The 288,358-nt window shown below is 41.1% G+C and overlaps 7 protein-coding genes across 17 annotated transcripts; 4 read left to right on the top strand and 3 right to left on the bottom strand.

The window, feature by feature from the left end:
• Nucleotides 1-21,320: 21,320 nt before the first annotated feature.
• On the top strand, nucleotides 21,321-24,990 carry NFKBIA (NFKB inhibitor alpha). Its single transcript, XM_066188434.1, has 6 exons — nucleotides 21,321-21,679; nucleotides 22,002-22,110; nucleotides 22,618-22,828; nucleotides 23,309-23,397; nucleotides 23,516-23,776; nucleotides 24,255-24,990. Exons 1-6 carry the CDS (start codon nucleotides 21,456-21,458, stop codon nucleotides 24,300-24,302), a joined length of 942 nt encoding a protein of 313 aa, XP_066044531.1. The 5' UTR covers nucleotides 21,321-21,455; the 3' UTR covers nucleotides 24,303-24,990.
• Nucleotides 24,991-55,163: 30,173 nt separating this feature from the next.
• PSMA6 (proteasome 20S subunit alpha 6) lies at nucleotides 55,164-65,995 on the bottom strand. Its single transcript, XM_066188433.1, has 7 exons — nucleotides 65,885-65,995; nucleotides 61,857-61,951; nucleotides 61,010-61,091; nucleotides 60,696-60,851; nucleotides 57,665-57,843; nucleotides 56,935-57,029; nucleotides 55,164-55,370 (listed from the first exon to the last, which is right to left on the bottom strand). Exons 1-7 carry the CDS (start codon nucleotides 65,958-65,960, stop codon nucleotides 55,313-55,315), a joined length of 741 nt encoding a protein of 246 aa, XP_066044530.1. The 5' UTR covers nucleotides 65,961-65,995; the 3' UTR covers nucleotides 55,164-55,312.
• Nucleotides 65,996-68,084: 2,089 nt separating this feature from the next.
• On the bottom strand, nucleotides 68,085-114,501 carry PRORP (protein only RNase P catalytic subunit). 2 transcript variants are annotated; one of them, XM_066188423.1, is made up of 8 exons: nucleotides 114,422-114,501; nucleotides 112,493-113,900; nucleotides 111,364-111,411; nucleotides 110,465-110,597; nucleotides 100,334-100,441; nucleotides 73,204-73,352; nucleotides 72,386-72,581; nucleotides 68,085-70,698 (listed from the first exon to the last, which is right to left on the bottom strand). In XM_066188423.1, exons 2-8 carry the CDS (start codon nucleotides 113,491-113,493, stop codon nucleotides 70,570-70,572), a joined length of 1,764 nt encoding a protein of 587 aa, XP_066044520.1. In that variant the 5' UTR covers nucleotides 113,494-113,900; nucleotides 114,422-114,501; the 3' UTR covers nucleotides 68,085-70,569. The 2 variants fall into 2 exon arrangements, with proteins under 2 accessions (XP_066044520.1, XP_066044521.1); XM_066188424.1 differs by lacking the exon at nucleotides 114,422-114,501 and adding an exon at nucleotides 114,222-114,285.
• Nucleotides 114,502-114,583: 82 nt separating this feature from the next.
• Nucleotides 114,584-128,153, top strand: PPP2R3C (protein phosphatase 2 regulatory subunit B''gamma). 3 transcript variants are annotated; one of them, XM_066188431.1, is made up of 13 exons: nucleotides 114,584-114,615; nucleotides 115,342-115,469; nucleotides 116,578-116,682; nucleotides 117,269-117,381; nucleotides 118,179-118,276; nucleotides 120,701-120,771; nucleotides 121,514-121,646; nucleotides 122,729-122,784; nucleotides 122,860-122,935; nucleotides 123,531-123,667; nucleotides 125,213-125,350; nucleotides 126,954-127,013; nucleotides 127,716-128,153. In XM_066188431.1, the coding sequence occupies exons 1-13, from the start codon at nucleotides 114,603-114,605 to the stop codon at nucleotides 127,902-127,904; spliced, it is 1,317 nt and encodes a 438-aa protein (XP_066044528.1). In that variant the 5' UTR covers nucleotides 114,584-114,602; the 3' UTR covers nucleotides 127,905-128,153. The 3 variants fall into 3 exon arrangements, with proteins under 3 accessions (XP_066044528.1, XP_066044527.1, XP_066044529.1); XM_066188430.1 differs by lacking the exon at nucleotides 114,584-114,615 and adding an exon at nucleotides 114,626-114,722; XM_066188432.1 differs by lacking the exon at nucleotides 114,584-114,615 and adding an exon at nucleotides 114,824-115,142.
• A 771-nt stretch (nucleotides 128,154-128,924) lies between these two features.
• On the bottom strand, nucleotides 128,925-164,300 carry LOC136292553 (signal recognition particle subunit SRP54). 4 transcript variants are annotated; one of them, XM_066188429.1, is made up of 17 exons: nucleotides 164,077-164,300; nucleotides 160,540-160,648; nucleotides 159,087-159,178; nucleotides 158,417-158,501; nucleotides 157,417-157,521; nucleotides 155,721-155,787; nucleotides 155,577-155,634; nucleotides 154,741-154,891; nucleotides 153,713-153,861; nucleotides 152,268-152,368; nucleotides 152,075-152,161; nucleotides 151,585-151,658; nucleotides 151,227-151,335; nucleotides 150,279-150,449; nucleotides 149,702-149,797; nucleotides 131,978-132,075; nucleotides 128,925-131,152 (listed from the first exon to the last, which is right to left on the bottom strand). In XM_066188429.1, exons 2-17 carry the CDS (start codon nucleotides 160,615-160,617, stop codon nucleotides 130,940-130,942), a joined length of 1,734 nt encoding a protein of 577 aa, XP_066044526.1. In that variant the 5' UTR covers nucleotides 160,618-160,648; nucleotides 164,077-164,300; the 3' UTR covers nucleotides 128,925-130,939. The 4 variants fall into 4 exon arrangements, with proteins under 4 accessions (XP_066044526.1, XP_066044524.1, XP_066044522.1 ...); XM_066188425.1 differs by lacking the exons at nucleotides 128,925-131,152; nucleotides 131,978-132,075 and adding an exon at nucleotides 148,601-149,064; XM_066188426.1 differs by lacking the exons at nucleotides 128,925-131,152; nucleotides 131,978-132,075; nucleotides 164,077-164,300 and adding exons at nucleotides 148,601-149,064; nucleotides 160,906-161,004.
• Nucleotides 164,301-164,616: 316 nt separating this feature from the next.
• On the top strand, nucleotides 164,617-188,257 carry LOC136292550 (uncharacterized). Of its 4 annotated transcripts, none has more exons than XM_066188419.1 (8): nucleotides 164,617-164,746; nucleotides 175,345-175,466; nucleotides 176,549-176,687; nucleotides 177,532-177,653; nucleotides 179,372-179,482; nucleotides 182,754-182,860; nucleotides 184,232-184,322; nucleotides 185,456-188,257. In XM_066188419.1, exons 1-8 carry the CDS (start codon nucleotides 164,650-164,652, stop codon nucleotides 185,570-185,572), a joined length of 906 nt encoding a protein of 301 aa, XP_066044516.1. In that variant the 5' UTR covers nucleotides 164,617-164,649; the 3' UTR covers nucleotides 185,573-188,257. The 4 variants fall into 4 exon arrangements, with proteins under 4 accessions (XP_066044516.1, XP_066044517.1, XP_066044519.1 ...); XM_066188420.1 differs by lacking the exon at nucleotides 164,617-164,746 and adding an exon at nucleotides 165,349-165,478; XM_066188422.1 differs by lacking the exon at nucleotides 164,617-164,746 and adding an exon at nucleotides 165,666-165,735.
• A 29,845-nt stretch (nucleotides 188,258-218,102) lies between these two features.
• Nucleotides 218,103-283,610, top strand: BAZ1A (bromodomain adjacent to zinc finger domain 1A). Of its 2 annotated transcripts, XM_066188417.1 has the most exons (27): nucleotides 218,103-218,210; nucleotides 218,935-219,084; nucleotides 226,044-226,322; nucleotides 239,158-239,301; nucleotides 245,799-245,900; nucleotides 247,805-247,892; nucleotides 249,637-249,771; nucleotides 250,305-250,407; nucleotides 252,389-252,555; nucleotides 253,340-253,435; nucleotides 255,732-255,870; nucleotides 256,315-256,461; nucleotides 258,824-258,919; nucleotides 259,048-259,272; nucleotides 259,935-260,100; nucleotides 260,355-260,468; nucleotides 261,104-261,228; nucleotides 262,813-263,421; nucleotides 266,002-266,165; nucleotides 266,348-266,502; nucleotides 268,989-269,137; nucleotides 276,407-276,654; nucleotides 276,764-276,987; nucleotides 278,267-278,736; nucleotides 279,784-279,926; nucleotides 281,984-282,071; nucleotides 282,605-283,610. In XM_066188417.1, the coding sequence occupies exons 2-27, from the start codon at nucleotides 218,972-218,974 to the stop codon at nucleotides 282,793-282,795; spliced, it is 4,680 nt and encodes a 1,559-aa protein (XP_066044514.1). In that variant the 5' UTR covers nucleotides 218,103-218,210; nucleotides 218,935-218,971; the 3' UTR covers nucleotides 282,796-283,610. The 2 variants fall into 2 exon arrangements, with proteins under 2 accessions (XP_066044514.1, XP_066044515.1); XM_066188418.1 differs by lacking the exon at nucleotides 258,824-258,919.
• Nucleotides 283,611-288,358: the final 4,748 nt, after the last annotated feature.

Here is a 288,358-nt window from a genome sequence, read left to right as displayed (position 1 = left end):
AAGTACTCCCTTGACATGACAGGATGCACCATAACAGACTCGGAAGAGTCAGCAATTGCACCTTGTTGTGCAGTGCACCTTGCTCTCCAGTGTCCCTTTGGCCAGCGGCTCATTGTGTGACAGGAACACACTGTTCCTTTTCCATGGGTACCCGGTCTGGTGTCTGTCTGCCTCAGCCTTGCAGCCATAGGAATTGCACACAAGCGTTTTCCAGGCAGGCAGTCTTCTTAGACCTTTCTCTATAGATGCCAATTAGAAGATTAGCGTCTTTTCTCTCCCCCTCTTTGCTATTAAATAGTCACACAAAAGCTGAGCTGACAAATTGCTCTCTCTATGGTGTGGGACAAAGACAGACAATAGATCAACATCATCTACTATACTCAAATCCTATTAATCACAGATTAATGAGAACATGTCTGGGGGGGAGAAATTACCAGAATGCGGGCATATTGTCTTGTTACTCATGTAACATCTGCTGTGGCTTTACCTTTAGTGTCATGTCATCCTTTATCACATTGAAATAATGTTTGTTCCAGAAACATAATTATGATAATGGGTCCTTCCTTTAACAATTACTGAGGTACAGTAAGATTATATTTCTTAGCCACTTGGTTTTAAAAAAAATATATCACTTAACTACTTTCTGAATGCTTTTATTAGCCATTATCTGATTAAGGGAGATATGCTTATAGACATTAATAGAAACTTGTTATTCTCTTTATTATTAATAATTATAATTTTATTCATTACTTCTCTGAAAAATCACATGTACAGAAGTAAAGCTAGAGGTTAGCTTTTAGTTTTTACACTTAGAGAATTATTTCTCTTTCAGCTTTCTCTTAAACTACTGCTAGTTTTTCATTAATTCACATTACAACAGTATTGGACCATGATGTTTGTTTCGAAAAATGTGCACTTGTCTAGGTATTTTCTTAAAATTATTCTATGGGTGAGTTGCTTATCAATTTTTTCCCATATTTTCTCTTCTACTGTGGCCATTGATAAGGAATACTGCTCAGGGCAGCAGCCTAGCATGTGTAATTGTCTCAGAGCATTTCACTGCTCAGTCTGGATGTAAATTCAAAGTTTAGGGTTTAACTAATTAGAATTCTTCACAACGATTCCTAATGTTATCCTCAATATGGAACAGGATGCTTCACAGATAAATAGCACAGCAATTACAGCAATAATCAGCCGGGAAATAAAGAGGAACTGCATTCTACACGTGCGACCGTGTATTTCAAAAAAATTTTTGGCCCTTGTTCATCACGTTCCGAGTACTCGCGGGTGCCCGCTGGGCAGCCGTGCTGAGCAGGCACTGCGGTGCTTGCGGAGTTTCAGCACCGCGGGCCGGGACAGCTCCGCAGTACTCGCAGGGCAGCCGCGGGCTGCGCCGCCGCCGCGCCCCGGACACGGGCCCGATCCTGGCGTGGGCGCGGGCATGGGCATCGGCCCCGATCCTGGCGTGGGCACGGACATCGGCCCTGATCCTGGCATGGGCACGGGCATGGGCATCGGCCCCAATTCCGGCATGGGCATGGGCCCCGATCCCGGCATGGGCGTGGGCCCCACCGCCCCTGTCCCACCCCGCCGTGTCCCGCCTCCCTTCCCCGAGTTCCTCTCGCCTCTCTGTCACAGCCAGCAGCGCAGGTTCCAGCGCCCTGGGTATTTCCCCTCCAGAGGTGAGGAGTTGACCAGAACGCTGGAGACCGCAGCAGAGCCGGTGGGTGGGCCTGCCATCCTGGCTAGATATACACGATCTATGTCTTGCAGTGCTGAAACGCCTTTTGAATATGCTTCTTAATTAATCCCGTCTCACCCGGGAGCTGCTGCTGCCAGTACTGTGCTGGCTGCTCGCTGCAGCACCCAAATCACAGGCACCAGGTTCCCCTGGCAGGTGCCAAAGCCGCTACCTGAGCACCCATCATCACCTGCAGAGCCGAGAACCATTCGCTCAGGGCTCACAGCTGCTGTGACAGGGAGCAGGGAAACACCTCAGGGAGCCAATGAAGGTTGTTACGGCTGCTGCATGGTAACCTGCAATCTTCCTCAGGACCTGGGCATTCTGGTGCAGTGTTGCACATAAGTGCCATTGCTCAATTGTGACTGAAAGACCTACACCCTCTTCCTAAGGTAGCCTTGTTAGCCATGTGTTTGGAAAAACAAAAAAGGGATTATGAACTTCTGTAATGCATTATACCATATTTTACACCCTCATACAACAGTTTATCCCATGCACCCAAGACACAGAAAAACAGACCAAATACTTTTATTTGTCCAAGGATCATCCCCTTTCTGAGTGTCCCTCACCATCTGATGAGAGTTAGTTTTATTGCAGCACTCTCCAATCCTTCTCTAGGGATGAGGTCACTGTTCTTGAATTACTAAAATACTCAGAGAGAAGGGGGAAGAGAGTGATTAACTTTGTTGCCTGATGTCTAAGACAACCAGAGGAAAATCTAACCACCTGTTCCAGTCCCTGCTCCAAACTGGCTCGTATGACTTCATTCAACAGTTGTTCCGTACTCCATTCTACAGTACCCTATAGCTTGGCTGCCTGCAGGAATATTTTACCCAGACTACAAGGAATCTAGCATGAAGCCCCATAATTCTTACCCATCTTTGGGGAAACAAGCTCAGCGGAGTGGCCTGGTTCCACAAAAGTGGATGGCATGTGGAAACAGAGGTGATACACTGCATCTTCACTGGGCCTCAATGAAATTAGGGGATCTTAGTTAATTGTAAAGTCCTACTTTTTAGCGCTTGGCATGGGCAGTTAACTGAAAGCATGCACAGACAGATGTGAATCCTCCCAAGTCCTCCTCTCTCACCTCCATCCTGCGTGACTGATCTACTAATTCAATTTCCAAATATTAGACCAGTGTTAAGGCCGCCAGAGCTTTCTGTATCTGGCTAAAGAGAAAGGGAAAAAAAGTTACTCCAGTGGTGTTAGGTGTGAAATGTGTCCTGAGGATTTCAGCAGACTCTAAGTACATGGTGGTAGATTCACCATCCTGTGGAGAGAGTCCTGCTGAGGCCATCTTTCTGACAGAGCAAAGCTTAGAACAGGTAGATGCTGTGACCTGACAGGATCAGGGTCCTTCAAGGTATGGTCAAAAAAAATCTTCAGGTATGTGAGATCCCAAACAGAGCCACCTTCAAAGTAGGGAGACTGGGTAGCAGCTGCTCAAAATGGTCTTAAGGGTTACATTGGGATTTAGGCACCTTATTTCTGTCCAAATTCTGCTTCCTTTTGTAGCTGCGGTCTGTAAAATGTGGATATATAGCCTTTCCAAGTGACTGTGAGGATAAAAGTATTCATGGTTTTGAGGTAATGGTGCTAAAATTCTGGTAATGGGGATCCAAAGATAGCTGAGGGCTGCTTACTCACACTGTGCTTCCTTTCTCAATAACTAATAGCATGTCTAGGCTTTGATGTTGATGGGTAGGCAGAAGAGTGGTCTTGATTAAAAGCATTAATTTACCTCTCGCAGATAACATTCATATACACAGGTCTAAATCAGGAGTAACTGCATCAAAATAAACAGCCCTTGTGTGAAACAGGTGTAAAAGAGAAGAGAACCAGACCCTACATCTAGCAGATATATGACAAGGTAAATGGGCAAACACAAGAAAAGTGAATTATTGTTATTATATGTGCACATTACATTCAGTACCATTAAAATCTAATGCTACAAAGAAAATACTTTTCAAGCCTGCAAAGTATATGCAATAGGGGCTGTCAAGAACTCATCAGAACCTGTGAATGTTTCCTTTGTATATGTTGCTTTCATTGCAGCATTGATATAAATCAGGAGTAGCTTCAATCGCTGAAAACTGGCAGGATAAAAAATAATCAGGTACTTTAGCTTTAAAGAAATTAACTGAGATCCATTGACTCAAGAAAACCTTTAAAATTTTTGAATTACATCTTAAATGAACATTTAATTTTATAATTTGTCAACTTAGATAATAATATTAAGAGATCTATGCTGATACAAACAATTGTGTTAATTACAGTAAAAGCCATTGAATTAAATTCAGTTCCTGGAATCAATAGCATTTCTTCAAGTACCATTTCTAATTATGGTCATACCTTCCATTTGGACTTTTATTAATGCATATGTTATATCTGTCACCTTCTTCAGTTGTGAGCAAACTCACCATATGTTAATTCACACCTGATAACAATCGTTTTTCTGGTACTTACCTTCTAAACCTGATGATAGAATGTGTCAACACCTATAGGATTTTTTGGTTTTTCTGAGGACTTTGTGAAAGTTACATTCTTTTTTATTTTAAATTTGCTGTTAAATGACAGTTTCCAATTCTAATTATAAAAATGGACAAAGAAATGAAGAGTAAAAGACTTTACTCTCTTTGATGCCATCTCTACTCTAATCTCTAGACATGATGGGAAGTAACAAAATCTGAGCAGATTATACTTTAGAAGCTGTTATTTTAGAAATTTCTCTTCTCACTTCAAGGAGAAGTTCTCTCATGCTTCCACACAGATAAAGGATGCCAAGAGTTATTTAGTCACACTTCCCCCTGCCCCAAATAATCTGTTTATATTAAGTTTAGACCAAATACTCTAGAAAATTCTCCATCGCATCTGCGTTCCTGTTCACCACACATTCTCACATTGTGTATCACAACGTGATACAAAAACATCAAAGTCAAAAGCATCACCTCATTCAAGAGACTCTCTCATGAAAAACTGCCAGGACACACTAAAGATTGATGTGAGTACATAATACCTCATGCTAACTTCCAGAACATTTCATCTCCACAGCCTTACCTCCCTTTACCCACCATGTTACCAGTGAACTCCTCCAAAGTGACATAACCTTAATTACATTTTAACTTGATCCCAGAGGAAAGTGATATCTTCATTAACTGTTGGGAGGCAATCTTCAGGCTGAGTTGAAGGTGTATTTTTTTCACAGACTGGTGTTCTCAGGCAAGCCACAACCACAACAAAATGTTAGAAAAATACAGTCTTTTCTTTAGCTCTCAATCATCCTTTAATAGATTATGAAAACAATGAGGTTTTTGTTGTTTGGAGTTTTTTTTGGGGGGGAAAAGCACCTTTCATGTGACAATAACTTTCAGGGGCAACTCACCATAGCCTAAGTGAGACATTTTGGACAGCTTTTTTTGGTCTCTCTGTGGCCCTTGAAAGACGAAGCCCAAGCATGACAAACCCACCCTCAATCTCCATGCTTTCTTCCACATCATCAGTGTCCCTAGGGAAACTCTTCGTTTTACTGCAGGCCAAGAATTCTCTACAGATATAGTGACATTTGGCATTCCTAACACGGCCCTAAGACCTAACGTCGCCCCAAAGAACAACAGTGCCACCAGTGAGGAAATAACTACCCAAGCAGAAGAGACAGAGAAGGGAAATGCTGACAAATGTGACCAATTTTTTTAAAAAAGTTACATTTGAGGCTGAAAGGTAACTACTAAGGTAAGTGCAAGTGTTACCAGAGTCATAAAAGAACTGAAAAAATTATGAGAGATAACAGGAAGAAAAAAACATTGTGGCTCATAAAAATTTTGGGGTTAAGGAAGAGCAGATTCCACTTTCAAGTGCCAAAACCTGCCAGAACATCTGCCCAGCAGACTGGGGAGGTCACGGGCAGAGGGATTACACATCACTGCTCATCACTGCAGTATACACACCCACAAATAGTGCTCATTTGTTAGAGGACAGACCATCTTTGTATCAGTTGCTGTCTGCTCATGTTTATCAGGTTGCCAGCATGCAAGCTATCTTTATATGCATATCTGATCACAGTAGAAAAATTATTATACCAAAACATCCAATTTTCACCCTTTACATGTACTTGCACGTAAAGCATTAGATAACTTTCTAGTTATCAGTGCTCTTGTCATCAAAACACTTGCTCTCGTGTTATTTTTACAGTAAAGTACCTAACTATAAATGCCTGCATGGACACTGCCTTAAGCAGAAAGACACATTCTGCAAAGTATGTACCTATATATACTGTGAGCTAATCCTGCTTCCAGTGAAAAAGAAATTTAGAACTAGGCCCTGACATAGAAATTTCACTAGTAATAAGTGGAGCTGTCAGAAATGCGTAACTTGGGCTGACTGTAGGTGAGGTAGTACAAACACTTCTACAACGAAGCACCAGGTGACCTCAGTCAGCATCCAGAATGAGCAGCCATCTAAACCCTCTGTTGAAAAATGTGATTTCACTGGAGACATCCAACATCGCACTGGCACACTCTCAGGGACACCGGGTGATCATCTCATTGCACTTCATGATGATCATCAGCGTTCACCAGCAGCTCTTCTCTCTGCCCATGAGCTTCTGCAGGTGGAAGATGTAGGTAGGACTCTGCAGGCTGCTCTCTCCTTCCCTCTGTACTCTTATCCAACGCTAGTCACTCGCCACACTGTGATATAAACCAGGGAGGGAGCCTATGTAAGAAACATTACATAGGCAAGAGCATTACAGTGCAAAGCAAGTCTATCTCCAAGTACACACAGCAGGACATCAGATGGGGAATTTTCAAAAAATTACAATCCTAAGATTACAAGTCCCTTTATTTTGGCATGTTCTTCCTTCTAAGTGCTTTACTTTGCAACCTTAATGTTGTTCTCGTTATCATTACTTTAGTAGTGGTTAATTTTAAACTTTCACATACAGCCAGAATCACCACGCAAGATTCATTCACAAAAACACTTTGGATTTTGTAAAATGCTACCAAGAAGACAGTACAGAAAGGCCTGCATAGCTTTGTAAATATGCATGCATCTTATACTTTGTATTTTATATTCCATGTTTCTTATTTTATAGATACATTTTTATTAAAATATCCTGCTTACTTGCTGAAAGTCAATCTAATCTTGTATTTTGTCTCCTAGAATATCCAAAAGCAGATACTTGGAGAAAAATGTAAGAGCAGGAAAGCATAAAGTGGCACTGTCTCTAAATATTCTCTCAACAGCCCTCTTTGGTTCAGGCAATTTCTGAGTGGTATCATTTTATTTAACAGATTTAATAGATTGGCCTCTCCATTCATTCACTTTTGAACTCTTGCAATCAGCATTTTCAGGAGATTGTGAAAGATGGTGAAGGAATGGGAGTGCTCATCTGTGGAGCAGAACCTCCAGGGCTTCAGGCCATGCTCCAATGAGAGCTTATCTTTCCCATGAAATATCCACTGAGTAGCTATGTCCAGGGGCTGAAGCTGAAACCACGTCTTCTGCAGAGATCTTTCCCCAGTTGCGCCTTTTTCTGCAACAAAAGAAATTCTGAAGAGTCTACATGAAGCAGCACCTTGCCAAAGGTGTGTGATGAGCAGCTCACTGGCCTAGGTGCTTCCAAGACACATTGCGAGGAAGGGATGCAACCCAAGTCCTCAGTGCAATAATCACCAACCTGCTGAAGAAATGAGCAGAGGTTGTTTCCAAGGAAAGCACCAATATATCAAGCCCACTCCCTGCAGGACAATGGGCTGAGGATCCCCAGAACAGTGGGTCTGCATGGGGGCTGAAACACTGGACACTCAGCAGCTGAAGTCCTTCACCACACAGCAGTGTGGCATTCACAGACTTCAGGCCAGGGTCAGACAATCATTGAGGGGCACCTCGCACTGTCACAGCTTTGAAATGAGGCGTCTGAGTCCTGCCCAAGCCCCATAATGGCAGCCCAGCCAGAGCTGGATGTACACCCACAGTCATTGCTCTGCTGTTCCCAGTGCTGGTGCTTTGCCTTAACTAAAAGCCCATGAAGAACCTTTAAAGCTGTTCCGACAAGACAATATAATAAAAATAATAATTATATTATTTAAAAGATATAATATTATAACGCATGAATTAACTATTAACATTACTACTTCAACTCACTAATAACATTTTAAAGTACCCTTAATAGCTTATTCATTTTAAGGGCAATAATCAGAAGAATAACTTGCTTCCCCTACCAGATGTCAAGGAAGAAAACAATGTTTCCTTTTCTCATTACATGACCCACTTAGGATGAGAAGAAGGCAGCCCTGTAATGGCTTCTAGCAGCTGCTGCTGAAGGGACTGAGAAGGAGGAAGATACAGGTTAGCAGAAAAATACATGGAGGAAGCAAGGCCAATGGCAGTGCTGGAGAATCCAAGCGGTATTGACAGCATGCAGGTGCCAGGATGATCAAATGTGGGTCAACAACAGGTGGCATTGCCTCAACAGTCTTGCCTGTCTCAGAAGAGAATGAGCAAGGGGAGAGAGGTTTACTCTGAAACACGGTGATAGAAGGGCCCAAGGTAATGTTGCAATGCCGACAAGCCTGGAGGCTTGGGTCAGCAAGTCCTGCACCTCACTCCTCCTAAGCGTTTTGTTAATTGTGCACAGAACAGGTTAAAAATATCTGCATCAAACTTTCTGGCATTCAAAGTCAATAGGCAGTGAGGAGCAGGCATGATGTTTGCTCAGAGTAACTCCAAACTTCTCAGGAAGGTGGGCACAAGGTACCCCATCCTTGGGGGCAGGACATCCCTGCAGGCAGGACACTCCACCTTTGGGCTCAAGCCAGCATGCTCCATATTGCTCTGAGCTGTTGCCATTAGAGATCTCTACAATTCACCCACTGATGCCATTTATACTGGATCTAAGAGGAGCTGGAGGATTTAGCTACCCACTTGCAACTGCCTTGAGACATGGGATATTTTTCAAAGAATGTGAAAATCCCCTACCATGCCTAGGACATCTTGAGAAAACTTGAAAGCCTTGCAAGCAGCTGTGGAGAAGAAGATTACTACATGTTTATGCAGTGGCTAGAGATTAAGAGTTGGACTCAATTATCCTTGTGGGTCACTTCCAACTCAGAATATTCTGGGATAAACTATGAATATTTCTGGTCACTATTTGTGAAGAGCTTCTTATCCATACAAGGCTTTTTACTACAGTTCTCATATGTTTAATGCTTTGTTTTCTGAAGACCTATGGCTGTTTTCAACAATTCTACTGTTATTTTTACCAATTTCTGCTGATTTCTTGTAATACCAAATAGCAGCAATTCAGTGAGAGAGACACACCAGCCCGACATGGACTTCCCCAAAGAGGCATCAGGTGACTAGGAACAAGCTTGATGCTTCAGCATCCTAACTCATCCAGATACAGATCCCTGGAAACAGGTTTTTAACTGGGCCTTGAATGCTGTGCCAAACGCCACCAGACTTGGACTGCACCAAACAGTGCCATCATTGAACAAGAAGGCAACAAGAATGCTTGTTCTTGTTGGAGAGAAGAGTCTTCCATAAAAACATACCTTGGGAGCCCAACGGAGGAAACTCGGCAATACTGTTTTTGCTGTAAAACCAGAGCTGTTCGCCTAGAGACAAATCGCCGTCTCCATGGCCCGGGTACCTCTGGAAAGGTGAGCTTGGCGGGCTCCCAACACAGCCACTCCTGCCAAGCGGCGACGGCCTCTTGGAGGGGACATTGCATCCTTCTGCAGGGTTCAGGCACCGCTAGAGGGAAACCCAGCACCGTCCTCAGCCCTGCCCTGAGCTTCACAACGGAAGGGGCGAGCGGCGGGGACAGAGGCGGCGGGAGCAGCGCTGCTCAGGGCGGGCGAGCTCCTCCCGCCGGGCTGCGGCGGCGGGGCCGAGGCGCTTTTCCCTTCCCCTTCTCCTGCTCCTTTCCCCCTTCGCCTTCCTCTTTTCCCCTGCTCCACCACCGAGAAAGGAGCGGGACGGAGAGGGGGGTCGTACTAAAACCCTGGGGGGTGTAAGCAGGAAAGGACGAGGGGGAAGTCATCATAAATTAAATTAAACTAAACTAAAATTTGTTAATTGAAATTAAATACCGTCATAGTAAACTGAGTAGCGGCTTCTGGGAGGGATGGTAGAGTTTCTGAGGGTCCCTCATCTTTCTCAGACCAGTAGTCACAGCTCCCAATTTTAATTTTATCTTAGCCAAAAATTGCTTCCTCCTCATTGTCTTCATCTTACCAGTACAGAAATCTCTCCTGCTGGCAGAAACTCCTTGACCCATTTAGCTCCTAAGAAGACAGTACTGTTCCAAACAGCTACAAATTTGTTTGTTAGCAACAAGATAACTATCAAAAGACAGAGCAATGACAAAAATGGTTATGAGAATTATCATCACCATTATCATCACTGTAACATACTTCACTAGCTTGTGTAACAGGCATGTTTCCTCCCCCAGATCTTGTCTTAAAAGAAAATAATGCCAGGTCTTTTACCACATGATCTAAGTAAACAAAGTGAAGGGCAAAGTAGCAAAGCCTGCAGCTGATGAATTATTCAGAAAATATTAAACTATAGCTAAAAAGTACAGAAATATTTCATAATGCAATGTAGCACAGCGATAGGAAGTTAGATTTTGCATTAAATTCCAAATGCAAAAAAACAAATGCACTATACAGCACCTGAGTGGGAAAATCTGTATGTGCCACAGACTTTAAATGAACTGGTTTTACTAGGAAATGAATTTCAGAGCCATGATGGATACTTGAGATCAGGGCTCCATTTGGGCAAAACACCCACAGTTACCAGAATTACCAGAATTAATTGGACTAAACAGAGAAAAAAACAGAAAATACCACTTTCTCTTTCTATAAATCCTTCTTAACTACAGTTTGCACTCTGTATTAAAAAGATAGTCAGAAAAAATAGGGTTGTTTTTTAAAAAAGGTAACTAGGTCTGGATTTGTTCTCATTTGAGAAAAAAATAACTAGGATAGAAGCAGGACTAGCTGCAGCTTGGAGACAGCAGAGGGGGGTGAGAGCTCAGTCACATCACAGGTACCCTAAAAAGGTGAAGAACAAAATCTCATTCCCTGTTTCTCTGAACAGAAGGATTGATTTTTCTCAATTGAAATACCCCATAGTAGTTTTAAAACTAACACCAGGGATTTTTGGTGCAGTTTTCCATTCAGCATCATTGTCACAGGACGTCATGGAGATCAAAGGTGTGGCAAAGTCCAGCAAAGGATATGGGAAATTCACTGAAGGTTCTAAACAAAGGTGTATGGAAAGCTCCTAAAGCTCTGGAAGCTGGATGCACAGTCCAGGAGTGGGACCATTACATATTTGTCTGCTCATATTTTTCTTTTCTAAGTGTCTTCAGCGGGCCAGTGTCAGGGAGGGAGTGCTGGACTGCATGACCTAGCGTGGTGTAGACAAGTGGGAAAGCTGGATCGCAGCAAGGCTGTGATTTTCTGAAGTTCATTTGAAATTTAGGTTGGAGCTGGGAACAGACTTCACACCTGCAAACCGTCATATCAGGAATACAGCAATATATAACCACAGGGGCAGATTCCCTGCACAATTGTGTGCCAGAGTTTCACTTGCTGGTCTGGAAATGAACCAGGCAGTAAAAGCGATTAGCAGTGGAAAGACACTAGACAGCTATAATTATCTAAATGCCTTCCTATTAACCATGTGAGAAACTAAATCCTCACAATCACATTCATTAGTAAATGCTAAGGACAAACTAACTACATGAAGTTTCATTTGATTAGGCAGAAGAATTCTACTCCAATATGATTATGCTACACAGAATGACCTGAAAAAAAAAAACAACAAAGCAAGTCTGTTTCAGAGAGCAAATGAATGTTAATACTAGCAGACAAGAGAAGAAGCCTAGTCCTTGTGGCACAAGGGCTACTCCTACCAACAGCGTGGCCAGGGTCCCTCAGCTGATGGCAAAGGTCCCCAGCTCCCTGGCGTGGCTCTTGTTCCCTCTGCTAGACCTGTGGATGGTGAGTGCAAGCGGGACAGAGCCAGACCTGCTGCAGCACATTGTAGTGATTCACCTGCATGTTAGCCCCACTTAGAAAACCCTTCAATGCCATAGCAAGAACAGATGGCAGGCAGCAGGAGAAATTCACCTTGTTGATGCCTGCACTTTTTTCACCTGAGGCAAAAATGTAGTTCAGTGGACAGAGCATTACTGTGAGCAGCATGAGTGCAGCTGCTCACCTCTGAGGTGCTGGGTTTTAGCCACCCCTGGCACACCATGTTGCAAAAGTGTGTCACTGGTCCCTGTGCCAGACACATTCACTCCTTCCTGTGTTAGCAGAGCATGAGAGCTAAACAACAATTTCTAGAGACATGTGAAAACAGTACAGCAGGCATCAGTTTTTAGGGCAGGCTGCCTTCTTGGTATCTTTGCTGATTTCTTTCTCGAAATACTGATAAAGAACAAACTTTTCTTAAGAATTAACCTCTTCTAAGAACTTACAAGTATGAACTAAGAAGGGTTGGTGTGCTGGCAGTGGGGATGGAGGAGTTCACTGCACCTTTAAGGGAAGTGTGAGGGCAATTGCAGCACCAAACTGAATCCCACTGGACCTATAACATCCATAATTTCTAGATATTGAGGTGGCAAGCATCATACCAATGTCTAGACACAATAAAACAACATCTGTGCATAAAAAAAATGAGCGATGATCACAGGCCATCCAGAGCATGAAGCATTTCAGGGAAGACCTGCATCTCCAGAGGTAGCAGTGATGAGAACAGGAGGAGAGAGTAAAAACCTGAGCCAAAGGGTCAGTTTCCAACATGAATTACAAGTGTGGCTTGTCCTTGACTGAAACTGTAATTGTCAGTTTTAAGCACAATTTGCCTCCATACCCCTTTATTCCCAGGCAGATGACATGGATACCTGTTGTTCATGTGACTTTATCCAGTCATCCAGTTTAGGAGATTCAGATGCCTGTGAGACCCTTCAGGCAAGGAGGCAGAAAGGAGAATGTAGCCTCTCCTGAGAGGCTTCACCACATTTCTGTGTGGGCATAAGTCTCTCTGAAGTCCATGAAAGCTGCCTGCCCAGATGAAGGGTACCTAGACATCATGTAAGCACTCTTCTACTGCTCCACAGACTATATAGGGAACACTGCTTTGTGCTGTGTTGGCAGGTTGGGGATCACCCATTCACAGAGCCCACAGGACAGGCAGGTGACCAAGCATCTGGCTGGTCTGCCACCCCATCCTGTCCAAACACTGCAGGTGAATTCTTTATACGTAATCAAATAAACTAGAAAGTTATTAGATTTGAATTAGCATTCATTAACACAATTGATTGTGTTGATTTAGTCATCTAAATGGTCAATGCTAGGACATTTGGATAATTATTACTGTTTAGTGATATTTCCTCCGCTAATTGTTTTTATTGAATGACTCACTTTGATGATACAGCTGAAACTAATGTGCAGCTAGGCTCCCAAGAAGCAGGCTTTTATCTGCCCAATCCACCTCCCAGGGGCTCCATCCTTCCTGTAAGACAACGCATTTTGGTGCCTCTGGATGGTCCTTAGGGAAGAAATCATTTGGGAAATGTTCCTGCCATTGCATGCTTGATCATATGTGGTGTGATTTCTCATAGCAGTTCACCCTAACAGGATTTAAAAAACCTGAGCTAAACTAAGCTGAAATGGACTCTTTCCAAACTCTGCTTGAGTGCGTGCCACCTGTGAGGGCAGCAGTGCAACAGCCCAGTGAGCTGTTTCCTACTCCACCCTCTCAAGCACACCCCACCCTTGCCCCATGAGTTAAGACCCTGCTGATGCTGCCCTCCTGCACAGAGAGGCTCATCCCACTCCACCCAAAGCCAGGCTGAGCCCCTGCCCTGCAGCAGTGCCTGCCTGTATGGGAGGGCTCATGCAGAGGTGGAGCTCTGGGCTTAACTACAGGTGTCTTCCCACAGGTGTCCTTCACCACGTTCAGAAGGTCACAGTTAAGGTTCTGCCTGCCCAGCACCATGGCAACGTAGAGGGATCAGAGCCGATGTGACAGTTTTCCCACCTGGAGCTCTCTGGAGAAGTCCAAATGGGCAGACCACTGCTACAGCAGCTATAGTTCCTGTAGGTTTCTGGGACACAAGGATACTTTGATTGTGATGGCTTCTGTCTCCCAGGTCTGCAGAGCCAAAGAAGTGCCAGCTGGTGAGGATACAGGAGGTATCTGCAATGGCCATAGTGGGATGATGGGCTTTGGGAAGCAGAGGATGCAGCCAAGAAAACGATTTGTGTCTGTGAACGCAGGCAGAAGAATTAAATAGTGTGACGGTCAAACAGTGGTTTCAAAGAGGGGCTAATACAGGTTTTCTTTAATGTTCTGGGTAAAATCACTCCCACCTCACTTCCCTTCCTGGCTTTCCCACAAATGTGTTTCAGAGCCTCCACAAATTTCCTGACTTAAGCATAAAACCAAACCCGTGACCCCTAAGCCTGTTACCAGAGGTCAGTGTTTTCCCAAGCAAGTTATATTTTTGCCTGCTCAGAAATTTGGTCTGGGAAGAACTCAAGGACTAGTTTCCACCATTTGTACAGGATACCTGAACATCTAGGGATGGCCAGCAACACATGCCCTCAGGGCTATGCCATGGGCAGGCCCTCCAGACGTCACCACAGCATGTGCACAGGATGGGGAGCTCATAGAACAGAATTTACTATCCAAGAAAGGCAGGAGCTTATCCTGGAGAGATATTTCTGTTTGGGAACATAAGTTAGTGCAACCATAAGTTAGTACATAACTTCCACGAAATCTGAAGAAATCAAAGCCCTAAAAGGCATATGCTAAACAAAAAGTTACCCCAGGAATGGATATAGCCTTGGAGAGAGATAAATTTAAACTCCTTAGAGGCCAGAAAATCTCCATTTCCATCTCTGTCTGCTTCCTCTTCCTTCCCAGTACAGCTTCAATAATGATTCCAGCCCACTCTGTAAGACACAGCGTTATTTCCAGTTCCCATTTTCTACACACAGCTCGGGTACCTCAGGACCTGCAGGAGCAGCCACCTTCCGACCACCGGCTGGGCAGCAGAGCTGAAACCGCACCACAGGATGGCACTGCTCATTTCCGAGCTCCCACATGTGATGGTGGCCCCGAACTTACTGCCAGTCATCACCTGCCCTGGGAGAGGTCATGCTCAGAGTAAACAGCTGGCTGCATGAAAATAAGAGGGAACAAGAGCTGTGCGAGAAAATGAGGATTTTATTATAACCTGTGTCCTGGGACTGCAGGCAATACTCGGAGCATGCAGAATATTTAACCTTTCTCAGCCTGCCTTTAGCATCTCCGTGTGTAAATCAGAATTCACCTAACACTCCTCTAAATGCAGTCTAGCTCTTTGCTGTCCCTTGGAGATTTTCTCCCAGTTTACTCTCTTGCAAAGAATAACTGTGATACCCCAGGTACTGCAGCCCCACTTTCATCAACAGCCATTTGTTTACCTAGAAGAAGAATGGGCTGGAGCAGGACACGGCACCAGAAGCACATCCCTTGGAAAATGCTGCATGTTTCCTGCTGACATGGCCAATGATCCAGCTCTGAGCACAGCTCACAACTATGCCAAAAAACCTCTGGTTAAAACCGTGGGAACTTTCCAAGCAGAGCACCAGAAAACCCACATGGGTGTTTTGCACGGAGGTATCTAAAAGCCAAGCCCCTCTTAAAAGATCTATCTCAGCAGCAGCTGCTGCCGACAACCCTTGCCAGCCTCAGGCAAATTGTGGATGGCAGATGGGGGTTACCACACCCGGAGCCATGCAGTCTGCCAGGCTTTGTGACTCCAGAAGACTTTCACCAGAAGGAACAGAGAGCAAAGAGCCTGCCTTCCTCCGAAGGGGGTGTACACAGGCGGAGCTGACCTCGACAGTCCCTTGGCTGGCAGTCCCTGGACTTTTTCAGGAAGAACACAGCCCAAAGTTCATCTTCTGCTGCTGTGGGTTTTTCCTGTCAGGGCTATGCCGTTAGTATTGTCAAGTATTTCCTGCTTCCTCCCCTGGCAGCTCCTCAGCTAGCTGAGACACACAGCTACAGCACTCAGCTCATTAGCCCCTGTGTTTGCCACATCCGTCCCCAGGGAAATCCCTGGGCCCACATGCAGTTGAGCTTCTAATTGAGGTTTGCCGTGCACCTGTCTGCTGCACTGGGCTCCCACCGTGCACAGAGGAGCAGTGTGCTGGCTTTTTATGTTTATCCAGGATTATTTGCACCCACCAACTTTAGGCACAGAGGTTGCATAGGGGCATTAGAAGTTCAGAGCAAACTATGTGCTAAAACAGACATCTCTCACTGCCCACACATAGCCAGGCTCTGACAGTCACTGAGTAACTCAGTTAAGGTCCCTAGTTTGCTCAAAATACCATCTAGTACCACAGAGAAATTTATATCCAGATCCAGTTTTGACTTTCTCTGGAATCCAAACAGAAAGAAAAGTAGCTCCCTGCTCTGCACAGCCCTGTCCACTGTGCCAGGCTTAGCTATCTCTCCCAAATGCTCACCAGCTCAGTTTTCTGCATGGTCCCACTGTTCTGCCCTCTCCACCTTTGCAATATCCCTACTTGCTGGGAAAAACTAGAGAGTGTAACATTACCAAATGTCACAGCTGTCTGCAGGGGGAAAGTCCCTTTTTAATTATTAGCATGCTCCCAGTTCATATTTTCCCAATTAGGTGCTTCCACTCTGTCTGCAACCACACAGGGGGCTGTACGGATGGGGAACAACGTTATTGCTGGAGGGAAAGTAGTAAAACAAGCTCAAGAGACCTGCTTTCTCCTTCCCCAAGATTCTTTTCTCCTATATGAAACAAGTGTGGCAGCAAGCTTTGCTGCACCAGATAGTGAGCATCAGCTTAAAGCTTTTTGAGCAACATGCTTTAACAAAGCTTCCACATGAAAAATGGGAATGACACCAGAAAAAACTTGTCTTCCAAGTGCTAGCAAATTTCAAATTACTTGACTTATATTTACCCTTAAGGCATAACAATAAAAGCAGTTTAAATTGATATAGTACATCTCATCCCTAAGGATCCCCAGAAATGCAACCAATTGATAAACAGCCCACAGTTCATGCAGAGAAACACAGACCTTCCCAGGGATGCAATGCATCAGTTTAAGACATGCCAAAAATAAGCTGCAGTCAAAAAATAAAAACAGACTAGTGTAGCCAACCAGAACTCTAGATCCATTAGACTCTGGTCAGGACACTGCAGCTAACTCTATTTTTGTGTCTGTGGCACATGAGTAGGACTTTAAATGCCCTAATTTGGACCTTGGCTTTATGTGCCAAAAACTACCCTGCAGGCTATATCCTTGGATATTATACCAGCTTAAATAAGGTGCAGAAATGCTTCCTACTGCATCCACCATTCTGCTCTTTGGAGTTTATGACCATCCCAAAGTAACCTCTGATGAAAAGGTTTGAGGAGGTAGGGATACAGGTCACGTGGCACATGTGACTGCCTTTGGCCCTCACCCTGGCTGACAAAAATGGACTTTGCAGAACCTTCCTTTCTCTCATTTGGCTGTTTTTTAAAAAGCTTTCAAATTAGTTACTTATATTATTATTAGAAAGCAGGAGAGAAATATGTTTTCCTTGTTTACCACCAGACTAATTGTTTGGAGCTGCCTGGTTCTTATTTCTGTGACAGCTGTAAATGGGAAACTGAGACATGTGGATTTTAACTGCAAAATATTATCAAGATTACAATGTCAAGTGTCCCCTAACTTCCCCTCTACTAGCAAAGTCCACAGACTTTTGAAGCAACAATCCAGAGTCCTATTCCAAGGGGTATCTTCACGTGCACATACATGCACAGACAGCAGGTCTACTTCACTGATTTCCTTTGCTTTTAGCTTTAACATCCTGGGCAAGATCTTGCTGGATGTTGTTAACTACCTTTCCTGATACATTTACTGGGAGTCACATATGGTCTTTGTGATTAAATGCAAAGAAACAGTTAAAAGGTTTCTGCAGCAGCAATCACAAAAGGATGAAGTTGAGAGACCAACTCTGGTAAATCAACAGCACTAGACGGTTGTCATGATTAGTGTGGCAATCAGGAAATTACAATTTAATGTGTTTGCTGGAGGAAGCAGCACAAGAATTCTTCATGTACTTTTAAAACTGATTAAAACCCTACTGCCTCTTTTCAGTATTCAGACACTCGAGGCTGCTTCTCGGAGCCCTGCCAGTTGCTTTCTGCAAGGTAAGATAAAAACAAACATCACATCCCTGCAGCATCACAGCCTTGCCAACTGAGTGCTCAGGTCGCCTAATGTGGAGGAGGCTTTTGCAAAACCACCTCCCATGGTTACAGTTTTTGCATTATTAAAGGAACTTTTAGGTAGTCCTTTGGCCTTGAAGTGCCTGCTGGACCAGGCAGCAGAGACTGCTAACATAATCCCAAATTAAAAATGCAGAGAATGTTAATCTCCTCTCAAAATGACAAGCACAGAAAGCAATCCTGTGAAATTAATAGAGACGTAGCAGAGGTACTAAACCAGAATACACAAGCAGACAAATAAGGTTCAGGTTGGCACAGATGACCGCAGCATTCATGAAGTTTTGCTCCTGTTTCAGCAGGGCAAACTCCTGTCCCTGGATGGGTACAGCTGCTCCATCCCCTGGGGGCATGTCTGAGCTTCCCAGAACTACAACACTTGGGTGAGAGGCCACACAGGAAACTAGGGTTTTGATACGCTCCACCCTATATCCAAAAAGCTGACTTTGTTTATTTCTATTTTTTTTCCTCTTGTGGACCATACAGAAAACTGCATATAAAAACTGCTTAAATGGGATAATTAAAAAAAAAATGAAAGGATGGTACTTCAACAGCACAAAGCAGCACCAATGACCTTCACCACTCCAAAATCTTTGCTTTATACCATCTTCTATTATGTCATCCCTTCAGGCAAATATTGTACAACAACTGTGCTAACTACGAGGAGTTACAGCAAAGACAACAGCTTTATTTGGTTAATTGTTAATGAGGGTTCCACTTGCCTCTGCATCTGCAGCTAGCAGCTGCTTTACATATGGGTTTAAGGCTAAATCCCTTCTCGAGCCGTGCTTTCCCCTGCCTAATACCCAGGGCCCATGTGTGGGCCCCCCATGATGCCTAGGGCCAGGCTGCAGAGCAGCAGCATCTCCCTGGGGCAGGAAGTGGGCTGGCCTCAGCATGACTTTCCATCCAGAAAACATTTTCCATCACCTTTCCGCCACCTACAACTGGCTGCAGTACTGCCAAGTTAAAACACACACGAAATAAAAGCATCTCATGTGAAATGAAAAAAGGCTGCCTCTGAAAAGAGGCTGCTTGCAAATGCTTGCTAAAAATAATCCTCTGATGGCCTGTGAGGGCAGCTGGAGGTCACTTATAGAAGGAGGCAAATAATTCCCTCTGCTGAAGTCAGTTTTCAGCCAACACGGCTAGGACAGAAGTTTTCAAGTTTAATATCTCTGTGGTTCTACCAAAATCCCAACTGCAAAGAGCAAGGTCCTTGCTGGGCTCAATTCCCCTGCTAGTCAGAGCAGGAGCTTTCTTTTCAACTCCCATCTTCATTTTTTTGAAGAGATGCGGATAGGAGGAGATTCATTTGTTAATTAAATTTCCCCTGCTGATTTACATCAAAAAGGGGGAACTGTTTCAAAAAGCTCACGAAACTTTCATAACCTTTAACTTAAAAAAGAAGGAGTTTTATGGCTTTTTTCTAAACCTGCCCAAAAGTACCACCAGATAGTCCCAAGCCAAGTGATGAACACTGAAAAGGAGTTCTGGAATGGCACAGCTGGGCTGAAAATGAGAAACATCTGCTCACAGAAAGTCAGGCATTCTTCCTCTCCTCCGGGTCTTCCTTTTATCTTTGGATTTTCCCATAAGTTCTTGTTCAAAGGGATGCCATCCCATGGGAAAATTACAAAAGGGAAAAAAGCCCAGACGCTGTTACTCAGTGAGGCCAGCAATAGTTGCAAGAGAAGAAAAATTCTTTGTGGGAATCCCCTACATCTGAGAAGCAGAAGCAAAAATTCACAAGGAAAAAATTCAGTGCTGTCAGCCAGACAGACAACGCCTTTTATCCATGTGGGATGCTGCATTTATCCAGTTTTTATTACCCACAGATGGCACGACAGCAATAAAAAAAGAAAAAAAGAGCAGAGAAGAGTGGCCAGAGAAAGTAAGAATAATGGCTGAAGATGTAATTTCTTCTTCAAAAGGTTTGTTCTGTTACAGAGTGAAAACTTACACAGAAGAGGTGCAAAATCCTCTAAATGCTGAGGCAAAACCTGCACACTTGCAGGCATGGCAGCATAACATCCATCGTGGGCAATACTGTCTGAATGTCTCCAAGAAGTGACACTCTCTGCCAAGCAGGGCAGATGCAGTGTACTGATGCAGCAGCAGCCTCAGCATTGTTCCGGTGGTGTTTGATTCCCTGACATTTTAGTTTGATTCCCTGTCTTTGCTGTCCTGGGCTCGCTAAAAAGCTGGTTCCTAATCATTATATGAGTGCTGGTTAATGACTCCTAAGGTGGACCCTCTCATCAGACTTCAAAACAATCCTCAGAGGATCGGGGATCTGTCCTTGTGCAGACTGTGCAAGAACGAGGTGCCCTCCTCGTGGGTGATGGAGGCTCTAAGAGTGTTAAAAGTCTCCTTCTGGCAGGAGACTCCTGGGAGGGCCACACTGGCCTTGCAGTGCTTCAGGGCAGCCTATAGAAACAGATGGGGACAGCCTCTGCAGCCGGGCCTGTAGCCATGGGACAAAGGGTAAGGGTTTAAAACGGAAGGAAGGCAAATTTAGATTAGATATAAGGAGGAAGATTTTTTACAATGAGGGTGGTTAATGCTGTGGGCAACCTCTTACTGTTAGAGGTTGCCCAAGAAGGTGGTGGATGCCTAATCCCTGGAAAAATTCAACATCAGGTTGGATGGGGGTCTTACCCAGTTGAAGATGTTCCTGCTCTGGCAGGGCAGTTGATCTAGATGGGCCTTTATTTTCTCCTAAATTCTTGTTCCAAGGGATGCCATTGCACGGGAAAATGACAAAATGGGGAAAAAGCACAGACACTCAGTGAGGCCAGAAATACTTGCAAGACAGGATAAAAACCTTCTTTATAGAACCCTTCCAGACCAAATTATTCTGATTCTGTGATCCCGCAGCCCCTCTTAGGAAACTGACGGAATGTCAGGGGGGACGCAGGGTGCGATCAGGGCCAGCAGTGCCCGGCACCGAGGCGCTCCTCGGCCTTCAAGGGGCCCCGCAGCGCGCACGGACCCCGAGGTGCAGCGGGACCCCGCCGGGGAAAAGGTATCGGGAGCCCCGGGATCGGGCAGGACAGGGCAGGGCAGGGCAGGGAAATCCCCCCGAGGCGCGGCAGGGAAGTACCGACGGGGACGCCGGAGAGGCGAGTACTTCCCCCCTGGAAAAACGCCAAGTTCTCTCTCGGCCCGGCCTCTTCCCTCCCCTCTCGACGCCCCTTTCTGGGCGGCCCGAGCCGCTCCGCCCTCCCTGCCAGCGCCGGCGGCGCCAAGCAGGATCAGACCCGTCGGTCGGGCTTTGACTGGCTGGAAATTCCCGTCCTCTGCGGCTCCTCCCCCGCAGAAATCCCCCGGCCGCGCTGTATATGCGAGGCGCCGCCGCCGCCGCCGCTCACTCTCAGCCTCGCCGCCATGATCGCCGCTCACCGCGCCGCCGAGCCGCCCGCCATGGATGGCTACGAGCACCCCAAGAAGGAGCGTCAGGGCGCCTTCCCGCTCGACGACCGCCACGACAGTGGCCTGGACTCCATGAAGGAGGAGGAGTACCGGCAGCTGGTGAAGGAGCTGGAGGACATACGGCTGCAGCCCCGCGAGCCGCCCGCCTGGGCACAGCAGCTGACGGAAGACGGGGACACGTAAGTGGAGGTCGAGGACGGGGCAGGGGTGGCTCGGACGCAGTGGGGAACTCGGCACGACCGGTCCGGGACAGGATGTGCTTGGCGGCGGGGCGGCGCCGGGCTGGGCCGCGCCGGGAGGGAAGGGAGGGGGTGCGGAAAGTCCCTGGAGCGGCGCCAGGGAGAGGCGGCTCCCGCGGCCGCGGAAAGCCCCGGCCGCGCCGAAAGCCCCGGCTTGCGACACCCGCGCGTGACCCGGCCCGGCCCGCCGGGCGCGGGGCTGAGCGTGGCGTCGCGGGGGTTAACGCGTGTGGCTTAATTGTTCCTTTCTTCCCCCCTGCAGTTTTCTCCACTTGGCCATTATTCACGAGGAAAAAGCCCTGAGCCTGGAGGTGATCCAGCAGGCAGCCGGTGACCGGGCTTTCCTGAACTTCCAGAACAACCTCAGCCAGGTACTTTCACCTCGATAACCCCAAATCTGGATCAGCTCCTGCCACACCCACACACGCCCTCTGGGGAATTCCCCCAAAAAAGTCCCCTTTTTTTTTTTTTTTAATTGATGGAATCAATGGAATCAAAGCCTACGTTTAGGAAAGTCCCCAGCTGGCTCCAGCCAGTGTTGGTACAATGCTTCCTCTCCCCCGAGAGAGTGGCATTTAACGCCCACATATTTCAAATATGATGCCATGGGTTGCATCCCTCTTTATGGAGATGGCAATGATACTCTTCATACCAACTGGCTGTTGGTTTATCCAGAGAGCCCAAAGTTCATTGCTTCCAGATGAATGGGCAACTATACAACAACTTGGGAAGCATAAAGAGCTGAGTTTATGGGGCGTGCTTTCATGCTTTTTATTTGTTGGCACGAATCACGAAATGAACAAGAGGTCTGCTTGTCTAGATGTTGCTGCCAACTTCTCGGTGTAACTTACAGTCTGCTTTTTCCTTTATGCTTGCAGACTCCTCTTCACCTGGCAGTGATAACTGATCAGCCTGAAATTGCTGAGCATCTTCTGAAGGCCGGATGCGACCTGGAAATCAGGGACTTCCGAGGAAACACCCCCCTGCACATTGCGTGCCAGCAGGGCTCCCTCAGGAGCGTCAGCGTGCTCACACAGTACTGCCAGCCGCACCACCTCCTCAGTGTCCTGCAGGCAGCCAACTACAATGGTACGGGCACACTCCTGAACAGTTCATCTTGGTGTGCTGCACTGAGGGTAGGATCACTCTCCTGTGGGTCTCAAAAGATCTCTGGAGAGGTGGAGAAGGATTATTATGTCCCATTTGAGAGCTGAGGAGCCCAAAGCATACAGCAGTGTCTGACTTTTTTGAAATGCCACTGTCTCGTAGGCCTTCACACTGTTGTTATAGTCTCTCATGGCTTTGAACTTCGCATTTTTAGTGACTGCCTTTGCCCTGCTCCTCCTTTTTTTTGTTTGTAGTAAGTTGCACTCAAACACTGGAATAAAGCCTCCGAGAAACCTTTTCAAAAGATTTTATTCACGCTGGAAGGCTCTTCTGGAAAACACCCTTTTGCTGTGAATGAATTGCAAATTTAGATACCATCCTGGCCTGTCATCTTGACTCTTAAGTAATGATGAGGCATTGAGTTAGACTTACTCAAGTTTTCCCTTTGTTTGTGTCTTTCAGGGCATACATGTCTTCATTTAGCGTCTATTCAGGGGTACCTGGGTATTGTCGAGTATCTGCTGTCCTTGGGAGCAGATGTAAACGCACAGGTATGTTACACGTACCATGAATTTAACTGAGTGGGGCTCTGTAGTCTTTAAGAATCAACGGATCTGACAATGTCTCTGCCTCTCCTAACATGCCAAACCTTGTTCTGTGTTCACACAGGAGCCATGCAATGGCAGAACAGCACTACATTTGGCGGTCGATCTGCAGAATTCAGACTTGGTGTCACTTTTGGTGAAACACGGGGCAGATGTGAACAAAGTGACCTATCAGGGCCATTCCCCCTATCAACTCACCTGGGGAAGAGACAACTCCAGCATACAGGAACAGCTGAAGCAGCTGACCACAGCTGACTTACAGATGTTGCCAGAAAGTGAGGATGAAGAGAGCAGTGAATCGGAGCCTGAGTTCACGGAGGATGAAGTAAGTTGCTGTTTTCATTTTTACAAGAGAAAGGGAAAATCCTGTCCTGTGCAGGGTGTTTTTTGGTGTCACTCTGATAGCGTGCCCCAGTGACCTCTTGCTGTGTAACAGATAGCAAAGATTATGCTGTCAACAACCAGCAAAATGCCAGATGGGGTAAGCATGTAAACAGAGTAAGAATAAAATGTAAAAAATAGCATGAAGGAATGGAGGTTAACTTCATTTGGCATGGTTCTGTGGCTGACACATAACCTCATGAGAGAAAATTGATGTTAGTGGGTGGTTTTCTCCTCCTTAGGATTTGTTTTTCTAACATTCTGAGTGCTGCATTAAATGGCATATGTAACCATTTTGGTGTAGAAATTTTACACCCTGCTAAAGTCTGGGCATGTAGAATTTGGCTGTTATCCCAGAATGGATATGATACTTTAAGTAAGATTTTTGCATTAACAGCATTTTGGGGTTTTTTTTCTTGCAGCTTATATATGATGACTGCCTTATTGGAGGAAGACAGCTGACATTTTAAAGCCGTGAAAAGTGACTGTATACATATGTATAGAAAAAGGACTGACTTTCTTCATCTGAAAAGAAAGTCACAATGTGGAGAGAAAAAAGAGGAGTGAAATAGTATGCTGCCCAGCAAGGAGAAGGAGCACACAGTTGTAACAGGACAGTTCCAGGATCTCCCTTGTGTTTAAATGCAGGAGTGGGATGTGTAACATCAGTACAGATCTGTGATTATTCACACCACCTGATAAAGAGCCACATAGCCAATCTTCTCAGCCCTCTGAAGGTAACAGACTACACATCCAACCTGCTCGTTGCAGGAGCTTTCTTGTGGCATTGAGTACTACAGGGAACAAGTGTCCTTTCATGGCAAGGTGGAGTTATGCCAGCACCCCTTCTCAGAGACTCTGCATTCATTTGTGCTGGGCTGGTGGCAGTCCCTGTCCTTTCTGGCTGACCTCAGCTGCTCTCAGTGGGGCATCCCAGGTGGAGTCGTCAGACGGAGGGACTGATGACCTCTTGACTCTTAGGCAAAAGTAGCAATAATGTTAACTGTGGGCATTGGAAAAGTGTGTTTCACACTGTGTGTGTCATAATTGCTACACTTTTTAGCAACTGTATATTGTGTATATACTGTACATTTTTTGTTTATAATTATTTTGGTACATGTGAGATATGTATTTATTAAAAAAAGTCAGATTACTGTGCCTAGTCTGCGAAACCGTTCATTGCCCACCTCCCTGAGATCGTGGGGATTACCTGGTTTGCTTTTTAAGAAACGTTCAACACCTAGTAGCCCATTGGGGTCACATTCTCAGGGGTTTTAGGTTGTTCACCTCAGCAGTGTAAGACATCTAAGTGGCTTGCAACTCTCACCCCTCCTGCTGCAGCTAATTTTGGAAGCAGACGTAGGTGGTGTTTCCTGCATCCGCTGCAGCAGTCGGATTGTAGGGCTGGGATTCCCCCTCTCTTCTAGCACCAGGCTGCCCCCGCCCACTAGAGAGGGGGTTTTAGGCTAGTTTTGGCAGCACCCGCCCCCCTGCCCTCATGGCACCTTTTGTTCCAGCTCAAATGCTTCACTGCACCTCCTGCCAGGGCAGCCTGGAGATTTGCAACACAGCACTCTGTTCACCTCTTGTTTTATGGCCTGGTCCAGCTTCAGTTTGAGCTCTGATCTCTTTGGAATTTCCAAAGGGGATTTCCGTGGGAAGAGGGAACACGTCCTGGGAACGTGCTGCTGCCTCGCATCCCGGAAATTCAGGTGGGGCACCCCCACATCCCCACTGCAGGAGCTACAGCTCTTGCCCAGTTCATAGCAGTGAAGGCTGTGGCTTTAACTGCTTCAGTTACTCCTCAAGTTTCTTTTCAGCATTCAGGCAGACAAGCACTTCACCCAAATCCCCTGCTCCCCCTCATTATCTGCTGGCAGTGCGTTACAATACTGGACCACTTTCAGTGCCAGACTTTTTAGCTGGTTATGTGTCCTTGTAAAGGTTGGGTTGTGTAAAAGGTGACTGTGCCCTGTTTGTGCTGAACCCCTGGATGGAAACAGGGAGCAGCAAAGCTGCTGGTGCAGGATGATGGAGCCCTGCCAAGAGCTGGACAGGGGAATTCTGTGCTGCTGGCATCTGGCCCAGCTCAGACTGTTGGAGAATGCTGTGGCCCCAGGTTGTACAGGGACACCCATTCCTTTTTCTGTCCTGCTCTTCCCAAAGGGTTCCTGACACACAACTTGCTCTAAGGATGGTTGGCTGGTATGAGGAAGAACACCGCAGCTGTCTGTGTGCTTCCTAATTTGCATGGGAGCCAAAGGCCACTGTGGAAAGGATTGTATAAAATTGTCCTTTTTATTTCCCTTCCACTCTCATTGCATGAGCATAGCCCAGGTATATGCACTGAAACTTCCTTCTGGCAGATATGGCTACATCTGCATTGCAAACCTGCATTTTCCAGGTGTGGGGCTGGATAAGAATCTGCCAAAACTTTTTTCTTGTAGGGAACTCACCCTGTGCTCTGATCAACCATTAACTCTGAGCTGGCAGTATTGACTGCGGGAGTTTGCTAACTTGCTGCTACAGGTCTTTCACCAGCAAAGAATCCCAAGTGATTCCAGGGCTGGAAATAGAAATGGCGGTGTTACACTTCCTATATTTCAGTTTCCCCTCGCAAGACAGGAGTTGGAAATGCTGTCAAGGCTCTGCAGGGACATTCACCAGCTGTAGCTAACAGTGGTCTAAAAGTCCTTGGGTGCATAGCTGGACCAGGAATGCAGATATTTAAATAGATACCATCTGAAGGCAAATAATTCTCATTTGAAGGCCGGATGGATGGAGGAAAAATGCAGTTATCTGTAGCACCAGGCTGGCCAAGTAGTTTTGGAGGCAGTGGTACATTCTCTGCTGCTCATTGCAATATTTAGACAAAGAGTATCTGGAAAGGCATTGCTATAATCTTACAAGAATTCTGCAATGACTTCATAAATTAAGCAAATATTTTACTGTATGAGGAAGTTTTTCAGCTAAACAAATCATTGCCCGAGTGCCACATGCTGGTTTTGCTACTGTTTGCCTCCACCCCTCATGCAAAAGTAACCATGTAACGTGCGGAGGAACCATGGGTAAAGCAAGTAAGACAGAGATTCATGTGTGAATGTTTGTTAGCGAAATAGGTTGGGACATGTTGTGTATTTGTGCCTTGCTAATGCAGGATTACTCATTGGAGAGCTTGGCCTGTTCACTTGATACGGGAAAATTGTCCACTGTAGGACATCCCCCTGGCACCCCCAGTTTTGAATATGTGCCCTTTATCTGCTGCATGTCCACCCTGTCTCTGCCCTTTCCACACATATGCCTTTAGAAAGATCTTCTGAGAGTGGATTTGGTGATGAACTGCCTTCATGCTGTCTTCTTGGCTTTCTGGCAGATGTGTGGCATGGTCCCATTTGTAAGATATAGAGCAAGTCCTTATGTATTTATTCTTCCAGCATCTCTTTTTCCTTATTCAGACAACATGGCTGCTATTTGCAGAGCACACTAGCTTGTTCTTGCTTCTACTGCCAGTGCTTCCCCACACTGGTCCAGGGTTCAAAATTCTGTCCCAGCACCTTTTCCACACACCCTGTGTGGCTCTGCAAGCTTCGAGAGCATCCATGCCACTGCAGATCGAGATCCTGTGAAGTTCAGATTTAGTTTCCTAACTGGCCCTCTCTCCATTAGCCTTCTCATTTTCCTCAGCCCATGCCATGCCTGTGTCCTCTGCTTTTATTGCCTCTGGCACTCATATCGGCCTCTGCCTGTTCTTTTTTCCCTTCCTCCCTTTCCGTATACCCCCTCCCTTTTCACCTGCAGCACCAGCTCATTCACCCGTCATTACATTACACATCATGCAGTTACATTTTTGTTTCCAGCCTTTCCCTGCTGCCCATTCTTGTAAATCTCTTTGATAATCCCACAGGGGTATTCCAATACTTCCTTATATTTCACACAAAGAACAAAACTCCTCATTTCCTCCCACACCCTTCTCTTCCTCCTTGCATTCCTGCTCACTTAAGGCCTTTCTCACCCAAACCACCACCAAGATGCCTCCTTCAGTGCCTTTCAGCTTTCTCAGCATCAGCCCCGGACTTCTCAAGAACCTTACAGTGGTGATTGGATAAGATACAGGCTTCCAGGGTGGCGACATTGGACAGCAAAGCCCAAGACCTGTTTTTTCCCCCAGTAATTTAGAGCCCTTTTCTTCCATTCCCTGCAGCTTTGGAAAATGTAAAAAGCAAGGGTGAAAGGCAGCCTTGCACCTAGGGACATGCACAGGGAGGCTTTGTGCTCCCACTGGCTCCAGTGCCTGCCTTACATCTGCAGTCATGAGCAGACCCCTTTCACCATCTTCCCCACCTGCTTGTTCTCTCAGGTTAATGGTGAGGCATGCTCCTTGCACACAGCTTGGGCTGTGTGAGCTGGTTGACATGTAGATATGGCTGCCTCTGCTCCCCAAAGAGAGAGAGGTGTAACTTAGGGGTCTTAGCCTTACTGTCTTCTCCTCCTTCAGCCTTTTGACATTAGGAAGGGGTCCCTATTGACTGCTCAGCCTTTTACACACCGAGAACTCCAGATCAAAGCAGAGGCCACAGTGTTTACCAACCACGTGGCTGACACATCTACCTGCCGTCCTGGCAAGGACTTGGCACACCAGAAGGCAGTGAGGCCACCAGGACTCTTAACCTACCCCAAAAAGGGGCAGTCTCACTGCTACGGACCTTGCCCCACAGCTTCAGTTCAGATTTGGATGAGCAAGATGGTTGAGTGAGTAAAGGAAAAGGTGAAATCAGAAAAACAAAACAAAAAGCAAACAAAAACCAAAACAAAAACAAAACCAAAAAACCACAACAACAAAACAAAACAAAAAAAACACCAAGAAAGACACTGTGATCTCCGGGGGGAGGACAAGTATCATTTGTGATTTGTTTTAATGGGAAATCTTCAATGATGGTGGACTCTGGTCCAGGCACGTATCATTTTTCTGTGGAAGCTGAGCTGTGAAAATAATAAAGCATCTAGTTGTTCCTAGAAGTAAGAATTGCAAAAGAGAGTGCAGGGATGGCAGGGAAGAATGTCTCCCTGGACAAACAGCTACCCTCATTTCAGAGGGGTGGAGGAAGGGCTTTTCCCAGCATTGCTGTGCTCCCAGCACCAGCTCTTTGCTGAAGAGTGAGAACTGCACAGCATCCCGAGGGATGTGGGAACAGGAAAGTCCTGTCCCCTCGTGCCAGTCCGGACAGCACATGTGACCTGGGCAGCTGCTGCACAGCCTCTTCCCTTCTCCAGCAGCTGTCTGCCACAGCTCTGGCATCTCTCACCTCGTTGTCCCTCCTCTGAAGCATTAACAGGAACAAAAGGTTTTCTTTAAGTGTTGGCACATTTATCAGGTCACAATCCAAGAAGCTGAAGTCCAGAGAGATTGAAACAAAAACTCCCTCTGATACCCTGGAGGTTTGACTGCCTGCCCCTTGACACGATCCAGTGCTCAGATTTTCCCAGGACTGCCTCCTCATCCAATTTTCCAAACAGGACTTTCCAGTCCTGTCAGAAGAGAGCTGGGATTTTCCCCGCTCACTCCTTTCTGCAGTTTTACCCTGTTCCAGCAGCCATAAAACATGGCACCAGGCTCCATTTCTTCTCCAGCTGCAGGAGTGCAGCCTCTTACCGGTCCACCACCAGCCCCAGGGACTTCCTTGCTCTGAAGGAACAAGCCTACACCCTTTTAATTTAAATTCTTTTCCCATTCACAGTTTTAGCTGGCTCAGATTAATTTTCCTGTGCATCTTTCAAGGTAGGATTTTCATGTCCAGCTGAAAGCACAATGGAGCAAACGTATGGTTCAAGAAAGAGCCTTAAAACACAAATATTTTTAACATGCATGAACGCCTTGAAGGGCACACAGGTACAATTACAGCGCAACACTTAGTTTGGTTAATTATTATTCCTGGATTTCAGTAGCTTGAAGGAGAGGGAGTTTCCCAAGGCCTCACAGAGGACTCTCGAGTGCTGCTGCTCCGCTTCAAGAAACTCTTTGTTCTCACCGGGGGGTGCCCAGCGGTCAAGTGAGAGGCAGCCCCCCGAGGAGCACGGACCAGTGGGAAAAAAGCACCGGGCCGTGGTGTTTGTTCCTGCAGTGTGGGGGGACCCGTGGGGTGCTTTTCCTCTCTGCATCAGAAAAGGACACACCACGTCTCAAAGCTCGGCACGCATAATGAGCTGAGGAGGACTGAAAGTCAGTAAGGATGGCTGCCCCGCTTGTGAATGAAACCATCCTTTTCTTTCTATTTTTTCTAAGTGGATGGGTTTCCATTCCAGCGTGCGTCAAGGCTGATGTTCCTGGACTTCTTCCAAAAAGTTAGATCTGACCTCTGGCAGCACCTTCTCTGAGATGTTTTGCCCTAGCAAAAAAACAAACAAGCCCTCCCCCAAGCTGCATGGAGGCTCCTTACCTCAGGCTGTGCCAAGCCTAGCTTGGGGAAAACACTCCCAAGGCAGGGGATTCAAATCCCCCTCACCCTTGAGCGCACTTGATCTCCACCTCCTCTCTAACAGTCTATGAACTAGGCTGCCAAAGTAAAAAAAAAAAACAAACAAAACAAAACAACTACTAGAGCACCCAACATCTTCCATCTGTCCATCCACCCCAGACCTGTTAATGCTCCTGCCTGTGCAGCCTTGTCCCCTGGCAGTAGCAAGCTGAAACCCCTGGTGCTGGGCTGCTGGACTACCCCACTGAGGCAGGGGATAGCCCTCAAACTGCAGCGTTTCCTGCTTTGATAACCACTCTTGCAGGACAGCAGTCAAACCTATGGAAACTGAAATAATGAGGTGGAAAAGGGTTAGCCCTATAGCTGTGTGGGAGGCTGGCAGGGGTCAGCTGCAGTCAGCCAGGTTCAAACAGGTGATCAGAGCAAGGGCATGCACAGCAAGTGAAATGGCAAGAAGACAGCAGTGCCAGCAGGACAGAAAAGCTAGGTGGGACCCACCAACAACAGCAGATAGGGCCCACTGCTGAGGCAGTCTCATCCCCTTCACAGCCCAGCCCAGCTGTAGCAGTTTTCATGCAGAAATGCTAAAGTTTGCCCACAGCATCCTCTCCTCTGACTCTGGCCCAGAGGAAGGGAGGTGAGCAGGTCCAGGGAAGGCCAGGACTCCAGGATGTCTGCCTTCCTGCCCTGGGTTATGCAACAAAAAGACAGTTTCTCTTCTCCACACAGCTGGACAGCCGAGGTGATCACTTCCCTCCACAAGACACTCCTGTATCTGAGGGACTCGTGAAGTAAGGAACCGATAATTCTGTTTCCTTTTTCAGAGAAGTCCAAACAAAGCAGAAAAGGGAAACCATGGCACTTACTTGTCAGCTGGGTTCCTTCCATGAGCAGTTCCAGGCACACGGTGGCATGACCAAGCAAGCCCACCTCGGCATGGTGCCCTGCGAAGCCTCTCCCTAAAAACAGTTGTACTGAGGGGAAGAAGGCTGAGGACTGAACTGCATCCATGCACTGTACAAGATTAGAGCATCTCATTAGAGCACATGGCAGCTCCTTGCCACAAGTAGGACCACAGACATTTCTTCCAAAGACGGGTGTGTAGAAGATGTGAGCACAGCTGCACTGCAGCATCTTGTGTCAATATCTCCAGGTTTTCTGCTTCAAATTTAAGAACAAGTAGAATGATTCAAAACGGCCAGTTTCGTTTAGTTTTTTTTTCTGTTTTGCAAAGGAAATCACAGAATCACAGAATCACAGAATATGCTGATTTGGAAGTGTCCCACAAGGATTATTGAGTCCAACTCCTGGCCCTGCACAGGAACATCCCCAAGAGTCACACCCTGTGCCTGAGGGTGTTGTCCAAAATGTGTAACCACTTCCCTGGGGAGCATGTTCCAGTGCCCAGCCACTCTCTGGGTAAGGAACCTTTGTCTAACATCCAACCTAAACCTCCCCTAACACAACCTCAGCCATTCCCTTGTGTCCTGTTAGTGGTCACTACAGACAAGAGATCAGTGTCTTCCCCTCCTCTTCCCCTCATGAGGAAGTTGCAACTGCAATGAGGTCTCCCCTCAGTGTCTTTTTCTCCAGGCTGAAGAAACCAAGTGTCTTCAGTCACTCCTCATATGGCTATCCCTCAAGGCCCTTCACCATCTTCATTGCCCTCCTTTGGAAGCTCTCTAACAGCTTAATGTCTTTTTTTTATTGTGGCATCCAAAACTGCCCCTAGCACTCGAGGTGAGGCTGCTCCAGAGCAGAGCAGAGCAGGACAATCCCCTCCCTTGCCCAGCTGGCCATGCTGGGCCTGGTGCACCCCGGGACAGGGTTGGCCCTTCTGGCTGCCAGGACACTGCTGGCTCATAATGAACTGGCTATTGACCAGGACTCCCAGGTCCATTTCCACGGCACTGCTCTCCAGCATCTCATTCCCCAGTCTACATACACATCCAGGGTTGCCTCATCCTGGGTGCAGAATCTGACTTTTTCCCTTGTTAAACTCCATGTGGTTGGTGATTGCCCAGCCCGATCATTTGTCAAGGTCTCTCTGTAGGGCCTCCCTGCTTTCAAGGGAGTTCTACAGCCCCTCCCAGTTTTGTCATCAGCAAACTTGCTCTGTATCCCTTCCAGTCCTGCATCCAAGTCATTTATGAAGATATTGAGGAGCATAGGGCTGAGGATGGAGCCCTATGGAACCCCATTAGTGACAGGTCCCCAGTCTGGTGTTACCCCATCCACTGTCACCCTCTGTGCCTGACCCGTGAGCCAGTTGCTCACTCATCCCATGGTATGTTTACCCAGCTGTGAGCTGGACATTTTGTCCTGAAGAATCCTGTGAGAGGCAGAATCAAAAGATTTTTAATTTGAAATCCAAAAGAATTACATCAACTGGCTTCCTCTGATCAACTGAGTGGGTTACCTTGTCATAAAAGGAAATCAGGTTTGCTAAGCAGGGCTTTCCCTTCACAAAGCTGTGCTGGCTGTGACCAGCGACCACATTGTCTTTCAGGTGTTTTCCAGTGGTTCCCAGAATAATTTCCATAACTTTGCCAGGCACTGAAGTGAGACTGTCAGGCCTGTTTTTTACAGGGTCCTTCATCTTGCCCTCCAAAATCAGGACAACATTTGCCAGATTCCAGGCAGCTGGCACCTCTCCAGATTCCCAAGACTGCTCAAAAATCATTGAGAGAGGTTTTGTGATGACATCAGCCAGCTCTTTGAGGATTCTCAGATGAATCCCATCAGGCCCCATAGATTTTTAGGGATCCAGCTAGAGCAGCAGATCCAAACAATTTCGGTATCAACTGGGAGTCGCCATTCTCATAGCCATGGTCCCTCAGCTCAGGGCACTGAGATCCCTTTAGTCTGTCATCTGTTTTGAGGACAGAGGCAAAGAATGTGTTAAACACCTCTGCTGAGTCCATGTCCCTGTTTGTGAGGTGACCATCTTCATCCTGGAACAGGCGGATGTTATTTCTACACTGCCTTTTGCCATTAACATATTTGAAAAAACTCTTTTTATTGTTCCCCACAGTTCTGGCTTCAGCTCCAGCTGAGCTTTGTTGCATGAATTTTCTCCCTATGGTGGCAAGCAGTATCTCTATTCTTCCCATGTCACCTGACCTTGCTTCCACTGGGCATGCACCTTCCTTTTTTGCCTTATTTTCAAGGGAAGATTCCTGTTCAGCTAAGCTGGACTTCTGCCTTACCTCCTTAACTTCTGACATTGCCTGCTCCTGTGCCCTTAAGAGGCAACACTTAAAAAGTGACCAGCACTTATGGACCCCAGCACCTGCAAAAACATTTTCCCAGGTAACTTTGCTTGCTAATTCCCTGAGCAGCCTGAAGTCTGCTCTGCTTATGTTGAGATTTTGCTGGCACCTTCCCTTCTGTCAGATGTTTTTCTCTGCTTTGTTTCAGTTAGAAACAATGAATTTTTAAAAAAAAATATGTAAGACTGAAACCATATTGAGAACTTCCCACATGAAACAGATTACTTCTTTAGACTCAGAAAACAAGAATTTATCTCAATTTTTTTTCTTATTCATTGGAAACTTCAGATGTTTATTTTCTCACTCACCTGAAAAATGTTTTCTCCTAAGCTTTTGTGATTGCGACATAGTAGAATTTCCTTCCTCTCCCACTCTTTTACTGAGCCGTGTGAACTAGGCATACCTCCATCCTGGGGCTTAATGGGACATCTCTGAAAAGCCAGCCCTCAAATTTGCATCCAATTACCATCCATATAATAGCTGTTAAACTCATGCTTGCATAGGGGCAGATCTTCATTTAGCCTTAAAGCTAGGAGCCTTCCATCGGGTCTGCTTGGCTCTGCTTTCTCTCACCCTCACAGCATCCAGCCCCCTTCACACGCGTACATCCTATTCCCTCTAACCATTGACTCTATCTTTTGGCTGCTCTAAATGTACCAGGAAACAAACTCAGCTCATTGTAGGTGACATTTTCAAAATTGATCCTTTTATGCTGAAGGTTTTGAGGCTGCAAAGCAATCAGTGTCAAGTGTACAGCTTTTGGATAGTGAACTGCAGTGTCCTGCCACTGGATATTTTGCCCATGACTGAGACCATATCTGGAGACTGATTCAACCCACAGTGTGATGCCAATGTACATCACCGAGGGAGTGTTAGGGATTTCCCATGCAGATGCTTTCATTCAGCAACAAAGCTGAATCAGTGTGTCCTCTTCCTGTAGGCAGGTCCCTGGTGTTGTAAGAACATTCATTATGGAACACCACCACAGATGGCTTCTCAACATCATCATAAGAAAAATGTGATCTCTGTAGCTATTCTGCCCCACTGAATTTACAGCTGAGCCCTTGAATGCTGTCAATAGAAATTGCATGTTCCTTGTAAGCACAGGGTAAAGGCAGGTCTGTATACACTTATTAATAAATTTTCTAAATAGCACATGGAATATCATCTTCATCTCCAATCCCAGAGGTTCTGAGTCCTGTCTCTGCAGACACCAAGAAAACAACTAGGGAGCAAGTTAAATAATTAAGCATCTAGTTGTTCCTAGAAGTAAGAATTGCAAAAGAGAGTGCGGGGGTGGCAGGGAAGAATCTCTCCCTGGACAAATGGACAATTGGCTACCCTCATTTCAGGGGGGTGGAGGAGGGCCGCGGCTGGTCTTCCACCAGAGCTGAAGTGTGCAAGTGAATCAGTGAAGATGCTGCTGCTGGGCAGGGTGCTGGTAGTGGCACAAATGGTCCTGCTCCTCAGTGTCCCCTCCTTCCCACATGCCTGCCTGATGGTGCTGCAGGGAAATGGAGAGCTTTTAACCCAGGCTGAGTCTGACCCTGTCCCAGCCGGAGGTGAAGATGGATGCATGCTGCTGGGTGCCATTGCAAAGAGGTCTTCTCAGAGTGAACTGAAAAGCAAATATGCCCTAGTGACAGGACAGACTTTTTTATCACATTTCAATCACTGCTTAGCCCAAAGGGCAGGGCTGTGACACATGCTTCACTGAATTTACAGCTGGGCCCAGTTGCTCTTTGCTCCTGGTGGCAGCTGAGTCTTCATGTAGGACCAGCCATTGGATACAAGTGCTCCTGATATCAAAGCCTGTGGTCAAGGCATGATATGACCCCTCCAGTGCCTGGCATTCCAAGTCCTGTTCCATTAGCTGTAGAGGAGTAGCTTCAGTAAACCACAGTAGGAAGTCAAAGACAAGATGTGTAAGATCAGTGAAATGTGCAGAGCACGGTCCCACTAAACCTCATCAGTCTGTCACTGGAATGTGGAAATCCAGAATTCAGGGCATGATGCACCTATGGATGTAAACAGTCATGACATTCAGAAGCAAGTAAACTACAGAATGAGAGCCAGCCCTGCAAAGGTCTCCCTTTTAAGGGTTAAAACAGGAAGGCTCCTTGTTCTCTTAACCTCCTGTGAATGGAGTAGCTCACCTCCCCTGAACTGAGCCTCCAAGAGCTCTTCAGACAGGAAAGTGGAAGCCGGTGCAGCGAAGGAGTTGCTTTGCATGGAATTTCATTTGAACTCTGGTTTGATTTGTTGTTGTTGTTGTTGTTGTTTTGGGTTTTTTTGGCTGGTTTTTTTTTTGGGGGGGGGGTATTTTTGTAATGAGGTAGAAGTTAGAAAAAGAAGCAATGGTGATACATGCAAATATCTGCAAGGCATCAAAGCTTCAGCAGGGAACCTGCTTAGCTCTGTGGTCCCTGAAATGTATGGTTGTGACTTATGATTGACATAAATTCTGCTGCAGTGACCGACTGCTCTCCTGGATGCAAAGTTAAGTGCCTTTATCCCATCAACACCAGCTGGCATTTTTTTGACTCCTGCTCAGACAGGATCGAAATATGTTCTGAAGATCTGTCCTTGAAAGTGAGAGCTCGACACGCCTGGCTGCCTTACAAGAAGGAAGAGGAAATCGAACTGCATGTGTGTGGCATGACCTGCTTCAAGCTGCAGATAGGATGATTCTTCTCATGTGTGGTGCAGCAGCTACATCGGTGTCTCTGTCCCTCTTACAGCTGACAGCTAAATAATTTCTTGCAAAGCTGTAATCATATACCTAATGAGCTGGCTCCTGCATACACCCAGAGCATCTCCCTTTTTCTGACTAGCAACCTGCTGTGCCCTCTGTCTATACGCAGCACCTCACAGAACTCATGCACAATGCCAGACATGCTGCTGGCACAGTTTTGAGAGGCCCCAGAAGGGGCCTCTGCAAGAGCCGTGTGCTTCCAGCATCTGCCAACTGGGGCTGCAGATGTCTGGAGAGAAAACCTCCCTTTGAGAAGCCAGGGCAGAACAGGCTGATCAGTACCAAAGGACTGAGGGAAAGAAATGTTTTTGCCAGCAAACAGCCAGTAATTTAAATTAGGAATTGCAGTAACAGCAGTAAGTCTGACCGAATGTGGTATTAGCCACCTAAAATACTGACAGTACAAATGTTCTAAGCCCCCAATGGGAAAAATGAGGTACAGGTAGTCAGTGATTTATGCTGAAGCAAAGGAGGACTCAGTCTGCTCCTTAACACCACTGAGGACAACGAGAAAGTAAAACATAACCTGTCCTCCAAAGCACCTTCTAGTAACAAGTGGCACAGGCAGGCAAAGGCCAGGTCTGGCTCCATCTCTGCTGTTCATCATGTGTGTGACTGGGGCAAAGCCACTGCCACCCCATCCAGCTCTGCTGCTCCCCATCCAGGCAGGCTGTATGTGCATCTTAGGGCACCACAAACCAGCAGACACAAAATGTGGCTGTAGGACATGGAGTCACAGCCCACACAAGCTTCTGGCCTGCAGCCTCTCCGCCCCAGCTTTGGGCTGCAAACTCCCTAGGGCAGGGACTGCCTTTAAACAGGTGTTTGCAGGGAAGGTATTTCCTGGGGCAGGTGCTGCCTGGAGCATATGTGCTACCTGTCCTCCCCTCTGCAGAGCCATGAGGAACAAGAACTGGTAAAACCATCAGCTACAGTGTTCAAGCAGCTGCAACATACCTGCTTTGATTTCTACTGGGACTGACAAGATTTGGGCTGTTGTCTGTGCACTGGGCCTCCCTCGTGTGCTTTAGGCTCTACTACATTAGCAGACTTCCTCCAGTGCTGTGCAATAAGGTAAGGTGATAGGCTCTGAAGGCCAGTAACCAGGCCTGTGTGGAAATTCAGGAGGATTTCTTGCTGGCGGGGGCCTTGTGGTATGATGGGTTTCACCTTTGCTCAGCTTCGCTGGCAGAGGAACCCCATGCAAATGCTGTTCTCTAGGCTTTCACACACGGTACTTTCAAAGGGTTCGTGCTCTTAAGAAAAAAATGTATAGGATCAGATTTTCCTATGGCCCCCCAAGTAATTTTATTAATCACTGGGACGAATCTCAAATGTCTTTCAACATTGAGAAATTCCACTTAATCACAATCTGCCCTGCTACGACCTTCTCGGCATCAGATGGAGAAAGAAATGATGCAGCAAGGACCTTAGTCACACTAATGCTGCTTCAAGGCTGAGCTGGAGAATGGGACGTGAATCATCTTTGCCTTTTCTTTCTTTTAAGGGAAGTACAGAAGATGGCTGCTGCTCTCAGAGTAAAACACATAAAGCAGTGACAGGTCTTCCTGCTTCCTTTCCATCTCAGGTCCCTGCTGTGTTCTCCTTCCCTGCACTTAGCTGTATCTACTGAAAATGCCCATCTCTCTTTCAAGCTACTCCTTGGAGATTTGTTTACCACATCTTAACAAGTGCAGAGCCACACAGAGCAGTTGTCCAGAACCAGCTGGCAGAGGGAATTGGAGGATATTTTCCAGACAATCCAGTTCCTCCTTACAGACAACTTTTCTGTGTGTACATGGGCAAAAGGCCAGTGGGATGTGAAGCTGGGAGATAAAAGACAAGCTCCTTGGAAAGGTGTAATCATGGCAATGACAAGCATTGCATCACCTCCCTTTTGTGTTCCTGCTATCTTGTGGGAGTCCACTGGGCACATCTGCTGCCCAGGACATAGAGCAAGGGGCTGCCTACACAAGTAAAGGGGAATGTCAAGGCCAGAGGTGCACTCTCAGCCTCAGGCTGGGCAGCACAGCAGGGCAAAAAAGGTGAGGATCAGAGGTCATGACCTGTTCTGTGAAAAACGTTTTCTGTGGCCTCTGGTTTTGTCCCCTTGATCTGAGGCATGCAGAAAGAAGCACACCCTAGGACAGCAGACTGTCCCTTTCCAAAAACAGAAAAGCTGAGCAAGGCTTGCTCCAAGGTACAGTGATACAGGGAGTGGAAACCCATACTGCATATAAGAGCACAGAGCAGGGGGAAGCAGGTGGAATATTTTTTCCCTCTCTCATCCTCTGGAAAATGCATAACCACGATTCCCCATGGGTGCAGCCCCTTAGGAGAGGAATAGATATCTTGCTATAGGAATCCAGCATTTTAAATCTATATACACTTTGAGCAAGACTTAGGTGACACTCAGATGAAGAGCTGGAGCTGAACTCTACCCTAACACTCCCACCACCACTTCAGCCTGCTCCTGCCTGATGAAACATGAAGATCTTCCAGGGCAGGCTGCCCAGCACGTCAGCCATGGCTCCCTGCCAAAGCATCCGGGAGCTGCAGCCCTTGCCCCGCAGCTGGCAGCCAGGCACGCTGCTGGACCTGCCTCTGCAGGCTGCCTGAAGAGTTGGAGCCAATACAAGGCTTGGGCTCTGTGGCTAAGCAAAGCATGTGACTTGTTGCAAGCAAGCTGGGTCATGGTTTGCTGCAAAAAGCCCACAGTGCATTGCTGTGGAGAAATCCCAGCAAGCTGCTTGGGCTGGCAGGGGTTGCTCTATTTCTGTTTGGTGTTTCCTGGCCTGACATAAAGGTTCCTGCACTGAGAGGAGCTGCATGCATGAGGTAAGTTTGGCAGGTTATCCTCTTGGGATCTTGGCACATGAGGGGACAGCCTGCCCAGTACAGCCAGGGCACATCAGCTGCACTTTGTGCAATCGAGACTCCAGGATTTCCAAACACTCAAACAGGCAACTGGACACAGCTGCTGTTTTGCTGGGGTTGCTCAATATCAGCTCAGGGTTACTGGACTGTGCTCAGTGGATCTCATCCAGGGAAAAGGTCAGAGGAATCCTTCCCTGCAGATTGCCTGACAAGGACGGACTGAGCCCTGGTTTGGATAGAGACTTGCAAATAATTCAGCAGCATAGTTTGCATGTGGAATAGCTCATAATTAATTTTGGCAGTTTTCCTTGTTGTCAAAAATTTGCAGTCATCCAGACTCAGATGTCATGAAAAGCTGGGAATTCCCCTGCCCCCGAACCTTTCTATCACCAGAATAAAGCCACCTCCCTACACCATGGGCCACCAAGCTAGTTACAGCTCTTCGAAGGACATCTGTAGGGACACGCTCTGGCCACAGAGTAATGCCAGTGCTTGGATATAGGAATCCGTCCAGCCTGCTGAGTTACCTACAAGGAGACACAGCTTCCAGGATATGCTTTTGTTATTTCAATCCCAATGACTTCCCTCTTTCTCCCAGTCCACTACCACCCTGAAGCAGCCAGCCATGTCCAGTCCTGGCTTCTGACAGCTGGCACTCTGATCACACAAGTTCCTGTGCAAAGCAGGTTTCTCAGCTGACTGAACTCTTGTGTGTTGTTTGATTAGATTTAACAACTTGGAGCTGATAAACCGGTCTGTTCCTTGAAGCTTTGCCACAGAAGCTGGCAGCCTCTACTGGCCACCAGAGACTGCTCTGCAGGTTGCCAGAAGATACACGAGCAGGGAAGCCCCTGGCAGGAGATACTGCCACAACATCCTCAGCATCCAGGATGCGGTGACAGGTTCCAAGGTTGCTCACGTCTGTCAGCCCCAGCACGTTCACCTGTCAGGCACCGCAGCACCTGCACGTGTTCTCTGAGCACTTGCTCAATGTGAGAATCAAAGTTGTGCTTGGGGCCATCTGAGCTCATGTGATTATACTAAAAAACAGAGGCCTCATCCTCAGAGTTGAGCAAACCCATAATTAATGTCAAGGATGATCAACTTTGGGCACACATGGAGCCACTGAAAGTGCTGCTCACATTGCTCTCTGTGCTGCAATTGATTTTTCAGCCGGGCCATTGCAAGCTGTGTCAGGGTTACATGAAGAAAATGCTGGGTTACATAAAGAAAAGAGCTTGTTGAGCAACTCACTGAGTTTGACACTTAATAAGGCCACTGCAATCACCAGCCCAGAGGTCTTTCCAGTCTGGTGTGTTGTCTTCAGCCATGACCAATGACGAAAAGGCTGGGATGTAAATAACCTCACCGTCACTTGAGCTCTTACACAATTGGTAGTTCAGGCCTATACAGGGTGATGCTTCTGCCTGTGTTGGTGTCTAGCTTAACTACCCAACAGCAGGAGAACTAAGTGCAATATAATCCCAGTTGGGGCTTATGCTGCAGGGCCTACAGAAGGGCATTCTAAAGTGCCACAGGAATACAGCAACTATTTCATGCCAGCATCAGGAAAAAATACTTTCTGTCCTTTAGTGGAAATAGGCACTTGGGCATGGATCCCAAGAGAGATTTAAAACCCTAAATCAGGATGCTGATAGGCTGTGAAAGCCTGTATCCAAAGCCAGCACGTGGAAAGCCTGTGCTCAGCAGCTCCATACTTCCTGCAGTATGTACAACACACTAGTGGCTTCTCTGTTGGCTTGGAAGTGCCTGAACAGCCAGGGGTCTGCATGGGTGCATGCCTCACCCAAGGACAGGACCTTTCAATGGGCCCACTCAAGGACTGCTAGATCTTAACTCCCTCCTGTCCAAGCAACTTAATCCCGTACTCTTGCACTCTGTTCCTGATCCTCTGCCACTGTTCTGAATCTCTGGCAATAGGGAAGAAAAGGGGACAGCACGGCCCTCTCATCTCACTCTCTCTCCTGCATGGAGGTCAGGCCTCATTTCCACAGAGATGTGCCAGGCAGCCTTTGCACTGCAGGACAAGACACCTCTTTCTCATGTGGATTCCCTAGGTGGAAGTTTATTGTGTTCACCTGGAAGAGCGTTACCTTTGACATATTTCAGGATGAAAAGAGGAGGCTTTGTTAGCCAGTGCTGTTCACACCTGACCTGAGGGAACAGCCAGCACCAGCCGACTGAGGAGCCTGGATGTTAGGATAGGCAGATCTTCTAGCAGAACGTGGAACTAGTGCTTCCAGCTAACCTCCTTGGCTAACCAGCTAAGCACCTCTGCCTAGCACAGAGCTGGTTTGGTTTTAGCCCCTTGTGGAGAGGTGCAACACAGGATATGGCTTGCTGAGCCCCAGCTTTGCAGGTGGAAGAGCTGATGACCCTGGTCAGCCTGGCTGCCACAGCACTCATATCACAGCTGGCAGAGAGGATTGCATGAGTTTTCCCCTAGTTCAGTTCAGGCAGAACCAGCCAGGATGCCTTAATTTAAATTAACCTGTGTAATTTTGCCCAAAGCAAGCAGAGGGAACTGCACTCTAATTATTCCACCAGCCATCTGAGGGGAATCAACCTCCAGTGGAAGGGGTAAGTGAGAGAGGAAAACCTCTTCCAGAGCTGGTTCTGGAAGAATAGAAGTCTCTGTGGCCCAAACCATGCAGTAAAACCCTCCTAGAAATCCGCCAAATTGCCAAGACAGGAAGGAGTAGTAAGTCTTCCTAGCAGCAGGCAGAGGCTTTTGCTGAACCTAGAAGAAAGGAGAGGTGGAGTTTGTTCGTTTTCCATATAAAAAGACAGAGAGGGCCTTGAAGGCTTGTCATGGGAATGAGCAAGAGAAGTCAGTAGGAGAACTTATGAGGACAGAGCAGGTTGGAGGTAGGAGAGGGGCCCCCTCAGATGAGCGATTAAGGTCAGGAGGACACCAGGAAAATAGATGCTGGCCATGCTGGGAGACGGGGCTGTTATGAGGAACTGTCAGGGAAAATGGCAACTTGCACAACCAAGTGTATGCCCTATTGAAGTAGAGAAAATCTACTAGAAAAAATCTACTAGAGAAAATCTACAGACTCTTCTCATCTACAAAATGAGAAGAGTCTGCTGGCTCTCAGTGCTTTACCATGGCAAACAGAAGCATCAGTTTTCAGGCAGGCCCTGGGCCCACCCAGCATCAGGGGGGAGAGGAGAGCAAAGCTGTCCGAGTTCACAGGTGTTTCTTCTGCTCACTTACAAAGGCTCACCTTGCAAACAGGCTCCAGGTAGGCAGGCACTGAACTCCAGGGCTGGCCCTGAGCCAGAGGAGCCACAGCTGCCCTCAGCCTGCAAGGAAGCAAGGCTGGAGAGGAGGAGGTGGGGCCCTGGAAAGAATGCCAGGTGCTTGATGGAAATGCAATCACTTAAACCTGCTGTTCTGACCTTGGGAAATTCCATGTCCCTTCCACTAATGAAATGTTCCTTTTGCAAGCTTGTTTTGGTGGGGTTCCTGCCTCCACCCAGGCTGTATAAACAAAACCAGCACTGAAAGTAAAAGTACCTGTCCTGCAGTGTACGCAGGGCTCCCTTCACTTCTTGTGTTAACTACGGTGTGACAGCCACCCTCCATTTCCTCAGTAACATGCACAGCTAAATCTTTGCGATGTGAGCAGCACGTGCCATCCCACGTGGGTCCTCTGAGGGATGGCTGGCATGTCCCAAATCACCTCCTGACAGGTAGGTGTCTTGATGACTCAGCTCCCGTGACCTATTGCTGCTCATCAAGGAGAGCTTCACCACTTCCACTCTATCTAAGCCAGCAAGGCAAGTGTTTGAGCTGATCTTTCTCCTCTGCTTCATGGACGCTTTGTGTCATAACTGGGCTGCCAGTGCCCTTCTTTATTCCATTTCCTTTGAATGCAGAGAGCTGCAGGATGGATTTGCCATGAAGTCACTGTAAACATTAACATGTAGAACTGAACACAGGCACAGCAGAGGAGCTGTGAGGAGAAAGATCCAAATACTGAAATGGGAGAGGATCCCGCTGTGAAGGACCAAAATCAGATGACAGTGTGGAATTGCCATGGCATGAAAAGCTGGGAATTCCCCTGCCCCCAAACCTTTCTATCACCAGAACAAAGCCAGACAAAACTTGGTTTTGAATGTTGCTACATGACATTGCCCGCAACAGCTATGAGAACCCAGGAAAGCTTCCCAGTGAGGGCAGAAACACAGGAACTGGCAGAAACTGAGCGTGGGGAAAGGCAATTGTCAGGCAGCCAAAGCAGATCAGGTCAGAGAGGTACAGCTGAAGACTTTACCTGAAATGGCTATCATCACAGCAAAATTACACCTGGATCAAGCTGATGCAATTTCTAGCTGGATGTACTGTATTTCAGTGTAAATGGGTGTGCCACACAGATAATTTTTGTTTGTTTTGGGGGTTTTTTGGGGGTGTTTTGTTGTTGTTGTTTTTTGGGGGTTTTTTTTGTCTTTTTTTGGGGCGGTTTTCTGGGTTTTTTTAAAGTTTGTTTGTTTGTTTGCTTGCTTTTAGGTGTTTGGGGTTTTTTTTCTCAGAAAGTGGAGTGTTTCCTATGGTCACTTGCAACGAAAATCTCCTGTTCTTGGGTTTGGAAGGAAGAGATTCGGGAGAAGGCAGGACTTTCTCTTGGGCTTGGGAACAGCCAGAAGGATCATCTTTCTGTCCTCACTCTCTTTTTATTGCTTTGTGTGTGCCTGGCTGTTGCAGGAGCTGCTGTTGCACCTCCCATGGAACACGACAGCCATGGAGCTGTGCCTGAGCTGGCGCCAAGCCACTCGTTTGGCCTGGACTGTGGTTTGCTGGGGAATTACCCAGACCAAAGAAAACACAGTGCACCTGATGGCTCTTATTAAAGAGTTTCTCACTTCCCTAATGCAAGCAGTGTCCTCCACCGCTCTCAGTCCAATCTGGGATCAAACTGCCTGGCCAGGAGGAGGATACTCCCATGCCCACCACACTGAAGTGTCTCCAGGCAAGTGAGAGGAAAATCACTCACCTCTTAATAAGGCATGTAAGGTGCCTTATACCATTTTCTGCTTCACATGAACTTTCCTGTGACTACTCTCATCCACTTTCACAGTGAAATAAGTGGAAAACACTGTTGGGACCTGAGTTCCATGGAGTGTGGAGCCTCAGAGGGCCACATGCTGATAGGAAGATCAGTGACAATCAGCTGCGCTCCCCATCCTAGTCCCATTTAACACCCCTGTAGTACTCTGCTGCTCTGAAGCACTGCAGAAACAGAAGGTTTGGCCTATGAGCTGAGGTGAGACGTCTGCCCTTTGTCCAAGTATCAGCTGGGATCTCTCCTGCTTATTTGCCTGGAGGAGGAAACACTTGAAGACATTTCCAGCAAGCCTGCAGGACCTGGGTGGGAAACACACACATCTGTAAGTCAGATTGGTTATTTAGAAAAAAAGGATTAAAACCAATCCTATGGGAACTGCAGGACAGATGCTCTGCAGTCCTTATGTGAAAACAAGGCACATTCCTCCCATTTTTTTCAGCCAGCTTTGCCTTGCAGCTGAACACAGCAAGAAATCTTAACAACATAACTTTTCCCTGGGCACATTTCCCCTCCCTTCCTTTTTTTTAATTTTTGTTTTGTTTTTTTTTTTTGGTTGGTTGTTTGCCTTTTTTGTCCATTTTTTCCTCTGATTGGTCATATGTAGCAACAGCTGCTTTAGGAGGAAAGTATTGCCATGGTCTCAGCATCCACTGGTTCGGCTTACTCAGCTTCTCCTCAGGGGGGTTTCTAGAGGAAGGCAATCAGCACTGTGCCTAAAGCAGCTTCCCTTCAGCAGTAAACAAATAATCCCTGACCTCCAGAAGAGGGGCAAATGCACTTTGCTAAAATGAGCTATTTCATACAGTCCGTGGTAATGCCTGGTCCCTGTCCTGCTGGAAGCAGGGGGAGGAGAACCAAGGCTTCCAGTCCGTGTGTTCATAACCCCTAATTCCGCAGATCCCTTAGCTGACTAATCAGGCGTGAGGGGTTTTGTGGGATTTAAACGGATTTTCCTCTTTGTGAAAATTATATTTCTACTGAAGTTAAAAACGCTGTTAAGTGCTGGTTGTACAGAGCCTCTTCATTTACATGCTGACTTTGTTTTCCCTTACTCCTTATCTGCTTAAAATCAAGAATATTTTTGCCCAAGAATTTCCAATTTTGTGGCCCAGAGGCACTGTCTGTTGCCCTGACAGAATGGTGGAGGATAAAAGGAGGATTCCTCCCTCCTCCTCCTCATACCAGAAGGGTCTCCCGAGGAGGTGAGTCTGCAGACTCTGTCATGAATGGAGCCACACTGAGTGTCTCTCTTTTTGCTGCTCAGAGGACATCGTGTGGTTGTGAGATGACAGAGGCATTGCGTTTCAGGAAGAAGAAAAGCGGAAGGAAACTGTGCAAGACCGGGGGTTCCCAGCCTATGACACTGTCGTTAAACACGGCACTTTTGAATGGAGGAGAAGTCTGGGAGCAGGGAAACCAGGAGGGGGTTTTGGTACCTTTACTTCTGCTTGCTGAGCCAGTAGCTGAGATCCCAGCTGAGGATCTGGGCCATTTCCAATCTGTGGCCATTTCCCCACCGTGGGCAGCCCACGGCAATCACTGGCCAGGCCCTCGCAAGCCAGGCAGGGTCCTGTAACCTGTGGGAGGCACAAAAAGCACACAAAACCCATCTTCTGCCTCCTTTGCTCCTGGACCACTCATATCATCTGCAGGGAGTTTTGCCATTATCTGCACTGTAGTGTTTGAAACGCAGTTAGGTTTGAGCTACAGGTGGAAAGATGTCACTGCCCATCTGACCACAAGAGGTAAAGGCATAGACCAGACCAGTTCAGCCTTACCAGAGGAAACCCCATTATTCGGTGTTTGGCAGGGAAAGAAAAAAGGAAACCACACTGTCTCAGGCAACTGCTAATGCCCTGATAGCTCTCTGCATTGAGCAGACACAGCTCGGCTGGGCTGCAGGAAAGTCACAGGTACTAGCACAGAAAATCTTCTGCGGGGTAGGACTCCGAAAAGGCCGTGCACATTCGTGAAGATTCCCACTGTATTTACAGGATCCGGAATCAAGCTCGACCCGGAGCCTGTTGGACGTTTGCCGGCATTCTGCGCCGCGCAATTACCAACCGTGGGAATTCCCTCCAGGGTGGAGCCCGCTGCCATAGGTGTGGTACCAATAAAAACAAGCCCAGGTTTTCCCTGCTTCTTTCAGGGTGGACCTCAGAGCAGCTGCGGGTGGGGAAAATTACCTTAAAATGTTTCTCCCAGGTCGTAATTGACTGCTAAGTATATGGAAGTTGAACGGGACAGGATTAGGACTAGCAGTGATTTAACAAATCTCAAATCATCTTTATCCCGATATTTTATAACCTACTTCAAGTAGAAATTCTCATCATTTTTCTCCAAAAAAAGAGAACTGATACATTCTCTCAGATCCAGAAATATGCCTGTGACCTAGGCATGAAAATGTTTTTAATGACAACTGAAAATTGTTTATAGAAGTTGCTCAGTTTGCAGAGTTCACACCATAATCATGTTAAAATTGTTGAAATAATCATAATTTAAAATTAAGAAGAGGAAAGAAGGAAGGGTGGCAATATTTCTCATTGTTAACAGTGGCAGAAGGTCTTCAGAGACCAGCTGAGACGAGAGGCTGTAGCTGCAGGGGAGTTAAGAGACCGCCAAGGCCTCTGGACCCTCCTGCTGCAGGATGAGCACTCGGGGGCTGCTGGAGACATGTCCACTCTGCTGCTATCGCTACTGAGACTGCACCATGCAAGGACATTTTCAGTGAAAATTTCAAAGCACAGATCCAGGAGAAACTAGCGAGGCAGGTTCTGCTGCAGCTATATTTAATGCTGTTCTGAGTCCTCTCGCAGAGCCTGTGGCGGAAGGCTGATCAGAGCACAGAAATTCTTGGGTTGGCTTCCTTTTTAACTCAGCTATCCTCACATGACCCTGCTTACTGAGGACAATGCTGTTTTCTTTCCCAGCTCTAAAAATCAAGAGATGTGCAAAACTGACTGCCCAGGTTTTGATCACAGTTTCTGTAAATACTGGTTAGGTTAAATGCCTGTCTTTCAGCATTGATGTACTTTAAGAGTTTTGCTATACTTTATTTATTTATTTTCAACAGACCTGAAGGTAAATCCGAGTCAGAACATTATGGAAAAGCAGAAAACAGCACACTAGCCAGCACAACTAACCTGTCTCAGCAGCTCCACAGTATTTGTCGAGACCGGAGGGAGGGAGCTGGAGCATTTCACCAGCTGGAGCAATTCCAGGCAGCAACCACAGCTGTTGAATACAGCCCTTTCAAACACCCATTTTGCACAAACTGAACGAAGCAAGAGCATAAGGAGTTTCACGCTCTTTGTATGGCTGTGAATGGGGCGGCAGCTACAGAGCCGGCCAAAGGACCATCTGGAGGATTGCACTTTAGTGCTGGAGAGTGCCCTGAGCTAGCAGTGTGAGTGATGTTGGCAAAAAGCAATTGTTTATTCTCCTAGGAAACGATCCATCTGAAAATGTTTCAAATACCAACACAATGGAACCGTAGCAACCCACAGTATGTGGCACAACCAAACCGAGGGGTGTGCTTTTTTTGCACTCTGACATGATGATGAAGCAGCAGCCTGTGCTGACTGGGTCCTACCCCTCCCTGTTTCCTCAAGATCTTATCCCTCTCCGTTCTACAAGCACTGCAGCCCATGCAACTGTGTGATGAGCCAGTGAGCTAAGCCAGACAAAAGTTAATCCTGCAGCAAAAGGCTGAGCACCGGCCCAGACGGGCTCTCTGAACAGTGTCGGCCTGCAATCACAGGGCTGCTGGTGCTGCCCAGTGTGGGACCACGCAGCGACTGAAGGCAGCTGCTTCTGACTCTGTGGGCCTGTGCCCCTGCCTGTTCACACTAAGAGCTTCATGACATGCACCTGAGCCTATAAGGTCAAACAAGGCCCTTTGCCCACTCTGCACTTGCAGCACATCTTCGTCTCTGCCGTGCTTTTGAAAGCTCCATGTTCCCAGCAGAGCTGGATTACAGCATGTATCTATCCATGCATGTTGATTCTTGTTATAAAGCGCAAGTGCTCATGTGCTGTTACGCTTTGTGTTTTGATTTGCCACCAAGTGGGAAAGTATCACACACTTGTTATTATCTGCATTTGAAGACTGTAACATCCTTTTGCAAATATGCACTTCATCAACAGAAGCAGTTTCTCAATCATCCTGCTGAACTCATTGGACATGATTTTATTTATCAATATGTCCAGCATCAGTGAGCAGAAAAATCCAATCTATTCTCTTTTTCTCTATTAGTAACTAAATTCCCCTCTTGAAATCGACCTTTGTAACTTGTAATATAGACCACTTGTAATGCTACTTATCAACTTGTTTTGTTATCTTTTTTTCACAACCTTGTTCTCTTTTCCTTACCTGCATACCAGGACATTCATACCATCTGGGTCTGTTTTATTTCTTCCCCCTCCAGACTTATTTTGCAGCCCATCTCTGTAACTCCTGACTTTGAACCTATAGACCATTAATACACTTTATACAGGTGCACTTTGTCCCCTGATGAACTACCTACACAAGAGCCCATGCCTGTTTCCTGTGTTGGAGTGAGAAAGATGTAGGTGTCAGTGCAAAATGCTCAAAGTAGGAAAAAAAGATTAAAAAATTACTTCCTGGTAAGTACTCTCGTTACCCAAAGGATATAACTATTTTTGCACTTCCAAAGCCAATTCTACACTATTCTGTACTTTATTTACTTGCTTTGTTACTAGGTAAGAGAGGTTAGTAATGGAAACTTCTCCTGGAGATAGGAATGGGGAACATCACCACCTAATCTTCTAACAAGTATTCAACAAATATTTCATGTGTGCAGATACCCACTAGGTGAAGAAACTAGGAGCTACAGGCTGAGAAAATTCACCGGAGATCAATGTTTCGGGCAACTACCTTGTGACAAGTCAGGCAGTCTTCCTGGTCATCACTGAGAATCCTTCTCTCTCCCATCCTTTTGCTAACAGCTTTGACTCCAGCAATCCTCAGCCTTCTTCCTGTTACCTTCAGGGGCAGTGAGTAACTAAGCTAACCTGGCAGTCTATTTCCAAGGTTCACCACATCCTTAGATGAGAAACGTTTTTTGTTTTGTTTTGTTTTGTTTTTTTTCCTGTCAGCAGGCATTTCCAAATACTGTTAACTGAAACTAGGCTAACATTCAATGCAAATAGATTTCTTCACAACGCCCTAAAGGTATGCAAGGCTACAAGTGGTTTAAGAGAGACAGAAAAGAAGGAAAGGCTGCCCATCCCACTTGTGCTAAAACCCAATGCAAGGCAGCTGCTTTCCCTCTGGTAACCAACTTGCTGCAGGCTTTCTTGATACCTTGTTGAAAGTTCTGGCTTCTGAAATGACCTAACAGTGCACTGCCCAGAGAGACCCCCTGCCCAGCCAACCACGCCAGCCTGCAGTTTGATTCCATGAAGGAAGTTTCTACGGGTTGTGAGAACTAATATCCCATTTTTCCTTGAGGAAAAAATTTACTTACAAGGGAGAATTCTGATTGTCACTCCTACTAGGTGTGCCAGCAGTTTAATCAGCCCCTCCTTATGCATCCTGTGCTGCACTGCCCCCTGTGCTGGTACTATTATTGCAGGACCGGCATCAAGGTTAAACCAATGTTTACACTGAGCTATCGTTCTGGCTGGGTTTTGTTGTTCTGGTTTTTTTTAAACTTATGCTTGTTTCCATACGAGGTTCCCTGGGTAGTCCTGGAAATTCCTGGGATACACAGTGGTTACAGGAACAGAGGAACGGAGAAGGAGCTGCTGTAACAGCACTGTCCCCAAAGAAACTTCCTCAGAGGAGATGGGAGTAGCCTTGATGCTGCCCAAGCTAAGGCTGGAGGCACATGCAGACAAAGGGCAAACACAACTCTGATGAGCCACGTGTCATCATATAGGTTTAAGTCAAATGCTAGCCAAAGGGACAATGAGCTATGGAAACTCCTATTCCTTTGCTGGTGCAGGCTGTGGTTTCACAGTGGCTTAAAGCAGAGGTAGTGCAACCCTATTTCCCTCTTCCCTCTTTTACACCTGCACTACAGCAAATTTGATCCCAGAGTAAGACGACTTAGGTCAGTTATGCAACAGAGAACTACACCAAAAATCCCAATGTTTTCCATCAATTAGGTAAGGAGAAAGGCTCTTTACAAATGCAAATGAGCACCAGTGCTTGCTGAAGGAAGAGCCAGAAAAAAAAAAACCACAAACGCAGGGAGATTGAGCACACCTGCAAACATCACAGCAACATCAGATGACAATGAGTGGTATCCCTATTCCTGCTCACGCAATCTCAGTCCATGCACATTCATGCTATTTTTCTCCATCAACTAGTAAATTTGACTCTTGAACTTGAGAGAGGGTTGCATTCTACTCTAAGGAATCTCATAAAGGATTAAATTCCTTATGTTCATAACTCTTTATGCCACTGGGTGTCACAAGAGTCTGTTTTCTGGAAGAGGAAACAAAAACAATTTGCTGGCAAAAAAATTGAAATCTTGGCTTTTGTATGCTAATCTGCACTGCATACTATGCTCCTAGAGGCTCAGAGAGAAAACTTCATTCCAGAGGCTTGTGGTTCAATGAACTTATCAGCTAAGCCACAATGGCAGGTAGGAGAAGGCCATGAAGTGCATCTGCAGTGCCAGGAAGCTCAGCTACAGCTGGCAGTTTCTAAAAAGAACCAGGAGAAAAACACTATCCCCAAAAACTGGAAGCACACACTACAGAATTGATGACTCAATTCTGCCGAGAAGTTAGCTTGATGTTGACTTAGGGATATGCTGGCTCTATTTATTTATAATTTATAGTGAAGTACATTAGAGTTACTGTATTAAACATTGTAGCACAGACTTTTCATAGAAGATGGTGACATGGGTAAGACCATTACTACAGAAAAGATGAGTAAGCTAAGAAAATCTCAGTGAAGAGCAGCAAATACTCCGAATAACTGAGGGGTTTGTCAGTCACTGAAAAATGCAAGTTTATCTACACAGATTTACAACAGAGGATGGGTTAAAATGCTTCATGGGGTTTTCTAAAATATGAGAACCACAATAAACAAACACAGCCCAGACTATTTTAAACAGCTTTGCATAAGCGTGTGATGATCCTTGTTTTAGTCTGGGCATGAGAACTTCACTGTTCCAACACATCCTGAACTACAGGATGTCTTGCATTGTTTCCAAGTAGTTTGGGTTACAGCAAAACAACGGAACAGAACAAATTGTTACTAGCAAGAACTGGCTGGAACAAGCTGTAACAATTTTAAAATTTCCCATCTGAAAAAGCAAAACTTCACTGATTATAAAATGAAAAGCAATGCCCCTACTATTACTACCCTGGTAGTGTAGCTTTTTTCCCTAGAAGAAAATATGAATATTGCTATGGATATACTTCACAAAACTTGATCACATGACCCAGTAAGGCTGCTGTTTTACAGAACTCAAAATAGCAGGCTTTGCTTCTGTGCCAGGGAAAAAAAATGGGAAAGTTATGTACTTTTTTTTCTTCAGATGCTAGAAAATGACATAGTTCTTTCAGCTTAGTTCCAACAATGTGTGCTGAACCAAAATATTTCTCATTTGGTAAACCTGGACATTGATTTAATGCAAAACAGTACAGAGAAGGTAAAAAAGAATACTGCACATAATTCCATGTCATTAAAATTGTTGTGGTCTATTTATATGTACTCACCCCATCTGAACTCCCCATCTACCCATCCTTAGACTGTCATCAGCTTTACAGTGAAAAGATAGAGCCAAACAATGTACACAGTAGCACACATTGCTCTTAAGACGTACCTGAAATCCTACAGAAGTTCACTACTGCCTGCCTTAACAGGATTGTTGCATGTCAAGAGAGGGTCTCGTGAGTGGAGATTGGCCACAGTGACCACAAAGCGATCAAGACTAAAATCTGTGTTGACAGGAGGAAAAGCGCCAGAAAACTTCAACTTTAGACATGAGGAGAGCAGATTTCAGGCTGCTCAGGAAGCTAGTTAGTAAGGTCCCCTGGAAAATGCCTTTGAACAGTTAAAGGATGCGGTCATTGACCACAGGCAGCACGGCTTCATGAAGGGAAAAGTCCTCCTTAGCAAACCTGATTTTCTTTTATGCCAAGGTAGCCCACCCAGTTGATCAGGGGAAGCCAGTTGAAGTAATCCTTTTGGATTTCGGTCAAGCCTTCAATACCATCTCTCACAGGATCCTTCAGGACAAAATGTCCAGCACACAGCTGGATAAACACATCATGGGATGGGTGATGAGCAACTGGCTCCCCATTGAGCTACTTCTGTTTATACTATATACCATTACTGTCTTTGGGGCCTCATTTGCATGGAGGGAGGGAGGTTACTCATAAGAAATCCAGATGATTCTCAGAGTTCAAGAAATACTGAATACCTAAGCTAACTGCATGTACTTGGAATTTGCATTCTTACACTACAGCACAAAGAGCACTAGTAATGTAATGTGGACAGTTACAAGGCTGTGCAGAGCCAGTCCAAATTTAGTACAGGTAACACCGATGTGGGTCGGGTATGCAAGTAAAACTTGATCCTATACCTGTTTAACTACTTGTGCATTCACACTCTAACTGCATCTGCCAGTTTTCAGCACTGGCATAACAAACCACAAACACATGGAGCAATCCCCAGTCTGGTATCACTCTTCATAAGCTCTACGCAAACCAGAAGCACCAGGATCATAACAAACATACTCCACTCTCTTTTGAAGTGCCAGGTTTGATCAGCAGGTGATACCAGCTACAGCTCAGCAGCAGCCACAGCTGTACAGCTTGGTTACAGGTGATATCTGCTCCAGGGTGTGAAGAAGGTAATTATGTGTTATGTGTAATACAAGGGGGTTTCCCATTTGGTCAGGTATCCCCACCTGCACTGCTGCCTTATCTTCAGTAATAAAAAACTTTGACTAAGAAAATTCCCCATTATTAATATGAAAAGAGAAGCACGAAATTTCTCTACAGGGCAAAATACTAGCAAAAATGTCATTTCAATTGGTGTGATTTTAACTTTGCTTATTAAAAAAAGACAATGTTCACAGTAAATATATTGTAGACAGCTTATTTCATCATCTCTGAACACAAGACGAGATGTTCTGCATTGCAAAACAGGCAAGGTATGAACAAACACCCACTGCTCTCCGAACCACCACCTGAGTTATACAGTCCCAAACAAGCTCCAAAATTCAGAATTAAAGGACTTGCAGGGAATTTTGATACTGAATACTATGCAAATGTGCTCTAGTCATATGGATCCCCGATTGTCATCTTCCCTTTTTGTTCAAGAAGTCACTAGTGATGTTTTCCGTAAGTTATTAAAGCTGATCAAGAACAAACTATCAATGGATGATATTTTGTGGCAGATTAAATGATGACCTAAGCATACTCAAATTCCAGGTTGTTCAACTGGAGTATTAGGAAGAAAGGCCCTAGGGGTTTTCAGAAACTGAGCTATCACTGGCAGCAGAAATAACAGACCTAATAACAGACCAGAAATAACACAGACCTTTCTAAAAGTGCCATTAGCTGCACAAATGTGCTGATTGTTGTGCAAACCCACACAGAATTCTCAGTTAACCAGCCCAAAATCAGAAGCAGGGGTGCTTATCTTATCTACACTACACCATCTGACATGAGAGGCTGAAATTTGGTGGCACAAATAGAAATCCAAGAAGTCCACAATTCACTATACATCTGAATCTCCTCAACTCAGTTATCACATAGGGTTAGCATTATCATTTATTAAAGCCACCAAACACAGAATTGTAGCTTCTTTACTACAATGAACTTGAAAAATACATAGCTAAGAGGCTTTAACTGTAAAGCACAAAGAAAAAAATTAAACAATCTCAGTTTCTGACAACTTATGAGGCCTTTCCCAAATGCCTTGAAAAAATCAGAGAATTTTGGAATAATTAAAACCAATATGAGAAGAGCAAAGCAGAAAAATGAAGGTAAGGAGTTATGCTGCATTAACTTGGCACTCTTTAAAGGAGACTTGTGTGCAACAACTAAAACTGCCTGGTAATCTTCCCTTTCTCCTCAGTGCCTCCTCCCTCACAACCTCAACATCTCCCTATTTACTGCTGAGGCTGGAACCTCTTCAATTGAAGCAAAACAAAAAGGCTTTTTATTTTTTTTTTCACCTTCAAGTTTTTGCAGTCTCATCTTCAAACTCAAAACTTCTGAAGGAGCAAGAATTGCTTCCCAGAGACATTCCTGTTGATGGACATTGTGCTGCCTTGTCTAGCCCCAACATTGTTTCTGACACTGCCCAACACCTCAAAACCTGGCAGATAACCAAGCCAAAATCCCAAAGTACACTACATACAGAGTATTTTCCCTAAATAAATGTCAGCTTCAGAGCTGTTTAATTATAGAATACATGTCTTAAATACACTACATGCACCACAAATAAATCAGTTCAAAGGACTGGGCTCGGACTCACAGCTCAGGCTTTTTCCTTCTGCTTTTGCCCTATATCCTCATATAGACCTGAAAGATCTATAAGAGATCTATATGAGAGATCATAAGATCTTCCTAACTTCTCCACAATTAAACCAGTAATGTTGTAAGGCTTTCAACAACAGGCCACAAAGAGAATGAACATGAATGTAAGAATTATCTTAAGACAAACAACACCACAAAAACTGATATTAACTTTACACAGAGGCGAATCGCTCACATGAAAAATACAGCTCAGAGCACAAATTTTCTCTTAAAATACAATTAAAAGGCAAGCAATTACCACAGAAACACTAAAAGTCGCCAAGCATTTTGATGACAATTTCATAGAACTGGAAGTTTAAAAAATAACATTAAAAGGAGACACCAAGAATTTCAAAAACCTCTGTTTTATTTGTACAGAGTAAAATACATCATATAGCGAACACTGTTTTCCACCCATAATCTAAAACCATTATTAAGTGTTTTCTTTTCACCAAACATCCTAGCCAGAAGCACAGACAATGGAAACGGGAACGCTAATTAGTCTCTCTCTGCCAGAGCTACAAGGTGCACATCAATCTCTGCTTCTGTGAGGATCCTGAAAGCACAAAAAGAAATCTTAAATAGCTTAAATGATTCTTCCCCTTAAGCTCCAATATTACAACCTAATATCTATACAAATAAGTTCTACAGCAATGCATCTTTCTGCCCTTTGAAGCCCTGCTGCCAGTGCCACAGGGTGACATTCCAATTCTCTTGAAAAATAAAGGAAGGATCAAAGGCACTAGAGAGCAAGAAGGTAACAAATGATAGAAAAATAACAGGTAATTCCTCACGAGTAATGCATTTGCAAGTTGAGACCTAGTGAGAAGGTAGTTTGATCCCTTGAAGGGCAGTAGAAAAGTGGTCATGCAACTCCTGTGTGCGTTGCCACAAACACTGTGCTGTTCTTTTGCCCTCAACACATCCCACCAAATGCAAAACCACCCGTCATCACTGTGTCCACTTTAAAAACATTAGGAAGGAAGCACTTAAAAGACTGAACCTGTAGGACCCAAAGGTTTGAAGCCTCTCCAGTCCCCATTTACCAAGTAGTTAGACTAAAGTAGCAGCGGATTTTGTTCCCAACTTAACTGTTCCTCTTTTTTTCTTTTTAAATAAAAAAACCCAAAAAACCCCCAATGAAGGACTAAAGCAGAAATAACTGAATCCCTCTGCAGCAAGCCAGACTTACCTAAATTTTACGTAAGCGATACCTAGAGGGTCCTTCTGCTTTCTAAAAAAATCCCCAAAACTTTTTCTCCCACATTTCATGCATACTTCTGCAGCTATACACTGTGTTGTGAGAAGGCTGTCAAGTACACTGTATCCAATGGGAAGCTTTCCTGCCCTCAGCAGGAAGACTTCCAGGTGCTGTCCTGATACACTGCCCAAGTAATCTTGGTGCACACAGTGTGTTGCAGGCAATAATGGAGGAGGGAAGAAATAGCAGGTGCCTTGCTTTTATGCTAGATGGGAATGCAGAGTACTTGGAAAGTAGATAGTTCAGCCATTTCCAATTCACTAGTGATTTTTAAAATCCATGATCTTTTAATCATACCAAATTTAAATACAGTTTTTCAAACTGTACAGATCCATACTATATTAACTACATATTTTAAAGTTAAAAAACCCTATCAATTAAAAGATGAGCAAGAATAATTTAAAGATTTAATTTAGAAAAGGAATAAAGAATTTAAGGGACTTGTAAATACTCCAGAATATAAATCAGACTTTATTGCATTAGTTAGCATGACTATGATTTGGAAGTGGACTCCAGATACCACTACTATGAAAAGTTTTTATGCTTCTAAGCATGAAAACACTTCTAGACCAGATGTAAGTACATTTCAATCATCACAGACAGGAATACCCTTTTAAGACATGAAAGAGAATGTTTTTCTCTACTAAATTCCTTAACCATGTCACGGATTTTAAGACAGTGTTATTCTTTTTACACAGTGTTTTCTACCTCTATGTATTTTCAAGAGTTACAAGTAAACCCTTCGAAACTTCAATCTCTGAAATTTCTCTTCTTCTCAATTTACAATTACAAAAGAAGGTAAAACTAATTGCACATAATCAGAGAAACACACCAAGTTTTATCAACACTGATCACTTACCTGAACTTAGGATTTTCCACTGTGACTACCCCAACTTCTATTTCTGAAGGTTTGAAATCAATGGATAGTACAGTAGACAGGCATGTTATTGCTGTCTGAAAGATGACAAAACCCCCTATCATTAGAAAGAAAGCATTAAGGCTTTTTTTTTTTTTTTTTTTTTTTTTTCTGAACAGACATAGCATTAACAACTATCCTTCCTTCTGGTTTAAAGTTACTTCAAATTCTCATCTTAGATCATCTTGCCACAGAATACAGTCCCTCTCCAGTCCTCTCCCTTAAAAGCTCAATCTACAAAAAGCAAAGGGACATGTTTTCCTAGCAGAAAAAAACACAACAAAACCAAAAACTTTTATCATGCAAAGATACTGTTTGAAATGCCTTATAATATAAAGATTGTTTTAAATGTCACTAAAAGTTAAGTCATACTGGTATCCCCAAAATCAAGCCCTGTAGTAACCAAACACCAGCTACAGTGGGAGTGCTACAATTATAGAATCTGCTTCAGCTAACATAAAGCAAAAAAAGCAGATCAGATGACCATTCAAACACTTGAAGAATACCTTTCAAATGATTTTCTGGTTGGAATAGCTGTATTTGCTCTGGCAGCAATACAGAACTGTAGGGAAAGAGGAAATGCCTAACTGCACTTCTCTGCATTGCAAGCCTCTATGCAGCATATTCACTAAAAGGACTTTCAACAAATTTTCATTTCCTTCTGCTGGCCTACCTCTACTGTTTGTTCATATGTCCAGTCAAATTTCTTCTTTACTTTCTTTTCAAGAAAACTGGTTGACTCTGTCTGTTTAACTCCTGCAGCCGTGGCCTTGAATCCACAATAGTAACCTGCTGGATCACACTTGTATACCTGAGGGCCGTGCTCTTCATCAATACCAATCAAAATCATACCTTGAAGAGAAAATTTTAACATTTATTTATTTCCCCAATTTTAGCAATTTAATTCCACTGAAGAACAGAATAGATACTCCTCTCTGTGAAAAAACAGGCATGCACAGAAGTACATCTTTGAGAACGAGTCCCATAACCTGGCACTGTGATTTCCTTTTTATCTCTAATTTGCCATTTCTTACCAGCACCTCATTACAAGGTGTGCAACTCAGTTTAGTACAAACTATATTTCTGTCATTCCCAAAGAAGGCTACTCATTAAACATACAAACATTCTAACCATGTTCAGTGTGCAGAGAACCACAAACTCAGGAAACAGAAAAGTTTTATTCTGTTTACCCAGCCACAGCTCACATCCTGTGTTATATGACACAAAAGTGTGAACAATAGTTCTATTACCATGTGCCTTATACTCGAAAGCAACTTTACAAACATGCTGAAACTAATGGAAATATTAAAAGATCAGATTTAGATTTCTTGTTTGTAACCCTGAAAGACTGGATAACATACCTTTTCATCTTTAAAACTGACCACATCACTGAAATGCATGTGTTCACCCTCACTTGATTTAAAGTTGTATTGTCTCAATATACATATTAAAAAATAAGTCAAAAAGCAATACTTGCAATAAGAACCCAAAACAGAACAAGGTCATGGTTTTCAATTATTTTCAATTTACACTTATGTAACTTTTAACTAGTAGTTAGAGCTGATAAACTTCTGAGCAGCTATTACTATATTAGAAAAAAAAATCCCCTCCTATTTTCAAAAAGGCTAAGGGAAGTTAAGAAAAATACATTTTTTATTCATGTATTTTAAAAAAAGGAATTTCCAGTAGTATCAAGGCATGGGAATTGCCAAGGGAAGAAGGAAACAATCCTTCCTGAAAATTACAAGCACACAAGCATAGGAAAATTGCCCCATCATGGAAACTGTGGTGCAACTCTGAATGTCGCTTCTTTAGTGAGAAGTCCTAGTGCCTGCTATGATTACGAGAAGTGATTCATCAATTCTGAAACTATTCTCCTAAAAAAAATAACAAACCAAAACCCAACCAATCAAAAAGAAATTCAGACAGAATGTTTAATGAAAAAGTAATTGAGGAAACCTGTTAAGTGTTTTACCTCAGTTCCTGAACAGTCTAACAGTATGGTTGACATTTGCTTACAGCCAAACGCAAGAGAAAAACCAAGTCAGAACCAACCCCAGAAAACACAGATGACTAGAAACATCGACAAAAAATGACTCAACACACAACTTCTTTTTAAGCTGCATTTGCTGTTATAAAACAGGACACTTAGAAATATTTGCAAGGGAAATATTTTAGGCACTTTTCCCTCTACATTATATATCCAATAGCTAAGTTAGGAGCAAAAATTATGTAAATCTGTCCTGTACACACTACTTAGATAAAAAAGCCACAAAACCTGCACAAGGATAATTGCACTCTCCATCTCTCTCTTTTAACTGTGACATTTACCCAGACACAGTGTACTGGGCTTGCATGGCAAGGATTTGGTAGTAAGGGGCCTATAGGGCTGGCTTCTGTGAGAAGCTGCCAGAAGTTACCCCTATGTCCGAAGGAGCCAAAGCCAGCTGGCTCCAAGGCCAACCTGCTGCTGGCTGAGGCCAAGCCTATCCACAGTGGTGGTAGTGCCTCTGGGATAATGTAATTAAGAAAGGGAAAAAAAAAAAGGAAAAAAGAAAAGGGAAAAAAAGAAAAAAAAAAAAAAAAGATAAAAGAAAAAAAAAAAAAAAGGAAATTGCAGACAGAGAAGAGAGGAGTGGCAATATGCAAGAGGAACAGCTCTGCAGACACTGAGTCAAATCATGGAGGGAAGGAGTTGCCAGAGTCAAGATTCCCCTGCAGCCTGTGGTGAAGACCATAGTGAGGCAGCTGTGCCCCTGTAGCCCATAGATATCCATGGTGGAGAGACATCCACCTGAGGGAGCCCATGCTGGAGTATGTGGATGCCCGAAGGAGGCTGTGGCCCCATGTGAAGCCTGTGCTGGGGCAGGCTCCTGGCAGGACCAGTGGCACTGTGGAGAAAGGAGCCCGCACTGGAGCAGTCTGTTCCTGAAGGACTGCACCCCACATAAGGTGCTGGAGCAGTTTATGAAGAACTGCAGCCTGTGGGAAGGACTCACTTTGGAGAAGTTCCTGGAAGACTGTCTCCCATGGGAGACACATTGGAGCAGGGGAAGAATGTGAGGAAGAAGAAGCAATGTGCTATGAACTGACCACAGACCCCCTTCCCATATCCAAGTGCCACTGTGGGAGAGGTAGAGAACCAGGAATAAAGCAAAACCTGTGAAGGAGGGAGGGGGAAAGTGTTTTGAAGATTTGGTTTTACTACTCAGTATCCTGTTTTAATTTGCTTGTTAATAAATACAGTTAATTTCCCCAAGGTGAGTCTGTTTTGCCCATGGTCGTAATTGGTGAGTGATCCCTCCCTGCCCTTATCTTGACCCATAAGCCTTATTTTTTCTCTTCTACGAGTAGCTGAGGAAGGGAGTGATGGAGAGGCTTTGGAAGACACTTGGCATCCATCCAGGGCCAAACCACCACAAACAAACACGGTTATAAGGAGCATCTCCTGCTCACAGATATCACCACACAGGGCAAACAGACCAGGCCACAAAAACTAAGGTGAAATAGTATCAGAGAGGCTACATTATTGCAGCTGCTGAGTCAATGGTAAAATCATGGCTCCAGTTCAAGACCTACAACGCTGCTCTCTCAGTGTTCATCCCTTGTACTCCCCCAGATACCAATTTCGAAAATGGGTGAGAATTTCTTATATACGAATTTGACAAGAAATAGTAAAGATCATTTTCATACACTGTACTTACAGCAACCAAGGGGCCTCATTTCAGCATTCTGTGTATAGACCTGAGAAATATCTGCAATCCTTTTACACAGCATATCCACAGGGATGTCATATCCATACTTGTACTTCCAGTTAGCAGCCTCATAGCGGGCTCTCTGCACCTGGGATCTGCTGTCAGCTAGACAAGAGAACTAGTATTAATTCCACTGAACATGTACCATGTTTATTTCTAGCATTGCAAAGGAATATAAATTCCAGGTCCAACTTTACGTTGTCTTTAAATATACCCATTAGAACTAGGTAAGTTCTCCAAAACCAGAATGGTGAATTAAATACCTGTCATTCCTGTCATCACACAACCAATATTTTCAGTAATCTTGAATAAATGAGTCACTGTGTTGGAATCCAGTAACTTGTCCTAAATAGGAAACAGAAATAATAGCAAACACTGTCCTTGAAGTAAAAAGAAAACAAATTACAAACTCTGAATCCTCTGGTTTTTACAGAAGAGCCCAAAAGGACCCATAACAGCTAAAAATTGTCTTTCAGGCTTTCCAATTTTTACTGCTATAGGCATGCAAAGGAAGAAACTGGAGAATAGGGAAGATTAAAACTACAGATCTGGAGAAGGAGAACAAGAACATGATTAACATCACTTCTCCCACATCCTTCTCACTCTGAAGAAACTTTGAGAACCCACATACAAACGCCTGTTCTCTTACTGCATGTTGCCCTTCAAACATAAAAGAATACCCCCCCCCCCCCCCTTTTTCAACAGTACACCATCACTGAGCTGAAACACTCATGAAAACCTTTTCTACATGCTACAGGTATAACACTTTCTCAGCAGAATTTAAAGGAATCAGGGAACTGGTTATGGACAACTCAGCCCTTACCAGCCAGTGCAATGAACGCATGCTCAATACAGCAGGGTCAACTTATAATTTAGATTTATCCCTTCAACAACTACAAAGAAAACCAATATTGCAATATTTAGTAAGAAAATGCACATTTGAGCACTACATGGAGCTAGAACTTGGAATAAGCAGAATGATAATTAGATATTCAGTTCAAATAGCAATTTATGTCAGTGCTAGTAAGTATAATATCAGTATTGTTGAGTCTCACCCCATCTTTTTTTCTCTTCTCCTTCCAGACCTCCCCTCAAAACCAGGCTACTTACAGGTACTTTCTTCTGTGTTACAATTACAGCAGAATCTTTCCCACGAACAGCTACAGATGTAAGTCCACCTTGGTTTATGGCCTTAAATGCATATTCTAGAAAAATACACAAATGTTAATAAAAAACTTGTGCCAGAGACACTAGTACAATTAACTCTTGACACACCTTCCCCCAACACATGAATCTCATCAATTTATGGCCTTTTAATACTTTAATACTTGTGCAACACTTTGTGTCCTTAAGGTCTTTAGTACAACAAGCATTGACTCTCTTCATAAACCACTGTCACTGCCTCCTTCAAATATTTCTTCTAATTTGACTTTTTGTTCAGTTCAAGCTTAACAACAACAGAATAAGTTTTAGAAAAAAAAAGGCTGTTCTGAACTTGATCAGAATTGTCTAACCTTAATCTACAGTAACCATAAATTCTTACAGAAGAATTTTTGACATGAATTTTGGTATTTTAAAGGAGATAAGCTTATTTTCTAATTTTTTACTGATATAGATGAAAACTGATGACACAGGAGGAGACAGGTTTTAACATTACTATCATATTTTCTGACTTGGCATTCAAACACTGCAATGCTTTTCTTCACTTTTTGTAGTGAAAGCTACACAGATGCAAATTAAACAGTATTATTCATGTAAGTACAATGGATTAAGAAGACACTAAAGTAATGGTCATGAAATAATCCATGAAATAAATTTCTGCTGATTAATGGTTTCAAAAGCCTTAGGAACAACTTCAAAAACTGTTTATTTGATAGACATTCAGGAATTCCTAATATCTGGCTGAGTGGCAAGTTTCAGACAGCAGCTAAAGGTAGGTGAGTTTTTTTGCTAGCTATGCATGCAAACCCAAAATTTAGAACATGTCTACAAACAGCATAGTAAATTACTAAAACGATCTCAAAATAATGGGAGCAAGAAACTTGGCTATTTTAAAAGCTGCACTCAGCTCCACAAAAGAGATTGCACAACTTGTAATTAAAGAAGAGTAACAATCAGAAGATTAATAATCTGAAGATGAAAAAAAATCAAATCTTACATCTTAATATTCAATCTGCTGAGTCAGTGCTGAAGAAGGGCTCATTGTTATGTATTTATGGCACTGTATTTACTACTCTCAGACATCAGAGCATTTACTGGTCACCCTAATGCGCCATAAAAGATGTTACCCCTTTCCCTCTGTACAACTCTGCTCACCCCAGATGATCAGTGCAAGCCTGCAGCAGAGTACAAAACCCAGTAAGACATGAGCCAGCACTGCCTGCAAACTGGTCATGCCTGAACCTCCAAGCACAGGCTTTGCAACACTTGTCTATTTATCTGTACAACCACCTGAAAGGAGGATGTGAAGCAGATGGACAGAGCCAGCCCTTTTTCACTGATACCCAGTGACAGGAACAAACTGAAACAGGAGGATCCACCGAAACACCTGAAAACATGTTCTACTGTGATGGTGACTGAACACTGGAACAGGTTACCTGTACTACTCAAAACCCATCTGGAAACACTCCTGGGCATCCAGCTCTAGGTGGGCCTCCTTGAGAAGGGGCTTGAGGCCAGATAATCTCCAGAGGGCTCACCTAATCTCAGCCATTCTGTGGTTCTCTAACACTTAGGTGGCAGCAGGAACAGGTGAACAGTCGGTAGTTTTTGCTCACAACTACCAACAACCAGGCTTGCAACACTGCAGCCCCTTCTGGTGCTAATAACTACCTCCATTGCTCAGTTTTCAAGGAAAACGGCTAAAAGGTGAAGTGGTTCTTACAATGTAACAAATCCAAGTTGCTAGTGCTGTTTTAAGTCTGTTTACTGCTATATAAGTTATTTCAGCAGCACTGCAGATACTCTCTCTGAAAACAGCAGCCCTTTGCTGTTCCCTGAATACATCACAACAGCCAGAATTTTACTGTAGTAATTTTCTTCACCTCCCAAAATTCCACTTAGAAGAAATATCACCTTTGAAGATTGAAACTAATAGGCAGCAAGAGAACACTGATGCTCTGAGGGATTTTAACCATAGTAATGTGAAATAACTGTTAAGTTTTCTAATATGAGATCACTTCAAAGCCACATGTGTTTCCTGAGCTTTGGAAGCATAAGTCAGACCTAAGATGAAGTACAGGCATTTCAGACCAGTATCACTACGGTGGAAATCCCTTCCCCATAATGTCAAATTCCAGAAAAAACTCAACTTTTAAGGCAATCTTAAAGCAGCACATGTCCATGCTCATCCTTGACAGCCCCTAGCTAATTGTAATCCAGCAAAGAGACAAAGACAAACCAAAACCAACTAGATGTGGACATTTGACTGCAAGCAAACATGAGTTTCCTGCCCATGCTGTGGCTAGATGCTGGCAAACAGAGACACCCATGAGACACCATGACTGAGTTACCAGCCTGGCTGTAAGTAGAGTGAACTCATTCTTGCTCGAAGTTAACTCTGCACATCCACATATTTTCCTTCCTATAGCATACAGGTACTTAAAACAGCTTTAAGACAGCTTCAGGCTGTGTGCAGAAGCTCTCAAATACATATGCAGATACTTGTTTCTAAGACACTGTTAAAAGGTATGGAGGTACTACACATTTCTCATACATTAACTTAATGGCTAAACATATACCAGAGGAAGAAAACCAAGGCTCAGCTTTCTCTCTGCTACAGAATGCAGAAACCATTCCCAACAAATAGTACTGTGACAGAGACAATGAAAAGTGATGCAGACTAATCAGTCTGTTTTAATGGCAGTGGAAGGTCGGAGCCCAGGACTCCTCTGTCACAGAACCACTGAAACCCTGTGTGAGGATGCACTGTCCCTGTGTATAAGGGCTAATAAGCATTATACATGCTCCAGACACAAGACAGCACCCATACGTAGGTATCTAGCACAGGTAACTTTCTGTCTGAATACAGACACCTACACACAGGCACCTTCCTGATTCTTCCTTGCAGAAAGGACTGCTCAAGCCTGGGCCACCTGCCCACGAGGCCTAATCCATACAGGTTCCTCCTGAGAAAAACTCAAGGGCAGTCAAAAAAACTACATGGCTGCTGCAGGCAATTCATGCAATCTGACCCAAGCAAGCTCCTTTCCTGGAGAACAGATGGATTTATGGACAAAACATGCAGTTGATGTGCAGCGAAGCCACTGCGGCTGGGGAAGGCAGCATCAGGATGATGCTGCAAAACAGTTCATCTGCCCCTGCTGTGAGGATCCTCCAGGAGCACTCTCAATCTACTGTGCTACACAAGGGGTAGCAGAACGCACTTCTGTACAATCTGGTGCACTGCAAAAATAGGAATAACAGAATCAGTGGCCTACAGAAGAAGCTGAAGCTTGGCTTCAGATTGTTCCAAGAAACCTGAAAACAAAGGATGGTCGCTGCTATCTCACAGGCCACAATGCGCAGAACACACGGCATTCAGGTGTAACAAGAAAGCGCATGAATTACATCCAAGAACTGCCTTTGACACTCTGGCATGCAAGGTTTGAGGCAGTTCAAGTCCCATTTCAAACAGTTATCATAGTTCTCAGATCCCAAAACTCAGTGCTCCGAGACTTGGCAAGATTCACTCAGAGAAACACTTAAGGGAGACTAAACAGCCTCTGGAGAGCTGCAAGTTTGGTCTCCAAGCATCTGAAATGGAACACCGAGGACTCAGAGGAGAGGACCCTCCCGGTGGCAGGGAACACTCGAGAGAGCCCACCCTGGCTCTAAGTTTTCCTCATCTCACGCCAGGATCCCTTTCCCGGGTGCCCACGCCGGCACGATCGGGACCGCCGCTGCTCCACGCTCCCACCAGGCTTTCCCCCACACACGGCGGGACCAGGCCGGGTGGGAGCCGGGACTCCGGAGCCACGAGAGGCGCCGCGTCTCCCCGCCCCGCACAGGCTGCCGGGCTCGGCGGGGCTGTCGCGAACCGGCCGCAGCCCCGCTCGGCGGGGAGCGGCGGGGCCGCGGGCAGGCCGGGCCCGTGACGGGGCAATTGGGCGGCGGCCCCCGCGGGCCCGGACACGCACCGACTTGGTAGAGGCGGCCCTCGGGCGAGAAGATGGTGATGTGCCGGTCGAAGCCGGCGCTGGAGCCGCGGGACATGGTGGGAGCGGCGCGGGAGCGGCGCGCGGCCGGGGGGAGCTGTCCGCGTGCAGGGCCCCGCCGCAGCCGCAGGCACCGCCGGAGCGCTTCCGGGTCACGCGCCCACCCCGCGCAGGCGCGGAGGCGCGTGCAGCTCCCGCACCGTCACGGTCCGGCAGCGGCGCTGCGCATGCCCGAGCCCCGCCGTGTCGCGGCACGTGACGGACGTAGCGAGCGGCAGGCGGAGGGAGCTGTGTCACGCCGGCGGGGAGGCCCGGCGGGCGCCTCTGCCCACGGAAACCTGAACCCCGCCGAACGGGCCTGGGGGAACGCGCACGGAAACCGGATAAAAGTATCCTCGCGGCATCCATCAACACTGGATAAATGTATCACCAGCCAGCCGGGAAAACAAAACCCCTCCTAAAATTCCAGACTATTTCCACGTGCCCTCTTCAATGAGAATAATTTTAAAGCAAGTGCCTCAAAAAACATGTTTAAGGTATTCATAGGTAATTGTTGCCACAGCTGCGTTATAAAAAATGCGATGTTTAAAAGACTTTTTATCGGTGTCCAGTATAAAGGGAAATTCCCCAAATTTAAACTCGTGAATATATGTTCTTCTTGCCTTTCAACATCTTGGAATTCCCCTACTCTTAGCGGGAAAGCATTTTTTTAAAAGTTGGTCATTAAAAGAGTTGGAAAAGCTGTGTTCTGGTATCCACACCTCTATTTTAAAATTATTATTAGGCGAACTTATTTGTGTATGGCACACAATAAAAGTCTGCATTCCCAAATTTTTCAAAATATTTCTCCTTGCTTATTAATACTATGGGAGAATAATGTCCCACTCTGTATTACAAGACTCAGTTTGTCGCTTTCATAAGGGAAGGACTTTGTGGGCAGACATGAAATGTTTAAAGGGAACACAGAAGACATGAACATGTGTGACTGCATCTGCTGGGTCAGAACTGAGCCAGTCTTATCCAATGCTGTGTCTCCAAATGTGGCCAAAAGGGGAATTCCCAAAGAATTAAGACTAGAGCAGGCCTTTCATGATACACTCCCCGAATCCTCTCCCAGTCTCAGACCACCTGGAGGGACTTCCCAAGGCAGGGATAGTGTCTGGTTATTTAGTAACACTTGCTGGTTCCCTTTCACGAACTTGCTGGTCCCCCTTGAACCCACATGAACTTCTTGAATCCACAACACACCATGGTGAAGAGTTGGTCAGCATAACGACATGTGTGGTTTTGTCTGAACCTCACCTTTTATCTGAACCTTCTATCTGCCAGCACCATTTGATCCTTTTGTACTGACATAGCCAACAATGGATCCCTAGGCATTCCTTCCAGAACACTGATGGTTCTTATGACCTCTATGTCTCTTAAGACCAGTTTCTCCAAGACGATGATCCATACCTTTACAGTTCTTCCATCTACAAAGCTCTTTCATTCTCTAGAATGATTTTTTTTCCCCTGAGAAAAGGGGGATGAGAAAATCTAAGTAAATATCAAGTGTTCAGCCTGATTGCCAAATAGTAACCAAGAAAATCCTTAAGTCTGGAATCAAAGACTCAGTATTTGAATTAGATAAAGGAAAGAGGAATAGTTGCTCAATACCATGGACATGATGGAGTGGAAGTTATGCAATTTTCAGGATATAGCTTCCAGAGTACAGCTTTGTTGCAGGAAAGGAATCACACTTTTGGTTTAATGTTAAATCACTCCTGATGAGTATGGGTATGGAGTCAAATTCTGTGTTGCAGGATCCTGAGGAAAGCTGTTCTCACTGTCATCTTTTTAACATAGTAAGCAGTAAGTGGGAGATCTTGGAGGTGGTAATAGCTGGAGTGCAGGCTGAGCCAGTTCATCTTTCTCAACTTTATCTTGCCAGTGTGTCTCTGTCTCCGTGGCACACAGCAAGCTAAGCTAAGGGCACATTCCTTCTGATTCCCATTCTCCTCACTTAATGTAATACATACAAAACAAATGGTAGTCAGGGTCTCTTTGGGGGTACCAAGTGCTGTACTGTTTGGAAGACTTGCCTTTCTGGCATTCAGCATGAACCCATCTGTACAATAAATTACCTTGAATTTTTACTGTACCACTATATAAAGAGCAGTAGACATCAAATAGATCTGCTGTTATTAGCTTTGGTTTGGCTTTCACATTTGTTTTTATTGCCAGTGAAACCCTCAGAATTCCTTTTAGATACTTGGAAGCAAATCCTCATATTCATTGTTATCTTGAAAAGCCGTATTTCAGTAATCTGAAATTTGAAGACTAAGAACAACACAAAAGAAATGTTATTTTACAGATGTCTTAATTAAAATTCAAATAATTAACCTCAGAACTGAGCCTCTGGGTACCACGTCCATCTATGTAACAGGTAGTATGCACCTGAAAAAGTCTGTAAGTTCATTACTAACGTTTCCCCCTTTGCTTCCACAGAGGCCATTAATTCCCTGCAAGGATCTACAGAGAAGTGTATTAGCAGCAAACATAGAAAAAAGTCACAAATCTGACACCAATGTTTTAATACATTCCAATTGTAAATATTCTGTTATTCCACATTCTGTTCCATCATCCCCTAAATACACTAGTAATGTGTATTTAGGAAGTGTTGTTATTTAGAAGGCATTACAGTATCTCTCTAAGAACAGTTTGTGAGGTGAAACCCAAATGATTGCTTAGGGACATCTCCTGAGCAAAAAAAGGAAGTAGAGGATGCATTTTTTACAGTTATATGTGGACATTATGCAAGCTTGTTAATGACCAGGGGGAGGTAAAATACAAACCTCACCACATGAACGTGTCTGGCAATGAAATGGGTACCCTGAAGATGCAGTTTCTGCCCAGCTAGGGCTGATCTAAGGCAAAGCTGCTGCAGCGATCCACCTTCTGCAGCCTGACATTTGAACCCCACTCCCACACAGTACCAGTACTTGTGCAATAGTGCTAGTTGAATCATATTGACAGAATAAACCAAGTTTCAAGCCCCAGTTCTGCATTGCTTTGGGCTGATGACTCTCAGAGCTAGTACCAAAGGAGGACTGTAACAGCACTGATTCACAGCAGCTTATGCTGTGCAGAACTTCACACAGTTGCAGCAGCCTCATACAGAGTGGCAGCTGCTAACTAAGCAGTCCTGCACAGGAGCAGACACCTAATTTAAAAGCACTACTTCCACTTTCAGGGAGATGTGGCAGTTCTCTGACTTAAAGAATTATAAAAGCAATCTTCTGACAAATTAGAAGTATTGAGGAATGAGAGAAGTAGATCCAATCTCTCTGCTTTCTCTGCTGCCTCCACAGGAGCCATCATGTTCTGTCAGGAAAAGGGTTTGTGATGAACGCTACCAACAATATGGAGAATTTAAAGGCAAGGGTTTATGTTACCTTAAGAGGCACCCAGCTCCTCTACACTTTCTGTACAGTACCTGAAGGACATGACTGTATGCAAATCACACCTGCTTGTTTACAAACTCATACCAGAAGTAGAACAAGTGTCAGGACTGTCCTGGAAAAAAACGTATCAGGGAACATGCTTCAATGCTGAGTCCTGAGGGAGCTTGTCATGGGAGATTGTCTCCACTCAGAACTGCAAGTTCTATACAAAAAGATCTTCATGTTTCATCTCAGTTTCAAACAGGACTTTTGTATGAGACAAATGTGACAGGCCCAGGATATTTTACCTGAGATTTATGTGGAATTTCTATGTTATGGGGGGAGAAAGGTTTGCATTAAAGTTGTAAGTGCAACAAACAAACACATTTACCACACACAGACTTACAAATAACTTAAAACACTTTTCCTGTAATTTATACTATTTTTTTTGCTTTATAACTTTGGATAGATTTTATAGAAATGTTCAAGAATCAATTTTGTCCATTATTGTCTTTAAGAATTTCTAGCTATCCATTTTCATTTAAAAAATCCATGCATTTCCATCAGCAAACTATTGCAGTGATGGCAAATCCTGTCAGAAACAGCAAATTTAGGAGTGTGAAAGAGCCACAAAACATTCCACTGGTTGTTTCCTCATTCTTCCAAACAAATGATTGCTATATGTTCCTCTAACCAATCTCTTGCATTCTATGTGATCAAACAAATTCTAATTGGAGTGAAGAAGTCTTAGGTCTGTGTGTGTCTAGCGAATGGGAAATGCACCATTTGTCCCCCTCAGCTCCACTGAATAGAAGTAGACATTATGCAACACTTTTGCAAGGGCAGCACACAAACTCTGAAGGTACTTTGCAAGTCTTGCTTAATTTCTTCTCTCTGTGCAGTTTATACATTTCAGTGTAGATGAAAATCTTGAGAATAAATGAAAGATAAAAATGCCTAAACTGTACTTCCAATAGGAAAAATCAAGTTTTAATTCAAATCACAAAAATTGCCTGTAAACATGGAAATAATGGACCTAATTCACCCTCACTGGACCACCACTGATGTTAAGAGACATATGCAGGAATGATTTTGTCAAAAGCAGCCACCCAATTTTCTTTAGTTACACACCTCACACATTAATCCCATAGTTGTCCTGCTGAGTTCTCCTAGCCAGCAACAGTGACTAAAAAAAAAAAAAAGAAAAAAAAAAGGCAGCTTCAGCATGTCCAATTACATTCTTCATCATTTCCGTTGAATGCAGAGCCATTTTCTTGGTATTTGGTAAGAATATTTTTCCTCAAAAACATCTTTATAGGGAATATGCCAGGTATCACCTGTAGTCTGTACCACACAGTCATAACGGAAAGCAGGCTGTTGGGAAAAAACAGAGGAAAAGTTTTTTTTTAGACTTCATACAACATATTACTAAAATATCAATTACAGGTTATTCCAATGCTTACCTTAGAAGTCTCCACAGTTTTATCTCTTAAAACCTCTCATTTTATTGTCTTATACAAAACAAGTCCTAAATTTTAGTACTGGAAGAAAAACTAAACTATCTTTTAGTATTTTGTGGTCTAGGAGTCATTATAAATTCTGGCTTCAATCAGCAGCAGGTAATAATGATTTCAGCATAATGCACTCAATTACTAGAAATGGCAAAATGATTGTTGTTTTGTTCAGTTAAATGAAATCATATGGGAATTACTCAGGATGTGGAGTTTATAGGCTTGAACATAGGATTTAATGACACTAATGATGTCTGTCTCTTTACAGAGCTGACTTGCTCTGTCCCAAGGAGAAGTAAGAAAAGTAGATGTAAGGAAAGGGTTTATCACTAACACTTTCAGAAGCATCTGGTTGAACACATAGAATAAACAATTTTTCAGGTCTGTTCTGTTGCAGGTATACTAGCCCAACATATACAAGACAAATAGAAAAGAAACATTTCTGACTGGTAATTATGGTTCCCAGGACATACTATCACTCTATTTGTATAGTCTTGGAAGTCTACTTTCCTGTGGTAGCTTCCAGAATAACCTAGAAGACAGCTATGACTGGGAATATCAGTGAACCTAATTACTTGTATGGGACTTAAGATGTGAAAATTAGTAGTGTCTTTGTACAAAAGGAAGAATCAAGGTGTAGCTAAAGCTGTGTTACTCAGGTAACCCAGCATTCATTATTCGGCTCCATAAGAAGAAATGTATATATGGCAACAAAGAATGAAAAGCTGTCATTCTTACCAACTAGTATCCGTGTTTGTAATCATGAATGTTATTTTACAATTTTAACTGGAGAAGGAAGAAAATTAATCTGCATAGGTGCAGTATTGTTTTAAGCAAGCAATAACAATACAGACAGACCAGATAACAAAAAACCTGCATACAGAATGTCACGATTATTTTTTCCTTAAAAAAATCTTAAAACAGCTGCATTCCTACTAATGTACTGTTCACAAGGATACATATCTCCTAGGTAATAATAGTATTCTGCCATAACGTGACATTGCTGCAATTTCTGCAGCTGAATGAATACCCATTATAAACCTGACTGTTCCAGGCTTTCCCTCATGAAACTTTACACCTATGTTAGGTTACTATTACAGTGAATGCTGAAATACCTGTATTTTTCTGCTTCTTTAAAATAAAGATGAAAGAAATTATAATGTAAAATTAGAAGCATGATATTTTTTAATAGTGCTGCAGAGGAGAATAAGGGATTTCAAAGTTTAAAATAAATGAAAACATTGGCACTCAGGTTTTAGTGAGGCCAGTAATGGTTACAGAGTTTCCAGCTCTAGAAAGATTTGTATACATAAACTTTTATTTACATTTACATTTTAAACATTTAGGTAGCATTTCTTGGCTCTCTTACAGTTTTCTTGTTTGTGGCATGCTTTGTGAATCCAGTGAATTTTCAGTTAACGTGGGAGTTTTGAGCGCTTTGGTACAAATCCATTTCTTAGACTCCAACAAGATAGTTTAGTTTCCAGAGTTTGAAATAATCTTCAATGGATATGCTCTGTGTGTTTTCTGACTGCAGCAGGAAAACTTACCAAAAAATGTATACTCTTTCCTTCTGCAGAAGGGAAGAACACTATCTGGTGCCCACGCTGCCACTTACGGAACAGGTGACGTGTCACGCTGTCAGGGAGACAAGCCTTGTGATCCCGGAGGAAATCTCTAGTAACAAACCTGCAATGCTTGCCTGATCGGAGAGTGGCATATAACAAGAAGGCATCATCTTCAGAGCTTCACAAAACAAACGGAAAAGACAGACGTCATTCACAAGGCAGTAAGTAGTTGCAGGAAGTGATTCGAATGCTGATCAAGATTTATTCATCAGCAACACTAAAAATTCCCACCACTATTCTAGTTCCTCATAAAATAAAAAATTGTTTACCACTGGGCACCAAAAGGTAGAGTGCAATAAACATTAACTGTATGCTACTTAGAGCACTTTTTTCCTCCTATCACAATCTGATAATAGAATATAATCTCCTGGCACGAAGTTTAACAATACCGTGCTATGTGGAACAAAACTGCTAAAACTCAACAGTGTACCCCCACACAGCAGCAGATCACAATGCAGACTGATGCTACCAGAAATTCTGTATGATCGGGGCACTGTGCTCTTGGTAGTGGTTTTATCAGTCACACATCCTAATAAACCATACAGCTGTCAATATGATTCTAAGTGATGAAAGTCTTCATAATGCAACTTTTTATGTACTTTTGAAGCAAGTATAGCAAAAGATATGTTTCTTTCACACACACAGATAGGGATACTAGTAATGGTGCTAAAAACTAGAGAAAAAATGCACATAAATCAGGTGTTGGTCTCTATTACATTGAGCCGTTTTCTTCAACTTACATATTTTCAGCAAAGAAGAAGTCTGCCTTATTCTGCATCTCCTTCATAATTTCTCTTTTCCAATTTGAAGAGTTCATCAGCATATGTTTGCGCCCCAGCACAAGCAACCGAGCATTCTCTTTTGCCAGGCAGTTGACAGCATCAGACAGCTGCAGAAAACAGCAAACCCAAAGATTTTCTTAGCCGTAAAAGCAGAGTGACAGCGAATAAATACTTTCATGTGTGTCTCACCTAAAGGGACTTCTGGACTACTCTCGTTTCACACAGTTCTTAACTGCAATGTGAATTAAGCAGATAACTAATTTATTCCTTAATCACAAAGAAAAAAAGAAACAACAAACCAATTCATTGAAAGAAGCTGCTCTCAACTACACAGAAAATACAGTACTTTTATACTCCAGCTCCTGCAGTTCAAATGACATGAACGACCTCGGGCAGAGCTGTATGGAGATGTCAGAAGTTCCAAGTCAGCCGAGGGAAGTGAATCACGCTGGGATCTAAGTGATACCCACTTCCGGTCACGGAGCACCAGGAGCAGTGAGCACACCACCTCCCCAGCCCCACCTGCTGGACTTGGAGACATACACGGCCCGGGCTGCCTAGTGCGGAGCTGCAGGACATGGAAATCCGTGACCTGTGGATTAAGGCTTTATGGAAACCACATCCAGACTAGCCGACCACGAGTGAACCAACATACTGAGCTGGTAAACTCACTTCAGAGGGACTTTTCAGCAGCCTCTTAGGGCTGTGCCTGTTCTGCAACAAGTGTTTCTCAGGAACTTGTGCCTGGGACTTTGCCTCCCTGCTTCACCCAGACTGAGCTCAGAGAGGACAAAGGTTCTGGCTTTCAGCATCCATGTTATTACTGTGGACTTCTAACAAAACAATAGCATTTCAGTTCGACCCAGAAAGACAGAAGAATTGTTTCTTGAGATTGATGCATCTGTCATATTTGAAAGACAAGGACAGTATGCTCAACCACCAGGGAAAGGTATTACCTAATTTTTCACCTGCATTTGCTGCCACTATTTGCCAACATACAAGCTCCTGATTATTCTTTAATCCTTCCTGCTTTTCTAGCTACTTTCCTCTTCCTCGTTACTTTTTCTCCCTTTAATACATTCAATTGCCCTTCTCCTTCTCTTGCTCTTTTCCCTCCTTTCTTCCTATTTGTGATCCTTCTTGTTTTTTGGTATAATTTACTTCTGATTCAGGGGCTAGAAAGAATTGTTCATGTAACTCTTGTGTGCCATTTTACAACACATTTAGTTGCATCCACCTGCAAGTACCAGGAGAAAGGGGTGGCCCCATTCAGTATTCTCTCAAGCTGCACTATCTCACTACTTCTGTTATGTCAGATCTGTATCATAACTACACACAAGCTCACTGATCCAACAAAAGACTTTTCTGAAGGGTTGAGTTTGCAGCAAACCAACAGATAGACTTGAGTCACAGGTTCAGTGACTGATAGGAACACATCACTGGAGGTGCTGAGGACAGAAGTGTGGGACTGCTCTTCACTGGAAAAGATCTGCAGTTGGCTCAAATTAAGTATGCCATAAATCTGGATCTGAGAGAGGAAGCCAGAAGATTTTCTACATTAGTTTTAACTGTTGAGCTATAAATTGCTGTTGCCAGTATTGATTCTGGCTCTGTTTTCATACAGATATAGGAGCTTGGTGCTAATCAAAAGCACAAACACCCAACAGTACCTACTAGAACTGACTTCCTGCTTCCAGGAGATCACACTGGATATTGGCTACACATGCATACAGTCTACTTTTCCCTGGTTAAAACAAACAAAACACAGTGTGAGCAGGAAAAGGCCAAATGCAATAACTTCTCATGCACTGAACCAGTCCTGCAAATAGCTGGATTCAAATACCAAAGAAGAATCAAGTTGGTTAATCTGAGTTCATTAAACCTAATAAAAGTTAGGAATGTAGCTAATGCATTCACTGACATTTTCATGTACAGTAGTCAACAGTGAAGAAATAATAACCATGAGTAACTTTAGCAAATCCTTAAAAATTCCAAATGAAAATACTTTTTCTTTTAGCCTAATGTTTTGCTACATTAAGGGAAGGTTAGCAAAAAATCGTGTGAAAAAAAAGGAAGTTAAAAAACAGCAGTTCCAGATACAGATTGGTCAACAGTAGCTATTCCCAAGTTTATAAAAGACTTAAGTGTCTTGGATCCAGCTCCTGTAGGTGTTTCTTTCTGGAGGTTATAACTAGTGGCACTTTGTACCTGTTAGTCATGTGGACTTTCTTGTCCTACATATTATCAGCATCTAAGGTTTTCTAGTGTGAAGTGCTTCTGGGAGAAAATTGAGAGGTTGGTATAAATTATCTATGGCAATGGAAAAACTCAAACTAGGCTTAAAATGTAGTAAAATTAAAGGGAGTCAGCATTTTAAAATTTTTAAACTCCTGCTTAGATAACAACCCACTGTCCCTCCTCTACTTAACACAGAGATTAACCTTAGTTACACTACTAAAATACAGAAGATAGATTTTTTTTCATAAGATAAAAATAATTTTGTTCTGCACACCCCCCTTATCTGGCACAACTTTCCTAAAGAGCCTTTTCTTCCACTTTAGGCTTAGGCACTTAACGGGGGTGGTTTACAAGGAGACACAGAACTTACATGGTGGGTTTCCTAAGTGTGTCTACTCCCACGCCTGGCTGCTTCTCAAGAAAGGAAGATGTGAGACACACTAACACTTGTTTCAGTCACAGAGGAAACTAACTGAACACAATAGTGTTAATATAAAAACAGCAGGAGTGATCTTTCATTTTAAAAGTCAAGGGTATTTTATTCATCTAGTATTTTCAGAAGTTGCATGAGTGTGCAATGGAGCACAAGGAAGATAGATTAATTACTCTAACTCATACAAGGAACTATGAGCAGAGCAGGATACAGATTTCCTAAGACTTCCCTGCCAGTCCTTTTCTGATCACTAGATCACACTGTGCCACGTGTCCCCAGTTTCAAGGGTTAGCTTTAGGCAGGACAGCCTTTCTCATTAGGTGCTACTGGTAGATTCCCACTTGTGAAATGGGAAATTCCTACACACCACTGCTGAAGAGGCACACCACTCAGTGATTCAACAAAAGGTGACTCACCTATATACACATATAGCATGAAGAAGTAACCACCAAAAATATTTAAATCACATTTTTTATGAATAAATCATGTTTGACATTGCTCAAACATTTGGGTTCACTAACTACCATTTAAAAGCAAAACTCACCTACAGGTTATCTGCTAATAAGAGCAACAAACTCCTCTATTATTGCCATTTTCACCTGTTGCTAGTGCTGTCTCCCACCCAACCAAAGCTGTGAAACTGCAGAAGAAACCCTGACACAGACCACAGTTCAGAGCTGCCATTACTGTACTGTCAGGCAGGGCTGAGCATGATCATTGTCTCCAAAGTTTAGCCAGCAACTGGAGCCAGTCAAAAGATTGTCCCACTTCACTCTTCACTGGTGTGGCCTCACCTTGAGTCCTGGCTATAGTTTAGGGTGCCACAATATAGAAAAGACATTAAGCTATTAGAGAGCATCCAAAGGAGAGCAACAAAGATAGTGGAGGGGCTGGAGATCACCAAAGAGATCAGTGTCTGCCCCTCCACCTCCCCCCCCCACCAAAGAAGTTGTAACTGCAGTGAGGTCTCCCCTCAGTCTCCTCCAGGCTGAACAAACCAAGTGACCTCTGTGGTGACCGGTGACAGGACCCAAGGGAATGGCCTGAAACTGGGTAAGGGCAGGTTTAGATTGGACATTGGGAAAAGCTTCTCCACCCAGAGGGTGGTTGAGCACTGAAACAGGCTCCCCAGGGAAGTGGACATAGCACCAAGCCTGACAGAGTTCAACAAGCATTTGGGCAACACTGTCAGGAACATGGTGTGACTTTTGGGGTGTCCTGCACAGGGCCAGGAGTTGGGACTTCGATTATCCTCGTAGGTTCCTTCCAACTCAGGACATTCTATGATTCTATAAATGAATTCCTCTCATGACTACATTTATTTGACTTAAGAGTTTCACCATTTTTGGTTACCTTTTTCCATATTGTAGATCAAGAAAAAAAGCTCAAGAAAAAACCTATTCACTTCAGTCCCACACACAGGAGAGAGACACGAGGAGAAGCCCAAGATTTTTCCCACAGGACAGCCAGTTACTCAGGGAAGGCATATGTGCTGCTTGCAAGAAAGGCTGGACTTTCTCACTGAGCCTGGTAATTTCACCAAACCACATTCAAGTGATCATTACCACAGCACCAAATAAAAATGCTTCTTATATTCTCTACATTATTATTGATGACACAGTGTAAATTAGTCTCAAGTCCTCTTAACTCAAATACAGGGGCAGTATACACATTTCTTGATTTCTCTGGAGTTTATCTGTCCCTAACTAGCAAGGGAGTAGCTACTTCAAAGGGAAAGCAGTGACAGATGAATAAGTAACAGTCACTAAGATTAATCAGCCTGGTTTACTTTCTGCTCTTTAGACAGTCAGCAGCTAACTCTTGGGAATTATCCCTTACAACACCAGGAATCTCTGCCATACTGCACAAACAATATTGTTGGGAATATTTGTATCCTGTGTTACAGTAAGACTATTTAGATTGATGTAACACATCATCATGCAAAACTCTACCAGTGACAGCCCCTTCACACATCAGTGATGGCAATCACACAAAGTTGAACATGTTTTAACCTGTCTGCATTGACTCTGTGCCTGGAATTGACTTATCCTCTCTTGACACATTCACTAGAGATATGTCTTAACTCCCTATCACAATCCATTAAAATTTGCACATTTTTAGATGTTAGCTTTAACAGTCAACACTACTAATCAAAGGCAGATTATTGATCGAGCAGGAAAACTAAACCACAGAAGCAGATTCCCGAGTTGTTTTAATATAGATTGAGGATGGTACAGTGGCCTTGTTGTGCTCAGATGAGGTGATGCCTAAATACAGCTGTGCCACTTGCAGAGTAAGTCTGTCTTCAGAGACTGAAGATGCTTTTGCAGCATCCAGGTCCAAACTGACTGGTACCAAGTGTGTACCAAGACATCACGAGCTCCTGCCCAATCCAGTGTTCCCTTGGCCTGAAGGACTTGGCTCAATTGTAACACTGGATAAATGTAAACACATTACTTTCAGGTCCAAACTGACTACAGCAATAGTCCATGGACTGTGACCAAGCTAATGAACCATCTTGAATCCTGAGTAGTGGGGAGAATGAATCAGAATAACTGTAAATACATTCAGGTAAGACACAGAAGCAATAGCACAATTTATATTTTTCTGTATTCATGGTACCCTGGCTGTTATGCCGGTAATGGGGATATCTTTAATTACAACTCCATTTGATTTCAACTGAAGATGCAACCTGCTCAAGACAATCCCTGAAACAATTCTGAATGTAGAAGTAATACGTTTGTAAATAGTCTCTGACACTGCATTCTGCTATATTATATAAACTGTAGGTAAAGTTTCCAATTTCAAACCATCTTGAAGAGCCACACCTGTCTTTTATTCTAATGATGAGCTCAGAGAACAGCACAATACAAACCAAAACTGTGTAAATCAACCTCAGATTTGGTAAGACTATTACGAATTTCTCCTGTGTAGATAGGGAGGGATAGGTGCTGATCCTTCCCAGCAGAGAGCCACATAAGAAAAAAATGTTTTGAAATTGGTATTTTCTAATTAGTCATATCCTGCTCTGTCTTATTACCAAAAGGCACAAGAAGTAATCTGATGGACAGTGAAGCAGTATTTCCTACGAGAATTAACAGGATCACAGTGGGATGCATGCAGAGAGTGAAGAAACATATACTAAATTTAAACATGGAATTAAAGTGTGTGTATGACATGAGGGATGGGGAGGTGGGTGGGGGATTGTTGTATTGCACCCGGGCAGGGGATCATCAGGTGGAGGAGCCAGTAACTTTTTGGAATCTGGCTTTTTAGAATGGGCTGTCATCTTCAAAAGATCTCAGCCACTTTGTCAGACTTTACACCTGAGAAACCTTTTAGTGTGAACATTTTTGCTCACAGTTTTTGAATGTCTCTGCTTTTGAATGGTAATATTTTCATCATCATGATCTATAGATGAATGAAGTTAATCCACAAATAAAAGAAAGAAAAGTGGGTGGTGACAATAGTTAACAATAGCATGCTATTGAATGAACAATGCAAAGAACTCCAGAAATTATGACTAAAGAAGATATAGACATTGGAAGAAATCGCTGAATTTTATAGTACAAGTTGCAAAAGAGAAAACCAGGCAAATTTTTCCGACTCTTGCAATTCAAGAAATACACAGACAAACAAATATTCTTCAGCTGTCTAACTGCGTTTTTGGAAGTTGAACATTTTAAGTTACTTCAGTGCCAGTCAAGTTTCTAAATTCCAAAGTTTTGTTAAGCAGCTACAATTTAATTTTCTTTCCCAATCACTTACTAAAAATGTAATGTTGATTTAAATGTACAAGCAGACCCTTTGATGTTGTGTCAGCAATTATGAAGTAGGAACAAAGATGGAAGAGAAGGGGTCAACCTGAAATTCAAAGCAGCATTCTGCTGGGGTAACAAGTAGGAAATGTCCATTTCACCATTACCTATAGCCCAGTGCTAACAACTAAATTTTTATATTTTAATTAAAACTTAACATTTTCTATTTTAGTTGTGGACTGGCAGTAAACCATTTTTGTTCATTAATTTGAATTTTCTGAATGTCTTCCTTTGTAGTCATGTAGAAGGACAAAAGTATTTGTCCTTTTCTGATCCTCTCTGAGATATTTTTTCTCCATAGCTGATACCATTGTATACTTTTATCTCTTCTCTTACTCATCTTTTTTCTTCTGACAAAGAATAAATACCAAGATCTTGCCAATGCATAAGGGGCAGCTTATGTGGATTTGATTTTATCCAGACATCTCCTGAGAACCTACTATTTTGTACCAAAACCTGGAGATTTACCAAATATTAAAAAGTCTTAACCCTCCACACCAAGGAGAGGAGTTAGGTGATACTGTCTATCTGTGATTATACAAAAGTAGGAAAAGAAACATGTAAAACCTGAAAGTGTTCCCTTTGCATTTCCACATATCAATACTATTCTTTGTTCTCATCCTTGAATTCTTTTTGCTTGCACTGCTGTTTCATCAACAGTATTTTCTTACTGATCACTACACATTGCTTCATTGCACCAATATTACACCTACATCATCGTTACATTCTTGAGGAAGAATGTTAAATAAAAACGAAAAGGTATGAAGTTTTACTTGTTCTTGCATAAGCTTCAGATGTGAAACTTTACCTGTCAGAGCCACTAGCGGCAAATGGAACAATTTTCCCAACTGAAGTCACAGCTTCAGGGGTCCGCCTTCTTTCACTGCAAATCCAGTCTTTGCAATTACATTGATACTCTTGCTTTTCGACTATTACCAGAAGACTGTATGCAAAGACTTAAGGAAATAAGGCAGTTTCACTTACCACATTTCATTTTAGAAACAATGTAAAAATGTAGCCATCGAAAATGAACTAGAAACAATATAGCTACGGAAAAGGAACATTTGTGAGCCCCATGGAGCTGTGCCAGTCTTAAGATTTTCAGGGTGGGTCAGAAGCTGTATTTAAGTACTGAAAATGCAAAATGCGAGCAGGATCTCCAGGTGGTGGTGGCGGCAGTGGTAATGGGATGTTATGAAAATGAAAGCACAAGCTTGACTGATCCTTTCCATAGATAGGAAATAACTCGGTGCAGGACTGAAATTGGCTTTGTAAGACTGAAACTGACAGTTTAAAAGGTACTAACACTTCATCTCTCATCACTGTCCTATGCAGATGTCTGTACAATGTGACTGACCTAGGCTGATGTTAAGTGATTTCCCCATGTCCTATCTGTGGTTCAAAAAGTCCCAGGCAGTACTTTTGTCCTTTGAGGAAAGGTCCTGCAGCAGTTGGGGACATCATGGTTACAGCAGGCACAGGCATGATGATGTTATGGTGTATTAAACCTAGGCTTCTGCAGAGACGTCCCGCATTTTAATACACTTGACAGTTCCACAAAAACTTTAACATAAGGACTATTTGTAAGCTCAGAGGACAACAGACATCCAGGTAGAATGACATGATAACCAAGAAAACATCAGTAAACTGACAACTTGCAGTTGAAAAAAAGCATCAGAGTATAACATGCAGCAAATATTTATAATACAATTTCCACACTGCCTTTCTGCTGTTTCTCAGTAGTACTATTTTCCAGTTGCCTGCTACAGAGGTTACCTTTAAAACTTTTATACATCTTCAAAAATGATTGTTTCAATAAGAACCTTTGCAGCTATTAACACATAAATACATTAACAAACACTACTGAAATGAGTGGTGATTTCTCTGTGAAGGTCAGAAAGAGGAATATGTTGCTTAATATGAAAGAGAGCATATAAGTGTTCTTCAACAGTGTAAAAATCAGCAGAAGCAAACTAAAGCACAAAGGTCTGAGATGGAGGAGCAGCTGGGTGGTCAGAGTCAGACCCTATCTGTCCTGGGCCAACCATGCAACCACAGCTTTCAGCAAGGAGGAACCTAGGAGAGAATCCGTTCAATATTGCTAAGAGAATAACTGGTATTTACCAGATTGGAGAAAAACCCAGGGGACTTTCATATCCATCAGTACATCTTGCACTGCCAGTACCATGAGGCAGAGGTTCAACTCTCTCAGTTGGATCAAGGCTCACTCTGGCAAGAAACTCACCGTTCCTACAAAACCAACAAAAATCTGATGCAGTGTAGTGCAGCTGATGTAAAATGTGGATCAGCACTATTTATCTTACACAGTCATTAGTTTTGATTGTGCATCATTGCAGACTCATGCCATTTTACTACCAGTAACACTGCCAGCAGTGTCCATGCCTGGGGATCCTTGGCAGTGAAAGTCTGAAAGGCCACCATGACAGCTGAAGTCCACAAGACCTAATTTTTGTACTTTGATGCTTTTTATGTTAGTGTATTGGTAGCAGTCTGCAATACTCAATAGCTGGACACTGGGCAGACCACTGTTTATCTGAATTATTTTTCTTTACTTAAAAGATACAGCAATTTGACAAATAATACTGTCAGCTCCCACAAATTAATTAGAGATGATATTTGGCATTTGTCTAAAGGCTCAGCCTCCTGGGAACAACTGCTTATATGAAAAACTTAGTATACTTAGCCGTTTTTTCCCCTTGTCAAGAGAAACAAGCTTGAGAACATGAAAATATGACCACCAGAAAGGCTTGGGCAACAGAAGCTGAGTAAGAACCACTTCCAAGCCCCAGCCCTATTTCATAAAAGCATCAATTTTTAAAGCAACTTTTGGCTTGGTGTCTCAGCATTCCAGGTATCTATACAACTATATCAGCCAGCACTTTTGAGAAAATATGTTCCATCTTTCCCTCTTTTGTCCATTTCCATGAAAAGATGCAGATACCCAGCTAACAACTCTGGAGCATCCAGGACTGAACATTAGTCCTCAAGTTCAAGACAGAACTATAATTCGGAAGTGTTTTGTTTACCAAATTTATCAGACAGCAAATGGTTAAAACTGTGTTTTATTACTGGTTATGTTAACTAGGCTGGTGGACTAAATAGACTTGTGGAAATGAGAGTGGGTGGGATGACAAAAAAGAAATCCCTAACCTATAGCATTCAAATTTCTGAAAGCCCATTTGGGAATGCCCATTCAACGGAAAGTTAAGGGATTTCACTCTTTAAGGCACGATGTGCAGATACACACATATAAACTAGAAATGAAAATGTTAGAACCCTCCAATTCTTTAAGATACTTCCTCTCACTATTGAAACTTATGGCCATTCCACATAAACAGATTTAAACAGTGCAGTGTTTCATACGGACATCATGTACATGACTTCTGATGATGAAAGAGCAGAGTGACGTTACTGTTAGATGAGCCCAGGGTAACTACTCCTCATACAGAGCATGGTAAATCAACATCAAATCAACACCACTAAGACTGTCTGGTTTTGCTCTATGATTACTTGTGACCCTCCTACATCTACTTCATTTTATTTATTCAAATGTGTGGTAACTTAGGGTTGTGGTAGAAAAAAACTCCTATCTATCAATCAATCAATCTATCCATCAGTAGTATAGGTAGTATTCAAGAAACAGGTATTCCACTGTACTTAAGCTTGCACTGAATGTAGAAGCTTGAACTCCAGAGAACCTCAGCTCTAACAAACACTGCATCATACTTCTACTTTTGTTTGTTTGTTGCTTGTTTTTGTTTTAGTGTATAATGTAAGCACTACCTAGTTTACCAAAGTATCACACAATTAGGAAATAAACAAGGAGAAAAGGCATCAGCCAAGGCTGATCTTCCCACGCTGGTATACCACAGAAGTCGGGAAGAACTTCTGAATAACCACAACTTCAGAACCTGTGGAGCTTAACTGGCTTTTAGCTGCTGTTGGAGAGCTTATGGCACACACTGTACACAGCTCGCTCAGTCAGGTCAACTCAACTCCTTAAAAGCTCAAGACTCAAAAATTCAGAATATTAGAGACAGAAGAAATATTACTGCCAACTCACTGCTTCCTTTCTGTCACACGTAGAAGCAAGCAGGTAAATGGGTAAATGCTGGACAATAAGGACAGACATAAACATCACTAACACCTTCTGATCTATCTAAGAGGTAAATTGCTATCAACAATATGACAGAAGCACAAGTCCAGTTTTAACAGTCACTACAGGAAGCATTGTGCAAGGATAGGACAATACAGCAGCTGGAAATGGTATAAACTATTTGGGAAAAATTAGAAGAAGGAATTAATACTTCATTAAACTGGTTGGAAAATAGAGTATCTAGTGTTTACATAATTTTGACAACCTCTTTAGCTTCTGACTCACTATAATGCAATGCATATTTCCAGCGAGAACTGTAACTATTCAGATCAACAAAGAACTGACCAGTGAATAACAAATCAGGAAGAAACAGCATCACAAGCTATCATCTCTGAGTGGAAAGGAAAAATCAGTAGATGCATGTAAAGATTAGCAAGAAATATGTAAAATACTTGAAATACTTGAAATAGAATTTCTCATTAAGAAAAAGGATTCCTAACAATGATATGGGGCAAATAGTTACAATGCCAGAGGTAAAACATTCAAAGTGATTTTAAAAGGTAATTTTGGAGGATCATGTTTAGGAAATAATAACTACAGAGGAGAAAAATTGAATGCTTATTTTATGGAGATGTACAGAAAAATGAGAATACCAACACAAATGATGCCTTTGAAGGTCATTTCTTCATCTAATGGTTTGCAAGTACTAAATTTTAAGATCTTGAGTTAGGCATTTTTTTCTTGGAGAATGGGAGTGAAGATTTCTATTGTATAACAGTTGCTTTCCTGAAAACTTGAAGAACAGCAGCAGCATACGCAGCCATAGTTATCTTATTATGTCCTTGGTACTGGCGTTCTTGCTACATCACTCCTGTTCCTCACATGATACCAAGCAACAAAATTGTTTACAGGTCTCAGCATGTACAATACCAGCTTAATGGCACAGTTCTGGTAGCAGTCCTCAGAGAAGTGACAGATACCTGAATGAGATCTCCTCTTTATATTAAAACAAGTAAACATATTACTTTAATCTAATTTGATCTAATGTAGATTAACACCACAGATAAAAGCATAAGTCTGAATTAGCATGGGGACTATTTTATTTTGACTCTTGGGTTTTTTGCCTCGTCTCATTTTCCCTCCTTTATTAGGAAGAACTGCACAAATGTACCCTGAAACAAAATAAGTACAAAGTAGAATAGGGATAGCCTCTTCCCTTTCATATCTGCATCTGATGCACAAAATCAATACTGGCAAAAAGTGAGGTTTGCATTAAGAAGTGCCCAATACAGAATGTCACCTCTAATGGGGAACAGTATTTTGGGTAAGAAGAGTTCTTACCATTTTTCAGAGGTGCAGTTTGAAACAGGAATTCTTGTGGATTGGTTTCAAGCAAGAATACTGCCAGCATGATTGTCATCCCCAAAACGGAATTTTAATTCTGGCGAAATCAGCCTCCTAGATTCAAATAGGAGTTCCTATTTCCATGTTCCAGACAACACAAAACAATCAGTTTATGAAGAGATTTAGATTAAAAGCTGTGGACAATTGTACTTGATTTTCTATGAGTATAAATAAGAAAAAAATACTTTAACTTCAGTTTTAAACTTCACTGCAGGTTACAATAATTTAATTATCCCAGTTTAAATATATTTACTTATATATTAATGTCTTTTCCAATCCTGCTTTACAGATAGGATGCAACTAGAGAAAAATCAACAAATGCAGCTTAATGGATTGTTGGATTGTTAAACATCATGTCAATATGCAGAGATCCCTAGGAATAACATTTTGTTCAAAAAATCAGGCTTTCAGAGCATCATAAATAAATCCAAATGGACTTTAGGCTTTTGTTACGGTGCACCTTTTTGCCTTCAGATAACATAACTTCAAATAAGTTTTCTTTCCTACTTTTCCTAGAAAGAGCATATTGAATGTAAAAGCCAAGCATGAACCAAAATTGCTTTCCAAATATATAAACAAATCCAGGTGTACATGAATGAACACAATCACTCCTGAGGATTACCTAGGTGTAAGAGACGGTCCGAAGATCCCTCATCTGCCTCACGACCATCGTCAAGGACAGAGACTGAAACCCCTAAAAGGGACTTTAAAATCTCAGTACAGGAGTTCTGGCCTGGCTGAGGTGGGATGTTGGCCAAGTGCTGCCTGCAGGTGTGTTCGATGGAAAAACCCAGCACCCATATCGGAACATCAGAACCTGAGCAGAAACAATGGGCAAGTCACGGTGAAGTGACTGTGCCTGCTGACACTGTACTGGTTGACACTGTACCTGCTGACGACCGACTTGTTCTGGGTTCTCTAAATGAACACACTGCAATGATTTCCCCCACCTGTTTGGCCAACTGCCTGTCGCTTCGGAGAGGACTATAAAAACCCTGGAGACCCCCGCTCACTTTTGTGATCACCCCACTGGAGAAACTCGCGTCTATAGGCATCTTCAAAAGCCTCGAGGACTCGACCCTCCATGTTGGTAGCTATAATCCCCCTTCCCTCTTTTCTGTTTTTCTAACTATTCTCTTTTTCTCTCCCTACTATCGCATTTGTTGGCACTAAATAAAGGTGCATTTGTGATTGAGTAAACTGAGTTTGTCCCCCGCTGTGTCTTTTGCGCTCTGAGATCCCTAAAACGAACCATCACGAACCCCGCTTGTGTGAGCGGATCGTGACATTAAATTGGCGTCACGGACAGGATCTTGATGGACAGAGGGGTTGCGGGTTTTATATAGTTTGTAACAGGGGAAGGACCCTCGTCTCAGCCGCACCTAGCACGCCACTTCGGTGAGCGCTGTTAGAAAGCAAGGGGGGCGAGGGAAAATTCCCGCACACTGTATACACCCAGGCGTGTAGCACTCCCTGTCATCAGGATTTCACAAAAGGATCTCATTGTGCAAAAGATGGGACTGTAGTTAGGTTTTGGTTTTTTTTGTGTTTTGGGCTGCTTGGTGTAGTTGAGGAGACAACCATTTGTAACTAAGGTGAACCTCCCAGGCAGTTTTGGTCTCCTCGCCCATTCCAGGGAAGCGAAGGGAAACACAGTTTTAGCTGTGCCTTTGGTGTAACTTTAAGCGTACCTCCCTGAGAGTGGTTTTGGTCCCTTCACAAAATGAGTGAAAAACATAAGAATGCATTTTATGCTTTGTTAGCTAAACATAGTGCTAGACCTTCTCCAGACGGAGAAAGGTGGGCACAGAATAATTGGTTTAACTTTAAAAACATTGTAGATAGAATATATTCTTTGCAACATGATGCTAGATACAAACTGGGCAGAAATAAAACCATTCTTTGCTCAGTTTTGGGGGCCTGTCTTTCGGCAGCCATAGAGACCCGTTCTGAGCGGGTAAGTGAAGAAAAAGCAGTCATAGAATCCCTGCAAAATTTGGTAGAAGCTTTGCAAAAACAATTAGAACAGGAAAGAAATCAGAATTATTTGCTGCAAATTTCTCTTGCAGAAGAGCGAAGCAAAAACTTAAAATCTGTAGATTCACCCACAGAAATAGAAGGAAAGGAGACATACAACATTAAACAAATATACCCTCAGAAAGAATTAGTACACATGCAAAATTGTGGGGAACACTGTTGCTCCAACTTGAGACCTCTCATCAAAACAGAATATAATTATATAAATGAAGAAGATGGTGATCCCCACATAACCACCAAAGAAATACCATACACGGCCACTGAATTAGCTAAATTAAAGAAAGAATACTTCCGCCTCCCTAGTGAATCAGAGACGGAGTATGTTTTTAGAGTTTCCCTCACAGGGGGCGACCAAATTAAATTAAGTGAACAAGAAGCAAGTGGCTATTGGGGACATGGAGTTTTCTTAACAACAGGAAATATGCGTGCTCCATGGTCCCTGACACAGTGTGCAGCTCACTGGGCAGGGGGGTTAAACCCCCTAGAGACGGGCGACCCTCTGGCAATAGTCGGCACCTCAGACCAACTCCTAGAAAACATACACAAAGCTGCATGCTTGCAAATGATACATGAAAGAAAATTAATCTCTGGCTGTGTGTTGCCAATGCAACAGCCTGTCAAACCTGAGATTATGACCCCTTTAATTCGAGGTTTGCCAGAGTCTCTTAAACCAACAGCAATTCTTCAAAAAACAATAGCATCTATCTCTCCGGTAGATGGACTTGAAAGATTTCTTAGACATACAAGAGATCAAACTGGTTCCACTGACTCCACTGACTCCTCACCTTTTACAACTTCTAGCACACAATATAACAGCAGTCATAAACTTTGGACATGGAGTGAGGTAACAGAGGAGTTAATAAGTTACAGTAGAAAATATGGACCAGTGAAGTACTCAGAGGACAAACCAGAAAAACCCAGAGGAGTCAGGCACATTGCTTCTCCTAATGAAAAATCAGAAAAGGGAAAACAAATTTCCAACCGGCAGCAACTGTGGTCACTAGGACTGAAAAGGGGAGTGCCGCAAAAAATTATGGATAAATTGCTTTATGATAAATTGGCTAAAATAATTTCTAATTGGCCCTGTCCCAAACCCATTGTGTTGGAATCATCCAACCAACAACCCAGCGCACCTCCTCTTCCGCAAGCCTTGGGCAACAAGCCACAGCACTCCCTAGCACAAGTTTTAAACAATGGGACACAGCAAGTGGGGGGTGTTCAACAGAAAATAACTTCCCACTTAGAAAGCCTTAGTTTGCAAATCCCCTCAGAAAAAATACAAAAACCTTCTCAAGAAGTAAAATTTTTGGGTATCTGGTGGAAAGGAGGTATGACATGCATCCCACCTGACACCCTAACCTCCTTAGATCAAATTAAAGTGCCTGAGTCCAGGAAAGATCCACAGCATGCCTTGGGATTATTAGTGTTTTGGGGAAAACACATTGCAGATTTTTCAATTTTTGCCAAACCTCTTTATGATTTGTTGAGAAAGGGAGTAAAATGGGACTGGAGCCCTTCTCAGGAAGAAGCATTACAATTGTTAATTTTTGAAGCAACTGCTCATCAGGCCCTAGGCCCGATCCACCCAACAGATCCTTTTCAGGTAGAATGGGGGTTTGCTTCCTCACGGTTGTCAGTACACATATGGCAGTGGGGTCCTGAGGGTCCGACATGGCCTGTTGGTTTTTATTCCCGTGGTTTCAGAGATGCTGAAAAGAGGTATATTATCTGGGAAAAAGGCTTGTTTGTGGTTAGCCTAGCTCTCATAGAAGTAGAGAAGATTATACAACAACAACCAGTTGTTTGGAGAGGGCCTTTCCAAGTTTTTAAGTCAGTCACTACTGGGACTCCCCCATCTGACGGGGTGGCCCAAACAGCCTCAGTAAAAAAGTGGTATGCTCAGATTGAACATTATTGTAACATCTCAATAACCGAAGGAGCTGTGAAAAAACTGGCAGTACAAGAAGCAGAAAACTTGGATAGCATCCAAGACAAACCTGCCTCAGTCATTACCCCTCCCTTTTCCCCCGAACAGTCAGCAAGTCCTTGGTTTACTGATACTTTTCCTTTTAGCCCAACAGCTCCAAGCATATTCCCCTCACTACGGGGACCAAGTGATTCCAAGAATCCAGCACGTTACCCTGGACAACCTGTCTTGGTGGACCTCCCCACGGTGGGAGAGGTACCACAAGTGCTAAAACCCCCTCTGAATAAATACACATGGGTAACCTTTGATGCTCTAGGAAAAGAGTATCGAATAAATGCACACTGGAGAACTTCCATCATTCTAACTTTCTGCCTTTTGGTGGCAGATTCTGTTGTGCTTACTTTTTACAGGAGAACTCCGAGGGACATAAAGGCCATGTAAACCATGATAAATACTTTAAATTGGGAATTTTTAGAAGTATTAATGAAAAAATTGGCTGCCAAAACTAGGGATTTGACCAAATTACAATAACCATTGCAGTTATCCTTATTGGCTTTGGGGACACATCAGTGGTTGCTATCAAACATATTATCAAATTCAGAAAAAGTGAATGTGAATGATCACAAATTGATAATTGATACACTTGGTGCCACATAAAGCAATGTCTCTTTGGCTCTTAGCTGCATCCAGGCACAGCTGTGGATGCAGACAGTTGTTGCCTCAATCATAAGGGAAGGAGAAGAAGGCACTTTCCTACTGAAATTCAGAAAATAATTTAGGACAATGCAAATGATTTTGAAAAGGAATTCCAATCCTGGTGGAAATTAGTAAACTTAACCTACAACCCCAATACCAACACAGTTACAGCTTTTGTGTTAACCATATGTAATGCCTCTGTACACTCGATATTTCCTATCATTGCATTAGGACTGAATCATGATGGAGCTATTCTCTATGCTTTTGAGCACAGAGAATGGGCCCGTCAAAATGGCGAGAGATGGCAAACTGTCAATTTAGACTCATGTATTGTTCGGGAACAGTAAGGTTTCATCTGTGAGAGTAATGCAATCATAGCTCAAGACATTTGTCTGGACACTGAACAAAATATCTGCCACTTTAAAATTCACCCTAACCAGACTTCTGAAACAGTGCTAATATATATAGGCAATAGGTGTGCATGCTTTAAAACTGCTTGTGATGTAGTGTTTGTAGAAGAAATAGTAGTGAATCTTAAGAATCACTCAAATTTTTGTATTTGTAACTTTACCACAATTACAAGATGTGACTTTTCTTACTCAGCCCCAGTTACCTTTTATCACCTTTTACAATCTGATTATACAGTGATGCACAAATTATTGCCTCCCCCTATTGGGATGAATCTTATTTTGGTGAAGCAATTGTTGCTTCATCAGGATTTAATTGAGATTTTGGAAAAGATCAAGAAAAACAGACAGAAAACCCTGGCAACTATTCCTTACAAAGTGAGAAAAATACATCATGTCATGGAAAGGGTAAGAAAAGATGCTGAACACAGGTGGTGAGATACCCTTTTTGGGTGGTCACCTACGGCTACAGGTATCCTGAACAAAGTGTGTTATCCCATTGTTGTTTTTTTTTTATTTTGGTTTTGTTTAGTTTTGTCTTATCAGTCATTTTATACATCCTAAATTGGAAAATGATGAATTAATACCCCTTTTGCAAAAGACCCTCCCAAAGTTATTGACACGAGATGTACTACCCTAACAGTAAAAATTAGGCCTCCAACAGCAGATTAATTTGAGAATGTTAATTGCTTGTTTTGATTATTGTTATTTGTTTTAATTATGTTATATTGTAATCAAAATTAAGCTTTTGTTTGAAAATTGTTATAACTTTAAGGAATTTTATGATTTGTTCTAATTATTTTGATGAAATTGTTTTAATCAATATTGATTGATTTTGTTTTGTTTTTATTTCCTTTTCCTATTTCTCTCTCTCTCTCTCTCTCTCTCTCTCTCTCTCTCTCTCTCTTTCACACACACTCTCTACTGTCCCTGTTTTTTCCGGGATATGCTACTGACATGGACGAGTCCTGAAGACTTCGCAAAACTACGGAACCCTGCAGAAGGAGCTCTCTTGACGACAATCGTGAGTCACGGGGTGGTGTAAGAGACGGTCCGAAGATCCCTCATCTGCCTCACGACCATCGTCAAGGACAGAGACTGAAACCCCTAAAAGGGACTTTAAAATCTCAGTACAGGAGTTCTGGCCTGGCTGAGGTGGGATGTTGGCCAAGTGCTGCCTGCAGGTGTGTTCGATGGAAAAACCCAGCACCCATATCGGAACATCAGAACCTGAGCAGAAACAATGGGCAAGTCACGGTGAAGTGACTGTGCCTGCTGACACTGTACTGGTTGACACTGTACCTGCTGACGACCGACTTGTTCTGGGTTCTCTAAATGAACACACTGCAATGATTTCCCCCACCTGTTTGGCCAACTGCCTGTCGCTTCGGAGAGGACTATAAAAACCCTGGAGACCCCCGCTCACTTTTGTGATCACCCCACTGGAGAAACTCGCGTCTATAGGCATCTTCAAAAGCCTCGAGGACTCGACCCTCCATGTTGGTAGCTATAATCCCCCTTCCCTCTTTTCTGTTTTTCTAACTATTCTCTTTTTCTCTCCCTACTATCGCATTTGTTGGCACTAAATAAAGGTGCATTTGTGATTGAGTAAACTGAGTTTGTCCCCCGCTGTGTCTTTTGCGCTCTGAGATCCCTAAAACGAACCATCACGAACCCCGCTTGTGTGAGCGGATCGTGACACTAGGCTCCTTTTAAGATGACAGTTAAACCAGCACTTCCCACATTCAAATCAAATAATTTATTTTTACAGAGAACTGGCCTATAGAAACCCAATCTTCACATTTTCTGGCCTGCTTCCCATAGCCTCTCACTACTAAGACAATCACTTCTAAAGAAGCAGTTCAGTTCCCTAAAGATCAGGTTTCCAATTTGGAGGCCCAGCACACCTCTTACTGCCACACTGATAACAATTCCATGATTCTGTGAGGCAGCTGAGCTGCCCAAAGAAAACCCCCATCTTGTGGTTTCTAAGGGACAAGTGAAAACAGCAAGACAGAAACTCATCCAGTTCAGAAGACATGTTCACTTGACTTCAACACCTAGGTTTTAGCAGGACTCCTCTACAACATACAACAACCAACCTGTTTGCTACAGTTACCAAGTTCACTGGGACATGAATCATCAAGGCAGTTTCACTCTGCCCTGCTGAATTTCAAGCTTATATTCCTAGTGATTAGAAGAATCTTATTATGAAAGACATGATGAAAATTCACTCATAAAAAAAAAAAAAAAAAAAAAGGTTACTTGGTGCTTGGGTGCTCCTGTACCTATAATAACTTTTGATTTGCTATTACCACTAAATACAAAAATCATAAACATCAGATGGAAACCAATAGAGATAATTAATTTAACCATATCGATTTTATTAATTTTATAGCCAGAAACAAAGGTTGCAAATAGTAAGGGGAGGCAACACCAGGAAGAATCTGACCCTGAGAGAAAGTAACAGGCAGAACCTGTCAGATTACCTGATAGTAAGATTTCTTTAACTTGATCAATTTCTGCTGCTCTATTCTCACCAGGAAATGCAAAACTAGAGTGGAAACTTCTGCAAGGAAAAATATTGCTTACAGCCAACTGATGAGGCATTTACTCAGGAAATCCTGTCAGCTTCCCCTCTCCCATTTCACGATGTTGGGAATTTTAAAGTCTTAAGAAAGTTTCACCTGTATTCACAAGTAGCCAGCCTGACTTTGTGCTTCCCCTTTCAAGATGTCCCATCTACTCCTACTCTCCTGTCCCAGTGTTGCAGAAGCAGTGAGGGACATTGGAGCACACCGTTATGGGAAGAGCCAGACTTGCTGGCTCAAGATGTGTAGGCAACACAGGCGTTTCCTTGGAGGAAGCATCCATGCCAACCAGTTGCAGGAGTACTTCTAGAACCTCTGACACACTGATGTCCAACACATCTTCACTTACAGTGTATAGCTATACAAAGTTGAATATATTAAATGCCCTTTCATTTCTCTTTTAGCCACAATCAGGAACTGCCAGGTTTCAGAAGAGCTGCAGGGAGTGGGGAACTTGCAGGCCAGGCCTTCCCTCTAGCTTTCACTGGCAACTGAGTCTATCTCCTTCAGCTCTCCTGGGAAGTTCAACAGCCTTGTTCTTCTGCATCTGGTGACCAAAATTCTTGAGCTTGAGCTATGCTATTTTAGGATGGCCCCAACATGGAAGGAGAGGGGGAAGATTTCAGCAGATTGGTATTGATCTCTGAGATGTGTCTTCAGAGAAGAACTGAGTTCTGCTGGGATATCCAAGGAACACCCAGAAATTAACTGATGAGACACGGACACAATGCGGAATATTTCAGTCATGAATCTCTAATACTAAAAATAGGTGAAATTTCAAGAGTACCCCTCACTGCTTGAGCTTCTTTCTCTTCTAAGATCATGTTACACAGACAGTGAAGGTGATCTTCAATGAAAACACCAAAAATCTTCATCTTTACAGTCTGTGCAATATTTACAGGAAATGAAAGTACAGGTCTAAAGAATGAAACACATGTTGCAAAGATAAAAATTTCTCCAATCTTGAGCAACAGGCCAAATGTTTTTGTTATCACAGAAATGCAAACTTGAACCACCATTATAAGACAGGAAAAAAAAAAAAAAGAGATGGAAAAGGCTGAGAGCAAATGAACAAACACGTCTGACTGCTTTGTTGAGTGGTAAGACAAGAGGTGGTCGGAGGCAGAATTGATGAACTGTCACAGCATGACAAATAAGACCTCAGTTGGATGTATTGATTCCGAACAGAGAATGACTCATGGATCTACTTCATTCTTGCTTCATTTACAGACAGTAAAGTACTTGAACAAATCACAGACGCTGCCAAAGGAGTCAGAGAAGAAAAAAATTCTTTCCCATGGAAGAGTTTTTTGGGGTCAAATTTATTAATAACTGCTTGTTTTGTAGGACAGCTCATAGAGTAGCTAATGTTTTGTACAAAGTATCACTGTCTCAATAACCATACAGAGAATCTTTTATGCACGTTGCACGGTTAAGACTGACTTGACAACTCACTTGACAACTCGTAAAGATTACCACATGAAAACCTTAGCATTCTAGTATGTGTATTTGTCAACTACACATGTATGCACAGGAGCTAATTTTTTTGTGTGTTTCATGGCCTCAAAAATGGCTTAGTAACTGGAACTTAGGAGAGAAAGTTGCATTCACTGTTTTTCTCAAACACAACAAGCTCCAATACGTTTTCTGCTCTCCTTGTTTCATCACAGAGGATTTATAGGCATTAAGCAGATATTTCAAAGAAGCAAAATTATGTTTCAAAATTGATTTGGGTTATTAAGCCAAGAGAATTGTGGGTCAGAACTTTTTTTTTTTTTAATTTTGCCTTCATTTGAAGAGTTGTAGGTTTTTTTGTCTTGATAATTGTCTTTATATTTGGAAAATAAGCCTTGCAAACTGAGTAACAGACATACCAAAGCAGTAGTTCTGAGCTGAAGTCACAACATGTAATTCATCAAGGTTTTTTAATTCTGTGGCCAAAGCTAGGTTTTTTTCAAAAATTTAAAAGGACCATTCACCATTTTCCTGTAGACTACCATCCTATGTCCTATTTTTCTCCCTTATCTTGATGAAACTTTTTTTCACTATCAGCTTTCCTTTCAAGACTGCAATCTCTCTCTACCCATTCTTTTCTCTACTGCTAATGTAGCCAGGAGTCCAGGAATAACTACTACAGAAGCACTAGAATAGCTAAAATTATCATGTTAGTTTTAAATTGAATCCTCTTGTTAAATAGAATTTTAGATCTTTAACATACAGAAAAAGAAAATGCAATAATATGTGTACACACAACTATTATTACTGCAAAATTCACTTAATCCCTTCCCCAATTCAGAGAGCAGTCTCCACTCAACAAGCCTGCTGCTCTTTCCCTGGAAGAGACAAGAAACACACAAAACATGAGGTGACCCCTGCACCTGCCACAGAACACTCCCAATTACAGCAGGCACAGAGTGGCTTTCTGTGACAGCCTGTGAGAGGTGCAGGAGAACAGGTCTGCTGGCTTTCCTGACAGGAGGAGACTGCTGCTTCAGGCCAGAGATGTGGTATGCTGGCTGCTGCCAGCAGATTGGGATGGGAAGGGAGTGGGACAGCAAGGATCTGGCTTCCTCAGCTATTATACAGGCCTACTGCAATTTATACAGGAATAACACAAACGCATGTAGTCCATTTATAAAAGTGCTGATTAAGTTTAGGAGGAACCACTTTGAATTATCTGCCAAGAGCAAAAACTATTCCTTTGTGCATAGTCAGCCTTGAGCAACTCAATCTGGAACTATTCTACCAATTGTTCAGATGTCTGAGTTTAATATAGAGATTAGAGAGGGTAAAGTTAGGGCAGAGCTGACCCCAACTGCCAAACTCTTTGAAGAAGGGAATTGTGAGTTAGCTTTGATCCAACACACATTTGAAATATATGTTCAGTTACTTTTAACACCAGATGGGTACAGCTGAAAAAAAGGACGTGGCTGCATAGTTAATTTTCAACATACCAAACTCATTGAAAACTAAAAATAGCAAAATACTCTTCAAGATGTTCTTGCAGATCATGATCTCTTACCCCTCTCTCACCTCCCACCCTGGCCCTCCCACAGCTCAGGGGCAGCTGAAGCAGAGCAAAGTGCCTTCATTCCTCTTCCACAACCCAAGAGCGGTCTCTAGAGCCTAGATATCCTGCTTGCACTGGGATTCCGTCTCATTTCCGAGGAATACTTTTGCAGAAAATTGTCATAAACAGGAAAATATCCATTTAAGAACTATGTAACAGTTTGTTTAGTAGGAGAAATGGACAATTAGTGTGTGGAAATTCCCGCTCTTGACCTTTACAAGGTGAAAGGTGAGAGCACTACAGAGAGTACCAAATGTGATTGTGCTGGGTAAGGATTTATGTAATTAGATACATCTGGAGGAAAGGATTAACTACACAGAGTCATGACAGAGCCTGAATCAACTCTGCTTGGTTAAACTGCAAGGACATCTCTGTTTACAAACCACATGTTTGCAGCACAGTGACTGACTCATTCAGGCACAATGCATCAGGTACAGTCTTAAACAGCAGCAGATGACAAGGCTGAATGATTTTAGACTTTAGGGAGGTTTGGGATTTTTTCTATTTTCTGAACTATATAGCCAAATAATTTCTGTTCTTTAATATCTTTTAATAAAGAGTCAACTTTAAAGTCTAATTTAAAGTGCTACAGTAAGGAAGCAAAGGGTTGAAAGGAGGTGTTGTCTGGTGTTGCAGTTTTACAGTCACTATGTGCTCAGTGCCTTCAAATCAAATGCTCTCACCATTTCCTAGCCCTCAAAAAAATCTTTGTTCCCATCTTCATGCTGCCTCCTTTTTTTTAAAATTATTTTCAGGAATTGAGTAATTGATGCAGCTACATCATCATTTCTACCAGGAAACAGACCCAGAATAAAACCCACCTGGAAAAAAGGGTGATTGGGAATTATCTTTACAAACCAAGGGCGTCATAAACCAGAGAAACCGTCACATGATGTTCCAGTAAATCTGTCAAGTCAATAATATTCACAATGATTTGCTGAGTGCTGGTGGTGAGGACTGAAGTTGCCTGGTAAGTCGCACATCTAGCTTTCTAGAATGTCAGAACACTTTGGGAATTAAATGAATAAAAATTTCTCCTTCAACTTCCTCTTGTTTTCTGTCCCCACTCATCTCTCAAAGTACCTTTGCCTTGCCACACAATCCAGCCCCTCCCCAAGATGCCTAAGGCATGCTAAATGGAATTACAAATGTTAGGCTGTTTGAAACAGAGAGGAATATTTTATCTATGTTTTCTTATTTTAATCATATCACTAAGAGTTATCTGGAGTCTTGGTCTTCAGCAGAACAGCTGCAGTTCTGGAAGCTAAATCATGAAGTTAAACAGTACTTTTTGTTAAATTTAAATTAAGACCAGAACGCATTTAAATTACCATGATTTTGTCACATAAATCTTAGGCCTTCTCCTGTGTTTAACAACACCCTTTATTTTGCCATTCTCTCTAAATCACATAAGGGACAGCTTCCAAAGAAACTAATAATTTGCAAATAGTAACATTTAAGAGTGTGTTAGAAACACAGCAACAATCTAATTTTCTCTTTCAACCACACTGCATGCTAACTACATACTCTAACAGAGAAGTTTATAAAACAATATCCTGACTGGGTCTAACAGCTGCAGCAATGAACCCTTGAAAAGAACACAGACTGACCCATACCTGAAGACTCAAAAGAATTTAGTGTTTTGACAAGTAAAATAATTCAGCTTTTGACAGGCTGGACAGCTTTAACACAGGTCCTCCCTCAGAAACACTGCTCATTTACTACACCTCTAGTCAAGCAGAAGAAGTCACAGCATACCTTTCTTCTTCAAAATGGGACTGTCATGCTACCCTAGCCAGCCAGCTTGACCTCAGTAGCCTTCCCTCTTGGCTTTTTCCATCCTTTGTGCTCTGCCTCCCACTTCTCTCACACTGTTTCTCCTCTCCATCTTCCCAGCTGGGCACTGTGTTTCCCTATGTAGACTGAAGAACTTAATAAGGCAGGCTGTAAATGCCCCATACATGCCACTCCACATTTTCCATTTGGTTGTTTTGTGGTAGAGTCAGCCCTCAAAGGACACACTACAGCACCCAGGGAGGTCAGCACTGGGTCACACGTAGGGGACTACTTGGCAGCAACACCCATAACCCGAAAATCAACATATGAACAGACTACTGTGGCCTTCCCTTCCTTCAAACTGAAAAAAGTTTGGAAACAGAAAAAAGGATTGCTCTGCTTTGTGGGTTTCTTTCTGTTTTAAGCATTCTTGAAAAAAGTAGTCAGAAAACAAGAATACATGCTTCTTGTCAGAAGTATCCAAAATAAGAACAAAGACATAGTCCTTTCTTGACATGTTACAACACAGAAGTTCAGAGTCATGAAGAAATAAAACAGGATCTGTTAGCATGCAGCATGATCTTGCATTTAAACTCTGCTTCCATTTGGAAAAAACTACAAACTCAACAGTTAATGCTGTAATTGTGTATAATGACATCTAACATTAAAAAAAAAAATTAGAAGTATCTCAGTTAATTGAGAGGATCAGTGCAGGGAAAAGTCTTTAGTAGTCCATGTGTCAAGAAGATAATTTCTTTTGGGAAGTGAAGGAGCTATTTTGTTGTTTAGAGTGCAAATATATACACTTCCCATGCCAAAACAGGTACTATTCAGCCAGTGAGTATCTGCAGGTATCTACAGTAGAAATAATGGGCATCTCCAATCTATCATGTAATGACTCCATACTTCCAAAAACAGGATCCAGAAAACAGGAGCAGCAAAAGACTGGTTAGAAACCCCGATTACCGTTTTCTATGCATGACAAAATGTAATAATCATTCACAGCAACATAAGTCACAGGACAAGTAACTTTTAGCTAAGAGAACCATCTTCTGGAGATAAGCTGGTGTGAGCCCAAGTTACTGTTCTGTTGTGCAGGAAGGAAAGGCAGGTCTTCCCAAAACCCTCCTAATCAGTAAACGGCTGGGATTCAAGAGAAATTTGACCTGTACCTGTATGGAACAACCTAAATGAAAGTTGATGCCTCCACAGAGTCCTTCTGGAGCTCTTTGGTATCAGGACTTTGGATACCAAAGTCCTTCCATTACAGCCCAAGCTAAGGAGAAGCTCAAAGGCAATTTATGCTGTTCAGCATGCCAATACCTCCAAGTAAGATTTCTGACCAGAAATCAGGAGTAATTATGTGCCAAAACCAGGCTGGCTCTTTGCTCGATTTCCTCCAGTTTGTACAAATCATTCAGAATCTTGTTCAGAGTTCCCATGGTGGGAAAGGCATGCACTGAGGAAGGACACTTATTTCTCTCCTCATCTTTGGCAGCATAGACCTGTCTTTCCAGATGTTAAAACATTGTGCCACTATGTTCTGCCTGGAATTCTTCTCAGATAATTGAAACTCCCTCCCTGATCCCACCCGAACAACTTGTGAACTCTTTTTTCTATTTTTGTAGTAAGTACCTTCTTTGTGAGACAGTATCTCATGAAACTACACTGCTACTCTGAAACATCTTTCAGCAAGTTTATCCAACCTCCCTAGCTCACTTTTATATACATATATAAGAGTATACACTACTTCCTAATAATAGCTTTAAAGTAATTCTTAGAACAAAAATGTATTTCCTCTAATTACTAAAAGTGATTTTCTTCTTTTATTATTAAGCTCATTTATAAATTCATTTTGAGAATGTGAAAATTTAAATTCTGGCTTTGGAATATGCGTAAGCAACTACTTTACTATTCCTAATTTAAAGTAAATTTGATTGACAAAAATACTCAAATAACCTTAAGCCAATTCTTAGTGAAATGCTGCAAGTGAGTATCAAGAATTCTCAGACACAGGTATTGACAAAGGAGCAGGATTTTTCTTCTACAAATGAAGTGGAAAGAACTGAAGCCAGTTTGAGCTGCCCGTATCAAACAGGACTGAAGTCTTAAAGCAATAGGAAGTGAAATAATTTTTAAAATGTGTACAGGATGTGGTTTGAACTAAGTAAGGGGTTATTTTAAGGACAACTTCTACCAGCATAATTATATTAGACTAAATTTTCTACACAGCAGATTTACCCTCTTCCCTTACATCCCTATTAAAACTATGAAAACTTACACAACCACACAGTGTTTGTGTAATAATGTTATTATTGATACCTTATCTATAACTATAAACATTGAATACATAAGGAAACTTATGACATTTTTACAGCTAATACAGTCAAATATATAAGGACCATCTTCCAACTAATAATTTTTAATTTGTGAAACCTAGATAACTTTCAACTTCACTGTAATGTGCTACAAAGCATTTGCTCATTTTCTCTAGAGGATAACTAATAATGAGGCACTCACTGTTTTACAGTCAGTATACACAAAACACTTAATGAATATTTAACCAGCACTTACGTTTTCACACTGCATCTTTCTGGATTTTACGTGGGAAACATTGAGTCCATCAATAACAATATCAAACGGAAGTCGATTTTCCACAAAAGTTTGAAAGGCCTCAAATTCCTGAAATAAGTAAATAAGCAAACACAGGGGAATAATAAGTTTATTATTTATTTAAATTATTTATTTATTTTATTTAATTGTAATAATAATTTGAGTTTAATAGAAAGAAATTCCATTCAATTTTTATTAAAAAAAGAAAAAAAAGCCCAAATGTCTCACTTTTCCTTTGTTGGCTACACTTCACATCATTACTCGCTTATTTCCTAAAACAACCACACCAAAAAAAACCCAACCCCATCTTTTAAGCCATAATCTTACATTGGATACATCCAATAAAACCATTACAACCAAAAACTACATTACAACTGAAAACCAAAACTTTACAGTTATCCAGATTTTCAAAATTACGATCTGAACTGTACACTTCTATAAAGACACATGCTATAGTCATTGTCATACAGCAGCTGCTGAACAAAGCAAGTTTACAATCCAGTAGACAGTTTCATTACTACTAGCTCTTAACATACCCAAATGTAAACTAATGATCATACTTACGTTCTCTGGAAGAATTATGAAATCTCTGAATGCCAGTCAATATTTAAACAAACATCCATTTAGAAAGATGGCACTCCATTTGTGAGAAACACGTGGCTTTAAGGCTAAAACCATGAACTTTCTTACTAGGTCAGAAAAGTAATGCACCGATTGAGCAAAACATCCAGTTTTTCCCTCATAAGGAAACCTATGAGGTTTAGGTTTGAGAGTCCGTAAGAGAAGAACAGACTACAAGGGTATAATTAAATCTTCAGGAATTTCTACCTTGATTTTTGAGGAAAGATTTAGTAGGGTTTTTTGCAGACACTTGCATAAAATTTCTACTTTTTGCTTCTGTCTGTTTTTAATAAGAGCAAGAACTCTGCATTATCCTGATGGGCAGTGACCTAATTGCATAAATTACCTTTCTAGTAACAAGTAAGATTTATTTATCACTGACAGAGCTTTCACAGTCCAGGCTATAAATTAACTTTCAGAGGAACTCAAAACAATTAATATTTCATGCCTTCTGCAAAGGATTCAAGAAGTACTCTTCTAATCTTGCCTTCTTCCATGTAGCAATATGGTAACACATGTCTAAATGAAAACCACTGCCCCAGCACCCTAAAACATATACAGCACATATGATTCTTCCTTGGAGAAAGAAATGAAAGAAAGAATTAATTTTTCCAGAAAATACAACAGTGTCAGGAAGTAACAAATGATCACTTCAAATTTAGTCAGAATGCTTACGACAAATTACACAAGGAAAAGGGTTACTTGTACTAGAAGTACAAACCAAGCAAGACAAGATGGCTTACTCAGCTGTTAAAATTTCAGGAATAATTTCCAGGTGAACAAAGGTGTACCAGTCAAAAGCACAGTGGTAAGAATACAGACAACACAGGGCTCAGCCTAGCACCCTAGGAATCAATCACCTTTTATGTGATCTTTCCTTTCTCCATGGCTTAAATAAATGTTCCTATTGGGAAAGTATAAAAAGCTGGACAAGGAAATTATCATTTAAAACAAAAATAAATTGTTGGTACCTGTGAAGTATTTTCCCCACCTGCCTGCCCTAATATCAATGTATTTTCCACAGATAAATGAAAATTCTCTTTGCCATCTGACAGGGACACCAAGACAGAAGGAAGTCACTAGGAAAGGCAACAGCACGGATAGCAGGTAGAAACCTGATATAGATACAGAGTGCAAAACCAAACAACATGGATTCCTGACTTCTGGGCTTACACCATCCATGGATCTCCCCATGGTTCAAAATCTGGCAAGACATCAGTGCAATACTGCATGGCTGTCTGAAATGTGGGAGAGATGAAAAGAAGCAAAACACATGCAGCCCAGATTAAGGTAAGATAGAAAAGCTTTGAGCCAAATGCTAACAAATGGCAATATTATTTGAAGTAACATAGTTACAGTCAAGACATTTTTAAGAAGCAAACTGTACAAGTAATCTTGTCTTTATGGGTTCAGTTCAATACAAAACAAGCACTTTGCAGAGAATTTTTCAAGTGGTATTTTATTTCAAGTGACAATGGTTACAGAGCAGCTCCTGAAAAGGTGGTTTTCCCTGAAGGGCAGAGTAGACTGTTTTGTTCAGGGAATACTACAGCATGAGTTGGGGAAGCAGCAGAGGGGCTCAGTAGCTCTGCACTCTCCTCTGCCCACTCTTTGCTTGGATCCCTCTCCTCTCCCAGAAGGGCAGATGGTGCAGGGCTGCCAGAAGGGTCCTGCTGAGAGGAACCAGGATAGGCTCAGCACTCCTCAGAAAGCCACCTCATGGCTCTTGGATTTACTCCTGGAGCTGGGGAGATGCTGCAGCTTTTTCAGTGTCATTCCTTTGGCCACTGCACTTTTCTGCACCATCTCCTCCTGTCCATGTCTCCTAACATGCTCAAGAGATGCCTGACAAACAGCGTGCCCTGCCAGCCTCCCAGATCAGCTCAACTGGTTTCCATTTCTATGAGTAAACTGTGCAAAACAGGGAGAAAAAGTTTGCTGGTGGCAATGAGACTTATCCAGCCAGGGAAAAGAGGAGTTAATAGCAAAGTGCAGGAGACAAATGGCCAACTTTAATTCATGTCACCAAATACAGAAAACTCCAATAAAAAAGCCTCAGACAGACTAAAAATCCCAAGGGTCAGTTAATTTTCTCTTTACCACCCATATTTCCCCAGCAACACATGAGAGTGTGTTCCTTCCTTTTCCAGAAAAAAAAAACAACCAAAAAACCAAAAAACCATTAAGAACGACAGAGAAGGTCTCCTCCCCTGAGAGACAGTTTTTGAGCTGCCATATTTCTCATCCTCTCTGGACACCGGGAAGGAAAAGGGCAAAGCCTGGAAATAAGCAGCAGGCTACCTCATGCAGACACAACACAAACACCCAAAGACTTTCACTGTAGGAGTGTACTGGGTCTGGCTTAGCTGGAGTTAATGTTCCCCCCAGCAGCCTTCACAGTGCTGTGCTTTGCCAGCCACAAAGGTGTGAATAACACACCAGTGTTCTGGCTTCTGCTGAGCAGTGCTCCCACAGGCTGTATCTCCAACATTCCCCCCCATCAGTAGCCTGGTGGTGGGCAAAATCTTGGGAGGGGACATAACCAAGACAGCTGACTCAACCTGACCAAAGGGATATCCCATCCATATGACACCTCCTCAGAACAACATCCAAGAGAAAGAAGGGGGCGAGGGGAGGGAGTTTATTATTATGACCTTTGTTTTCTGGAGCAACTGCTATGCATACTGATGCTCCACTTCTCAGGGAGGGGCTGGACATCACCTGCCAATGGGAAGAAGAGAATATTTTATTTTTCTTCACTTCTGCATGCAGCCTTTGCTTTTGCTTTAAAAAACTCTCTCCATCCTGACGCACAAGTGTTTTTTCCATCTCATTTTATACCCCTACTGGCCTTGTCCTGTTGAGAGGAGTGATAGAACAGTTTGGTGGGCATCTGGTGCCCAACCAAGGCCAACCCACTACAAAGAGAGAAAGTAGACAATTCAAAGAATGCTGATCTTTTAAGGATTGGGATTTGTCTGGATTTTATGCAGATCTTACTTCAGCCACAGTAGTAAACAGATGATTCATCCACAGTTCCCTAAAGATATCTCCCCCATTAGCTAACTGCTAGAAGAAATTAAAGGCTTTCTTTCTAAGCAGTAAATGAAGTAGAGCACAGCTGCAGTTAGGGTACAACTAATCAAGAGAAACCAGGCACTATGGCCATCAGTGCAGTACAAGGATGACATGAAGATTACAGAACCATAGAATATGCTGAGCTGGAAGGGACCCACAAGGATCATTCAGTCCAACTCTTAGCCCTGCACTGGACCATCCGAAGAGTCAGGTTGGTTTAGGCAAAAAAAAAAAAAGCAAGCTATCCACAAAGGCTTACCCTTCCAAATGGAGACTGCAACATGTGATCTACATGCAGCCCAGCTGCATATGCCACAGGTGCATTTACATGGAAACATCCTGTTCAACAAGACAAGGGGCACTTCTGATGAATTCCTTCAATTAGCCAACAAGTACCAAAACACACCTCTCTCTCTCCAACCCCACCCTCCCCGCTTCAGGTAAAAGCACCAAAACAAACACAGCAAACTTTACACTGATTTCTAACTTATTCTGACTGGGTTTCATCTCACAAAGTTTTTATGGAAAAGTCCATTTTCCTTATGGACTCAAAAACATGGCTCAAACTGAAGAAACTAAACTAAAATCACATTTTGTGTTGCTTATTGACATGACCCTCCTTAAGGCTCAGGTTCTGCAGAGAAGTACTGCAATACAGCAGGGCTGTTACCTCATGCAGGACTTCCCCCACATGCACAGCACAGCACAGCACAGTGCTCTCAGGGTTTCCAGTGATATCCTGTTTCACGCCATGAACAAAAGAAAAGGGAATTTTAAAAAAACCCACCTGATTTCATTCATTACCTTACTGGGAAAGCAGGGGAATGCCAACAATGCAACCTTTAAAAATGATTTACTGCACCTTCTATTAAAAGATTTTTCTTCACAAATGGATACACACCGACTAAATCAATTGAAAGAAAAAGCCAGCTACAACTCAACCCATGATGGAATTTATATTGATGTAAAGAATTTAAGAGTTTCAAAATAATTTACTGTTTAATCTCTAGGGTGTGGATGGCTCAAGTCCATTCATATCTTGGCAAAAGCACAAAGAGTTGCATTCTTTTGTATTCCACACCAGCTGGATGGCTCATGCACTATTTCACCACCATCTTATACTGGTATGTACTGGTGCTGCCCCAGAAAGGGGTGTTTCCACCTTCTCCCTTTCCTCAGCCATTCATTCCTGGCTTTGTTCCCTCACCTACCCATGCAGACATACTGTTAGCACACGGAGAAAGACTCCAGTGGATGAACTCAGCCCATACAACAGCTCTTAGTCTGCACCAGTCCCCCTGCTGAGATTACAACACAGAGGACTGTCCTGGCATGAAAATGCAGCCAGGGAATGGAATGAGACTGGTAGCAGGTGAGACTACTGGGATCACCTTTTCCCACACTAAAACATATTCAAATCACTGCAGAAAAGGCTGTTTGTCACTTCCTCTAAACAACAAAGTTTTTGCTCACTTCAGGAATGGTGGAGAGACACTACTAAATTAAAAAATGCAGAACTACAATATTCAACATATATTTTTTTCCAGAAGAATACTTTCAGCTTTGTACAGCAGAAAAAGCAGTGCTTCTTCTCTTGTTAAATGACAATATCCTCAAGTGCAAGGAAAGAGCAAATTCTGATTAACAGAATATTATACTGCACTTAATTATAATGTAACTACCCCTATTTTCAAACAGGGTGTATTTTAGAGAAGTTAAAACATTCCATTTTTTAACAGTTTTATAAAATACAATGTTAAGGGAGTTGCTTTGTTTGCAGCAATGTTTCTTGGTATCAGAAGAAAAACCCAGGAATGAACATTAAGTGTGAGAAATAAAATTCAGCTGTCCAATTGAAATCCAGACAGTTCTTTTTTTTAAGCTGTCTTGGTGGAACACTCTTAAATCTGTTTGTTGCTATGCCTGAAGGGTTTGAATACTTCCCCTACAGTTTCAAAGCTTGGAAATCCCCTTCAAACCCTTCTAAAAAGGACAGCTTTTCTCAGTATTGGTACGGTATCTCCATGTACTCTGGATTGCACACAATTTGTTTGGCCTCTGTTACACGTGCCTCTTGTTTACAAATAATCCCTGAGTCAGGAGCTCCTGTAGCCACAGCCTTCAGAGGCACATCAGGAACAGGAAGGTGCCTGCAGGCACTCACTGCCATGAGCATGTGGGCAGTGCTGCCCATTCACAGCTCTGTCCACAGCAGGCACTGGCAGCACAGGACTCAGCTAACATCCATGGGAATAGAGGTAGAGGAGGTAAATGGAACTTATCCCGGGCTGTGGCACATACTGTGCCACTTTCAGACCAGGACTGACAGATACCCAAAGCCCCCTTTGGGTCACTTGGGCCTTTGGGCCAAATTATGGAGTTGGAAGGAGAACCAAAGTTTTACAGAAAAAAAAAAAAAATCAGTCTAAAAGGTAAGAGTTAGAACTTTATGTTCAAGGTTCCTTGGAAATAGCACTGCCTCATTCTCTTGCAAAAGAACACTGAGATGAATGGGCTACTTCCTCTTTGCCGTCGCCTTAATGTTCTAGAAGAATATGTAAAATCCCTGCTTAGCACAGATCTAGTGTGGGAATTCACATGACCACAAACCCCATCTCTTCCTGCCTTCTTGCCAGCACACACACTTCTCCCATGAGCTTCCTTCCCACTCCATAACAGCCTTTTCAGGCTTTTTAGAGGTATGTAGGAGCCACGAAGGGAATGAAATTACAGCATTTGCGTAAACACCCAGGAGCAGCTGCGACACGAAAGTCATCACAGCAAAAGTTGATTCTGCCTCTCAGCATACCAATTATATCCTCTCAGGCTCAATGGCATAGCTCCCAATTAAAAGCAGTCAGAGTAAACAAGCATCTGACAGAAAATATCACGCAGAAATTTGGTACAAGAGGTGACAGTCTTGTAACTGCTTCCTTTCTCTGGTAGCCTGCAAGGTCACGGTTCGCTGTATTAGATCATCATATGACATCCCAATAGATCTTCCAGAAGCTATGCATAAGGATCTGAATTGGCACCTATTTTTAATGTGTAACATTTCCTTATCACAGATAATCAGTTTTATAGTTCACGCAAGCCATCTTTTCAACGTATTTGTAAATAGTGTTCAGTATCACTCTGATGTACAAACCTATGTTGTTTGAGTTGTTTTCCTAAAACTAATTACAAAAAAGATTTCTTTTTTTTAATCACCGCACAACAAACTACTTTTGGGGGATCCTCAGCAAACCAAGTCTTTGCTCCTCATTTTCTACTCTGATCACATTTATTCTTAAGTGACAGAAATAAAATAAAGCAATGATGCTGTTGCAGAAGACAAAAGACTATTCCTCGGTAAAGAAAAAAAGAGATTCCAAGTGCATTTAGATATTCAATTTGAAACATTGTTGGAAAAAATATTCAGAGCTTGAAACAACTCAAACTATTTCCCTGATTAATCACTTCATTGCAGGAAATACAGATCCATTGAAGAAAACTAGTTAGGAGAAAAGGAATACAAAGCTCAAGTTTTCTATTTGAATTACAGCCACTACAAAAAAAGTGACTGACTGCAAAATGAAATCCCCCCCACCTTCTCAGACGTATTTGCTTACATCCTTATTTCAGCCTTGTCACCTAGTTCCCCTCTGGAAGCCCCTGGCTACAGAAGAGGTCACACAGTCTGACATACCTAAAATGGGCAGCGTATTTTCATCACCACACGTCTGCTTTCACAGCACAAAGGCAACTAAAAAGTCCCAAATTTATTTCTGGAAACAGCTGATAAATCATGACACTGTTTTGCCACTACCCCCACATCCATGCTCAAAATTCACTGAGGAAGCAGATTTGAAGCTGTACAAGCAACAGCAGACACACCAAGTTCACCTCCATTCAGGGACTGCCTGTTGATACAGAACTGGAATGAGATCAACTTGAAACTAACAAGCAGGTGGCCCTGGAGTGATAAATGATGGAATTTCAGCTATCATACAGACTAACAGAATCTACCAACATCAGAATTTAATATAGTGGATTAAGTCTTTGTTCCATTAGATTGTATTCATTTAATCAATCAGGCTCTCACACAGGGGGAACATCATTTCTACTGCTCTTCAGATTGTGTGTGAAGGTCCAGTTACCCAGAACTCCCTTCCTAAATCTCTCCACCTTCAACTGGTACTGCCAATCTAGCCCTGTCCACTTAACACATTTGAAATTTTCAAGCCATACAGCATTCAATAAAACACAGCCTTTTGTTTATAATATTACAGAACACCAGTACCTATTAAATACTTAAAATTACTGCTACATTATTAAGGAGAATTTTATTCTCCTATATAATTCACAGCTAGATCAGATCAAAAGTCCTGAACTGAAAATAAAATCTGTGTGGAAATTAGATGTCTGCACAATAGGCTGCATGTATTACAAACACCCCAAGACTGTTCCACGTTTCTGTAACTGATAAACATGTTTAATGTCTGTGCCTGCAAAAAGCCTGAAGAATAAACCTGGTGTCCTCTTCCAGATTTTCAAAGCTGGTGAAGAACTGAGGTGCCAGCTGCAGCAAACCCCCAGTCAATACTCAAAGAGAAAGCAAACCTGCCCCGAGATGTGGTGTGGGCTCCATCTAGTGGGCCTCAGCTTTGTTCAGTATCAGCTACCACCAAATCTGTTATCTCCACACAAAATGTGTCAGAAATAGAATCATATAATCATTAAGGTTGGAAAAAACCTCCAAAATCATTGAGTCCAAGCTGTGACTGATCATCACCTTGTCAACTAGGCCATAGCACTCAAGTGTCCCATCCAGCCATTTCTTTAACACCTCCAGGGACGGTGACTCTACCACCTCCCTGGGCAACCCATTACATGTTTTACCTCTCTTTCACTTAAGAAATTCTTCCTCATGTCCAACTTCAACGTCCGCTGGCACAGCTTGATGTTATGTCCTCTTGCTCCAAAGCCAGTTGTCTGGGAGAAGACACCAACCCCCACCTGGCTGCAGCCTCCTTTCCAGTACTTGTAGAGACCACTAAGGTCTCCCCTGAGTCTCCTTTTCTCCAGGCTGAACAACCCCAGCTCCCCCAGCTGCTCCTCGCATGACTTACTCTCCAGACCCCTGACCAGCTCCACTGTCCTTCTCTGGACATGCTCCAGCACCTCAATGTCCTTCTCATGGTGAGGGACCCAGAACTGGATGTAGAATTAGAGATGTGGCCTCACCAGTGTTGAGTAAAGAGGGATAATCACTGCCCTGGTCCTGCTGGCCACACTATGGCTGATGCAGGCCAGGATGCCATTTGCAATCTTGGGCACCTGGGTACACACTGGATCATGTCCTGCTGCTGTCAAGCATCACCGCCAGATCCTTTTCTTCTGGACAGTTTTCCAGCCACTCTGTCCCCAGCTTGTAGCACTGCCTGGAGTTATTGTGACGAAAGTCCAGGACCTGAAATTTTGCCTTGTTGAACCACATAGAGTTGGCCTTGACCCACTGATCCAGTCTATCCAGATCCATCTGCAGAGCCTTCCTGCCCTCCAGCCTGTTAACACTCCCACCCAACTTGGTGCTGCCCGTGACCTTGCTGCAGGTGCATTGGATGCCCTTCCCCCAGACCATCAGCCGAGGTATTAAACAGGACTGGCCCCAGCACTGAGCCCTGGGGAACCCACTGGCTGCCAGCTGGATGTAGCTCCTCCACCACCACTCCCTGGGCCCGGCCATCCAGGCAGATTTTCACCCAGGGGAGAGCACACCTGTCCAAGCCATGGGCTACCAGCTTCCCCAGGAGAATCCTGTGGAAGGCAGGGTCAAAAGCTTTACTGAAGCCATAGAACTGCAATATACTATAGTGCCTGAAATTCTGCCCTCTCATATGTTTACCATAACCTTTGAAAAACTTTATACTCCTAATGTATACTGCAACTATAAATATGAAAGTGTATCTTTAAGATTGAGGTGTAGTTGATAGGTTGGTGGGTTGTAAATGGTGACAGAACAAAACTATAACCAGTTCTTTTAATTTTTTTGCAAGTCCAAGATGTCTTATTTTGTTCTATTCACTGAGTTTTATTCCATATTTAAAATTTAGCTTTTGGAGGATTAAAAGATTTTAATTTTTTAATGTAAAAACCCCCTACATTTTTAATTATTTCAATATCATTAACAGCTGGCTGAAAATATACGAACAAATAAAACATGAAAGGTGTTGAGATTTAGATGCAAATTACAGACACAACTGAAAAAGACACACAGGATACTTCATGGCCTATCTAATGACCTACCAATGTTTAAAGCAAAGAAAAAAATTTCTGGTGTTCTGAAAGTGCCTGAACATTACTTGTATATTACCCTTCTAGCCAATGAACCTGACAGTGTAGGAGACCTACCTCTGGGCTTGTCTTTCTGAAAGTGTCAGTTCCATGTATCACGTCCCTGATTATTCTCTCGCTGAGATTACTGTACTCCTCTTCGGTGAGGCTACTGTCCTCCAGCTGATGCTTGCAAACTGGGCATTGGCCGCTGCAACAAAAGTGAAACAAGAAAATAAAAGGAAAAAGGGTTTTAAATAAGAAATCTTTTAAATATTACTAACTTATCAAGTGTCTGTATATGAGCACAATTCTTTAAAAGAACCCCAACACAGTACAATCATCAGAAAATCAGTTGTACTCTTTCTACAATGCTTCCAAAACCCACCAAAGTCACCAGCTCTTATACTCTTTTTATTTTCTTGGAACCATTTTAATTTTATTCAAATACTTATCCAAGTATTTTACCTCAAACTTGTTTAGTTCAAAATACAGTGTTCTTTCAGTTCTAACAAAATAACTACTATGGAACCACTTGTCACCATTTTGTTCCCAGATTCTTAATGCATGAGAAAATGTGAGGTGATCTAAGTTAGTTTAGCTCTCAAAGTCTTTATCTTTACAGACAGTAAGACAGAAAACAGAATTAGCTCTCAGTCAAGACAACTACCTTTAGAATTTTAAAACTCTTAAAGGCTGCAAAAGGTTGCCTAAAATATGATGAATTACTATAACAGATTACATTCTCTGCTAAGCATAACTCTTTTCCAAATGTACATGTCGGGTCTTGTTTAATGTACAAGAATGAGTTGGAAACTGGAGTTTGTGAAACCATGTCACAACAAAGGTTCATACTTTCAAGGACTGAAATACTTTCATATATAAGGAAAGCAATTTTTTTTTATATTTTTGAAGGAAGAGTTCAATATAGAGTAATCAAGACAACACCTCACTTATAAATAAAATGCTGCATTTACCTGCCTTTAATGTTGGTCAGGTTTCCTTTCCAGTTCTCTCCTGGTATACTAATATGTACAGAGGGAAAGATAAATAAAAACGTTAGGTTCTTATTTAACAATTATTGAATTATAGATCAGAATAATTATATTTTGCTCAATATTTAGAAATAAAAAACCAATCATTTACCCTGCAAAGCAATTATATAAGAAACACTTAGAAATATTATATAAAGAACCAGCATTTAACAACATGCAAAGAACTAACATCATCAATCTCAGCAGTTTATGCTGACACCAAATTTTAAGAACCATACAAACCATCAGTGTGCACTGACAACTTTTAAGTTACTGCCCTATATATTCATAAGCTATTCCAATAATGGTAGTGCATTCCCACTGCCACATTTTCCATCCAGGAAGACTAACTTGTAAAATGGCTCTGTAGCTCACATAAATCAAAGGCAACAGTTAAAAAATCACAGATGGAATCACAGCCAACCACATGACAAATATGGAATGGGCTCAGGTGAACCCCATTGTGCATGTGCACTGTAACTAGTTGTAATCTGCAGTCTGACAATCACTACTATGATGACAAACTGTGTGACCAACTAAATCCTGTGCTAAAACATAGAGCCTCCTATTAAGATTGTATAGAATGCCAGGAGATGAACAAAGTCAGTACATTTAATCTTCACTTTACCTAGTGGGATTTGCTGCCTCTTTCCTTTAACAAAAGAAACTATCTAACTTTCAACTAGCTTACTACTTCTACATTCCAATAAATTACAGGAAAAGCCCTCATACACCTGTCAACATTCCTTATCTAGCACCCCAAAAAGAGATGGAAGTCAGCTATTTTGAATTGCCATGACCCAACACAATTTCATAATTTTTGTACCAAGGAGTAATATTTAACAGGTAAAAGAAAAGGTGAAATCAGTAAAAATTTTAAACTTCCACAGTAATCTGTGAGGAAACAAAAAAAAAAAAAAAAAAAAAAGGCATGTTTTCATGAGACACAACATGTCTCCCGTGGAGAAGTAAAAATCAAAATGAGATGTTGAGGGGTCTCGGAGTTGATCTGTGTGATAATTTGAATCCCTCCTCCTCATGAACTGCATCTTGGTATTGAAACTTCATTTACCTTTCAAACCACAGCTTTATACTCCACATAAATGTTTTGTGAGGGTATATTTGGTTCTCTCTCAAATATAAGAGGATACCAAAGAGCTGTTTTTGTAACTCAGCACCTTTCATACCCCTGCTGAAGTTAAAAAATGACTGCAGGACATCCAAGGTTGGGACCACATCTTTAGCCAACATTTCATGGTACAGTTCAAAGGCGAGTTTCATCTCTTGGTGACGGCTGGCTGCTTTGATACAAGATTCATAGCACGTCCGTGAGGGAATCAGAATCTTTTTTGCTTCTTCCAAAAGAGTCAAGGCCATTCTCCACTGATCTGAATTACTCAAGCCCTTGATTAGAAGGGTGTAGGCCCCACTTTCTAAAATCTTAAACCTGGCTTTCATTATGTCATACACATCACAGATTTCTGAAACCTGTCCCTGCTGGACACATAGTGTCAGGTATTTGACCAGCACATTGTATGCAATGTCACCATTGCGCCTTGCCACGTGGGTCAGCAAGGACTTGGCCACATCAATGGGGCTCTGGCACCTGATCATACTGTTCAGCATCACTTCTTCAAATTTTTCAGGAAATTGGAACTCTTCCCTTAGTTTGTTCCATTCCTCGGCCTGCAAAGGTTTTTCTGGAGGTTGCACATGGCTGAACTTATGCCTTGGCAGAACATGACTCATTGGCCATTTCTTTGCAGCTCCAACAGAGGAAGAAATGTGGGCTTTTTCTTCAGGTACTTCTTTAGTCTTCTTGTCCCATCCTTTTCCTTCTTTGCAATCAATTTCAGACCTTTTCTTGGTAGGTAAGACATCAGTTTCTTTGGGGTCCACTGGTAACGCAGTGCTGGAAGATGTCATAAAACTGAAATAGTTCATTTTTTCCCTATTAGGGATGCTGAAAGAAGCAGCAAACAGTTGTCGGCATCTTGAAACAGGCCAGAACATGTGACATTTCCATAGCAAAGCCTGAAAACCCTGCTGACTAGTTTGAGAAAAGAGTGCCATCACAAGACAAAATTATCTCACTATGAGCTCACTGTATCTGGTGAAGTTATAAAATGAAAAATAGTTCACATGTGGATGTTTACTAATAAAAGCCCAAGGGCTGCCAAGTTGTATAAGCTTCTGTTTCCAAATGCCTGCTCTGTGAGTCCTTTTTGTCTCTTATGGACACTAAAAAGATAAAATCTTCTTTCGCAAAAGTCAATCTCTTACGCTGTGAGGACAATCATCCAAAATAAGGGTATCTTTCTTTCTAGAGAAGATGTTTTGCATATTATGATTCCTGCTTGTTGGTTACAGCAATGATGTGTACTGTCAGTGTTGTACGCAGAAAGGCAACGCTGACATAGCTACACAAAAAGCACGGGGTTTTTCTTTCTTCCTTTGTCCACGTTTAGTCAGAAGATTTCCTAAAAACAGAACCAACACCACGACATCATTACTTGTTCCGTGGTTTCCTGCGATATTTACATCTGCATGCTAACAAGCACGAAACTCAAGGTAGCTCGACGATTTCAGGTGAGAAATCCCAATCCTGATCCTTCAGGCAGTCCCAAGACGGGGTTCCTACATTGCTTCCCTAACATTTTTCACCTGGTGAAAAACTTCCGTTTAACTTTTTTTACCTATCCCAAACCCTTGGTAACGCCGCTGCTAAAGCGGCAGAGCAACACCGCGGGCGGTAATTACACTGAAATCCCAGGTACATGTTAGATTATACAGGTAAATACCAGGAGGTCCGCAGGCTGATCCGCCTCAAGGGGAGACCCCGCAAAGTCCCGTGTTCCTCACTCGGTGCCCCGCGGACCTGGTGCGGCCGTACCGCAGACGCCCCAGCTTTTGGGAAAGTCGCTCCCGCTTGGCCCCCGCTCCCGCTTGGCCCCCGCTCCCGCTTGGCCCCCGCTCCCTCATCCCGCCGTGAGGGGCCCACCTGACGCCGTACGGCGGCGGCCATGCGCGGCAGGCGCGTGCTCCACGGCAAGGCAGGCCAGCTTCCCATTGGCCCGGAAGCGCGCGGCGGGCCCGCGCCCGCGAGTGGAGCCAATGGCAGCTCACCGGGCGGGGCGATACGTGATCCGCGCGCCCCGTTAGGAGGGCGGGGCTGCTCCGCCATGTCGGGTGCGGGTAAGAAGTTCCGAAGGGCAGGGGCGCGCATGCGCGGGGTAGCGGTGGGCGCGTGCCGATGGAGTGGGAGCGGAGGCTGCGGGCCCGCCTGGCCGCGCGCCGCGCGCGTGAGTGCCCCGGGAGCGGGAGCGGGAGCGGGCGGGGGGAGCGCCCCGGGGTGCCCGCAGTCACCGGCGGGGCGGGGGCGCGGCTGGCGGGCCGAGAGTCGTGCTGCCGTAGTTCGCCGTGTCCGGGCTGCCGCAAGGGCCGGGCGGGTTCTGGAGTCGCCCTGCGGAGAAACGAGCTCCCGTCGTTCAGGGGTCAGCGAACCGTGAGGGCTGCGCTGCCCGGCACACGCCCCCGCGGCGGCCACAGCCCCGACCCGGCACGGAAAGGCGATTTGAGGCTGCGGCTCGCCCCTCGCAGCGCCTCGAACGGTGCTGCCGCTGGATGGGAGCGCTGCTGCTCTGCCAGGCATCCCCGTGTAGCTGCAGCGACTGCGTACCTGCGGTGAATCGGGCGTGTGCAGTCATTGGAAGAGGTGCTGTGTACGTACTCAAAATACTTACGGGGCATACTCTTATGTAATTTATATGATTGGTCTGTGCTCCACTCGTTTCCACCTTATATTTGTGTTACTAAACAGCACAATCGGACAAGTCTCAGTATTAACTATTTTTCAAGCCCCTCATTACGTTAGAGCGCTGTTTGGAATACAGCATGAACATCCTTTTCTGTGTCAATCAGCCAAAAAGAATGAACAAGAGCTAAAGGATGAAGAAATGGAATTGTTCACAAAGTATTACATGGAGTGGAAAGGAGGGAAAAAAAGTGACAATACATCATATGCAAACATACCACGATTTTACTACAGGGTAAGTGAAGTATCCAGATAAACTTTCAACAAGAGGCTATTACGTGTTATGAAAAAAGTTATGCTCACTCATAGGGACCCTGCAGCTTTAGAAGCTAGAGTAGATTGAAATGTGAGTGATTTAGTCTAATTTTTTGTTTTGTACAATTGTGAATTTCAGCTGTTTTAAATAATTACTAAGAATCTTATCAGAGTCAGTGAAATGTTTTGCTAATCAGGCTGCTTGGTAAAGATAGGAAGTTCTCTTTCAGAGGCACCTAACGTTCTAACTAAATTTTGACATACCAGTGTTACACATATATATCTCCGGGTTCCTGTTTAGACATGATGGGATGCTGCCTCATGAACATGATGGGTCACTGGTCTTGCAGACTAGAGATAGATCTGTGGCTTGGATCATCCATCAGAAATGCTTGGTCCAGCAACCTAGCTGTGAGATGAGTCAGACTGAGATGGCAGCACGTGTCCACATCTTGGTATTGCTGGTACTCATCACCTGACCACTCAGCTGCTGTCAAACCTCTCATGGTCACATCTTCCTTAAGGTCTCATGTTTCTGCCAATTAAGTTCTCAAGTACCTGTGTTTCACTTGATGGATACGTGTGCGACTCTCTAAGTCCCAGTGATGCTGTACTGTTTGGCACATAAATATTGGCAGAACTTTCACACTAGGTGTTCTTTCATCTTATTTGTTGGCTAAAACAAGTCTAGTAGACATTCATGCTTTGGAGAGTCAGGCGTACCACCAAATAGAATGTGCTGCTTCTTCCAAGTAAAACATAACAGTAAATGTCTTTTATGTGTGAGCCCTCATATCTCGAGACTGTGGGAAAGTGCTTACTTGATAGATTATCAGGTATGAGTTACTTCTCCGTCTGTCCTGTTAGACATGTCCTGCTTTAAGTAAGTGCTTCATTATTGTAATGGTTTGAGACAGTGTGCAAGTGATATCCCTTGTTCCAGAAGCAAGTTTGGTAGACTGGCTATTTTCTGTCAAGTAAACAACTTCAATCAGTCCATGTGACTCAAGATTACTTAAGAGTACTTGCTGGATATGTAGTTTTTGAATGGTACTTTGCAGAAAATTAAAATGCCACAATGTTTCCAGCTGCCAGCTGAAGATGAAATCTTGCTTCAGAAATTAAGAGAAGAATCTAGAGCTGTCTTTCTGCAAAGGAAAAGTAGAGAACTGTTGGATAATGAAGAGCTGCAGGTAGGAAAATAATTTCTGTATGTCTTGTAATGGCTTCCAAATGGATTTAGATTATTTCCCGTCAGAGTTTGATGAGCTCTCATCTGCCCACAGGATCTTGTGTTAAGATGCTTTGTATTTGGGCACGCAGTACTTGGTGAAGCTGAAGTGCTGCCCAGCCTTGGTCTGGTAACACCAGTGTGGAGCTCCCTCATTATGATCTATTTGAGGACTAAATTGGCTTCTGGTTTTCCAGCATTTCGCAGTGATTTCCCTGGTGGGCCCAGATGATGAAATAAGTTCTGTTTATGTGTCACTGAGAGAGACTCCTAAGGTGGTTGATTTTATTGCACTGCAAAGACAAAAGGCGTGTGACCCTAGAAATGCTAGTGAGGGGAGAGGGAGAGTGTGAATGTGTTTAGTAGCATGTAAGGGAATGGAAGTAGCACACACTCACTCTTCTGGCTGAACTGACCATGGGTCCTGATTAACTGAGAGAACCTTACATCAAGCCCACAGTTTTACTGAGTTTCTTAAAAACTGTATCTTAAGCACATTGACATCTCTAAAGGGATATCTTCTTAACCAAATATAAATGCCTTTTAAGAATCTATGGTTTCTACTGGACAAACATCAGACATCACCAATGATTGGGGAAGAAGCAATGATTAATTATGAGAACTTCTTGAAAGTTGGTGAAAAAGCTGGACCAAAATGCAGGTAAGGCTTTCTTTTCTTGTATGTGCTAATTTTGACTGAACCTAAGTGCTGCTGTAACTTCCAGTTGCTAAAATAGATAGGAACAGTTTAATGGTGAGAAAAAATTATATCCATGTAGTTACTGATGAACTGGTTACTTTACATCCTTGCAAAGGTGTGCTTTGTGTCTCTGAGGTGACTTGTAACAGAGGTGCCTAAAAGAATGGTAGTGCATCCTTTTGAAAAAGAAATTTTTTTATCAGCATGAACATTTTTAGATGTTAGTGCTCAGCAAGCAGCATGTTATGTAAATGACCTAGAAATTATGTCTCCAGTGATATTGCCCAGCCTTCCCTAATACCTTCTGATGCAGAATTTCCTACCAGATATGTACAGCGTGCAGTGAGTGAATGGTCCTTCTTTATGCTCCTGTTGGAGATGGCTGTTGTGCATGTAGCTTTGTGATGAGCTTTGGGCAGAAGCAAATTATCTGTCAGTACTGGCAGTTTCTTTCATGTGCATATTGTTGTAGAAGATTGGAAGCTACCAAACGTATTGTACTAAAGAGAAATTGAATAAAAGCTCTCAAAAGTTTTACATCACTGTAGAGTCTCATGAGCAGAAAAGGTAGCTGCTTTTTATTGAGTTTGCCGTTGTTACTTGGTTGAATTCCACCTACTGAGTGTAATGTAGCATATTAACACATTCTGTATTAAAACATTATTTTACAGGATCTGTAAATTTCAAATACTGTAAATGGATCTGTCAGTGCAGTGTAATTAGATGCATAGAAGTAGCTTTGTGTTTATGTTTTACAGGCAATTCTTTACAGCGAAGATCTTTGCTAAATTGCTCCATAATGATCTTTATGGGAGAATATCTATCATGCAGTTTTTCAATTATGTCATGCGAAAAGGTTAGTGGATGCTTCTTCTTTGTTAGAAGTTGATTCATTTTAAGGCTATTTTCAGCTTTATTGGTTATTTGATGTTCCCTTCAACAGCAGTGAGATCTGCCCTTAACTGCCAATGCTGTTTTTCTTGAGGCTTGGGATTTTTTTCTTGTTACTAGAAGGTGGGAGTCCATCATAGCTCTGTAATCCCCCTCTCCCCGGCCACAGATCCGCTTGATCTTTTTGCTCTATATATTGTCATTCTGATTTCCTTTATTCACACAATACTGTGAAGTGCCAAACAATACAGTTCCATGGCAGGTGTGATCTTAGCCACTGTGCTTGGGCAGATAGCTTTGTTTACTGTTTGTTCTTCTACACAGTGGTGCTGTCTATGTTTTCTAACTGTTTGTCGGATATGTCAGTATGTTTCTGTGCTTGTCACTTACTGTATTTTCAGCTATTTTTTATTATAAATATCCCCTTGGGCTGAAAAATGCCCCTCTCTTTTAAAATATGTATTAGATGTTGTTTAAAAACACTAGGTTTGCTAGCAGAAAGGAAGATTGTCTCATTATCTTTTGCCCTTGCTACCATGTTCTTTGATCTGCTAAAGCCTTTGGGAGAGCAGAACAGCACCTTTCTCTGAGCAGCTCAGCCTGCTTAACTTAAAATCTTGTGGTGCAAGGGATGAGAAATGTGTTGAGCAGGAAGCATGATATGCAGGTGTGCACAGTATGCAAGAAATGAGTAATAGACCCATTTTCAACAGCAATCCCAAAAGCTGCAGGATAGGAGACTTGTGGCAAATTCTGTTAGAATTGTATGCATTTTAAAAAGGCCCACCTAGATTCTTGCAGAGAATTCTTTCGTCTGAAAGGTTCTTTCAGAGATTTGTTTCACCGAGAAGTTTTGAATCTTGTGTATTTGGAATAATGGCTTTTTTCTAAGCAAACAAACAAAACAATAATACCAAAAAAAAAAAAAAAAAAAAAAAAAAAAAAAAAAAAAAAGCTGCCACCACCAAACTCTTCATGTGTGATGCATTTACCTTTAAACTTAAGCCGGCAACGAAACAACCTCCCTGTATAATGCCTGCCGTCTGAGTGACACTTAGCCCACACAAGGAACACTTACCTTGAAGAGTGAATGTTACAAAGGACAGCTCTTATGGCATAAGAGGAACTTTTGAACTGTTTCTTCAGAAAATGGGAGTTAAATTTACTGTTGAGTATATGAATAATAGTTTTTATTAATCTAATCTATACTCCATCACTGTTACAGTGCCTTAGCAATGGTCTCAAGCACATCGTCCTGTAGATTGTCCAATTAGTGTGTCTTCTCATTGCAAAGAGGCTTGTGTGATTCCAATTCTCATCTTATAACTGAGAAATGAGGGCCTGACCTTTGGCTGTAGCTGCAGTGTCAGGTGCTGTGCAAGGGGGTGTAGCAATCTATCTGTATGTGACATTGTACAGGTGTTTAATGCAGTGAAAATGCACTGCTACACGTTTCTAAGTCAGTGAGAGAGAATGAATCCATATGATTCCATATGACCAACTGTGTGTGCTTGCAGCTTGGAAAGCCTGGGCTGCATCCAAAGAAGCGTGGCCAGCAGGTCAAGGGAGATGATTCTCGCCCTCTGCTCTGAGACTCTTGAGACCCCACCTGGAGTCAGCCCAGGAAAGACATGAGCCTCTCCTCTGACCACAGGCTGAGAGAGTTGGGTTGTCCAGCCTGGAGAAGAGAGGGCTCTAGGGGAGCCCTCATTGTGGACTTTCAGTACTTAAAGGGAGCTTATGAAATGGAGAGAGAGTGACTTCTTACCCAAGCAGATAGTGATAGGACTAGGGGAAACAGTTTTAAATGAAAAGAGCAAACATTTAGAGTAGATGCTAGGAATAAATACTTTACTCAGAGGGTGGTGAGGCACTGGAACACATTGTCCAGAGAAGTTGTGGATGCACCATCCCTGGAAGTGTTCAAGGCCAGGTTGGATGGGGCTTTAAGCAATCTGATCTAGTGGGTGGCATCCCTGCCTGTGGCAGGGGGAGGTTGGAACTAGGTGATCTTTAAAGTTGCTTCTAATCCTAATTCTAATCCTAGCCATTTTATGATACACCAGATAAAATGTGGTGTTTGCTCAGCCATTTTTCATCTCTAGTTATTTTAAGGCAGTTGTGGCAAGGGTGTATATTTATATTATAAATAGTATATATTTATGAAATGTATAGTTATAGTATATTGGGAGTGACTCTTAGAAATTTAGAGACTGAAACAGTGTTTCTAAGCAGTACATGGCCTGGCTTTGCTTAAAGCTTAGAAAAATGGGAAGAGGCACTTAAAATCCAACTGTGCCTTGGGGCCTCTAGAATAACTTCAAGTTTTGGCAAGAACTCGAAAGCTCCATAGGTTTCTTGCATTGTAATTCTGTTTTCTATTTCACAGTATGGCTTCATCAGACAAGAATAGGTCTCAGTTTATATGATGTGGCAGGACAAGGCTACCTCAGAGAATCTGTAAGTAAATTCTTGATTAACTTAATGTCTCTCTTTAATCAAATGACAGAGCATCAGAAAGATCCCAATTTTTTTCTAGTTTTGTCTTGTAAAAGCTTATATCATAACATAGATTCAGAGTGGGCACATTTGTTTGGATAAATTGCAATTCATGTTGTATCCAAGAGATGTGGTGGTGGGAGTGGTGCTAGCCTTTTAAACTTATGGGTAATTTTCTGAAAAAAGGATTGTATCTACAAAGATTTCATGTCATTAACACTTTACTAGATATAGTAGGATATGGTAAAAATCACAAATTATTCTTCAGTGTATTATTCTCCTTTTCTAAAAGGAGGTAATATTATAAAATAAATAAAAATGTCCTAGTTACAACTCAACTTAAAGAAAAAAGAAATATTGAATATTCAGCAATGAGATAATCCAATCAGGAGTTATGCTCCTGATATTTGAAAAATTTAAAGTTGAATGCATTTATATTTACATACAAATATAATGTACTTTGTTAAATTCTGCTTTATTAATAGATTGTTTCAGCCCTAGAATCACATGTGCATGTATACCATTTGAGATTTCTTGTACAGAGACAGAAGTTTGTTGGGTTTTTTTACCTGCTTTCATGCTCTTTTCTGTATTGTTGCAGGACTGTATTTTTAGCAAAATACACTTTAAAGCCAGGGATATAGCAAACATGGAATAATAGTAACATTTAATGCTTGTTTTCTTTTCTTTCTTCATTCTGTAGGATTTAGAAAACTATATTTTGGAACTTATCCCTACTTTGCCACAACTGGATGGCTTAGAAAAATCTTTTTACTCCTTCTATGTCTGCACAGCAGTTAGAAAGTTCTTCTTCTTTCTGGATCCTCTCAGAACAGGTAGGCCTCTTAAAATGTTTCCACTGAAGCTACTTGTGTTTTCAAAGCAATATATAGTTGTCCTGGTAGGCTTTTGCTCAGCAGTGAAGATGAATCTCCACTGAAGACCATGAGTCTTTATTGTGAGTCTAATGATCTACTTTTACAGCTAATGAATTTTTGTGAGATACCTATCAGTTGAGGTACTGTAGAGTTATCTCACAGAAACTGACAAATAAGATCTTGTTTCATCATAACGAGCCATTAGCAGTAGCTAATTCTGTAAGTGTTTAGGGTGAACAGAAAACAGAGCAACCAACAACACAACTGCTTGTCAGAACATCCACAGAGCTCAGGAAATGCTCAGGAACGGTTAGAGTGATGTGCTTTTCCTGTGATTAAGTCTGTGTGCGCCATGTAGACCCCCTAGAAAAGGTCTGCTAATGCTTGTTTCAAGTGTAGCTCCCTCCTATGCCCTCAATTTCAGTCACAAACTGGATGTGTTTTCAAGGTCCAGCTGTGCCTCTTGTAAAGGTCAGAACTGTGTGGGCAGCAGCCTCTGACAGAGGTAATTACAAACGTGTAGAGAGGTTGGGTGGGAAGTTACAACACCATGATTTTGCACAGCTGTTAGCACAGTGTCTGTTCACCAGTCAGAGCTGCACCAGCTGAAGTGCATTCTGCTACCTTAGCTTTGTGTCACAGCTGTAGTTTTGAAGGTGTAAGAGTATTATGTCACTTAGGAGACTATTATTTCATCAAATGTTTTAAGTATGCTTTCTTTACATTCTTCTTTTACATTTTCAGTTGATGTTGAACACTCACATTTATTTTAATCTAGTTTTCTGGCATTTAAGGCTTTGGGATAACTCCTGCCAATATCAGGCTAGTTTTGTCCAGTCATTTTAAAAGGTATTTTATCTCTGAAATTAGAGCCTTATCTTTGATGTTCAATATGGGTTTTGTTTAGCTTTTGTTTCTTAAAAAGGCTTCTTCTTCTGCTCCAAATACTTCTTTCTTAAGTAGAACCACCTAAATGAGAGTAGTCAAATGGATATGTTGGCTGAGCAGCTGTTAAAATGTATTTTCCTTTCTTGCTGCAGGGAAGATAAAGATACAGGATATTTTAGCTTGCAGCTTCCTGGATGATTTACTGGAGGTAAAGGTCTCTAATATATACTGTTATTGTATTTTAATTTACTCTTTCTGAATTCTAACTTTCTGTTTCGCTTAGTTAAGGGATGAAGAACTTTCTAAAGAAAGTCAGGAAACAAATTGGTTTTCTGCTCCTTCTGCATTAAGAGTTTATGGTAGGTTCCTTTATGTGTCAACACTTTTCCTCTTTCTGGTATGACTTAGTCACATTACTACTGCTATTTTTTCTCTGCTTTTGTCAAGTTAAATCCTCCTGCAAACTTGTCATTTCAAATCTTGTATCCACCCTTTGAGTTTATCTTCCTGGCTTTCTTTATAATTTCGGTTCTCCACTGTTGCTCTTCATTGTGGTTTTACAATCTGTCACCTTGTTGCACAAGGTACAGCATTCCTCTGTAACCTTCTCTTCTGGCTCTGTTCATACCTTTGCATCATCTTTAGCTCTTTTTTTAATGCTTACAGCATATTTGTATAAAATAGTGTGCTCTTAGCCTTCTGCTCCTCTCTCAGTATCCACAGCTATTAACTTGGATTAGAACTGCTAACACCTCATTATTCCTCTCCCTCCATGTTCTGTGCTTATTTCTGATGCTTTCTGAATATTACTGTGGATCTAGTAAATTCTCACTTAACTGTGCTAATTTTATTATGGAAATTCGAAAATTTAGCATTTCAATGTTTTTTCTTCTCTGTTGAAACAGTTCTTTTCTGATAGAGGTATATTATGGTTTGCTTTTTTAATCTCCTTAGGGCAGTACTTAAACCTTGATAAAGATCACAATGGCATGCTCAGCAAAGAAGAACTGTCCCGATATGGAACAGGGACTCTGACCAACATATTTTTGGATCGTGTCTTTCAGGAATGTTTAACTTATGATGGTGAAATGGTAATTACATATTTTCCCTTTGTCCACAGCATAACATCTTTGGCTTATTGACTTGAGAAATGTCTAATCTTTAAAACAAAGTATATTTAAAACAACGAGTAGCTTGAGGTAAAATAACTTTTTTTTATCATTGTGCACACAAATGACCATGCAACATATTAGAAAGTTAATTTTAACAGCAAGATGATTGCTGTATGGCCTAAAAATGAGTTGCTTGTTTGAAAAAGCAGAGGTGATAGAGAATCCAGACAGCCTAGGATAAGGTCACTTGTAGATTCAATTACAAAAGTGCATGTTGAAAAACTGTATAGATGCAGCAATGCTTCTTAGAAACGCGTAATGCTCTAAAGAGAACCAAAGGCAAGTGGCACACTTGATCAGTGCAGGTTAGCTAAGCTGTTAACTTCTTCAATGAAGACAACTGTGTTTTTCATTGTAAGCTTTCCATAGCTGTGAAAAATGAGAAGTCTAACTAATTTAAAGTAACACCCTATATCTATTTTTTTAAATTTTAGTTAATATTCAGCCACAATTCTTATCTGCATTCAGACAGCTGGAGCGTAAAGTTACGAATTCACCATGCAGCCCTTTTGCCACCTGAACAGGTTTTTTGTTATAATCACACAATCATTGAGGTCAAGAGGGATCCTCTTAATTTTCCTGTTTTGGACTTGCAACAGTGGGTTTATCTCTTTTTATGGGGGAGACCAGAGCAGGACTCAATGCCTGGATGTAGTGTAAGCTGAGGGTGCTGTCAGCAGCCTTTGCTGCAAGGGCCTGTTGTAAAGCTGCTTTCTGACTAGTCAGCCCCAAACTGTACAGGCACATGGGGTTATTCCTCCCCAGATGTAGGATTTTGCATCCCTCTGTTGAACTTGAGGTTCCTGTTAGCCCATTTTTCCAGGCTGTTGAGCTCCCTCTGAAGGACAGCGTAACTCTCTGGTGTTACAGGTAAACAGGGTAATCATGCACACAGGGCTGTAGGGTTTCTGTCCTTGTCACAACTGTATCTTGATTGGGAAACCAAGCATCCATACTAATGAAGAAGAAAAGTGTGATGCTTGTTTGGAATGTTAACTAATGTTTCTAGCACATAATTTGCCAAACCACTGACTCTGGTCTAAGGATTACATACTTAACTGGCCATATAGTTCACTATTTGGTAACAGTAGGCTTACTGTCACTAGACGTTTAATTTATGATTATAAATACATTTAATATGTTTTTTCTTCACTAGTTGGGTATGTTCAGCAGTTTAAAGATATGTTAAACATTGTTTAAAAGCATATATATGGCATGTTTCATTTGGATTTATGCTTGGAATGCTATTTGCCTCCAGAATGGCAGGATTTCCCATTATCAGCAGTCATTAAAAAGTAACTTTACTGTGCACGTTAGTGGTAGCAGCCATTTTCTATTTCATGTTGTCTTTTTCAGAAAATAAACTGATCCCCTACAATGAAATAGCTGCCAATTATAGAGTTCCTGCTTGCAAAATCAATTTAGACAGAAGACTATAATAAACATGATTGTATCTACTTCTAGGACTATAAAACCTACCTGGACTTTGTGCTTGCATTAGAAAACCGAAAGGAGCCTGCAGCTCTGCAATATATTTTCAAACTGCTTGATATAGAGAACAAAGGACACCTGAATGTCTTTTCCCTTAATTATTTCTTTAGGGTAAGTCTCTTTATACAAGTAGGCCATTTTCTGTGTTTATAGTGTTATAGCTTATGTGCTTCTGCATGCAGATCTGCAGGAAATCACTTTAAATTACTGATAGCCACAGGCAAGCTAGTAACAACTTCTAAGAAGATTTAATTTTTTAAAAAAAGACAAGAATTGGAAAGATTTCAAAAGGTATTTTCGGTAGTTTATCTGCAGTTGAAATTACCTGTTTGATTTTGAGGAGAAAAAATATTTTCCATTGATTTGGGGTGTTTTTTTTAAATTTAAAATTGTCCTAAAATTGCATGATGATGACCTATTAAAATCTTTTATGATGGTTCTAATAGATTACTTCCCATGGTTTTAATTGCAACTGTAATCCTAAAATCCACTAAAAGAAATGAAGATAATGAAATTTATTGATAGGCCTATACAGCTGTGGGATTTTTGATTCAGTGCTATACTGGCAAGAAGGTTCTTGCATTTTTCATAGTCTGCATTTGTATTTGTTGCTTCCAAGCTTAATTTTTTTTAGTTGATGTTAATTTTAACTTAAGATTGTAAAATCTTCCTCCGAAGTGTGGTTTGTATGATGGGATTTTTGTTTTGGGTTTTTTTTTCTTCTGACTAGTGATGATTTTGGTTTGGAAAGGGAGCAGGTGTTTTGTTGTTTTGTCTTGTTTTTCTCATAGATACCTGAGAGATCTTGGGAAGGGAAGTGCTATGCAGTAAAATAGTATTTTTGCTGTGGATGGTTTCAGCTGAGTTATGAGCTTGATGCTTTATTCATGTGCAGGATTCCCTCAGTAGTATCTATTCAGACACAGGGACAAGCACTCCAAATTTCATTATATGGATCTTTGACTTATAACTGTGGAAATAAATAATGTCATTGCTTTTAGCTGTATGCTTAAAGGATGAGGAACAAGGTACGTACTTCATTGAGTCAGTAAAGCATTCAGGCCTGCTCAAGGCATGATCGTAGATCCACCTTATTTCTGTATTGTAACAAGTCTCCTTTTGGACATGGAATGTTCTGAGATGTCCTTGAAATCAGAACAGTTCCTCTTGACTCTGTGAATGATTGCTTTTCTGCTAGCATTAAGTGTGAACAGGTCTGCACCTACAGAGGCTGTGCAGCTTGTGATAGGGAAACAGTTCTGTTCATAGCTGTTACTTGCAGATTTGGTGATGCAGGTGTTTAAATAGTACCACATTAAAAGAATTGATTTCTCTTTCTGCTTATCAGTCATTTTCCTTCTCTCTTTCCCTAGCCTGTATTTCATACTGTGTCAGAAATGGAACCTTATGGTTCAAGTGTATTAATATCTTCAGTTTTGAGGGTTGAGGGATAATATGTGAATTACTCAAACACTGGTCATAATGAAAGTGAGATTCATATAGTAAGAACTAAGAACTATGAACCTAGAGATATATGTCATTGATAATGCCTCAACTCACTCCTGCCTCACATGTGGAAGAAAAATGATTGCAAGCTGTACCACGGATGCTTTGTTAGAGAGCAATACAGCTTAAGATGCAGAAGCATTTAATAACTTCCATACAGTGTCAGTATTATACTGCAATAGCCATTCCTAACTTCTCTTTTTTCTAGGCTATTCAGGAACAAATGAAAATTCATGGACAAGAACCAGTTTCTTTTCAGGATGTCAAGGTTAGCTTTACCAAATGGAGTACTGTGTAAAATCTTTGAAGAAGCATTTCATAATTTAATTATGTTACATCATAATTTCTAGGTTGCTGTATATTTACTTGCAGAGTAGTAGAAATGAGCTGACTTGTCCTACTCATAGGTTTGAAAATGACTTTCTAGTCAGCAGTTGCTCTGTAAAATAACTGGTATGTTCCAGTAGTGTCCTTAATAATAGACAAATTACCTGTTAAATACATGTTGATGTTTCTTACACTTGAAGGTACTTGCTAAGTCCATTTTACAGTTCTGGGGATCATTCCTTAGGGGGAGGGAGCAGACTGGTGACTCAGCCTATAAAACTGTTTACTGCCGACTGTATATTTAGCACTCTTAGTACTTCAAGAGGAAAGTACAAAAGCTTCTACAAAACTTAGCTCATACAAGTGAGCTGAGTTTCATTTTGCCACTTTGAGGCTGAAGCCTCCCCAGAAAAGCAAATTCTTACTTGAGATGTGGGAGCTAAGTACACTGCTCTGAACTGTAGCCAATCAGTCAGTATGCTTTGTATCTTTAATGCTTTGGGGCTTAATAGCTGCTTTTTTGTAAATTGGTGTGGGTGGCACTAGTTACCCAAAGATCATTCTGTATATGGTATGAAATAGCCATTATTCTGCTCATTAATGAGTGGGGGCTTTTCTCCCAATTTTGATTTGTCTTTCATAGGATGAAATCTTTGATATGGTGAAGCCTAAGGACCCTTACAAAATCTCCCTTCAAGACTTGATCAATAGCAGTCAAGGAGACACTGTTACCAGCATTCTAATTGATCTGAATGGGTTCTGGACCTATGAGAACAGAGAGGTCCTTGTGGCAAGCGACAATGACAACGCTGCTGATGTTGATGATACGTGACTTTGAATGGGAGCAGACTGCATCCACAGAGATCTCAATCTGATGGGCCAACTGTTGGAAGCTGGAAAGATTCATTTTCTGAATCAATTCCCTCTTCCATTTTACTTCTCTCCCTTCCTCCTTTGCCCCCCACATATGATATAAAATGTACATACAGGAATCACACAACTAATTTCTGAAACCAAAAAAGCAATTGTTGTTTAAGAAGCAAAATTTACCCTTTTTATTTAATAAATTTTTTTGACTTTTCATGTGTACCAAGCCCTGTTCTTGTTTAAATACCTTATTCTAAGTGTGAATTTACCCTGAAAGTATGGATGTGGTTCTTGGTATCTTCAGCACTGGCCTGTATCCACTCAGCCATCCCAAGCTTCCCACGCCATTCTGCATGGCTTCCTCTAATGGCAGCACTGTTGAGCCTTCTGTTGTGAAGGCAAGAGTTTTCGGTAAGAAGGGAAGAATTTAGGCCTTTTTCTTCTATGCATGACCAGTTTAAAGTGTGTAACAGGGAGGATAAGTAAATTATTGAACTGTATAGTTACCTAATTTTAAGAGATTCATTAACAGAAATAGAACTCCACTAGCTTTAGATCTAGTTAAAACTATGCCAAACACCTGTACAGAGGCTTTCACCAAGTTAACCTCCTGTGCAAGTATTTTATGTAATCTATCTTAATTGTACGACTGAGCTACAGCAGTAGTTAAAGCTGTGAAGCTCTCTTAATCCTTAAGAAAGCCACAGAAATGTTTCAACTTTCAGACAGAATTACAATAGCTCCAGGCCAGATGTGTTCACAATCCCGCATTATTTATTAGTTTGAGGTAGTGCTGAACACAGATTACTACGTGAGAATCTAAGGAAGGGGTGAGGGTAAAATCATGTTTTGAGTTCTGGTGCCTGAATATTCAAGCAGGATGAGTGACTTGGTAAAGATGAAAACAGTAAACAGGCACACGCACCTGTGTACAGGCATAAAGTTTCAAAGACCACACAGTTTTAAAGAAAAATCCATAGCCAACTTCCAGTTCAAAAATTATATTAAATATAAAATAACCAATTAATGCATTTACAGAAAAATTAAACCAATATGAAAGTAACCACTTTCATATTGTTTGCAAAATGAAGGATTAAGTTAAGGCACAGTGAGTAATACAGTATTTTATACAAAGAAGGCAGTGAGAGCATTTGTTATGCAACGAATAGTAGGGAAAGGAGGTAAAAAAAACCAACTGACATTTATTGGAAGAAAAGCAAAGTATCCTTCAGCTGTTAAGGTAATTACTCAAGCTGAGGTTTTCTTTCTTTGAAGCTATAAGAGCTCCTAACAAGCTGGTTTTCTGTGTATTCCCCAGGTGTTGAATCAAGCTCTCCCTTGCAGATGTTCAGGGCTAAGGAGTGACTTTACACTGTGGTCAGCACCCTCTGTCTCACAATTCAGAAAGGGCAAAGAATGGAATATCAAAACAGATGGACGAGAGCTGATGATTGACCGCTCCTTCTTAGATTTTCTGTAGTGCTGGAGAGCTACAGGCTGAGAGGAAGAGTTTGTGCTGTACAGGACATTAGTTCAGGAGAGGGTCATCTAAAGCATGTAATTAATTCCAGAAACGAAGAGCCAAGTTACCTGACCTGTGCTGTTGTATCAGGCTCCTTAGCTGGCAGTGGGAGCAAGGCCAGGGACACGTCATGATACCTAACAACCCAATTTCCTTGAGGACTATTTTTAACTTTTTTTAAAGAAATCTCAAGGACAGAGCTAATGTTCTACATGGTAACTAGTGCAGGTTCTCTGCTCCTTTACCTACAACAGTTATCCACAAGAGAGTGACTGGGGCAATGACATCTGATTGTTGCAAAGTAAACCATTCACCTTTTACAAGCTACAGGTACAACAGTTATTGCAGTAAAATAGCCTTAACTGGTATTAGATGTGGAGCTACCTGCACTTTATTTAGACAAAAAATAAAAATTTCTGTTGTTGCAAGTGCAGTATCATCACATATTCTATTTATTTAAGAGAAGGAAATAGTCATAAGTGTGGCTTGTTGTTTCTAGTTAGTTATGTATTCTCTGCTAACCGGATGAAAACCATCTGCAGTGGCACATCCCTTACTGGCAATTTAACATACAACACATAGTTTGTTTAGGTTACTCAAGTACATAGACTTGTGTAAGCGATGTCCTAAAAAGTTCATAGTTCTAGACTGGTACTACATAGAGTGTCCAATGCACTTAATACATAAGACTTTAGTTTCTTTCCCAGGACCACTGAGAGCATGCATTCAAGCACATGGGTCTCTTAATTCTTGGACCTGGAGTGAGAACATCCTACACTGACTGATGTTAGTTCTGGATTTGCTATAGCACTGAGTGGAGCAGCTGAGCACTATTTTCCTCAAAGAGTGCTGATACTTGTTAGTAAGTTTTTAAGGGTGCTTACAGCCTCCTGGAAAGCTGGGGATTTTTTACTAAAAAAAAAAAAAAAAGTCAGTGGACCCTTTAATCTAAGTAACATTAAATCTAACATTTTTCTCTTGTGTTAACAACAGAAAAAAATACATGCATACAACAGTGACAATAAATAGGGGAAAGACGACTGTAGTATAATTACTTTTGAGTTACAGGATATTAATTCCTATTAATCTATTCATAGAGAGCCGAGTTGCAAACAATGTGCAAATCAGGTTTTTAGAAGTAGGAAACAGCACTGCCTGTGTAATCCACAGGTGTTAGAGACACAGCAGTTCAAAGAAAAGACATTTCTACTTGCTTGACACAAACATTAGCTCACACATTCAATTTTAGACCAAATGTTTGTAGTGCAATTTTCATTTTAACTGAAGTGCCAATTTGGCAGAATGCCTCAGTCTTTATTAGGCAGACAGACTGAACAGACGTCACCTAGCTCTCTCCTGATCAATAAGAATGGTAGCAGTTTTATTTCACTGAACAAGCATAATCCTATTTTTCCTGTTTACAGGCAGATTGTGACACCTGACAGTTCTTATTTCCTACATTATACAGCGCTTTACACTTAAGGAGGGACAGGAACTACATCTTGTTTATTTTCTGCAATGGGTGGGCAATCTCCCTCATTTTCGAAGTTTACATTCACAAATGAAGAGCATGCTGTTGCTCCAGGCTGGTCTGTCTGGACAGGAGCTTCAGCTTGTGGCTTGTTCTGCTGTTCCTGATGCTGTCTTTCTGCTTCTTCTGACATCTTGTTTTCCTGTTCCTCCTCTTCCTCCTGGAAAGCGATAACCAGGTTCATATGCTACTATTTACTATTTACCACTTACTTAGATTAACTTGAAATCTTTCCATAAGAGCATACCAGTTGCTATTACAAGCTAAGGACATTTGTTCCACTAGAAAACAGTCACTAGTTGATCATAAGATGAGGTACATTCCAGAAATCCCATTATGGGAAAAAAAAAAAACCACCAAAAGTGAAGGATTAAACTGCATTAAACAAACAGAAAAAAAGACACATATCTAGATAAGCAGTTTTAGTTAATAGCAATAGTGATAGGTCTACCTCCTCTAAAGCTTTTTCAGCTCTCAATTAAAAAAAAAAAAAGTAATAAAGCTTTAAATATGTCTTCCATTTCTTCTAAATGAAGATTATTAAGGGTTTGGTTGTTTCTGCCTAAAGCACTGGCTACCTATCAGTATTGTCCCGTCATGCTTTAGAACAAATGGTAACCTCATGTTCAATTTACCCTTGACACTGTGTTGAACAAGTTTTGAGAGCTGGAAAGTGTATAGCCAGCAGCCACCTCTTTACAGTGTTCAGCAACTGTGCATCCAACTTTCTCAGTGTTGACTTGAAAATGCATTGTACAAGAGAAACAGAGCAGAGGTCAGGACCCACCCGTTTCCAAAACTGATGAGCTGGAGAGAAAAGGCTGGTGGATAAAAAAGTGTTAGTCATGCATCAAGTAAAAACCAGAGGCAAGCTGAAATTGACGGCCTAAAGCTTCATTTTATTGCTAGAATACAAATTTTATTTTTTAGAATACCAGGGAAGACAAGTTGGGAGGAGTGCAAGAACCCTAGCTCACACACATACCTCTCTCTTCATTCTGTAATACTCATCAATGGCATATTGGTATTTTGGTGTGCTTATTCCCAGAACAGATGCAATCTTTTCCCCCAGGAAATCACACACTAAAAAATAGAGAGAGGTTTACGTAGGATTAGTATCTAGGAGAAGTTTCTTAAGTGCAGTTTTATTATAAAAATTATCACCATCTTCCTTAGAATGGTTTTCTGTAGTCCTACTTCACCCACAAAATAAAACAAAAATCTGTGAGGTTAATCTCCTTATAGGTAATTATTAGCTGAATATAATAATAATTGTTCTTTAGAAAAAAAAATGAACAAAAGGAGAAGAATATGAAATTCAATTAATATATATGGTGGTAGTGTTTGAATTCTGCTAGTTTCAGCTTTGGATCTACATTTGTTTTGCTAGAAGTCAGTTAAAGGGTAAGCCTTGAGCTGAACTTTAACTGAAAATTGAGTTTAGACAAAAGTACATGGGTACCAACTGTACTGGCAGTTCAATCTAGTGGTACTAACAAACTAGACAGTATTTATTGATGTAAGCACAATTCAAGTCAGGTTTAACAATGTCCTGTGCTGCATACTACTGGATTAATAAAATATGTTTCAGCTGTCTTAATTTTCAAGCTGTAGGCTACATTCAGTGCTACTTTGCTGAAACAGGTAGGGCACAGTCAAAAGTATGGAACAGGGGTAAGCTTGTGTCAGGCAGTTTCTTTACCATGGTGATGGCTACAGATAACACTGCTTGAGTAAAGGCAAGCAAGAAGTCAAATATTCTGCACTTCAAATTGTAAATCTGCCCCAAGGATGCAAATGAGTTTGTCATCTTCAGGGGAAAAAAAAAAAGTTAGAAGTCAGTCACTGACTGCTTCAATGAACATTCACAATAACTAATTTTATAGATATCCTGGCATCCTGAGTGCTGTGCAAAAGACCAGTTCAAATTACAGATGTAAGAGCCAAAATGGAAGTGCAAAGAAGAAAGGACTGATCTTCAAATTCATAAAGGACTTCTAAAAAAAGGAAAGCAATAACCAATATCTATCCTTGCATATGAAGAACAGATGCGTCAGGGAATATAATTACACTGTACATTAGAGAAAAAGTGTTTCTAAAAATAAGGATAGGTTAACTAATACAACAGACTGCCAAAAAATTTAAAAATATTCAAATTTATGTGTACAATGACAGAAACTCCATAATATTTGTGGAAAAAAAAAACAAGATACTTTACACCTTGGAAAGAACACAGACTATGACAAGCATTTTTAAAACTTGGCAAAATTTTAAGAGGTCGATGAGTCAAATAAATGTCTGTGCAGTGAGTTTAAGACCCTTGACAATAGTCCTGTTTATTTTGTAACCTCAGAAGTTCATTGTATGGCACACAACTAGACGTGTTATTGGGATATTTTCTAGTTGTCTTCAGAAAAACTGTCAGTTTGGCCACACCAGCCAGCATTCTTTCCAGGTAACATCACACAAAATGGTTCCATACAAAATCTAATAGAAAGCCAATATATTCCCTTGCCAACATCAATCTATCTCCATATGAAGAAAAAGGGGGAAAAGTGCTCATCAAAAGAGTATTTTCCATTCATTCTTCCATGCAAGAGTTGTTTATTGAAAATAATAATAAAAAAAATATTTAAAAGTGCCTAAAGCAGGAGAGTATGTCTCCACAGATTAAATACAGATCAATTCATACTTCTGAAAAAACAACAAGTAAACCCAAGGATGATTTACAGTCTGTCAGCATGACTTTGTGACTTTCAATATTCCCTTTGTGGTTTACCCAAGAATTAAATAAAGCAATACCTGATAAGGTTGATGTGGCAACTCGCAGCATGTGAAACCACAAGTACGGTCCCCATGTGAGTGTTGTCTGCAGGAACAAGAGCAGTATGAATATGTACAGCTGTATGGTCATGGCACAAAGTAACACATGAAAAACCTCAAAAGGCTTGAGAAGAAAAACCTGCAGCGTTTTCTGTTGTCCAGCTACTACAACGTTTTTGCTTTAAAATAAGTGTAGACCAAACAAGTGAAGCAAAGTATCACATAAGATATATACATAACCATGGTTTACCTCTGGGAAAATTTCTTTCACTCCTTTTTATTTCCTGCTTCCAGACTTGGGAAATGACAAGCAGCCGATTCAATCCCTGACTAGAAAAAGCTTTCCAGGACGTTCTGAATTCCATCAGGCAAAGAGGAGAAGTGAGGTAACAAAGTAGTCCCTCGTTACCATAACGAGTGAACTGCAAAAGGCTGTTTAAAATCAAACCAAACCTTCAAACCTCTGAGGAAGAGGCTGCTTTAAAACATTTACAAACAAACAGGAATTACCCCTTGAAATTACACCTGAAAAACAAAACCAGGAGCCCTGAGGATGAGGGAAAATTACCACAGCCCTGAGGGAGAGATGGAGATGCTGCCAAGGAAAGCGCCTGGGATGATGTGAACCACAAATAAAATGAATAAAACAGGGCTCAGCTGGGGTCACCTCAAGCATTTGCATGAGAGGAAGTTTCTCTGAAAAGTCTGCACACCAGGGCACACAACATGGGACATAAACATGAGGAACTGGACATCTGTGTACAGCTGCAGGGGTAGGATCTCATCAGGATCCCGGAGATGCGGTGAATGGACTGAGTGCTGCTGTGGAGAGATACAGACCCTTTAGGAAGGGCTGGCCAGGAAGACAAAGAAAAGGAATTGCTCTTTGCACGACTGGGGTGCATTCACAGCTACACCAAAAATACTGCAGGCTCCATACAAGCTGATATATAGATATACACACTGTAAATTATAGATTTAGAATTAAATTAATTATAAAATAATAGGCATGCACAGGCCATGCTTTTCGCCAAAGGAAGAGACTGTATCTGTTTAAAAAAAACAAGCAAAACCATGTAGAAAGAAGGAAATAGGAAAAGGAGATCCCAAGCTAATGGGGAAAAAAATTGTAGGCATTTTTTGAAAAGGCAAAATCAACTTTCATAGAGAACTAAAACATATTTATAGTTAACAGGCTGTTGTATTCAGGTGAGCTCTTTGATACATATTTCCCCCCAGAAAAGATCTCAGTAGAAGTACTTTTCTTCTGGAACGTTGCAATTAGAAGTGTCAGCCTTTATTAAGTCAAACACATTAGCTCTACTCAGCTACATAAGTATTTATTACTTTCTGCTAAGAACTGTTTGATAGTAACCTTTTCCTATGATCTTATTTAACAGATATCTTTACAGGAACAACCAGTATTATTGTAAACAATACAGCTACAGGAACTACCGGGTATAGCCTCAGTATGCACGTACTAGACGTTGGTGCTTTCCAAGCATAGTCTCTACAAACCTGTACAGCAAGAAATTGTCTGTCAAGCCAGAAACTCAGGTTGGGCAGGCTGACAAAAAGCCAGATGCTATATATTTTTGGCAGCGGACATGGAAAATGTCCTGCCAAGGTAAAAGTGTAAGCAAAACCAGCTGCTATCCTGCTCACACAAAAGCACCTCCAGCTCATTGATTATGTGCTCAGTTGGCAGACAGGCTAACGAGGCGTTCGTCCAGTTGAAGAAGTCAAAAAAAGTGCTGGAAAAGCTTGTTGCCACAGGTGCAAATAATGGCACTGACAGGGCTCTGTACGGTCCTTCATGATGAGGTGACAGGGTTAAAAGGCATTCATGCAGGGCACAGGACAAACAAGGGCCTGCTGTGTGCTGTAAGAAAGAAGCTGCAAGAGCCCCCATAATATTTCAGAGTGAAAAGACAAGCTGAACTTCAACGTGACAGAAGTAACTCAGACCCAGAACATTCTAACAAGTTTGTGGTAACACAAACGTGGGTAACAGCTGAGGCTCGGCAGACACTGAGGTTCTATTTCTACTCTTCTACCACCACAGCTAAAAATCGGTTTGGTGCGTTGGAACCACTTCTAAGTTCAGCTTCGTGGGAATCTCTGCTTTCTGACAAAGCCCAACCAGACATTTCCTCATGCCTGACAGGCAGGGCTTTGCCAGACTCTTCAATTTAAAAAGTAACTTTCTTTCCAGTGTCTCAAAGTGCAATATAAAACCATGAGGCTACTTCACAGGAGAAAAAAGATGGTTTGGAGAGTAAACCACCAGAAACAACAAGGGAACGCCTCCAAGGAAACACCTTCTTCTTCCACCCATTCCCCCTTTACCTCTTCAGGGTAAATTTGGGTGCCTTCCCAGAGCACCCTGGAGATGGAAGCAGACATGCCAGATATGAGGCAAGAACTGGTACTGGGGAAACTGGAACCGTCCAAGTGACGTGAACAGTGCTGTTAAGCAATGGCTCAGTACAAATTAATCAAATTAATCCTTGTCTGTGAAGTAGCTTTAATACACTGAGCTGGGAACTGGAAAAGCATACCCAAGTCAGGTCCTACAGAGCTGCAGAACCACATACCCAGACACTGTATGTCAGCTTCCTTTGGCCAGCCAGAGAAGCCTCAATCTTCAGTCTTTAATCAACTCAAGGATGCAGCAAAATTGTATTTCTTTACAGGTAACAAGGGACAGTATGAAACTCATACACTGTTTCTTGTATTTCTCCTGCAATCAGTTTCTTTAGTAGATGTTTCTACAATGTTTAATTATATTATTCAGCTATCTTGACTTTATTTTGTTGTTAAAATGGAAAACAGAATGGTTTTGACAACTGATTTTTAAATTACAAAAAACCTTAATGTATAATTTTAATTTAAATAGGAATTAACATAATGGATTCAATCATTGATAAAACCGAGGGGCCTCTGGTTCAATAGCAGAACATGACTTTGTTTCCTAGTATGAGGCTGCCAAAGGGAGCACACATGTTCCATTGAATTTCTGAGTGCACCATGCTCCTAAACAATCCACATATGTATTCAGTTTTGGCAGATTTCAGCCCTAATAACACTTAAACTTTCCAAGGTATATAGGGTTTCTTTTTGTCAGAGAAAATGGCCAAATAAGAAAAACAATCATTTCCTGATTTAGGAAAAACAAAATCCTGTATTTAATAATTAACATACATCACCAAATAGATACTTTTTCATTGTTTATTGTGCTAAGATAAATTTTAAATTAGCTAAATCAATGACTGTTCAATGCTGTAAGAGGTTCTTTTGTGTAAGACTACATAAAACTGTGGCATCTACAAGCCAGTGAAAACAAGATCAGGAACACACATACCATCCTCCATCGAGAGCTTCTATCATATTATGAGAAGTTATTACTTGGTCAGTGACTACTTTTCTCCTTCATTCTCAAATTCTTAAAAGAAAATCAGAGTCTGATGGTCCTCAAGAGAGGAATTTTTACTATTTGAAGTTAAGGCCCTTTTAACTACAAGATATCAAGATAACCTTCCTGCAAGGATGTGTTTCAATCTTTCTAAGCACTGAAAGTTAATAAAATTAAATCTCTCCTGGAGCTTTGTTGCAGATGTCTTCTTGGGATGGATTGTAAAGTTATCAACAGTCATGTTGCTCACACTTCCTCTGTGAAGACTTACACACCACCTTCTGCTAACTCATCTAATAGTGAAGGCAGCAAAGAGTTTATACCTTGTGTCTCTCCAAGGATAAACAGAAGGATTATCTTCTTAATTAATACAAAATAAAGTTTTGGTGGACAAAAATGAAAGAAAATAGACATATAGAGTGCAAACATCTATATTCTAGGACAAAAGAATCAATACATTTATGCTATTAAAGCATTTGAATTTCAGTGTGAGAACATTCAGATAATACTGAATTCTCTTATCTAAAAAAGAATATCCTGTGTTCTAGATTAAAAAATACAAAACACAATAGAATGGACACCCCAGTCCAACAATGTTAATGAACTGAGTGCTGACCTATAGAAGCACCGGAAGTTGTTTCAAAGAAAATTTAAAACCCAGTTCTTTTTGAGAATTTGTTTTGTTATGAGTAATAGGAATCCACCACACCAAGTGTCCTGGTTCAGGTATTACGAGGATATATACATACTACTTTGTTTAGTAAGAAACACATTGGCATTGCCTGCTTAGCTCTGAAACACAATTAAACCAAGGTACTTACTGAAGACACTTCTTTACAACAAAAATATTTGTTTTGCTTAAACTTATTCAAAAACTGCCAGAATGCTAATACCAGCAGAGCTTTGAAATTTCATGATGGAAAGTTTCTATTCAAAATATTAAATGTGCTTTTTCTAAAAATAAACTGGTCCAGAAACAGCTATTACTTGCAACATACTTTTTTGTATCCCAACTGAGATAACAAGTTTTAGACATGCTGGTCTCAGCAAACGGACTATTTAATTGCTTTTATAGAAATCCTACCAAAAAAACCCATTTTAAAAGCAGCTGTTGGCTAAAACATCAAAGCTCAGCTTGGACTAACATTTCTTCAATTGTCTGGCTCAGCTGGGATATACAAACCATGCAGGAGATAAAGTAAACCTCACTTAATGGCAACTCCTGCTCTAATCAAGTTCATTCTGTCCGAGGTAAAAAGCATAAGGCAAAATAAGGCATGCAATAAACTACTCCACAATAAACTACTCTGGTTTGGGGGGTCCTTTTATTAAAAAGTGTATCCAAAATTAAGAATTTAATAAACTATAAAAGGAGAATAACGCAATCTTAACTCCACCATACAATATACTTTTTGGTATTCAGAAAAGAAATCTGTATTGGGAAAGGAAGGGAACAATCATGCAGCATTCCTGGCTGTTGTGCACACTTGAGGGCTCTTCAGTTAAGTGTCCATTTGCACAGCAGCATGCATGTCTCTGCCCTCACAACACCTACACCAAGGCTTGTGAGCCTTCCATCACTGCATCACCATGGAACTCTTCTACTGTCAGGAAATGGCACAAGAAATTATACACATTTTGTTCCCTGATCATTATAATTGGGAACAAAAATCTCTCAGACATCCACGGATATCTGACATGACTGCCTAGTGGGGAACAGACCCCACTCTGAAGATACCTGAACATTACCATAACAGTCAGTAAGTTTCACAGTTCCTGTATTTATGTGAGAAGATCCTTAGGGAGGAAAAAAACACCCTAGTACCCAGCAGGGCAGCTTAACATCTTACTCATTGTCTGTGATCACAATACAGTTTTTTTCCAACCATATATTTTGGGTGTATTTAATACTGATAATATCCTACCTGCTATCAGGCTAATGTTATTTTTTGTTGTATAAGATAACTGCCTACCAAGAAAGAGAGCAATGCCATCAATCCATACAAAATGCAGTGCAACAGCTTCACTTGTGGAACCCCCAATGCCACCTGAATTCCTATAGTCTCACTGGAGCTTACTCCTCAACCCTTTTTTCTCCTTCAAGATAAACTAATTTTACAGAGGGGAAGAGAGGTATTGCTTGACAGTCAAAGCAAACCTCTTAGGGTCCACCACTTCTTCAGAGAGTATAAGCAGAAAGTCAAAATCTTCAGTCCCTTCAAGAAAGTCAGGCTCTCCCTGGATGGATACACACATTAATAAATACAGGGCCTACTACGGTAGAGTAAATAGAAAGCTTCAACCACAATATTTCTTAATCATGGATTCCCAAACAATGGTGCAGGAGTCATTTCAACAGCAATGTCAAGTAGAAAGCAGGGCACTGTTTTCCCCGCTTGCAAGGACTCTTCTCTGAGGTGTGGGAACAAGCAGCTCTACACCAGTGTCTGCCTACAGTGTGCAAGCAGGCAGGAGGAGCTGCACAAAGCCAGGGCTCCTGGCAGCCTGAGAACATACACAGCACTCTGGGGAGTCTCCACCTCAGTACAGGCACCTAATGCAGAGAGGGCCAAGAAGAGAACTCCACCAGCAGGCAGGGAATAGGACTGCAGACTCAATTTATCAGGGAAAGGATTGTGGCAGAAGGGTAGAGGTGGTTGGGACACCAGTTTCTGGGGTTGTCATCAAAGAAACATGACACTGGGCATGTGGAGAGATGAGGAGCAGGATGTGGATCTCCTCTGGGACTGACTGCCAGAGGGTGGGGAGCTGCTGCTGGTGGCGTTGGCACACGAAGCTATAATCTTTGCAATCACACTATCACTACAAAACAGTTTATCAGACAGACCAACAGAATAAAACAGATTATATATTTCATTTTACCTTTAAGTATAGATCCAGAATTATTGACAAAAAGGAAAATGCATTTCAGCAGCTACAATGCATACTACTGGCTTTAATTGTTGAGATTTCACTTGAATCTAGACCAATAAAAGGAAAACTCCATTCACAGGCTGAGCAACATCTCAACAGCTGACAACACAAATGAACTTCACTTACATGGGCTAGGCAGGTCCTTTAAAATCTGTTTCTTATAAATCATGAATTACATCAGTCTTCCTTTATTTCTGCATATCATCTGTTTCTTTCCCTCTTATGCTCTTTTAACTATATCAAATTGTTGTCATGGTAACCCAAAATTACAGGTTTAACTCTCCACTGTCAACAAATATAAGGAAAAAAATTTCTCCCTTCCAAATTTTTTTTTAAAACAACAGTACATATCAAGGAGATACAAGGCAAATATTATTAGAGAGGGAAATGCTGGAGAGGACAAACTGGAACTGTGAAGAAATTAAACCCATTTCTAATGAATAAGGCTACTGAAGTGGAGAACTCCAGGACAAAATTTCCCTGTAATACATTTCACAGATTTCTGAGTCTCTTAAGCAAATCAAATTATCAGACTTATAATACTAAAGACTGTATCAGATTTGTGACACAAAAAAATTAGGTATAAAATGTTTAGAGTTGCCCAGTAAACCAGAAATAGCAATTTATCAAGTAAAATACCTACAGGATCTACAGGTGGCAACAGGTCTTTTTTCTCTTGTTCATCTTCCTCTTCATCTGTGCTATATTCTTCCATTGTCTCTCCACTTGCAAAATGAATAACCCTCCTTGGAATTTTCTTTTTCTTTCCTAGGACACCCAGCTCCACGTTCTCAAAGCCGCTATCTCCCTTTGAAAGTTGCTATAAAGGAAAAACAAACTCATTATCTCAAGTACATTCTTCTGGAACTGGAAAGTTCCCCCTTAACAAACTTCATGAGATATTTAAAATATTTTAGATTAATTAGCATTTACAGTGGACATTTATAGGACCTTGCCTGTAGGTAAAAGACTGAAACAGTCTTGTTTGCACATACATAAAAACTGATCCCTTCTCTAAAAGTAACAGAAAGGTTTCTTCTGGGGAAGCCATGTTTCATTAAATAATTTGATAAACACATAAACTTTAATATTTAAAACTATTGTTGAGTTTGGAATTAATAATTAATATCTAATGAAATCAATCAAGTAGTTCACAGGCTGTAGCCACCTCTTTGCAAGTTCAGACACCTCTAACACAAAAGAAAACTGAATAACTAAGCAGCCAGGCTCAAGCTTTGAAAAGATGCACCAAGGAATCTGCCCCTGTGGGCTTTCATCAGCAACCATGATTAGTACAAGGGACCAGGGTAAAAGGACCAGACTTGGTTTTGCGGCTAAGAACTTGCGAAGTGTGAAGTACAATGTCTGGCTGTGTTCTCCAGCTGCTGAATGCTACAATGTAGTCTTTGGGTCACAAGCACTAAGAATATATACTTCTAGTTCAAAGGCCAGTCAATAAATCGTAAGGCTAGTCACTCCTGCAGGCAGAGAATTTTAGTAAGGTTTTGAATTGCAGCTATCAAAACAGAGCCTTCATCTTGGTAGAGCTTTTAGATGCTACTGCATCAAATGCACAAAACTGTGCTGAAAACACTTCTGCCATGTAGAGAAGGTCACAGAGGTTAGGAAATGCCAACCACATGTTTTTAATGTACCCTGAAGGTTTTTAAAAATGCATGAGTTCATGTAATTTGAAACTGTATCATAAGGCATGACATGCGTAGTGGTAGTGTGCACAGAATCCAGGTTGCATAAAATGCATTCCAATTTCCAACTTCTTCCCTGTACAAACCTAATGATCTCCACAGAGCACAATTCAAAATTATAAATAAAAATATGTTTTATCACACAGCTGTAAGACATCCCCGAATTGCTGCAAGTGCAGCATCACCATCCTCATCTCTCATGCCAGATTACACTACACAGCTTTGGCAAGGCAAGCACGCTTGATTAGCCGGGAAAGATAGTGGGCATGGGAGAGAGAGGCAGCAGAGGGTCCTGGGGAGCAGAACTGCTTCCTTCATTCCAGCCACGGATTCCTCTCATGCCCATAGAGAAGAGGGAGGGAAGGCAGAGATCACGTGCTGAGCTCTACAGTGAGGAGAGGAGCGCACCCATTCATCATCTCTCCGAGCCCTGTACCACTGCTTCTCAAAACTGCAAGTCATCTCAGCTTCCCCCAGCATTGCTTTAGCCACGGGGGCACGTTTCAGGCATTTTCCTGCAGGAGCAGAGCAGAATCCAGCACCAAGTTTTTAATGGGGTAATTCAGCTGAAACAGGATTGTATTTTCAGGCAGAATCACATTTCCATGTAGAAAGACAAAACTGACTATGTGGGGCCCAGTGCAATCTCTCTGCTGTCTATCAGTCTTGGGAACAGAGCAAAGCTACAAAAACACAAATGCTGAAAACAGTGAAGCTACCTGAGCACAGGGAGGGCTCCTTGCTGCCATTATAAAAGTGCCACTTCCCACGACTCGGTTCTGTATCTTCTTGTGCAAAAAGCACCACAGAATCAGCTTTTCATGAACATTCCACACTCCTTTATTGGCATCATACAATGACACTGTTTTTATATTTAGTCACAGCACTGAAGAGCACTGTTTCTTGCAAACACAACATCATAAATATCACTGTGATTAATAACAGCAAGCAATGTGAGCCCCTCCTTAAGAGTTCCTCTAAAAGCACAGTCTCTTCATCTGATTTTGGCTCATTTAGTGCAAATGCTTCAAATACTTTAACTTAAAAAAAAAAAAAAGTTGTTTAATATTTCAAGTTTTAAAAGCAAGCTTTAGCTCCCTCAACACTCATCCCACACTCACACTACCTACAGTAAGCAGCTCCACATAGCTGGTACTGGTACACTTCAGACAAATGCAATAGTTCAAGACAGTAAGGATTCACCAAGGAACAGTGAACCTGGCTCTCTTACTAATCTGGCTCAAAGTCCTACATTATCAAACAAAAAAAAATGTATGTCATCTGTTGTTTTGGTTATAACCTAGTCAACAAACCTGAGTGTGGGTTTTAGTCATCACTGGCCTAATGACTGTTTTACCTGCACAGCATCAATAAAAGCCAACTCTCCCAGGTAAGAGCAGAAAGTACAGCACCAATAAATTTTATCTTTCCAAAACTGTGGTAATGCAGATCTATTCTAGAGCAATCAGCTAGATTCACTTTATAGCTCAAATGTTACAGTATTTCTTGTTTGAGAATTTATACTTTTGATCTTCCTTTACAAATCTGATCTTTTCCAATTCAGGAAGTTTTTACAAAAATCTTTCTTCTAATGTATGCCTTTAGTCAGGTTTCAGACATCATTTTTTTTCCACAGGCTCCTCCTTCTCAAAGACATTATATGGTCTTGAAAGACTCAGCACTTGTGCCCACTTCACAGAAGTATTTACTCTGGCTTTTATTCCAGCAACTATTAGACACCAAGGCCGGTCACTCTTGTGCTTTTGCCACACTAGCTAACACTCTTGAGGTACTCGGTAAACACTGTAAGGCGATTTCCCCTTTCTTTTAAATGTCCTCTCAGAGTTTTTCTTCGCTTTATGGCACACATACAAACCTTGCCTGAGAAGCAGTCAGGATCTGAAACTCATGTTCCTTGTTTACCCTCTACACCCACTCTATCTCACCCTTTGTCCATAAACAGAGAGAAAGCAGGGGATCTTCTGAAAGTGCTGATACAATACCGAGCACAATAGAATTTTAGTCCACATACAAAATGCCAAAATAAATAAATTACAGTTAAGGATAAGGTGTGCCTGGACACCTGCAGGCAAGCTGGGAGAGCTGACACAAGTAGTATTAGGTGATGCAATAACAAAGTTTCACAAAAGAGATAAGGCAGAGAAGTAAAAAGTAATAGGGATATCAGGCTATTCACTTTGGTGCCTTTTAACCTGCCAAATGCAGAAATCCCTGTAAGAGCTTGTGACCCAAAGGCCGAACTGTGTGATGTCCACTCTGTGCGAAAGATGAGCAATTCAATTTGCACATATCTGCTTACCTGATACTGCTAGTCACTATAAGGCTGGTAATGGCTAATGAAAAATATTTCTACTATGCTATCTTGGCTTACTCATTTTTTTGATTTATTTTTTTTTTTTTTGGCTATGATTTGGAAGCGGGGGCTGTTTAGGCTTGAGTGGTTTGGGTTTTTTTCATATTGCTTGTTTGACTTTCCACCCTTGTGCTGCACGTGAATCTTTCGGAAACAAAAGACAACAAGATGACAGTGTCGGAGGACGACTACTGGAAAAGACATCCTCCCAAGAAGCCTTGGAAAGGTACCACAACCGGGGAAGGGTCAGCGGCAGCACCTGCAACACCCAGGGCCAAGCCGAGGCCGGGGCGAGGAGCGGCGGGGCAGGCGAGCCCGCCTGGCTGCACTGTAATTAAGAGCTGCTGTCCCTGATCACCTCCCACGCCTCCGCCAACTTGACAGCACGGAGAGAAGTGGAAACCTGTCTCACTTGAATATTCATCAGGCTCGTCTGTCAGAGGCATTGTCCGCCGACGAGCAAGAGACACCGGAGACACGCGTGCCCGCCAAGCTGACTGTAATTACAGCGCGCTGGGTGGAAGGGCAGCCTGGCTGACAGACAGACCTCCTCTCCCGCGGCCGGGCCACTGCACCCCGCCGCCACAGCGGGGAACCGGGGGCTCCCCCACCCCGCACACCCCCGGGAGGTCAGGCCGCGATCATCACCCACGCCCCGGCCGGGCCCGCCGCGGCCTCGCCCCGCTCCGGCAGCGGCTGCGCCCGGGCCCCGCCGCCCGCCCGCAGCGACCGGGAGAGCCGCCCGCCGGCCCCGCTCACCTGCTCGGGCTCCATGGCGCCGGCGGCGGGCGCGCAGTACAGGGTGATGGCGGACAGCCCCTGTTCCATCCTCCCGCCCGCCGCGGCGCCGGGGGAGGGCGGCAGCGGGCCCGCCGCGGCCCGGGGAGACGAGAGCGGCCGGGCGGCACCGCCCGTCACACCGCCCGCCGGGGCGGTGCTTGCGGCCGCGGGGCTGGAGCGCGCAGGGACCGGGACCCGCCCGGCGGAGAGTGCGGTAGCGTTCACACCGGCTGCGGGCGCCTCGCTTCTCTCCGCAGCCCGGCATGAACCGGAGCCGGGAGGGAGGCAGGGGAGAGGCCGGAGTACAGCCGGGCGGCCGGGGACAGCCGTACCTCCGCAGAGGCGGAAACATACCGCCACTGCGCTGAGGGAACAGAACACGTTCTGGAGCAACACACATCATCTTGCCAAAACAGTATAAAGCCCTGCAAAATAATAGACTAACATTTTAAGCAGCAGATGGAGCTCCTTGGCAGTAGTTAGGGGGTTTGCTAGCCCAGGACCACCCTTGCTCAGCTTTGGAGGGTTGGATGTTGGTTCAGGGAACTCAGCCCTTTGTAAAGAACGAACCCTTGATCAAGAAAGAAATGCGCACCAGGAGTGTCCTGGCCCCTGGGCTGCGGCTGGGTGAGAAAATAACATGCATGCCCAGGAGGGTGGGAGAAGTGTTTGTCAGGTAAGAGGTTTGCTCAGCTGTTCCTGGGGAGAGCTGAGAGCCCTTCTGCTTCCAGCGTGTGCTGATCCCGGCAAAATGTACATTAATAACTGTCAACTACCAGTGAAAACAGCTGGAGGTGGAAGGATCTGAAATATTCTTTTTATGTGATTGAAAAGGTGGTTTTGTTGGGGTTTTTTTTGGTTGGTTTTTGTTTTATATGGGGGGTGGAACCAATGGCTGTAACATGCACTTACATGACAGCAAGAGCCATCTTTCAATCCTGCATCATTAAGAATAGTTTTCAAAAAATTACACTCTATAGCACAATATGGGCTCTTAGACACTTTCTTAGTCATATTATCAAAGTGTAATCCAGAGCCCATGACAAAAGCCCAGGTAAAGTACAGGTGCATCAGACTTACAATTACACTAGCATAAGGCAGAAAATGTTCCCTTGTGAAAAGGGCTGACATACAATGTATGATTACAGGAAACAGAACGATTACAGAATGAAAGGTTAGAGTATTATTTTAGACAGTATGGGGCTGAATACCTGCTTAAGGGATTACAACAAACATAAATCACTTAAAAGTTGCAAAGAAACAAACTAATGTTAGGCTATTTCTTATAAATATTTCTTAGCCCCACAGTATACATTCTGTTTAGTGAAGGATTGGTTGGCATGGAGTAATAGTTCCTCAAGAGCAGCATTAAATCAATCATCAACCAAGCAACTTGCTTTCCTTCACCCCTACTGTGGTTAGAGCAGCTGTACAGTCACAGTGTATTTAATCTTTCCCAAAACAATTGGCATTTGCAACTTGGACAAGTTTAATAAATTTAGCACAGTAATGGTGAAAGTCCTATGGAAAGGCAGAGTTAACAAAGCCATAGATGTTTATGCGTGCTAATAGTTAATTGTCCAGCTTCTATCACACAGCTATCTATTGACCATCATAACCATTTCCTCTTTGTAGGCTGCTCAGCAGCAGCCTGAGCTCAAACAGCTCAGACAAAAGCTTGTCTGACAGCAGCAACAGCTTTCAGCAAGATAGACACAGGAAGTCAGACCTCAGTCTTCCAAGCATTTCCAGCAAATTTTGCTTGACTCTTGTAGGCTAGAGAAAACTTTTCTGCAGGCTTTTCTGAAATGCCTTAGAGGATGCGTACAAATATCCTAATGCAAGGAAATGGTGCTGGGAGTGTTTACACATTTGCAGGAGAGTTTTATTTGTATCAAGCTATGAAAGGCCATGTAAATCACCAATCCATTTAGATGTGCTCCTATACAGTTGAACTCTTGTTCTTTGTTCCTCCATCATGGATGTATTTTTTTTCCAGACTTGAGATCCTCAGGCAATTTTTCTAAGCAGGCTCCGAAGTATTTTCTACCTAAGAAAATACCTTGCTAAGCAAAGAGCAATATACACAGCATATATCTTAGAAATAACAATTGACACATACTTTAAAAAAAAAATGCATTCTCAATTTTCCCATCTCTGCCAACACTCAGGTAGTGACAGCTCTCTTCATATCTGGTTGCAGTTTTAGTACTTTGGAAATGTTGAACTCAAAACTAAATGTAGGCCACAAGCTGAAAATAGAGTTAATTGTTGGTAACTTGACAGTCTGACTGAGCCTGTCCTAGAGCACAGGGCTTCACTGTTCATCCTCAATATCCCTATTCATGTTTGATTTCCATCAAAAGCATTAACCATCCACTCTCCCCTATGGACTGCACTTCAAGATTTCATACTCTTTCCTGCATGGTTTTGAATAGTGCATTGGTTTATACTGCTCAAGAACTGAAAATACTATAAAAAAGCAAAATCAGGTCTTAGTAAGCACACCACTTCAGTAGCTGAGGACAGCTCCCCAACAAGCTGGTGATATACAAGGACTCATTCTTTTGTTATATTTAAAACATGAAGATTCAAATTAACTGATCCTTTTCCAGATTAATGTTATGCATAAAATGCAGTGCACTGAGATAGATGGCATACTTGAAGATTTTTCAGCATCTTCCATATACTGAACACATACCATTAATCAAGCAGGAGATAGTTTCACATTATAACCTACATTACAGCACAGCTTATGTTTTATTAGTGCAAGAGTATAATTTTGTACATAAGACATTCCCTGGTAGTTGTCACCATCTCAGAGAACTGGCTGACAGAGGGACGCACCTGTCTGAACTACTGCATTTAACTTTTATCTGGACAGCAGCAATTGGTGTTCATTTACAAACTGCAGTATATTAAAATTTATAATATACCCTCTTACCCTAAGATAAGGGTAAAAGATCTTACCATATTTGCCAAGATCTATGTTGTAGTTCAAGGTTCATCTTGGTCTACCTAGTTTCTGAAGCATGCCTGTGGATTCTACCCTTTTGAGACCAACACAGTAAACTGAAATACTAAACTGCTATAGGAAATGAAGATCAGACTGTAGCTGAGTTGGGGCAGTATGCTCTGTTAGATACAGCTGTCTTTGTTTTAAATTTCAGTACCAGCACAGAATTCCACCTAATATGCTTTAGAAATTATCTCCAGAACAAAAGAACTGCTCAACTGGCAGCCTGGTATGAAGATTATCTTCAGCATATGAGACAGTTTGGTATCTGTGTACCTGTACTTCTTCAGTCCCTTGATTCTTTGTGTATAGGGGAAGAACAATGAAATTCTATGCAACAAAGTTTTGTACAAACCTGAGCACAGCACATCCACATTCTAAAAATGCTCCACAGATGAGCACCAACAGCACATTTTCAGGTGCTGAACTATTCTTATAGTATCTATGCCAAACATGAGTTACACCAATCCTTAGGGAAAAAAAAAATCAAGCTGAGAAAACAATCTCATTACATACAGATAAAGGACAGTTAAAAGGAACTGAAGAAACAGGCCATTCCCTTGTTTATAACCACTTAAATTTTATTTTACAGTATATTTGTGACATTTTATGTTACTATAACCAAAGGTCAAGGTTGTTTACAAATATAATGGCTGCCATTTGATGTAAACAATTAAAAAGTGTCTCTAGATATTAAAATTTTACATCATGATTTTGTTTTATTAAATTGAATTACTCTTTGTGCCATCAGTTATTAGTGGAGAAGAACTAATTTAAGCAAAAATAGTTTTCAGAAATTAGATGTAGAAACTGAGAAGCCTGGATAAGATTTCAAAAGACCACTCTCTCATCACTGTAAAAAGGAAGAAAGCAAATTCATTCACTGAAATTGCAATGAAGAGTCAACCAAGTCCATTTGTATTAAGGCTTCTTTACATATTATTGAATCCCATCATGCCTTTCATATTCCCAGCAGCACCTTGTTGAAATTGTCTCATCATTGACTGCAAACCGGCCATGCCACCTGCAGAAAATAGGTGAGAACGTGAATGTGTTAATGAGCTCTGAACAACAGCTCTCTTGCTTGAGGCATCATTACAGTACACACACTGTTCCAGTAATCTACAAAGGCAGAAGCCCAAGACTGTCAAACTAGGTTTTTAACAGCTATTGAAAATAAAGAACTGAGTGAGTAATTACAGAAAGGTCTGCAAAACACCAGGCTTTAGGTAAGTTTTAAGATGACTTGTGCATTAAGAACTAGACAAAAAGAAAAAAAAAACTTGATGGAATGACTATTATCAATCAGTCAGGTTCAGGTATGGTAACTTTATAATTTAAAGCTGCTCTTGTCAAATTTAATTACTTGAGGCAAATCTTAGAAGCGAAGGGAAGTCTAGGAAGATTTGTTTTACCACAGACATCCTTTACCATTCCAAATGCTCATTTTGAGAGCTGCATCCAAATGAAAGACTAGATTAAGCACTGCTAAGTGCAAAGTATTTGGACTAAACTTTCTGATTCTTGTTAGAAAAGCCTAGAAACACTTAATACTGATATATAGTGCAGATAGTCTCCCATCCCCTTCCTCAATTCTGTATCTCAAATGCTCCACTATAATTGGCAGTCCTCTCTTGAAGCTATAAGAAGTCAGCACATACCCATATGATGAAGAACTCTTGGATCCATCATCTTTGCCATCTGCTGATTCAGTTTGGCCAACTGAGATGGGTTTACGTTCTTGGACATATCACCGCCTAAATAAAAAGAACAGAACAATCATAAGAAAGTGGATTTAACATAGAAATAAAATAAATCCAAATGTTACCTCCTAATTCTAGATTCAAATCCATGAGTCTGTTCTTAGAAGTTACTACATCAGCCATTCAAAAGTCTGTTTAGGATCAACAGTCCCTGCACTCCACATAACAGACTGAAGTGTTAGTACTGTAGTAGTAATCAAGTCTTCATTGACAGAAATACAGTAGCTCTCCTTGCTAAGTCACACATTGGTGTCATGAAGAACAGTGCAGCTTTTAAAAAGAGTCATAAAAACTTTCAAACAGCACGAAAATGAGCAAGCTAGAACTCACTCTCTCCTCTCCCTAATCAGTATTTTCTCATTTCCTCTGTGTTCACACATCAAGTGACCTCCCCCCTTAGTTAATAAATTTTAGGGTGGGGTTTTTCGTGTTGGTTTGGGGTTTTTTGTTTAGTTGTTTGGGTTTTTTTTTTTACCTTTGAAAAGACCTTTGATGCCTCCCATCTTTTTCACCATCTGCGCAAACTTAGTGTATTGGGTCAAAAGCTCCTGAACATCTCTGGTAGAAACACCTGAGCCTCTTGCTACTCTTTGGATTCTTCCTGGCTGCTTACTGAAAACTTTGGCACCATCTGTACTGTCAAGTTCTGCAATTACAGCATGGAAAAGAAAAATCCATTGAGTCACTGACGTTAAAAATGTTACAATTGGTAGCAAACCCATTCTCATTGTTGAGAATTTAATTTTGAGCCAGAGAATAAAAAATTTAGTTTTAGAAGTGACAATGCAAAATTTTACATAAATCATTGAGACATAATATTCCAGGAATTAATACTAAAAAGCTGTTATCTTCATATGTTAATCACCATGATAGAAAAAAGCTGTGTGAATAAATTATGCTCTTGGGATACTTGGTCTTAAGCAGTATTAAGGGGTTTGGCACAAGGGTAAGAGCATACTACTAAAGGACTGATAGGTGCATTAGAAACAACACTGAATTCCAGAGCCCAGGCTGTATCACCAAGTAAATTTGATGGTGGGCAGGAAAAAGACAGCAATGCCAGATTAAAGATTAACATACCTGACTAATTTGCAAGTATAGCATTAATATTTTATGAACAGTTACAATACAATGAATAAAAATACATTCATTTCCAACAGAATGGAAATCATTCAAAATCCCACCTACAAGACAAGACAGAGCAGCAACAGCAGCAACAGGAAAAGCATCTCTAAATATTTAGATTTATTAAGAAGTTTGGAGACACATATACTCCTTGCTATTCTCAAAAATGTTACATATTTCTTGTCATTATATTCTGTCATTGTACATGCTGCAATATGTCTTTTTGTTTCCAGAAAGCTCTCTCTATATAAGCATGTTCAACAATAAAGAAAAAAATAGTGGGTGAAATTTGTTTTACCTTGATCATTCATACTGTCCATTATAGTCATGAGTTTCTTTAGCCTTGCCATTGATTCCTGTTCATTGCCTTTACTCATGAAGTCAGTTCCAAAACCAGGGATCATGCCCTTGTTTTAAGAATGGAAAACAAAAGCTGTGTCAGAATAGGCAAAGCTAACTTTAATTAAGCAGAAAGAAATATAGACAGCAACTGTTAGTTCAGTAGTTACATACTGCAGTAGGCAAACCATTTCACCTTTTTGAAAAACAGAGCACAGATTATAACATAAATTTCAATGAAGAGTTTTAAGTTTACAGAAATTTGTCAAACATCAATGAAAATCTGATAAAATAAAATTATTTTGGGGATAACTAACCAAGATCTGACTGAATGGTCCCATTTTCATGATGTTTTGGAATTGTTCATACATATCTCTTAATGTAAATTGACCTGAAGCACAACAACAAAAGAAAAGTTAGCAGAAGTCACACCAGCATTTTGGTCTTACTCTCCTTTTTCAATCATTCTTTGTATTCGTAAAGTAAATACTATACTACATAGATAAGTAGATAAATAAACCTCTTCACTACTAACAGGGCTAAACAGTTTCAGATGGCACATGCTGAGCCATTAAGCTAGTTATTCTGCAGTCGCAGTCTGACAGACTTATCGTTTGAAAAACACAACCCAATTTACTTGGCTGCCACATTTGCTAGAGAAAGAAAAACCATTCTTCACTGTGCACATGAATGAGTTGTCTGTGTCTCCACACAGCACAAATTAACTCAGTGGTCTCTGTCACAGAGCACCTGCCACGGTCAGGTCACTGCAATTCATCTGCTCTTCAGGCCTTGGGAATAACTTACCATGTTTTAGCTTTTCTATGAGTGCTTCGTTATCATCCAACTTTAACTCGTTTACTTTATCTATCAATCCTTCAATATCACCCATACCTGGATAAAGAAAACAGATCTGAAATTAGCATTAAAAAGATTACACTTTGACTTGCCATTATCCAATTCTAAGTATCTTTTAAGTACAGTTGTACATAGGACATACCAAGCAGCTTGCTGATGAAAGGCTGTGTTTTGAAGGGTTCAAAGTCATCTATGTGCTCGCCAGTTCCAATAAAAATAATAGGACTCTTTGTGGCAGCAACTCTGCAATGAAATACATTTTATGAAATGGCCTCTCAAACACCATCCATCTTTTGTACTGTAATCAGCTAGGCATCATCAACACTATGCATTCTGTCTGAAGTATCTGCATTACTCCTCGAACTATTAAAGAAAGAATACCCAGCACTTGGATGTTTAGCTCAGAGTAGTTACAAAGATTTTTCTCTAATTAGTACTTTACAAAATACAAACTGTGTTTGGAAAAAATCATCAACAGAAATAGAAGTTGCTAGTTTTCATTGCTGAGTTTAAGAAACTTGAGAGGAAAGAAAGAAAAACAAATCATCTCCAATTTATCCTAATACTGGGATATTACTGATACATACACTGATACTAATGATAATACTGTCAGATGACTGGCATTGATTACAATTTCTTCAAGGTACCTCATACAAAAGACAATCTCATTTTCAACACAGGAAAAAGCTCAGACATAACTCAGAACCTTTCCACCACACTGGCACTAGCTTTTAGATAAAGCTCAGTTTCCAGTCCACAGACAGTGCAGAGCAAACAGCGCACTTAAGGCACACGAGCACATGACAACTCAAATGAGCAAACTGAAAACACCAAAAGCTTTAGTATTATGCTCTAACATTATGCTATAAATAAAGCAAAATACATATGGCAGTTTAAGAACTCTAACACTTCAGATCAAAGTCAGGCAGGGATTTATCAAGTCAGGGTCAGTTATTTTGACAAAACATCTCAGCTCCAAACAAGCTGGCAGTTGGAACAAGCATGTAAGGCTAAAGATAAAATATAACATTTTCTGGCTGATATTCTGCAAAGACAGCATATGGGAAGTCCACCAAGAATGGAATTTGAGTAAGTATGACCACAGACAACTTTTCACCAAGTTTCAGGACATTGCCAATCCAGAAATTTGACTTGCATTACAGTTTTAAGGTCACTAGATATGAAGAGGTACACTTTTTCCCCTTCTGGAAAGAAACTCTTGAGATGCAAAACTCTTAATGTACGTCCTATCTGTTGAGCCCAAATGTATCTTTCCAGAAAATGCCTAAAATACAATATGCAATGAATATTGCTTGATGCTGATTTCAGAAGATAAAAGTCTGACCTATGACAATACAAACTACTGTACTGAAAATACATCATATCATCAGATTCTGATGTTAGATATCATCAGGTGATCCTACCCACCAGAAGAAGGACAAGAATCTAAGTGTGACTGTGACTGACTTAGATTCTGTGCAGTGTGAGAGCGACACTTCCACAGGACAGGTTTCTGCCGACACTAACAGATTTCACGGCTGGCTGCACATGGCCAGATACTGGACACTATTACACCACAGTACTTACGCACTAAGAGCTCCACCTCCTTTGGCATGTCCATCAAGCTTTGTAACAATAACAGAAGCTACATCTACTTTGTCTTTGAAAGCTTTAGCTTGAGCTTCACAAGCTTGGCCAATGGAAGCATCCATCACATAAACAATGTTATCTGGTTGCTAGGAGAAATGAGATACATAAAATAGTAATTTCCCACTTTACTAAACAATGTTCATGCATTATTATTATGATGTAGGTTCAGTAGCAGAATTTACTGCAATAACAGTATATAAGAGCTGTATGCTAGAGTTTAAAATAGGACCACTGTTTTATGAACAGTATTATCTAAGGACCATTAAAAAATTGTGACGCTGTATGACTATATGATTTATCTACAACACAAAACACTATAATACGTTTGTGCTTATTAGTTATGATTCAAGTGATTTTTGCCAGTATCATGAGCCAATAAGATAATTAGTATCTACAGGCAGTTAATAGCTAACATCTTCCATTTGGTTTTACATTCAGATATTTAAGACATCAATTCCTCTAAAAATAAGTTAGCCATTAGCAGGAATTGTGTGGGAAGTGTCATATTGTCATGCAAGACCACAGAATCAAACAAATAGCCAGACTTTTTAAACCCATAGAAACAACAGCTTCATTTACATATCAAAACAGTTGGAAGTTACCCAATTATTTTCTCAGTTTCAGTGCCATTATTTGTGACAATCACAGAAACTTTAGTATTCATAGTTAAAGGAAACCAGACTGGTTCTTTTATCTAGTTTTTCAATGCAAAGATCCTGAAAAGGAAAAGTTAAAGCAGGAATGGCAGTCTGGTTATAAGCAAGCATCCTTGAAGAGAAGAACAGAAGAATTAAAACTGTCACAAAACTAACAAGCACTGGTCATTCAGCCCTTGCTTATTCATATCTGTAATTTCTAATATAATCTAGGAGTTAAAGCAAAATGCACACAGAACAAAGGATAAAGATTAATCAACTGTCATCAAATGACTATGCCAAGCTACTGTATTTCTCAAAACTACTCACTATGGCATTAGCAACTTGTAACATCTCTTCAAACAAAGAGTCTTCTTGTTTGTGACGTCCACTTGTATCAACAATGATTATTTCAAAGTTCTCATTCTTAAATTTCTCAACACCTTCTGAGGCAATTATTACAGGATCCATTTCTGTATAACTGATCAAAAAGAAAAAGAGAGACTCAGAACTTCATCACTTGATTATAAACCTGTTAACTATTAATCCATCTGAATTTCAAGAGGGAATTCCTCTTATGTAAAGCAAAAATTGGTTAAAAGTAAGTCTTCCTAAGCCATTTACCCTTACTGCTCAGTGAACTGAAGCACAGAGACTGAAGTCTGTCTCACCTGCTAGAAGCTGCAGTAAGTTCTATAACACACTCCCTCAAATAAGATTTAGCTGAGCATCTAGACAATTCACCTCCAGTGAAGCTTAGAGGAAAGTTATTTACTGCTTTATAAAAGACAATTCGGTCCACTTCTGTCTCTATTTGATTATAAAAATTAAGCATCCAAAAATAATATCCTTTGATCTGTGTGATACTACCCCAAAATCTGGCCATGTCTTGTAGAAGTCTGTGAACTGCTAGACATTGAGTAACCATTATAGGGAATTATTCCTGGAAACCTGATCTCTTTGTACACTATAGTATCTGCTACTCCTGGCAGTATACTGAACTGGGCAGAATTCTCAACTGATCAGAGCAAGTATCACTCAGAATGTATTACTGGTATAAAAGCAATTTGGCAATGCTAGATGGAGTTTAGTGGAAAATGTTCAATACACAACAACACATAATTGGAGTTGAATTGTTCTCCAAAGTGATTCTCAAAGATGCTTACCTCCCATAAAAGGGAATTCTTGCTTTTGTAGCATTCTGCTTTAACTGGTCAAAAGCACCTGTAAGACAGATATAGTCAAGGGACTACTTAAGAAAATCTTCAATTATTATAGCTAGAGAACTGCATCATTAAAGTCTGTGTTACCTGCTCTGTATGTGTCTGCACATATTAAACAAGTCTTCCAGCCTTTCCTCTGATAGAAGTATGCTAACTGTGAAATGAAACCCAAAACAAGTTGTTACACCAAAGTCCCATTGACATGACACTTCTAACAGCCTGAAGTCACACACGGAGGACACAAACTCAAGCCACCCTTGCTATACCTGAGGACGCAGAGTAAGGCTCTTCACTGTCAGCGTGGCCATTAGTTAGAAAGCATGGCCAAAACTTAGAAATGTTATAAATAATCATTAATGGCAAGATGAAAACACCTGCTTGACTCTGCCTCTGACTTCAATTTCTTGAAATGACAATTTCTAGGAATTACTACAAATAACCTAAGTTCCCATTTTACCAATTCCTGCATTCTTCTTAATGTTAATACTACAGATTGGACTAACATGTAGAAACTACCCAAAGCAATACTTCAATACCAAGTATCATAATGGCTACAACTTGTCCAGCTCTATGTTTCTGTACTTCCAGAGGAACAAAGATATTTCCATTGAAAGGACATGTTTTAAAGCAGTGGACAGAATCCTCAACCTTCTTACAACACTCAACTATGCATATTCACAAAACACTGACCAAAGACAAATGTTCAAAATAAAATTCACGTACATAAGCACTAAGAAAGTCTTCTGAAATCAGAGCAGGCTATCCTCAATATTTCACTATGTGTGAATCTCAAAGGGAGATGACAAAAAACAACTAAGATGTGTCTTTTTTCCACAGGATAATTTCTCCTCAGAACTTGGAATGTATCAAGTTCTGTCTTGGGGTGAATGACAAGTGAGTCAAGAGCTTATGGTTTAAGATAAACAGGCAGATTAGTGAGGGTGATGCTGTTGTGGGTGTTTGCTATAGGCCACCTGATCAGAAGGAGCAAGCGGATGAGGCCTTCTACAGAGAGCTTGAAGCAGCCTCAAAGTCACAGGCCCTGGTTCTTCTGGGGGACTTCTAACTACCCTGACATCTGCTGGAGAAGCAAAACAGTGAAACACAAACAGTCCAGGAGGTCCTTGGAAAATGGAAAGCAAAGATTAAAACTTCCTGTCACGGGCAGTGGATGAACCCACAAGGAATGGTGTGCTGTTTGACCTTACACTAACAAACAGGGAAGGCCTTGTTGCAGATGTGAAGATATGTTGATTCAGAGCATTCTTTTTTTAGCCTTAAAAAATACAAATGCAAATTTCCTCAATGAATCTAGGGCTGGAAGAGGTTTCACATCACCAACTTATACTTAACTGAGGTATCTAATACAAAGGCCAAATTCCACTGGTTTTTCTAAATAAGTAATGCAATGAGCATCCATTCTTAGTATTAGTCTTAAATCTAGAAAGTGAACTACAATGATGTGGTTTAACTCCACTAAGTAAAATGAAAAATACAAAGACTCTCTTATAGAGTACTGTTTCATCAAGAATTCAGTTTAAAAATTTCTGAAGTAAGTCCAACAAGCCATAAATTGCCCCAAAAGAATATTACTTTCAACATTCATCTCATATCAGAAACCCCTCTCAAACATATCTCTACATGGCAGTGAGTTAGAACTTCCCTACTAACAAAACCAGCACAGATCCCTACCGAAGGAGCCCAAAGACCACCAGCTTCCCCAAGCAAAAAAACCCCCAACAAACCAACCAAAAACCATGCAAAGAGATCCAGTGCATGTTACCTTTGAACAAGTTGTTGTTTTACCACTTCCTTGCAAACCAACAAACATTATAATATTCTGTTTTCCTTTGGTAGGTGTCCATGCCTTGACTCCAGGATCTACAAGCTAAAGAACAAAAAGCAACATAGGCAGCAGATCCAAATTTCAAAAGCACAGAACAGCTGGTGTCACAGTCTGCTAGGTGCCTGGTTTTATATTTAAAGGAAAAAAACCAGTTTTTGCATATTCTCATCTTTATTTGGCTTAGATTTTTGCTGATTTACAGTGAACAGCAACAACCCTTACAGGATTATTCTGCAATAACAATGTTAATTTCTTTCTGACACCAAGCACAGTCAGGATGACCTGTATACACAGCACAAGAAAAACAATCAACACAGAAAGGTGACCTCCACCCCTCTTATCACTGCTCAGGATGGGCTTTTTCCAGTGAGAATCCTACAGCACAGAAGGCTTTTTAGGGTTGCTGCCTCACTTGTGAAATGAGTCGAAGGTACACACATTCCTGAGAGCCACCATATGTCTGGTCACGGACTACAGAAGAACAAGTGACTACACTGGTAATTTGAAAGAGGGCGGAATACAGATACTCAAGTCCTGATTTGACCAAGCAGGCAGATCAATGAGAAATGTTGCACTCAACTGCTGGGTTGTTACTTAACACTTTTTCAAAGGTTCATAAGTAGTCTGAACATTAGGGTAGCAGAGGTGTGTTCTGGGACAACCAAAGACAGTCTAGTCGCAAACAGTACTTTACTCTTGTCTTTACATTTCAATTGAAGAACAAGAACAATTGAACTTAAAGCTTAAACTGAAGTTAGTTTGAGAAATGCCCAGGATGTAGTTTCAATGAGAATACTACTGTTAGCAATAGTAAGAAGCCTCACATCAGAAAGCAAAACTGCAGGTATCACATAACCACCTAAAAGCTTGGCCTGCCACTGCACTACTTCCAGACTGTACAAGGAAAGTGATGCAATGCAGAATTTTGAAGTCCTACCTTAACAAGCTCTTTGAAAACTGCATGCTGGATCATTTTTCTCTTGTTAAGGCCAGATGCCATTTCTTCAAGATCGATTGCAGACCTGAGTTTAAGAAAAGCATGAAACACTAGCATAACTTAAAGCATCACTTGAACCTAGTAATAAAGTTTTTTAACAACTGCAACAGCACCCTGATTTGTTCTCAGTTTTCAGACAGGATGTACTTAAGAAGTGACATGCACTGGAGACATTTCTTTGCAGAGGACAAAAACAGGTTTCTAAAATGCATCTTTCAGACTTGCATTTACCAAAATTACATCTGAAAATAGGCAAGGTAACAGTGCTAGTCACATACACAGATCTATTTATAGCCAGCACAGAACATGTGAAGATGATGTGTCCATGAAGTAATGAAGAACTTGTTTATCAGACGACTCAACTGATGACAGCAACAGATTTTTGAAACAAGCCTGTAACAGCAATAAATGGCTAAATTTGACCAAAGACTATTTTGATGAAACTGGCTAAACATTTAGTTAAAACAGCTGTTTTCCTGTTAAAAGAAGACTGGGTGTGTCTAAAAAATACCCCAACATATTAAGTTATAAATTAGTTGTTCTTCTGTAACCTCAAATTACAACTTTTACAAATATCAAAAGTTAAATGCATTTTGATTATTTCACTTACTTGACATTTTCTCTAAGTTGCTTCACAAGTTTGATATTAACATCAGCTTCCAGTAATGCTGTACATACTTCTTTTAACATAGCATTTAAAACCTTTGGAGTATAAAAGAAAAATCAGAAAAATTGTTTTACAATACACAGAGATTAACTAGGCCACTATTAAGTCAAAACAAGAATGCAAAAGTCTATTTATGATATAACCATGGCCTTCACAAACTAAATGCATGTAGTCTCATCATTAAATCGACTGTCACAAGAAAAGCCTGTGCATTTGTTCCTATATAAATATAATTTAAATCTGAAAGGGAAGGGTTCTCAATTGTAACAACTGCACACTACACAACACTAACACAAAACACTTCCTACAGTGTTATGGCCAACAGCTCAGATGGCAGCAAGACTTCCTGAACTCCCTTCTGGGTACTCCTTAAAGAGTACACCAAAAAAATCTCAGATCATAACACCATTCTGTAAATGCTAAAGATGGACACCCTGCTACCTGCATTTTCAGAAACTGGACTGCTGCTTTGATTGTATGCCTTTTAGGCAAGCAGGTACCTCAGCTAGAAACACTGTTTATTCTCAGTTTTCAAAGTCTAGAACAGAAAGATTTTTTTGAAAGTAACACCTGCATAAATGGCCTCATTTTCACATCTTGAGCTATTGCAGGAAAAAAAATTCCATTGCTGATAAAATTTAATTGGGTTATATTTGATTCAAGTAAGGATTTTTTGTCTCCCAGCAGAAGACACATGAAAACATTCTCTCTTATGCATGAGTTCTAACCCTACAGCTCTCAATAAGCCTATTTTTTAAGCCACCCATTTTTTCACCTGAAAAGAGTTTCTAGCAATCCATGTACTACAAGACACTTTGAAACCATCCCATTAGCTAGTCTTCCATCTTGTATTGAATTCTTTTGATAGAACACACCGAATTCTAATTTCAAACTCTTAATTACAGAAAACACAGACCATACTAAGCCAAACAAACTTCCAGAACCACACACTGGCTTGAATATAAAGGCAGCAAATGCAACACATTCCTCACATTTCAGACAGCAAAGCTTACATTTGTTCTTCCACATTTCAGCTTCCAGCAGCCTAGTACACATCTCCATAGTCTGCCTGTGTACACACAAATCAGAGTAGGCCCCCACCTTCCATCCAAACTTAGGCACACATTATCTCCACAGAACACTAATCTCCCCAAGTGCAGCCACCAGGCTCAAGGACCCTTTGACCATGGGACCCACTATGTCTGAAGTGATGACCCACATATAAACCTAGTTTTAAGTTCTAGCAGTACTACTAGGGGGTTAAAACCTCTAGTAGAAATTTTACTTGAAGAAAACAAGAGTCTAGGGAGCCCACTTAAAGCTTCTCATCAGCCTTTGAGAACTGCTCCTCAGAACTTTTCCAGTGTTAGTGCCATCACATTTGCACAGTACATACCTCCTCATTGATAATGGTGGCATTGCTCAGTGAGCGCAATGCTGAAGTTATTTTTCTTCCAAGATCTGCCAGAACCATTTTGGCGGCTTCAAGTACAACTCAGAAGGATCTGGAAAAAAGATTAAAAAATAACATTTTAAACTAGTTGAATCTACGCCTTCACGAACTAATTACTCAAGTAACTTTTGGGTCAGAATCCTGCTATGCATTCCAGAAAGTGCACAAGTTTTTCTTTTTAAAGTTATTTTTAGGAAATATTGGCCTGAAGTTAATTTTAGGCAATCCTCATGGCCTACTTAAAAAGAGAGATACCACAATTCAATTAGGAAGGATTTCACTGTGAGAATAAATGTACAATGAATTCACCATGAAAAATAAAACCCAGAGTCCAGAGAGGCTTCCAGAAAAAATGCCAACTTCTTTTTATCCTCTTGTCAGCAATATTCTACACAACAGAACAAAATCAAGCAGAATAGCCTAGAAACTCTGTATCCTGAAAAGACAGTAAGACCAGAAGCAAATTATTTTTTAGCAAAATTCAACATTATTTATCAGTTGCATTTTATCCAGCTTTCACTAAATCAAACTGAATTTCCCATTTCAGTAACCCTACAAACACGCTTATATTTTAATAAACAAAGTTCATTTGTAGTTTTTAATATCTGTATTGGACAGACTGTTTTTGTTCACTAGAAACACAAATCTCATATATAAGCCTAAAGCATAACGTAATTTACACTTAGGAAACCACAGAAGCTAATTTCTGAAGGGTACAAATTCTAGTCAACTGCCTATAGCAGGTGGCCAGATTCAGGAGAACTCATGGAAGAATTAGCAATCTAAAATTCTGATTAAGGGCAAACCAAAATTTGTCTGAAGAACAAAAATTTGCAACACTACAGCTACTGCTGAAATTGAACACTTCAAATATTTCTTGTTTATCTTCCATTTCCAGTGTTGTTCCCTTGTAGTCAGCTGAAATTACTTCCTTGCTGATAGCCCAAATCAGAATCTCACATTTGAGGTCCTCCTTTCAGAACTGAAAGCCAAATTCTCAATAATGGGAGCCTCTGTAACCAAAACAGATGAGAATTTCAAAGATTTTTGGGACTTCCCCCTGCCTCATATAAGGAAACAGAGAAGAAAGGCTGGTCCATTTATTGAAATGAAGAATGCACCACCAGCTACACTCTGATTTTACTTAACAGAGAGGGCTCCAATGTGACTAACAAAGCAGCTCACTGTATACACACATTGAGATTTATCAGCTGCTCAACCCCCAAAGAGCATGGTTTAAAATGTGTTTAAAAATTAGATACATTCCAAAAGAACTAAAACAAGGCACTCATGTAAGCCAACCTCCAGATTGCTTTGTCTAATTTAGAGCTACTATTGTTACCAACTTGGTAGGTTAAACCAGCAACAAAACCCCCAAAACAATGGCCAGTGTAACCCACCCTCCCCTGATATTGAGGTCACAATGCAGAACAAAGTCTCCAAGAGCTTCAGAAGATGGACAATAAATAAATCCTGTGTGAGTACAGGTGTTGGGTATGGCAAATGACACAAATAAATACATTTACACATTTTAGATTTAATGTACATTGAATATATAAGCAATGACATCCATTACAATGCTGTTTCCTAAGGAAATCTGCCAGTAGAGTATCTGCAAACTAGCACACTAATAGGAATTGATGTCCATCTTCTTACATTGCTGGAAGGGAACTGCTATGTGTTATCTGAAGTGGTCAAACTCCAAGGTTTCCTTACAAGCCATACCAGTCACACTATTGCAGAGCAATTCTAAAAAAGCATTATCATTATCACCAGCAGGCTCTATCAAACAATCCCAGCAAAACAGACGTTCAAAACATTTTCCAGGTAATTTTCTGTGATAAACACAAGCAAGAAGAAACTTTCTGTGAAAAAGCAAAACCCCAAACCCTTAAAAATAGCCCTGCAACTCAGTAAGCTCTGAGCTGCTAAAATAGCAACCAATGACAAAATTTAACTATAATACTTGAATATATTAGCTAAGAAATGTGATAGGACGGCGAAAATACAGAAGTCATCTGATTACTCAATATTTAGAATTAGTTTCCAGAGTCCTACAGATCTCCAAATACAGAAGGTTAATTATGTCCTAATAAATGAATGTTTCCTCTGCAGAATTCCTAAAGCTTCTTCCGACAGCCTTTGCTAGGGAGATGAGTTTAAGCATTTTCATATAAACTACTCTCACTAGCACATTAAGAAATCATAAGCCATCAGAATTTCTAATGGCTGCCAAGTAAGGAAATTAATAGAGCTTGTGACACAGTCCATCGAAGTAGAGAGGCACACTCCAGACAAAAAGACGCGTAAGATGTTTCAGCAGGTAGCCAGCCTGGCTTGGCAGATGGCCAGAAGGGCATTAAGCAGCAACTGCAGTAAGTGCGGAACGCGTGTGCTGAGCAGCCGTAGTTCTAAAGAGCTGAGCTTGAATGCAGCACCCCACACACACACACAAACACCCCGAGCAGGGCTAAACCCCGCTGGCCCCAGGGCACAGCCTCGGGCTGAGCCCGGACACCAGCTCTGCGCAGTCCGAGTCCCCTCCTCACTGAGCTCCCAGGTCGGCGTGCAGCTGCAGCCCCAAGAGCTCTGTGCTCCAGCCCTAAACGGGCATTCCAGGGATACAGGGGCAGCAGAAATAGCGGATGTCTTACTGTGGCATAGCAAACTACCTGTGAAGAAACTCTGAAGAGGCGGACTGCCCACTCACCCAGCATAAACCTCCAACCAAACCCGTCTTGCTAAACCGGCAATACTCTAATGTACGGCAGTTTGAAAAAAACATAGCCTTAATGGGTAACAGCAATTTAAACAGCTGCTTTAAAAGATAACAGCTGTTTAAACAGATAACAAGCAAAAGGAACACCTAAAAACTGTACGATAAACTTGTACTAGATGTACCCATAAGTGGATTAAGATCAACTACAAGTTCAACACTGTAACGGAGAAGCGGCTGTTTCACAGGTGGGAATGCCTTGAGCTCCTGCAGCTACGCTCAACCTTACCGACAAGTTTCCACCTTCTAAAATTACCCGGCTGACGACAGGAAGGCGCCCCAAAGGCAGCAGCAGGGAACGGCTATCTCGCTTATGGCCCGATGCCCTCGTTTTCACAGGAAAAATGACGAAGGCAGAGCCTGGTATATGCACCCGGCCGCTGCCTTTCCCCCGGGCACCGAGGGCTGGACGCGGACAGCGGGCGGACACCGGCCGGACGAGTCCCGTCCCGGTGCTGCGGACAGCGGCGGCTGGGTTCGGGAAGCCCAGAACGGCTCCCCCGGAGCTTCCGCGGACTGAGGGCCCTGCCCAGCCCGGGCTGCCGCAAGACAGGCCGCCTATTCCCGGGGTCGGCACCGGAGAAGACACCGCTGCCTCCTCCGTCCTCGCCGGGACTGGGCCGGGGCCCCTTCGCGACATGAGAAACCGCCACGGGTCGCGGTCCCGCTTACGGAGCAGCTATGGCGGCAGCGCGGGCACTCACCGGGAGCGCGGCGCGGGGCCCGCGGGCGGAGCCGTGCCCAGCCCTGCCCTGCCCGCCGGGGCGAGGCCGCCCAGCGAGACTCCGCTGGGAGCGCGAGGAGTCGCAGCCGCCGCCGACCAGGGAAACGTCAGCACTGGCCCTCGCCCCGCAGGCCCCCGTCGTCTTCCGTTTCCGGGACGCGCGCTGGCCCTCTGCGTCGTTAAGGTGGCGCCGCGTAAACTTCCCGCCCGCACCCCGCGCGGCACAGGCGCGAATTGCGCCGCGCCGCCTTATGGCCGGGCGGGAGGCGTGGCCGCGGGAGGGCCAGAGAGGACGGAGCTCCTCCCCCTCGGCCGCGCCACCGGCGGGGGGCGGGGCCTGGCGTGGCGTCAGGCGGCAGCGCGAGCACGCGCCGGGAGAGGGCGCCGAAGGGCGGGGCCGAGCATGCGCGCAGGGGCATTTCCGGTCGGTGTCGCCCTCCCGCACGCGCACGCGCGGACCTCGGGTGGGCGGGCACGCGGAGGGCGGGGCTTCTCCCGCGGCGCGCACGTGAGTGAGGCGGCGCGCGTGGCGCCCCCCGGCGGCGGCGGCGCGATGGAGCTGGAGGCGGCGCGGCGCGGGGTGCTGGCGGCCGTGCGGGGCACGCGCGCCGCCGACCTGCCGCGCCTGCTGCACTGGATGCGCAACACCCGTAAGCGCCGCGCCCGCACCGCGCCCCGGGCTCGGCTCGCACTCGGCCCCGGTCGGGCCCGGGGGCGCGGCGCGGCCGCCAGGGCCGGGGGGAGGGGAGCAGGCCCTGGGCGAGGGGGAGCGTGCCCGGGGGCACGGTGGGTACCGGCCGGCCCACTCAGCCGGGCTGCGGCGCTCGGGGAGGCTGGAACGGAGCCGGCCGGTGCCCCCCGCCCTGCCGGGCCCGGCGGCGGGACGGGCCGCGGGGTGACCCTCAGACCCCGCGGCGGCACAGGTCGTGCGGAGCCACCCTGCTCCTACCGCACCGAGACGGCTTCGGATATTAAGCTTGTTCTTGTTCAGCTTCACACGTGTACGCAGCAGCCTTTCAGAAGTTTGGAAATAGCGGTTTGAGTCAATTTACAAACTTGATGTCACCTTAAGTTAATACAGCTTTCTGTTTACTCCCTTGTTTATGCCTGCATGTAATTTCATCAGCGTGCTTCAGTCAAGCATTTTGTGGCAGATGAAGAAAGGAAATATGGGTCAGTGCAAAAGCTGTAAATTTGCAACTGAACTTAAAGGATGATACGGAAAACCTCAACATAGGCAGTATATTAAAGCTGTAGTCCCATAGTGCCATGCTGAATAAAGTCTAAACGCTGCTTAGTCTCAGGGTAAATGTGCATTTTTCCATTGCAGATAGGAATCTGGAAGACCCCCTCCAATCTTGTGATCCAGTCTCAAGCATCCAGTATGTGTGTGTCCTGTTTATTAATGATTGTCTCCTGGGATGGTAAAGCTACCCGGATGATCATGTGTTAGGAGAAATTCATCATGTGATACAGTACTTCCCCAAGTCATGCCCTGCTCTTTGCTCGGGTTATGCTTCTTGTTTGGGTCTTTGTTCCAGCATGTCCACTTTAGGGTGAAAACAGCTTCCTAAGCCAGCACACATGGACCATGGCACAAAGGCCAGCTCTGAAACCAAGAAATTGTCCAGCTGTCTAGGTACTTGGAACGGCAAACTCACTGTTGCCCTGTGGTTTGGGGCTCCCACAGTCACTCAGGTGGAGAGGCAGGACAGATCCTTCTCAGGTGGAGCAGGCCTCTGCTGCATTTATGGGAAGAGAACCAACTGGGACCCGCCTTTACTATCCGTGACAGGCATGCAGCCCTCCCACCCAGATGGGTTTTTTCTTAGGAGAGACATTGCCAAATGTTCCAGAGCGTCTGGGAGTCAGCGTTCATGACTGGAGCAGAGATGGGCCTCCCTAGAACTTGAAGGCTGAATTTTGATAGAAGTAGTGTTAACTGCAGTTAAACATTCTTATTTTCTGTGTGTGTATGTACACATACATGTGTGTATGCATATATCTACACTTGCATATTCTGTGTGTGTGTATGGACGTATTGCTAGAGCAGTCTGCTGTGAGCAATACTGCATCCTTCCAATTTTGAGGTCTTGTCTGGACACAGTAGCTTCCTAAACAGTTTTTGGGTTACTGTAAATAATCTTGTTAGAAGTGGTTTTCTTCTATCCCATATGCTCTAATATAAAAATCTCATTGAATTTCACATTCAGTCGTTCATGTTGCTTATTCACTTAACATAAATCATCATAGCTCCTGTGCACTGTAGTCTGTGTGGTGTGCATATATATATCGCTTTCTCAGCTTTCTGACTCCTTTACAAACATAGTAAAGCACATGAGAGCTTGCTAGCGAAACTTGAAAATACTGAACTGTTTCAGTTAGGAAACTAATACTATTTTCTCTGTTTCAGTTCTATGATCGTGTTTTACTTCTGCCATAGGAATTTTTAGCCAATGGCATAGTTTATGTAGACTCCAAATCCTTTGTCAGTGAATACATTTTAATATTTTTTTTATGTTACAGCTTCCAAAACTTACCAAAGATGGTTTTTGTGAAAGATAATATGCTATGGTTACTAGCCTTTGTTAGATTATGATCTCTTAAATATTTTTTCCAAATTTGAATGATCTGGCTTTTTGCCTAGGTCTTTCAGTGAAAGGATACATATATTCTTGCCTTATATTTCCTCTCCATAATTAAGATGCAACCTAACAAGTAGATTAGGTCCCAAATCTTGACCTTTGTGTGTGATACACCTGAGCAATCTGTGTCCTTCTATCTTTATACTGTTCCCATCAATAGTGATTGCTACTGCTTCACTATGTGCATCACCTTTAAACGTAATTAGTTTTACAGTTGCCATTCAGTGGCTTTTCAGCTCCTATGCTGCACATCAGAGAATGGAGTGGGCAGGGCAATCAGGATCAAGCACCTGAAGTAATGTGTATAATTTCATCTCTGTAGTCTCCTTGTCTGACCATCTTCAGAATCTTTTTTGGTCTAGGATTCTTTGCTTACAGGCTTGTTCTCTGATAGTATTTTATGCTAATTCTCTCTTTCAAAAACAATGCTCATTTTTAATATCCATGTCTGGATGCTATTAATTAATATTCTGAGAAATCAAGTTGTACTTTAGACATCTGCATCCTTGACATTTGCTTACACTTTGTGATTGTATTTTGTGAAGTGCTGAGGCAGTATAGAACTGTAGGCAACCATATTTGTTCCAAGGTGTGTCATTTAGAATGCGTGACTTAGGCTAATCTTATTTCCCTGATTGCCACGTTTGTGCAGAAATTTAGAGCCTGTAGGATTTGGTCTCGTGCTAATGCTTGTGGAAGTTACCAGTGGAAAAATATTAATGTTTACACAGTTCTTGTGATCTCTTGAGGATCTGCAGTCTCCCTCTCTAACATACATGTATGTTTACATGTAGATATATGGTAAAAGAGGGGAAATCAGAAAGCTTTATGTCTGTGTGTAAAAACTTAATTGTTAAACAATCAAGGTATGTTTCACTGCCTCATTGGGTCATTAACCTGTTCCTGTTTTTGTAGTTCCTGTCTGAATGACTGTGTCTTGCTTTATTTCTAGCTTTCACCCTGATGAGTACAGGGCTAGAGTACAAGATCAGTATCTCTCCCTTACTGGTTTTATTTTCTTGCAGCATTGGACAGTAAGTGAGCAGAGGCATTTGTCCTACAGGTCACATTCCTTTAGCCTTTTTGCATTTTCCTCAGAGATGCAAATATTTTGTGTGATGTCCCCAGCACAGATTCTTGGATGCTTCTCTTTGTATTGTTTCTCTGAGCTGCTTCCGTGGCTGCATACTGGCAGTAACTTTTAGTGTGGCTTTTTTTTTTTTTCCTCTCAGAATTGTTGCATTTGAATAATTTTGCTGTCCATTTTAATACTTAGATAGTCCTGTGATAATAAATAGTGCTTAGACTGAGGATAGTGAGGAGCTGGTAGAGGTTTCTGCTGTTGTACCCTGAATGCAGCTAGGGAATGTGGTATTATATCTGTGCAGAGAAAACTGTTCTATGAGAGATGTCAAAAGTTACCAGATATCTGTGCCACACAGAAATAAAAGCCTAGTCTTTGGTGATACAGATGCAGGAAGGAAATGAACCTCTGATGAACAAAAGGAAAAAAAAAAAAGTGGTAGGGATGGGGAGATAATATTCTGAATGAAAACTAGGATAGGATAAATGGAAAGCAAAATGGTATCCCCACAGACAAACTGTTTTTCTGTGGTGTGTCAGTTCCCTGCCTTCTCCTCCTGTATCCCACTCCTGTTTCTGTCAAGATGTTGAGCTCATAGTTTTACCTCCAGCTGAGGGGAACTGGGCATGATTCCAGCATAAACTGTAGTCGGGCTTTTTCCTTCTTCACACCTCTCTCTGAATTAAGGTGTACATGCATCCTTAGAGTAAAGTCCTCCGTAAAGTGGTTGACCTTTAGGATTAGTGTTGTTGCAAAGGCAGCCTTATTTATTACTGTAACTTAGTTGGTGTTTTCTGACTCACACACTGAATGCATGAAATGTTATTGAGAAACTTCCATGGAAGATCCAAATTGATTTATAGTAAAGTGAGTTATCTTACCTGTAGTAAAGCCTTACATATTTTGAACTGAAAGAACATTGAACATGTTCTCACTCCAATGATTTCTGAGTAACCTCCCTTAGTAATTACGGGAATGTAAGTGAAGGAAAGATTCTATTCGTTTTTTCTTTGTATGAATGTGGGGTCTTTTGTATTGAGAATTTTAGAAATTCCCGATCTTTATGTGTGATGGAAGAAGACGTTACTGTTTTAAGGCAGCTGCTTAGCAACACTGCTTGACTGTTTCACAATCAGCCAGCTCTTCCCACACACTGCAGTGAAATGTACGTCATTTCAGGGTGACTAGCATTCCAGCTTTTCTTTTGAGTTCGTCTTACATCTTAAAGAAAACTAAATAATAAGAGTTGGAAAAAAAAGAACAGGAACCTTTGGTGTCTTAACTTTTTTATAATAGGATGATTAATGCTTTAATATCCTTTTGCAATAACCATGTTCCAGAAGTTCTGGTTAAGAAAACCTGGGTGAAGCCCAAGAGCTAATTCAAACCACTTGGGGAAACCCCCCTGACGATCCCCCTCAGATGGGTCCCAGCATTTGATGTATAGCTGGGGCATATTCCTACTTGAACCTCCACTGCCCGGATTTCTAAAATTTCCAGTAGCAGAAAAGGTTGCATTTGGTAAGGATGAATGCTGGAGGAGATAACCAGTGAATTGACCGAGCTATCTGTTCACATGAATCAGGGGAAGTAAATACAGGAATCTGAATCTTGAGTTTGAGATTGAAGTCAGCAAACCACTCTACCTATTGGCAACTACTGAATGCTTTTGCTGTACTTAGCACTTAAATGCAGATTACAAAGCCTGTCTCTTAGTCAATGTCAGCGGAGCACAGGTAAGGTGATAAGACCCTTTATGCTTCTTGTGTTCTGCTACGGGGTCTAAGATTGAAATATTTTTCCATCAGGCCGAAAATTTACTGTTGTGATACTAACTTCTGAATTTTTTTCAGTTCATATAACAGTGTAGTAAAACACCCCTACAAACCCTTTCCAATCTATCCATTTCCTGAGAAACTTTTAAATATGAAGCTAAGATTTCAAAGTGGTGTACTGGTCTGAATTGCTGATTGTTCCTACAGTACTCAAAATACTCAATATCAAGAGTATTGCACAAAATAGTAGTTGAATAATAATCGTTGCAAATCTCAATGCAAATCTTCTAATTTAAGGATAAATAACATATAATAATAACATATAATGAAGTACTTTTTTTTTTGTGGATTCACTTGTACTGGGAGCAAACCAGCTTTTTAAGAGGTTGGTGTACAGTTTAGTCTTGTGATTTGAAAGTTGAGGGTACTCAGTGCTGTAAATTCAGACTTTTAACAGGCAGTGAAGGAGGAGTATCTGATAAAGTCAGCCTGACTGATTGTGGAGGATGTGCTGCTTTTGTACAGTGTTTTGCATACTGAGAAGAAACTTCTCATACTCTTAGGAGCAGACCAAATGTGTCCAGCATTTTCTATCATGTGCTTTATTATCTAGGAATTAGCATGTTCTCTCACCTGCTAGGTAAAGTTATCAGATGATAATTTTCACAAGGGAAGAAGAGGAAACAGGATAAGAAAAAACTTGATTCTTTAAATGTTTCCTTTCAGTCACTGCAGATGGAACTAAAGTGGAATGAGTATCTTTAAAAGGGATGAAAACATGGGTTTCTGCAATAGGACAAGTATAGTATGTGTTTTTGTGTTTGTGTGTATGTGAAAAAGTAATTTAGTATGAGGCTTCATATCCAAATTTGTAGAAGTGATTTATTCAAGTAAAATATCCTTTTAGAAGACATAAAAATAACATTGTATTTTCACATTAACTGGAATGTATTTATTTGTTAAAGTGATACCATACCAAAAATCTTTTCCACTGTTCTGTTTGATAAACTAAAATGAGATGTTACCTGTTATTGGATGAATTATCAACTTTGGGAATTGACACTAATTTCCTTTGTTGTGAGAAGTGATACTGGTATGAGAGAGGTCTCAAGAATACCAAATACTTCTAAGTTGTTAGTCATTGAAACGTAATAGTGGTGGGGAAAACTAGGTATTGTAAAACAGGTATGAGACTTACCTTGTTTAAAATTTAACTTCAAAGCTTCTTTCAATTAACCAATGTAAAAGGCTTAAATTAAAAAAATGAGCTCTGGTTACATTTCTGTTGGAAAAAGCCAGTTACTTTCTACCAATAACTATGTGTGCTTTGGAACAGAAATAATATTTAGAGTGCTGAGGTGTTTGATATACTGAGGTCATATATTGTATCTCAAATTGTTAAGCCAAAAAGGGCAATACTAAAGCTTTAGGGATGTGGTGCTTCCTCCTAGACTTGGTTGCCCAGTATTATTTAAACATGCTGAATTACTAAATTAACCTCGTATTAAGTAACATGGCTGGTAATATTTGCATTTCTCTGCTGGGAGTTGGAGTATATATATCTAGAAGACCATAAGGTGCTTGCTGCTATAGTTGCCTTTGCTAAAGCCTCTTCTTTCCTCTTCTTCATTGACATATAATCTCCTGTTGTCATTTGGAAATCTCACATTGCTTGTCTTCAATCCTTTATTTTGCAGTGCTGGGGTGTTCAGATGTTGGTGTAGCGGTGCTCTCTATCTGGTGTGAGGCTTTGTGATGTTTTCTTAGCTTGTGTAGAAAGGCTGACTAGCACCAGGGTGATAATGAGGCTTTTTGCAACGTGTTAATTAAATTTTATAAATGCATGTTGAGTAAATCCAGTGGAACCGGTTTTTGAAGTAAAATACAAACACTAAGCACTCAGACTTCCTCCATAAACAAATGATTGTGATTCATCTTGCAGTGTTTCATGAACTGTATGTTTCTTTCCTGGTTAGTTGTCTGTCCAATGAACACAGGTTGGCTTGCACACTCTCCATTTCGTGTTGTATACGTTTCATGTTTATAACAGATACTAAAATGATATATAAAATACTTTTCTATTTTTGTTTCTTCTTTGAAGATCTCTTTTAAGGCGATACTGAGACTCTCAAGAATGAACAATTTGTTAAACGTGAGGGTGGAGTTGGTAAAACTGTACCAGCAGAGACGCAGATATTTTCATATTTGGCACTGGTGTTTCCTACTTGATGGCAATCTACAAATATTTACATACTGCAGAAGTAAATGAGTTATTGTGGTAGCTGTTGCTGTTTCTTGCTTTGACAGGAAGGAGTTGACTCTCCGTGTCAGAGTTCAGTCACAGACTACACACACAGGTGTGGAGTGTTGCACACACAGCTTCTGCTGCACCTGCCATATTGTCATCCTGGATGAAGTCTCTTCAGTCCTCCTTCTCCTTTTTTGTCCCTGCTTATTGTGCTTTAGAGTGTTAACTGATAGTTAGAAAGCAGAATTTCCATTTGTCATTTATTTGTCAGTGTCAGTGCTTCAACAGCTTTTTTTTTGAGCTGCACATGTGTTGTCCTTGGGCCTTGTTTTGGACAGAACATACAGGAACTTGCGTGTGTCATACTTTGTTTCACAAGAAGAGATCAGAGGGCCCTATGCAAGATAGTAAGTGTTGTGACAGGTACTGTACAGTTTGAACTCAGGGCAGGGAAGGGATATTCTGGATCAAAGCAAGATGGATGTGCTACCTGTGTCCCACTGAAGATGTGTGTTTCTCTAATGTGGAGCTGGAACAATGAATAGTCTGGAGAACTATCCGTCACTAACGTTGGCCAGGAAAGGTCACCCGGGCCATGGGGGAGCAGATCCTATTGATGCACTGGATCCAGGAGGCAGAGAGCTGAAGTTCTGTATTTGCAGTGTGATGTGGCTGGCCTGGTGGTCTAGGAACATTTCCTGCATTTCATTAAATGCTGTATATGAATTCGATACTCTTAACAGGCACTATAACAGCTGGATGAGCTCTCTTGCATAGTAATAGTATTGTTTTAAAGCAAGTGCCAGATGTAGAGGCTTATTGCCCACAGGCACTGATCTGTTCAGCTGCTCATATCAGCTTTCTACTCTCTTGTTCTGTCTGTAGCATGATTTTTCCCCTTGCTCCCTCAGATGTTATCCACCTCAGCAAACAGGCGCCTTGGCACTCTGAGGGCATGTTGTGTTGCTGATGGTCTCAGTTAAGATACAGTTAGATTTGCCCACCTTCCCTTCCCGTAATATCTAGGTTTACTTCAGTGCTGTGTCACATCCATAGAAATCTTCCCTGAGCTGATTGGAAAAGTCACTCTGCTTCTGGGATGTTCATAACGAATCTGCAAATTGTTGGATGGGCTATGAGTTTAACAGGGTGGGTGCTCATTAGAGGTTTCAAATTAAAATGCTGACAAGCTGGAGCTGCTGCATTGCACCTGTTGTGTTGGTGTTGCTGCTGTTGCAGCTGCTGCCTCCATCCCTCCTGTGCTCCTCGCTGCAAAGCGTGCATCTCTTTAGGAGCTGAGGTTCTGGAGAACCTAACTGTGAGCACTTTGGAGCAGTGAATTGCCTTCCTGAAGTAAAACAACTACAAATGGTAATGGCCCAATCAGGGCCTTGGAGCATTACTGCTGTACGTTTAATAAATGACAAACCAAATATATCTTAAGGGAATACAGATAATTTAAAGTTTCTACTGCTTACTACAGGGGATTCAGCATTATCTATTTGGGTCTGTTTTCAGAAGTGTTGAAAGAACCATTTACATTTGCAATCTTTAGAAGAGAGTGTTTTGCACCAATGAATGATGGTTTCTTAAATCATATTGTTCTCACTACAGTGCTTGAGCAAAAACCATTTCAGAAGCATTTCATCATTTAAAGGTTTGCAGGTTTCTGATTCCTATACTAGCCTTAAAAATTCTCACTCTTTCCAGCATTTCCTGGGATCCATCGGAAAGATTAAATGTATTAGCATCGAGAAACTTGTAGTGTGTTCTGTAGATTTATTTTGAACTTGTTTGCCATCAAGCTTTTCTGTACTAATGTTCCCACCTGGAACAGCAATGCTAGCAAATGTTGCCTTTTTTAACAGCATCTGTAAAAGCTGTCAGATTTTCTTTTCGTGAGTGATGCACTTACATGTAAAAAACAGAGTTGTTGCCCAACATGTCGGCAGTCTAAATAAAACAAGAAGCAAACCAGAAGAGGTGGGGAAGAGACGACATATATGTCTGTTTTTAGATGAGACTTAATAGATGGGTTTGGTATATTTTTTCAGGATTAGATTAGTGGTTGCTTCTTATTGGTGATGGTTGTCTTTTACAGGTATGTAGCTTTGACCTGAGATGTGCCTTTGTTTAGAGCCAGTTCAGCATCCTCAAAGCTGTGAGATGTCCAGACAAAAAGGAATTTCATCTAGTCCTTCTTTTGAGGAAAACATATCAAGAAGAGAGCAGAGTTCAAGCATAAAGCAGATCTTCTGCTGAATGCCAGTTAGGAACAACATACTCTTAATATGAAATTGGGGGGGGTATAAGTAAGATGTTGGGTGCAAGGTGTGAAAAGTCTGGTAAGAGCAACTAAACCTTTAGCTGGAGTGTCTGGTTCTCAATACTGGAGGTCAGAAAGGATGAGAGAGTCCAGGAGATCCAAAGGGAAGTGTTGAGAATCGTCACACTCTAGGGGGGAAAAAAAAAAAAAAAAAAAAAAGTCAGGAAAGGTCTGGATAGGCAAATCCTGATTTTTCTTGGAAAGAAGACTGATGTGACACACGATAAGTCTTCAGGGAAGTAAATAGTTACTATATAATGGAGAGGAACAGAGTTTTCTGTTTCCATTGTGAGTGGGGTAGATAATACTAAGTAGTGGCAGAGGAAATTAAATCAGTAATTAAGAAGGGTATTCCTTCCTAATATTTAGGGTAGTCAAGCACTGGAATAGGTGGCTAAGGGTGGTTGTAGCGTCTCCAGCATTAACAATCATTTTCAAAAGAGCAGTTTGGGGAAGTAATGACACTTACTATTGATTGAGCCTTGGAAGAAGAAAGGATTAGTGTCCTCACATGGTTTCCTTCTCAGTCTTTTTTCTCGATGTCTTTAAAAAAATGTACTAAGGTAATGCAGGAATGTCCTGGAAAAAAGCAAAAATTTACAGTGTGGCTTTGCAAAAGTGTATTGGTTTACATGCATTCCCATTTTCCTTCTCATTTGAAATATTTTAATAGTTTAGGTAATGTAAAATTTATTGTAAGTTGAACTGTTGAACTGTGCATTGTCCCCGATTTTTTGTAAGTTTATTAGAAAGATCATACATATAAAAAGAAACTTGTATTAAAAAAAAAAAAGCCTGCATTCAAGCAACTATTGAGTTTTGTAATTTCTCCAACAGTTCAAAAACATCTTTGATGTTTTTTATATCTTAAGCTGAAACAGTATCACTTTGGTGGCAGCCCAGACCGTCATATGTGAGTTATAAATTTATAAATATGAAAATAATTTGAGATTTCAGAAAAGCAGTGCATTTATTTTACGTGGCAAAGTTATTACAATCCAAATCTGTCATTGGCCGGAAAAGCTAACAAAGGCTGAAAAATGCATACAAATAAAAAACCTTATCCATCTGGTGTTGTTTATGTCTTGCAACTGTATTGTACTGGTCATCACTTAGTCCACATGATCTGCATATGATTGTTCAGGAGTTTTTGTTTGTCTTGATTTTTAGATGACTTTGATGAGCTTGTGGTGAGTAACAATGATGTTGTGCTTAGAAATATCGCTGAAGATCTACGGAATCGTTTACCTATCGAGGCAATGTTTACTTCAGAACATCAGGCTGTTCAGAAAGTAAGCTAATTGTTATGGTCTGCTTTTGCTGAACCACATCATTTATTCTGATATCGTTTTTAGCAGTAGTTCATAATAGAGAATGAACATGGATTGAATATAGGAAATGTCAATTTGGTTTTTAGGTCTGTTGCTCTGTGTTTGCATGACTCCAAGGAAGTTTCTTCATAGTTTTTAATACTTTGATCATATGTTATTTGGGATAGCTTTCATTCTGTGTGGTATGGCACCTGTCACAGTGATTCTTTAATGCTAGCTCCATAATAGACTCTAACAGCCCCCTTAAAGACAGCAGGAACACAGGGCCAGTGTTTTGCTGTTGCCATAATGTAGGCAGCCCAGAGATTATATCCAGCTCTTTTCAGATTCTGATGGCTCAGAAAGAGGTGGGCTGTGAGTCCTGTAGGAGGAGAGTGCACCTTTTCTACTTGAGCTGTCTATATTCAAGGAAAGTTAATACATTTCCCAGAAAAGTGATGTGTGGCTCTTCAGTTGGAAAAGTGGATTGGACACATGCAGCAAGCCTGAAAAAGTGAGGAAATACGAGTAGGAGGATGAAGATGATGCCCCTTGAAATGATGAGAAGGCAAGCATCACAAGTGGTGTACTTTTGATTGAAAGTGACACCCATGTTAATCAGGGGTGCTTCTAGATAAATACGCAAGGCATGATGATGAAAACAGTCAGTTGAGGCTGAGAAGCAGAATTGACCTTTCTGCTAAATTTAAGTTACACTCTCCTCATTAAAAGAAGAGAAAAAGCTTCTTTTACCCTTTATGTTCTCTACAGCCAAGCAAGAACTAAAGAGACAGAATTCACATCTGGCCCCCTGCTCAGGTATCAAAACCAGCTTGCTTTCATTTGTCAACTGCCACTTACTGGTTATTTCAGTGGAATTTGATGACCCAGTTTACATCCAGGATTTCTGTTGTTTTTTTGTTTGTTTTAATTGTTGCATAGGAAAAAACATGGATTACGGGGATTTTGGGAAAGGTAGGATGGTGGGACAGTTAATGTGTGACAGTGTAAGTGAAGTTAAAAGACTTGGTTTTGCCTTTCTAAGGTTTTGTTCCTCTTCTCAGATACACCAGCATCCACTGCCCATGATTCATGTTGATGCATTCCTTTATGATGATGATGTTGTTGATTCACTGTGTGAAGAGGGGAAAATGAGTAGGAGCTACTGCACAGAGTGTGGCTCATACAAAACTGCATCTTTAGGTAAGTGTTCTTTCGGGAACAAGAGAAACAAATTGAGTTTAACTGAACTGGTTTGTGCAGTGACTCAGCTGGACGAGAGCTGATGGAGGACTTTGTCCAGACTGCTGCAATACACAGGCTGGAATTATTTCCCATAACCAGTGGAAGAAGCCTCCTACATATGTAAGTTGAATTAATTTGCAGTGTGTGAGTGACAACTGTTGCCCACAGAAACTGGGCAGGTAACAGGCAGACTATGTACCACTGGAGAGGAAGATGCAAGAGGAAGACAATACTGTAGAATCCATGCATTTGCCTTGGTCTCCTCTCACATGCTGAAAAACAGTAGAAAGTACCATCTGTCTTAAAGCTTTTGTGTCGTGTGGTACAGGTCAGTGCTGTTGCTAGTATAGCACAGCCATTGAAGGAATGGTTTATATGGAGAATGTTCCATTCATTAAATCTTTGGAGTTGAAATTAAAGCTATTGATATGTCTGCCCATAAAAAGTTTTGCACAAATCGTATTGAGCCTTAGGTACTACGTTTCATTTTTCAGTTAAACAGTTCCAAGTTACTTTGTTGTGTTTTCTTTACCATACGTTATTGTGCAGAAAAAGGTAATTCAGTTTCATGAAGGATTTCAAAATTCTCCGTGCAAGGCAAGGAATCCCCAGACTTGGGACAGGCTGCTTGGCTAATTACCTCTGATCTGAAAACCCTGGTGTTCCAGGGTGCCCAGCACTAGTGCAGGCAAGAAACCACACAAGTTTTCAGTGAAGATAATTCTTCAGGTTACTCTTTTAATGGTTGATTAGGTAGTTAGTACTGCCCACCCAACACCTTTGTTCTGTTCTTATTTCCCAGAGTTTATTTCGCATTCCTTTTCCCTCATGGAGCTGAAGTTTCTTTATCAACATGTACTGCCTGACCTGACAGGAAAGGTAGTGGTTGACGTTGGCTCCAGGCTTGGTGCAGTGCTATTTGCGGTAATTTCCAGCACAGGAATTCATATTTTATTACTGTGACAAACATTTTCCCTCTTTTCTGACTTCCTACTCTCATTACTCAATCTTGGATGGGTCATTCTGAGAGGGATCTCTGATCTGACTCTCTGAATAGTGTAAGGTTCTGTTTACTAGCAATTTCAGTTCTTCCTCTGTTCCTCACAAGAGGGAATACAAATGATCTTGCTTGCGGAGAGGAGAAGTCTGTTGTACAACAGAGTAGCATACTGCTGTCACACATGCTGCTCTTTTGCTCTTTCCTGCTGTCTCTTTCATAAGTAAGTTTGTCCTCTTATGTCTTGACCATGCCTATATATAGATTAGTTATGTTAAATTCCTTTATGAAGCTGATAAACTGTTAAAATACACAAAGGAAGACTTTGATATGAATTTGTCTCCAAAAACATATTGTCCTGCTCTGCATTTTAAAATGCACATAAAATACTTCATTGAGAAACTTGAGTGCAATTTTGATTGCTTTTGGCATAGCTGGTACAACATATGGCCAACAGCAATGCAAAACACACATTACTACTTTTTTTAAAAAGTCAGTGTCTGTTTAGGGCTCAATCTTGCAAACACTTGAGCATGTGATTTTATTCATTTGAATAGTCTAATTTTGGGATTACTCAAATGAGGAAAGTTACTCCCATTTGTAAATATTTGCAGCATTGGGTCCTTAAATGGGAACACTTGCTAGGCTGAATTTGTTTTGAAGTATTTAAATGCTTGTTTTATTATAGTAGAAGATACTCACAAAGCACTCTTTCAAAAAAGAGCCTGCTTTGTAACATGGTCTTGCCTTGGAGGAGGGGTGACTTCACCTTCACAGGTTGCTTCTCTACTCTCTGACTTGAATAGTTTCAGAAAACCTTAATAATGTAGTTGTAATACATGTGCATATCAGATATTCTGTATCTTCAGCATTGGTTGTCTTTGCCATTGTTGGCAAAATGTAATTATAGTGCTCAATGGAGACAGTGGCACTTAATGCAGTATCTTTGTTAGGGCACTGTACACACAAGTATTTGTACTATTTTTTCTCTAACATTTCCAACAACTTCCCAAAATCTTAGTCCAAAACTAAACTTTTTTATGGGCTTAATATTAAGTAATAATTTAGCTTTTTTTTTTTTTTTTTTTTTTGCATATACACCTGTATGAAGCATCTGAAAATGTCAGTAATACAGTAACTTAGAGGCGCTGACAAAGACTTGGTATCAAAATATACCACTATATTATTGGTACATTGTCCTCCATTTTCACTCATTTTGACTACATTACGTCTCATGTTTTTGTCTTTTCTCTTGATATTTTCTTCCTCAATTCTCCCAAGAAACAAAAATCACGTGTAGAGTCTTTTCCCTTCACACTGTTTTTGTAACTTGTTTTGTACACCTTTTTCTTTCTTAGATTATTTTCCATTTGTTTTGCAGTGAACTTGGAGCTTTCCTTTTCTTGTTATTTTGACGTGTCAATTTGGATCTCTTAGTAAAATTTGTGAGGCTTAAGTGGGAATTGCCAAATCAGGAGCTTAGCTCTGAAAAATATTTCACACCCACTGAAAGACATTTGTCAAGTTGCTATTTTAAAATGTTTTCTTAATCTTAACTTGTGTTTTATTCTCTTCTTTTTAAATGAAAATTTTTGAACTTGTTTTAAAGGCATCACAGTTACTAAATTTCCTTTTCCTGATGTAGGGTTATCTTTATAGCTCAGCTTCCCAGCTGTATGGAGTAGAAATGAATGCAGACTTTTGCCAGTTGCAAGAAATGATGATTACAAAGTACGAGTTCATTGACAGAATAAAGGTAACTAAATACATATTTTAGTTTATGTATTTTTAACCACTGTGTACAAGGTATATGGTTTAAGTGAGTGGCTGGTAAATCAGCATTCTGAGAAGTTTCTTTGCTTGTTTTCATTCTAAACAAAGGTTTTACATTAGGAAAAAAAAGATCTTACAGCAGAGAGGAAGAGGGAAATTATCAAAATATGAATCACTTAGCCTTTTTCCTGACTGGACTTACCCATTGGCTCACACAGAACAGACATATCTTAGCTAATTCTCCCAGTGAAATCAATGACATCATTGCCACGCACATCTGTGAAACTGAGTGTATAAAGAATTTCTATCAAAACCAAAAAATGTCTGTGATTCACTTTTGTTAACAGGAAAAAGTTTGTAGGATTTGCAAATTTTCATCTAAGGACACCTAAAGGACCTAAATTTATCTGTATTTCCTTTCATGGAATGTCAGTGTATATGTACCTTCCACAAACAAAATGGGTTTCAGACAAATTCCTATCATTATGGGAATCATTTCCCTAATTTCATTATGGGAATAGCTACTAGTATTTTAAAGAGGAAAAAAAAATTCCCTTTCTGGACCATACCCATTATTTTGTTTCCGGCAAAAGTTGGTAAATAGAATATGCTGAGTAGAGTACTGGCTTTAATCCTGTGTTGTGTGCATGTGCTCTTGATTGAAGTCACACAAACTGCTGAGTGTAGTAATTTCTTGGGTATTAAGGTAACCCAGTTTTAAAATAGAAATAATAAACATGAAATATTTAACACAGGGTAAGCAGTATCACTGGGTTGCTCAGTTCAGTCACAGTTGCTGACAGTTTATCCGTAACCTTCAGGTTTGGCGTATGTTTTGTGTTCATAGCACTTTAAGGTGATGAAACTGAAAGTACAGTTAGGAACTCTGTCAAGTTAATTCAGTGGAACTGGAGATCTATAAGCATGCTTTTCAGCCCTGTATATTTTTTACTATAAGCTTTTATATATTTTTTTCACACCTTGTAATTCTGCTGAAGTATTCATTTTGGAGCATAAAGATAAGATAATAGGTTTTCAAAGCAGTGCCTGAGGACTTAGCTATTTGAGTCTCATTAAATGCTAATTTAGTCATGTGACTCCTGTTATCACACTGCTTTGAACATTTCAATCTTAGATTTTTATTTCACCCCCACATGAATCCTCTCCAGAGGTACATACTAGCTTGAAAAATTGTGAGAATCCAGATGCTGGTCACAATTCATGACACAAGTTTGAAAAACATTTTAGAGACTCTTCTTAAATAGAGATTGGGTTTTTTTCCAAGCTATTCTGAATTTTTATTAGAATATGTTCCTAAAGGATAGCAAAGTGAAATGGTATCTTTAGTGGTTAAATCTCTGAGTGAACCTTGTGTTTCTTTGGTCAACACTTGGTTTGTTAAAGTACATGGAAGGTTGCTCAGCATCTTTTGCCATTTGAGGAAACACAGGGAGGAAAGTAAACAGTTCGACAGATCTTCGGAAACTTGAGACCTCAATTCAGAAATTGCCTCTAATCATGAAAGGCTTGGTGTGTATTCCATTGGACAACAGGGCAGTTTTAAAATCATTTGCTGCCTCCTCTGTTATGCTGGCACGCAGCCAAGCAAATCAGAGAACTGGTTCAGCTGAAACAAACCCAGCAACACTGGGGTTTTGACTAGAGCAGTACCTGGGTCTGACTCATTGTGCAGCCACACATGCTTATGTGGTCCCAAATTTCCCAAGAGGAATGAGGATGTGTTTGGGAAGAACGAGGTGCTTAGGTCACTTTGGTCAGTATGGTCACTTACTCTGTAAATGCAGAGTAATTTTAGGTCAAGTCTTGAATATCAAGTCGAGGAAACATCAACATACGTTCAAAGTTTTCCAGTAGTTTAAGCACCTTTCTGAATTGTGGCTTAAAATATTAGGACTGCTATTAGTATTCTGTCCTGTGCATGGGGTTATTCTTCCCCAGGTGTAGGACCCGCATTTGCCTTTGCTAAATTTTATAAGGTTCCCCTCTGCCCATCCCTCCATGGTATCAGCCACACCTCCCACACCTTCCCTGTCATCAGTGAACTTGCTGAGGAGGCATCTCCCCTTCATCCAAGTCATTCATGGATACAGTACTGGACCCAGCATTGAGCCTCAGCGGCCACCAGTACTGACAGGCCTCCAGCTAGACTCTGTGCCACTGTTTATGACCCTCTGGGATCTGCCATTCAGTCAATTCTCAGTCCTCACTGTCCACTCGTCCAGCCCTCACACCCTGAGTTTGCCTATGAAGGTATTGTGAGAAACAGAGTCAGAAGCCCTGCTGAAATCAAAGTAGACAAAATCCACTGATCTCCCCTCATCCATCCAGGTAGTTGATTCATCACAGGAGTCAATCACAGAAGTCAATTTAGTTTAGTGAATCCATGCTGACTACTACTTATCCCTTCAAAAGATATTCCAATTTATGTTTCTCATCGGATTTGGGATGCAGAGTAATAGAATATCCTGAGTTGAAAAGGACCCACATAGATCATTGAGTCAGACTGATAGATTTCTCTGTCTTTAAGAGGAAATCAAACACATCAGAGTGTTAATGAGCATCCATATTCTCCTGTCTCACTTGGTTTGAAAAATGACATGATGTGCTAATATCCTTTTTGGTAGGTGAAGGTAGATGAAATCAAAACAGCTCTTTCTTTGGTGACTGTAGAGGCAGTTGTTAAGTAGGATCCTCCAGTGCTACTGAGCATCCTGCTTTTCCAGCATTCCCAGTCCCAATATGCATTGTGAGAATTCAGCTGTCAAATCTGGTTCTGTAGTGTCTTTTCTAGCTGTAATCCTTCAGTAACCCACTGACCCTGTGAGATGCCTTTTCACATCCTCAAAATAGCTTCAACTAGCTTAACTTCTTTCCTGAAATCTCTGGACATTTGTGATAAAATATAGGAAAGTGATATGTAACAGTCATCACATATATCATCTCCTCTTTTATGGCACACAGTTCTAAACCAAAATTCAGAGGTACTTTATTTTACTTAGCATAATGGATTGAGAACTTTAATTAGAAGAGTTAGATCTGATTTTTTTCATTTTTGAAAGGTTATTATGGTTGTATACGTCAGTTTTACCTACTGTGAAGCCAGTGAAATACCTGATTTTGTGACTGGTTCAGAAGGGTGGTAGCAGGTGCTGTATTAGGCTGACAGGCTTCATGACTTCTCAAAGGCTGTATTCATCTCTTAATTTATGCCTTGGGAAATTTTTCTCCTTCAGGTGGTTCATGCAGACATCTGTACTCAGCCCTCTCTTCTGCAGAAGGCTGATGTTGTTGTAATGAATAATGTCTTTGAATATTTTCTTGACAGACAGGAACAGGCCAGGTAAGCTCTGTGTCCAAACAAGTTACCTATTTCTTTGGCAATATGTGTGTAACCTTGTGAATTATGGAAAACCTTAAGGTTGTGCTTTTTGAAGGCACATACATAATTTATATAAGGAAATTGTTTCATGCTGCCTACTTTTAATTGTTATGCTTAACTGCTAAGGTGTTCTGGCAGTTGTTTATTGTTAAACCCACTAAACACTGCTGCTTTGTTTACCCAAACCTTGGCTTGAATCCTTGCGCTGATATGTTAAAATATTATCTTGCTGCTAAAGAATCTGAAATTACTGTATCAGCATAAAGCCTAATCTTCACTGACTTGTGGATGTCAGAGCTTTAATATATACATACTACAAAGCATGGTTATGAATGATATTTCTAATAGATATTCGTAAGGATGTGGTAGCAAACAAACATGTGGCTAAGGTTCTGTTTCAGGTACAAGACACTCACATATGAGCTTTTGCTAATCCAGCAGCATCCATTTAAAATGTAAATCACTTGATCATCCAAAGTTTAAAATGGGCAGTCAGAAAGGAGTACCTGTGTCTCCACTTGGTCCCAGCCAAGTCTGACATTCTGTACCAGCTTCAGCTAAGGCTTGCCCTGCTGCCCTGGATACCAGGTGATAATGCCAGCCAAAGAGGCACAGAGTGGATGGGTGAAGGATAGTGGGTGATTCAAAATGCCGGGAGATGTGTTTGCAGGCACAGGACTGAGAATTCATTTGATTCTGTCATAACTTGGGGATAGTGGTTTAGTGTTGCATCAGTAGCATGAAGACAAATGACATTTGAAGAATGCTGGAAATTAAATTCTTTTTAGTCTGAATTGCCATGCTGTGGGAAATGATTTTACTTGCAAAATAAAAAAAACAAGGAATGCTGGGGGCTATATTTAAATACTCTGATTACTAATGTCTTAAGAGAAGTACTTTGTCACGACTGTACACGAAGTCTGTATGTAAAGAGCAGCTTATTGTGAGGCTTGTTGCACTTCAGGACTGGATTTTCTTCAAACGCAAAAATTTAAAGGAGCCAATTGTCAATGTTTAATCCTTGTTCAAAGTGACAGTCTTGACAATGCCGAATGAAATGCACATATGTATGAGAAATATAAAGTTACGAAGTCTAACATTGTAAGACTATATTTTCTCTATGTTTTTAATACAGAGTTTGGTTTTATTCCTGCAAATACATTTGCTTAGATATTAATAATGGCTAATAAGCATGTATTGCAAGTCTTTAAGCTTAGTCTACCTCTGACCAATAAGCTTAGTCTACCTCTGGCAAGTGTTAGATTCATCATATATCAAATATGGGTGTTTTTTTCCCAACAAACTGGTCACCTACCTTTAAATATGTTTCAGAGCTTGGGAATTTATTGCTTGTAATGTAAGGAAAAGAGGGTCCTTACTAGTGACAGTTCCAAGTCTTGAGGAATCACTTTTAAAGCTCCAGGTAAGTTCCCTCAGCCTGTTTTAGCTGACACACTTCATTATTTTCTGTCAAAGTGGCATTTCTATAGTGGAAGTTAGCTGGTTGCCAGTATTGCTGTAAGAAAGGACATATAATTTGTGGAGAGATTAAAAGGTGGAAGAGTCTGGATTCTGTTTTGAGGTTGACCACCAACACATCTTCCTGTACTTCAATTGTCCTCATATGAAAAGGAAAATCCCAGCCTATATCAGTAGACTGCATGAATCATTGTATTGACATGTGTATTAATATGGCAGTATGAGCTTTTGGAAGGACAGATTACTGAGAGATATGGTCTCTCAGTTAGCCAAGTGACTACCATCAGGCATCTTAAATCAGTTACAGAGCTTTAAAGTGCAGTTGGAAGCAAACACAATGACAGTGGATCTTTCAAAGATGTTGAATGCTCTGTGCTGTTCCCTGAGCAGTGAGCACTCCCGATGGGCCATGCTGTGCTCTCTGTCCGATCTGGTAGATCATGTGAGTGGTACCTAGTCAAATTATGTGGCCTGACTTTAGTTAGGAAACAAAACACTGATCAGACATGACAAGGTTATGTATAAAGTAACTTGCTCGCAACAGTTGTTAGTTTTAGAGAAATTGAATCACTTGTTGTCTGTATGCTGATGGGTGAAGTAGATTCTCAGCCCCAAGAGCAGCAGTGGTGTCATTTGAACTTTTCTTGGAGCAGGCTGTAGTCACAGAGCAGCTGAGAAGCCCTTTGTAGCCTTAATACAATACTCCCTGAGAGTGTAACAAGAAAATACCTGTGATTCTTCCATGATACTGTTAGCTGCTCCCTCAGCACATCTGTCAGAATGTCACCCTCTGATCGGGATGCTTGAGGCTTATACAAATACATAAAGAAAGGCAGTTGTAAGATGCTAACAAAATATCTAGACTATTGATCGAGATAATTTTTAAAGTTACCTTTATTATCTCCTGTTTGAGTTAAAATGGCTTTTCTAGAAATGAATTTCTCGTTGCCATATAATTTGGAATGACTAGTCTCTCATATTATGCCTTGTGTTCTTAATGTTGAAACTCCTTAAGCTTGAAACTCCTGCTGTCTCTGAACATGGTGTTGATTTAAGGATCTGCTTTCATTGTTTCAGACAGACGTACAGCTCAGTCAATGGGTCGAAGAGGTGCAGCTAAACTATGATGTGTATATGGAAAAGGATGTTGACAGAGAAGCACTCGAACAGATACATTTATACAAGATCCTCTAGTACCTGAAAAAATTTACTAGTATCCTTATGATACATATTTTGGGCCTAAAATGAATTTGGATTGATTTGTATGAATAAATCACGTCAAAATTCATATTGTGGTTCATTTGAGTCATACGTGGTTTTTAATGAAAAAGAAACAGGTTTTCTTTTGAAACAGGTTTTCTTATGGAGGCATTTTGTCTCAACAGGGTTTTTTGCCTTTTAACTAGGAGATTTCCTCATGGTTTATTTTTGCAGAAATATTAAAAAGAGCATCTTCATAGTAATGCTAAAAGAACTTTTGATCAGTAGCCTTGTGCACTGCCAATGTTTGCTAAATATATCAAACCCAAGAATAGTGAATCCTTGTTTATGTGAATGATAAAAATACATTTAGCATAATGTTACATAAAAGCTGTAGTGTTGTTTCATTTTGGTATAAACCATTTATTATTATCAGCAATAATATTTATTAACAGTATTATCTTTGGTGTTCCTTCTGTCGAATTTGTAGGTTTTCTTTCCAGGTTCTGCTCAATAACCAGATCATCTACTGGCATATGTTATGAGGGAGGCAAGTTCATCCATTTAGTTAGCTGTCCTTAAGGTGGGTATTAATATAAAATACTGAAGGACACCGAGGAGCCATGGAGAATTAATACAGCAAGTCCGTGATGATGGAACTCTTTTCCTGCACTTCTGCTGTGGATGGTAGGAAGTAATAAGGGGTTAAGAAACTGAAAATTCTGAACAGGTGTCACGGCTTAGCAGAGGCTTGGTGGTGGCGTAAAACAGTGAAAATTTGTAACAGAGCCTCCTCAGAGAGAAAAGATCCACATACACCCACCACATTTATATTTAGATTTTATGTTCTAAGGATGTAAAGCTGTTAGTCAGCTGAAGAATGTTTTGGGTATTAGCAAACATTAACAATCCCAAGTGCAAAAATACTAACTTCAGGAGTTTTGGACTGTGTGTGTTGTGAATTTGGAAGCATTGTTTAAAAGTTTGCTGCACAACTTACGTCTAGTGTAAATGGGAAAACATTAAATTGGATTTCAGTCTTGAAATGATGTACAGGTCAGTGACTTTGACAATATGTCCTGTAAGCAAAAAGAATCGGTGGCCTTAAGGCACTCACCAGCAGAGTAAATAAATGGGACTGCAGAAAGGATTGTGAGTTTTAAGAAGCCTTGCTTTCATGGCCTGTTCAGAGTGGAAAAGGACGTTTTAACTTGAGTGATACTGAACCACTGCTCAAATACTATGTTGAATGTATTCTTCATGCATTTAAAAATGAAAAAAAGATGGAAAGCTTTTCTTAAAACATTTATTTTGTTGGTTAATTAGTAACTTGTCAGTGAGACAAGTGCCCCTGGAAAAGAAGCCTAGGAGAGGCTAAGCAACAGGATGGAGGGATAATGCAAGACTAAATAGATCTAATATGGGGAGAGTAAAAATGAAGAAAAGAAATGCATGCATAGTTCAGAATGAGGAAGTGAGCACGGTAGTAATCAGTACAGTGGGAGCTGTGATTGAATTGGGGTGTATAAATAGGGTGCTATAAAAGGAAAACTGAATGGGTCATAAAAAAATAGTTCCTAACCCTACTACCATGTAAGAAGAAAACACCATGTTGGAATGTTTTTTTTACTTTTTCCAGAGGTCTTGCAAGATCTCCTGAATCAATTGTCAGGACTTAGGGCTCATGATACTGGGTTTGATCTGTGCCCTGCACCTTGTTTTGGTAATACAGGAACTACAACTTTTATTGCAGTTGTTTCCCCTTTTCATGCTGAGTCTTCAAATACTTTTTTTGGGTGTTGATCTCAGATTAAAAAATTTCAATAGACTGGAGCAGATCACCAGCATATTTAATGACATCTGTATCCTCTCACTCTGAAAATAGCATGCACGCATCTGGAGCTCATATGCAACAGAGGGTGCAAAAGGGAAGCTCCCCCTGTCTTTTTTAGACATCAGGAGAAACTCAAGAGGTGAGTTCAAGCTGCTGAAATGTGTGTTTTCCTCTCTTGCCCTTGATGGGTCCTCGGTTAAAACCTCACATTGACACATTCACTGAGAAGAGGTGGTGCTAATTCAGTTTGGTTTTATTAAACTGATATTAAGAGATACAACTTCTCTATCCTTTTAGAAGCCTCTTCTTAACTTGACTTCATGGGGCCAGAGATCATAGGATCTTAAGGATGTTATGAGCTGCCTAATTCACCTACTGAAGAGCTAGAAACAACTAGTGTGTGAAAGAAGGTAGTAATTGTCTCTTTTCCAGCTGGCCCCTTTCAGTGCTGTTATACATTCCCACACACAAGGGTACCAAAGGTAAAGTGTGATGTGGTTTGCAAAACCTTGCGTGAAAGGGGGCAAATCAGTCCTCCCTGTGCACACTCAGAAGACCTGAGAGGTCAGCTGAAATCATCCCAAGAGAGTGTGTGTTGCCTCTGCTCAGGTTCTGCTTGTTCAGCTTGAGGAAGATGCCAGAGTATATTCAGCATGTTGAGTCCTTGTTCTTAGTTCTGCTACTGCTGAATTGTATGGTATTTGGCCAGTGATTGAACTTCTCTCTTCCTTGGTGTCTACAGTGAAAATGAGAACAACAACTCCAAAATCAGAGCAGGGTTGTGAATTAATTGAATATCAATTGCTTTGAGATTGTCAAATAAAAAATGTTAAACAGCAGAGCTCTTCTTTGTGAAGTGACCTAATTTAAAAGACCTGAGAGGCAAAGATAATACCACTACCTCTCTGAGATACCTTCTGGCTCTTTCCTTCACCTGACAGCATTGAAAAGGAAGCACAGATGAACCATAGTACAGTGTTGAAAGCGCATAGATAATTGTTTCCTAGTGCCCTCATTTTTTACACTGCCCTTGCTCTTAAGTGGCCCCTGGTGTTGGGAGGAAGGGAGAGGGGAGAATCTGGCACCCAGATTTTTGGGCCTGCGTGCCGGGCAGCCCTGTGGCAGCTGCTGGAGATGTCACGGTGGCTGCCACAAGCTGCCAGCCCGAGCTGCTCGCTGCCCCACACGGCTCTGGGGCTGCACAGCTGGTGTGTGCTGTGACTGCCTGTGAAACTCGACTCTGTATGGCCTGACAGAGGTCCCAACCCCAGCTATAGCAGCAGTACACTGTGGTCATGAACAAGTTGTAAATCACAAAAATTCACTTTTCTAGGCCTGAGTTAGAAAAAATTAATGAGGGAGATGCACATCTGCAGCGCTTATAATCACAGGAGTTCCTGTCACACATGGAAAGCAGCTCTGCTATTTCCCAGTAGCATAACTTCCCATGCAGTACCCTGGTTTCTGCAGAAAGAGCTATCTGAAATTTGAACCCATCAAGAACTAGTAGTAGTAGTAGTAAAAGAAATACTCTGTAGTAGTAAAAGATGAAAAAAAACAAATATACTCTGGATCCACTGTAGTAGCACAAAAAATGTCAAGCTATAAGAATGATAGATTCACTTTGCAGGCAGGAAACATCGCAAATATCTTTACTTGAGACTTTATTTTCAAAAAATAACCAAATGCATAGTGGGAACAGCCTGGGTCTCAAAGGTGTGTCATTTTCCATGTGCCTTTTTTCACAGTAAGCAAAACTGGAAGGTGCCAGTGACCCATTCTTGGGAAAACTTGACAGTGGAGCAAGCTTGAAAAAAAACAAATCCAGATTCCTTCATTCCTCACCATCTGTGTTCTCCTCTCTTTCCTAGGTTTGTCCTGTCTTTTATCTCTTAGCTGTCTTTTCTCTCCCTGCTGCCAGTGCCAGGACCAGCCCACGGTGCTGCAGGAGCTGTGCCTGAGTGTGGCTGCAGGTTGCAAGTTTTCTCTGTTACTGGAAGACAGTAATAGAAAATGTGATCAGTATCTTCAGCTGAGCAACTTGCAGGGTTCGCTGCAGGCTGGAATAATGACAGAAACATTTTTAAGGGGCTGCTTTGTACTCTCCAGGAACTCCTGGTAGGGACTCCAGTGAAAAGAGAGACCCTGCTCCATCTCATCTCTGAGGCCTCTCAACAAACAGACCCGGGCTCTGGCTGCCCCCTGCCCACCCTTGATAAGGCAGGAGTTGACATGCACAGTGCCAGTACTCTGCCAGCATTTTAACAAATGGCCTCTCATATGCCCTTGGGCTGTCACAAGCCCTCTGCAGTGAAGGGGGTTGTATTTGTAGAAATAAGTGGGAGAAGAAGGCAGTGCTACTTTCCCAACAAATGCATGTTAAGTGCTCCTGGAAATGTTATACTTCCACTCATTCATTATTTGAGAGCAGATTAATGTGGCACAGTGTTTTGGGGAAGGAAAAGAGATGGAACATCATGCTTAAGTGCATATGTTTTTTAAATTCCTGTGCAGAAACTCAGTGCAGCTTGGATCTCTTAAAAAATTGACATGTTTGTGTCACTCTGGGGGTGAGTCTTTTCCAACAGGAACAAGGTAGCACTGTGCTGGAAGGCTTAGCACTGATCACCTCCAGAGCCCCTTGTAGCTTATAATGTAGGAGTTCTCTATGTGAACACATGCTGGAGTCATTCCCCACGCAACAAAGAGATATCAAAAGCACAACCCCAGAAGTTCATTTGTAGTTGTAAGTCTTGTACTGAGCATTTGCTTTCCCCCTTTTTTTCTGCTGCATGACCTGTGTGATGTCCCAGCTCCTCCCGCAGTTGTGGTACTCCTTTACCTGGAGACCCTGTCTTGGGGATTTTTGCATTCATGTTTCTCCGGGGACTCCTCTCCTTGGTGGGACAGAAGGAGAGAAAAACAGTTTTCATTCTTCATCACAGGGTACATCAGAGATCCAGGTTCTCCTGATGTGCCCCTCTCCCTGAAAATGGCCATGAGGGCTTTCCATCACCTGGCTCAAGCCCACCAAACACCTATGGGGCAGGTGGGGGAGAGGGGCGGTTCTTTGTGTCTGCTCTGCTGTTCTCCAGGTTTACCCAAGCAGGGAATGCAGCCAGCCAAAACTGTCAGCCTGAGCTGGAAATAGCAAGGATGGGCAAAGTTCGCAAGAGATTTCATGCCAAAATTTGAAGTACAATAACTTGCCAGAGTTGCTAGCAGCCCCAACAGAAATCAGGCCCACATTATCTGCAGTATTGTGTGAGCATATGTATTGTGTATGTGTGTATATATATATCCACCAACATAATGAGACTCTGCTTATCCTTGAGAGTCAGCTATGTACACAGACAAAGGTAGAAGAAAGGAAATAATATTTCCTATCTTCCAGATGGGGCATTGAATTTTGTGTGGTTATTGTGATTTTGTAAATGAGGTAATTGCACGTACATGGTCTGTTGTAGGATTGCTGAATGCACTTTCTGTGGTCAGTATTTTTAGGGATTTCAAATTTGGAGCATGAAAATACATAGCTGTTAAAATAAAGAATCTCTATTTAAAAAATGACATTGAGAAGATAAGTAGTACACAATTTACTGGGAGGGAGTAAGGGAGGGGAACAGAAAATCACTGACGGCTTCCTGACAAAACAATTTAAGACACTGGAATACAAGCACCAAGCTGACACACAGATAAACATTTTATGGGCACTGCTGTAATGAAGAATTTGGGTGGAGCTGCCTGCTTCCCACTGCTTGAACAAAGAAACTAACACAGGAAAAATTACTAATTTTAATAGTAAGCTAAACAGAAAGTTAATAAAACATCAGGCTTACCATCTTAAAATGAGACTAAACATGATGTTGCAGAAGCGCTTACCAACTATCTAGGGTTGGATGCTGAGGAACAGTGTTCTCTACTAGAGATCACAGATGCCTACATGTTTTCTTTCAGTCCTATGTAAAGTGTACATGCTGAAGATGTAAGTAAACAAGTACACCAGCCACGTAATTTTGAAAGCATTTTGAATAGTAAGTACATTTCAGTTAGGAGCTGTGGCAATTAGGGAAAATGATTATTTGAGCCAGTAAGGTCAAGTAATCTTGAACTACTACGTATAAGCACTAGGGGTGTCACTCTCAGAAGTCTACACAGGAGCATCTTGGGCATTTCCACTGATTCTTTTCCACTTGTGTATGTTAGAAAGACTGGACCAGTGACTGGTAGGTCATTGTCAGCTCTCCATTCTTGCCAGGGCAATAACCCAAAAGGTCATCAGTGAAAAAATCCAAACCAGAGCCAGCCAATGAGGGAGTCACCAAGCATTCAAGGATTTTATAGTCAAAACTACCATATATGTGAGTACATGTGGTGTTGCAATACTGTGATTCTGTGTTTCTTAATGTACTTACTGAAATTAGTAAGGACCACCACTGTCTAAAATATCTGTGTCATAGACTGACTCTTTACTTCAGTGTCATCAAGGTGTCAGCCAAAAATTCTTAAGTGGCAGTAAGATTTGCTATGGAAGAATCCAAAATATCTACAGCTTTTGGCCCCCTTTTGGGAAGAGGATGATTGTGGAGTACAGTACATGTTGCTGGCCTTTTTTATTTTTAATGATTCATAGTTTGGACCTTATTCCTGTTTGTCTTTCAATGCCAAACAGACATTACTATTTAGGTCAAACTGCTGTTGTGGTACTAATAGAAGCAGACATCAGTTTTGTCGATGGATTTCACAGCCATGCATTTTGCAGAGTGAAGTTCCCTCTCTAGGCTACTTCTGACATTTAACTGTGTTGGTGTTAATACCAGCTTCTAGTGCTACCTCTGCCATTTTACTTGCACACACTCAGCTGGGGAATATAGCTGGGGAGCTACCTTTCAGCTATAGGTTTTTTTTTCATGCAGACTCTGAGTAATGCATCTTCTGCTCCCAGATCCAGCTTTTGGGCCACTTCATGCTGCTGCTGCTGTGTGGTTCCTGCTCTTCCCTTTTCAGCTCTTCCTATCCTCTGGTGTGATCCTGCCTCTTGGCCTGTCCATGGCTGCTGCCAGCTTTGCTATGTTCTGCTTCTCTTAGAAGGTTGTTTTCTATCTCTGACTGCCCTGGCTCTTGCTTACTGCTTCCTGATGAGTGACAGCTTTGGAGAGGAGCCTCAGCTCATGCCCAGAGGTTTTTAGCCTCTGTTCTGGTCCATGCCTTGACTCAGATGCTGGTGTGTCTCTGCAGTGAGGCTTGCTGCACTTCTGCCCTGGAACCAGTGCCTTGGGCATGCATGGAAATGTGAGACGTGTGCCAGAAGGCTGGCAGCAGCAAATGAGATTGCTACAAGCCTCTCATCCCTTCCCATCAGGTAACAGAGTGAATTGAAGTATCTCTGCAGTACAAAATTGACACAATTTAAGCATCATCTCTTTACAAGAGCCACCATAACCCATTAGATAGTCCAGCATGGGAATTGTTAGATAAAGAGGCATGGGGCTGGTTTGGCTGCCTGCTGGTGTAACTCCATGTGTGCAACGCTTCACTGCATTTCCTCCAGTTCTCATCATCTGAGTATTTGGCTCTCCACCTTCAACTCTGAGCATCGAGACTTCTGAAGATGGATCTTTAAACGAATTTATGCACAGATGCTCAGGCCCTGAGCTACAGCCAAAGATACTGGCTGAGTGAGAATGTACAAAAATGGATTTAAGCTACCTTTGAGTTTCTACATTATCTGTATTACTTTGTTTGTTCTGATTAAATATTACTTTAACTTGCCGAATGTCCTAACAACAAGCTGGGTAGTAGTCCCAGGTTCTATACTACCAGCTACTGTCTAGAAGGCTGAAAGCACGTCTTAAGGCTACTATTTTCTTCCTCTGCATCCTCAGATTTTTCTGCAGGTAAGAGGAACCCTAAAATTACTTGGTTTTTGTTCACTTTCTGGGAGGGCCTGTGCTAACAGGAACAGCATGACTGAGCACAGCCTGGTAATTAGGTCTGGTTTTACTTACATAGATAACAAGATGGTTTCTGTGAAATTTCCCATTCCCTTTCAAACTGATCCTCTTTTAGAGTACATGTATGATATAAAATCCAACACTGCATTAATTTTTTCTTCCCTTCTTGGTTTTGTCTCTTGTTTTTTGTGTTTGGTTTTGTTCAGTGGGGTTTTCTTTCCTGGTCAATTGTTTCACCCAAACTTTGCATGCAAAACAGTTGATGCCACCCTGAAATTCTTGTAACAGAAGGATGTATTACCACTTACTGCTTTGAGTTGATAGTCATGCTCTGAATTAACAGAAGTTAGTTGCAGCACCCACATTTAATCATAACTGTGCATATGGTTTAGCTCTCACAGATAATAGGGATGAATATTTAGTAGCTAGAAAGAGGTATTTCACTGAGACTTTGAAGCAGACCATTCAACCCAGAGCTAATGGCCCTTCAGTAATAAGGATTTATTTTATTTTACTGTCTTGTAGCTACAGTGTTACGGTATCCAGACTTGGGATTATTCCTTCATCCTTCTTGCAAAGGGCAAGGGTTCAATGGAGAAGACAGACCTGGTCAGAAGCTAATTCTGTCCCCTCCCCATGCAGGCCTTAATGGTAATGAAGGACCTTGGCAGAGAAGAGAGCAGACAGACATCCTTTATGTGTGGAGGACATCCCTGCTCACAGCATAAATTAACTATCAGAGATATCTAGGCTCCAAAACAAGTATTTCCAGTGCATGGGAATGGTCTCACCTTACTGCTGTGATCACAGCACAGGAGGAACAAGTCGCAAACTTCTCAGCATCACCAGAGCAGCCTGGTGGCTGTCTCGTGGGAAAAGCAGTCACACACTGCTCGGTGCCCCAGAGGGGAGGTAAAGCCTCCAGACCCAATAATGACCTGAGCCTATTGCTAAGCCCTGTTTAGCACTGCACCACAGCTGAGCCCTTACCATCACTCACAGCCCTCAGCAGCCATCTGTCTGTTGCTGCAGCCATTTTTGCTAAGTCAGTGAGGATTTCTCCCCATAAATTCCCACTTTGCGTCTGGCATGACCTGGACTGTTTTCTGTCCAGAACCATCCCACTTCTTCCAGCGACGTTTCCTTTACTCTTCCTACAATGTTTCCAGAAATGTACATAAGCTGTCCAATTACCTCACCCCTTGGTGAGGGAAGTTAGAGTACGGAGGTCAATAGACTGGGATCTCTTTCTGCCCAAACTGGTTCACCTGGATGCTGGTTCCCAACCAGTCTTCCTGTGAGGTGGGAAAGGGGCAAGGCAAGAAGGAAAAGTAGGAGAAATCAGGAGCAGGAGGACTTGTTCTGAAAGAATTAGAGGAAGATTGCTCCAGGCAAGGAATCTGGGCATCTGTCCCTGGGAGCTGGGGTGATGCACAGCTGATAAGCAGCCTTCCCTTTCTCTGTGTGCTCCTCATTCCCGGGACAGTTTTGGGGCACTGGGCATCCAGTGAAGAGGAAGAGGTGGATTAGGGGGAAGAGGGAACAAGGAGTCAGCAGAGGACTGGCAGCACCTAATGAGTGTGTAGCATGGGATAGCAGTTAACAGTCCTTCCATGAGGAGCAGTACTCTATAAAGTTCTGGTCATCCAGTGCTACGCTCATTGGCCAGAGAAGATCTGAGCTGGAGACCTGTAAGAACCCTGGAGTGCACCTGTTACCTGTGTTTTTCACAGAAAGGCTTTCCAGACTGACTATCAAGAAGGCTCTTTGCCATGTCCACTGCACTCATACCCTGGTCTTTGCAGGAACTCTCCCTGCAAAGCCAAGGCTCAGCCTAACACTTTTAACCATCCCTACCAGTGTTTTTTTCAGAAGCCGTATTCATGACAATATATACATTAGATACAGATTGCTTAATTTGCATAGGTGCCAGACACAGAGATGCACAAAATTTGGCAGGTAAACCCAGACGCAAAGGGTGTGAATGTTGCAAGAGGGAGGAGACAGGGCCCTTGTTTGTGTTCCTGTGAGGATTGCTGCTGGCAGGGCAAAATGGGTTTAACTGGAACCCAAAAGGTTCCAGATCAAAGCTGTGAAAAGGCTTTAAAACACATTCTGCTCTCCTCCTGCACTGCACCAGCACTCTCTTATGCTTTGCTTTAAGCAAAAACTTCGACTGTGGACAAATTATTATGCGTGTGAAGAAGGTGCCACATGAGGCAGCTACAGCAGGTTTTGGCAAATCAGCTAAGTGTGAGACATCCTGGTGGAACCTTGTTTAGCAGTGGTGGTTGCACATTGTCTGCCTCCCATCGCACCCACCTCACGGCCCAGGTCCTTGCACTAGCAGTGGCCAAAGCAGGGGCTTGCTGCCTCAGCTCGCACAGATCACCAGCCAGACCCAGCAGAGAAATTGCCCTTATCAGCATCTGCCCTTGTTTCCCCGCTGCTGGGACAGACGGCGCTGGGAGAGGGCACAGCAGACATGGGGGAGGTAAAGTGTTACAGATTGCTGCTGTTCCGTTCTGCAGAACCCATCTGTCGGGGCCTTTAAAATGCATTCAGTCCTGAGACGGAGGTTTCCAGTACAAATCAAGTGGCTTTAGTTTGATGCTTTAGTAGGATCTGCTCACAATGAACCAAAAACTTGGATAGGCACCTCTGCCAAACCTAGCCAAGCAGTTCAGTGCATTAGCATAACCAACTTGGTACTCTTCCCTGCAGAGTGGAGCGAGGTGGGGAACACACCTCATCCCTTCCAGTTCACAGCCCAGTATTTTGTCTTAAGCCAATAATAATGGTGGGCTTGTGCAAAAACACCAAGCTGTAAATGAGACTATCCCACACAAATTCCCCAATCCTGCTCTGCTACCTGGTAAAAGAGATTAATATTTTGTGACTATGATACCTCAAGAAGAGGAAATCTGTTACAGTTTTGCAGACCCTTTGTTCTTGAATGAGAGGATCTATGTAGAGTTTAAGATGTCTTAAATTGTACACATTTTAGCTGATTCATCTTGAGTTTTTAAGTGGAGACATGGCAGAAATTTGCTAAAAAGCTAATTGATTTTTTTTCCTGTAGGCAAAAGGCCAACTACGAGTAATTATAGTGAAGGCACCTGTTGACAAGTGAGGTTACTTAAACCCTCTTTGATTTCATCACTTGTCTTTGGTAAGCAGAAGGCACATCATCGGAAATTCTGCTGTCTGAGGATGACAGCAGATTGGGGATGTGGTTATCTGCCTTCACTTACTCCACTCTGAACACTCCCTCTCAGAGGCTGAGTGGGATGGCCAGAAAATAGGGAGGATGTGGTTTCTGAATTCTGAATCATGACAGTTTTCCCCCAATACTCTTATCTGTAGTAATTAAAAAATTCCAGCCTGGTAATTAGACTGTAGTTGGTCTCAGGCTCTATGGGCCTTGGCACTAGCTTCTTAAATTTCAGTTAGTCTGGACTAACCAGACTATTCAAATTAAAATTTTTAATTAAAAGTTCTCCTAAACTGATACTCAATTAGAGGCCAAGCTGAGCAACAGCATTTTAGAAGTCATTCTGTTACTTCCACTTCTGTTTGCATTTCTTCCTGAGGAACTCTTAAGTTCCACACTAATTCTTTTTGTAAAACCTTGTAGTAGAGTCAGATTCAGGCTGCACACTAGAAATAGATACTTTGAGTGAAAATATTCTCAACAATTTGATCTTTGCTATTTCAACCTGTGTTTGAATAGATGACCTTCAGAGATCCCTTCCAGCCCTATTTGTCCCACTCTTCATAATACCTATGGGAACATGATGACTGAAAAGAGGTGGATGCCTCTTGCTTTGTAAAGATTTATTTCTAACTGGTAAACCAGTTAATTACATGTGTAGAAGAAAAAAAAATCAACCAAACCCAACTAACCAATGAAAAAAACAACCCCAAAAAACCTTGTGAGGACTCTAGAACCTTAAATATGTACCTCAGAATAGCTGAACTCTATTTCTCTATTTTAGACAGTAAAGATATGATTAATATTTCTTCTCAGATCAAACTAGAGCACTTGGAAGGGATATCTGGTACTTTTGTTAATTTTTACCTGAGTCCTTCCTGGCTAGGGGGTTCAGCTGGTACTTGGGTCACTTCTCTCCTGCATCTGGGTAACAGCAAGTGAACAATGCCTCAAGTGATTAGTAGTGTAGGATCCCAAGAGGTGGCTTTTATAGATCTCTCAGTGGACTTCAGTTCTTCCTGGTGACGGGATTATCTTGGTCCCTGATCAGAACAAAATATCTGTGCATCCCACAGATATTCCCCATGAGAACTTGTGCTTACAGCCTGAAGTTCTGCTGTGCTAAGCACCAACTCCAGTAGTATGTACAGGGTTAGAGATTGGTGTAGTACCTGACCCTCTGTGTAGTTTAGCACCAAACTCAAATTAATTCATACATTCAAGGTTCACTTGATTTAATGATCACCTCTTCTAGTCTTTTCTCAAGTTAGCTGACATATATAAACCTTTTACTACTGTGATATTAACCTTTTTCCTGGCTACTGTTCAGCTTATCTCTGAAATTCATCTTCAGGCTTTGGACCACTCTTACCCTGAAAGTTAAGCAATACTAAAATGCAGCAATCTGACCATCACTGTACATCAGAAACTGCCTGTACCTAATGGAAAAATCTGACAGATGCCTTACTTAGAAATGCCTTGGTTTAGGTATGTCATTCTATTTTGTTTCCTAATACGTTTCTATGAAAACAAGGTCATGGTTTAGAATTTAATCTTCTCTGTATTCCTGACTTCAGTCATAACCTCTGTCCACACCAAAATTAGCTGGGACATCATCTTTACAGCATACACCAGGTTTGAAAGAGATCTTTTCATCTTTTTTCTTTCTGTAAAGATCTGAAACCTAAGCAGAAAAATAATCAAAGTTTTTTATCCTTCTAAATTAATCCTAGTGTGAATTGATTTTGTGGTATTGATTCTAGGAATACTGTCTGTAAGCTGTTATATGTTGTGCAATATATTAAATAGTAAAAACAATCGAGTGCATGCGTTTATATAACACATGCCCCTACATACACAGACATAATCATAGAAATTCAGTCAATCGATTTAGCTGCTGGTTACATTAGTGCATTTGTTTTTCTATTCTATGTTCTTTCTAGAAAAGATGATAATGACCTTGCAGGTGTCTTTTTCAGTGTAGAACAGCATATACATTTGAAACTTATTGGGAAAAAACACCCCATGAATTTCCATGCATAGCTGAAAAGCTGAGTAAAAAAATTGGTGAAAGATGCATTGCAGCAACACACAGAATAAACCAGGCAGCACTCTATATGTAAAGTTACATATTCACTGCAGGAAGGTGGATTTAAATTCAATGTCAGAATGCCATCACCTGCCCTAGCTGAAATGATGCCTTATCTTATTTTGGTTTTAAGGCAGTTGCATTTAAGCTATTAAAAAAAAAATAATCCTCAAATAAGCAAACTTTCCTTGAAAATTTGCTGATTCTTCCTTGCTTCAAAAGGATCCAGGAAATGGTAGGCATATACATACTTCAAATCAAAGTCCAGAGCCTGATTAATAGGCTGCCTGACCTTTCCCAGGGAGACACAGCAGGGAGGGCTGGAGAGGGCCGTTGCAGAAAAGGGCTGTGCAGCTCCTCAGGGCTCTCCCTAGTTGGGGCAAGAACTGCATTTATGCATAATAATTTCTGAACTGCATATTTTCCACTCTTTTATGACTTGTCTGCTATTGCTTAAGGGTTCACCTACATGCTGGTTTTGAGATCCATTTACCTGTAGATCAGTTCAGAAAGAGTAGTTATATGGGTAAAAGCTATAGTGCTAAAAGCACGATTAGCCTAGTATAACTATGTTCACCCTAAAGTCACTTTATTTATATTCTTAAGTTAAAACATTATAAAAACATTGCAAAAAATTAAATCATTCCTGAGAGCAAAGAGATCAGATGAATGAGCTATATTGCAAAAGCTAATTGGAATACTTTAGTGTTTATAGTGCTAATGCTCGTACTTTAGAATAATCTGCATTGTAACTTAAAAATAAATTCATAAATCTTTCAATTTATTTTAGTTGAGATTATTGTGTCTTCAGCTCTCTTGTCAATGTGTGTCTACTTAACAATAATTAAACTGCACTTTATGAAATGCATTCATCCAAAATGGTTTCTTAGAAATCTTAGCTGCCCATGAATTGCTTTAGTCCACTTGGTATTGCAGGTTGGGACTCATCTGCCTCACCATGGTAAGGAGAACAATTTAAGTAATTTCACTTGAGGCCTTGGTTAGTATTTTTTACCACCATGAAATGATCTAAGAATTAAAGGATGACAGGAAACTCCCTCAAATCACATTCTCAAAAGCATTTTCCAAAAGTGACTATGTCAGTAGACTTTACTGTCACCAGAAAGCCTCTAGTAATCTTACAAAGCATCTGCAATGAATAATCTTCCCCTCCCCCATCTTATTTGTTGCCAGAAACAGCTTATAAATGCTCAGTTGAAGACGGTGCCAAATTTTGCTTTTAGGCACACTTGTAAATAGAAAATATTTCCACTGATTTTGGTAGAATTATTCCAGATTGACGCAGATGCAAGTGAAAGCCAAATTTTGCCTGGGTCTTCTCCCATGGGTGCCACTTGGTGCCCTGATCAGCTCCAGAACTGCTGCCTCTGGTGTCAGTGGAAGGCAAGTGCTTCAGCTGAGTCTGCCCATAATTTGACAAATTATTATAAACAGATTTGAACAAATATTTCTTTACAAAACAAACTGGTCAGTAGGCTCCAGGCTTTATTCTCCTGATGCATTTTACAGGAAATAATATCAAGTTAGCTATTATGAAACTACCCCCTCCTCACACACACATAATTGCTTCCAGCTTGCTGATTATTACCCTTTCTTTAACTGATAGAGTGAGAAGAGAAATAAAAATATCTCTATACAGTAGGCCAAATCCTCATCTGGTATAAATCGACATAGCTCCATCAAAGTCAATAAAACCGTCTTGATTTACACCAGTCAAGGAGCTGATGCACTATAATTTTTTTACTTGCTTTTAAAAATAAAACCTTATGTGATTGTGTAACCAACATTGCAACAGAAACCAGCATTTTCTTTTGTGAAGTTAAACGTGCCCTCCCTTTGACTTTCAAACGTTTTCACTTAGATAGTCCTTCCATAGCTTTTTTTCCCTTTGCCTTCTGGCAGAATGCTCCTACCACCCTTGTGTCATGAGTGAGGTACAAACTGGACTGAAAGATAATCACACACAAAATAATAATTTCATGGAGCAGTGAGAACAAAGAATGAAATGCTGTCACTACTCTTTCACCCAGAAGAGGAAAGAGGGCCAAGCAAAGCACAAGATAAAAAAAATTGTTTCTGACATTTTCTCTGATCACCATTCTCCAATTAACAAACGTCTATTAACAGCACCAAGAAATTAGTAATTCTTACTCAAGAATGACTGTACTGTTAACTACTATTATAGATTAAGTTTCTTAAATAATCTTTAAGATAATACAGAGAGACTTATTACAAGGTTTACTAAAGCTGATAGAAACTATGTGCTCTCTCTAAAGTCATTTTTTGGTGTTCTCTAGGGGCTGTGAAACACATGGTGAATTTTTTGGTGATAATCTTTGTCTCTTGTACTTCTCAAAAGCACAGCAAACTCTTCACAACAAATCTTTTACATCCATTTCAGGGAGTTCTAAGCATTTCCATGTGGTATATTGTCAAACAAAGGTCTGGTCTTTCCCAAAACCATTTTTTTGGCTGGTTGTTTTGGTTAATGTGTATATTCATAAATTCATGATAATTTCAATAGCATCCTGAAAAATTGGAATGATTTCATTGTTAATGCTGATATAGCTTTGTACTCGTTCAGCAAAGACTTTTAAGAAAATATACATATATTAATTCTTGGTATTTAGCAGCCCCTAACAGCATGCTGCTGGTTTAATTAAAGTTAATGATGATATTTGCAGGATTGCAGCCTTTAATTTCCAATAGCTTTTTTGAATACTGTAAAAAATTAAAGTGTAATAAAAAAATGCATTAGCATGAATTTCCAAATGTTTTCATTCAAAATGCAGTCAAGATTAAGCTTGCTTTTAAATACATATTCCATTGCTTTGAATAACATATTGAAAATCATTCTATGATGTCTGGAATTCAGTTGCAAAGACTGAATTGGAATTCAGTCACACATTCTAGTCTCTGTTTTAATACATATTTTTTTGATTCATAGACCAGTCTGAAACACATTCAGAATTGACTGAAAAGATTTTCTTAGTAAGAATTGAAAATTTGCCTATCATATTTGGTGGATATCACTACACCATTTTTTTGATTTGGAAAAGATTGCTTATCTCCATTACACCATGAGCCCTTTAGCTTTGGGATCCTGCTTTCTCTGAAACCATCACTTTAGACTACAGCCTTTATTTTGTGATGAGGCTTTTCCACCTGGTCACATGAATGAATGACTGAGATGCTGATGCAGAAAAATTAAATTTAGGTCCTTAATTACCCCTCTGTTTCCATGGCAAAATATGACTCGAAACATGATCCCGGTAGAAGACGGTAGTTTCCCAAGTCCCAATAAGCAAGTATTTATAGGCAGGCACTCTCCAGATCTGTGCAGAGGAAATGAAAAGAAAACAGAAATTGACAAACATTTTCCATTCAGTTGGCATTGGAAGAGTGGCCCTGTCTATAAAGAAAGGTGGTGGTAGATCTCACCAGACAATTCTGTCACATGTCACTGGTGGGCCAGCCTTGCATAACATGGGCAAGGAGTATCAAGGCCTGGTGGGGGCATGTAAAAGTTGTTCAAAAAGTCAGGTCCTGTCCTCCCTAGTACTGATGCAGACAAACAAGTTGCTACAAAACGAAGACAGTGAATCAAAAGATTTTACTTAGCTAGAAAGTGCAGTCTCACACAGGGCCACAGTTCAGGCTTGCAGACTCTCAGGGTGTTTCTGGGGCTGTGGGAGGTTGGCTTTCAAGCTGCCAGTTCAATAACTCAGAGCAGTCAAGAAACTGCTCTCTACAAAGATGATCCCGTTTCCTACATCACAATGGAGCAACAGTCTCATGCTGATATGGACACTTGCGAGGCTTGAGTTTTTCCTAGAAAAATCACAATTGTTGAAAAAGTTGTGTCGGCTGATATTGAGATGGACCATCTGGATGCTCTATGCACAGGCCATTTGCCAGCAAGTTGGAGACCAGAGACCTGGTGGGTGGCATGTGCCATTTTGGGGAGACTGGCTTCAGGTCTGATTGCTGAAAATTTGTCAAAGCAGGGTGCTTCCAATGGCATGCTTCAAGCTGAGAACTTGTTTCAGCAGAAAACAAATGTAACCAGTTCCAACTCAAGGTTCTTTCCTCTAAGCATAAATCACATATGAAATAAGTGTAGAGGATTTAGGTAACATCTTAGACTGCTTTTATTTTATACAGTATAATAAAACTTTTATTTTATTCCAAAGTGTAGCAACAAAGATGGAAAAAGAACACAGCACTGTCTTGCCTTAAGCACGCTGAAGCGTTGTGGCATCTTTAGACTGGATTCCTGGCTTTGGAGACTAGAGAAACCAGAAAGTGTACTGGAAGTGAAGTCAAAACAGCTTGTTACCCAACTTGCTTTTTCTACAAAGTAGTGAAATATTAAGAAGTCAGGCAAATAATGCTTGGATACAACTCTGTTTGTGTTGAGTTCCATTTGCTTGTCTGAAGCCAAACTGGGTGAATAGTTTTGCATTCTTTATCTTAGCAGTGAATTGTGTTTCTGAAATTGGAGTAAGATAAGATCACAAACAAGTAAAAGCATGTGTAGGCTGAAAAATCAATATGTTTCAAAGTAACAGTTGAGAAACAAATTATTCCTGTACTAATAGGCTGAAAACAAGGTTTAGAGATTCTGCTAGGGCTGATAGTATTGCTAACAGTAAAGCAGTATTAAAAGAAATTTGAGCTGTCTCCACAGTTAGATGTTAATCATGCCATCATCTAGAAATAAGGTGGTCAGAAGACTGAAAATGGTAACTGTAACATTAAGGATTTTTTAAGCTTCTCAGTTTTTGCATAATAATTAGAGCTTGACAACTGTAGTTCTTTTTAATTACTCATGCTGAGGTCTGCTCCTTCCATTTATCCTGAAATTTTCTAATATTTTACTTCAATTATTCAGAATAGCTACTCTCATGCTAAGATGTTCCTATTTTTCAGTTCAGGGCTCGAGGTCATTGTCACCCAAGAGTGGCAGAATTCCTGCTAACTTAATCAGATCTACACCATGCCTAGCATGAGAAAGCCCTTAATAACTAGCTTATACACTTATACCGACCCAAGTCTGTTCTCTGAGTGATGATACATCTCAAAAATACTTCTCTGTAAATGAAATCTACATTTCTATACTTAATTGTTACTTTCTAGGAGTCAGCCTTTTAGTAACCTTTACAATTTGCTGAAACAAAACACTCATTGCCCTTGAGAAACACCTGAATAAGCCATACCTAATATACAGGTCAAGAATAATCAAAGGCAATAAGTGAAAACTGTAGGCTAGCAGCAAGATAAAGGTTTCCTTTGCTACCAGAATCTGCCTTTTCCAGCCCCTGCTTCATCTCGAGCATTTAAAATGGTGTAGAATTCAAACATCTGACTGTTCAAAAATAATCCTCAGAGCCTCCAGTCTCTGTGTCTGGTACATAATTCACTAGGACAGAATTAAACATCACTTGTTTATATTTCTATCTATATGCTGAAGTCTCCTGAGTGCTGACTTTGTCTACAAGCAAGCCATACGTGTACTGTAAACATCCATGTATTTATAGCACAGAATTCCCCAAATTCTCATCACCTCAGCAGATGACTGACTTTTTAAAAAAAGCTACGCATGCAATAGCAGTCTCATCCTCTTTGAAGATATTTGTTTGGTCAACAGCATTCTTTAGAGAAAAGCTGTGTTGACAGGAAAAAGGACAGGTTGTTGAGTTATGAGGCTGTGGAATAATTGCGGTAGGGAGGACTCAGCAGCAACAAGTAGAACTGTAAACTAAGACGGGTGTCAATTCAGTGCTTTAATGAAGCCAGAGTGACTCAAGTGGCATGTTGAGGCACACCACACAGAGTCTTATCTGCTTAGTTCTACCTAAATGTATTAAAATTAAAAAAAAAAAAAAGCAAAACCAAAAAAACCCAAACCAAACAAGGAAAAGAACCACTCAGAAATCAGCAGAGCTTCATCTTCCAGTGTGGATCATACTAACAGTGCTTAAGATGGAGTTTGGACTAGAGGCCTCAACATGTGAGAAGCTCCCAGCCCAGACTCTTTGATTTTTATGAGATGGGGGGAAACTGCTGGTTAAGGGAGCTGTGTAACTTACAAAATTAAAATCTTCACATGTGATGTTAAATGGCTGAGGAAAGAGTAGAAATGAAAGAGAACTGACCTATTTTTTAACCTATTTAACAATGACTGTAAATAGTTCTATCTACATGCCCCTGAAGTTCCAAATTTATTTTCTTGGAAGTTTTTCAACAGCTGTGAAATCACTTATTACTTCCCAATTACAGTGTAACTTAGAATAATCAATGACCACAGACATTCGAGAAGAAAATCTGGCCACTGAGCATACGTATTTAAAGGGATGATTATGACTTGATGGTGAGGAGCAGAAGTTGGAAGGGATCAGGGCTGGAAGCAAAGGTAAGGCTAGAGACAGCAAGTGGGACTGGTGCATACAGGACAGAAATGTGTTGTGTGAAAGAAGTTGAAAACTCTTGTAGTAGTGCTAGGAACCTCACACATACCGTGTGAGAAGCCACTGTCATTTCCAGGGGAGTGGGGCTTTCTAATCTGGAGAAGCCAGAATGAAATGTCAGATCTTACCAAATTTGGCAATTTTTGTTAGAATGTGGCCTGCTCCTGTTCCAGGAAGATTTGTGATGTTGTGAATTGATCCTATCACTTACAGGTTAGTAATTTCTAACTTTGTCTTTCCAGCACATTGACAACCATTGACTCCATGACTGGGATCCTTCTGGACCAGTGAGTGGAGCTTGTTTAGATTCTAGAACAGGTATCCCAGCCCTTCTGAGTTCCCAGTGGTCCTCCAAGTCCCTCTTGCTTTTCTAACCCAAACCAGGATGCACTGCAGCCCTCTCAATGTTTGCAGGGGCAGCAACCACAGTTACATACCCTGCGGGAAGAGAATGCACTCCTGGGGAGAGGCTGTGTAGTAGAGATAGGAGGAGAAAGCCTGTGGAAGGGAGAAGGGAGCCAGCACTGGGAAGAACAGGACTCTTACTCTGCAGACCTGTTGCCCAAGCCATTCAAAGGTTAGTTCTGTTGTAACAAGCCCATTATCTACCTGATGGTAACACCATTTAGTTATTGATACCTGTGTTGGAGCTTTAGAAGTAATCCAATGAAATCCATCATGCAGTCCATACAATCAAATCGATGGCTAAAAACCCCACTTAAGAACTGTGTTCAAAACAAAAAACGCAACATGGCATTAACAAGATCCAAATGGAATTCATACAGTAATACAGACATGGTCTTTATTTTTTCTACACAGTTTAATGTGAGCCTGGTTTGAAATGTACTACAATATGCATTACTTGTTATGAATAAGAAAACCACTTATGACAGAGTACCCAATGGCATCTGCCATTGCAAGTGACTTAAAAGCATTCTTAAATACTATAAATATCCCAAGGAATTGTGACTTCTTTCTCCCACGAAAACTTTTTATAACATCAGAGCAAGCTAACTTTTGATGTACACTACTGCTGTAAAGCTGGATATGACAGTTCAATGCCAAACTGTGTTTCTCATTGATAAGGATGCAGTTAAAGTAACATCAACAACTTCTTTTTCCTCATGATCTAAATTATTCTGGAACTACAAGTTCTAGGCAACTGTAACAAGTTCAGAGATAAAAAACCAAAACAAAACAAAAACAAAGCTGAAATGAGTGACATTAACAGAAATTTTATAAATGTTTTGAAATCAGGTGAAGTTCACCTTCTACAGATAACATCTATATACCACTTTCTTTGCAGTGTCAGAATAGGAAGTCATCTGAATCATCTGGTGCATAACATTTTTCTTATCTTTTTTGGAGACAAGGTTCACATAAAGTGATAAGGAGATGGAGGAAATTAGAAGGTGAATGTTGAAATGATGAAAAGAGTAATTTCAAACAGGTACCTGTGTTTCCTTTTAATATTTTGGCTGTCACGTGTTCATCCTTGTCACTACCTAACCTTCTAAAATAGGATACAGATGAAAATTGTTCTTTGACCCAGGGTTTCATGCACTTGCAGAAAAAGAGGACAGAATGTGATCATTTACGCCAGTGAAGCAGCTTTAAACAGGTTGAAATCAGCATCTTTCTCAGGTGTCCTTGATCTGTTCCCCTCTCAGTCAAACCTAGAAAGGGACAAGCCTGAGTCTGGAGAACATTGGCCATTTTGCTAAGCGAGCCAGACAAGTTTATGGTGTGTCTAGATAAGGGGTTTTATGTGTTACCTACTACACTTCAAGTCACTATAATCCTATCTCTGCACTGTTCAGGCTGCTTACTGTACTGGCAACCAAACAGGTTTAGTTTGAGGGTGTGAAGTCCTCTTTTTCTCATAACTGGCATCACCTATCTCCTAGATGCACATTGAGCGTTCCTCCCACTAAACACCTGATTGTTATAAAAGGAAAAAAAACATTTTCTTCCTGGCATAAGAAGTTATTATTGGAAAGTTTGAATTAATACGTCTATCAGGAGGATAATAGGGCAGTAGGAACTCTATCCCTTCAAGTCTTTTTAAAAAAACAGATGGTAAGAAATTTCTTCTTCTCAAACTCTGTGCTTAGTCCTCAGGTCCATTCAGTGCCCCAAATGACTCTTTCTCTCTTTTCTTTCTTCTTCCTTCTCACACAGTGTAATACCCAGTCAGTCCCAGAATTTGTTGCTAGTTATAAAAGCGCAAAGGTTTTACATCACTCTAAGCAACAAGAACACAAAACCAAAATTTCCATCCTCTTGCTCTAGGCAACAGCTAGACAGAGGGTTGGAGGTTTTGTTCTGTTTTGTTTTGGGACTGGTGGGTTTTTTTGCTCCTAGAGGCAGTGTCTTTGCTCTTAATTCATTCGCATCAGCCTGGGAAAATCACATGTACTGCCTGGACTGCTTCTTGCTCAGGCCTTCAGCAATGGTTCAACCCCTTGCTTTGGAGAGCTGCTACCTCCATGTGTCCAGAGTAACCACTGCACAAAGGCGCATAGCTCAGAGCAGACTCCTGTTAGCCTCAAAAAAGAGACAGTAGGGCAGCCAGATGTATAAATCAAGGAGATGACTCTCAACAGATTAAAACTTTTTGATGTTGAATATTAACAGTTTTCAACATTGTGAAATGTTGACTCCTTTTTATTACTTCACAATTTGTCATTACTTCCTCATCAGGCAGAAGCTTGAGAGCATGTTTGTATAAAAGAAGCAACAGGAATTCTAAAATGATACCTTGGATGATTCACTAAAGACCAAGGGAAAGCAAACATGACCAAACCCTGTCAGCTGACATTCAATAGTTTCTCAATGCTTATTCTATCCTATATCCAAAGACAAAGAATTTTAAAAAAACAAACAAACAAAACCAAATAAAAACCCAACCAACCAACCAACCAACCAAACAAACAAAAACAACAAAAACCAAAATAAAAAAACCACCATAATAATAGTAATAATAATTTTAAAAAGAGGAAGAAAGATATGACAAACAGTTTGTTTAATTCTCTTGGAATTTGTTTTGTTTTTTAAAGAATTAATCAGCTGTTCCTAGGCCAGGGGGAGAATTCTGGAGGCAGAAATGCACTGCAGAGCAGGTCCATGCTTCCCATGCCTTTTGTTTCTTTGTCTATGTTTTGGGAGTCAGAGTTCAGAAGTAGGGAAGTGTACACTTTCTCAGCCGGCCTATGCCTGGCAGAGCTGTTTCTGGAGAAGTGAAAATACGTATGGCTGGGGCAGTTAAGCTGGCTCTAGACCTGTTTTGAACTGTTGGAGTAGTGCCAAGGACCTGGCTTAACTGATAGATTTTGTTTTCAAGTTGCATAAGCACAAGTAACCTGCAAGACTTGATTATATTTTTTTTTTTGTACAGCGGTGAAGTTCAGATAGGATTATTTAAATAGCAACTACAATGGAACCCATCTAAGCACCTTTTATTTTATCTTAATCACCTTCCTGGGTACTGCATCCTTGCTTCTTGGCCTTTGGGTTCTGATCTTACAGCTGCTCCAATGTTTCGACATATTGTGCACCACTGAATCTTCAAAGATTCTGCCCATATTCCTTCAGAAAAATTGCAGATCTTACTCATCCATATTATTTTTATGAGGAAAAAAGTAATCAGGTTTCATAATGAACACCAGGATAATTTCAGTATGATTGAACTTATGTGGGTTCATATTCCACATTCCATCCTTCTGATTATTTTTCATCTTACTGTGGACTCTTCATTCAATTTCTTTAAAAGTTCAAACACAAGCTTTTCCCCTTGCAGACATTTTGCAAAAGCTTTAGAACATATTCATCCAGGGGAAAACAATTATCTCTTGAAATACATAGCTATTGATTGTCAAAGATACTAATATATTACACTTAAGTGTAAAGGAAAAACCATGAAAGTTAGCTAGGAAACAGTGTGTAAGTCAGCTGACAGGGATGGATTTTTATCTTGACTACTACTGTAGGAGAGAAGCATACTTGGACACATACTTCAGATACTTCAAGGTGAATTTCCCTTTAGTGGGACAAGCATATACTTACACCAGTCATCTGATACAGAATTAAGCAAAGTTCCTACACAAGCAAAATCCAGACAAAAGGAAAAACTAGTCTATGCACAAAGTTTTCACTGGTTCATCTAGACCCCTTTTAACTCCTACTTAACTAAAAACCTTTAAAACTGTGTTAATGTGCTAATGTAGTGTTTACACCTTGTTTCTCAGTGTGTCCACCTGGCAGTTCACAGCACAGCCACTAAACTGATGCCAAAATAACTCTAGTTAAACTAGTTCATAGTCTGGTCTGCATGCAAAGCTTACGATACATCTAAGAGTAGGATTTAGGAGTAGAATGTGTTAAAAAAAATCAGGAAAGTTCTGTTCTGCATACCCTAACACTGTGAAACCATAACAATTTACAGGAGCTTTTATCTTTCCCTAAATCCTTATGAACTGATAGTTTACAAAATAAAGAGAGAGAAGGGACAGACTTAATTTTAGAACAAAGGATGGTCACAGGCACAAGGTCTATACACCATTGAAATATGAATCACTAGTAGATTCATTCTGGTTTAACTGAAGAAACAAAGTCCAAATTATTCCCAGGAGCATTTTGTTGTTTGACCCCCACTGGAACTGATTACATTTTATGACTCTCAGCAGAAGGACCTCTTAATTTCCGTGAGGTTTTATATATACCACGCACCGATGCTAGCCCAGGACGTGATCCGGCTGGTGCAGGAGGAACAGCACAGCTTACAGTGCTGAACCAAGCGCTGTTTCCTACACTGTCGGCTAAAGGGGTGGCCAAACCCAGCGCCCATAACCCACAGGCTTCAAAGCTTTTGCCTGGCTTGGAGCCAAGAGACGCTTCCTACCCAATTTTGGCAAAGGCCTCAAAGGTGGGGAGGGTCATGGGCCTCCCTGGAGCAGGTGGTGAGCTGCTCCATGGTGTGCTGGTGGTGCACAACTGCTGTGCAGGGGCCAGCAGCAGCCCCAGCGCTGCCCAGCCTCCCGACGTGCCCTTTGGAGACATTTAGAAACATGCTGGATGGATGTGTGGAGGAGGCCAAGGTGATGGACTTCCCGTGGCAGCCGCAGCGTTGAGCCTCCCTCCTCAGGCAGCAGGCCTGAGCAGTGGCAGCTTCCAGCCCCTGCACACCCCTGCAAGATGGTCAGGTGAGCTGCAAGGGCTGCCCCTGCCCCTCAGCCCGCTCTGGTTAAGCTTTAACTATCCCCCGTCTTCCCCCATACGGCTGCCATGGCCCACTGCAACACCCCATACGGAGGTCATGGCCCACTAGAGACCCCCATCACCAAACTGTTCATGGTTTAGGCACAAAATGTGTAGTTCCCAAAAGTGTTTTTCTTCCAGATCCCACTGTTAGTGCCAAAATCCATCCAAATCCCACTGACAGGCCAGCCTCTGAAGTGGTACCCACGAGGGTGGCAATGTCAGCCTAATAGAAACAAATTAACGGCAGTGAATAAAACTCCTCTGGCAGCATTTCCTCATTCGCACAGTCAGACTGAGCTTTGCCAGACGAAGTGCACTGCTTCCACTTGGTTCTGCAAAGCTATTTGGAAAGTCACTACTTTTTGTAACCAGGTTTTACATGAGCGTTAGGATTAATCCTTATGTGTTGGACTCAGAGATGGGCTGTACTAATGGGCTGTTGTAGAACACACTGAGAATCCTACCATTGGCACAGACATGAGCTGTGTTTCCTGGAATACCTTTCCCTTTCCTCCTCCTGATTTTTTGACAAACTGTCTTCCTGCCAAGGAGATTCTTTTAGACGGTGTGAAAGAATTATTATTGGGGGTGGGGGGGAGGAAGTGTTTCATTTCAACTTGTGTCAGCTGCTAAACGTTATCCAAGCATGTACGCATGCAACATGCACAAGTATTAGATAATGCTGAGGTTGTAACTCCTTTTGCTGCTAAACTCTCAGTTGCACAACAGGCAAGAAATGGAGAATTGTGGTCATGCATATGCCTTGCATGGTTAAAAACCCATCTTATGAAGATGGAAATTCTCTCACTGAACTTCACTTTTGTCACAGAGGCACAACTCACATCCACTCACAAACATTAGAAAATAAAAATCAAGGCAATTCAGGGCAGTAATGTGAAGGCATGGGCATTTTAAAACTTGATCTGACCTTTTAAACCTTTCTTCTTGGTACTGACTTTAGTGGGGATACTTAACAGGATAAGGTGGAAAATAAATACCTTGCACATTTTCTCCTTTTTCTCATTATCAGCTGCATTTATTTCACTGTCCCTCAAATGAGTCAGTGGTACAGAGTGTAACTGAAAGCCCTTTTTAAGGAGGGGTCTTATCCACTGCATCCAATAAGGACTAGGCAGAGCTCTAGATAACTCTTTTCTTTTTGCACTAAAGGTAGCTTGCCATTTAAAGTAACTTTCTGATTTCTGGGGGCAACACAGTGGCTGGTGTGTTGGTTTAAGTGTTCCTGTCTCTGTAAATCTGGGTTTACATGGAATGTTTTGCAATATTCTGTAATTATAACAAGGATGCAAACTTTTAAAATGTATTTTAGGCTGAGATATTTATGCCAATTCAACCTTAAACATGGGTACATTTAGAGGGATATACTGATACATTGAATCACTAGAAAGTGTTCCTATAGAACAATAAACTATGTGGATATAAGCAGTTTTGCAACTTTATATCTGTGACCACACTGTAGTCTATAAGTTCCATGTATGAAGGTAGTCTTGGGATTGCCCTTGCCTTTGCTTTTTGTCTAAGAACTTCTTGGATGACTGGAAATTAAAACTTAAATAATTGTTGGTTCTTAATTCATAAGGTTCTGAAACTAGCAATTTCTTTCTATCAATTGTGCACTAAATTGGTACTAGTAACAAAAATTTTCCTCCTTGCTATGAATGCTTAGCAACTGTATGGTAACAATCCAAATAACTTTCCAGCTGTCCTAAGTCTTCCAAGGAGAGCAAGACTAAAGCACACACTAGATTTACCACCTTTAAAGTTTGTTTCCTTTACTTCTGCTCTACATGTATGCTTTATATAAAACAGGCATATTTATATGCCTTACACTTTTAAGAGATGTAAAAATTCTGTCAGTATCTCACTTTCCCTTGTGTGTGAAGCCCCAGCACAGGTATTTTGGACAGTGGTGTCCACCTAAAACATGTCCGTCCCTGGATCTGTGGGACAATGGAGAATTATCATTTGGGCTTGAGCCTGAGGAGCTCTTCTTTCAGAGGATTTCCCTGGAGTATAGCATTTCGCTAAGGATTGTGTTCTGTGGCTGTGATGTAGTATGGTTGGCTCTCTTCCAGATGTAGAACTCAGCAGGCTTGGAGCATCCTGTAAAAGCATGAAATCAAAACTGAAGCTTGCTTTGTACGCAGAGCAAGCGACCAGTTTACTCCAGCCCTCATCTACCTTGGCTGAAGTGGTCTGAGCATGAGCAGAGACACCGTGGTGGGGCTGTTCACATCACCTGTACACATCATGACTCACTCACGTGTTGTCAACTGGGGAGACATCCAGAGTCTTCATCAGCCAGCTACCCTCTCTTTCCAATTCTGCTCTTACCTGGGATCTACCATCAGAAGAGTGCCTGCATATTACCCTCTTTACCTTAGCTTTTAAGGTCTTCTGTTAGAGTTGAGTATCAAGACAGAAGAAAATAAGGTGGGGGCCAAAGGATTCTCATATTAAGGGGATAAGTCAGAATACTGGCCACAGGGGTGAGTCATCACATTTGTCAAATGAACGACTCAAAGAAAATCCAGCATGGTCTGTATTTGATTGAGCAGATGTATATGCTTCAGACTGACTCATCACTGTAAACTCTGACTAAATAACCCAGATCAGCTACTGGGCCAACTTCTCTTCATGTGCCCCTCAACAGAAATTGCACTGCATGGGATCAATTCAATGTGCGAGCAGTTTTGTCTAATCTCAGTGACAAAAAAAACCCCCAAAACCACAGAAACAAACAAACAAACAAACAAACAAACAAACAAACAAACATGTTGGGACTATATAGTCATATAATGAAATCATTAGGCAACATCCCTGAAATTATTTATTCTATTATAATTCATCACTAGACAGAGAGGTGTTCAATGTAAGCAATTCAAATGAGATGAATGCAAACTTAGTGAATGGCAGGTTAGTATTATGCAGCTTGAGAATTTCCAATCTTAAATTTGACTGTACAAAGAATATCTTAATGATACAGACCCAGGTTTCAAGCAGGCTGATGCAGGATATTTAAGTCTATTGTAAAATGCCATACAATGCTTCCAGTAGTGACAATGTGCATATGTAGCAAAAATTAGCAAATCTGCCCATCATTCATTCTTCCACTCACTCAAAATCCTTAATCAGCCATCATTCATTCTAAATATTAGTTAGCACTAGAAAGTCAGCATATCTTAGTGTAAGAAAATCATAGTAGTGTCAATACTCTGTATCCTGTGCACTACAACTGTAAGAGAGAAAATGCAGGGGGCAATCCTCTCAGAGTTTAAGCTGGTTTCAGAGACACTATTAGGAAATGAATAGTGGTTTCACAACATCATTTTATCATTTTGTAACCAGGTTAGAGGCCAATCATACATGGTCATTGCTGTAAAGTAGGTAAGGTCAGGGTTCCTCCCCACTAGTATAAAGTTATCAGCTTAAATACCTTTAACAGTATTTTCTGAGAGAGAAAATATAGGATATGATTAAACTTTAAAGGAACGTACCTCTTAATTTCTAGGGTTGCACAGATATTAAACATGCAATAGCCATTAAAAGCAGTGAGAACCATATGTCTAAATCCTATTAAACTGTGAAAAAAAATTAAGAACGTATAATGCCTTTCCACAGAATGAATCCAGTGATATAGGAAACATCCCAGTGCTCCCTGAGGGCTTGTTGAGGGATGGGCTCGGCTGTACTGGGTGTTCTTTAAGCTCAGCAAGGGCCAAAGCAGACTCCGGCCACAACTTACTGCCCTCTATGATAGCAACAGACCCAACAATTTTGCCTGCATTTGCAACTGTGGAATGCCTGTCTGAAGGTTATTAAGAAACCACGAAAAATTGTGACCACACAAAAAATTCACTGTCAACAGGGATTGATTCTTTACCTTTATTTGTGACTCGTGAAAGCAACAAAGTAATGAATGCATCCAGCAGCTTCAGAATAAGGAACCTCCTGTTCTTGTGATACCAGAATTACTTTAAAAGCATGTTGAAATATAACTACACCAGAATGAAAGAAAGATTAAATGTGTTGTGCAAAATCATGTGTACTTCTTCTGTGGTTTCTTTTTTTGACTGAAGAATGTTATTTATAAGTACGTTATTAAACACTGAACATAGTGCTTTACAGCCAGTAAAAGACAATAGACCAAATGTTACTGTTACCCACAGCTGGATTGATAAAACTAGCACATTTGCTCACATAGTTTTAAGTCTAAATAAAGATATATGATCAAAAGAGTGAATTGACTTAGCAAGGTGACAGAGAAAGGGCAAAAGGTGAAAAAAAAAGCTGTTTCAGTAAGTTGTAAAATGCTTAACTGGATAAATATTTTGCTGGGTGCCCTAAGCTTTAAAAAAGTGATCTATGGTTAATGTTTACAGAAATTAAGGATTTTCAAAACAGAATTTGGAACTGAAAGGGATGACACTAGTCCCCTAAAATCTACTCACTGCATTAAAATGGGTCAATGCATACATATATGTTATACTTCTCCCTTTAAATATGATCCAGTAAACTGGAAAAAAGGTAGGCATCATTGGTATCATGTCATTTGACAGAACAACTCACAAGCAATCTATCACTTACACATTTTCACATTTATCTTTTCAACCATATGTTTTTTACAAAAATTAGAGTTGAGAGCCTAGCATACCATACAAGGTCCAAGAATGTTCTTTATGAAGAAATCCAATTATTTTTTCTCTAACTTCACCAAAAACCTTGGAAGAACAAAGTGGAAACTTTGGGGAAAAAATAAAAGGAACAAAAAACCCCCAAGAGAGCGAGTGGCTAAACACACTGCAGAAAACACTCTCCCACTTGCAGGTAAAACTGGGTAAAAATTCTCCTTATGCACTGTTCAAAGTATATGATTTGGACAAATATTAGTTATTCCAACATAAATTTAAGTGTGATTTAAAAGTGACAATCCATTAGTAAAATATTGCATTTGCTCTACTTTTTCCAGAATAACAAGCCATATATGGAATTATTTTGTAATGGACATAGTTGAATAAAAATTCTGGAGCATCTTTGTGTTAAGCAGTTCTTGGTAGTTTAAAGAGGGGAAGAAATAGGAAAAGGAAATGAATCTCTAATACTGGAAGGAGCCAATGAAAAGAAATACAAAATTTTCAAATTGTGGGGAGTTTTGATGGAGCAGCTGGGCAGGGGTGGGGGAGGGTGCCCCAAGCCTGGGTTGACTCTGTCCCTAGGAAATTGTTCTACCCTTGTAAAGCATAGAGACCAAGTGTTTTATAAGATTTTATGTTCCAAATACAACTGTTTTTAAAGTTCTGTGAATGAGAACTGCGTTCTCCCCAACTAGAGAACTATGTTTAATATATCTGTTGGTATATAAGTAATCTTCTAAAAAGAAAGCAGACTCATTTCTGCTGTTTTGTGGTAAAATCCACATCAACAACCCCACTGAATGTTACCAGTCATCCCATTCCTGCATCTTGAATTAAACCAACTTTCAGTAATTTGTAAAAAAAGTCCCAAATTATTGCAAAGATTAAAAATATTGTTAAAAAAAGAGAAATATTCCCGTGGAAGGAAAGTAAGTAACATTTTCTGATGTTTCAGAATTATTTTATGTTGATTTCTCAATGCCCACTTAAAAAACTTGCTCTAGGTCCTGCTGACCTTATTGGAAGAAGAACCAGAACCTGGATTTGTAGATTTTAAAGAACAAAGGTGAAAACTAAATGAACTGCTCCTCTCTGTCCTAAGAATATCAACAGACAGTACAACCCTATTACTCAGTGAGGATCTGTTCACTAGAAAATCACTGAGGGAATAATGAGGGGGGAAGAACATGAGGAGGAGGAAAAGGTGAGAAGAAAAGAGAAAGAGGGCAAGAGAGAGCAAAGAGGAAAAGGGAATTTGCTTTTGATGTCACAGTTCTATCAGCTCATGCATTTTTCATGGACACCAACTAGTGCTAAAATAATGCTGTGCTGACAATACAAGCATGAAAAAAAGCAGCCAGGTCCCCAAACATCATGATACTGGCTTAAAAATAAGATTTACAAAAATTTGAAACTCAAAGCTTTTCTTTCACTCCTAATTCATAAGCCTTTTGGGGCTGCATATTCCAGCATTTCTCTCAAACTTGAGGTTTAGGAACGTAATTATTTTTAAAGTGACCTGAGGTTTCAATTTAATTGCATCTGCTGAAGAGCTTAAAACAAAGCTAAGTGTTGCAAAATCGCTGCAACCCTCAGAGCTGGCAACGCTAAATGTCATAAGCATGGTGTACTATACAGTTTTGAGGCAAAGTAGACTAAAAATTACCAGATGTTAGATACAAGTGCATTAATTCAAGTAGCAATTGTGCCCTTTGCTAGAAAGAAATTAAAAACTGAAAGGAAAGCCAGCTGGTAAATGAAAATTTGGACTCGGGAATTAACCTGGTTTGCAGTTCAAGCTTTGCAAACTTAATTTGAGGAAGTGAACATTAACATTTCTCAGTGCTTTTGATTAAAACATGATCTTTTAAAAATAAAGTAATTAATGGATTGTATGTACACATTCTTTAGGGTTTTAGTCACACATGCTGCAGCACTGCTGATTGCTGCCTTTACTTGCAGAAAAAAGCAAACCATGCACAGGTGCAGGAAACAGCACGGGACCTTTATCTGCAGGAACAGCACTTTCAGTTGTTTTTTGTGTTCTTTGAATTATTTAGGTCTCAGCCATCAGATATTAATCACCTTGATAGTTCTAAGGACTTTCTACACTTATTCTGTAGGTTTTTTATATAAACACTGCACGTAGTTGTGATGAATTATAATGGATGTGGACTTTCTGTGGTTTTTGTCTTCCAAGCTGGCTAGTACTCTTAGGAACACAATTAATTTAATACTCCAGTTTTAATTACCAATGACACTGTAAATGCATTAGTGTTTAAAAAAAAAAGTCGTGAAAAATGAATACACTAATGAAACCATTTGATGACATTTTCGGTGAACTGGAAGGAAAAGCAATGTTAGGGGGCCCACGTACAACCTTCATGCTCATCTTAATCATATATAATCGCACTTTCTGCAAAATACAGCCGTACGCCCCCGCACGCGCCGACAGCGCTGTGGCTCGGGGGCTGTAACTGAGAGAGCGACGTGCCCGGCCCTGCACTGTCAAACGCCGAAATCCGCCGGAGATCAGCCCCGCAGGAGACGCGCCGGGGCCCCTGATCGCAGGGCAGGTAGGAAGGGCAGAGAGAGGTGGCTCCGGGGCCGAGCGGTGGGTCTCGCCGGGGCCGGCGGTCTCACAGCCGCTCGGCGGCCCCTGGGCACCGGCTGCCGACGCCGCTGGCGGAGGCGCGGGCGGGCAACACCGCACGCCGCAGGCTCGGCCGCCCCGCCGAGCCGCCACCGCCGTGCTTATGCCGCCCGCAGCCCGGCCCGGCCCGGAGACAGCCGCCTTCCCCCCCCGGCAGCCGGGCTGGGCCCACCCCCCGCACCGGAGGTCTCCGGCTGATAATTCAAAAATGGAGGATGCGCCCTCTCAGCCATTAATTAATAATGTAGCTCGCTGTCTTCCTGTGTGACACACGCTGCAAGGCACCGAGCGGCCAATAAAGATGTAGGGGAGAGCAGGGGAAGGCTCCTCCCCGCAGCTCTTCCTGATTGAGGGCTTGAAGAAGTAGATCAAAAACTTCCCAGGAGCCGGCGGGGGGGGGGGCTGAGGAAAGGGAAGAAACGCGGCGAGGGGGACCGCGCTCCGCACCGACCGAGCAGCGAGCGCAGCCTGCGGCCGCACCAGGTGGGCAGGAGGGGAGGGAGCCCCGCGGCTCCCGCTGGACAGGCCGGAGGCCGGGCTGCCCCCCGCGCCGCGGCCGCGCTGTCCCGCGGTGGCGGAGCCCGGCAGCCAGTGGGCCGGGGCGAGGCGCGGGGCGGGAAGGGCCAGGACCCCAGTTAGGGCAGCGACCAGGCGGGGAGGGAAGGAGGGAGATAAGTGGTCGGCGCTGCCCCTCCTGGGTGTTTGCTTTGCGGAGAGGAGGAGGAGGCGGAGGCGGCGGGGGAGTGGAAGTTGGTGTCCGGCCCGGCGTGTGTGGGTCAGAGGCGGGGGAAAGGGGGTGACCCGAAGGCAGGGGCGCCGCGGGAGACAAAGCGCGGCCGGGGTATCCCCGAGCCGAGCACGTTGCGCGGCGGGCGCGGGGGTTGCCGCCTCCGCCCGCCGCTCGGCGTCATGGCCCCATTGTGAGGCGGGCGGAGGCGGAGGAAGGTGCCGCCGTTGGTCCGCGCGCAGTCCCAGGCAGGCAACGGCGTGTCGGGCACACAAAAGGCTCCGCCGAGCCGCCGCCGCCGCTCCCGCTCGCTCGTGTCCCGGCTCCCCCGGGAGGAGGGACACGCCGGGCCCGCTCCCTCCTCCCCGGGTTGGTGAGCGCCGCTGCCTCGCTTAATCTCAACGTGTTCTTTTTTTTGGTTTTGTTTTTTTTTTTTGTTTTTTTTTTTTTTTTTTTAATCTTTTCCCCTACCCCCTGAAGCCGATCCTGGAGTAGGAAGAGAGCCGGGAGCGGGGCGATGCCGCTGCTGCACCGAAAGCCCTTCGTGAGGGTGAAGCCCCCCGCCGACCTCCGGCCGGACGAGCGTGTTTTCTACTGCAGGGTCACTAACGAGATCTTCAGGAACTACGAGTAAGAAACAGCCCCGTGTCGGTGTCCGCGTCCCTATGTCCGTCCTGCACTTCCTCACCGACGCCCCCGCGCTCCGGCGGCGGCGGGCAGGGAGCGCCTGGAGCCCCAACGACTCTGACACCTGGGCGGGCAGGAAGGGAGGAAAGGGGATTCCCCGGATCGCTGCGGGGAGCCTTGCCGGGGGGCGTGAGGGGGGACCGCGGCTGGCGCCGAGCCTGTGTCCTCGCGGGGGGGGTGGGGGAAGAGGGGGAGGATCTCTTGCCTGGGGCAGAGGGAATCCCTGCCCCTCCTCGCCGGGGGTACCCCGCAGCCCCCTTCACCCTCGGGGAAGGAAGACAGCCGGCTCCTGTCCCCCTCCTTCTCTCGCCTTTTCCGCGGTGTCGCCCCTGCGCCCGCCGGGGAAGTGAAAGTTGCGCGTGTGGGAGGCGGCGGGCGGCAACGAGCGTCTGCCGGGCTCGGACTCTCTCCCCCGTCCGCCCCCGCCGGCAGCCGCGTGTCGACGGCGCTAGGCCGCCCCGCGGAAGGGGCCGCGCCGGGCCCGCGTTCGCCTTCAGCCGGCGCAGCGGGGCCGCCCGTCCGCCCGCCCGCCCGGCATGCGCTGGTCGCCCTATTGTTGTGGTGACGGCCGGGCGGGGGGCACCGGCTGCCGGGCCCGCTGGGCTCCCCGGCCGGCTCCCGCCGCGGTTAACCCCTTGCTGCCGGCCCTCGCCGCGCCGCCCGGGGCCGCGCTCGCCCCGCCTCCGCGGGGAGCCGCCGGCTGATCCGGTTGGAAATGGCCGGCGGGGGAGCTCGGCGCGGGGTCGCTGCACCTGTCCGGCGGGGTAGGGGTCCCGCCGCCGGAGCCCTCCCGTGCCGGGCGGCACAGCCGGGGGTTAAACCCCGCCTGAAGCCCAGCGATCGCACCTGCCCCCTTAGGAGCTTTTTTTCTAGTGAGGCTTATCGTTCTTCCCATCCCTTTTGCTTTTCTTTTTTCCTTCCCCCCGTCCCCCCCCTCCCTTCTTTTTTTATTTCTTTCTTCTTTTCCGCGTTTCTTTTCCTGTTCAGAGCTGAACAGGATTGATGAAATTCCCGTTAACGGTTGAAGGCGGATAGCACGGGTAGTCCCGAACTTGCAGCCACTCACTTCACCGCTTGTAGGAACAATGGAGAGAAAGTATTTAGCAAGACGTTTCTCAAAAGCCGATAAATTACGGGTTTTCACCACTGGTCTGATCCAGCACCATCCCCACCTACGAAAGGCCCTTGCATCCCAAGTATAATTCTTTAAAGATGTGCAGACTAATGAGGTGAAATCTAAAATACTCTTCATTTGCAACATATGAAATAAAAGCACACTTCAGTCTTTTTCATGTTTAGACTTGTTTTTGTTGCTCAAATACTCTTCACTTATTAAAATTTTAAAGAAGCTGGATTAGGTAGCTTTGGAGGGTACATACCATTCGCTGAACTATATACTCTAGGGATGCTGAATATGTTGCTGGGAGTTCTGTAAGGAGTATTTTCCTTATAGGGTGTATAAGAACCTAGCAAGGGAGAGGTGACAGCCTCCCTTTTTTAGGAATTAAATCCCCCTTCCCCAGCTTCTGATATTTTGAAGTTGCTTTTCTGGTTACAATTATTATCTCATCATTAGATGACTCTAATGTATTTGTTGACCTTGCAGGGAAATGCGTTTCATGTTCATGTCGTTCTACTAAAATTTCAGTATGAAAAGTATCCTTTTAAAACGTCTGTCCTCAAAATGTTTGGTGACTATTTCCAGTATTCTGACAGGCTTATTTATATTGCAGAGGTGTTGTCATTGAAAAGTATGAAAGACCAAATTCCTTACTTAACTGAAGTTTGCAAATTGAGGGGTAAATTTAGATGTGTTCACACAGGCGATCCCTGGAAATGTCAGTAGGTGGTTAGCTGAATGGTCAGGCCTTAGAACGTGGTATTTGGGAAGACTCTGCAGAAAACTCTGCTGTGCTTGTTTGGTTTTTTTTGGTTGGTTTTTTTTGTGTGTATGTGTGTGTGTGTGTTTTGGTAATGTGTTTGTTTTTGTTGTTTTTATTTTCTGGCTCTTTTTGTTAGGTTGGGTAAAATTGGTGCAGTGGATTGAAAAATGTAGTACTTTACTTAGCAAAGTGTTCTGGCACAGATGGGTAGTAAGTTTAGGTTACTGTTAGTTGTGGCGTAATCTACTGGAGAACATAAGGTTGGTCATCTTTTAGTTTTAAAGATGCTGATCCTTGTCTCTGCTGGTTGCTGATTGATACTGTCTTCTGAAAACAACATTGTCTATTTCTTTGCCCAAGCAAGGGCAGTTAGATTGACAGGGATAGGGAGGGCTGACTTCTTAAAAATTGTATTAGCTTTTTAATGAAAGAAAGCCATTGTCTAAATCGGGCTTCTCTGAATCTACTTTTTGAGGGGAGAATTTAAAAATTACAGGGCCTGACTAGATCAAGAGGGCTGTACAGATCTAAATGAATTCAGCCCCTACATAAACTATATGAATGCTTTTAACTAGTACAAACAGTTAAGACTCAAGTTGGGTTTGTGTTTGTTTTTTGTTGGGTTGTTTGGTGGGTTTTTTGGCAGAGCACGAACTTAGTGTTGAAAAACTGCTTTCGTGCCTGTGTCAGCTTTAGTAGGGTTGATTAGAAATCATACATTAGTATTACTCTTTTTTATATAAGAAATGGTTATACTAATATGTGAAGAATTTGGCAAGACTAGTATTTTGTAAAGTGACTTCCCTGTTAAGAATGTGTTTCCTCTTTAATCTGAAATACAATCACATAATTTTGTAACCCTTTCAAAAAGGGGGGGGGGGGGGGGCATGTCAAGTTATATTTATCATTAGTAACAGAAACTGATGTTCTTCCTGCTTGGTTATATTCCTGATTAGAGGGACAGACCAGCAAGGAGAGTCTGTGGGGTCAGAGCAGGAAAATCAAGTACGGATGTGCGTGAGATATATGGAATGCATGAAAAACATATTGAACCAGTGGGATGTTACCACCAGTCTTTGACACCCTTGTCTGTGAAAGTTAATAGCTGATATAGATGTGCAGAGGAAGCTACTATTGCAGTGTGGGAAGTCTTGTATATGAAGACAGAAAAAGACAATGATGAGTAGTATCGTAGTATCTATGCAGTGGTACGAATATTTCTCATTCTAGAACATGAGAGAGGGAGGAAGAGAAGTTTCTCTTCATCTTCAAAACTTGGTGAAACTTCTTTGCAGGTTGGCCTGTGGAGTTCTTGGTTACAGTCAAATAGAGATCTTTCAAAAGTCTTTTTAAGTGTCCTTAGTTAAATTAGGTGAATTTTCCTGTTTTCTTTGAGAGAAGCTCATAATTTTAAATGTATTCCTTAATGCATAATTAGCCTACAAATATTAAGGAATAAATGCATTTATCATGCGGTTTTTGTTTGTTTTGTGCATTGTTTGTAATACATATTCTTCAGTACTTCTGGAGACCAGGAGTATAAGAAAACACTGATCCAGAAGGGCAGAGTTGGTCTTCTCTGATTACCCTCCTGTGGTACACTGAATAACTTGTTTTTAACGTGTGCTGTGAAAATGAATGGAAGTAAATGTTCTCAATAAATGTTCCTGAAGCACACTAAAGATACGGTAGATCTTAAAATCAAGAGGAATATTTGGTTAGTTCAAGCAAAAGACAGCCAGAATTTCTAGGCTGATTTTTATATCCATTGCAAACGCAGTCAGCACAGAGATTGTAAGTAATTTATTTTTTGCTTCTGTTAATGAACTGCCTCCTATCAAATACCTACTGAGTAGTGGCATTAAACTACTACTCAATGATTTGCCGATAATTTTACAGTTAGCCTTACCTTGCATAGAAAACTAACTAATTAAGTGAACAGAGGCATCCAGCTGAGAAGTTGGTGTTAATTACAGCTATGAAGACAAATTAGTTTTTAGTCCATGCTCCTCGAGTAGTTGAGCTGATGTGGACATCACCCAGGTGTTGCAGTCACATGTGACTTCTCGAATGCAGATGGGACCATGCAGGTGAACTTAGTGGCTGTATTTTGTATGAACTTCTTCCTCCATGTTGTCAAGGGTCAAAGAGATCTTGAACCAGCAAGGAAGCCCCAGAAACCATAATACCCTAGGATAAAGACATAGGTAGTGCTTCAGATGTGATATAGCAGCAGATGCTCTTGCTGTTGTGAAGTTAAGTTGAATGTGGAATATGATCAATGGCAGTATTACCCTTCAAGTAAAAGGAAAGGGCATCACTGGTGCTGCTGCTATTCCCTTGGTTTGGTCGCTGTTGTGTCTGCTCTTTGTCAAGTGTTTTGTGATAACCGATGTGCACTGGAGAGAGACAGGGACAGAAAGAGTATATTTAGTGGTATACTGTGGGGTTTTGTTTTCTCACAAACCAAATTAAAGTGAGATCCTTAAAACATTGCAGTGAAACTGTTAACAGACTGAGCCACAGATGGTTTTGATGCACTATAGGTAAAGATAGCTAAATAATGCTTTCAAAATGGAATGTAGGGGTTTTTTCACACTGTTTTTTTTTCTTCCCTGTAAATTCACAGGGGAAAAATCCACACAAAACAAAAGAGGAAATGAGGGAGAATGAAACTAGATACACAAAATATGCTCGTATGCAAATGGAACATGTTTTCTGCAAATATGTTTCAGTTAAAGTAATCTTAGCATTTTGTACTTGTTATAATCATAGATTAGGAATTTTTAAAGAGGTTTGTTGATTGAGATTTTAAAATTTTTTTTTCGTTGTGTTTTAAATTTTTTTTTCTCCTCTAAGTTCAATGTTGCAGCTTTAAATAGCATGACTGCCCGGTGTCCCCTCACAAAGCATAACAGCAGTTCTTAAAGGGACGCTGTCAGTGTGAACCTCTGTCTCTCCCTTGCTCTCTGATACTTCCTTGACTTTTTTTTTTTACTTTACTTTCATAATTTTTAAAAGATTATATTCTGGTACATTTTTTAGTACCTCTTTAGAAGGTTTTTCTGATTCCTGGCAAAAGATAATTATCAAGAGCCTCTTTGATAAGTGAGACACAAAAATATATGTAGAAACATAGCTGAATGAAGATTAAAGTAAGTGTTACTTTATCCATTGAGTATCCATCCATAAAAATTACTTAGTCTAATACAGAAGTATTAAAATGTAGGGCAGGATGAGACCTGAAGAGATCACATTTTATCTATTCTATCACCTCACAAAAAACCCCAAACCAAACTCATGAAACAGATTTTCGTCTAACCTGTTCTTTAATATGTTTAAGTAAGTATAATACACAATAAAAATGCACAAAGAATGACAGACAGCCATCTGTTCTTCATATATTGAAGAATAATTTATCTAATTCTCTCTCCTTTGTTCTTCTCCTTTTCGTCTTTAGAGTAAGCTGGCCCACATTATCCATGTACTGTCAAATACATTGAGATGGCAGAATAGCAGAGGATATAAAAATCTGAAATTTTGTAGCTATTAAATATTATTCAGATAATTTATCTATCTCTTCCTCTTCTGCTCTTTCCCCCTTCTCGCAGCTGATGTTCTTCCTAAAGCATATCTCGCTCAGAGGAATCCTGTGCTCATACAGAAAGGATTATCTGAGCCAAGACCCTTCATTGTCCTCAATCTGAAATTTCCATTTTCATTTACAAAATGTTATGGTTCATCTGTCCATCTGCAGTGAACACTGTCATCTGCATCAGTGTCACTGATGAATGTTTGCCAGCTTGGGTTTGCAGGGAGACTGCAAGAAAAAACTCTGTGTGAGCTGTCCAGTTCTCTTAACCTCATTACTAGAAATTATTTGAACAGGTCTGTCCTTTTAAAAATGGGAACACTCTGGTTAGTTTTGAGGGTTTTTTTAAAGGAATGAAATGAAACTTCAGTATAGGTATCTCATGTGGGATGCAGTTGACTGAAAGTACTGTGTGCTTTGAAATAGCTGTGTTGGACTGATAAAGACAAAACAAACCTCAGTTTGTCATATGTGTTCAGTAGTTACCCATACTAGTCCGTTAATATTTGTAAAAGCAAATGAAAACACTGTCTGAACTGGGCCATATTGAAAGATTGCTTTGCTGTCTGATCACTGATCCATAGTATATGATATGTTTTAACATGGCTTTGTGAACAGATACATAATCTACTTAATTTAGAAAATGTTTTAATAAATTGATGTTCTTCTGATACCTGTTAAAAATGGACAGATTTTGATTAATGAAAGCTCTTCATTCTTGATTCCAATATAATAGCTAGTAAGCAAGCAGTAACTAAAATAAATTTTGGCCTTAATTGGAAATGTGTGGAAGGAGGAGAATCAATATTTACTAACGAAACAAGGGAGGAAAAGAATCTGCAGGAAAAAGTATTTCAGTGCTTTTTTGTAAGAGCTATGCAAACAGTGAAGGAATAAAAACTATTTAGAGAACTACTTGACATTAATTTTTTTACCTCTCCCATCTTTTCATTCGTGAGTTAAGGCACTCAAAATCTGGAACTTATTCAAGTTCCAACATGTTTCTGTGATCATAAAGTTATTTCGTGTTTGTACAGTTTTAGGTGCTCGTCTTGCAAATATTTGTGGAAATGGGGGAGATGCGAGTACGATATGACACCTATTAAACTCAGTGTGATTATTATGCAAAAGGCTTCTTATACAGGAATATTTGTTTGCAGCATTTCTCTGTCTTGATTCTCTTACTGTAGTCTGTAATGAGGGGAGACTTCAGTTGTACAATAGCAATTTACCATGCCGTGGTTGAAAAATGGCAAATAACCCTTAATATCTGCAAACTGTAGAGGAGTAGAGCTGCTTTTGCATTTCAAGCTTGTAAAAGATAATTTCAATTTGCTACCGTATTAACTGTGAGCAGGTTTAAAGTGCTAGTCAGAACTCAACTGTTTTTTTTCTTTCTTCCCCTTCCGACTTTTCCTCCTTTCCAGTGATTTTTTTGAACGCACCATTCTGTGCAACAGCCTTGTGTGGAGCTGTGCTGTCACAGGTAAACCAGGACTCACATATCAGGAAGCTCTGGAATCAGAGAAGAAAGCCAGACATAATCTCCAAAGTTTTCCAGAGGCACTCATCATTCCAGTTCTCTATTTGGCCACCCTTACCCATCGCACTCGACTTCATGAGATCTGTGATGAAATCTTTGCTTATGTCAAGGATCGGTATTTCGTCGATGAAACAGTGGAAGTACTTAGAAATAATGGTGCAAGGTGAGTATATTTAAAAATAAATACTTACTTCATTTTGTTTGGTGTTGGTGGGGTTTGTGTGTGCATTTTTGTACCCAAAACCCAGGGTAATAAACTCCATTAAACAAATACATTCAAGTGAGGTGTGATGCTTAAGCTGGTGATACTATTACTACACTTCCCTCCTTTAATCAAGAGCAGGATTGTGTTGCTGTGCTTGATACGTTCCCTTAGCTTTGAAGCAGCTGTGGAGATACAACAGGGCTCTCAGGTCTTGATGCTGCGTGTTTTTTGGTCTGTGATGGATTTGCAAAGGAATGTTGGTTTTTTTGGTGTGAGGAAGGTGGGTTGTTTGTAGAATAGGATTTAATGGGAAGTTAGGGGAAGCTATGAATTAAAAAAGCACACAAAAGTTTTGATGAATCATTCAGAATTAATGGCCAAACTACTGAAAGCTTAAAATAATTGATAAATGTTGGATTTTTCCCTTTTAGGTAGCGCAAAAATTGCAACAGCATTATCACTGAAGTTGGGAATTAATTGTGTAATGTTTATAATAGTGGAATATCTGGAATTTAGGCTGATAGGGGTTTCTTTCCGCTCAGAGTCAGTGTTACGCTTACTTTTCTACTGATATATTTATTGCAAATGTTTTTCTTGTCATCTTAGACTGATTAAAACCTTGGAAGCGTTTTGAGCTTCAGATGAGCTCTTTCTCATATCATTGGTACATATGCTCTATAGTATAAATAAGCTTGAGTCTTTCTTTGAAGCAACTTCTAGAAGTCTAGAAAACGTCCATATTTTGTCTAAATGAGTTTACAGTTTCACCTAATTGAGGTTTAAAATGTGAAAAAATATGCTCAGCTTGGAAATACCTGCAGAGTGGGTGCTAATGCCTTATGTGTTCTGCTGCTGCGGTTTTTGTTGTTTGTAGGGTCATTTTATTTTGCTTTTTTTGTCAGGAGGAAGGTGCAGCTTACACTTCAGAGTAGAAGGGACTCCTGTGGGTAGCCTGATACTTAGTGCATAGTCTGGTGTTTGTTGAGTGGTGGGAGTGGGCTGGTTCAACATGGTCATTGGAGAACAGTTATTCTGTGTGAGTTTTTGTAGTGGCTAATCCAGATACTGTTCATGGCAAATTTTGTAGTACACCAGGAAGAAAAATCTTGGTGCACTGCAGGAGATAAGTTGTAAGGAAATTGGTATAGTTATGTACATAAGGTCAGTGCTTAATAGAAAAGCTTTCTGTCTCTCCAATGCTCTATTCTTTCCAGCCAATAAAGTCCCAGTCTGCAAAGCCAGGACAAGAACAACTTCAGTAGGGTTACTGCCTTCTGTATGGAAAAGCTATATCCAAAGTTTCTTTCTCTCTTTCTCATCTTTATACTTGTCAAACATCTAGACTGAGGTTACCACTGGTATTGCAGTAATTTTGCTTAGAGAATAAGGTGTTTGTTTTTCATTTATTTATTTAGAAACATGAATATTATGAACTGTCAGTATAGTTCAGGTTTTTCTTTTGCTCAGTGAAATGCCTTAATATCTTCAGAGGTACAAAACAGTTTCCAAAACAATAGCAAAAAAATTACTGTTCTTCTAAAAGTTTTTTCCCCTCAAAAATGACACTTTCTGTTACTTTTCTAAAATATTTGCATGTGTGCATCTTAGCTTTCCAAAGATGTCTCCAAAAATAAAGTTGTGATATCCCCTTAAGAGAGTGCTGCAATTTTTAATGAGTCTTTAATTCAGCCTTCTTGGTTACTCGAGCTTGTGTTGAGATAAACACAAAATTGTTAGATATGTATGCTCTGCTTTCACTGATCACTGAATAGGATATAAGCTAAATTTCTTAAGCCTCTGAGATGGACTGCATACCGTTCAAAAGATTAAAGTTTCAAATAAAATTTATTTCAAAGATAAGCCTGCTGGAGATTGTATGTTTTAAACTACATAAGTATAAATTGGTGTAAAATGAAGAATAAAAAAACTTGCCTTAGCTGATTTGTATGCCACTGACATTCTAGACGGAGGCGTATAGCAGGGAGCTAGTTCGGACCTTTAATACTAAATCCAGGAAACACTGCAAATAGCATGGTAACGTGGAGGGACTTTTATGCTTAGAGGTACATAATTAAAGAATACAAAGTGGGAGGAGATGAGGTGTAGTTATTTGCCAATTAACAGTCGACTTTGACCTGTATTTTGAAGTACTACACTGGAGATTAAGTGTACCACCAGCTCATGTTACTTGTACATAATATGGCTTTTCAGCAGAGGCGTTTGCATGCATTTGTCGCTTGCAGCTATGTTTTTGTGATCTTTTCTAGAAAAAGTTATCACAGTCCATCTATATTGTAATAGCATCCTACGAGACCAACAGAATTTGGCAGATCATGAAAACCCAGTTGTTTTGTGGTGCTGTAAACTCTTCCACAGCTTTTATATATGAAATTTTTTGGATGTGTAATGTCAGAGGGATCGTTTGGTTTTCTGAGCTCTGTGCATCATTTAATGCCGAGCCTACTACATAATGCATGTATAACCAAGGCTTGCTTAAACAATTTAAATATTGATATTTTGTAACTCCTAACTTTGCATGTGTAATAATCTTGTAAGATAGATTGCAGCTTTCTAGATTTTGAACAAAGTAAGCAGTAGGGAGCCCAAACTAGAAGGCTTAGCATTTTGGCTTAATGTAAATGTTTTTATCCTTACGCATAAGAAGTTTTCTATAGTACTGCAAGAAATGACAGGTGATCTGCAAAGAGAGGACAAGTGCTTAATTCAAAGTCTAGTAGGTAGATGTTGGGTTATTTGATTGTATGAAACCTGTGTGTTCCGTTTTTTTTAGTGTCTAATGCTTCATTACATTTTCGGGTCTTATGTCTCTTCTGGTTTCTAGCCTTTTGCTATGCTGCTCAGTTTTGAATTTGGCTACTTCTGCCTTGTTACGGAGGTCTGGTAGGAGGAACTCAGGAGAGTTTGAGATATACTGTCCTCCTCTTATTTTGGTATGTCTGGTGTCTCCAACAACCCTTGTCAACCAGAAAGAAATTGCAGAGAAAGCCCCCCCAGTCCTATCATGTGGCTTGTTCAGGTGGTCTCTAAAAATTACAGGTGCATTTTGGTAATCTGTTAGAAGCAACAAGGGGATAATTCTGCTTGTCTTTAACCCTTTCAAGTGATGTATTGATTAAAAATGGTCATCTCTCTTGGTTTGTATGTGTCTGGCTCTTCTGGCCAAACTGGGGCTGACTTTTCTCTAAAGTGGCAGCTGTGCTATGCTTTCAAACACAAGGGGCTCGGATTTCCAATTAAAGAAACGTAAGAATTGCATAACAAGATCTTCCTAGTACTGCCTTCACAAAAGACAAAAATATTATTTGAAACATTGGTCAGAAATACTATAGAATACAAAGAGAAAACTTAATTTAAAAGTAAGTTTGAGTTGCTAAAGAATCGAAACCAGTTGACACTGTAAATATTGTCCATTAGAATGTCACATTGCAGTTTATGGAGAGGAGTTTATTGAAAAAGGCATGGAAATTATTAGAGATTTTGTTGGGGGGAGGGTTAGAGCAATATTTCATGTTAGCCGTGGTCAGTTAAGATGTAAAATAAGCAGCTAATGTTTTAGCTCACACTTTATTGAAGGAGAGCAAAAATGTTGATTACATTAGTGGAATTGCTTCCTATATTTGACATTCAGAACTGGAAGTTCAAGACCCATCATGTACTTGTTGGTGTTTTGATTTTCCACAGGGAATGGTGTCTCTTGCAGTAACCTGTCCATCTGTTGCTGTCTTGGTACTATGTTTTATTATTGGTACTTGAAACTTGTGAAATTGATTTTCAACATCTTAACATCTGAAGACAGTTACCTGAAAGCTGAAACTATGTTATGTTATGTTATGTTATAGAAGGCCTACCTAAAATAATAACCTCAGCTAATGCCTCAGACATGCTAAAAAAAAAAACCAAAAAACCTTCAACAGCCTAACTTGCTCAGTAGTAGGACCTGTTCTTTTCTGCTTGAAGTCAGCAGCATGCTTTTTGGGTTTTATAACTATTTTAATTTGTTGGAGGCAAAACTACATTTAAAGCCTGTGTAAACAACCTATTATGATTTATCGTCAGTATTCTGAGTCTGGGTGCTGTCACAAGAAATAATGTCCATCTTTATTAGGATACATAAGTGAGCAGTTTGATATTTAGTTAATTAAACTACAAGCTTTTGGTCTGACTTGAGCAGTAAGGAGATCTGACAGCTCTACCCCCACTCATAGCTTAAGTGGTCATGTCTTTCCTTCCCCATGTGGAGGTTGGGGCACAACCAATTCTTGTCCATCAGTTAGTATAGCACTTAATTAAAAAGTCAACCACCTACAGACTGAAATAGATTGATTTTAAAGGTCAGTGTATATGAAGGAAGAAAATCATGCAAAAGGGAATATCTTTTTTTCATTGAATTTGACCACTAGATGACACCACTGCAAAAGAATACTTGGCTAATGTCTGTGAGTAAGCAACACCAGAATGCTTTTAAAAATGAACCTACTTATAGAAGTAGTAGATGATGCTCTGTTAGGAAGATTGCTGCATCTGATCATACATTTGAATAGGTTAACATCCTTTCTCTGCTTTGAATGATCTGATGTTGACAATTGTCAGGCTGCAGGAAACAGATAATCACAGATCAAACTTTTTTTTTAAGCTCATCAATTGTTTGACTGGTGTCCCATTGACTGGTGTGCTTTAGGAGTGTTCATTTAGGAGTGGATTATCCATTGCATTAGGCCAATTAAAAGATTTGCATACTGTTTTCATCTCTGTAAGTCCTAACTGGGGCACAGGAAGCATGTTGCTGGTCATGACTATAGCTGATAGGGACTTAGGATGGTAGAAGATAATCCTTGCAAGAGATAAAATTATAGCTAATTTTCCAACTATTTTATTCAAACTGGCAAGTTGCTTATATCTACCTATCTGCCTGTATCTATAACTGTAGTTGAACTCAGAGGACTAGAATGAGTTATTATATAGTAAGATCACTAGGTTGTAAGTGACAGTGTATTCCATGTTTAGACTAATGAGTTACAGAGAATTTAAATTATAATTACTGATTGTTGTGTGGTTTTTTAGTGGTAATGCTTAAATGTAAGTTCCTGTGTACAAAGGAAGTTTACTACTTTATTTTGGAAGGCGAATTTGAATTCCAGAAAGTATCAAAACTAGCTTGGTGTCTGTGAAACATCATCTCTGATAATACTGGAGAGCAGCTTACCTATTCAGAGAGCAAATACAGTATGCATTTCCTCAGCATAGCTGTTTAAGGATCAATCAACTTCTGGCCTGGAAAAATCATGTTTCAGGAATTCACTTTCCACTGCCCTTAAATCCTTTGGGATATAAATGTAAATTTATTGACTAATAAATATATTTGTATTTTACTAGTGGAAGCTATGAGATCATGATATATGGGAAAGAACCTGCACTCCTTTCTCATAGGTTGTTGAACAGCTCTTACAACAATTGGCACTGCCAGTCTCTGTTAGCTTTCAGTCTCACACTCTCTACTTTTGTAACTAAAAATTCAAAGGTAAAGGTTTTGGGTTGTTTTATTAATTTGTTTTTAATCAGTACGGTGTTATGAACCAAAGGCTGGGCAGTCAAAATAAAGCATATACCAGTGTAGGTCTGTTCTAATCCTGCAGGAGACAACTGATACAACTACTCTCTACATGCCCTTGTCCTAAGCAAAACCATGTTTCTTACTATTTGCTTTGAAACATACAATCTTAACTATAACTTGACAAATGAAGATGCTAAAACTTGAAAGCAGCAGCGCTTTCTGTACTTTAGGAAGCTGTTATGTGCATAAAATCTGTCCCCTTGTTGTGTGCTTTTGTTTTGTGTATGCATTAAACAGTACCAGTTAGCTTAATAAAAGATGTCACTTATTCCTTCAGATCTTGACTCTCTTTTACCTATTTAATTACTCTCAAGTGTATGAGAACTGCTCGGACGAGGTTATGAGTGACTGCACTTATTTGATGTTTGCTTCTTAAAAGCTTACTAAAAGCTGACAAAACAGAATGATGCTATAGCTTTTTGGTACTTTTTGGTACTTTTTGGTACTTTTTGGTACTTTTTGGTACTTTTTGGTACTTTTTGGTACTTTTTGGTACTTTTTGGTACTTTTTGGTACTTTTTGGTACTTTTTGGTACTTTTTGGTACTTTTTGGTACTTTTTGGTACTTTTTGGTACTTTTTGGCACCTGCTACTACAGCTTCTTGTATTACTCTTCTGGGAGTTTCTGTATTCAACTAATTTTACATACTGTTAGAAAAAGTGTGATTTTTAAATTTTGGCATTTGAAAAGCTTTGCTTTCATTTGTGTGTCTCAAAAAGTGAATTTGCTTCTGACTCACTGATCATTGTGGAATTTATTTTAAAAGTTGTCTTCAAAGTGTTGCAATGTTCCCCCACTCTCCCACTTGAAACAGCCATGTGCCATCCAAGGGGTGTTTTTTGTCTGCTTATTGTAAAGCATACAGAGACACATTTACAACTCATCTGAGCCTTCAGGGTATCTTGTTTTTTTGACTTGAAATGGGGACATAGCAGAGTACCAGACTATTCTTTCTGTCAGAGTAATTAGTGCCAGCCAGATCAAAAGCTGGTGTGCAGAATGCTCAATTGAGGAGCTGTGAGAAGTGGTCTCTCCTCTCAGAGCCTCTCTATTGCCAGCCTTGGTTGGATGTAAAGGCCTGCTTGGCATTCGGAAAGAACTTTTCTGGGAAGCGAAAGTGCCAAGAATTGCAGGCTCGAGGTTTTTCAGTTGATATCCTGTGACAGTTTGGGCTTGTTACATAGTGGACTGCAGATTCTCTTATCTTCTTTAAATTGTGTTCTTCTACTTCTCCAGCAGCAATTGGTGGAGATACCTGGCCTGTTCTGCAACTCCTAATAGCTTCTGTATGTGTCTTTGAGTTGCTGAGCTGAATGAAAGAATTTGTTCTGGTTTGTTTCATTCTGAAGAGGAAGGGAAAAGGCTGAGGAGTATAAGGGAGTGTGAGAGAAAACAGACTGGTGGAGTCATATCCTTCAGTTCCTGAGAGAAATGCAGTGGATGCAAGCTTGGCAAGAGTCAGAGGAACCCTGGCCCTCTCACCATCAGGCAGAAGGGGGACCTAAAAGGTGAGGGTGATTGGAAACAGGTCGCTGCCCAGGGAGATAGGACAATCCTCCCCGACCTTCCCTTCCTTTCCAAGTGCCCTTGCAGAATATGTATTAGGCTCTGCAGTATCAGGGTCAGGCAGACAATAGTGGAGATGAAGTTCTATCTTGGAGCTTGTCCAGAACACGTCAGTCAGCCAGATGGATCACAACTTTGGGTGTTAGGAAAGAAAAGAAGGGTGATTGTAGGTGACTCTCTTTGCAGGCAAACTGAGGGCCCCATATGCCAGCTGGATGCATTCCACAGGCAAGTCTGCTGCCTCCTTGGGACCTGAGTAAGAGATGCTATCAGGAGACTCACTGGACTAATTGAGCCCTCTGATTATTACCCACTTCTAGTTGTTGTGCAAGTTGGCAGTTACAAGGTTGATGAGGGGGGTCTTAATGGCAGTCAAAAAGAACTTCAGGGCATTAGGGCAGCAGATTGAAGGAACAGGTGCACAGGTGGTGGTTTCCTCAATCCCTCTGGTAGCAGGGAGGAATGCTGAAAGGAACAGGAGAACTTACCTGATCAACATGTGGCTTAAAGGCCATCAGTGGAGTTTTGGCTTTTGGGATCATGGGGCAGTTTATGTGGCACCAGGTCTGCTGGAGACAAATGGGGTTTGCCTGTCTAAAAGTCCATGAGTTGGCAGGGATGATTGAGAAGGCTTAAACTTAGGTTTGAAGGAGGAAGGGGATAAGACCAGGCTTGGCAGAGGTGAGCATGGGTGCAGCCTGCCAGTGTTGAAGGTGAAATCAGTAGCCCAGCTGAAGTGCATCTATATTGTACTGACTCTGAAATGTGCGCGCAGTGTTGGAACACACGCAGTCTTAGGGAGATGAGCCAGAGATTCCTTTGGTGTTACAAGCCAGAAGGGAAACCAGGGGAGAATTATCTCCAAGGAATTAAGGGGTGTGTTCCCCTAGGAAGGTGACACAGCTAACAGCCCAGCTGAGGCTGCCTTTGCATCAAAGCACACAGCACGAGGAGCTGGAAACCACTTTGCTGCTAGAAAGCTATGACCTTGTTGGCATTACTGAAAAGTGGTGGGACAAATCCCATGACTGGACTGTGACCATCGATGGCTACAGGCTATTCAGAAGAGACGGGAGGAGGAGAGGTGGATTGAGTGCGAAGAGTTGTCTCTGAAGAGCAGCCATGAGCAGGTCGAAAGCCTGTGGGTAAAAATCAGACACAGAGGCAACAAAAGGAAGCAAGTGGCTGGTGGCTATTACAGGTTCCATGATCAAGGGGAGCCTATTGACAAAGCCTTATTGCTTCAGGTATGGGAACCATTGCACTCACAGGCTCTTGCCCGTGGGGGCTTCAACCACCCTGACATATGCTGAAAAAGTAGCACAGCGGCCTGGCTGAGTAGGGACCTGATGGTCAAACTAAAGGGAAAGAAGCATATATACAGACAGTTGAAGATAGGACTGACAGGTGACCTGGGAAGAACAAGGCAAAGCTGGAATTGAACCTTGCAAGGGTTGCTAAGGATAACAGGAAGGACTTTAACACGTGCCTTAACAGAAAAGAAGGTCAAAGAGGGTGTAACCCCCGATAAACAGTGCTGGAAAGCTAGTAACAACTGATGAGCAGAAGGCTGAGGTAATCAGAAACTTCTTTGCCCCAGTCTTCAATGGCAGCCCCTCGTTCCCCACCTCTCGAGTAGATGGACAGCTCTCCATCTTCCTCTGCATTTATCTGTGGTCCGTGTTTGTATCTTGCCCTAGTTCTCATCGATCTGTCAGTGAGTGGGTGATAATGACACAAGCTTACCCAGTGTTTCACGTTGGGTTAGGGATTTGGGGGTTTGGGGGGGTTTTTTAATGTATATTCTTTTGTTTAGTTGTTTTGTCAGGTAGTTGAATTTAGTTTGATGACAATCAGCAAATGAAACTGATTGCTAGGGCTGCAAAAAGCAAGCACCATGTATGTGGCTGGAAGGAGGAGTGGCAAAGGAAGATCTCCCCATTTGACAGGAACTGTTAAGTGATGCCTGCATCTTGTGGAGCAGCAGCCTGAGGTTGCAGGTGCAATTTGCTTTTGTGTACCTTCAGCCTGCTTCTTCCTTAGGGTTCTGGAAGTGACGAGGTTTCGTCAGACCTTAGTTTTCTGTTAGTTGTGTTAAACTGCTCTTCTAAGCACAGCCCAGAATTGTTTTTGCAGGAGGAGTTTGGTTTCCTGAGAAACTGTCCTGTGCCACAGTCTATAGTCGCTAGGCCTTGGCTTAGTTCTGTTCTTTTGCTTGTGCAGCTGACCAGTCCTGCCGAACATTGACAGAAGTCTAAGTCTCAGACTTTTTCCTTTGAGAGAGAAGATACACTTACATGTTTTAAAAAAAACCATGTTTGTGATACCATTTCTGGCTTTGTGTTGGAAACCTTTTGACTCCCGTGTTGTTCTTTGTTGTTCTGTTTTTTTAGAAGAATATAGATAAAACCATAAGGTTGAGCATTTATTGGAGCCCTTCCCATAACATAAGAGACCTCAAAGGTCTTAGTTTCTGAGCCTGACTAAAAAGAAATTTATAACTGTGAGGCCATCCTTTCAACAAGCCAGAAGACCCCACTGTTGGTAATAGCCTGTAGTGCAGAAATAGGTAAGCAAAATTGGTTTAAGTAGTGTTGTCTGAGCTAGAGTTGCTGGGACTGTTGTGTTCAAATTCCTGATGGTTCCATTCTCAATTTATTTTGAAAGCCTTTGAGATTCACTCAGTGTGACTGTAATCTTTGTTGTAATTTGAAGAAAGTGCTTCCTGCCTGATGGGGATATTTAGGGTACATATTTATGTACATTGATGCTGCTGTCTTTTTAGATTGAGTTGCCCCCAAATCTTACTTTATGGGGAATAGTGAGCATAGATTGACATAAGCTGTGTAAAGATCTTGAAGTATCTTTTTTAGGAAGTAATTCAAGTAGTATGCTTCATTTAAATGTTTTGCTTCAGCTTTCAACTATGTTATTTTACGTGCTTTGTAATATAAAATAAGAGTCGTAGTGAGTGAACTGAGGGAATGATTAGGTTATTAGGAAGAGCAGATCACTTGCACTAGAAACAGTGTCTTTGCCACCTAGTCCAGGGAATTCGTGCTATTAGCCATGAGGCTAAAAAAAGGCTAAAAAAAATCATTCATAGATTATTTCTTTAATGCCAGAAGGAACGGTTGCATCACTGTCTTTAATCTCCTGTCTATCAGTAAGCATTAAATTGCACCTTCTTGTGCTTTTATTGCATTAGGTAGTGTGTGTTTCACTTGATTCCTTCCCCAAAGGTTTCTGGTAATGATTTGAATGGCATAGAAGATGGAGTATCACTTCCTTTCTGGGATAGCTTAATCTGTTAGTCATTCTTCCTGCTGAAAAATAAAGGGGAAGGGGGCGGGGGGTGGAATGCAGCTGTACTGGGGATTTTGCCGCTTACTGAATCAAGCTTATAGAATATGTAATTTCCATTCTTAGAGAAGGAGATGTGATACCCTGTAAATTACGGGGGCAGCTCGGTGGATGAGCAGGTAAAATCAATGTTGGAAGGCTCTGCGGTGAGTCGAACACTGAAGTGTTTTTGTGCAGGAGGACGGCCCGGGGTGTGTGTGTGCGCACTGGAGCCTTTGTCAGTGGCGCCCCGGGCGGCGCGGGGCGCGGCCGCGGTGTGTGCCGCCCCCTCTAGTGGTGAGCGCCGTAACGGCGGGAGCCTGGCGGGAGCCTCCGCCGCTTTTCCATTAAAAGCGTGTCTTTATTGGAATTGGGCTCTCTAGGAAATTTATTTTATAATCTGAAACAAAACTAGCTCTACTAAGAAGTCTTTTCTTAGGAGGTGATCGTTGTTGGATTTCAAAAAACCCAGCCTGCGAATATACATTCAGTCATGCAGTTGGCTCCCTATTATTTAGTATGAAAGGGTGACTGTGATGTTCCAAATAATGGAAAACCAAGTTACTAATAATAGACTTTTCTTAGAGGACTCAGAGCCTGGTGCTGGGCCAGACCTTAAAAATCCTGGTTGGACTTGGATTGACTTTGTGAACAGTCACCAGGTTCTCCCTCCACTATATGTGGACACTCTTCGTTCTTTATACAGAGTCTATTTACATTTTTTACGGTGAATAAGCTTGGTCTGCACTGTATGGGGAGACATATCTTCCAGCCCCAGACCAGCCAGCTTTGGAAACAAGATAGGCTGCATTGGAGTGGCAATGTGCCTGTGACCAGCAAGTCCAAGTGGGCTCAGGCTGCCTCTGCGTGCAAGCAGCTCTGGTGTCCCCATGGATGCTGTTAACATTGGTCATGTTGTTGTTTTTAGGAGTATATAAGGATGTTAACAGTTTTGTTGGCTTTTTTAAAAATGAAATGATTTTTATATTTTTTTAATAACCTGCTGAAGTATCCTGGAGCTTCCTTCCTGTTGCAGAGAGCAGCTACAGGTCTAACTGCATTACTGATCCTTGATAATGTCACAAGAATACTACCTAGGATATTTTAATGTTATTATGTTATTTTAATTCTTAGGGGTTTTCTCCAGCTACCAGCATCTTTTCTTTCCCCTTTCCCACCCCCAGCCTTCTCAGTGTGTGCAAGTTTTAGGTAGTACTGTCTGCTTGCAGAAAGATGTGTTCAAGAAATATTTTGACATTGCTTCCTTTTTACCAGTGTTCAGTTCAGACAGAAGAACATTTATATTTTGTCATGGATTTTGTGAGGTTTGTTTGTTTTTAACCTGTCTGACAGCACTAGTTCAATCCCAGGACTTCATGTATCCTTCATTTTATATATTTCAAGTGGGAGTGCTTGGTGCCCAGAGAAGAAAATAATTATGTATTCTTTTTCCCCATGCTTTGAGCTTTCAGTGGTAGAATGTGACAATGTCCATTGACTACAGCAGTTGGTTTTCATGAATCAGACAAGGCTTTTGTATGTTAAGCTAAAGAACATGGACCATGGAATTCTAGAAAGGGGTGAAAGTTAGTGGTTCAGAACCAGCTATAGTACAGTTACCCAGCATGAAGTGTTGATTAATTATACTTTTTGATATGTAGTTAATTCTCCCTTTTATAACTAGCATTCAGAATGGCAAAGGAATAGGCTTGTTTTGTCAATTGTGTGCATGCCAGATGGAGCCTTAATATGTGTCAGCAGATAAATGGGCCATTATTAAGATTAGATGCATAATGATCATTTCAGCCTTGTTTATTTAGGTCATCGACAGTAGTAGAAGATGATCTCTTACAAGTAAAAATACTTCAGGATCTGAAAATCTTTTGCTTTTCTTAGACTGCTATGAAAATAATGTAGAAGTTTTGTTTAGTTTTACAGTAACACATTAACTTTTTACTTTACTTAAATGAGAACTGAAAAAAACCCCTCTCAACCACAAGTGACTTGATTTTTTTTCCTGAGAAGTGAAGCTGATAGCTGTGTAAGCAGATGAATTTGTCCATTTATTAGATGGTACTTATGAAATTAATATTATACCTAGTAATTCAGTTCAAGGCTCTTAGTTGCTTATTTAGTAGACGGTACAATGTCCAGTTAGGTATGTATTCTTAAAATAACATCTGCTGCAGTTTTAGGCTCCTTGTACTAGTGAAAGACTTTTGACATTAATAAATGTCTGTGTTTTATTTCAGGTTGCAGTGTAAGGTTTTGGAAGTCATAGCTCCAGCCCATCACAATGGAATGGCAAATGGCCACACCAGCAGTGCTGATGGGGACACAATTGTCATCAGCGACAGTGATGACTCAGAAACGCACAATAGCTCTGCACAAAATGGGTAAATGATACTTTTACTGTATGTCATTCTGACTGGGTGGAAATGAGACTAAAGCCAGCTGTGTCAGAGTCTGACTGAAACAAATTGCTTGATCTGTATGGATTGTGAGCATTCAGACGGCAGAAGGTGACAAGCTGAACCTTCAGAGGTGCCGGTTATACTAACACACCAGAAAACTGCATTATAAGAAATGGAATACCTGCAGAATAATCATTGTTTATCTCTTTTCAATGACAGTGTTTTTGCTGAGAGATGGTGGAAGAGCTCTGTGTACCTCTTGGTAGTTCTCTGTGCTGCTGTAGCAGAAAGTGCAGCAGGTGCTGCATTTCTGCAGTCCAGTATCACTTCACTTCCATCGTGGGGCTCAGAGTTGAGATTACTTTGACAGGCAGACTCGCTTTTACTGGAACTCTCTGAAAAGTTTTCCCAGAGGCTTCTTTTGTTTGTGTCCAAAAAACCGAAAACATACCAAGCTTTCTTCATTGTGCATGTGTCCATATAAATATATCATTGTGTTTGATGGACTTGGTTATGACATTATGTGCAGTGAAACTGTGTCTTGTCTTGAGGAACTTTCAATGGGCTGGAGTAGCCTAATAGCATTGAATAGGAGAGCTTCTTGGCTGTAACTGTGTTGGTTTTTTTGGAGTGTCCCTTTACTGTGCAGTAATTGAGCCTATCCTAACAGTATAATGAGAAGAAAGACTTCTATGCTTCATAGGCATGATGTTGAAAGGAGGAGTGTTTGAAGTGGGCCCTAATCTAGGATCTAGCAATATACAGGCTTTGCATGAACTGTTATTGACTGTAAGATGTCACGTGGATGCAGAAGTTAACCTTGTTGATTGCTTCATGATGAAGTCATGTCCTGACATGCCTAGAATAACTAGGGTGGAGTTCCTCACTTGGTTAAGAAAATAACATGGGATAAATAATTTTTAAATTTCTTTGCTGTCTCTTGAACGCAGTGTCTAAGTTGTTCATGAAGATGTCATCCATATTTGAAAAAATAAATGTATTTTCAGTATTCCAAAAGGTATGTGGCATTTGAAAGGAGGTTATTCTTGGAATTAGGCAAGCATGCACAGAGCTGACAGTAGGACTGATCCTGTTACAGTGCTGTCACTTCCATGCATGCAGAGCTTGTGGTAAGACTAAGTCTTGCACTTCCAGTCAGTCTGTGGTTCTCCCCAGCTGATTAGTTATTTTGACAGTGCAGAGAAGGGAGGGAAAATCATTTCTTTCTCTTAGAAGGGGAATTCTTGTGAGAATATACAGGCCTTTGAAGCAGTATTCTATGACATTTCTAACTAAGATTTATGCTGCAACTTAAATTGCAAACCTCTTGTGGCTTTAAAATGCTTACTGTAACTTTTAAGTGAGTCTGTTTATAACAAAAGTGAGAGTGTAGTAACAGTTCTTTTCTGGATATATTCTGGGTATATGCAGACTTGAAAAGTATTATTTGCTGCATGTGTAAAACCTATCTGTAAGTAAAGCATTGCTGTAAATTTTGTAGGCTGGCATATAAGATTCTTTATACCGTTGCTCATAACAATGAGAAATCCCACTGAAGTGAATAACATTGTTTTGCAGCCCTAATCTTTCAGAGACTATATTTTGCTGTTTATGGAGAGACTTGCGTGTGGGGAGTATGGATGTTAGTCACCTTGGGACCAATGTCAGGTTGATATGTGCAGGACAGTTCTGCCTCAGCCTGCACACAAATCTCCAGGTTTTGAGACCCAGCCTTTGTGCAAAGCTGCAGTGCTGTTAAACAATGGTACAGCAGATGCTCAGGGTGTTTGTGAGGGAGGGGGAGGGGAGCACAGCACAGATTGATGGGCCATCTGCAAATATTTTTCCTAAAGAATCTGTAAGGCTAGAGAATCTTAACTGAAAATAGATGTCATTAGAGATCTCAGCCTTTCTGTGACCCTACTCCTGTCTGTGTGGGGTAGAAATAGCCATGTAGTTTGTACCAATGTTCCTGCTGACCTTTTTTGTTGTGTTCTGCAGTAAAAGTTGGGGTGGTATGGGAAGGAAGAGGCTACGATGCTCTTACTTTCCCTCAGAAAAACTGGCTGCTTTCTAAGGCCTGGGTTACAAAGCAAAAGGTAGCAATCTTCTAAATTCATAAAACATTTATACTATGTCTTGGGCACCTCTGGTACGCTGGTTTAGTGGTCACATGGAATAGCAGTAGTCCTACCTTTTAAAGGTAGGGTTGAACTCTTGTGTTGGCTTTAGCACTCAGCAGCAGCCTGGAGGCTGAGGGGCTTTTGCTGCCAAATGCGTACAATTCAGCTGCAACTTAATTATTCATGACATTCCTTTTGTCAGGGCTGAGTAGTGTGAATCATCAAGCATCACCAGAAATACTAGAAAAAAATCTTCTTGGTTTGCTGGCTGGTTTATGGCAGTAAATTCAGGTGTTTGTTCCATTTGAATTGAAGATCAGTTTTGGGGAAGGGCTAATTGTTTCTGCAAATTTTGGGATATAAGAGGCAACAGCTTTTGGAAATAATGTCAGTGGAACCTTACCATCCAGGCTTTTTACTATCTTCAAATGAGTAATTTAACTTTATTTGGAGAAAAAATTATGACCTGGATATGTCAAAATGTGGACATAGCTTGTCATTAAAGCTACATAGTATCTTCAGTACAGTATCTCTTTTTTTGTCTTTATTTCTTATCTTTCATTTCTTCCTCCATCGCTTGAATCCAAGAATAAAGATGATGGGTAGTCCTCTTTATATTCTAAGGAAAGACCAAAGTACCTGGATCAAAGGGACCTTAAAATCTTCACCAAAAAGTTTAAAGTAGAATTTTGTTGCAGAGTGCTGTCATCTTGTCGTAGAGTGTTGTTCTTTACAGTCTTCAGGTTGGTGTGTTTTGTTGTTGAAATTTCATTTAAGTTCCATAAAATATTTGCAGTTCCAAATGGGCAGTTGTTATTATTGCTCAGTACAGAGTTCCTTGTCAGTGGCATCCTCCAAGGATGTGCAGGGGGAGCTTTGCTATGAGAATCAGTTTACTGACAGGTTACCTCTGTGTAAGGCTTGCAGTGCAGCATGACGAGACCATAAGTGATTGTGTTTTTTAACTAGCATTCTTCAGGGGAGTTTTTTCCATTCCCAGTTTCAAAGAGAAGAAGAAAAGCCACTGCCTTTTTCTGAAAAAGTGAGACAGCAGTCATTTTAGCACTTCAGGACAGCATTCCAGATTCTCTAACTCTCAGTATTTTTTGGTGAAATTTTTCTACTTCTCTCAATACAGTAAGATACAGATAGCTGTGGCAGGACTCAGACCAGATAGTGTAGATAGGTGTCCTGGACCAAGGTAATTAAGAAGGACAAGGTTGAAGGAGCAGGGTTTGCTTAGTCTGGAGAAAAGGAGGCTCAGGGAGGACCTTAGCACTCCCTACAAGCACCTGAAACAAGTGGGTGGTGAGGTGGAGGTTGGTCTCTTCTCCCAGGAAGCAAGTGACAGGATGAGAGGAAATGGCCCCAAATTGTGCCAGGGGAGGTTTATATTGGATAATAGGAAAAATTTCTCCACTGAAACATCAGGCGTTGGAATAGGCTGCCCAGGGATGTCATGAAATTGCAATCCCTGGAAGTGTTCAGAAGGACATGTGGATGTGGTACTTGAAAATGTGGTTTAGTGATGAGCACAGTGGTGCCAGGTTGGCAGTTGGACTCAATCTTAGAGGCCTTTGCCAACCTTAAGGATTCTGTAGTTCTGAGGTCTCAGAAGTTACTTGGTACTGCTCCCTTAGTACTGTGCTGTCAAAATATGGCATAGCAGTAGTGTAAGAAGAAATTCATGTTCAGGTCATGTGGTCACCATGCCAAAGTAATTGAAGGCTTGATGAGATTATTACCTGTCAGGGGTTCAATATAACCTTATTAAAAATGCAAGATTCTGACACAAGTACTAGCCACATTCACTTGAGTGCGGTAGAAACTGGTGTAATAATATATGTGAATCAGTTGTGGTTTTTACCTACTAAATTACAAAATACTCTGTGTTTTTTTCCTCTGGATTTGGTTGTGTGTCAGAGCGGTGCTGTGAAGATTTTTGTAAGGGATCTCTGTTCTGAAATGGGTCTAACCCTTGCTAACTCTAATGAGTTTTGTATATATAATACTTTACAAAATAAAATATTACCAGAAATGATAATAGTTTTACACCAAAGCTACTAGATAATGTATATAATTTTTAAAGCTTTCTATGTGTATTGAATGACCTTTTCCTTGCTCTTTTGCACTAAGCAAAATTTTTACTTTAAATTTGGAGGAGGATATCAGGAATATATTTACTTCTTGGGTTAGTAACTGGAAACTCAGAAACTAAGCAGAAAAAAATGTAGTGTGTAGTGAAATTATGTTTGGGTCATTATATATGATCCACTGAAGCTGAGAAAAATTTACTTAAACTAAGAAGTAAAGATTAATGATAAAGAGTTGAAAATTTGATTATTCTTTGGGCCCTGAATTTGATTGCAGACAATATTGAAGCTTAGAATCTATTCAAAATGTGTAAATAAGCTGATATACATTTGGTGTAATATTGGTACTCTGATGCCTTTTATTTTGTATCTGAACACTATCTGTTTGGGTCATTATTCAGCTTGCTAGACCAGAGGACTGGAAACCCAGTGGTGTGTGATGAGGTGCAAGTTTATCTTTCATACTGTCCAGAAATTCCTAGGGACAGCCTTCTTTACTTTAGTTTTCCTGTCTTGACGCTGAAGATGGTCATGGAAGACCAAATCATGGTATGACCAGAATATGAAAGCTCTTTAACAAACTTGTGTGGAGGTGTTAAAATCTTGCCAGTAGATATACTGGATTACAGTTGATCTCTGTTTTGCCAATATGAATTGCTGGGTGGGCTTTTTTGCTTTACATTTCTTAAACTGTCTTTGGTCCAAGTGACTCAACTTCAGACTTCAACTGTGTTGTGCATGCAGTATCATGCAAGACACTGCATGCATACCACAGCACTTATCTGTAGGTCTAGTGGATGTGTTGCTGTTTCCAAGTCTGTCTTCTTTTTTTTGTCAGTCCATTTGTTATTAACTATGCCGATATTTAGTCCTTATAAAGTATTTTTCTTGAGAACTTTGCAAATTCTTCTCATGTGAAATGACACTAATGGTGAATAAGTACTGTTTCATTTAATCTGTATTCATTAATATATTTATTAGACATTGGAATGTTAACATTTCTTGTATTTCTCTTTCACAGAATTAGTGGGGGAAAACAAGAATTGTAATATTTTAATTTACAATTACAATTATAATTGTAAAAATGCAAATTTTATTTTCAGCAGCATTGCAAAGTACAGTTCTCAACATCTTGTGCATGTTTTTCACAAGGCTAAAGAACAGCAAGTGATGTACTGTTTTATTTTGTCACAAGCTCCACCTGAAAGCATTTTGTAAATGCTGGAGGGGCTGACAATGATGAAATACGTAGTTTTGAATCTCCTAGTTCATCTACATAGCTGCTTCAACTTTCCTTCTTGGTGAAATAAAATGACTGCATTCTTCCTGATAAAGCACTACAACTCTTGATTACAAATTGTCACCTCAGGAGAAGTTAGTTCTATTGTTTAATGCCAAAATGCAACATTATTTAAATAAAGTCTTACTAGTTTAGCTCTGTTCATGAAGTCTGTCCATAAATACATTATCCTTCTTGAAGTATATGGTCTATGGCAAAACCCTTCTCTTTCTTGTGAAGGAGTGAATTTTGGTAGCACACCAGACCTGGGTGTTACCCACCTACAAAGAGGTGTAGCAAAACAGTTGATGTTATGTTAAAACTGACGAAATATTTTCCCTGAGGGGGGAAAAAATCTAGTTCTCTGTAGCAATACCTGTAGAAGGGAAGTGCACTTTGGATAATAAAGCATGTAACCTGATAAGCATTTATTTTGAAGTGTAGATATGTTGCTTTATGATTTGTTACTTTCTGCTATTTTATGATGTTGGTAAAGTGCTATTTTGGAAAAATATTTTAGGTGGGTTTTATTTGTTTTGCAATGCAATTGGTAGATATGGGGCTACTGTTTTTATTGATTTTATTTATTTCTGTCTTTTGAACTCCTTCCTCATCATCTTTTTCTCGTCTTCCTGTTGCCATCATGAGTACGGAGAGTATCAAGGAGACAATTTTCTGAACTATGGGGATGTATCCTTGCTTGTCTCTGTCTCTTTCTTCCTTCCTTTATCTCCCATTTCCTTGCTAAGAAAATGTCTCTCATTATTCTTCCTGTTCCTTGCAGGAACTGGATTTAATGCAGTTTTAAATATAGTAGCAGAAAAGTTGGCACAAATTAATAGGCCCTCTTTGGTATCGGTGGAAGTTACAAGCTGGGTATTTTCAAGAGGTCCATTGTGTAGGCATGTAAATATATTAAATGTGTAAAATATGAAGCTGCTGATATGTGAATGTAAACTTTTAATTTTCAATTTTTTTTCCTAGGGAGAAGAAAGCCATAATCGATCCTTCTTTGTTCAAATACAAAGTCCAACCTATTAAAAAACACTTATATGAACCTGTTATTGTTAAAGCATCTCAACTAAGGTAAAAATTAGTACATGGAAGTTAAAATTGTGCTTTGTAACTGTGAGTTCTATAAGATGTTTTTGATTTAAAATGGCATTTTAAAACGATGTTAGAGCTGTTAATTAAAAGCACTGGAACAAAATACTGTAATATAGGCCTTCTGTATTAAGGATTCCAAGCCTTGCTGGCATTAACACAGGTACCAACCCCTTGCAAGTCTCTGCTTTCACTGGTGCACAGGTGAGACCTGCTGTTGTTGTCTGCAAAAATCGGATTAGTTACCCAGTGTGCAACAAGCCAATAGTTACACACTCGAGAGAGACACTGAGTATTTCTTTCAGAGATGCACAAGCCTAGGTGATCAGTGGTATTCCATAAATCAAGCATATTTTAGCAAGCAAAAGAGTTAGTGTTCATTGGCTACAAGTTACATAGTTCTCTTACTAATTAGTATTCTATTTTCTATTGGTATTGACTCTAATTAATTGATTAATTACTGCATCCTATGGTAATTAGTCCACATGCTCAGTCTTTCTCTTTTGAGTCAGTGCGTTTCTTGTGTCAGTGGTCCTGAGTCAGTGACTACAGTTTTCCCCCTGCAGAATTGCCTTTTACCCAGCTGGAGCTGATTCAGTACATTTGCCTGGTTGGGTTTCCTTACCTTGGGAATTCTGCTAGGTGTCTTTGTGACCCCTAAATTCTGTATTCTTTGTGTCCACTGTCAGTGGGCATTCTTCTTCCCAAGCTTTGTTAACCTCCCCCCAGGTCTGAGACCACTGAAGCATGTCCAGCCCTAAACCTTAACAAAGCAATTCCACCAACAAGTAATTTATTTTTCTAACACCTGGACATCATGTATAGTAGCTAAAAACCAAGCTCTCTCTTTCATGCATTAAATTTCCTTTTGTGTTGATAAAGCTTGAAAGTATAAGAAGATCAAACATCAAAGAACATCCTTTCTTACGAAAATTTTTATATATTCCACATTTTGCAACACTGTGACTTCGGATGCCTTGGCTACTGTTGTGATTGATGGAGGAGGTGGAAAAAAGCTTGAGAACTTTAGTAATAAGAATAATAATGCACTGTTGGTGGTGTGAGCACTCTGGTAGCATTGCTGGTTTGAAATGTCAGAGCAGACACTGGCAATCAGATGGATTTAAAATAGAAAGGTGTAGAGGTTTTGCTTCTTAAATAACAAATTTTGTCTCAAGTTCAGTTAAATTATATGTTTAGAGTGGATTGTGCATCAAAACTTTATATGAACTGGATGCTGGAAATTTGTGTGATTACAAGTCATTTAGTTCCAGCACAAGTCAGGATTTGTTTTTTCATTAACTACTCCTGTGTAGTGAAGTTTTTTCCTTCCCATGAAGTAATGCAGGCTCCCTGGAATGCCAGGAGCCAGTAGAGTGCACACTGTCCTGTAGAAAGAAGTGGCATAGCTTGACTGAGAAGTGTGTGAATTCACCTTGTCACTTGTTGGCTTGCCTCCCTGCTCGAGAGACATGAATGTTGCTTTCCTGCTGTCCCTGTTTGTTTGTCCTCCCTCTCTTCTGAAACAATCAGACTTGGGTTTTATTTAGGAATTTTTAGAAGTATTTGGAGGACCTACCATGAATCAAAAGGGTGTTTAAAAAAGAGGACATAACAGGATCTTCAAATTAAAAATTGCAGATGCACAAACCAACTGTTTATGTACTGCTTGGGTTTTGTTTTATTTATAAGGAAAATTTTAATTCAGTTGGGATTTCAAAGAATGGTTGTTAATTACAATACTAAGGGTGTTATTTATAATTAAGAAAATAAGAAAAAGATCAATCATACGGTGTGTCACATGTATTCTTGCCCATACTTTTGGCTGTTCTTAAACACTAATTAAAGATGTTAGTTGATAATACTACCTTTCTGTCCTAATACAGCCGGAGGAAACATCTCTTTTCTCGTGATAGACTTAAACTTTTTCTGAAACAGCACTGTGAACCACATGATGGAGTAATTAAAGCTAAGGTAAGCAAGAAGAAATAATTTATTGGATAGAGTGTTGACACTATTTAGTATTTTTTGCTCTTCTCTACTAGCTGCTCAGAGCTCCTTTTTAAAAGGAAATTTAGGTTTTCATAAGTATAATATACTTTTCCAAAATAAAAAGTGAATGCTTCAACTTTTTGTTCAAAACCGGGTTTTAACTTCTGCTTGTAAACAAGATGGTAATTTTTCTGGACATGAAGCATAATTCTTTAATTTCTTCTTTGGCTACTAGTTTAAAAAAGTCCCCAAAATAAAAGAGCATTTATCTAGAAAAAAATTGTTAAAACATAATATATTTTTGATTAGTCTAGCACATGAACTGTTTTCATTCTTCAAGGTTTGCAGCTGATATTTCTAAGTCAAATAAAAATGAACTGTTTCTCTGTTGGTACAGTAAGCCAGTATTACTCTGTTGTAATGCTTTTAGCTGGAAAGTGTTTTATAATAGATTGAATTCAGTCTCCAGATCTTCCGTGAGACAAGAACCAGAGTTTAGGTGGCTGGAATGGGTTTTTGATAAGGCCTTGGATGTTGACTATGCATGTTTTTGTAATCTTAGATATATGGTAATACTTAGTACAACTCAGACAAAAGTTCACATCTTAGTGGGCACCAGATGACTGAGAATTTGAGCAGCTTTTCTCACAACACAGCAATTTCCTTTGCCTTGCTTGCTGTACAACAAGAGATCCTGGACTCCTGCACTGTGTATTGCAGCCTTGACCCTGAAATCCTTGCTATCCTCTTGTTTTTAGAAAGTAGCAGGGTTTTTTAATATATCTATTTTCTCATACAGCTGTGTAACTGCTCATTCTGCACAGGAAGGTTCAGAAATGAGAGTTAGTGAGAGTCTTACCTCTGAAAGTTGTGGAAAGCAACAAAGGCAATGAATTTCTGAATAAATGTGTAACTCTAGAGTCTGTCTCTTCTAAAGAAATGGAAATAGAAGAAAATAAAACTGAAAGCGATAAACCACCTCATTCCTTGGGCTTGTTAGTGGTCATTTTTACTCAGCTCACTGTTCCACATTAAGGACTAGTGATCTATTAGTGATGCTTTCTGGAGCCTCAGGAAAATTGTTACGTTCTGTATACTTGTCGTCTTTATTTGGGCTTTCTGTGGAGTGTCTTTTTGTCCTCTTGCTGATTGTCTTGCATTTCAGTTATGTGAACATGTCCTATTTGGAATGTCTCCTTTGTATCCTCATCTGTATTGTCCAATAAGGGCACATTTCCTGATGTCATCAGGTTGAGAAAGTAGACTTGAAAAGAAACTTTGACAATTTGGAAAAATTTTCCTCCAGAAATAAGTACCTGTGTAATAGAGAATTATGTAATTCTTCAATAAGTTAAGTTTCTGCTTTAATCTGTCAAAATTTATTCTTGACACACTTCAGTAACTTGCTAGGAAGACACTGTCCAGCTGTGTTTGCTAAAAGGCATATAAAGAAACAACATCTTACCAAATGAAGCTAAATTCTAGTTTCAGATGTGTGCTGCATACATCATTATCATTATCCACTTGGTAGATGAAGTCTTCACTTACACTATTTCAGAGTGTTATTTCTTATTCTCGCTTAAGCAGTTGTGGATATGGTTACTCTTATTGTCTTCTTTTGTGAATTAATGATTTATTAATTAGCTGCTATTTAGATTAATTAGCTTATATTTATAAAAAGGTAAGAATTTCACAATGAATATCTATTTTCATCTTTCTTACTAAGGCAACATCAATTGAAAAGTATAATCTAGCAGAACAAAACTTCTCCTATTTCTTTCCTGATGAGCCACCCACATTTATCTTCAGTCCTGCAAGCAGACGGCGAGGGCGACCTCCAAAGAGGGCATCTGCAGGTCTTGTAAGTAGTAACATTTTTAATCCCAGATGAAAACACATCAGCATAGTCTGTGAAGTTCTTCCATTTGTCTTGAGTTTTCAGATCATTTGAAATAGAGGGTTGACATCGTGCTTTTCTTGTTTTGATGGCAGTTGGGATATTTCCACAATTGCTCTTAAAGTAATTGCTTTATCGTTAAGCTGGTAAAAGGGATCATGCTTGATACGTTACCTTCTTATTTTTGTCATTATTCTGGGATCCCATCGAGAAACTAGTTTTTCAGTGTGTTGTGATGACAGAGTACTTGTCCATTCTGGGATTAATAAATAATTTGCTAAAAAGATTTAATTTGAACTCTCAGATAAAATTATGTCACTTGCCCTCAAATCCCAGGTGTGTCACTTGCCTGTATTTTAACACTGAGACTCTCAGTCACTGTACTACTTCCTTGTGTTCTGGAGAGCAGTTGAAAAATTGGGAATCTCTTTTGCTGGTCATTTCACTGTAGTTATGATGTTCTTTTTTTTCCTCTCTACCTCCAAATTCTTTGTCAGGAGGACTGTATTACACCTAAACAAAACACCTCAGCAAACAAAAGTAAAGTATCAAGGGAAAGGGCAAGGTTCCAGAAGCAAAAAGAAGATGTGCAGGCCATAGGTAAGTTGAAGTTTACTCATATGACCAGTAGAACCAGTTTTTGCAGGTTTGGGAGCAGGCCATAATTATGGTATTTTTGGGGTTGTACCTTTCAAAGGGAAAATATATTCAGAGTGTACTGCCACACCACTACAGCCAAGTGCTCCTTTCGGTAGTTAGCATGCTTGTTTCCTGGTTTTATTTTGTTATTTCCTTGTTAGTTGACTAAATTGGGGAAGTGTAGGAAGCTTGTGGTCCAACTATGTTGATTTCTCTCTGAGATAAATAAAGAGCTAAATAATCTTTTGTAGAAGCTTGGATGGTGAAGTCATGTGTAATTTTTACCAGCTGGAGGTATATCAAAGCATGAATGTGTTACACAAATCCGGTAGTTTTTCCATTTCTGCATTTTCCTCATACAGCAATCTCAAAATTTAAAAGAAGTTAAATATATTCTGATTTTTTGTTGTTTAAAAAGCATAAATCACTTCAGAGATTTTTAGTTTGGACTAAATGAATTATTTTGGCTTAGTTTTGACCTCTTCCTGATCAATTTTAATTTGATTTCAAACGAAGTAAGGGGACCTATATGCCTTTTGTTTGGATTTAATTAGATAAACTGGTATGTCTTCTTGAGGACAAAGGTCATACAAGGAGTTATTCTTCTGGATTGTAAGGACTCATGTCCTTCTGAAGGAAAGGCTTTCAACTGTGGAAGTATTTTAGTGAACTTCTAGTTCCAGCCTCTCATTTTCTTGAGCATAGAATTTTTTAACATGGCAAGGACATTCAGAAGTTACCTAGTCCAACGTGTGCTTAAATAACAGCAAAGTTGTCTGACACTGCTTTGGGCCTTCCCTTTATAGGAGATAGGGACAATAGAATTTCATGTCTTCCATTAAATTTGTGTGTCCACATTCTTGCACAGCAAGCATCTGTTTGTTCATGTGCTGGGAATGACAGCATAGACGGAGGTAACAGTTGATCAGAGTCAAAGCTGCTTCCTCTCTTGTGTGGACAGAAACTGCAGCTTCTAGAAGACTAATTAAGTCACATTTTCACAATGTGAAAAATTAACCTTTTTATGTATGTTGAAGTTCCTGGGGATCAGCTTCACTGCATTTGTTTGCCAGGTAGAGACATCGCTGGTGTGTGCAGTAGCTTTCTGTAGAAAGAACCTAGCCCATTTTCCGAATGTTATAGGAAAATACAATAAAAGTCTTTCTTGTTAGTACTATCCATTTAGTAAGAGTAAGGATCTTTTTTCATTTCTTTCACTTATGATTCTAGCTTTCCTGTTTATTCAATTAAAACAGTAAGACCCCATTTTATTTGTTGGCCTGTGTGTGAGCTGATAGGCACAGAAAGTGGAAATTTGTATCCTGTTTTTCTTCCACACATGGCTGCAAAGAAATCTGCATTTCTTCAGGCAGTAGCATTTATCGTCATTTAAAGTTCAGCTTAAACTGTGTAACTGAAGTAAAATTTGAACAAAACACACTGAACTACGATGTACTACAGGTTTCAAATGTATTGACTCCAGTAATTTGGTAATAACTAAATATTTAAAGATCACTTATTTAAAGGTTTTTACTATCACAGATAGTTGTGTGCCACAGCTGGTTGTGGCGTGGTTTATTAACCAGTCATTACTAGATATGCTGCTGTAATTATACGTTGGAATCACTTCTCATCTTTATATGTCAATTGATAGAAACCAATAAACAAGTAACAACCTTCAGTATACTCATAAAACCAGATATATTTAACTTCATTACCTGTTGACAACCTCATAAAGCATATCTAACACATAGGCTTGAAATTCTTGATTCTGTAAGGAACTCCCAAGTGTTTGAATTTCTGGTTGGTGTGGAAACAATTCAGTCTTCATAACAATATCTTTTTCAGATGGTAATTATAAAAAGATCAGTCTATTTATCAGTTAAAACTAAAATTTTCAAAAGGAAAAATAACTTAGGTTTGTTGTTTTTTTCCTTCATAGCTTTCGAAAAAGCTAAATTAAAACAAGAGAAGGCAAATGCTATAGAAGCTAGAAAAAAGGAGAAAGAAGATAAGGAGAAGAAGAGAGAAGAATTAAAGAAAATTGTGGAAGAAGAGAGGATGAAAAAAAAAGAAGAGAAAGAGAGACTCAAAATAGAGAAGGAAAAAGTAATGCTTTTGCAGTATATGTGTTTCACATATGAGCAGTATAATGGCTTTCTAGTTTCCTCGTTTCTTAGTTGCTGTTTCAAGTTATTTTCCATTTATCGTTTTCAGTTCCTAGAAATGCATTTTAGAAGAATAGGCAGTTACAAGATTTGATGATGGGTTGTATTTCTGGTTTGCTTTCTCTATAATTTTAGTTTACCAAAAGTTCATTTTTAATTTGAACTTACTTTGCAAGTAATGTGGTGGGCTTGGGGTTTTTTGCCAATAATGCATAAAACTATTTAATTTAATGGTTGTCTTCTCTTTGAAGAATCTGTTCTGCATTAGATTGAGGGCATATCTAATCGTTGTGGATTTCTGTGTGGATTCTCTTTGGATGTAAATTGCTAAATAACTTTTTGTGAGCTTGAATATGAAAAAATTAAATAGTCCAGTGTATTTTACTACAGCCACATTCACAATCTTGTTTTGATGGTCTTTTTTGAGGCGACTTTCATAAATGCTGTCTAATTTTTTTTCTTCCTCCATTTCCATCAAAAACCAAAAACACCCCTCAAGAAAAGCAATAACTAATCCAACAAAGTATCACCTCATTTAAATTTTTTTTGCCTGTATCATTTTATACAAAATAAAGATGAATAGATTGCTCCATTCTAATTAAATGTGATACTTTACTTTTCAGTGTGATTGAATAGTATAGTGGTGCAGTTTTAGAAAGTTGCAATAAGGCCACGTAACAATATTTACATACAATTGTGACTGGTTTGTTTTGGTTTTTTTTCAGGAAAGAGAGAAACTGCGTGAGGAAAAAAGAAAATATGTGGAATACCTGAAACAGTGGAGTAAGCCTAGAGAAGATATGGAGTGTGATGACCTTAAGGTATGATTGAATTTAGAATAGCTGAAGATTGTAGTTTGCAGGGTCCCCAGATGGATTAGATTCCCTAATGCAGAGGCAAATCTAGATCTGACTGGAATGCTAGAGGATGTGAGTCACATGCCTTGTGTAATACACATTTCCCAGTGGCAATGTTAATAGTATCATCTGCATCTGCATTTTCAACCTCCCGAAAAGCATTAAAAGCTGTGCTCAGTCTACAATAGAATATGTTTGAAGTGCTGGCATTACTGAGTGGAGGGTATTGAGTATACCTGACTTCTGTGTTAAGTATACAAAATGAGCTCACTTAGAACAAATGTGACGTACTTAAAATATTTGAGTAATGACAAAACTAAATTTTTCGCTGCAAAAGTTGGAAAAGACATTGGCTTGTTATGTCCTGTGGCATTCTTTTGATTTAAACTGTAGCAATATACATATATACTAGAAGATACTATATGTATCATGTTTAATGAGCATCTTTCATGATGATACTGGAAACCTGTAGAAAGTAACAAGAATTTGCTTCTCAAAGAACTTAGGTTTCACACGAGAGTATCTCTGTACATAACAGAAGATTTTCTAGTGTTACACGTTCACGTATGCCGTATTGGTATTCATTTTGGCAGGGGCAAATCATCAGAAACACAAGGATGAGAGATTGAGATACACAGGGAAACAGAACAAGTGCAAGGAGGGCGAGTGGAAATAAAGGGGAGTGTTAAATGAATTCAAGTGAAAGCACTGATTGGGAGGAATATGAGAGCTAAACACATGTGTGAGGGGAGCTGAATAGCCATTGAAGATGGGAGTGAAAACTCTTAGCTATGTAGAAGGGGCCATTGCTGAAAGGAGAGCCAACTGTGAAAACAGTGCTGCTGTATTTCTACTGGAAAGAAAAGGAGGGGTGGAAAAGCAGTGTCATCACTAGAGTGAGACTGCTGCTCTGCTCTGCTGGTGCAGCCTCACCTGGAGTACTGTGTGAGTTTTCGGGCACTGCAATATAAGAAAGACATTAAGCTATTAGAGAGTGTGCATTGGAGAGAAAAAAGAATGGTAAAGGGGCTGGAGAGGAAGCCATATGAGGAGTAGCTTGGTCTGTTCAGCCTGGAGGAGGCTGAGGGGACACCTCATCACAGTCTACAACATCCTTGTGAGAAGAGGAACGGCAGGTACTGATCTCTTCTCTTTGGTGCCCAGTGACAGGATGCGAGGGAATGGCCTGAAGTTGTGCCGGGGGGGTTTAGGCTGGATATTAGAAAAAGCTTCTTCACCCAGAGGATGATTGGGCACTGGAACAGGCTTCCAAGGGAAGTTGTCACAGCACCAAGCCAGACGGAGTTCAAGAACCATTTGGACAATGCTGTCAGGCACAGGGTGTGATTCTTTACATGGATGGTCCTGTGCAGAGCCAGGAGTCGGAATCAAAGATCCTCGTGGTTCCCTTCCAACTCAAAATAATCTGTTCTTTTGTGATTCTGTGAATTGACAAGAATATAAATAAAGATGAGTTTAGGTGGGAACTGCTTTTGAAAAGATTCCCTTAGGAAATACATGAAATACCGTATTCTTCTGAAGCATAGTATTTGGCTTTCTTCTCCTTAATATTAGTGAACTACCACATTTGTGGAAAGGAGACATCGTTCTGGAAATTGTTCAGCTATGTGTGCTAAGAAATAGTAAGTGAAGACAAATCTTGAAGATAGTAATTTCAAAATCAAGTGGTTTTAGACACTATCATCTGTGATTTGGAGGTGGTGTCTCTGTTGTCTTGTTATGTGGTTACATCAGCTCTCTTTAATATGTTTTCAGCTACCATAAGAGCTTTACAAATGCAGAAAACCACTATCAGAACATACAGCTGTTGGACATAATCTTGCATATCCTAGTATTAGTAGGGCTTGTTTTATGTGAACGTGTAAGTAACTTCTAAGAGACTTTGCTTGTCCAGACAGTTCAGGAAACTGGCATTCAGAACTCTTGTGGAATAATACAGGTATAAAGGAAAAATCTTGACAGCCAATGTTCTTAACTTGTAGTGGGATTAACTTCATAGACATGAGTTAACTTCTTCCTCAAAAATTTTACATTCAAGTTGCATGCTCTTCCGTTTCCAAAGTTAGTACTATCACCAGTGTTACCATGATAACTGATCATGTGTCCTGTGGGACTCTTTAGTAAAACGTAGAGAAACTCAACAAATACATTCCTTAGAGTAATACACTCTTTGGTTTTAATCACTTGTGTACTTTGCACAAACCAAATACTGTATTGAGTGGTCCCATTTGGTTTGCAGGAACTTCCCATTCCAGTGCCAGTGAAGACAAGACTTCCTCCTGAGATCTTTGGTGATGCTCTGATGGTTTTGGAGTTTTTACATGCTTTCGGGGAACTTTTTGATCTTCAAGACGAATTTCCTGAAGGAGTGACTTTAGGCAAGTTGTGCTTTATGTGGCAAGGTGCCCCACTTTGGCAGTTTCCCTTCTACCAAACAACCAAACATTTTAAGTGCACACAAGTACCTCTCCTAATTTTCTATGTGGCTTTCATCTGTCAGTACTAACTCATGCATATCAATCCAGTTTTCAGTTCATGGTCAACTCCAAAGGACTTGTAAAATCAAAATTAATTTTGGTGTACAAGTTGTTATTCTGCTTATCAAAATATCTACTTGTACTTTTTTCTTGGAATTACAAATCAAGAAAACAATGTTTAGTCAGGACTGTTTCTGACACCATCACCCTGGGAATATATGCAATAAATTATGGAAACATAATTTAATTATCATACCTGAAGGAAAAAAATGTTTTCATTCTTCAGTACATAATTTTTTTTCCAACTTTGCGGCAAAAGTGACGCTTCTTAAACTTTATTCACAGAGGTTTTAGAGGAAGCTCTTGTAGGAAATGACACTGAAGGCCCACTATGTGAATTGCTGTTTTTCTTCCTGACTGCCATCTTTCAGGCAATGGCCGAAGAGGAAGAGGAAGTGGCCAAAGATCAAATAGCTGATGCTGAGACCAAAGGTCAGATCTTTAATTTTACTGCTGAAAAGCTGAAATTGCACTGGAATTAACTTTAAGCTGCATGATTTATGGCATTCCTTTGTTTAACCTTGTCTTATTATGCATGGATATTGTATGTAAATGGGCTTGTTTTTTCTCTTTTATCTGAAATTAAAGCCTTAAACTGGGCTTGGACTGCAGGGTCTGGGGGGAATAGAGAAAAAGGAAGCTCATTGTTACTATGATTGTATCCAGCCAAGCATAATAAGCTCTTAACAGCATTGCTTGTGTATCAGAGGTGCAGAAAGCATCTTTACCTTCCTTCTCTTCCTCCAGCACTTTTGCATATTTCTCCTGAGGGTCAGGAAACAATTCATTTTTCTAAGTCTTCTCAAAGGTATCTGTGTCTATAAAGAAGTCTTTACCTAGATTAAAAACTAAAACTCCCCAGCATGACTGTTACGGAAAATTGAATATTCGTTATCCTTCAAGACTTGAAGGTATGCATCCACAGCTCCTGGATACTGCCATGTGTGTTCTTTCAGTCTCACAGTCACTCTGACTTTGGTCTTTGCTCTAAAGCTGATGTTGCCCCCATTTTCAGAAGCACTCGGTATATACTAACCACTGATCAGAAGGAAGTGCAGGCTTTGCTGCAAATTTATAGTCCTGTGTTTATGGACTGCCAAATTTGCTGACTAAAGGAGAACCTTTGACCCATCCTACTAGCCTTTATTTCATTAGAGGTAGGTACATAAGAGCACTCCCTGTTTGAGGTCAAGTGAATTCTGTGATGCCCCTGCAAGCCAGATGTGTGAGTTACGTGAAGGTTCTTATAATTCCTCCCTTGAAGCTTGTTTATTTTCATGCTTAAGATTTATATCCAGTCTATAAATTATGTAAAGCATGGGCACTGTCTTCAATAACAGAGGCTGCTCTTGTTCATTAAATAAAGTTACAGATTTGAGACAGTGTTAATAAGTTTAGATTAATTACTGTTGAATTTAGTAATTAAACTGTATTTGTTAACTACTGAGAGTACTGCCTTGGCAATACAAGCAAGGATTCCGTATCAGGTAATCATAGAATAGTTGATTAGATTCTATATTTTTTCGTATGGCTGATTAGAAAAAACATAATGTAACTTTCATGTTTTAATTTGACATCATGGGGTTGACAATTGCAAAAGTCTGCCATTTTGTTTTAGTTTAGCAGAGTTGTGGGTAAGGCACTTCATTTCTTATGTTTTACTTGCCTCAGAACTTTCATTTCTTGTCACTCTTTAGACATCTTCTTTCCCGTAAAGGAGTTATATAGTCTTGGCTTTGTAATGCTGGCTAACCAAAATAGCAGTAGTCAGCATGTTTGCTCAGTTAAATCCTGTACAGGCAGAGCTTCTGCAACAGGGAACACCACGGATATGTGGTTTGGGGTGTACAGTACTTTCTCAAAGTGTGTTATATATTTAAAGTGAGAGAGGAGGTGCAGAGATTCATTTTGCAGTGTCTGGGTGACAGTTTTCAAACGTTAATCATTGTGTATAGGACTGTTGTGGATTTGTATTCTATGTATTGTTTGTATAGTTTGTATTTGTGGTTTTTATTTTGACCTGGTGGCTTTAACGGCTTAATGATTTGAATTTGAACAAAGTGAAATTGTTGAAACAGCACACAGTGCTGAAAATACTCTGCCAACCCTCTGGAGAAATACCTGTAAGTGCTGAGGAAACCTTTGTTTAAGAAACAGGAATTTGCTGTTTCTCCCTTTCACTTCCCAGCTTTCCTTGTCAGTTTGCTTATGTCTGATGCATTAAGTGCAGGTGCTTGATTTGGTGAAATGCGATTTATATGTAATGGCTTAGTAATTGTGTTTGTGCAGAACAGGCTGTATCGGAGTTACATATAGGAAGTATAAAGTGAATGGTGATAGCCACTATCAAAATACATGATTGGTTTGAGTTATGCTTCCCAAAAACAAAATTATTATAAGGAAAACAGTTCATTTGAGGAAAGGAAATACAGGTGTTCTTGCATTGCTACTTGTCTGCGCTTTCAAGCGTGTTCCTGGATTTGTTCTTGCTGCCTTTTATGTTGCCATTGTGCATGTTTTGTGTGTTGTGGTTGCTTTAACAGCTTGTATGGTGTTCTCCCTATATACAGCATGTGGTGCATGTCCTTAGCTCTTAGCTGGATTTTTTTAGTTGCCTTTAAAGATCTGTAAATTTTTGTTTGGATGTTGAACTGAATTTTGAATACATTGATGCATCTGTAAATATCATCCCTCTTTTTGCTTTGTCTGCAACTCTCAAAGCACAGCTTCCTTTCCTCCCCTCCACAGTACAAGTTTTAATTTGCACTAGAATAAAGTGTTTATTTCCTTAAAGATTTAACAGAGGCTTTGGATGAAGATGCAGACCCCACAAAATCTGCACTGTCTGCAGTTGCAACTTTGGCAGCTGCATGGCCCCAGTTACATCAGGGTATGTGTGGGTTTCACTTCTCGTTTTGTTACTGTTGTAATTTTGCTCTGTATTTTAAAGAACAATTTTTATATTTATGTACATTTAAATGTCTATATAAAATAACTGTTCATTCTTCTCAACTGTAGGCTGCAATTTGAAAAACTTGGATCTTGATAGCTGCACTCTTTCTGAGATTCTCAGACTTCACATTCTAGCATCAGGTGCTGATATAACATCAGCCAATGCAAAATACCGTTACCAGAAACGAGGAGGGTTTGATACTACTGATGATGCTTGCATGGAGCTGAGATTAAGTAATCCTGGTCTCTTGAAGAAACTTTCAAGTACCTCAGTATATGATTTGTTGCCAGGTAATAAAAGATAATACATGTTAGAGATTATTAGATTGCTCAATAAGTGATTGATTTTGCAACTGCTTCAGACCAATAATGGTCAAAATTTACTGCCATCATAGAAAAATTGGGTTTGGAAAGGACCTCTGGGGACCGTATGTAGACCAACACTCACCCCCTATGCTTCAGTCCCCACAAACACATCCCACCACATCAGAGATTGCAGAGCTAAGCAGGCTCATTACTTCTGAGTAGCTTTTCTTTCATTCCCCTTTAAAAATGTTAGTGTTATTTGCATAAGGGGATCTCTCTGGGAGAAGCACTAGAGTGTTTGATTCAGCACTTGCTTTTTTTTCCCCTGTTTATATTTGCGTCTTTTGTTCATTATTTGGAAATGGAGAAAAATTTCTGTCTACTGTTCCTTTATCTCTATTTTGAAGATAATACTGCATGTTACTACTTCTTTTGGTGGTAAAAGTTAATAAATTTAAAAAGAAAGGCTTGTGTCTCCAAGCAAAGCAGATCTGCTTTCAGGAAATGTCTCTGCAAGTGCACTTAGTGTACTACAAACACTTGTTCACTTGTTCTTAGGTGAGAACAAATCCAGTTTGGAGTCTGTAAGTGTTAGGCTTATTATCAATTGCATAATGAAATATAAACATTGGTCCAAATTTTATTAGGAGAAAAGATGAAGATCCTTCATGCTCTCTGTGGGAAACTCCTGACTCTCGTCTCCACTCGAGACTTCATTGAGGACTCTGTTGATGTGTTACGACAAGCAAAACAGGAGTTCCGGGAATTAAAGGCAGAACAGCATCGCAAAGAACGAGAGGCGGCAGCAGCAAGGTAGAACTAGGATGTGGAAAATTAAATTTTGGTGCTGCAAATGGGATTAATCCTTCAGTTGCAGAAGGCATATGAGAAACAGTAGTAACGTTTCTGTTCTATGCTGATTTCCTGAGACAGTAGACAGGAGTGAAACCTCGTTGTGCTAAATGTTGTGTTTTCCCATGTTGCTGCTATTTTTGTATAAAAAAGATGTGGACAGACCAGATAGTAGATTAATTGCAATTGGTTTTCTATATCCTTCTTCCTAATAGGATACGTAAGAAAAGAGAAGAAAGGTTAAAAGAACAAGAGTTAAAAATGAAAGAGAAACAAGAAAAGCTGAAGGAAGAGGAGCAAAGAATTCCTGCTGTAGAAGTATCTGTTGGGTATGGTACATAGTATTTACTGTGATGTATATCATATAGCACTTTTCAGCTTTGTGGCCAGACCTCAAATGTGTAGTGTCATTGACCTGATCATATACAAAGGTATATTTTAAGTATATTGTCCTTAATGTTCACTTTATTTTTCTTCATAGTGGTGTGGAATTGGTAAAAAAGTTACCTTGTAAAAACTGCCTGTGTTTCGGTAGGGTATTAATTATGTTTGTTAGATGAGGCAAAAATGTGTAACAAGCATTTTACAGAACGATATATACATTTTTGGAAGGAAGCTTTTCTTAGACGTGAAAAAAATCTACAGCAATAGAACTACACTAAGATGTCTCTAAAAATGATCTGATAATAATAATACTCTTCAAACGAAAGTGTGAGTACCAAAGAGCAGGTTTTAGTCCTTAGTATAGAACTTCACATTTACAGTTCAATGGGTTTCTTTTGGGATTTAATATAGTCTGTGATTTACAGTTTATTTTGTAAGAGCATTACAGGTATTTTACTAGTTAAGTACTTGGGAGATGAAAGTACTGTTCGTGTCAAAGGTGCCATATTTTATTTTTTATATTCAGCTTATATTGCCTGGTTGGTAAGTTAGTAACCTTTTGTTTATTTTACTGTGTCAGGGAGGAGGAACGGGAAGACCTCGATACTAGTACAGAGAGCAAAGAGATGGAGCGTAAAGAGCAAGACATGGACACGGTCACAGAGGATGAAGAAGAGCTGGGACCAAACAAAAAACGACGGAGAGGTAATGCAATAGTGAATTTGTTTGTGTACCTGTGCACCTGCATGCATGCACCTGGCAAGCTCTTGTGTTTTATAGTAGAAGTATCAATTGTATCTTTGCTGTAATTTTATTTTAAGGAGAAAAACCACACTCAAACATGATCATGATGGGCTATTAAGGACATGGAGCCAGCCTGGTGTAGTTCCTATGGTCAGCTGTATGTTGTTTCACACTTCCGTTTCTTCTTGTCTTCCTTAAGTGCTGTGTGGATTCCTCCTTTGTCTAAAAAATGTTATGATGTTGTCTAACAACCCATTACAAGTACTTACCCTCATAGAGAGAGTTGTAGGAGTTTCATCTAATAGGAGATGGTGTGGGTTTGATTTTTTAATATTTTTTTTTTTTTTTTTAGTAAACTGCAAAACCAACTGGTATTTCAAAAGAAAACATTAGACCAAGCATTTGGGTGTAGTTTGCCTTTGTTAATGAAGCAGCATGCCTCCTATACAAGAATAAAACCAGACTTAGGCCTAGATTTAATTTCCTCAGCAGTGTGCTAGTAGGAACTGCAGTGCAGTAAATGTTGCAGGATGAATTGTTGATGGCTTTGGGCTGCTAGCTCATCTGAGTCTTTCTGCTGGGAAGGCTTTGTGCTGGTCTCTGCGGCAGTGAGAGTCCTGAATGATTGTGGACTTAAGTTGCGAATTTGTACAGTTCCTAACAGTACCTAGGATGGAAATTCTGAATCATTCAGTAATACAGATTTACATGTCTGTTACAGTTTTGTCATGGCAAAGCAATGAGATCCTAAACAGAATTTCACGTCTCTCAAATACCCATGTTTGAGACATTGTGATTGGATGGCAAGCAGGTGTTATTATTTCATTCCTACAACTAGGGAACTGAAGGTCACTCTGGAAACATGTAGAACTTGAGTGTTGACAGCACCTTTCAGGTTGCATGCATAAATTATGAGACATACTGGTCTAGATGTCTACCAGGACTTAACACTTTGGTAAACTAAAGATGTGAACTGAAATGTTTTCAGCTGGTACAAATTGAGGGGGGGAAATAATATATAAGTGAATACATTTAAAAATTAAAGTGAACAAGTAAGATACCTGAGTTTTCCATAAAAGCTGCTATGTAGGGATTCTGCTCTTTCTTGAGACCTTTGGGGGTTTAAGATCATAATTTTGAGTATGATAAATAAAGTCTGAATCATAGTTTGTATTCAGTAGTGGAATTGCTAGAATTTTACTTTATCCTTATAAGATGTTTCTGTGATGAATTATTGCCTTCTTAAAATTTTGCTTCTTTTTGTATGATATTGAAGATGAGAGTGTCAGTAAAGGACACTTAGTCTAGTTTCTGCAAAGTGAAGGTGTATTTAAAGTGGCTGCCCATTCTTCAAGGGAATGGGGGTTAATCACTTGACTTTTTCTTTAATAAAACCAGTATTGTCTCTTGACTGAGCTGATGGTCTTTGACAGCGTAAGTTTGGATAACCAGAAAAGGTCAAAACTAAAACCTGCCCTTTAGCTGAGTTTTTGGTTTAAAAAAATATTAAATTAATTGCTATCATACTACTTCTTTTAACTTTAGGAAGGAGAGGGCAAAATGAGTATAAAGAATTTACAAGACAAGAAGAGGCCACTCGTGAAAAGAGCGAACCTCTTACTGCTGAAGATGAAGAAGCTTTAAAACAGGAACAACAAAAGAAAGAGAAGGAACTGTTAGAAAAGATTCAGAGTGCAACAGCCTGCACAAATATCACCCCGTTGGGTCGTGACCGTCTGTACCGACGCTACTGGATTTTCCCCTCTGTTCCTGGATTGTTTGTAGAGGAGGACTATTCTGGTCTCACAGAAGACATGTTGTTGCCTCAGACCTCTTCCTTTCAGAGTAGTGGACAGTCTTGCACAAATGAACCTCAGGTATTCAGTAAAACTGGAGAGTCTTTGAAATCCTCTGAATCTACCTCCAATATTGACCAAGATTCACACACCAGTGTTGTCGTAGAGGTGCCAAGGCCAGTATACAAACCAAACCGTTGGTGCTTTTACAGTTCTCGGGAACAACTGGACCAACTTCTAGAGGCTCTCAATTCCCGAGGACATAGGGAGAGTGCCTTAAAAGAAACTCTTTTACAAGAGAAAAGTAGAATATATGAACAACTAAACAGCTTTCCTGTGGAGAAATTCCATATTCCAGGTAAATGAAAAGTTCTTGGTCTTAATTTGCTTCTACGGATAAGACTTCTATAAATATTATAGAAACCTCTAGTTCTAATTTAACTGTAATTTCTAAGATCTAAGAATTATTCTTAAGCATTTTTTTACTCAATGGAAAACACATTTGGTTTTTTTCCTTCCTTCCTTTTTTTCCTCTTCCCGCTTGACAGACCTTTGTGGTATTTTATGGTGTTTCATGTTAAAAAAAAATAATAATTTTTCTGTGATCTTACTGCTTAGTAAACTGGGATTGGCTTTTAAACCGATGACTTTAGGAAGTAATTTTAGCTTTAGAAAAAATCAACTGGGGAATAAGAGTTAATATGTGCTAAAAAGCCATGTAGCTGTGTTGGTTGTTACATGGATTAACATCAGTGCAGTGGCATTTTGTGACATTACTCTTTTCTGGGATTTTTTCTCTTTTCTTCCTTTGGCAGACACTCAGTACAGAAGGAAACAGCAGGATAGCAGATGTTTTTATGGGTTTTTAAACATAGGAGTGTACTGAAAACCATCGTAGACCTAGGATTTAGAGATTTTTCCTTTTTCTCCTTGCCAAGTATTTTGCCATTTATTGGCAAGGCATTGGCTCCAATCACTGATAAAATTCTGCACATACAGGCTTACAGCTGGCTTGCTTATGTGGTCTTGGTGGGTAGGCAGTGTTACCAAAGTGATACTCCTTAGGGTAATGTTTAAGAAATTGCATTTTGTTTTTAAGTATGACAAATTACCTTGAGGATATGGGGCGAGGGAGAAGTATTCACAGCAGACACAAATTCTGTTTTCTTGGAGTGCGTATGCTAGGACACGCTGTGAGCACATCAGATACTGCTAAATTTATAACTGATCTAACATTTCTTTTGGTGGAAACTACACAAGACAGAGTCTTTGCATAGTAATTAAACTTCATTTTGAGGCCTTTTCTCCATATTGGGTTTTTTTTTTTTTTTTGAGAAAAACTCCATCTTCTGATATGGTTGAGTTTGTATGTCTGGTTCCTTATTTTCTTAATTGCTGCACCTTTTTTCTGTATTTGTGTGTTGCTTTCTTCTCTGAGGCAACTTGATGTCCACAGTCACAGATTTTTCTTCTCTTTCAATGTTAGAACTGTAGAATAATATTGACTTTCATTAAAAAAGGAGGCAGCTTTGAACTTCACTTTAATAGAGATCAAGAAAATTCGAATGCAGTAGTCCAATACCAGTGGTGCCACACCACTGTGTGATAAGCAGGGATAAATAGCAGTGTGTAGATGCACTTGGTTGGGAGCTTTTCTGCTGTGGACTCCAGATGATGCCCTATTGCCTTCACTCAAATGACTTGCAGGACAAGAGGGATTCTCCTCTACTGTAGGCTGTGCTTCTGCCTTTTCCAGTTCCTGCTCGAAAGAGCTTGGAAATAAAATTGGTATGTGCTATTACTTGATTTTATTGCAGTATCCACTAACTTTTCCATGTCAATTATTTGAAAAGCAGTTGCTGCTTTTCTAGTTCTGCTCAAGAAAAAATACTGCTTTTCTTCTTTGCTTTTAAACCAAAAAGGACGTTTCCCGCATCCAGGCATTAGAGTTGCTAGTCTACATTTTGAGGGTATTTGCATGATTACTTTCAGTTACAGGGAATTTTTTCAGCAATTGAGAGCACCTTAGAAATGCATCCTGTGCTTTCTTAGCAACAGCTTTATTTATTGTATTTATTAAATACCTCTTAAATTGCTGCATGTACCTTCTTATCACTGCACTCAAAGGTTTTAATGTAAATCCTGTAAACAAAAATGTTCACCACCTATGCAAGACTTGCAAGCACTAATTTAGGATTTGGGCAGACTTTCAGCTCTCTCTGGTGGCCTTTGAGTTTTTGCATGAACTTCGAGTTCTCTTGGGAGTAGGTTTTTACTTGACAGCCCATTATCATCAGCTCTCACCTTGTTTTCATAAATTTTCATGTTGCCTTGCTCTTTTTCTCCTGTCTTTAATTAGAGGACACAGTCAGTCTTGTCTGTGCCTGTATCATCTTATCTTCTTGCATTGTTTTAAGGTTAGGTTTTTAGAAGAGATTTTATCTTGTCTTGTTCTGTTAGGTTTTGTGGTTTTCAGTTGCACATGCTTGCTTATTTTAAGTGTTTCTGTGATAAAAGAAACGTGCAGGAACAACAGTTGAAGAGTTCTCTTGTAAAGTAAAACCAATCAAGTAATAGAAATGTGACTTTATTTTCTCTTTTTTTCTCCTTGCACTTAGAGCAAGCTTGGTGTTCCTTATCTACTACTTAAGAAAGAATTTTAAGACAAAAGGACTCCTTTTAAATTAGCAAGGATTTCTCTCATGTGTTGTTCTGAGTGGATGCCAGTCATCTCTTGGCCATCTATTGGTCATCATTACCCTGCTTGGTTGGATCAGATACCTTAGTTGGCACAGATGTTGGTTGGCAGCTAGCTGCAAGAAGGGAATTTTGAACCCATGTATTCAGCTAGTTCTGTCTTGTACTGTTGTTCCCTCTGCCAACAGCTGCTTTAAAGGAGCAAGATCTACTAATACCAAATTACTTACTGTTCTTGCAGAAAAACCTCAAAGTGACGTCAGACCTCCTATAGGACGGGGAAGGATGCAGAATGTCCATGATGGATCTCACCTATCTGCAGAGAAGCAGCTTGAACTGAGACTTAGGGACTTTCTTTTGGACATTGAAGACAGGATCTACCAAGGAACATTGGGGGCTATTAAGGTATTTGTAAATGGTAGAATGTAGGAACGTAGTGGTGCCATCAAGTCTGTAACTTAAATGAGAACTCTTGCATGCAGTGGTTTTACTAAAAGCGTAATTAAATTAAATGTAGACAGTAATGGGTACTAAAAGTTTGTATCCTTTGATTCTTTAGAAACCTCAAATTTGTATGTTTGCTTCAGGTTACAGACAGACAGGCTTGGAGAGCAGCCTTAGAACATGGGCGATATGAGTTTCTGAATGATGAAAACAAAGAAAATGGTATTATTAAAACTGTGAATGAAGAGTCTGAAGAAATGGAAACTGATGATCAAGATAAATTTATTGTCAAAGATAGGTAAGAGCTATAGTTTTAATAATGGTTCTTCTCTCTGAGTTTTATGGCAGTGCTACGGTTTCATTTGCCTGGAGGCTTTTTGACCTTCATATTGTTTTTAGCCTCAAATTCTTCTACATGGTGATTTTTAAGACTGTAAATCTTAAAACGTGAGATTTTACTTCGGTTTGTAGTCTCTAAATGCTGTTCTATTACCATGTAAGACTAAGGCACCAATATTTACCTCTTTCAGTATTCAGATACTACACTGCTCAAAGTAAACATTAATCATCAAAGAAGGAACATGTGGATTCATTTTGAAGTAATTATAAATGCAGGGGAACATTTAACTGGCTGTTGATGATTTATTTTCCAGAAGAACCTCCCCCCCAAAAAGAACCCCAAACCAAAAAATCCTCACACAAAAAAACCTCCAAGATGACACAAAAACCACAAAACAAAACAACAAAACCAAAACACTTCAATTTCTGAAAAGAGTAGGAGTGTTGAAAAGTAAAAATGGTAATAGTAACAAATCTCTGGTTGAACTGGCCAGTGTACCTTCTGAGTCTCAGTAAGAGCCACCAGGGCAACAGGTCATGGTCTAGATTAACTTTAAGCATAGCAGCAAAATGGAGATGTGATCTTACAACTTCAGCAATGATAATACTTCTGTGGAGCAAGCTGCAACATAGTAAAAGGAAGGAAATCTCAAATCCTACACTGTTGTCGCTGTAAAGTGTTTTGTGGTGTTTTGTTTGGTTTTTCAACATTTGAGACAGATGTGGCTCTCTTGAGAGCAGTTCTTGTTGTAAATCAAACTTCAGAAATCACAGAAATGGTGAAGATTTCTGAATTCTTAATTCTCAGAAGTTGCATACTTCTCAAAATATATTCTACCTTAATATAGTTAATGCATATAAAATTGTATGTCTTGATAGGGTGTGAATTTTGAAATACTTCAGGAAAAAAGATTCATTTGAGACAATCATGGTACTAACATACTGTTTGCCTTATGTATTTTGTGATGCTTTCTGTTAGAAAAGCTATATTTCTGAGTGGACTAATGAATGCTGTGTTGGATGTTAGGAATTGAAAGTTCTTCAAGTTTTTTTCTCATTTTATTTCGATTCCCATTCATCACTGTGAATTAGAATTTTCCTGTAAGACTGTCCTTTGAATCAGAGTTCCCTAGTTGCATGGAAAATGGATGGGGTCATTCTATGTATTAATCATACGATTTACAGACATTTGGTTCCTGAAAACCAGAATATAGAAGTATTCCACTGTTTTAACTAAGAAGCTGAAATTTATCTGTTTCCACTTAACACTGGGTACTTGTTCCATTGCCAACTCTCAATTCAACTGCAGAACTTTGTAGCTTCATTTTTTTTCCATTAGATACTGACTCCATCAGAATTTCTGAATAAAGTCTACTCTAATAAAGTCTTGCATATTAAATCAGACTATAGGATTCTGAAATCATGTGACAGATTGCTTTTGATGTGGGGCTTTTTATCCACCTCAGAGCGAGTGACATCTCGTTAAGACCTTGGAGTTTGACTAGTGAAATGTAAATAACTCAGTAGCTTTCTTTCTGTTTGCTTTCAGGCTATCAAGATGTGTGTGACTGCAAAATATAATGAACAGCTTTTAAGTGTGAAAAAAGAACAGGGACAACCAAAAGCATTGCTTATTCACGAGAATAAAGCAGAATCTAGACAGTCTTAATTAGTTAATTTTTTATAAATCCCAAGTAGAAATGGAATTTTATTTTCAGTAGTGTGAGCTGCTCTCGTTACTTAATGTTTGTGGTTCAGAAAGATTAACTACAATTAGAAATTATTACTTAGTCTCTCGGTCCTGTTTTATTGGAAAACCAGCTCTTTGGTGGTTTGTGGGGTTTGTTTGATTGGTTTCAGGGGATTTTTAGGGTTTTTTTTTAATTTTTTGGGAGGCTTTTTAACCACCCTTACACAAAAGTTAGTATTTTATTAATATCCTCCAAGGATGAGAATGTACAAGTTAACAATCCTTGATTTACATTTAAAAATTACTTTTTTTTTCTCTCCAAAAATCTTTTGAGTTGTAGGGATCTGTGTAGTTGAACTTCTGCAGGTAGACGTGTTCTACAAAGCTACACTTCACCACTGGAAGTGTTTTCACTGAAGAACTATTGGGACTATATTATTCACAGAAATTGGTCATAAACTAGCTAATGGATGTCACATCAGATTTCCTGGAAATCTTAATTGTTTTGAAATTCGTCATCCACATTTCTTGGAATTTGTATAACTGTTACTTAAAGATGATTTATCTAGATTAACTAGGCTAGCTGAGCAAATGTAAGCACTAGGATAGCTAATCACACCTGTGTAGTATCTGTTCGTGTCTGTTATCCATGCATGTATGTGAAGTTTAAATAAGAAGCTTGTGTAGATACGTATATTGCAAGTATCTCTGCTGTTTAGATACTTCAAAGATAATTTAATACATTTCTCTTCTAGACTTGTTGGGTTAAAAACCGAAGCTCCAAGTGCTGCATCAACCAGCACAAGTACTCCTCAGCCAGTCAGTAATGTGGTTCACTACTTGGCGTCTGCATTGCTTCAGATAGAACAAGGAATTGAGCGCAGGTTTCTCAAAGCGCCTCTTGGTAAGTCTCTGAATTGAAACTATATCTCTAGTCTTGTGTAAGATTTTGTAACTAACAAACCAAACACATCCACCCCAACACTGCAGTAAGACCCTGACCCCAAAGCCACTTGCTTGTTTTGCAAGACTGGATGCTTTAGAAGGATATGTTGGGGAAAAGAACAAAAAGTTTACTCACCTACATATGTGTATATATATATATGTATGTAAAATGTATTAATTAACAAGTAAATTTTACTTTTAAGTACATACTTATTTAACATAGATTATTTCAGTGACCTTGTTTAGGTGGTGCTACAGTTATACTGATGCATTGGGAGACAAATTGTACCCTTAGCCAGAAATGATCAAGCTTTCTGGGGGAATTCTATAATTCACAATTACTGTTGAGGCCAGTATAGCATTCAGTTCTAGGTTGAAAAAATGTTTGCTTCTTTTTATACTGTTTCAGTGAAAGCAGCATAGGCCTAGTTCACCTTGTTCAGCAATAACAGAATACTTACAGTAAAGTATAAGAAAGATTTACATTGCAAACATTAAGATTCTCAGGTTCTGCTTTTGTGCTGTAAAACTTGGAAATAAAAGGTTGAAAAGAAAAGGTTTAAAGAAAAATTTTAACCAAAGCAGGATTATACCTTGACTTCGATACATATTCCTTACTTGACTTCCTCTGATGAGGTTCCAGAGGTGAGAGAGAGGATCCAAAGTGCATAAAGTCAGTTTGTTTTCCCATGATCCCTCAGGTCTGGGTTCATTAGGATCCTTTTGCAATTCAGAAGTGGACTTTTATCTTAGAGAAATGTGTAGAGGTGGTTCCTCCTTCCCAAGGTGGCTGTCTTGGTCAGACTTCCTGTCTGGATGGCACACTGGGGATGAGCTGTGCTCTGTGTTTGCTGGGCTGCTTTACTTCTCACCTAGGGTTTGCCAGCGCAGCGCATTCCAGGGTCCTCCAGAGCAGCAACTGCTACGCACCCTGGTAGACTGATACTCTCCTCTAATAATCACCATGTGTAAAATCCTCCTTCTCTGGCAGACTCTGCTGTAGTAGTTGAAGATGAAAATGCAGGTTTCGGTGTGTTAACATAAGATGTTAATGCCCTGTGGCACAGTTGAGCTGAAGTTGTTTCTGCATCTTGGTTGCTCCTGCATGGAGCCTGCTGTCTGGGTATCAGTTGCCACTGAAAATGGATTTGAGCTAGATTTGTGCCAGAGACTGACACGTGGCCATGGGTTCCCTTCCACAAGCTTTTGATGTCGGTGTGATGACCTCTAGAAGAGGGAAGTGCAGCAAATGATTGAGATGAAAGGGGAGAACGCAGGAGTAGTTGAAACCGCAGCTGTTTAAAAGCTTTACTTGGCTGAGTGTTTGGTCAGCTCAAATATGTCTGTGCTTTCCAAGCCAGGCATGATACAGCTTATTTCCTGCTCTATGACTAGACTGCAACCTGTGCAAGAGTTAATTGACAGTACCTCTAGCATTTGTCCTACTTTTCATATACAAGTTGTAAATATATTGTGCATTATATGCCTCCATTTCCATACGGAGCCTGAGAATATTTTGCTGACAGCCTCTTGCTGACAGTTGTAACTTTATTATTCCCCTAAGGGGAAAAACATGGTTATTAGCTGGCTATGGCCATTGATCCTGCATCCTGAGTTAGAGGAAAAAGACTAAAAGAAGAAAAATGCCCCAGAAGTATTTGGAGAGAAAGTTTTTTAGCAGTCCTCTGTCTTCTTTTTGGTGGTTTCAACTCTGCTATGTTCTTATGTTGGTTCATGTTTTTGCCTTAACTTTGGAATGATGGGGGGTTGGGTGTTTTTTAAACTTGGAAATCCTGTTCTCTTAGGTGTTTTATACTAAGTGACAAAAGGAGTATATAAGGAAAGCAAATATGTGTTTTGCATGTCTTAAATCTCTGATGTTTGTTTACTGTAATGTGCCAGTGCATCTCTTCTGCTGTGAAAAAGGCTACTGCTCTAAGATTACAGTAATGTATAGACTAACCTACATCGCTGAGGAGCAGGAAGGATCCCAGGTGTCCTCTGCTCTGGCTTACTGCCCTAACCATTAAGCGACAGTGTCAGGTTCCCTCTTGTTTTTTGGTGCCAAAAGTCTCATGTTTTCAGTTGTGTAATGGGCCGCTTTTAGCAGGAGGTGAATCTGAATGAAGGCGAGATTGCATATGTATAACAGACATAGAAAAGTTCTCCACTTAGCTTGACAAGGAAGTGTTTGTAGCGCTACTAAACCTTCTAATGGAAAGTGGACACTTGTTTTTCTGGACTGCTGTGTGTTCAAAGCTGTGATGCGTTTTTTCCCTGACCCCTCTAGAGTGTGACCATCAGTATTGTGATGATAGAAATTAGCTCTAAGTTTGTAACCACCAGGGTTTAGTTTGAGGAGGTTTTGGTTTTGTTTGACTGGTCTTATATAGATTACTGTGTCTGCACTCATTCATTTTTTTTTTCTTATTGGGGAGGTGTTTTTTTTCAATAGTTGTTCCAGTTATGTAAGGGAACCCCCACTAGACAAAGTGCCTGACACATCTGTTTCTCATGTTAAATCTGATAATCCAAATTTTTTTGGCTGATTGAGTTACCATTTAAGTAGAGATATTGGAAGTCAAGCAAATGTTAGGAGTTCTGTTTTGGTAGCAGTACAGGGGAACACTTGTGGTAAAAAGACAACGCCTGCATTTCTGCTTTTTATACCACACTGAAAATGCTCGGTCTTTGTCATTATTTCAGTTCTTTCTTTTGCTGCAAAGTTTCTTTGCCCTGTCTGTTCCTCCCTTTGCTCTGCTCTGTTCCTGTTAAGAAATGGAGCCATACTTAACAATTTTTAGTTTTCATTTATGGCTGCTAGTCCTAAAAGCCAGCACACTGAAATTCCCTGCAGTCACTGGCAGGTTTATGCTGGTGGCCTCCAGGGTGCAGAGCAGACAAAGGGACCCAGCACAGCAGTAAAAGGACCAGCTGCTCCTCTCGGCTCTGTTTTTGTTTGAGGCTCTATCAGGCTGCCAGGAGCCTTGCTGGTGATTCTGATAGGTTTAGAGTTGAGGTGCATACCAAATGTTCAAGTGGAAGAGCAAGAAAAGACTGACAGAGAAGATAGCGATGTGAAAGGAGATCTGGAAACCCCAGAAATGGCCCCTTCAGCCTCACAGAGCTGCTAGATGCCCACTAATCTTCTGTTGTCTGGTGATTATATGTAACATGATTTAAATTGTATGCATTTCTTAATTTTGAACTGCATTTTTGAAATCCTTTCATTAAATATTACTGTGAAAATTTGGTTATTCTTCCTTCAGTGCAGCCCAAGGTAATGTTACAGGAGACTCATGGAAAGGAGGAGGTGCAGTTGTAGTACAGTGTTTTCCTGCAAAAATTTCAGAGCTTAGATGTAAAAAAGCCTTTTTAAAATAGTTGTTTGAAGGAAACTCTGAAGTGCTGCTTCTCAGAAGAAAATTGTTTGAGAAGGAGGAAATACAAGCAGTTTTTGTTATGAATTCTGCTTCTTTTTCGATATAAATTTCCTTTTCCTTACATTTCAAAATACTTTGCAGTGCAGTAATAAGTCTCATCATTCCTTTTACAGAGATGTGAAAGTTGAGGTATAAAATGATGAAGTGATTTGGTTGCCCTGGAGTTCAGTGAGGCATCCACAAAATAAGTCTGCCTTCTGTACTAGTTCAGGACTTGAGTCATTTAAGCATCCTTCAGATTTCCGTGCAAAAGGTTGGGCTTTAATTCATGGCAGCACCTTTGAGACTGTGGAGGGAGCCATTTGCTTACTTTGTAACTTGTGCCATGCACTTCTAGCATGAAAAAAAAACCAAACAAACAAACCCCAAAGCAACTTTTTTGCTTGTCTTTATTCCATTCCTTTCTTTTTAGATTTTCTTTGTTTCCTGTACTCCCAAAACTGTTTCCTTTCCTATTTATAATTGTCCTCATAATAGCATCAGACATCTTCCAGCAGTGTCCTGGGATATGATTAGTATATACACATACTTTGTTCTTATGCTTTCATTACTTACCTGCAGAGTTTCATGAGCAGAGGCAGCAAAGGTGGAAATGGGCTTTTTTATAATAAAGAATTTTTGTTTACTCTTCAGAGAAGACAGTCAAAGAAGGTGCCTTGTATTTGGAGCAGAGGAGGTTGACCATGGCTCTTCCTTCTTGGGAGGTTAATTTAATAATTTTAATATTTGAGGACACTCCTGCACAAAAATATCCAAAATACTTCTTTCAAGTGGACAGATGAGCTAATTCTCTTGGTCCTTGAGAACTGTGCCCATAACCTAGCTACATTTTTTGAGCTGTGAGGAGGTTTGTGGTAGCGCAGACCAGACAAATTTTTAGCTGAGAGAGAAACCTGTGGTTAGCATATCTGCTCTTGTGACCATTTGCACCAGAGATGGACAGAAAGGTAAGGCAGGGTAGGATTCAGAGCTTTTAGTTCAAGCATTCTGTTGGTAGTGGGAGTCAAAGTAAACACTGGCATGTGCAATTCCTCCATGCACAGTGCTCCCTTACCCTTCACTGTCTACCTTCACTGTGTGCACATATTGAGAACCACTGTTCAAGTCATGGTTTTAAGACTACACAAGTATGGAATATAAAAATTAATTAAAAATAATCTGCCATGCTTCAAAAAGGTATTTGAAATAACTCTATGAATTTAATGTTAGGTAATGCAGAAGATGATGAAAGGCACCACTGGGGGTATAAAAGGAGGAAGAGAGTGAAAGACAAGACTAGTCAGAGAGATGGTAAATTTTAAATGTTACTTGTATTGCTAAGAATTAGAAAGCATTGAATATTTTATCAGATTTTCTTTTTCTTATTCTTTTTTACTTAATTAATTTTGTAGCCAGTTCCTTACATTGAAGGTATTGAAGCCAAAGGTTTAAACATTAAACAAATACAGCTCAAATATTTAAAATGAAGAAAAAGGTTTCTGCAACCAGAAATAAAGAACTGTATTTTTTTTTTTATCACTTTGGGACCAAAACTTGCCTGTTCACATAATCCTGGGGTTTTTTTCCCCCTTTCTTTTAATGTCCCCATTTTTCTGAAACTTCACAGCTTGTGCAACTGCATATCCTTTCTAGAAACACTAAAATGGAAAAGCCTTCCCTGAGCTCAATTAGCTATTGATAGATGAGTGCATAGATCTGTCAAATGACTTCATTTGCATTGTAGCAAGGCTTGGAGGACTTAGCTGACAGAAGGGTATCCCACTGCGCAGTGTAGAGCTGCTCAGACACAAAGGAAGAGGCCTTTTCTTCCTCCAAGTTAACAATATAAATGAGAAAGATGATGGATGGGAAAAAAAAAAAAAAGTATTATTCCTATTTTGCCAGTTGGGATCTGAAACAAGTTTTTGACTTGTTTCAGCAGCAGGATATGCTGAAGCAGGTTGTGGTCAGTAATTTTCATCTCTACTTGCGCTGCAAATTTGCAGTTGCAATGTATTTGTGGTGTTGTGTGATGAACTATATTGCTGAGCCAATCCAGACTGAAAATAACCTCCAAATAAAAATAATAATGCTCAAGCTGTCATTGTTAGCCAAAGAAATGCTTGGCAGACTATATATATGCTTAAGATAAAGTGTCTTTAAGAGTAAGAGTTACAGTACAGAACTGATTTAAGTGATTTTAATTTTCTTACTGAATTAAAAAAAAAATACGTGGAGATATACTGCAGTGCTGTGGAAAGGGCCTGGTCCACTGTCTTCAGAAGACTGAACTTAACACAGAAAGGCTAAGGACTAAGTAATAGGAAATGTTAGGAAATACAGGTTTGCAGTTCAGGATTGACTATTTTATTTATGAAGCTGTGTTGCCTGTTTCTCCTCTGCCGTCTCCCATCACCTCTCTTGTGCTGCTTGCTGTTAATGCAAATGTATGCAAGATTAGACAAATCCTGGCAGCCACTTGATGAGAAGGCAGAAGGGCCTTGCTGGAGAGCAATTAGTCTCATTTTTGTTCTTTCATTTTATTTGTTATTAGATATTTTCTCTTCCTATTCCTGAGAGTAAATCATTTGGCAGACAGGTGCATCACAGGGCATTCGTGTGCCCACTGTCAGTAGTGCAGTAGGCAGGGTGGCATTATATGCTGGAATGCATCATTAATCACTGAGATCACAAAGTAGTAGCTGGACTATCATTTTTAGAAGGGAAGTCTGCAGACATTTCCATAATCAAAAGCACTGTTGTATTGTCTCTTCCTATCCTCAAAGCTTCTTACTTTAATATGCAAGAAATAACTTTCGGCTTCAGGAAAGAAATTAGCTTTCCGCTCAGCAGCATCAGCAGTTAGAAGTATCATTTATACCTTCTGTTTTCTCTCAGGTTCTCAAACAGCCTGTTTGCTTCTCTAGTTCCCAGTTGCCCATTCCCATTCAGTATTGTTCCCCTCACTGTTCAGTGTGTGTGTTTGTGTGCCTGCCTCCATGGCCTGGATTGCCATTTCAAACCAAAACTACTTGAAAATAACATCTAATTTCTCACCCCTGTTCCCTCCCCTGTTTATTTTTAACTTAATTAGGAACTCAGGTGTTACTTGCTTTAACATTTGATGTGCGCCACAGGTCCCTCCTGTGTGCTACATTGCTTAAAAGGTAAAAAGGAAACAGTTACATTTCATCCAGGTCAGTCATCTGACCTGGTTAGCCATACAGAGATGCAGGTGCTTGTGAAGGTAGAGTGCAGGGCAGGAATGAAGGCAGTGAGGCATGGGCAGAGGGCTGAAAGGCTCTCTGGTAGACTGTATTGGAGCAAGTGTGGGTGATAAGTGCTCTTCAAACTGTTCTTTGCCAGTAAAGTTTCAGGTACTTCCTTTAAGCATTTTGGGATTTCCAAATGTAAATACAAAGGAAGGTAAATTGGACATGTGATCGTTTTTTCATAATCTTAAGTAATGTATTATACTTTATAAATTGAATCAAATTAGGTTTCCAGGTTGATACCTGGGTTTACTTTCTTATTAATGACCTGTGTATGTGCAAGTTCTAAGTTGAATAGGTATTGAGGAGTAAAATCTTAAAGCTCCAGCATCTTGGAAGCTATGGAGAAAATATTCTAGTACTGAAGAGATAAGACAAAGGTTGAATTATTATCCCAGTTTGCTACTTGCTGTCTGACAGTCAGAGTATTAGCTCATATTCTAGAATAACCTGGATCTTTGAAAAAGAAGTTTGATAATTCTGTGGGGGTTTGTAATTTTTCTTATTTTTTTAAATCTCCTTCTTCAATGGAAGATGCCAGTGATGGTGGACGATCCTATAAAACAGTTCTGGATCGCTGGAGAGAGTCACTTCTTTCTTCTACCAGCTTATCCCAAGTCTTCCTACATCTGTCTACATTGGATCGAAGTGTCATCTGGTCCAAGTCCATCCTCAATGCTCGCTGCAAAGTGTGTCGGAAGAAAGGCGATGCCGAAAGCATGGTGCTGTGTGACGGCTGCGACCGAGGATACCACACTTACTGCATCAGGCCCAAGCTGAAGGTATCTCAGGAGAAAGAAGTGGTTCGTTCCACACAGAACTTGAATAGTTCTTAGAATGTAATTGCATATTGCTAATGCTTTTTCTCTTCATTTCCCCTTCTTTTCCTAGGTCATTCCTGAAGGAGATTGGTTCTGCCCAGAGTGCCGACCAAAGCAGCGCTCTCGACGCCTCTCCTCCAGGCAGAGACCCTCTGTGGAAAGCGATGAAGAGACTGCTGAACAACTAGAAGGGGAAGAAGAGGCAAACTATGATGAGATGGGACAAAGTGAGGAGGAGCATTATGAAGAAGAGCAAGATGAGGAGGATGAATCTCAAGAGGAAGAAGAGATAAGGTAAACAGACCTGTTGAAATACCACCTTGATCATTATGTGGAGTAATTGTTCACATAAGCATGTATCTTGAAACTCTAGTTTGAAAAAGATGTTTATTTTTAGAAAAATGGCAGCTTGTTAGGAATTTGGCTCTTACCAAAACATTCAATACTGACAAAAGCTAGGGCCACAAGACTTGGGCTCACTTTTCAGGATAAAAATTCCAGCTTTGCATCTATGGGTGACAGAGGGCCATCAGAGCTGCAGTTCTGTACAGCAATTTGAATGTGAAGTGGAGAGAGTTTCTAACAGTAAAGGTTTTCTGGAAAAAACCTGGAGTTATTTTTGTCGAGTTCTGAATTTTGGAGGACTAGGTGCATACGGTAAGTATTAGAACGTTAGGGAAAACAATCCATCGGAGGCCATGTAACACTGGGGAGGCTTGAGGACTAATGCAGTAGCTGTTTAAAAAAGGCCAACAAACAAACCAAACCACCCTTACCCCATGAAAAACCCCTCAAAACTGTAACAACACCAAAACAAACAAAACCCAGACAAACAAGCAGCCCAAGAAAACCTCCTTGAAAAACAACTGACCAAAAACGCCACACAAACTAAATAATACAAAGTGATCATTTCAGTAAAAATCCGATTTGATACACGTGCCAACAACATAAAAATTGAAGGAAACTTTTCTGATCTCAGAGTATTTTTGTTCTCTTTTTGGTACAGTTTTTTGAATTGACTAAAGCAAGGTTATTTGTAGCTCTGACAGTTGGGATTCAGTAGTTGGAGAGAATGTGCATGTCCTCGGGAACTAAATTTTATCTCTGGGATCTTCTCTCTTCCCTGTAAAGGAAGGGAAGTCTTAAGTATTAGTTATAAACCCTGACCAGAGCATAACTCTTACATGTAGCATTTTACAACTGCATTTTATTTATATGGCTGATAATAGTGTTCAGAAATCCTAGTAGTTAACACTTGCTGGGAGAAATAAGTGATTTAAAGAAATTGGTAGCTGGTGCTCTAGTTAATATATTCCTATTGCCTAAGCTGAAAAGGTGAGCAGAATTCTGAGTATTTCTTTAAGGTATGTACTCCACGTAATATTTAATTTAGAGACCTCAGAGCCGTATTTAAGATAACAGTAATTATGGGTGACTGCATCCGGTTGTAAGCCAGCTGCTCACCAGTTCAACCTTGAATGGCTTGGTTTTTTAAATGCTGGATTAGAAAACGGAGGGAAAAGAGACTAATGGAATTTTGGAATATAAATAAACATAACTATTCACTTTGTAGCCCATCAAAGCAAGGAAGATCCCAGGTCAAGTTTCCATTAAAAATGAGAGCAGCCAAACTCAACAATCCATTCTCAAGTCAGAACAGCCAGCGTCAGGCAAGATATGCTTCTCGGAGCCAGCAAATTGAATCTTCATCAAAAGTTACCAGAAGGGGTTTAAGAAACATTAAGTCAGCCTCTTCAGCAGTGACAAAGTCTACTTTAAGACTTAATAGCCGGACCACTCGTCAGACCCAAAGTTCACTACAGGCAGATGTTTTTGTGGAGTTACTCAGTCCTCGAAGAAGACGGAGAGGAAGAAAGAGCGCTGATAGCACGCTGGAAAACAGCCCTTCCAACTCCCTTGGATTTAGAATTGTTGACACCGCAGACCCCAGTGAGCGGCTTAGGAAATTTCCAGTTTCTGCTTCAAAGCTTTCTCTTCCTGTTGCTGAACCCAAGAGAAGAGGCAGAAAACGACAATCTACAGGTTAGAGAAATGTGTTCATCACAGCAAAATCTACATTCTGTTCCTTGCTGAAACATTTGTGTGGTAGAGCATGGGGACTAGAAGTAGTGGTTGAAGGCAGTTTTGCCACTTCCAATGAGACAGATTTTCCTTTGCAGGGATAGAAGTGAACCTCAAAATTTTCAGCCATCTGAGATTAATTGTATCCATATTTGAAATTTCATATTTGTACACAATACACTCTATAATAAGTGGATAGAAAACTTGGAAGTGCCTTAACCCAAGCAAATGTTTACTTGTACCTTTTATGATTTTATTTTATTAAAGAATTAAACAGTGAAGAACACAGATAGAGGCAAGGTAGTAAAATGTGGAATATACACACACAACAAGAAACTGCTACCAGAAGAAAAATGTTGTCTGTCTGGTATAGGGCTAACAGTGTCCTTGCTTGTTAAGGTAATACTTTGATGGTAAGGAAATACTTGGAAAGATACAATAACCTTTTAAAAACAAAAAGAACCCAGTGTGAGACTGAAGACTGTAAAAGAGCTTGCACTCCAGTGTGGCAGCCTTGTATTCTGCACTGTTTCTGTCTGTCACTATTCAGAATTTCTGAGCTTTTCCTTTAACCACCCTGCTGACTACTCTTGAAAGCAGATAAAACCACTCTGAATAGAGGTTTTGTGAAAGTAAAAGTTAGGAGCAGGCAGCTTACTCTGGTTTTTCTCTAACAGGGCTTTTCTTCAAGTGTTTAACAAATTGTTTTAAGATTGAAATCAGTGAAAAAAAAAAAATCATGTTGAAAATTCATGGAGGAGGCACCCAGCTAAGTCCTGGTACTTAGCATTTTGTATTACAAGAAAGACATTTTAGTAGTACATGTCAAGACTGGAGTGTAGTTAATACTTTAGGCCAAGCTACATGCCTTGTGCTTTTAAACTACAGTTTTAGTACCCCAAAACAATGGTGTTTCAACCTTTTTTTTTTTTTCTTTTTTTTTTTTAATTTTACTTGTCAGGCTTTAAATTTTAACTGGTGGGGTGTTGGTTTTTTTTTTTTTTCCAGAATCATCTCCTCCAGTATTGAACAGGAGAAGTTCAGGACGTCAAGGTGGAGTCCATGAACTCTCAGCTTTTGAACAACTCATAGTGGAACTGGTGCGACATGATGACAGCTGGCCTTTCATGAAGCTGGTTTCCAAAATCCAGGTAACTGACAGAACTGTAGAGGGAACAGTAATGGAGTTAAGAGAGTCTTGCTTGCTCCTGTAAACCTTGGGAATTTACACCATGTCCAAATAAGAGGATAGAGCCAAGCAATGGGATTCAGGAGAACTCTTGCATTTCAGCTCAGATACTTGGTGCCAGAAATAACTTTTACAATTTGATGTGGTATTGGCAAAATTTTAAATACACTTTTCATTGGGCATTTTAAAATGTGAAATGCTTTGGTTTGGAAAAAACCCACCAAATAAGTAGAGCACAGGACTGCTAAAGGTAAGCTTGTGGTTATTAATTAATTAGTTGAATTAATCTTTAATTTATGCAAAGACATTCTGAGAACAGACCTGCAATAAATAATAAGATAGAAACAACGTCACGCTGATCTTAACTGTAATGCAGTGAAAAGATGATTCTGTAGCTTCATTCTTAATTTCCATCTTGTTTAAATTTCAAAATACTGTATGATAATGTGGGTACCCAAAGTAAGTGCTGCTCCAGAGGTTTTTACTTCAGTAAAACTTCCCAAAGCTGCTTTCTGCAGGCTGCGTTGGCTTGTTGGTTGTAAGGCACTGCTGGAACTGTCTGACCCTGCCAAAGTGCTTGTCCTTTGCAACCCCTCTGGAGCAACTCTGCACAGACATTCTTGGGGATCTAGAGTTTGGTGTTTAAGGGCTCTGCTAAAATTAGCAGTGGTAGCTGTTTAATGAAGACCTGAAACTGAATTCAGAGCCACAAATAGTTGGAAGGATTAATCTGTCTGGACAAAGAGAATGATGTACAAACGTGAATGAACAAAGTTAAGCGTAGAGGAGGACGAGAGGAATTTTGAATGAAATGGGGATTAGTGACTGCCTACTAGAGTACTGGAATTATTTTGGGAAGGGCAAGAGTCTGGTGAATGCAGTGGAGAATTCAACCTAATTTTGATCCGAAACTAAACTGCTAGAACTCAGTGCATTCCAGTTTGCCTGAATCTAGTCTGTAAATAATTGGAAGGAAGAATCCATGCCTGACCCAAATTTTCTTCCTCATGATAGATATTTTGGTTTAAACTTTTAGCTGCCTTTAAGATAATGTAAAGAATACATTGAATGGTCAGTGCACAACAAGCCAGAAAGAGAAAATTACTTTTCTTTTTAGTAATTACATAAAGAGCACTCCTGCAGGGAAAGGAATGAAAAATATGTCAATTTGATTCTGTTTCTCTACTAATTCTTCCTTTAAGTTCATTTGTAGGTTGCACTTGATCTATTGTAAAATTATAGGCCATAACCAAAAACTTGGTTTTAAAACATACATGGTGGTGCATGTGGGTATCCTTCCTTGGAAAGAGGGAAGTCATGTTTGGATCAGATACTTGTTTCTTTCGTTTCCCCCACCCCACTTTGTGAGACAGTCACCGTAGACTTGGTGCTTACTGGAATTCAAAATTGGATCCAAATGATCAGTACACTTAAAGTTTAGGCAGTCATTTTCCTCCCCTGACTTTTGATCCCATAGACATTGTTCTGGAGTGGTAGTTTCTCTCTGGTACTTGCGTACAGTCTCCTGCCTGCTGCTCTTCAACACAAGTAAATGGAATCTCAGAATTCTGAATGATTAGTGGTGGAGTCAAAATAGTTATTACTCATGATTAAAGAGCTTTTAACATTGTAATATATTACAGGAAAAATAAAAAAATTTAAAATAATGGAAATCATTTTTGTACTTGACTGATGGGAATAGCTGGAATGGTATAATGCTTATCTGCTCATGCAGTTTCCTTAAAGTTGTTCACAGGGCATTTAGGAGTAGATTTATTCATTAAATTGCTGGCTAATGTTTGTTGTAATCTGCTACTTGAATGATATGAAAAAAAGAAAAGCAGCGCCTGAAAACTAGCATTCAGTTCAGGGAATGAAGGCAGTTGTGTAGGACTCCTCTGTTTATTTAAAAGCCGAACATAAATGCTTTTTGATACGTGATTTGCCTTAATGTTTTAGGCATAATTTAAGCATCCATTTGTTTGTCCATGAATCTTTTTGTTTGGATTTTTTTTTTAGGTACCAGACTACTATGATATCATAAAAAAACCTATTGCCTTAAATATAATCCGTGAAAAAGTGAATAAATGTGAATATAAGTTAGCATGTAAGTATGATTTATTGAAAGGGGTATATTGTACCTGTTCTCTCACTTTAAATACTTGTCCTAAAACAGAACTGTGTCAGATGATTAGAAAGCTGAAATTGTGTTTGCTTTGGGGTTTTGTGGTGTGTTTTGGGTTTTTTAAAAGAGTAGTTACTAATATTTTTAAAATAAAATCTGTTAAACTTAGTTTCTTTACTACTAACATATATGATGGACAGATTAGAAATGGGCTGCTATGAAACTTCTGGTAATTTCTCAATCCTTTAATAGTAATGAGTGGCACTGATGGAATGTTAGAAAAGGTACTGTTGTTCCTGTCTGATTTGTATTTCTTGTATTGATAATCAGAGAAACTTAAGAATGTTTACATGGAACAGCACCAGTACAGTGATAGAAACTTGATACACGTAAAGACATTTTTGTATTGCAGCTCTGTGTGGGATCACTGTACTGATTTATTGATGTCATACTGGTCTATCAGACTGCAGTCTGATGACTTGAAACATACTAAATTAATTTATTTTATTCACTAGCTGAATTCATTGAAGATATTGAGCTGATGTTTTCGAACTGCTTTGAATACAACCCTCGTAACACAAGTGAAGCAAAAGCTGGAACTAGACTTCAAGCTTTCTTCCACATTCAGGCTCAAAAGCTTGGACTTCCCATCACATCTGGTAACGTGGACCACACCGCTCCTGCGGCGAAGAAGTCACGAATCTAACCTCTGCCTTCCAAAGGATTTTTTGAGGGAATTTATTTACATTCATTAAAATGGATTGTTAAATTACGCAGTCGTCATGTCTATTTAAAGCAATAACAACTGTTTAACCACCTTGAAGTGTGGCCTGCACTATATTCTCAATATAATATTAAGCACTCAGGAGAATGTAGGAAAGATTACCTTTGCTACAGTTTTATTCAGTGTCTAATAATTTTGATAGATGTACTGGATACAGTACTGGTTTACAGAGGTTTTGTACATTTTTAATACATTCATGTGTCCAGATATCTTCCAGAAGTACTTTGTTTTTTCCTGCACAAAATAACCTTGTTTCATCCTCTAGATTTTGTAGGAGCTGTGGTATTGAGGGCTTTATCAACTCAGAGAAAATCTTCTGCTGTAGCACAGTTGAAGAAACTGTGTGTGTTGTTAAAACTTGTTTGAGCATATCTTCTCAACACTAATGAGTACAACTGCATATCTTTTCAAGTACTGTACCAGTGCTGGCTGGAGGTATTCGGTCTGAGTTTATTAAGTAGATATTTATTTAGCATTCAAAGTAATTTGTGAATTTGTTTTGTATTTATAAAATTTGTACTTGGGGCAAAAAAAAAAAGTCCCATAACTTTTTAAATTTTGGGGGGTGGGGGTTTGTTTGTTTGTTTGTTTATTCCCCTCTGACTTGATGATCAATCAATAAATACCTTCTCGTGTCCCTGGCAGTTCTTCTAGCAATGAGTAAATTTGCAGGACTGTACTCTTAAATTTCTACATTCAACTTTGGAAGTGTACAAATAAAATGACACATTTTTTCAAAGTATGTTGAGCTTGGACTTCCTCTTGAGTTGTACAGCTACACCACCTTCCCATTAGCTTATGAGGACAATTTGCTGGAGGCAACACAGCAGAATCTGGTTCCAGTATGAGTACCCCAGCCAGCACTCTGGGCAGCTGCAGCCACTGTAATACCTGCTCTCTGAGGGATGCAAATGTCCATCAGTATATTTAATTTAATTTAATTTGAATCTCTAACAATGTAAAACCACACAGATTTGTTCAGTTGACCAACATCTTCTTTAAGCTATCCTTACTATGCTTGGTAGTTTTACTTTCAATATTTATTAATTTAAATTTATTAAGCTCAGTTTGAGTTAATAGGTTTAATCAGTCCTGCCCTCTTGGAGATGTGCCACAATCCAAGAAAAAATTATGGAGCGGAAGTTTGGGGATAAGAGGAAGCAGTAGGAAAACCTAAAACGTGAGGCTTGCTGCAGCATCTTTTCCCTGTGTTTATGCAGGTTGTGTTAAAAGGTTAAAACCTGAATATGCTTCTAACAATTATTTGCTCTGTAGCTGTGGGCTCTTTGGCTGCTGTAGTGCTTACCTTGCCTTAGAGGTGGCGAGAATGGGCATTCTCGTGGGTTTAGAGAGTGGATGGCAGTGGATAGGAGACTGCTCAGTTCAAAGTGTTGCAGTTGGGTTTTTTGTGGTTTTTTAATAATTTTTAAAAATTATAAGAATGAGGAGGGGGAGAGATGTTGTTCAGAAATGTCTGCTGATACTTCCCTAGTTTCTGTGGAAACTTTCCCATTCAGAGCTGACATCTCTGTCCAGATTAAAGAGACATTTTTTTTTTCCCACAACAGAAATGTTCCCAGTAAAGAATGCTAAATTCTGCAAGGAATATGAGCAGCAGAAGACTTGGTTGCAGAGTATAAGTTGTACTTGATACCCTTGCATCTGTCCAGCCCCGAGAGGCTGTGGAAGTCCTGGCTAGTAGGCTGCACACACAGTTGTGCTCGTTCTTGTTCACATGAATAATCCCCATTGACTTGAATGTGAACACATTTTGAGGAGGGGCACAGTGAGCTGAATAAGTCTATTTGTGGCAGATGCAATTTAAATAATTTCTATCCCAAACCTACTCCCAGCTGTTCATTCCTATCACTCTTTTTCCAAGGGTATTTCCTTCAATAGCATCCCCTCAACAACACAGCTGTAATTTTGACTTTGGATAGAGCAAGTGGGAGCAGTCCGGCCCAAGCCTCTGCTTGTGACAGTGGTGGTTGTATGCTTGTGCTGAGCAAAGTTACAAATTTCCCTTTAAGTTTGCAAGCCTGAGGCCTCACTTACATACACTGAAGGTGAAACAGAGGAAGTAGTATTTTGCTTTGAACAGCTGTGCATGAAGTAGTCCTGTCTGCCGTATCTGACTGTCCTTGGCTTCAGTGTGGTGCTTGCGGGGCATGAACAAAGTTCCTCAGAGCACACTGCCTGATCTGGTTCTTTCTTTGAAGCTTTTCAAACTTCAGTGATGCTTTTTCTGAGCTATGTCAGGATGTATTTTTTTATGGCCTTTGGGAAAAAGGGAGTTACTTCTATCTCCTTCCTTGTCTTAAGGGCTGAAATATTCATGCTCCTCATCCATCTTTCCCCCCTAACAAATGTGTGTTACCATGATCAGCCATCCCACCTGATGTTACCATCAGGGTAAGGTCTGTACAGTATCTCTCAGGGGCTTCAAGCAAAAGTTTTTAACAAAGGTGTCAAAATGGATTGGGTGAACAGCTTCATCTTGGATTCAAACTAATGAGGCTGTACCAGACTCTTGCAGAAAACGGGCAGTAGGCTTCCTTGAGCTTCAAGTGTAGCATCTGTCCTCTAAGCATTTTAAGAAGATGCAACAGTGAGAGTCTTGCCCTTCTTGGTAGCTCTCGTAGATCTTAGCCCTGGCATGTATCCAGATGCTGCAATACCAGCTGGTTTTCCTGCTGTGCAAATTCTGCCCCTTTCATTCATGTCAGAGCTGAGGAACTACCCCAGGCACTTTTCTTCTGATTTTTTTTTTTTTTTTTTTTTTTTTTGTACATAACTCTTTATTAGCTGTAGGACCAGTCCCTTTGGGCTCCCAACCCAAAAGAGTCTCTTACCCAGGCAACACCAGGATTTCCTCAAAGACAACTCGCTCGCCTCCTGGCCACCACAGACTACCAAAGATGCAGAAGACCAATCCCTACAGTGACTGCTGACCACTAGAAGCAGCCTGTCTTACCCAAGCAGGATCAGGTCACAAGGAGAAAGCCACTTCAATGCTGGCTGTAACCTTCTGTGGTGGTTGCAGTCAAGCTGTTCATGTTTAGGCTGTTCATCTTTAGGTGTCAACACCAGCATATCTAGGACTTGTTGCATCAAGTCCCTTCACCTGATCACCTTAACTGGCATATCCAGTGTCAGATTCACCTGCTGGAAGTCTTGATTTCTGGAAGCCTGTAACAATGCTGGAAAGCTTGTGTTCCTTTGGTTTGGCAACCCACATGACAGATGTGAGCTAGCACTCTTCTTTGTTAGAGGTTTGAGCTGGGGCCAGTGCCCCAGCACCCACTGCTGGATGGCCCTTTTGTGGAAGGGTAAGGTTTTAAGCGCTTACGAGAGAGCACTTAAATGTTAGTATTAACAATAAAGAAAGATAATCTTAGCATAATCTTAGCAAATATGGGCATTAGAAACCGGTATGTAGCAGCTGAAACCCAGCCTGAATGTACATATAGAGGGAGGCAGACCCTGCACAGCCCCACTCCACTCACTGCAGTCACTGGCTGCCCCACAACCAGTTGTCCCTTCATCTGGAGCCTTCCATGGACATGTGCAGGGAGCAGGTCTCCAGGGACAGCAGAGTCCTACCCAACACCATGTTTCTGCTGCACTGGTAATCTAGTACTTTAGGATTTAGGAGATTACACTTGTGGTTTATGAATCATTGATGTAACCACTAAATTAACTCTTATCCTGCAGCGATCTTGTCTCTTCCAAGTTTTATCTGTTTGTATTCAATAAGTAATATCTAACACTGGTCATGTTACCTGTTGGTGATCACTGATGTAACTGATCACAGAAATTCTAGGTAACGCTTTTTGAGGCTAGCAAGGGCTACTTCTACCCTGCAAGAGCCTTCTCACTCTAAAGAAATTGTCAGTGTACAGATGACTGCAGGAAGTTTTTTGCACAGCATTTGGCTGTAACTCCGAGAGATCTTTCCATTGCACTGCTAAACTGCCTTCACAACAGTGACATAGTCTAGGTCTGCAGAGGTGTCCCTGGTGTTTTACCCAGCTTGCTGCAAGGGGATATTCTGAGATTTCTCAGTCTGTTATCAAGTGATATATTCTTCCTCCTGCCCTTCATCAGCTCCTGACTTCCCTTAATTTGGTGCTTCGTTAGACAGTGCTATTAAAACCTTGCCTTTGAAGTGCTTAATTGTGTATATGTCCAGTATCAGGCCTCTGTAAAAACTTCTCAGAGAATCTCCAATTAACACCAATAAGAAAGCTTCCCATTTCAGAGCACTCAGGTTTGAAGACAGTGTCTGGATTAAGACTGATCCAAAAGGTAAAATAACTTGGGCTGTGAATCAGAAGAATTATAAAGACAGGTAAGGAAATTGATTACCTTGTTTCCCAATAGGGATGCTGACGTAGCACCATCCCTAAAATATTTGTATTTGTGGATGTATGTGTATATGCTTGGGCAAAGTTTGGGATTTTTAACTGCTCTAAGTCACTGACTATTAGAACAATGGTTATCATTCATGAATCCTAGAACTTAGAGAGTGGCTTGGGTTAGAAGGGACCTCAAAAAAGCTGGCTGCCATGGGCTGGGACACCTTCCACTAGACCAGGATGCTCAGAGACCCATCCAACCTGGCCTTGAGCACTGCCAGGGAACACTGCCACAACTTTCCTGGACAACCTTTTCCATTACCTCACCAGCCTCACAGTGAAGAATTTCTTCCTCTTATGTAATCTAAACCAGCTCTCTGGCAATGGGAAGCCATTCTCCCTTGTCACTCCATGCCCTTGTAAAAAAGTTCTCTCCAGCTTTCTTGTAGGCTCCCTTCAGGTGATGAAACGCATTTTGGAGTACATTAAAATGCACATCAATACAAAATACACCTGAACTGTTCTTGGGGCAGAAAGCCACAGGCTGCACATGTTTTCCAAAAAGTGCACTGAGACAAACTTTAGGTCTGCTTCTTTACCATAACATATCAGTTTCCTGGGTTTGTAGTCCTTCTTTCCTGGAAAACTGCTGAAATTAATTTTAAATATATTTTTTTAGGTGCAACTCAACCTTTAAATTTTTTTTAGGGATGAAAGAAGGAAAAAAAATCTAAGGGCTGTATCAGCTGCCGCCCTGCGAGCGGCTCTGGATATGCAGCAGCCAGCCAGGCTGGAGGTGCTCAGCCCACACTGCGTCCCACAGCCTTTGCCAGAGGGGGGAGAAGGCAGCAAGCTCCAGCATTCCCTTGCGCCTCCCTGCTTGCTCACAACGTTTATCCAGCTGTTCAGGTCACTCGCTTTTGATGAGAGAAATATTTGATTGGGCCAAGTTTCCTACAAGGATGTTACATGACAGCATACTCTCCAAAACGCTGGCCAATGGCCATGGAAGATCAGCTTTCACTTCTGTCTGCTCTGCTGTTGTTCGTCTTTTTCCTTAGATTGATTTCAAAGAACCACGAAAGAAGGGGTTTTACTTGACGAATATAGAGCTGCTGCACCAGCAT

The sequence above is a fragment of the Chamaea fasciata genome, unplaced genomic scaffold, assembly GCF_029207755.1.
Source record: "Chamaea fasciata isolate MVZ Bird 193981 ecotype frontalis unplaced genomic scaffold, bChaFas1.0.hap1 SCAF_7, whole genome shotgun sequence".
Taxonomy (NCBI): Eukaryota; Metazoa; Chordata; class Aves; order Passeriformes; family Sylviidae; genus Chamaea; species Chamaea fasciata.
The sequence above is the reverse complement of the archived record's forward strand: the minus strand, read 5'-3'. Positions and strand labels throughout refer to the sequence as shown.

Bases quoted from the DNA above. Each gene is read 5' to 3' on its own strand.
- BAZ1A (XM_066188417.1), top strand. From the start codon at position 218,972: ATGCCGCTGCTGCACCGAAAGCCCTTCGTGAGGGTGAAGCCCCCCGCC. The intron at 247,893-249,636 runs GTAAGCAAGAAG...TTTCTTACTAAG, and splicing joins ATGGAGTAATTAAAGCTAAG to GCAACATCAATTGAAAAGTA. The intron at 263,422-266,001 runs GTAAATGAAAAG...CTGTTCTTGCAG, and splicing joins GGAGAAATTCCATATTCCAG to AAAAACCTCAAAGTGACGTC.
- LOC136292553 (XM_066188429.1), bottom strand. From the start codon at position 160,617: ATGGTTCTGGCAGATCTTGGAAGAAAAATAACTTCAGCATTGCGCTCA. The intron at 159,179-160,539 runs GTATGTACTGTG...TATACTCCAAAG, and splicing joins CCACCATTATCAATGAGGAG to GTTTTAAATGCTATGTTAAA. The intron at 131,153-131,977 runs GTATGTGTGTGA...ATCGCTTTCCAG, and splicing joins ATTACAGAATGAAGAGAGAG to GAGGAAGAGGAGGAACAGGA.
- NFKBIA (XM_066188434.1), top strand. From the start codon at position 21,456: ATGATCGCCGCTCACCGCGCCGCCGAGCCGCCCGCCATGGATGGCTAC. The intron at 23,398-23,515 runs GTATGTTACACG...GTGTTCACACAG, and splicing joins GAGCAGATGTAAACGCACAG to GAGCCATGCAATGGCAGAAC. The intron at 23,777-24,254 runs GTAAGTTGCTGT...TTTTTCTTGCAG, and splicing joins CTGAGTTCACGGAGGATGAA to CTTATATATGATGACTGCCT.
- LOC136292550 (XM_066188419.1), top strand. From the start codon at position 164,650: ATGGAGCTGGAGGCGGCGCGGCGCGGGGTGCTGGCGGCCGTGCGGGGC. The intron at 177,654-179,371 runs GTAATTTCCAGC...TTCCTGATGTAG, and splicing joins TTGGTGCAGTGCTATTTGCG to GGTTATCTTTATAGCTCAGC. The intron at 182,861-184,231 runs GTAAGCTCTGTG...AATATGTTTCAG, and splicing joins GACAGACAGGAACAGGCCAG to AGCTTGGGAATTTATTGCTT.
- PPP2R3C (XM_066188430.1), top strand. From the start codon at position 114,674: ATGGAGTGGGAGCGGAGGCTGCGGGCCCGCCTGGCCGCGCGCCGCGCG. The intron at 115,470-116,577 runs GTAAGTGAAGTA...CAATGTTTCCAG, and splicing joins TACCACGATTTTACTACAGG to CTGCCAGCTGAAGATGAAAT. The intron at 121,647-122,728 runs GTAGGCCTCTTA...TTCTTGCTGCAG, and splicing joins TCTGGATCCTCTCAGAACAG to GGAAGATAAAGATACAGGAT.
- PSMA6 (XM_066188433.1), bottom strand. From the start codon at position 65,960: ATGTCCCGCGGCTCCAGCGCCGGCTTCGACCGGCACATCACCATCTTC. The intron at 57,844-60,695 runs GTAAGTACAGTG...TTTCTCTTCAAG, and splicing joins AATGAGGCCCCTTGGTTGCT to GTATGATTTTGATTGGTATT. The intron at 55,371-56,934 runs GTAAGTGATCAG...TTGTGCTTTCAG, and splicing joins GTGGAAAATCCTAAGTTCAG to GATCCTCACAGAAGCAGAGA.
- PRORP (XM_066188423.1), bottom strand. From the start codon at position 113,493: ATGGCACTCTTTTCTCAAACTAGTCAGCAGGGTTTTCAGGCTTTGCTA. The intron at 100,442-110,464 runs GTAGGTCTCCTA...TACTTATTTCAG, and splicing joins TCAGAAAGACAAGCCCAGAG to GAATTTGAGGCCTTTCAAAC. The intron at 70,699-72,385 runs GTAAGTTTTCCT...TTTTCCCAACAG, and splicing joins GAAAGAGTATACATTTTTTG to CCTGCTTTCCGTTATGACTG.